This window comes from Nannobrachium achirus, assembly GCF_963921795.1.
Source record: "Nannobrachium achirus genome assembly, chromosome: 7".
Classification (NCBI taxonomy): domain Eukaryota; kingdom Metazoa; phylum Chordata; class Actinopteri; order Myctophiformes; family Myctophidae; genus Nannobrachium; species Nannobrachium achirus.
The window spans coordinates 8,153,164-8,376,080 of NC_137816.1; the positions used below are offsets into that span (position 1 = coordinate 8,153,164).

The window sequence follows — 222,917 nt, forward strand, 5'->3', positions numbered from 1 at the left end:
ATATTTGAACTGGGGACCCCCAGAAATAATCATATTTGAACTGGGGACACCCCCAAATAATCATATGAGAACCTCCAACCCTGAGTTGAAACATTTAGTTTGACTCAGTTTCACATACGCCTTGCGTTGCGAGACGTTGTTGCCTCTTTCTTTCTTATATCGTTTGACAATTTAGTGAATGTTTGACCAGTTTTATAGTATAATTTGTTGATTATGATGCAGTAATGGTATTTTTCTTTTCTTTTTCGTTTTCTTTTTTAGAGGTCTTAAATTGTCATCTGTGGAGCCCCCAAAAATAATTTGGGGACCCCTCTGGAGGTATCAACCCACAGGTTGAGATGGGCATAGAGGCCGTTTGGTAAGCAGAAGCCTCCTGAGGCAGTCTATGTCAGTGTTTCTCAACCTTTTTTTCTGCATGGGCACACTTTTCATGTCCCAAGAATCCATGGGCACACCAACATAATACGGGGGTGTAAATATCGTCACTGTCGGGAAGAAACCTTGTATCTCCAAGTTTCAAATTTGTACGTTTCTTCGCAAAGTAAAGCCCTGCTTCATCATACAAGGCTGTCGCACGGCACAACAGTAGTGAAAATAGCAGATCTACAAGCACACAACGCCTCGCACCGTGAGGCGTTGTGTGCTTGTAGATCGGCTGTTTTCACTAGTTTAAATCTCACAACCTAATCAGAATGGGGTCGTGTGTATGTATGTCTGTATGTCTGTATGTCCCAATGTCTTGCATCTGCAACTCCACGTTCAGCAGTTGTTCAATTGTCTCAAAAACATAATACAAAAATCAACAACGCATGTTCCTTGCTGACCATCAACTTTTTTTTTTTTTTTTTTTTACTTTTTTTTTTTTTTTTTTTTTTACTTTCAAGGGGCACACTTGACCCTTCTCAGGGGCACACCAAAGGTCCCCAGGCACAGTGGTTGAGAAACACTGGCTTAGTGATACCCAATGTACAATAAGGAATGACCATTATATTTAATAAAAATTCTATTTCATTGCATTTCTTCTCAGACAGTGTATGAGTACAGCATAAAGTTGTAGAAAAATACTTAATGCTTACATCTTGAAAATGAATAGGCAGACAGTAGTCTTCAGGAGAATACTAATGTCACACAATTTATTGGCAGTCCTACATACCCCCCCCCCCCCCCCCCCCAGCCCGTATGAACAGAATAGCAATACACTGTACTTGCAACTGAAGAAGACACAAGCATTCTTGTTTCTTAATTATCCTATTCATCATAGGAGAAAAGTATTGCAAAATTGCCCCGCGCCACTATCAATTGCGACTCTCAGCCAATTACCACTGAAAAGGATGCATACTCGTGAGACAGAAGCGTGCATTAGACAGCTGACACACTTTAAACACACCTGAGAGAGAGAGAGAGAGAGAGAGAGAGAGAGAGAGAGAGAGAGAGGTGGGGGAGGGAGAGAGAGAGAAAGAGAGCGAGAGAGCGTGAGAGAGAGAGAGGGGGGTGGATCGACTCTGTATGCACATTTCAACACAATCAGTAATAACCATATGGAGAGAGGACAGGGTTGGATTTATCATTGCCTGAAGGAAGAAGCCCATTAAAGATATTCTAATGTGTTCAAAATTGACAGGCTGTAGAAAAGTCGTCTGGGACTGGTTTGAAAGACGAGCTTGACTACACGAGAAATGGACCAGAAAAAGTACCAATTGCTCAAGCCCATCTGTTTAATATTTGGACTCGATAAGGCAAAGTTATTTTTTCTCAGCATAAGTAGAATATTTGATGAGTTTGGTACACAACGCTAAATGACTTGCTTGTACGCCTGCATCAGACATTACAAAGTTTAGAACAAAGCCTGCACAGAAACATTTAGCAATGCATGTGTGTTTTTCCACATCATTTCCAGCTCTCTCAGATATTCCAATAGCCCCAGTTTGTTTACTTGACTCAGATTAATGAAACCTTGCAGATATGGGATTGTGATCTTGCCAACATCAAACAGGCTATCTCAAATCCAAAGCAGATTTTTGTTAACGACTTACACAAAGGATACAACAACAATTCAGCACAGTTAAATACAGCCTATTCGCTTACCTGGTTCAGTAAACTACACACAGCATTTGTCTATCAGAGCACAGAACTATTAAACATTGGTGTTTGGCTTGCCTATTATCTTCATTTCAAACCACACTAAATTCCTAGAAGATTCACTGGTTTATCTCAATTTCTTACAAAAAGATGAGTTCCCCCAGTATACAGTATGTCATCATCAGAGTTACAGAAACAGTTCAATTTCTCTTAATGCGGCTAGGAAGGTATTAATGATGAAGTGGTTTGGGGATGACTCATATTCTCTGATATCTTCTCTGTCGGGTGGAAACCTTGAACGTCCAAAACTGTATCTTTTTTTATCATTTAAAATATTTTTAAAATAGAATAGAATAGTGAAAAGAGATGATCTACAACAGGGTTCCCCAATAGGCAGCGGCCCACGGGCCATTTGCGGCCCGCGGGGGGCTACTGTCAGGCCCCCACCAAACCCAGTACTAATGGTGGTATAAGAGCAGCAACAACAGTATATCGTCGTTGTCAGGTGGAAACCTCGTATCTCCAAATGTGTACGTTCTTTCGCAAAGCAAAGCCCTGCTTCATCATTCAAGGCCGTCTCACAAAAGTAGTGAAAACAGCAGATCTACAAGCACACAACGCCTCGCACCGCGAGGCGTTGTGTGCTTGTAGATCGGCTGTTTTTACTAGTTTAAATCATTTTTAAAATGATAAATGCAAAACGAACGGTTTTGGACATAAAAGATTTTCACCCGACAACGACGATATCTGAACTGTCGCTGGAGTAGCGGGAACGCCACCGTCGTCCCCTGCAATGCTGTGGCCCTCGGCTTGGTACCCTAGACATGATTCGGCCCTTGGGGAAAACTAATTGGGGAACCCTGATCTACAAGCTCACAACAACATGTACAGTACATGATGTAATACATAACAAAAAGTTGAAATATAGAGATACAAGGTTACATAGGCCTACATCTGAGGCTGCCACTGTAAACCAGATACCTCATGTCATGACACACTCAGTCAACAACTATGAACCCTGGAATCCCTATTCTGAGGTGAAACATAGCCTTGAATGTTAATATTTAGTGGAAAATGCATTTACAATGTTGCGTTCCCTTCTGATATTGTGTCTTATTGATGTAGTTTAAAATAAAGTGTTTCTGTACACATTTTTAAATTGAAGATAATATAGCCTATATCTGTTGCCAGAGCGTGAACAAAAACAAAAACAAAGAAAATGCATTCACACAGGCTATATATTTTTTAAAACAAATAGAACAACTTAAGCGGGAAAAACAAACATTTTGAGTTGTGAATGTGCGATCCCACATTTACCTTTCCTCGACCCCACTTAGTCCCGGCTAAAGCTTGAGAACCTCTGGCGTAGAGGGAAAAAAGAAGTGAGACAAGTATAGAGCCCTGTGAGTCAACAAATTATATAATATAGGGATTGTATAGCGATCAGCAGTGCTTAATTTGAGGGGGAACAAGGGGGAACATGTTCCCCTTTGATTGGATCTGGTGGATCTGGCACGTATTTGATTGGATCCGGGACCTTCCCTGTCAATAAAAATAGTGCTGTTTGGTCATTTATGTTTTCATCCTTCCAAATAGACACCCTTTTTGGCCGCAGCATTTTTCTTTACTTTTTATTTTCATGTTTTTGTTAATTTTCTTGCAATATTTCTGATGTAGTGCTTATATTGTAGGTGACAGTGACACACAATAGACAAGCTATACACACATACATGGTGTCATAGAATTTTGTTAATATGCCAGCTATTCAGATTGATCATTCCAAATTGAGAGATTGACTGTATAGACGGGTTTCTTGTTTACAAACATTGAGACTAAATGCACAGGTGACTGTATCATGTAATCAATTCCGTCCAATCCCCAAACTTGTTGTTTTGGGGAGCGCTGGTTTCATTCTATACTCTATGGTTTCATTGGCTAATTTTGGTACCGACCCTCAGTGTGACGTGGACCAGAAACCCGTCTATTCTGATGTGCCACATGTGCCAATTGTTGCTGCTAATCCTGTAAAGTGTTGCGCGTGCGACAGTGTGCCTAGCCCCACGCCCCACGCGTGCGCAGCCCAGGATCCGGCACCTATTGCTTGACAAATTAAGCACTGGGGATCAGATGTGAATGAGTGTCTTACATTTTTTTCTATTTTTTATATACTGTATACATAGGCCTACATACATGCATACATACATACATACATACATACATACATAATATATATACGTACATACGACGTACATATGTATATATACGTACGTACGTACGTACGTACGCACATACGTACGTCATACATACATTCATTATATACATACTTACATATTTACATCTGACTCTCAGGGGTCACTGGCAGCAGTGAGCTGGGATGTAGAATGTGGCCCCTACTATTCTCATGCCAGAACCCTGAACAGTGTTTCTGCCAAGTTTGGTGCGGATCGGAGTTGTTACGTTTATGGAGTCCACCGACCGTCGATTGACGATCTAGGCAATTTTAATCTAGGAGACCTGACCTTTATCTAATAGTGCTGACTGGCTGTGAGCCTTTAAAAGCCAGTCTATCAGTCATCTCCTCCAGGGGGTCATTTGGGACATCAGGGGGATGGCAATTGCCACCCCTATTGTTCACATTTAACCTAAAATTCAGTTATTTTATGCATATTGTCCCCAGATGAATCTGATTTCATCGCAATCAGTGCCTGTCCATTTACGTGTGACACGTTATAATTTACATAAGCGTTTTATTGTATGCAACCAGTAATGTATTATCCACTTTTAACGTTGGCATCCCAATTTTGGGAATGTCATTATAGGCAAACATTTTTCAACATTCTCTCTTTTCGCTCCCAAACAAATAGTGAAAATAGTCGATCTACATGTGTATTCGTCGCTTGGCGTTGGCGGCACGTTGAGAGCCTTGTAGATCCACTATTTTCGCTATTTTATAAATGGGGTTTAAGTGGTAACCTATTCCCAGTAGGAGCGAGATCATTTAGCGACCCCCTATGTCTTTCTGAAATTATACCTCTGCTCTCTTCTGCTGTTAGCTCTGCCACTTCATGGTCAGGTGTAGCCTACCTGAAAAGGACTAGGTTTTCTTCTCTCAAAGACATTTGTTGTTAAATAGGAACTAAGATATGGTCAGCACTAAAGAGTTTTGTTGAGTTCATGGACTTTCTTTCTGTTATTTCAGGAAAACACCATAGTTAAAGGAGCTATACTCAACTTTTTCATGAAAAACGAACGCTAAAATAAAAATAATGTTTCGAAAATATATTTAAAAAAAAGATTAAGCTTCATATATATGTTTCTATTCATAAATTACCACAAAAAGCGTAAAATAATGATAAAATAATAATTTTGGCCATTGTCAGCCTGACATTGTTTACATCCCTTATCAATCCGAAGAGGGACGTAAACAAAGTCAGGCTGACAATGGCCAAAATTATTATTTTATCATAATATTTTTTTTTATGTTTTTGAAACATTATTTTTATTTTAGCGTCCGTTTTTCAAGAAAAAGTTGACTATAGCTCCTTAACACATTTGAATTAAATTAAATTACATTTAGTATATCAGTAAATCAGTCCTTTCTCCAATTTCTTATGCTTTACTTTTCAAAAGTCATCCATAAAAAGTAGTGTTGGACTACCTATTTCAAGCAAGTACCTGAATTGGAGAAAAATGGCTTTCATGAAGACAAACAAACCACTATATGTTCTGGAAATTGGTCAGCAGTAATGTCAAGAATGTGTCGCAGTCAATAAGCTAAACATGCCAGACCACCGGTATTATCCTTTGAATTAACAGTGAACTATTTACTGTCATTGCATCAAGTTCATGTGTTTATTTCCCGGCATGATTTGTACAAGGCAAACCAATCACTGATTGTGGTTATAATGCGTTTTTCAGCTTCTCATGCATAAAACCACAATGTGCTATCTTCGGATTAGCTCACACAAATTGAACTCCGGGAACCACTATGATACATTTAAAGGGTTAGGGTTTAACTATCACAGTTTAAAAGATTATCGATGCATATTTGTTGTAGGGCGGCTAATGTTCCATTAGCAGCTGTGAAATGTAGTCTTCTATCTCTGAAACATCAGAAATATGCTTAAACATTTACCCCTGTGACGTCAATGGAGTATCCTAAAATCTGGGAATGTTAAAACTACAACCCTCATAACAGCTGTTAGGAAGGAAGGATTACCTTTCTGGACAGCCACATCGGGGCTTTGCTTTGGAGAATGTTTCCAACTCTCTGTGCATAGGTGAAAAAAACTGGTCTGCAAGTTGTATTGTGTTCATTCCTCTCTGTGTCTGTCTGCCACCGGGGGCGGCATCGCTCAGGGGTAGAGAAACCGTTATTAGAGCACGAAAGGTTCCCGAAGGGTTCCTAGTTCGAATCCGGGCTCCCCCTGAGTTAATGTCGAAGAGTCCTTGAACAAGACTCTGAACCCCTAATTTCCACCGGTGAGCAGGTTGGTGCCTTGGGCATGGTTTCCTCCGCCACCGGTGTACCGGTATGTGTGTGTGAATGGGTGAATGTAATGCACAATCTATGTAAAGCGCCTTGGATAAAAGCGCTATATAAATGCATTTCCATCCTGCCACCATGTTGAGTGCTCAATCATTCACAGATGAGTCACATCAAGGACGATGGAGCGGTTTGCTGCCATTTGCGGATTTCTGTGAAAAAACAAACAACCCCCCCACACACACACACACACACTCACACACTCCATTCCCATTGAAATGCATTGTCAAACCAGCCTCAAATAAAACTGTGGTGTGTGACCGTGCCCTAATAGGGTATTTCTACATTGCAGTATTGGTAATTTTACTTAAGTAAAAAATCAAACCCATGTTTGAAGTTGAGCGGTGGATGTGAGCAGTTCATTTAGAAGTTACGTTTCCTAACTAATCTGTGTGTGTGTGTGTGTGTGTGTGTGTGTGTGTGTGTGTGTGTGTGTGTGTGTGTGTGTGTGTGTGTGTGTGTGTGTGTGTGTGCGTGCGTGCGTGCGCGCGTGCGTGCGTGCGTGTGTTTGGTCACCCAGGCCTGCCACTGGTCACCAACGGTATTGCAGCTCAGGCTCTAAGGAGACGGTGTCACCACCCCTCAAAAATCGGAGTACTTTTCCCACTACTGGACCACAGTGTGGACTGGTAGTTGGAGAGGTGCCGGTTCAACCCCTGGGGCTGAGCACTGCCGAGGTAGCCTTGAGCAAGGCATCAAACCTCTAACTGCTCCCGGGCGCCACCACCACATGTCACCCCATCACTCCACATTGCCATGTCTTTGTGTGCACTTCTGTATTTTGGTCCCATGTTTAAAACTGAGAGAAGAACTAATTTCCCATGGGGTTTAATATGTAATCTTCTATCATCTTATTTTTCTTCAATTATAGCTCCTTATTCCGCATTTTGTACTACTCTTCACATCATGAATACAAATACACCTGAAATCGCTGTATTTATTTGCTATACTGCTTTGAAAGAAGAGAAACCAGAGCAGCATGAAACATCCACACAATTTATGTGTAAAGATTGTAGAGGAAGTATATTGGGAAAATTAAAAAATGGGCAATTATTGTAGAAGGTAATTGAATTAGTGTTATTTTGTACGATCATAAAATCCTAGAGGCACCAACTAGGCCTATTACCTTCTAATTTAGCACACATACCTGTAATTATGCAGGATATGGGGCATCCTGCATAATTAGTACTTTCTACTTTTGGTACTTTTACCAATGCTTTACTTTTGCGCAGGTACATTTTAAATTTCGGACTTTTACTTGTAACAGAGTAGCCTACTGTACTTCAACATTACAATTGATACTTTTACATACCGGTAAGTAAAAAATGTGAGTGCTTTTTCCAAAACTGCTCATGAGCTCTGATAACACCGATCATGGGATGGCACAGATTTGACCATCACGTGAAGTGACCGCATCACTTAGGAGAGTATTTCGTACTAATGGTGAGGTGTAGGATCGGGATAGGTACTGTACAGAGAGATCGGAATCATGGAGAGAGAGTAGGGGTTGGGGATAGACATGTAGCTAATTGTCAGTCCAGGCCGGTAATCAAACTGGATTGATCGATTGAAGAATTTATTATAAGTTTGCAATAGAAAAAGGTACAGTTTACAGTAAAAATCACTGGTACAAGGTCAACTAAAAGGAGATCCTAGAAAGCCGAGGCTTATTTCCACAGGAACCACACTTTAAGTATCTCATGTAACATTGAAAGACAGACGGATAGAACATAGTACTTTATCTAGGATAATATCAATTTCAAAAGCAGAAAAGGCATAACATCAAATACAAAGGCAGAAAAAAAGGGTGGGGGGGAGCATGGGGGGTTAGTCTATTTACAAGTCATGGGTAGCAGTCGCCTGAAGGTGACTTTTCACACCGATTTTGAAGGAGGCTAGGGATTTGCTCTCCTTTAAGGCTTTTGGAAGGGCGTTCCACATGTTGGTGGTTTAGCAGGAGAACGAGTTAGAGCCTCGTTTAGTGTTAAATCTACGTTGTTGATGATTAGAGGAGCTGCCTCTGGTGGTCGTGAACATCCTTGACCTATAGGAAGTAGTTTGTCAGGTACATGGGTATCTTGGAGGTGTAGTGTATCTTGTACACCAGGCCCATTGCAAGATGCTGTAAGAGACTCAAGCATTAGGACCCATGTGGTACTTTGCACCCTGACCACTTGGCTGGGTTTCCCCAGAAAGGGGAATTCTTCACCTCAATATGGATGAACATTGTTGTTTCAATTAGCCCTATTCACGGCCCGCCCACTCAGCAAATTTCTCAGCAACTTCCTGGTGCTGACCAAGTGCTGACGTCAGTTTTGAAGGGGAAATTAATGCAGAAATAGCTGGACTTAAAGCCAACAAATCATTATTTCGAACGGTAAAGTAAATTATAATGCTTTGTGCCTTTTACTATCTTGTGTTCTTGATCATGCTAGCCGTATTTTATATTTTACTATTCGGAAATTGCATTAAATTTGCGATTTCTGTGTCAACTCTATGGGCTTTTAGCAGGGTTTACCCTTCAAAACGTGACTTCAGCACCGGGGGGATGCTGAGTGGGCGGGCCGTGAATAGGGCTAATTGACAGTGACAATTAACTCAAATGCATGCAAATCAAAAGTGTGATTGTCCCTTTAAGACAGATCTATCCAAATCAAAATGAGAACGCAATTAACAAACCAACATTGCCTACAGTATATTATGTGAGATGACAGTGATTCTGAAATACTAGCCTGGGGAAGCGGCAGGGCGTTTAGTCTGTTCATGGACAGATAATCTAAAGATCTCTCTCCAGCAGGTCATGACACTGCCAACGGGGGTCTCTGTCAATGTCAATCTCAGGCCCGCTCCATTGACAGATCTGTGCTCTTTTGGGCTTTGACCTCTGTGTTTTTGGTCATAGCTAGTTGCAGCAATGTTGACCCTCACTCAGCACGCCATGTGCAAATTATACCTGGAGAGAATGTTTTGAAGGATTAGGTGTAGCTATGGATACTTCTCAGGCACGGCACAGCGAGGCAGAAAGGCCAGTTCCCCATCTTCTGCTAAATCCCCGCGGGATGGCGTCAGGCCAAGGTCACCATCGGAGAGTAACTAGCAGCATCTCGAATGTCTGCGAGGGGAAACTTCTGGCAGCTGCAAGACAGTACCATTTATTTGTATTTTTACAGCATCCGGGTTCTTCAACACCGCCGTGGTAGTTGTGATTGGAGAGAAAACATATTCTACAATTCAAACAACGTGGAAAACATTGAAAACAAAGCAGCAGAATGTTTTATTAAGAGCTTTACTCCAGATTTTAAGGTACTTTCCCATTACAATAGCGCGCCGTGCTGTTTAGATGTTACGCTTTGACTGCGCAGAAACCGCTTATGCCAGGAAAGTCCACACCGCCCAAAAGGATTTGATAATCATCACCTTGCCACCTGTTATGCAAAGGTCATGTTTGTGTTGTACAACTGAAATGGCAAGAATTGTTTGCTCAAGTTCTCGCCTTACAAATGTAAAAAACATAAAGCCCACAATGACCACCAAAGAAATGTGCACACACATCCATTTCTTACCAGAAAAAAAATCTGAGGCCACAAATGGACTGTGATTCTTACTTACAAAAATTATTTGTGGTTTCAACAAGAGTTTCAATTGAGGTTAAAAAGTCAAATGATAATCATGAACATCTAATTAAAATGTCCCAAAGAGAAAAAGAAATGTCTTCTTCCCATCAGTGTGTGTGTGTGTGTGTGTGTGTGTGTGTGTGTGTGTGTGTGTGTGTGTGTGTGTGTGCGTGCGTGCGCGCGTGTGGCTGCGTGCGGGCGGGCGGGTGTGCATGATATGTGTGTGAATGTGTGAAACGAAATCGACCTCGGAGAGGTCCCCATGAGGAAAAGGATCGTTACGGTTCAAATATTTTAGGGTTAGAGACTTAGAGTTAGAGTTATAGGGTTATAATTATGAAAAGTTCGGGGTAGAGACACGTGTGTGTGTCTGAGTGTGTGTGTGTGTGTGTGTGTCAGGGTTGTCAACATTGGACAGCCAGAATCCAGGAGATTCATTTTTTGGGGGGTGCGCGGAACTCCCCTACCTGGGGGTCCTCTCCCCAAAACCTCTTAACAGATATATATATTTTCCTGTGTTCTGTTGAATTTTGTGCATATTTGATACTTTTATCAGGCTTGCTTTACTAACACTGGTACAATTTCAGCCTTAAAATGCCAAATCATCTTTAAAGGGGAAGACCACCCATTTTCAATATTGAAATATGTCATTAATATACCTTAGAGGAGTTGTGTGGAAATAGAAAAAAAGTTCCCCCCCTTCTGTGTTGCCTAGAACTGGAGGATTGATTTTGGGGTTTGTATTGTAAAGTACAATGTGTGATGTCATCAAGTTGTAATTTACAATACAAACCCCAAAATCAATCCTCCAGTTCTAGGCAACACAGAAGGGGGGGAACTTTTTTTCTATTTCCACACAACTCCTCTAAGGTATATTAATGACATATTTCAATATTGAAAATGGGTGGTCTTCCCCTTTAAGTCATTACACGTATATGATCTTTCTTGCATGCATTGCCCCCAACCCTAAAGCGGGGGGTCTGGGGGTCCTCCCCCCGAAAAAATGTAACATAGTAGATGTAATTTCCTGTGTTCTGGTGAATTTTGTGCATGTTTTATATGCATGTATTGATGACTGAACCAAAGGACATCTTTAACACTTTCAGTGCCAGGGCGTCATATGACGTCCGACACGACCTTGGCAATGATGCCAGAAAATAATATTGGCGTCATATGACGCCAGATGCTTTTTTTTCATATTACAGTAGTACAGTGTTGGATCTATGCGGTAACCAAGATACAGCCCTTTTGGACGATGGGACGGTCGTCATGCATGACAATTCAGTGGCGTCAGTTCAGAACAAGCTAAGGTATGGCAACATGACTGGTGTCTGGTGAAGACACCAGTCATGTTGCCATACCTTAGCAACAGGCACGATGAAAAGTACATTTTTATTATTTCCCCCTGTCAAGGTATGGCAGCTGCATACCCCTGCCATACCCAATTGACGCCCCTGCATGACATCACACGCTTATGTGACCAAATTCAAGCATGCTGATTGGCCGGTTCCCCCCAGAAACAAGGGTCTCAAAGACGAGTTCAGTGACTTTTACCGTCCGGACACACAGCAATCAGAGGGAGAGAGAGATATATTGAGAGAATGAGCTAGAATTAGTTATAAAATCATTAGATGTAGTATTATTTAGAGAGATAGAGATAGAGAGAGAGATCGGAAGGTAGAGGTTTTACCTCCGCTGATCAGAGAGCAAGTCATGGCCGCACATGGAGACCAAGCAGGCAGCCGAACCATGCCCCGTGGCCGTGGACACCACCAAGCCCGCAGCCTGCTGCTGCCCAGCGCCGCCACCGACCATAATCAAAACCCGAAGCACCAGTTGGACTTTCGTTTGTTGCTGCGCGGCTGCGTTTGGGACTTGACTGAGGCGACGCGTGAGGATGAACGGTGATGCCGTTGAACGCTGATGCCGGCGATTTGAAGAGAATTCTGTGTTTTTGCTGCTGTGTCGGGGGAGCCAAGGAACGTCGCCAGCCATCCACAGTGGACGGAGGAGCTACGGCGGTGATCCGGACCGGAGGCAGGCTGTTTGGAGCAGTGTATCATCTTACGGCGCCCACCGGCTGCACCGATAGGTATGGCCCCGGAGAGCGGAGTTGCAGCGGGCGCTAATACACCCAAATGAGGCCGTGCGTGGACTTAGCCAAGGAGGACGACCCGGTCGCTGCGGTGTGTGTGTGCTGCGATCAGCGAACCGGGTAAGCATTATAAAGCTATGCTTTTTACGTTTCAATATGTTCTATACGTCTGTCTGTCTTTCAATGTTATATGAGATCAGTGCTGTGTTCTGGGGACTCACCGGGGACTACCCTCCACACCTCGCCCGCCGGCCTCTATACCTCCGTGATGGAGGAACAATAAAATATGAACGGCGTCTGCCCTCGTGAACCTTTCAAAGTAGCGTATTTGATAGGGATTATGTACTATAGCGTCTGCCCTGGCCAAACGAATAGTAGCTGATCGTATGCCCTCAAAAAAAGTCTAGAACACACCACTGTATGATATGCATAAAGTGTGTTCCTGTGGAAATGAGCCATGAATCTGTAGGTCTACTCTAATGCAAGCTTGTAATACATTCTTCAATCAATCAATAACCGATGTCAATAAGCCTGACCTGCTATTGTTTTTTTTCCACGTAGGGTGCATTTGGTAATATACAATTCAATTCAAAGGAGCGTTATTGGCATGAGAAAACATACGTTTACATTGCCAAAGCAAGTATCACACATACAATAAAACTAGACCAGGTCAACCTGGTTGTGCCAGACCCCCTGTCTGTCATCATCATTTATGACATCATGCCTTTTGTAGGCATGTCATCATCATATATACCCTTTATATAGAAAACCAGGACAGACAGACCGACATTTGCTTATGTAGGCCTACCCATTTCATGGGTCTGGCAAAAAACAGTTGAAAATATACAGTTGGAGGGGGTACAGCATTGTTCAAACAGAGCTATGTCGCATTGTCATTGCCAGACCCATGAAATGGGTAGGCCTACATAAGCAAATGTCGGTCTGTCCGGTTTTTCTCCATAGATGGTCATGATGATGACATGATGATGACATGAGGGAGGGATAGACCGACAGACAAAGCCTTCATGTCATCACAATGTCACAAATGATGATGACATGAGGGAGGGACAGACAGCCTATAAAGGGACAGACAGCCTATAAATGTACCATTAAATTTATAGGCCCAGAGGGTTGGCAGAACCGGGGTCTGGCACAACCAGGTTGACCTGGTCTAGTTTTATATATATACAGGGTACAAATGGCAGCATTATTTTCCTCATAGTACATAAAGGTATCAGCTCTGTTTCATACTGTATGTGCAGTAGGTCTAGATGTCAATCCATGGTTTGTAGTAGGTGTATGAAGTTCCTCCAACTTCTTCCAGTAAGAATACATTTCTTTATAGTTTAGTTTTTTATTGTGTGTGTATACCTAGATAGATAGTTTAGTAATACAATCAGTGTGTGTGTGTGTGTGTGTGTGTGTGTGTGTGTGTGTGTGTGTGTGTGTGTGTGTGTGTGTGTGACATAATAATCTATCAAATCGATCTCAAATCTGTATCAAATTTGTATCAAAGCAGAGCCTATAGAATTCAGTGGCCACGTATATATACATATATACATTTGAAATTATTTAGACTAGTGAAAACAGCCGATCTACAAGCACACAACGCCTCGCTTGTAGATCTGCTGTTTTCACTACTTTTGTGCGACAGCCTTTGCTAAAGAACATACAAATTATACAGAAGCACGTTCATTTAGTATTTTGTATTTATTTCTATCATATACAGGGCCCGTGGAGTCTGACTGGATGGAGGAAGGATGGGAGCCCGATCTGCAACCAGACCAATGACAACGCAGAGGACAGTATGATGGCGGAGATAGCGAGAGCGGAGGAGTCAGGCATAGGTCATACACACTGTAGGTTCGCTGCCTGGACCAATGTCACTCTAGGGGAGCTGAAGAACTTTCTGGGACTTCTCTTCCTCACAGCTATCGTTCACAAGCCGGAGATTGCCATGCAGTGGTCAAAAAAACATTGCCATGCCGTACTTTCCCAGAACAATGGCAAGGAACAGGTACCAGGCCATTTTGAGGCACCTGAGGTACACACACGCGCACACACACACACACACACACACACACACACACACACACACACACACACACACACACACACACACACACACACACACACACACACACACACACACACACACACACACACACACACACGGTGAACAGTACCATCTTTGACCTTTATTTGTGGTGCCTTTGACTCCTGAATGTTGGCTTGTTGAATGCCTTTTTTTGAGAATACAGTACAGTACAGTACTGACTTTTATATTATTTTATTTATTCTTTACTTGCTGCACATTTATTTTATTTTACTTTTATCCAGTTATATTTTATTTTTGTGAAGTCATATTTGTGATTTCTTTTTTTTTGGAAATATTTGTAAATATTGTTGAACATAAATATGTTCATGCTGGATGTGTGAGGTACTCACCAGGGTTAGGGTTCGATGTTGCCATAAAATAAAAGGTTGACATCGCTTTTCTGACTTTTTGTCTTCCTGACCTTCTAGACCAGGTAAAAACACAGTGAATTCACAGTGCATAGTTCTATCAAAATGTAAGGCAATTTCTACCTTCTGAGTCATTTCATACTTTTTCACTTTGCCCCCTTGAAACTAGACGATGGTACAATATTTTTTTAACTTTTTTTGCACATAATGAAAGTAGGCATGTCATTCTTTCTGTCAAGGGTACTTGTGTTCCGTTACCATTTACCAATTTGTTGCTATGGCTTCCTAAAGTTTTTTTTCTTTGAACTCAAATATCTCAGAATCTAGATTTCTGAGGTTATTGACTGGTTTGCGCAGTGCGCACTCTCGAGCACCTATCTCCAAAACCGCTCACCGAAATCACTCCAAAATTTTTTTGGTAAAAAAAAAAATCCTCTTTTACCAAACCTCCCATTTTTGTTCCGATGTGAATATCGGATCATTTCCAATTTATTCCTGGAATTGGGGCAGAAATGAATGGGACCTAATGGTGGCACTGGTAAGGGACGGGGGGCAGGGGGGGCTGGCACTCAAAGTGTTAATGATGACTTCTCATTTTTAAGTCATTATAAGTGAATATGTGTCTGATCTTTCTTGCATTCAGTGCCCCACCCCTAAAGCTGTATCTTTTACAAGGAAGGATCACATCACTTGAAATTGAAACGAAACCTGCAGCATCACGCTCTGCTCAGCTTCCCGCTCTCCGGATTATACCCCCCCCCCCCCCCCCCCTGTGCCCTCCCCCCCAAAAAAGGAAGCATCATGCTCTGCTCCCCTTCCCGCTCTCTAGATTAGACCCCCCTCCACCCCCCACCATAGTGATGCCCTTCCCCAAAAACTCTGACGGCAATTTCCAGATATCATCAGTAAAATGAAATGACCAAGTCAGGGACGTGCTGGGCCCCTGATTCAGCCCGGGAAAAAGAGTTGTAGAGGCCATCATTGCGCGCTATAGAGAGAGATCTCTCTCTATAGCGCTGCTGCTACTCAAAGATTTGCCATTTCAGATCATGACAAGTGACAAGCCAGTGGGCCAATTACTGTACATGAGTTATATTTTGTCGTTGTCGGGTGGAAACCTTGTATGTCCAAAACCGTTTGTTTTGTATTCATCATTTAAAAAATGATTTAAACTAGTGAAAACAGCCGATCTACAAGCACACGACGCCTGCTGTTTTCACTACTTTTGTGCAACGGCCTTGTATGATGAAGCAGGGCTTTGCTTTGCGAAAAAAAAAATGTACAAATGTGAAACTTGGAGATACGAGGTTTCTGCCCGTCAGTGACGATTTACTTGGTTGGCCGCCCAGCCCCCAAAATGGAACAAAGGGAATGAACCGGCCATTCGGGAGTTGTCCCGCTTTTCCCAATGGCCAGGACGTCCCTGGACCAAGTAAATCCCCTTTCTTTGTCATAGTCCAAGTCTCTTCTATTAGCATAATACGATGAAAGCCAAGCTCCCCAGATGGTGCAATAAAAGCAGGTTTACGTGAATTGAAGCTCGGTACTTAGAAGCTTACTGGCACAATGGAGAAGGACTCTGGGGCTTTTCTCCACAAAAGTCATAGACACCAAGACCAATGTTCTTTGACCGTCATGGTGCAGTTCGGCTTGTACCAACAACAGTAAACACTAACACCACCAAGAACTCGAAAGAGCAAAATGTACTTTACTCACTGCTGCAACCAGACATACCGGAACTAGGGGTCATCAATATGTCCTTACGCGGGTGGCCAGGCATATTTTAGATCTTGTTTTTACACAGCATTACAATGTTCTTATTTTGATCATAAAATCCTGTTGTTGAATGTCAGGTTTTCTTCACAATATGTTTGGCACATTAGAGAGTCCACAGGTGCAGTGGTTCTCAAACGCTTTATTTTCAAGGACTCTCATTACTCGTTTAGTCGTTTCATTTGTACGCTCTCAGACCATCTGTAATGGTCATTCAGGCTAGTGTTTGCCTACTCATCTTGTATTAGAGTTCTCAATGTAGCCTGATTTCAGACTCTACGCTGCAGCTTGAGTCTGAAGTTGCCTCCATTCTATTTGATTGAAAAGGGGAGGGGATTTAAAATTTGAAATTACCAATCACAAGAGATCTGGTGGGAGGGGTTGTGTTTGACTTTTGCACACAAAACATTCCCTCCTCCCCCTCCCCTCTGTGACATGCACCAAACAGGTCATTGTCTTTGATGTTTCATTGATTAGAGAGAATCACTAACAAGCTATCGACACTTGTAGCTGTAGCTCTTTTGAAGTTCAAAGGAGGCAATTAAGAACTCTGGTGAGCCACCCCTCCCTCCACTGTTTCTGTTGATTTTCAAAAGTTAGACACACCCCTCCTCCGTATTGCATTGATTTCATTGGTCGGTAGGCCAAGATACCGTATCAAGAGATATGCGTCATATGACACATCCAGACCAAGAGAAGTAGTTCACTCAGAGAGTGGGTGGGTCTATTGGCTGGAGCCAGGCTATTCTCAACGGGCCTGAAAATTAAGGCCCGGCCCTAACTGGGCAGGCCCGAGGCCCTACTCAGCCCTACTAGTTAGCATACATTTTCGGCCCTACCCGGTCCGAAAACGTCGGGTCGGGTATGGTCGGGTCTATCACAGAGTAATAGTAATAAAATAATACAAATATATATTTTCTTTTTTCATTGATCCCGAGGCCCTACCCGGCCCTACAAATTAGCATACATTTTAGGCCCTACCCTACCCTAAATGTCGGTCGGGTTCGGGCAGAATTTGAGAACTCTATCTTGTATGCCCATGGTGAAAATCCACCATAAGCCTGTATGGCGATGACTCTTGTCGGGACAATTTGGTAGTGAATATTGAATGAGACATGTTAATGTTTTAGAAAGATAGTTGCCAGCAAGACTCTTGCTGGCAACTATCTTTCTAAAACATTAACATGTCTCATTCAACATTCACTACCAAATTGTCCCGGTTTTCACCACAATTAAATAATAATAACACTATAATAGCAAATGTTACCGTATGTTCTGTTTAAAGGTGCAGTCTATAGGATTGCCAAGTGCTGAAATATTTTTTCCCCATCCTGATAATAAAATAAGAAAGCTTAGGACATTGTAAAAAAAAAAGTACTGAAAATATATTGTAGATCTGCTGGATTTAAGTGATTATGGGTCTCGTCCCGGTTTGGGTCACCCGAAACTCAAAAGGGCAAAAAGTACTTTACTCACTGCTGGGAAAGACTATGGCTTTCAATCTCTAGCAGCATGCTTCATGACACTAACAATGGCTTTGGGACCTCTAAAAGCTCTTTGTGAATTTAATAACAGTGTTTATTTCAGCAAGTGACAAAGCATATCAATTCCAAGGCACTTAACGATCAAAGGGACCAAAAGAGATTATTGTTTGCACTTGGGAGACGGGGGAACTGTGCCGTTCTCATTCCTCAAGCCGTAAGGAAATAATGCTCTCCAACAAAACAGAGGTCAACAGTCTGTAGTTATAGTTGGTTCTGAACAGCAGTTAGTGCTCGGAGTCTGAGAGGATTTGCATTGCCAACTGGCTATCAGCATCAGGGACGTGCTGGGCCCCTGATTCAGCCCGAAAAAAAGAGTTGGAGAGGCCCTGGAAACCTTGTATGTCCAAAACCGTTAGTTTTGTATTTATCATTTTAAAAATGATTTAAACTAGTGAAAACAGCCGATCTACAAGCACACAACGCCTCGCACCGCGAGGCGTTGTGTGCTTGTAGATCTGCTGTTTTCACTACTTTTGTGTGACGGCCTTGTATGATGAAGCAGGGCTTTGCTTTGCGAAAAAATGTACAAATTTGAAACTTGGAGATACGAGGTTTCTGCCCGACAGTGACGATTTACTTTGTTGGCTGCCCAGCCCCCAAAATGGAACAAAGGCCGACATTTTATTTTTATTATTTTCCTAATGGCCGGCCTGGACCGGCCGGGAATGAACCGGCCGTTCGAAAGTTGTCCCGCTTTTCCCAATGGCCAGCACGTCCCTGTGTGTGTGTGTGTGTGTGTGCGCGTGCGTGCGTGCGTGCGTGCGTGCGTGCGCTCAAGCATGAATCAGTCTCTCTCTGTGTCCACGTTCATGCACATATGGTTAAACATGATATGTGTGGCACTCAAAAACAAGAATGCAGTTGTGGTTTTCACACCCTACGTTATCTCGTTTCCCGTTTCTTTGCCTCTCGTTTTGACACACATAGGAGACCCCCAGTCCCCCACAGGTCTCATGCTGACAGGCAGATGGATACATAATTCCTCCCCCAGCCTCCTTCTGTAGCTTATTTGTTTTTCTTCTTTTATTTGCTATTGAAGCTTTATGTGGTCTGCTGGGCATCGTTGTCCCTTCCAGACTGATTCAGCTCAATCACTGTCTGGTCCCATTCTCGAACTTACACAAGGTTTTTCATGTATTGCATTTGACAGCACATAGCAATGCATACCAAAATATACACCTGATTCAGCTCATTCACTGTCTGGTCCCATTCTTGAACTTCATCCATCCATCCATCCATCCATCCATCTTCAACCGCTTATCCGGAATCGGGTTGCGGGGGTAACAGTTCCAACCGAGACCTCCAGATTTCCTTATCCTGAGCAACTTCCTCCACTCCCTCAGGGAGTATACCGAGGCGTTCCCAAGCCAGTTTGGAGATATAATCCCTCCATCTGGTCTTTGGTCTACCACGGGGTCTCCTTCCAGTGGGACGTGCATCGAGGACCTTCCTAGGAAGGTCCTCGAGGGGCATCCGTACTAGGTGCCCGAACCACCTAAGCTGACTCCTTTCCAAGTGTTGAACTTACACAAGGTTTTTCATGTATTGCATTTGACAGCACATAGCAATGCATACCAAACTATACACCTGCAAACACAGTACACACACACAGTCGACTGATTTCCATTGACTGACTATACCCATTCATAACTCTAAACCTTAACTGTAACCCAACTCTAGTCCTATGCTATGGCCTCTTGAAATGTGAAGACCCCTCACTTTCTTTAATTTTCCTTGAATCTTCTAATGTCCTAGTACAGGTACACACACAAGCAATACAAAACGCACGCGCACACACACACAAATTAAGACTGTGAAAAAAATTCCTTCCAGTTTCCTGAGCTGCAGGGTTAAGTTCACCTGCTCTACAAATAAATGGAAGGTAAGAGGCTGTTTCATTTGCTCATAAAGGCCATTATTGAACTCCCACTCAAACTGGTGGCAGGAAATGCCTCAAGGCCCCTCTTTATGTGAGGACAAACACCCAGTACAAAACACATTTCCTAAGAACAATGTGTGGGTTAGGGAAAAAAACAAGTGTAAAGTGCTTTTCAGTAAGGATGACATTTGTGGTACTTCAGAAAGCAATAATTGTTGGTGAGAGACGAACATTTTCAAGGATGGCCTCACAAGCTGTACACGTGAAGAAGTGAAAAGAGGCGGTTAAGAAAGCTTTTCTCCTTTGTTCAGGTCACACCTTAGCAACTGTAATGGGAATTAATTATAATGTAATGTCTGGCGTATAAAAGCACTTTAAGCACAACTAACGTCACAACGGTCACCATGCATTTTACAGCTTTGATAATGAGCTTCAACAGCATCAGGTATTAGTAGTAGTTTGAATGGGCCATGGGCTTATCGCAATAAAACGGTTTCATGTGCTTCTCAGACTTACTGCCATGGCTTTCCTGCAGGGGCGTCAATTGGGTATGGCAGGGGTATGCAGCTGCCATACCCTGGGTCCAGGGGGGAAAATAAAAGTTACTTTTAAATCCATGAATGTCTCGTTGTCTATCTGTGCTGGTTATTATGTTGTTAAATTACAGTAAAATAACTACAAATGCAAAATGTAACAAAATGGTCACTTTAACAAGGTATTATAATTATATTCTCCACACTTTTATTCTCCCCATTTTGATTTGCACAGGTGCAATGCATTATTGTTAATTGTGGCACGTTTACTAACATGCCAAGTTTAGGGGGGGGGGGGGGGGGGGGGAATAAAATGTACTTAAAATAAATGTATCATGTCTGTTGCTAAGGTACTTCGCGCGCGTGCAAGACACCAGTCATGTTGCCATACCTTAACTTTTTCTGAACTGACGCCACTGCTTTCCTGTGGCAACAAATTGAAAAGGCAATGACAAAAATGTGTTAAAAGTACAACATGTGATTAGAATTAAAAAAGCTTTGAAGAATATATATCTTTTTGAACACCTAAGGAAACGAACAGGTGCGTTGGCGTAATTAACTTGAATAGTACAAACTAGTACTTACAAAACATTTTATTTAATGGCCAACTCGAGATACAATGTTTTGCTCCCTTGGACTTTCGTCAGGCATCATGAAGATTGCATATTTTTTCTTTTTTTGTAAGTGAAGACATTGTGCGGTAAGTAGGCTACTCCCCCTCCCTCTTCCCTATTTCTTCTACTAGAATAGGTAAAAAAATAAAAAAATAAAAATAAATAATAAAGTTATGGGAAATAATGGGAACGTATAGTTGCAGGGTGCACTCCACAGTATCTCAACATCCAACCGTATGCAAATAAAAGAGCCTCACTCCCATAAAGCAGCAGAGCTCTAATGATAGCGGTTGGCCAGGGACGTGCTGGCCATTGGGAAAAGCGGGACAACTCCCGAACGGCCGGTTCATTCCCGGCCGGTCCAGGCCGGCCATTAGGAAAAAAATTAAAAATACAATGTCGGCCTTCGTTCCATTTTGGGGGCTGGGCGGCCAACAAAGTAAATCGTCACTGTCGGGCAGAAACCTCGTACCTCCAAATTTCAAATTTATAAATTTTTTCACAAAGCAAAGCCCTGCTTCATCATACAAGGCTGTTGCACAAAAGTAGTGAAAACAGCTGATCTACAAGCACACAACGCCTCGCACCGCGAGGCGTTGTGTGCTTGTAGATCGGCTGTTTTCACTAGTTTAAATCATTTTTAAAATGATAAATACAAAACAAACGGTTTTGGACATAGGCGTTTTCCACCCGACAACGACGCAATATAACTCATGTACAGTAATTGGCCCACTGGCTTGTCACTTGTCATGATCTGAAATGGCAAAACTTTGAGTAGCAGCAGCAGCAGCGCTATAGAGAGAGATCTCTCTCTACAGCGCGCAATGAGGGCCTCTCCAACTCTTTTTCCCAGGCTGAATCAGGAGCCCAGCACGTCCCTGGATAGCGGTTGGTACAGTAACTTGTATAATTGGAGGCCTGAGGAGCTGTCGATTGAACACGGAAGTCCCTGAGCTCTGATCCAGGCATTTGAACATAGGCATGGCAAGTAAACAATAACCTCCCCTCCTCTCAGAAACCATCTCTCCCCAGACAGGAGGCCAACGAATCAGAGCCAATTAGTTCTTTAAAAGCTCCAGGGATGGAAAGAGAGACAGTTGACTGCCCCCATTTTCTAACAGCATTGCAGACCAACGCAGCAGCCCAGCTATCGGTTAGGCTGTTTTAAATGTCTACTGCAGTGGAGATGAAGTGCAATTCAAAGTTCACCAAGCTGAATGTTTTAATGCTTTGAATTATATGGTATAATCATTGCTATACAGTATGTGTCTCCTGTCTCTCCAGTTCTTTAGTAAACAGAAATGTCATTTTCAGGTTGGTAAACCAACCGATCCAATTTGGAACTCAGGATACAAGATAAACAAGTGAAATTGAAAGTGAAGACAAACATTGAGAAGACTGAACTGAATTAAAATACATTTAAGAAACAACATAAACATGAATTCATGCACATAATCTAACTATTAATTTACGGAATGTCTGTCCGCCGTCTGTCCGCAATGCTGAAATCACTGATACTAAACAGTGTCGCCGCCATGGTAACAGCCGCATGCAGAAACAATGCCCGACATCACTGACTGACATCACGGAACACCTGATGGGCATAAAAGAGAGCTAGACAGACAGACATAAGAGATCTCCATATAATATGGGCATGAAAGGGACACAGACAGACAGACAGACAGACAGACAGACAGACAGATACAACAGGTATTGCACAACTGGACGTCAATGGTGACCCACCCGTCTGGGTTCATTGAGACTGACTCCTCAGGGACATTCAATCCCTCATATACTGTGCACTCATATACTGCGCACACCCCCGGGCACAGGACTAGTAACAATTAGAAGATGATGTAGGCAACTTCAGTATGCGTGTGTGTGTGTGTGTGTGTGTGTGTGTGTGTGTGTGTGTGTGTGTGTGTGTGTGTGAGAGAGAGAGAGAGTGTGTGTGGGCAAGAGACATAAATGTGTATGAACCCCGTATTCGACCACGATACAATGCCAGAATGCCCCCAAAGACCAAGTGGGGAACAGTTCAGGAGCGTTCTGGTGTTTTGCACCCGAAGGCAGAGCCCATTTGTTCCCTTTCACTTCCACTCAGGATGTCTTCACGGGGGACTGAGCGCTCACCTGAGACTTGGGAGGATTGATGATCCTGCCTACACAACTTGTTCCCCCCCAACTTTTATCCCAGGCCCCATGTGGTCAGACAGCCTGCGCTCAACTTTCGCACGCAGTCAGTGATATGCTGATATCCACGTTGTAAACAAGGTGCACTGTCTGAACACGATGGGATCGTGACGCAAAGACATGTGGAGGAACGTCCCTGAATTGCACCCAGCTTGTATGTCTAACCTCGGGTAAACAGTCTGGTGGAGATGATGGCTCACATTAACACCCCCCCCCACCCAAAATCACTGCGGTTACAATGCTGTTGTTGCCCTGGAGAATCATAGTGGTGTGCAGGGACGTGCAGAGAATGTTAGAGAGGCAGGGACTGAAATTCCTAAAAAGGGCCTTTTGGTGAAAATATTGAAAATAGCAGACCTTCTCAACCTCTGAGGTTGGAGGTCGGCTAGAGGGACAGCGAATACAATTCCCGGCACCGGTGTGGCAGGTGCGGGCCGTTACCTAACCCTAACCTTAACCTCAGTAAAACTATGCGCCAACGGTCCAACCTGCCGGTCCGTGCGGCGGCTGCGGGTCCTACCTGCCGGACCTGCCGGTCTGTGCGGTGGCCGCCGGTCCAACCAGCCGGTGCGTGCATTTGAACTGCCGGTCCTGTTCTGTGCCTGTCGCGGCAATTCCGCGGCAGATGCCGGTGTCGGGAAGTGTATTCGCTCTTTCAGGTCGGCTATTGTCGGTGCTTGATACCACACAAGTGAATAGGCTACTGGATATGTGGCGTACGGATGTGCCGTACAGAGAGGGCAATTCCTTCAACATACAGTAAGATGCCGCATTCAAGTTCAGGAGAGTTTTTGCAAGGCAATTCTCTTGAACGCTGCCGTCAGGTATGGCATGGAAAGTGGGAATTTTACATTTCTTTCACCATGGTAAAAACTGCATTCATGGTCTGGAGAGGGCACTTTTTACAGACGGGTAAAAGGGCAGGGGCTCAAGCCCCATTTGATGTCTATGTGTGCACGTGCCTGGTAGTGGGATTCCAGCGAGACCTGTCAGTGGCAGGAGAAGCAGAGACCACAGACGCCTGCATGTGCTCTTGACAACCACAACACACACGCACGCACGCGCACGCACGCACGCACGCACGCACACACACAATGGCAAAGCAGAGATTTCAGGGCCTGAGGCAGAGAGCTGAAACGCCCGAGTGGTTGCATGAATGACAGTGCCGTGCAAAAGTGAACTTGTAGATCAGCAAATTTGTTTTTGCAACAAGCTTATTGCAACAAGCTACTCTAAGTCTGCATGTAAGCACCTGATGTATGTATGCAAGTAGATGCCATTTGTACACCATTTACACTTTAAAGGCCTAATTCCTTCAAATAAACACCGGCTTACCAGCTAATTACAATTAGACAGGATAATCACTCAAAGTGAATGTAGATACAGAGGACACAACCTTAGAACCAGGGACGTGCTGGGCCCCTGATTCAGCCCGGGAAAAAGAGTTGGAGAGGCCCTCATTGCGCGCTATAGAGAGAGATCTCTCTCTATAGCGCTGCTGCTACTCAAAGAGTTGCCATTTCAGATCATGACAAGTGACAAGCCAGTGGGCCAATTACATGAGTTATATTTTGTCGTTGTCGGGTGGAAATCTTGTATGTCCAAAACCGTTTGTTTTGTATTTATCTTTTTAAAAATGATTTAAACTAGTGAAAACAGCCGATCTACAACGCCTCGCACCGCGAGGCGTTGTGTGCTTGTAGATCTGCTGTTTTCACTACTTTTGTGCAAACAGTTTAATTTTTACTTTTGTGCAAACAGTTTATTTTTTTCCTAATGGCCGGCCTGGACCGGCCGGGAATGAACCGGCCGTTCGGGAGTTGTCCCGCTTTTCCCAATGGCCAGCACGTCCCTGCTTAGAACGACCTTATTGCTCTCTCGCTCCCTTTCCCCCCCCCTATCCCTCAGTCCTACCTCTCCACCAGTCCATCACAAAAGCTTCGGAGCTTAGGAAATGTCAAAGGGGAATTCAGAGGGTAATCGTGCATGTCATGTCAGGAAAGAATGCAAAAAACTATTTCATTTCAACTTGCTCACCTGTACATTCAAGACCTCTTGATTTGCTCAGCCAAAGTGGTGCCAAGGAGCTGTTGAAAGCGTGCATTTATGAGAATAATAAATACATCTACAGTTCACATTTTATTACGGCGATAGCAGACATGTTTCACAATGTTTCTTTTTATGGGCATTTTTATCCGTTGAAAATAGAACACTTTGGGCAACTCCACGACATTACAGCAGATATTCGGTCGAGGGTAGTGTTTTGCATGATAAGTTCTGAGAACTTCTGGCACTATATAGAAAATACATTTTACACACTGAAAACCATAAAAAAAAACTACTAATGGAAGGAATGATGAACTTATATCAGGTCAAGGCTACCTTCCTGGGTACATTTGTCCCCAACTTTCAAAATAATGATTCATCCTTGCAGATAACTAAAGCAGGGGTCTTCAACTTTTTCAGGCCAAGGACCCCTTAGTTGAGAGAGAGATGAACCAGGGACCCCCACAACCTTCTCATAGATTCCATATCGTTTCATTGTTTGACAGCAAAATTAGTGTATTTTGGGTCGTGTCAATTTGTGTTTTTAGATATGTATTTAACCACCTGAATCGTCAATACATAACTTGACATTTCACTCTGTACTTAGTCTGCTCTTTTTCCCCTCTACACCAAATGTCTTTGCCAAAAATAGCCGATCTACAAGCTCACAACGCCTCGCAGCTTGTAGATCTGCTATTTTTGGCTAGAGTTCTCAGAATATGGACACTAGGGTTCAAGTGGTTAATATAAAAAAGGAGAAAAAAAGTTTTTATCACACAAACATTTGGAGGACCCCCTGTAGTAACTCTGAGGACCCCCTAGGGGTCCCGGACCCCCTGTTGAAGACCCTTGAACTATTGGGAAGCAAAATATTTTTGTTTGTTTGTTTATGCTGTTGAATTTAATTTAATGCATTTAATTTTGCACATATATCACCATTTCAATGCTTGCATAAAAATAAAAACATAAAGATTAGTTTAGAGACATAGCACCAAACAGCTCTAACAGTAAAAGAGCATGTGTAGCAGAATGTGTGCTATTTGTAGAGTGTGACACTGCAGGCTGTCAGGTCAAGGCAATAGTTGAGACGCCAGTCAAAAGAACGGCAGGTCAAGACTGGGTTGATTCAGCACTTATGGATAGCCGAGTTGGAGTTTCAGGGGAAGGATTATTCCTTTCGGATCCTATAGCTCGATAGCCCAGTGGTTCTCAACCTTTTCAGGCCGCAGCCCCCAAAATAATCACATTTTAACTGGGGACCCCCCACCCTGACGAGCACTAAGAGTAACATTTTGTATAACACGGTTCTATTGTGAAAATAGCCGATCTACATGCTCACAACGCCTCGCAACGCGAGGCGTTGTGAGCATGTAGATCTGCTATTTTCACAATTTCTTCCTCTAATATTTGACAATTTGGCCAATGTTTCATTCGTCATTTTAGATGCATTAAAAAGTCCTTAAATTGTCACTTTAGAAACGTGTAGATACCCTCTTTAGACTTGAACTTTATGTTGGTTTGCTTAATGTTGAGTGAGAAAACAATGTTGCACATTAAGCTAATCATCAGGCGACCCCCCCCCAGGGGGGTCCCGACCCACAGGTTGAGAACCCCTGCGATAGCCAACAATTGCCTAGCTGTGCAATGTGGCGCCCTAGCTGGGCAGCTGCCAATTGTTGAGTTTGAAATTGATAGTGAAGTTTTGACATTAACACATTATCATTTGATGTAAATAAATCATTTTCTATGCATGATATCATGTGCTTGTAATTTCTATACCGAGGAATACAGAAATTGAATGCACGACGTGTTCAGGGATGCACGAATGACAATGGTGGGGAAAATACTTTACAGGGAAATATTAGAAGAAGTGAAGAGAAGTGTGAAGAGCTCAGATGTCATGTTTGTATGTATTGTGATGGGATAGTGTTTTCTGCAGGTGATTCAGTCCGAGTGTATCAAAGGCTGCGTTCGGAAATGCGCACCGGGTGTGTGCTCAGTGTAGTGAGTGCCTAAACCTAACCCTAATCCTAACCTCAGTAACCTCAGTAAAACTATGCCTAAACCTAACCCTAACCTTAACCTCAGTAAAACTATGCCTAAAACTAACCCTAACCTCAGTAAAACTATGCCTAAACCTAAACCTAACCCTAACCTTAACCTCAGTAAAACTATGCCTAAACCTAACTCCTAACCCTAACCACACCCGGTGCGCATTTCCGAACGCACCATCTTTATTATACAATTTAGCAAAAGCCGCATCCCACTTCCAAGCCCACATTCACGCCTACTCTGCCTCCACTCCAACTCAACTTCAACTCAACGGTACGGAGAACGTACGGAAAAATACCGCCCACCTCTATGCCGATTCGCTAATCGCTAGGATCAGGGGCGTCACTTGGGTATGGCAGGGGTATGCAGCTATATACCATACCCTGGGTCCAGGGGGTCCAGGGGGGAAGATAAAAGTTAGTTCGAAATATAAATCCATGAATGTCTCTGGGTCCAGGGGGTCCAGGGGGGAAGATAAAAGTTAGTTCTAAATATAAATAATAAATGTATCATGCCTGTTGGTAAGGTATGGCAACATGACTGGAGCTACTTCTTCTTAAAATAAATGTATCATGCCTGTTGGTAAGGTATGTCAACATGACTGGTGTCTTGCACGCGCGCACCAGTCATGTTGCCATACCTTAGCTTTTTCTGAACTGACGCCACTGGCTAGGATCCCGCTACACTTCCACAGCACAGAGGAAAGTTACAGCAGTGACAATGACGACCATAAACACAACTACTGCATGCATGCAACATTGCAACTCCAAATGTACCGCGCCGCGCACGCACAGACATTTACGAGGAACGTGCATGTTTGGATCGATGACTCCCTCAAAAATACCATCAAGCGACCATACTTCTGCGTCTTGAAAGCCTTGGATCGGCCGCGCCGTGCAGTGGCTCTCTGTTTCGTGAAGTGTGTCTGTGTATTTATGTGCGCCCGCTCATCTGAGCCGTGAGTGTGTGTGTATTTTCATGGGCCGGTCAATTGGCCGCCGCATCAGTAACCAGCGGCCACTGACATAAATTCTCAGCACTGCTCAGCATGCATGATGCTCTGGGACCACCAGAGCAGGACTGCAACTTGTACTAAAAATTAGCAAGTAGCAGCCAGCCTACTTTAGTGGCAGCCAACAGTATACATATGGTGCTGATTAGCCTACCTTTGCAATGTAAGGATATATTCCATAATCCTGTGTCAATGTCGTCTCAAAGAAGAAGAAAAAGAAAAAAAAGCATCGTGTCACCATGCTTTCCTGCCTCCAGTCCAGACGGTCCATGCAGAAGCTCGAAGGAGTTTACTTTCACTTTAATTTAACAGAATGCAACAGAATTGCACAATTGCAAAAGCTTTTGCAAGCTACAGAAAAGGCCATTAGTCCCTTTATTTTAGCCAGTTTAAAAGGAAAATCAGCTCCAGTTTCTCTGTTGCTGAAAAGAAAAAGTCCGTTCACTTAATTGTCCACATGCTGGATTAATGAATGTCCACAGGTGAAGCCCGTTAAAGGTCATTAATAGTCTCCTCTGATAGTTTCACAAAGTACACTAAGCAACAGAAATGTATAATGTAACATTTTAAGTCCCTGACAGAGGTTTTACAAGCCAATTCAATAGCAGCAACATTGTCATGAGGTAATTTTTGCCCTTAAATATTTGAAAGGAACAGACTAGAGTCAGATTATTGTGACATAAGGTACATTTCCCAATAATAAAATCTAATAATTCGCTCCAACGTGATACATCAACTGTGTCAACGACCCATGTCCTTTTTTATTTGCAAATCGCTATTTCATTGTTTTATTTGTTGAAAGGTGTGAATAGAGGTCTCATTAAATTCTCCCCCCCCCCAAATGAGAGACAGAGTGGGAATGTTTCTGTCTGCAAATACACATTAATGTCCTCTTTTGCTATTGCAGTGTCATGTATTTGAGTGTTTTCTTTGTTGAAATAGTGTTCTCTCTCTCTCTCTTTTATAAAGAGATAGTCACGTTTAAGTAATTAGTGCTTATTATTAAACATAACTCTTATTGCTTCAGTCATCAAATCAATTTCAGTAGGCTTACTTTTAGCCAATAATAATAATAATAATAATAATAAATACTGTTAATTAATGACACACACACACACACACACACACACACACACACACACACACACACACACACACACACACACACACACACACACACACACACACACACACACACACACACACACACACACACACTCAGAATACATGAAGAAACAGTGCTTTTTGTGGGCAACATGGCTTGGAGCAGCTGTGCGTGTAACACTAGGATGAGGCCGCCGAAGGCGGCCGAAATTCTAGTTTGATACACTCGGACTGAATCACCAGCAGAAAACACTCTCCCGTATTGTGATAGACATCACTCTGCTTAATCTGACTGTAGAGAAACGGAATGACACCACCACTTAAAAAACAACTGCTTTCTGTGCTTCCTGGTATATTCACAGGGAAGAAACGCTTTTGAGTTTTGAGCAATGTGTTGTGTCCTCAAAATCTGTTGGCAGCACTGTGAAGCTGTGAACATATTAATTTCCTCTATGGGATGAGATACTGTATGTCCAAGAAATTATGAATAATAATTATAATTATATTAATAGAAAGATGCAAATGGAAATTGCAAGTACCTTGTTCCTATTTGAGCGGTGCTAACCATTCCGTCCTTGTCCCTTTTATGCCCATATATGGAGATCCCTGATGTCATCAATATTAAGCCCATATCTTGGAATGCCCAAATATGGACATATTGTGTCAGTCTCATGTGCTCTAGGTCAGTAATCTCCATACTTGTGAAAAGTATTTTTATTTTTGAAGCGGTGAAAGCCGCTTCCAAGGAGTGGCTTTGTCTGTCCCGTACAGTCTGTCCCATAGGCTTCCAAGGAGTCCCGTGTCCGTGTCATGTCCCGTGCATGCAGTATTGAGGATTGGTCAAGCTTCACATGACAATTTGGCCCTCCAGACAAAATCATTCATTCATTAAGAATTCATAAAAATATAGAACTAAAGCACATAGAAAGTATAGATCTAGAACACAGAAGGTATAGATCTAGAACACAGATTTATAGCTCTAGAACACATAGAATAAAAATTCACCGCTTCACTTCGAACCGAGGTTTGATTTTTAAATTAAAGTCAATGGAGAAAATCTATTCTCGAATAAATGTCTATAAATTTGTACGTATGTCTTAGCAAAATGCAAGGAATCGATTCCCAGCCGGTGGATTTGACATATGGCCCAAGTGCGTGCCACCAAAACTGTGGCAGTTGAGTAGCGCAACAAAGTAAAGTTTATATAGGAAGGGAAAGATGGATGGATGGAATAAAGTCGGACAAGTACTATAGTCTGGCTGCCCTGCAGGAGCAACAAGACTAATTAAAGTGCAACAACAATGCAATTGTGAAAGGTTCTAGTGGGGATATTGTACCGACCGGCAATCCAAGAGCACACACACACTGGAGGACAGGAGGGGGATTTATTCACAAGACCAGGAGAATCTCAGAAGTGTCAATCTTCCTTGTCAGGGACGTGCTGGCCATTGGGAAAAGCGGGACAACACCCGAACGGCCGGTTCATTCCCGGCCGGTCCAGGCCGGACATTAGGAAAAAAAATTAGGGATGGTCCGATCAGGTTTTTTGGAACCGATCACCGAGCACCGGTATCGGGTGATCAAACAAAAGTTTGATCACCCGATACCGATCAATCACCGATCCGATCAAGTTATTATTTATATATTATTTATATTTTCTAAATGTTAATGTTTTAACTTTAATTAATTAATTCACTCATGAATTCATTTATATATTTGCCTTATAGTTATTTACCAGCATTACTATGTATTTATTATCATAGCAGTAACTAATTATTCCTTCAGCACTTTGGAAATCAATACCCCAAAATGGCCTCAAGTGGGCATACTGAACGGCTGGTTGATCGGATGCACCGATCGGATCGGTGAATTTACCTTTTGATCTAAACCACCGATTATCGCCGATCACGCTTTGAACGGCCCGATCCGATCCATTGCCGATTGATCGGTAACATCTCTAAAAAAAATTAAAAAAAATCTCTAAAAAAAAAAAAAAAAAATGTCGGCCTTCGTTCCATTTTGGGGGCTCGGCGGCCAACAAAGTAAATCGTCACTGTCGGGCAGAAACCTCGTATCTCCAAGTTTCAAATTTGTACATTTTCTCGCAAAGCAAAGCCCTGCTTCATCATACAAGGCTGTCGCACAAAAGTAGTGAAAACAGCAGATCTACAAGCACACAACGCCTCGCGGTGCGAGGCGCTTGTAGATCGGCTGTTTTCACTAGTTTAAATCATTTTTAAAATGAATACAAAAAAAAAAAAAAACGGTTTTCACCCGATAACGACGAAATATAACTCATGTAATTGGCCCACTGGCTTGTCACTTGTCATGATCTGAAATGGCAAATCTTTGAGTAGCAGCAGCGCGAGGGCCTCTCCAACTCTTTTTCCTCTTGTTCCTTGTGAACATACACTCAGACCAGGAAGCACAAAAGGCGGTTTTCTTTTTTCCCCCCCCAGTTTGGCAGTGTCAATCCATTTCCATTTCAATCCATTTGCTGACAGAACCCTCACTGAAAACCCAGGACTCACCCTAGACAATTCGCCCTCCTGGCCCCCCAAACTGTACGTGGAATAAACTCCCTGTCGCACTTAGACCAACAGACTCACTCCCCAGCTTCTGCCGTGGTCTGCAGAATCACCTCTTCAGACTCCACATTTGCCCATAGCACTTACTGTAGCACTCGCCTACCATCAATGAACTTACATGAAGGTTAGATAGTATTTGTATAGGTTTTATACTTTTTTTTTTTTTTTAAACTGAATAGGTGCTTCTTGGTCTACATACATTCCTTTTCTTAGATTACCATTTATGTAACTTGTTTATTGTAAATCGCTCTGGATTAAGAGTGTCTGCTAAATGCCTAAACTGTAATTGTAAATTGTAATTTCTCTACAGTCGAATCAAGCAGCTCCAGTCTGACCTTGTAAAGTTGAGTGATGTCTATTATCACAATACCACATCTGTCACAAGCACAAACACAATGACATGCCAAATAACTAAATTCACCACTAGGGACACCATCAGGCGTTCATTAGCAGACTTCCACCGATTGCTTATCAATTTGTGCACTGACCTTGATCTAGAGTCTAGACAAAGAAGAGCAAGAGCGAGTTAGTCTGGGATCACTTCACTTTTCGGGTTTGTAACCGCGGAAACCCCAAAACGTCACGTTGTAGTACTCAAAGGACTACAATTTGCCGGAAATAGCAAACCGGATTCAGTTTTAACCCAAAATATTCCCCTGCGCTCAAGGACATACTTTTAGGGCCTACCTAATAAACTCCTTGATGCGGAGTAGTTTTGCTTCTGAAAAATTCGTTTGGTATATGCATCTTTTAGTCCAACTTTTAGCGACTGGCAAGACTACACTAGGCCACTCGAGCATTTGCAGGTATTGGGGAAACAAACGGGGGGAACCAAATCAAAGCGACGCCGCTTCTTCTAGTGGTTTCCGCGCTTTAGGCGGAAACCAAACGGCCTGTTGTGAACGAACACCAGGCTTTTTCTCAGAAAGCCTGGTAGGCGAGGTTAAGAGCGAGTTTAGATTCTCTAAATGTGGGGCAGTTCCAACTGGGGTTTCCAGCTAAATGTTTATAGTGTAATCTTCACCATTAGTACATGTACAAGTACATGTACAAATAATACTATCCACAAGTTTCCAACATCCCATCGTACATTGCGTAGAAGTTGGACGGAGCTTCCGTCGCCACAGCCGAGTGTGATCTACAAGCTCACAGCGGCTGCATCTGCGACGCGACGTGAGCTTGTATGTTTGCTGTTAAGTGTCCCACAAATAATGCTACAGTAAATTCCTGCGGAAACAGGCGGATAGAACATTTAAGAAATGGCCATTTTGATCAGAGTTAACATATATAGAGATTAAAGTGGAGTATTGTTTCATAATTACCAGACTGGCAAGAATGACTATTTCTAAAGTGTTCTGTGTTGGAACTCCTTATGTGGGTTAAGGCACAGAGCTAGCCTAAGAAGAATCGTCTTAAATAAAACACAGACACTCCTAACTGCTTCGGCAGAATTCCCACTACAGGGGGGCCTTATAAATAAAAGCTCAGCTTTTCACAAAACTGAACTTTTATAAAAGCGCAGCTTTTCATCATTTCACTTAGCAGCACTTTCTGTTGGATGTGGATGTTAGAGAACAGATGTTGACGTACGCACACACAACACACCCTGGGAACTCTGGTAGAGAGCCCAGCTCAGCATCTCTGTCATGGTCGTCCACTCAGACATCTCCCAGAAAGGAAGGTCCATGATGTTGTATCTGGCACTGAGTCACACACACTAGGGCATTCACGAATAGTGATTTTCTTCCGAATTATTCAACCACAAAGTATTCGAATAGTCGAATATTCGACAGGACTGGCCAAACTGTCAAATATTAAGTCAGCAAGAGGCGAACATTGTGAAAACAGCCGATCTACATGCTCACGCGAGGCGTTGTGAGCATGTAGATCGGCTATTTTCACAATATTTATCTGTGGAACCGATCACATTAAATGTGGGGTTCAAATATGTTTATTTTGGTGGTCACAGCCTAAAAAGGTTTTATGACATTCTTATGACTTCCTATCTAGCCAAGCTTTATAAACTATATCTTTTTTAAAGAGGAAACAATAAAAAAATAAAGCGAATATTCGACTTCGGTGAACAGCGTCGAATAGTGACTTTGATATTCGAACATTTGGTGAATCCACACACGCACACACGCGCACACACACACACACACACACACACACACACACACACACACACACACACACACACACACACACACACACACACACACACACACACACACACACACACACACACACACACACACACACACACACACACACACACACACACACACACACACACACACACACACACACACCTTAATTTTCACTTCACCACATATGGCATTGCCTTTGCCTGCGAATGATGGAAAACCACTGGACACAGAGAGACAGATGAAGAGCAGGGGTAGCTGTTTGACGGACAAGCCAGAGTAGCATATCATCTTATCTGGCGTCTGCATCTGAGGCTGTTTAACTCAGAACCACCCAGAGTCTGGACGGCTGCTTCAAACTCACCGTCAAACCAACACACGTCTGGAATGAAAATCTGCCCAAGGGACCCCAACACTCAAACATGTCTTGATTGGAAGCCACCAGTGTTGTTTTTGACAGCAAATTTCGATTTAGTTTTAGTCATAGTCTTTTGAATGTTAATGTCTTTTAGTTTTAGTCATAATTTAGTCACCTGAAAAGTATTAGTTTTAGTCTCATTTTAGTCAACAGTTGATTTAGTCAACTGAAATGTATTTTGGCAGGCCTTGATGGCATCGTAATGAACTGATTTTACACTTGGTTGTGTGCTGAAAATAGTCGATCTACAAGCTCACAACGCGTTGCAGAGCGACGCGTTGTGAGCTTGTAGATCTATTTTCAGCATGCAAAACCTGAGAGCAACCAAATATAAAATTACTCTCTTCTCCACTAGTCCTTCCCTAACGTTTTAGTCTAGTTTTTATTTTGTTTGACGAAATTGTCAATATATCTAGTCTTAGTTTTAGTCATCAAAGCTTAGTTTTTATTTCGTTTTTATTTAGTTTTCATCAGTGAAAAAAACGCAGTCGACAAACATTTTTAGTCATAGTTTTAGTCGACGAAATCAACACTGGAAGCCACGTAACCAATAAGAATTTATTGTCACAAGCACAATTTGTTACACAAAAATAATGGGTCACATTTACACAATTTATACAGGTCTAGAACTCATGTACAATTAACAGACTAACTAAATACCGATAGTTAAATATGTACTCACATTGCACACAATGATATCGTTAAAACCTACACAAAAAACATGTACTGTGTGAAAGTAACACGAGTCGACATAAAAATCACATTATTTACAAAAAAACATCAATTTTAAGATTTTTAGCAAAAGGACTCCAATGCCAGTTCAAGGTTCTCCCGTCGGTCTTGCCAGAGACACATTATACAATCTTAACGTGTAAAAGTTCCCCCGCTATAAAGTATTATCCAGTCTCTGTTAATAGTTGAAAAGATTATAAAGTAATAAAGTCAAGTAACGAGAGTTGAAGGACACAGAATACACTGGTAAATACTGCGCATTGCTTGGACGATATGGCGGTTTTTCCCTTTTTAAGCAGGCTGGTGAGATTAGCGATTAGCTTAATGAAGTGCACTTTAAGCCTTAGCTTAGCGACTTTTGCAAATGACTTCTTTATTTGTACTTTTTTGTTCGTTTTGTTTTTCATTTATACATAGAATCCTTCTAGTGTCGAGTCAGGTTTTCTCTAGGGTTATGGACATAACACTACATATAGTTATAATTTACACAATAAGCTTCATGAAATACTGAGGAGAGCAGCAGGTGGTATTGATGAGCAATGGGCATTGTACAGTCATTTTCCCTGGCACCGTTTGGCAGAAAGGAAAGACTTCGGTAAGGTGTGCAAGTACATCCACAACGCAGGCAGGAGGAGTGTCTATGGCTATGTTCAGACTGGCAGACCAAATCCGACTTTTGGCCGATCCAGATTGGAATCAGATTGATCTAACCAAGTGTTAACATCAACAACAAAAGAAAAGAAAAAACAAACAAACATGGAGATGGAATTTTGCTAATCTGATTTGGGTGAACATTCCTAGGTGGTTTTTGCAATTAATTAGATTAGAATATGATTTAGTACGTTTTGTTTCATTCTGGACACTCAGAAACTGAAGCGTGATTTATACTAAGTGTACGTCACGCGGCGGTGTCCCTCGGCGAGAGTATAAACGAAGCATACTCAACGCCTATGTCATTATGTCATCACCACAGCAACCAATGCAGACAGGTTGACGATGTCTGAAGACACAAATCAAATCTGATCACTTGCAAATAACAAGTGTGGACAGTCAGTCCCAAAGATCCTATTTGAGAAACAAATCAGATTTGCCTGCTGCTATTAAGCCTATGCAAAGATAGTGTAGTGTGGGCTTTCTCTGATTCTTGTCTGAATGCAATGCTCGCCTTTCTCTGGAATTTATCGGCGAGGACAGTACGACTCCTGGATGCACCTTTCAGTTGACATACTGCTGTCAACAACTGCATGGGCAGACAGCCGTCATTAGAGTGAACGATGGATGGCGAGTTAAAACGAAGGATTGGTACAGGTTATGTTAAGTACCCTCAGTCTGCAAAGTGATCAGTGAGCGAGAGATCTCTCTTGACAGCAATGAGGTATTAGTAGGGTCAAAAATGGCAGTTCCGTGACCGTGGAGAGCAATGGTCCGTTTCTCAATGGATTTGTCATCTAGGAGGGTTATTAAACAAATTTGGCCAGCGTGTCTTTTTTAAAATGGCTGGGAAAATGTTTGACAGCTAGGGTAATTTTCAGTCTCATTCACTTGCTATACACTAAATAATAAAGGAAAAAATGACTCCCAAAAAAACATTCCTTGGGCTAAAAACGGACCCCAAAACACTGTGAAAATTGATGACTCATCACTAAACCATTGTATTGTGGGGCCATTTCTTGCCCAAGGAATGTTTTTCATGCCAAACAAATGCTTGCAATGGATTCAGAATAATTCAAAACCCCTAGTTTGACCCCTCACATCCCACTTAAAGCAGATTTTTTGGGAGTAATTTCTTCCTTTATAGTGTAGTGTATAGCAAGTGAATGAGACTGAAAATTACCCTAGCTGTCAAACATTTTCCCAGCCATTTTAAAAAAATACACCCCGGCCAAATTTGTTTAACCCATTTAGAACGGGTACACATTTTGTGTATCATTATTTTATGCTTTAACTATTGAAAAATAGCAGATATACAAGCTCACAGCGCGGCACCGAGTGCCGCGCTGCGAGCTCGTAGATCTGCTATTTTTGAAAAGTCGTGAACATTAGAATTTTGACCCGATTCTATAAGTGTCTTTTGAATCCTTCTAATTCTAGGCCTAAATGGGTTAATAACCCTCCTAGATGACAAATCCATTGAGAAACGGACCATTGCTCTCCACGGTCACGGAACTGCCATTTTTGACCCAACTATATGTGGATTAGAAACATACATACCGTAGGCCTCAGTGCCCGAAAACAAGTGTGTGTACGTGTGTGCAGATGATGAGTATACCATCAGATATACACGATTACACGTGCTAGATCACACGTGTGCTAACATTTATTATCTTTGTGTGCGCGTGTGAGTGTGAGTGTGTGCGCGTTAGAGAAGCTATATAGAAAGAAGGGGATGAGCGCGATGAGTGAATGCACAGATCTGTCCATTTTCTTCTGTCTGTGCGGTCGGGCCAAGCAAGAGCGAGAGACAGTGAGAGAGAAAGAAAACGCGGAAGGAAGGAAGGAAGGAAGGGAGGGAGGGAGGCAGGGATGAAGGGAGAGGGAGGAACGTGGGCGACGGTTCTACTCGGAAAAGGGCGGGAACATGCCAAGGTCAGCAAAGTCCTCAATGTTGTAATTGGCCGTTCCCTGGGAGGGGTCCCCAGCCATGGGTAACATGTCCTGTGGAGACAAGACAAGACAAGACAAGAACACACGCGCACACGCACACACACGCACACGCACACACAAGGAAGTCACAGGTTAGAGGCCGGGCCAGCAGGGGCGTCACAAGGGGTAGGAAAGTGGGACTGAGTTACCAGGGCTCAAGGTGGTGGAGGGGCCCTAGTAACTTTAGCTATTGAAAAATAGCAGATATACAAGCTCACAGCGCGGCACCGAGTGCCGCGCTGCGAGCTTGTAGATCTGCTATTTTTGAAAAGTCGCGAAAATGTGTGCAAATCTTTGAATATATGTATTTTTTTAAGCGAACATTTGTAACTCAAATTTTGCTTCTTGGGGGGTCCCTGGAATGAAATATTTTGAGATGGGGGTCCGTGGCCAAATTCATATCATTTTGGGGGTCCTTCACATGAAAAGGTTTGAGCTCCACTGACATCGACACATAGATTTTTCAAAAGATTTTCATGATTTATCAAAAATAGCAGATCTACAAGCTTGTATTATCTGCTATTTTTCAATAGTTAAAGCACAGGGGCCCCACAGTGAATCCTTGTACCCGGGGCCCAGAATTTGGTGCGACACCCCTGCACACAAGGAAGTCACAGGTTAGAGGCCGGGCCAGGAACACACAGCCATTATCAGATACAACACTGTGTACACTGGACACAGGCCAGGGACGTGGACAGGCGGCTCTAATGTCCATCCAGCAAGACTGTGCCTTTTTACCCTCTTCACCTCGCTGGTTGTCCAAATCCAGCTCACGGCACGTTGCCGGGCCAACATCAACACTCTGTGTGAGTGTGAGTGTGTGTGTTTGTGTGTGTGTCTGCGAGGTGCTGAGAAAGTGTGTGTGAAGTGAGAGGGAGTAGATATGTGTGTGAGGAGGGGTGCATGGTGGTGATAGGGGTGAAACGGTTCGTTGCTTTTATCGATTTAACTGGTCCTTTAAGTCAGTGGTTCTCAACCTTTTCAGGCCGCGACCCCCAAAATAGTCATATTTTAACTGGGGACCCCCCCACCCTGACGAGCACTAAGAGTTGAGGCATTACATTTGTGTTGCGAGGCGTTGTGAGCATGTAGATTTGCTATTTTCACAATTTCTGCCTTGAATATTTGACAATTTGGCCAATGTTTAATTTGTCATTTTAGAGGTATTAAAAAGTCCATAAATTGTCACTTTAGAAATGTGCAGATACCCTCTATACACTCAAACTTTATGTTGGTTTGTTTACTGTCGAGTGAGAAAACAATGTTGCACATTAAGTTAGTCATCTGGGGACCCCCCAAAATAATTTGGGGACCCCCCCTGGGGTCCCCAAATAAGCTAATTGACACTTTAATAATATCCTCTATTCATAATCTATCCCCATTTTGGACATGTCGTTATAGACAAAAACCTTTTTGGATTTAGTGAAAAGTATAAAATAACACTGAGCAGGTTAAACAATTCGGTGAAATAAAAAGAAAACACGTTTAACGATTAATTCGATTAATTGTAAAAGCAATTGATTGAGGATGGAAGGTTGCAGGCAGTGTTGTTTTGGACAGCACATTTTGATCTAGTTTTAGTCATAGTCTTTTGAATAAAATGTAATTTAGTTTTAGTCATAATTTTGTCACCTGAAAAGTATTAGTTTTAGTCTAATTTTAGTCGACTAAATATCATAAGATTTTAGGCGACTAAATCTACAGTTGATTTAGTCAACTGAAATGTATTTTGGCAGGCCTTGATGGCGTCGTAATGACTGATTTTACACGTGGTTGTGTGCTAAAAATATCAGATCTACAAGCTCACAACGTGACACATTGTGAGCTTGTAGATCTGCTATTTTCAGCATGCAACACCTGAGAGCAACCAAACATAAAATTACTCGTCTCCACTAGCCCCTCCCTAACGTTTTAGTCTAGTTTTTATTTTGTTGACGAAATTGTCAATATATTTCGTCTTAGTTTTAGTCATCACAGCTTAGTTTTTATTTAGTTTTTTTGCCAGTGAAAAAAACGCAGTCGACAAACATTTTTCTTCATAGTTTTAGTCGACAAAATCAACACTGGTTGCAGGCCTACATGGTGGCACACTAACCTGAAAGACCTCCGTCTGGCTGGGGTTGGGATGCGTGTGCTGTTCCCCCGCCTGCTGGCTGTGATGCTGGTTCTGCCACTGGGACCAGACCTCGCTGGGGCGACCCTGGAACTGGCCAGAGCTCTGGTTGCTCTCCCCCGACACGTCTGCACGCACGCACGCACGCACGCACGCACGCACGCACGCACACACACACACACACACACACACACACACACACACACACACACACACACACACACACACACACACACACACACACACACACACACACACACACACACACACACACACACACACACACACACACACACACACACACACACACACACACACACACACACACACACACACACACACACACACACACACACACACACCATGAACACACAGGGAGAGAGTTGGAGATCCACGTACTAACTAATTACGACACGCCTCGGGGGCGGCCTCACGCTTCACATGCAACCAAAGTATTTTCTTTTGGCAGGCCTGAAACCTTTCTAATACCTTTTAAAACCCATTCAGAACGGGTACACATTATTGTGTATGATTATTTTATGCGTTAACTATTGAAAAATAGCAGATATACAAGCTCACAGCGCGGCACCGAGTGCCGCGCTGCGAGCTTGTAGATCTGCTATTTTTGAAAAATCGTGAAAATAAGAATTTTGACCCGATTCTATAAGTGTCTTTTGAATCCTTCGAAGGTTTTTTGAAAAACCTGTGTTTCTATGTCAGCAATATGGCCGGCCATTGTCAAAGAAAAGGTCCTTTTCACTCAACTGGAGCTCAGTTTGTCTGTTATTGAGAGACTACTATGTCAGTGGTTCTCAGACGTTTTCATGTGAAGGACCCCCAAACTGATATTTATTTGGCCACGGACCCCCCATCTCAAAATATCTAGTTCCAGGGACCCCCCAGAAGCAAAATTCTAGTTACAAACGCTCGCTTTGAAAATACATATATTAAAAGATTTGCACACATTTTCACGACTTTTTCAAAAATAGCAGATCTACAAGCGCGCAGCGCGGCACTCGGTGCCGCGCTGTGAGCTTGTATATCTGCTATTTTTCCCTGGTTAAAGCATTCAATAATGCAAGGACTAAATGGGTTAATTCTTAGGTATCATAGTGTCAAGGAAAATATATAATGCAGGTATCAACAACCATGCTCGACATGGGCCAGCTGCTGAGCTGGAAAACATTCCCGTGAGAAGACCAAAAACGTTATTTTTACAACCCACGAGCCATGTTTCAAATAATTTAATGTCACGGCAAACTTGTTTGCCAGATTGTAATATCAGCCTGCATCAATATCCCCAAGATGCATTCCTAGGCGAAGGATGCTGATGCTATGTCTGGTGGCACAGTGATACCGGGTGTGGAATATTCCACTGCACCCTGAGGGAACGCGGTGCCATTTTTGACATCCCTTTACCCTAGCGTAATGTTCCCAGTCCCCGCAAGAATAAAGTTAGGGTTGGGTAGAGCCAGGGGCGTCACAAGGGGGGGGGGAGGGGAGTGGGACTGAGTTACTAGGGCCCAAGGTGGAGGGGCCCTAGTAACTTTAGCTATTGAAAAATCGCGCTGCGAGCTTGTAGATCTGCTATTTTTGAAAAGTCGTGAAAATGTGTGCAAATCTTATATATATACGTATATTTTAAGCCAACATTTGTTAACTCAAATTTTGCTTCTGAGGGGTCCCTGGAACTAAATATTTTGAGATGGGGGTCCGTGGCCAATACATATCATTTTGGGGGTCCTTGACATGAAAAAGTTTGAGCACCACTGACATGGAAACATAGGTTTCTTGCACACATTTTCAAAAAAAAAAAAAAAAATAGCAGACATACAAGCTCGCAGCGCGGCACTCGGTGCCGCGTGCGAGCTTGTATATCTGCTATTTTCAATAAGTTAACATTCATGGGGGGCCCGCAGTGAATCCTTGTACCCAGGGGGGCCCAGAATTTGGTGTGACACCCCTGGGTAGAGCCGTTAAAAAGGAGCGTTGATCTCCACATTGGCAGATACATAAGCAGTTGTCGGGGAGTTGTGACCCGAGCGGTCGATAAATCCTGGCTCCTGGAGGAATGGCTGGCTGTGCTCTCTCATGCTCTGCCGGGGTGGCGAGGGGAGCCCTTGTCATTTATCAAATATTCATCAGGCAACGCTCAACGCTCAACAACTGCTACTGCTGCTGCTGCTGCTCAGGCCTTGCCTCAGACTCTCTAATTGATCCATCACAATACGAAACATCCGCTGCATGGATCTGCTGAGTCTTGGACTTTCTCACGAAAGGCAGTGTCGGTAACAAACACTAATTGGATGTATTGCGTGGCGGTAGCAGCCCATTATTACGGGGCCTTACACAGACAAGACAGATGTTTGCATATCGTCACTGTCGGGCAGAAACCTTGTATCTCCAAGTTTCAAATGTGTTAATTTTTTCTCAAAGTAAAGCCCTGCTTCATCATTCAAGGCCGTTGTACAAAAGTAGTGAAAACAGCAGATCTACAAGCACACAACGCCTCGCGGTGCGAGGCGTTGTGTGCTTGTAGATCGGCTGTTTTCACTAGTTTGAATCATTTTTAAAATGATAAATGCAAAATTAACGGTTTTGGACATACACGGTTTTCACCTGACAACGACGATATACAGGCTTGCAGACACACACAACGAACATGCACACACACCCACGCACACTTGGACACACACGTCGCACACGCACGCACGCACACACAGCCGCACTCCCTGAGGGGCTGCTGTGAGTCTATATGTGCAACTGGGAGGGCAGAGCACATTAAACAGAGGCAGATTGATAAGCCTCTCGCTCTCCCCCCGCAGACAGAACATTCCTGCTGTTTCACAATAAACACTTATGTTTCATCTCCTTTGCACTCAGACACAGAGAAGGAATGCCTGCCCTAATGATGGATGGAGGAATGAGACCAGACGTTAAACCCAGAGAGAGAGAGAGAGAGAGAGAGAGAGAGAGAGAGAGAGAGAGAGAGAGAGAAGTAATGAACCCAGCTAATACAGGAAGCTAAGAGATAAGGAAAAACATGCGCATATCACAAATCAATATGGTGAAACACGCGGAACGATGAAGAGGAACTCAAAAGGCTGCAAATGGGTTCCATCTTTCAAACCCACCGTCCTCTGGCGTTTGGCCTTTATCTGACTGTGTGCACGTGTGTGCGCGTGTGCGAGCGAGCGTACGTGCGTGTGTGTGTGTGTGTGTGTGTGTGTGTGTGTGTGTGTGTGTGTGTGTGTGTGCGTGCGTGCGTGCGTGCGTGCGTGCGTGCGTGCGTGCGTGCGCGTGCGCGCAGGAATTAGAGAAAAATAGAAAAATGGAGCTAGAGAAAATCCATTTGGCCAATGTGCCTGTCCATTAATAGACCATCAGGACTCAGAAGGCAATTGCAGCTCTCCATTCCTCTATAGTCTCCCGGAGAACATGCACTACTCCTGGGGGGACACTTACTCTTCTATGAGATGACTGATGTCTCTGCTGACCACACATGAATACTAAAAAGACATGTCGAGGTCCACATTTACAAGTGTGAATACATACAAGTTCCCTCAGCCCCATGTTCCCTCAGCCACGCGGGTGAATGTTAACCTGGTGAAATGCTAACCTGCCGACGCTGGTGACTGCTAACCTGGTGAATGTTAACCACTATGCCTAAACCTAACCCAAACCTCAGTAAAACTATGCCTAAACCTAACCCAAACACCTAACACGGGGCTGAGGGAACATAGGCATGACCCCTAAGGCAGTAGTTCTCCGCCTGTGTTTGCATTATTAAAAAATCACACTTGTGTGAACTGAGCGGTGGAGGCTGCGTGTGTGTGTGTGTGTGTGTGTGTGTGTGTGTGTGTGTGTGTGTGTGTGTGTGTGTGTGTGAATGTGCCTGGCATGAACAACAGCGCCCCTCCCTTAACATGTGTGGTCAGAAAAGGTACTGCAGGCTACATACAGACACGGGCGGATGGACGGACGGACGGACGGACGGACGCATACTCACACACACGGCCACATATAGGAGACGGTGTGACCAGTGACCACCGCTCAACAACGCAATTGTCTACCTTTTTATGATAAGCCACTGTAATTTATATTAAATACAAATATAGAAGACGAATATAGAAGAGATAAAGAAGATGAAAAAAGAAAGAAAAAAAAACACCAATAACAACTGAGAGTTCATTGCGAATATGGTCTAATTTTCCTTCATCTGTCGGGTTCCAGTCTCTCAGTCTGGATAAACAGAAAATCCCTTCCAAAACAATACTATCAATCTGCTTAGAAATAACAGGCCTCCCTCTCAGGTCCTTGAAGACATTCCATAGAAAACAAACACTCAACAAAGCACTACGCCATCAACAACCGCCCCTCCCTCCCGTGCCCTCTGCCCGGCTTTTGAACTGTTGCCGCCGATGGCATTGCCACAAGTGCCAATTGGACTGCAAGCTTAACAACCCATTTAGAACGGGTACACATTATTGCGTATCATTATTTTATGCTTTAACTATTGAAAAATAGCAGATCTACAAGCTCACAGCGCAGCAACGAGTGCCGCGCTGCGAGCTTGTAGATCTGCTATTTTTGGAAAATCGTGAAAATTTGAATTTTGACCCGATTCTATAAGTGTCTTTTGAATCCTTCTAAGGTTTTTTGGAAAAACCTATGTTTCTATGTCAGCAATCTGGCTAGCCATCGTCAAAGAAAAGGTTCTTTTCACTTAACTGGAGCTCAGTTAGTTTGTTCTTGAGAGACTACTATGTCAGTGGTTCTCAAACCTTTTCGTGTGAAGGACCCCCAAAATGATATCTATTTGGCCACGGACCCCCATCTCAAAACATTTAGTTCCAGGGACCACCCAGAAGCAAAATTTGAGTTACAAACGTTCGCTTTGAAAATACATATATTCAAAGATTTGCACATATCTTCACGACTTTTTCCAAAAATAGCAGATCTACAAGCTCGCAGCGCGGCACTCGGTGCCGCGCTGTGAGCTTGTATATCTGCTATTTTTCACTGGTTAAAGCAGTCCATAATTCTAGGCCTAAGGGTCACATTAGTGACTTGCATTGTAAGTGATGTCATTCCTGTTATTATGCATTTATTTTGCCTAGTGCTGTTTTTTGTACAGTAACTTGTCTCTTATCTGTTGATTGAATCCTCATGTGTCATGTCCTTCTGTTGTTGATTGTGTGCCTCTAAATACCTCTTCCTTCTTTTTTTTTACTCCACTACATTCATAGAATGTGAAGGCCACAACATATTCAAGCCTTGAGTTGGAACCTCGAGGTCCTGGATCATGTCTTGCATCATTGGAGTAATTTGTCTTTGACATGCCAAAAGGTCACAGTTACCTCATAAATAAAGACACGGTTTAGTAGAAAATAGATCACTGAATGGGATCATGGTCATGTTCTATTGTCTTGGGTGTTCATTTTAAGAAATATATAAGCAAACGAAATAAGAAACACCCCAATGTCTAATACACAACAAAATGCATGCTAGGCTTCAATAGTGGTAGGTTTCTAAAACTAAAGAAATGTTTCGCTTCAGATAATATTATGTTTTGTGATCTTTTTGTTGTCCATGACCATGGCCTCATTAGAAGGGTTTTTAACTCACTGGCTGCCTGGTGAAGTATGCTGATGTAGAGATTGTCTGATTGATTGGAGGTGGGTACCAGACAGTGGCAATATTGATGATGATAAGTATCACCAGATACTGTAAGTGTTCTGAATGTGAAAACAGGCCAGTGGCTGAGCCAACGCAGGCCAACCTGACTCTGTGTAGAGCTGGATGTAAGTGGAATGCATCATCTGTTAACCCAGTGATATTCAACAATTTCATCGTTTTAGGGGCACGGCCATTTGGCCTTTGGTGTTGTCAATTCTTTGAGTACACAAAGGCCAAATGCTAGGGCAGGAAGGCCATCAAATAAGTAAGCCATTTACCATGAGAGGGAGTGGGTTGTTGGCTGATTTACCACTGTTTCAGGGTTGTGCCACGAGCCGCCAGGCTTGATCTCGGAAATGTCTCATGCCTCATTTACCACTGTTTTAAACCAATCAGAATCCAGTATTTGATCATGTGACTAGAACAAGTGGTAGAAACACAAGGTTTATTCCATTGAAAGAATTATTTGAATTTAAGAGTGAAGGAAGATTTTGAAATGTAGACTATCTTGAGTGAAAAAAATCTCAGCCCTGCACAAATCAAACTTGCATTGATCAGGGGTCATCAACCCCTGGGCTTGTGATGGACATTTTCCTCAAAATATGTTTTTGCCACAGAGAGATGTATACTAGTGCAGTAGACATGATGGAGAACACATGCTGTGTTTTTAAAGAGGGAGAGTGGTTAGTCCTCATCTCTTTGAATGTTATTTAATTTTCTAAAGATAGTAAGTAGGAAAGCTGAGAGGGAAGGCGTAGATGGAGCAATTTATAACCCATTTTCCAAAATTGCTTTAAAATTCAAGTGTATTATTAGTACATTCTTCTTCACTTTCTACTTTTTCCTAAGTGATGGCTTTTAACTTTTCAAAGCACTAAAGACAATTAGAGACAGCGAGAAGAATTGTCACATTGACATCATCCACTAGTCAGTATTCAGTTGCTTAAAAAAACCCAGGCTCTTTATTAGAGTGTTAATGTTAAAGTTAAAATCACATTATTCATTGGCTTGGAAGTTGGAAGACTTTTTTTTTTTTTTTATGGTTCTCTGCAATGGCGTTTCTGGGTGTACTGGCACCAGTGGCCAGTGGTTCTCAAAAGTCCATGGTTCCACATATTAATTATAGCAGTTACAATCTAAAACAAAAGTGTTAGAAACTATTGTCTTGAATTGACCTAAAGATTTTAAGGACTTCTGGAGCTCATTCCAATGAGCTTATCCCTAAACCTTTTTGGCATTTTTAACTATTTAAAAATTTTTTTTTTTTTAATATTTAAAATAGCTGATCTACAAGCTCGTCTATTTGAAGTATTTTTAAATGTTTTTCAAAATAGTAAAAACAAAAAAAAGGCTAAGAAGTTTATAGCGAAAAGGGGTAAGACATGGATAAAGATATACTGTAGCTAAGAATCTCAACAAAAGACACCGTTGTCTACATGACAAGAAAGAGACACTGGTATCTACATATTGACAAGAAAGAGACACTGGTATCTACATATTGACAAGAAAGAGACAGAGGAGAAAGTGGTACAGTCAGCTGGGGCATTAAGGCCACTGTGGCCTCAGGGCATGCCATTTTTTGGAGGGGCACAAGGCCAAACTGAGGGGCAACGACGGCCATGGCCTTCATGGCCTCCATGAAAGTCCTGCCCTGGCTATTAGTACAACATTGTTATGAGCTATAGATCCGATAATGGAACATCTTTTGGTAATATCTGGTAACATCTGTGCTAGACCTTTAAAACTGCACAGGCTATGATACCTAAGAATTAAAGGTATTGGAAAGGTTTCAGGCCTGACAAAATCATGACCGGGGACAAGCTCAATGCTTCTCCCTCTCCCATCTCTTTTTCAGGCACTGCTATATGTCCAACATCTGAAAATAAAAATGAACTGAACTATATATACCTATATTCATTAACCCATTCTGAACGGGTACACATTTTGTGTTTCATTATTTTATGCTTTAACTATTGAAAAATAGCAGATATACAAGCTCACAGCGCGGCACCGAGTGCCGGGCTGCAAGCTTGTAGATCTGCTATTTTTGATAAATCGTGGAAATAAGAATTTTGACCCGATTCTATAAGTGTCTTTTGAATCCTTCTAAGGTTTTTTGAAAAACCCGTGTTTCTATGTCAGCAATCTGGCCAGCCATCGTCAAAGAAAAGGTCCTTTTCACTTTAACTGGAGCTCAGTTAGTCTGTTCTTGAGAGAATACTATGTCAGTGGTTCTCAAACTTTTTCATGTGAAGGACCCCCAAAATGATATGTATTTGGCCATGGACACCCATCTCAAAATATCTAGTTCCAGGGACCCCCCAGAAGCAAAATTTGAGTTATAAACGTTCGCTTTGAAAATACATTATTCAAATATTCAAATATTTGCACACATTTTCACGACTTTTTTCAAAAAGAGCAGATCTACAAGCTTGCAGCGCGGCACTCTGTGCCGCGCTGTGAGCTTGTATATCTGCTATTTTTCACTGGTTAAAGCATTCAATAATCCTAGGCCTAAATGGGTTAATAAATTAATCAAAAAATATCCCCCCCCCCAAAAAAACAAAAACAAACAGAGAACAACAGAAAAAATATATATACTTTGGGTCAAGCAGCAAACGCACCGTGACTAGAACAAACAAGCCAGTCACTTCCTCATTGATGGTTGTGTCAGGGACGGGAGAGAGCTTGTTTTCTATCTCGACCACGCTTCATACTTGCTCATTAAACAATTAATCTCTTGTGGTTAGGGTTGTCCGCCCAGAGACTGGGAGGACGGGGTTCAACCCCCGACCGAGTCATACCAAAGACTATAAGACTCCATGCTTGGCCCTCAGCCTCAAGGTTTGGATTGGGATTGAGTCCCTGTGACCTTCTAGCGTCATGTCCAGGGGGTGTACAGTACTTGTACATCATTGGCTGGGGGATGTAGTTGTACATCAAGCTGCCTCTCTCTACGGAAACCGGTTCCTGGCGCGTGATTATGGATCCCACTGGGAAAGATGGATAACCACCCCCCGGACTCATATTTGAAGCTTGTGATTGGCCGAACCGGATGTAGGAAGCGCTCCATTGTAGTCACTTGGAACGCGGCAGAGGTGCACCAAAACCTAAACCTATCCTTAACCCTAACCCTAACTCTAACCTTAACCTTAACCCCAGTAAAACTAATGCTGGTGAATGCTAACCTGGTGAAATGCTAACCTGCCCACGCGGGTGAAAACGAGCGCTATATACCGTTTCCATCCATCTTCTCCAGTGGGATCCATAATCAGGCGTTCCTGACCTATGGGCCACATGGCTGCTTACTCACTCACTTCCTGTGACATCACACCCTGGCCGGGTTAGTGCATGCATTTAGTCTAAATCAGGGGTCTTCAACAGGGGGTCCGGGACAACTAGGGGGTCCTCAGAGTTACTACAGGGGGTCCTCCAAATCTTTGTGTGATAGAAACTTTTTTTTCTCCTTTTTTTTATATTAACCACTTGAACCCTAGCGTCCATATTGGGAGAACTTTAGCCAAAAAAAGGGTAGATCTAAAAGCTCGGCAAAGAGCTTTGGTGTAGAGGGGAAAAAGAGCAGACTAAGTACAGAATGAAAATTCAAGTTTTTTTTTTTAAGTATTGACGGTTCAAGTGGTTAAATATCTGAAAACACAAATTGACATGATTCCAAAATACACTGATGATTGTGCTGTCAAATGACAAAACTATATGGAAACAGGTTGCTTCATCTCTCTCTCAACGAAGGGGTCCCTGGCCCGAAAACGTTGAAGACCTCTGGTCTAAATGCATGCACGAACGAACGCGAAAGCATTTTAATCAAGCATTTCACTCTTCAATTGAATGTGAACAAATGCTAAATATATTTTCACGTGTGTGTGTGCATGTGCTGTGTTGTCACCATCGAATCAAATCTTTCAATCTTTACAGCAATCTAGTGTTGACCTGGGATCACAATTAAGGCCTGTCCAGACTGTCTCCAAAACCGAACTTTCCGTCGGAGAGTTCCGACGTGCAGCTTTCCAAACTCTAATTCGGGGTAGGGATGCCCAGATCGGGATCGGGAGATCGGGATATCGGGGCCGATTTCAAAAGATCGGAATCGGGAGGAAAATATCGGGAAACATATAAAAATATATAAGCTGATGAGCTTTATTTTTATTTATTTTTGAGCGGTGGTCACACCGTCTCCATAGCGTGGCCGTGTGTGTAGGTATGTTTGTTTGTTAGTTAGTTTGTTTGTATGTGGGTGGGTCTGTATGTAGCCTCAAGCCTGTGTAGTACCTTTTCTGACCACACATGTTAAGGGAGGGGCGCTGTTGTCCAGGCCACACACACACACACACACTCACTCACACACACACACACACACACACACACACACACACACACACACACGGGGGGGGGGGGGGGGAACCACCGCTCAGTTCACACGGGTGTGATTTTTGATACAATGCTGCACTAAGTGAAAAAAGAAGCTTGGATAGAATGGATACTGTTATTTAAACCAGTAAGACTCCCTAATCGGGAGATAAGCGACCGTTGGTCGCTTATCTCCATAAATAGAGCAAAAATGTGTTTTTCCAAAATCTTCCTGATCCATGTTGTTGACATGAGTGTAGACATACTGTGTAGTGATTTTCGTGATTTTAGGGCAAAATCTGAATCGGCCTCATGGTGGCGCTAGAGGGCCATGTGAGAAATGAGGGGTGGGGTCTCCTCGCCGCCAAGGCGGACGAATAGGTACCGGCCCCGGCTCTCCCGGTCGCTCCTAGCCCGAGTTACGGCATTTTATGTGAGCTGCAGTGGCAGGGGGTCCTCCACTGGGGGCGCCACCACTTCTGCATCCGTTCTGGAGCACCAGGAGTGGGTGGTCCCCGGGAATGCCCCGTGAGCAGCCCCGTTGGGGTGGTCATTTGGTCATTTTTGCACATTTGGTAATTTTTTACACCTGGGGGTCCCCCAGGGACCTGGGGGTCCCCGAAACTCCGGGGGTCCTTGGAGGTTGTAGTTTGGCAGGCAAGGAGTGTGTGTGCAAAATCTGGCATGGATCGGGGCAACGGTTGCAGAGATATGAGCAGGGCAAAAGTGTGACGTGTGACGTGTGACAGAGGGAGTGACGGAGTGACGGAGGGACAGCCGGTGGAGGTTTGGATAGTGTGCAAGTAACTGCGACCTACGGTCGCAATAATAAAAAAAAAAACCTTAAAGGACAACATAAAAGCATTTTTCTTTTCGTTTTCCTTAATGCATTGCCGAAAGATCGGATCGGGAAGGATCGTGATCGAATCGGGAGCAAAAATATTTGATCGGAAAAAAACGCGATCGGGGCATCCCTAATTCGGGGTAATGGTTTTCAGAAGTTTCGAGTGACATCATTTAGTAGTTGTACCGGACCTTTCCAACAAAAAGTTCTGTTTAGGAGAGAGTATGGACAGGCTTTACTATTACAACATCCTTAAAATGTTCCACAAATGGTCATACATTTATGTAAATATTTTTGCACTGAAAGATCTCTTATCTAATAAAACGATGACCACAATTATAAGTTGACATTTCTTTGAACTCCTTCTAAAACTACGTGCTGTCGATCACCATTTCCTATCATTTTTCAATTTAAATCACTTCACATTAGCATTAGATTCACGCTACGTGGCTCTCCATATCGTCGTTGTCGGGTGAAAACCTTGTATGTCCAAAACCGTTCGTTTTGCATTTATCATTTAAAAAAAATAACTAAACTAGTTAAAACAGCCGATCTACAAGGACACAACACCTCGCAGCGCGAGGCGTTGTGTGCTTGTAGATCTGCTGTTTTCACTACTTTTGTGTGACGGCCTTCTACGATGAAGCAGGGCTTTACTTTGCGAAAGAACGTACACATTTGAAACTCGGAGATACAAGGTTTCCACCCGACAACGACGACATGTGTGCGACACATATAGGGCGTGTTAGGAGATTAGCAGGTTGTCAGGCATAATTTGGATCACCGCTGTGCTGTGAATAATAACATGTGGGAAGAAATGTTCACTCGAGCGTGTTAACGTATGGATTACGCTGTGTGAATATTATACGGTACTGCTCGCCGTGTGTGCGCTGGAAACGCATGTCGTCTCAGACGGGCTTTGGGAGAAAATGCACGGAACGTTAATTAAAACCCACTGCTGCCTGGAGGAATGTGAGACATGTGAGATTAGTGCTCAAATTTCGAGGTTCGGCACATTACAGTACAGGGTGCCTCCCTATGTCATCAAGCTGTCAGGAGAACCCCATACTGTGATATACGAGTGCACCATAAAACATGCATATACACACACTCATACTGTACGTGTACACTCACATGTACATTTGCCAAATGTAAGAAATGTGTTGTTTTTTTACGTAAAGCTTGAAGCTAAACAACTTAATGATGTATTAACTTATTGTATTATAGAGGCGATCTTTAAGTAAAGTGTTAGCACTTACTAGGGCATTAGTACTGTCTAGTATGTTTTAATATATTGGCTTACAGTATGTGTTGATTCATTGTTGCGACCGTCAGGTCGCAGTTACTGTCAAAACCTCGACCAGCTGTCCGTCAGTCTGTCACACGTCACACTTTTGCCCTGCTCATATCTCCGCAACCGTTGCCCTGATCCATGCAAAATCTTGCACACACACTCCTTGCCTGCCAAACAACAACCTCCACCCATCAATTCTCACATGCCCCTCTTCTAGCGCCACCATGAGGCCGATTCTTGCAAAACACATTTTTGGACACTGCTCCTACAATTTTTGCCCTTAAGTCACGCAAATCGGTACACAGTATGTCTACACTCATCTCATCAACATGGATCTGTCCCATTTAGCGCCACCTTCAGGCCGATTTTTTCATACACATTTTTGGACACTGCTCCTACAAATTTTGCCCTAAAATCACGCAAATCGGTCCACACTTGCTCTACACTCATGTCATCAACATGGATCTGTCCCATTTAATGCCACCTTCAGGCGGATTTTTTAAAACACATTTTTGGACACTACTTCTACAGATTTTGCCCTAAAATCACGCAAATCGCTACACAGTTTGTCTACACTCATGTCATCAACATGGATCTGTCCCATATAGCGCCACCGTCAGGCCGATTTTTTCAAACACATTTTTGGACACTGCTCCTACACATTTTGGCCTAAAATCACGCTGACAGTCGCTTATCTCCCGATTAGGGAGTCTTACTGGTATTATAGAGGCGATCTTTAAGTAAAGTGTTAGCACTTACTAGGGCATTACTCTATATAATATATTGGCTTATAGTATGTGTCGGATTCATTGTATTGTAGTGTGTATTAACTTATTCATTAACTTACTATATATACAATCTGGGAACCCATTAAAGAAAACAAACAATTTCTTGCTCTGGGGCAGATCAAGTGTTTCCATGGAACAAGGCGGTTAGTGCTATTATATTATTGTTCTATAATTATACCCACTTATTTTTCGACTGAGTCAGTGTCATTTGCAACCACTCAACGTTGCTGTCTGGAGAAACAGGCAGAACGAGGACTTTCAGGGCCATTTGCATCACTCTCTCACTACTTAGCAAACCCAAATAATATTACCCCAGCTTGAGGTAATCCATTAGCTGCGTCTGAAATGGTGCATCATATAAGTGGTGTGGGACAGAGGTAAGAGAGACCCCTTAACCCATTTAGGCCTAGGATTAGTGAATGCTTTAACTATTGAAAAATAGCAGATATACAAGCTCGCAGCACGGCTGCAAGCTTGTAGATCTGCTATTTTTGAAAAGTCGTGAAAATGTGTGAAAATCTTTGAATATATGTATTTTTTAAGCGAACGTTTGTAACTCAAATTTTGCTTCTGGGGGTGGTCCCTGGAACTCAATATTTTGAGATGGGGGTCCGTGGCCAAATAAATATCAGTTTGGGGGTCCTTCACATGAAAAAGTTTGAGAACCACTGACATAGTAGTCTCTCAAGAACAGACTAACTGAGCTCCAGTTAAGTGAAAAGGACCTTTTCTTTGACGATGGCTGGCCAGATTGCTGACAAAGAAACAAAAAAAATAAAAAATAAATCTTAGAAGGATTCAAAAGACACTTATAGAATCGGGTCAAAATTCTAATTTTCACGATTTTTCAAAAATAGCAGATCTACAAGCTCGCAGCGCGGCTGTGAGCTTGTATGTCTGCTGTTTTTCAATAGTTAAAGCATAAAATAATGATACACAATGCAGTGTACCCGTTCTGAATGAGTTAATGGGGCCATGACATGAATCACACTCTCATGTTGCTACTGGGTTCCCCCAAGGCTGGCGCCGCGACAGGTCTACAATATGGTTCGGTTTGGATATGCTTCCATGTAACGCATGTAATCACCTACTGTATGTACAAGGACAATAAACCTCTGGGCCATAACTGAACTATGTAAAGAAAAAAGAGTGACGTTCCAAAGCAACGTGAGGTCTCTTGCTTTCATGTCTGTCATGACCTTCGATTCAGGAGACTTTTGGAGAAGAACCCTAACAGCTTGGGAAACGCTGTGGACATGAGTGTGAGTGACAATTAATTTCCAAAACTTTTCCAAAACTTTTCCAGAATATTTAACCCAATTTCCAGGACGATATAGCAATAATTCAGCTCAATAACAGGTCGCTTACTCCTATGCGCGATGCCCAAAGACAGGTAGTGTATTGCCAGTGGTTCTCAACCTTTTCAGGCCGTGACCCCCGAAATAATCATATTTCAACTGGGGACTCGGCACCCCGACGAGCACTAAGAGTTGAGGAATTTTGTATAACACGGTTCTATTGTGAAAATAGCAGATCTACATGCTCACAGCGCCTCGCATCAATTTCTGCCTCTAATATTTGACAATTTGGCCCAATGCTATTAACAAAATCAATAACCAAAGACAATGCATAGCTATTTTTTTCCAGGACCTTCCAGGACCCTTGATAAATTCCAAAACTTTTCCAGTACTGGAAAAAAAAAAATCAAAATATTTCCAGGAATTTCATGACCGTGGGAACCCTGATCTGTCATATGATCACTTGGTATTCTTAAAATACCAAAGTCAAAGTAAAAACTAAAAGTTGGTCTCCAATCAACCATGTGTAGGATTTGATGTCAAGATCAAAGGGCCCAGACTCCTGTTTTGTCATTATGACAGAGAGGGAGGGAGTCCACTTAATAGATGCAATTTGAAATTGCGCCCGAATGCATTTGTTTGCAGAAGTGAAAATTCTCCACTGAGAACTACTCTGTACTGATCAGTTCACCTGAACTCCTCCATGTGTGAGATTTGATTCACCACTTAAACCATATTTATACTGTTTGCAGTGTTGCAATCTGTATATAAGAGGGAAATTGTTTTTTTGAGGGTTATACCCTACCTACCTATAGACTTTGCGTGGGTTATCCCAGTTTGTAACCATTTCTATTATGAACTAGGCACTTCAATAAATGCTTTTTTAAATTATTTTTTTATGTTTTTTATCCCACGTTTTTTGCAACCCATTTTTCTCACCCGGTGACTACCTAACCTGTAGTCCTGGTTTCCGCTCTCCCCCTGCCGCGCCAGGGGACATTGGGGAGCACCCGGCTGGCTAGGGGGAGGTAGTATAGAAACCAGGACTACTGCATGTTTTTGTGTGAGGGCCTATGCCCAAGGAGACACGGGGAGAACATGCAAACTCACCACAGAGAGGCCCTATCGCCAACCCCACCTAGGGTGTGGGTGCTGATGACGCGGGTGGAGGAACACGCCCCCCAGCGCCCACAGCTTCCCCCGGCGGGAATCGAACCCAGGACCTTCTAACTGTGAGGCGAAGTGCCAACCACTGCACCACCTTGCCCCCAATAAATGCCTTTTAACTTTTTTTGTTGCAAGTTTCCATTCCCCTAACAAAGAGCACCTTCCCTACACTTCTTTTTTTTACTTCCGAGCAACCAGACCTTTTCTTCTTTCTTTTTTCTGCATATATACACACATACACACACACACTCAGAGCCTCCCAGGGCTCTATACTAGGTCCACTCTTTTTTTCCCTCTTTGCCAAATCTCTTTGTAGAAAATAACCTACCTACAAGCTCACAAACGCGTTGCGTAGTGACGAGCTGTGAGCTTGTAGATTGGCTATTTTCGCAGAATGTTTGCCCCCAGAAAATGGACGCTTTAAATTAAAGCCCTCCGCCATACAAAAGTCTACAAACACACAAGTAATAGCAACAAGAAATAGCCGATCTACAAGCACACAACGCCGCGGGGCGTAGTGTGCTTGTAGATCGCCAATTTTCAACTATTTTAAATCGCTTTTAAAATAATAACAAAAAAGACATAGCATTTTGGACATGCAAGGTTTCCACCCGACAACGGCGACTTATTGACCAATGGATAAATGGAGACAAATTGGCCTTACCGAAAGCTGTACTGCGGTTGGTCAGTCCTGAGTAGGCGTTCCCACTGGGCGATGAGGTGGCGGGGGAGGACAGGGGGCTGTAGGAGGCCGGGTCAGCCTGGTAGCTGTGGCCAGAGCCCATCCCAAATGGACTGGACTGAGCTTTACTGGACTGGAGAGGAAAGACACCGCTTAGACCACTGGTTCTCAATTTGGGGGGTCCCCAGATGATTAACTTAATGTGCAACATTGTTTTCGCACTTGATTGGCAGTAAACAAATCAACAAAGTTTATGTGTATAGAGGGCATCTGCACATTTCTAAAGTGACAATTTAAGACTTTTTAATACCTCTAAAATGACATATTAAACATTGGCCAAATTGTCAAATATTAGAGGCAGAAATTGTGAAAGCTATTTTCAAAATACAACCATGTCCATGTTATACAAAATGTAATGCCTCAACTCTTAGTGCTCGTCAGGGTGGGAGGGATGAGGGGTCCCCAGTTAAAATATGATTATTTTGGGGGTCGCGGCCTGAAAAGGTTGAGAGAACCACTGTTTTAGACCACTGGTTCACAAACAATGGCTCGGGACCCATTTGTGGGTCGAGGACACATATTTATGCGTCCCTTCATTTTTTTCGTTTCCTAAATTTTGTTTTTAACTTTTTTCAGAAATCATTCCCCAAAAAGCTAATCTATACATTTTCTAAGTAATTTCATGGATAAATAAAATAATAAAATCGAAGAAATTCCATAAATTAGAAAACAAATGTTTAAGAAGTAGTGAAAATAGCCGATCCACAAGCTCTGCCGTTTTCACTAGTTTGGGTCCGGGCAAAACGTCAAACGTTTGTTTTGATCTCCGGCATTCACAATGTGCACTGGAGTATCATCAGTGTTGATTTAACTCATTTGGCTGGGGACCCCCTGGAACACCCTCAAGGACCCCTGGGGGTCCCCAGAAACCCTAACCTGAGAACCACTGGCTTAAATATATGTTTGCACACAAGTGTAAAAAATGTACCAACTCGTTTGTGTGTCTTGTTTTGGGGCTTTTATTTTTGTATGGGGCCACCACAGGATACATCAAACAAGATCAAGAAGGTCACTCACATCCGAAGAATAACCTCTTGAACCTCTTGATGAAGGATAAAACAAGCAGGTCCGCACACACAGGAGCTCCCATTATAGTCGGGGACCCACAAGCCCAAAAGCTCAAGGAATAAGGTTGAGCCTGTGATGTTCTGCCGCACTTTTTATTTCAGTTTTATTCATTAGTTTGGTAATTAAGGTCCACAGAATGAGAGGCCTGCTCTGTGAATCATGAAAACCCCCCAGTTTGACACCTCACATGCTACTTAAAGCAGACTTTTTATTTTTTTTAATATATCTATTTTCCTGTGTAGTGGAGTCAATGGGACAGTGAATATACAAATGGCCATAACTTTTTTTCGCGATGTTTCCGGCAGAGCAGGCCTATCATTCTGTGGACCTTAATGACCAAACTAATAGATAAAACAGAAATAAAAAGTGCGGCAGAAGCAGAACATCACAGGTCCTCTCCCATTTTGAGGGACTGGGTCCCTGGCTATTAAAAGGAACTTCAGTCGGAAGAGGAGCAATGTTCCTGCTAACTTTTGAGTGCACTGCATACTGCAGTCATGTCAAGTTGCTCCTCTTCAAGGGGGAACAGTCGCTCGGAATGTCACTTTCTTTTAATGTCCTAATAAAAGGACAACATTACTTTAACGGGAGCTACAGTGAGCGGGCCTGCCGGTTTATCTTTGACCAGCAGAGAATAAACCCTATAAAAAATTGGATGTATCCTCTTATTAGGATTTCTTTCCCTGATGATTACTTTAAGGTTACAAGATTATGCATTTTGTGGTAAAAGTTAGGGGTTTAGGGTATGAAGCTAGCTTGATATAATGTCATCACTGGCATAGCAACAGTGTACCTGTGTGTGTGTGTGTGTGTGTGTGTGTGTGTGTGTGTGTGTGTGCGTGCGTGCGTGCGTGCGTGCATGTGCTTTGCTCGACCAGGCCAAGGAAGACGGATGAGCCTGTTAATAACCATATGCTCAACACACACCCCTTAGCATGCCTGTGGACCTGCAAAGCACAAGCACACAAACGCATGTCAGTGAGCCTATCCATTATCGGATGCCATCAATTTGAATCGTGGGCAAAGGCGGCTCTAGCAGAGTGCACAGAGAAGGTGCGCGGTAACCTTGACAACCAGGGACATGGTTGAGTTCATGTTAATGATGCAAATGAAGCGGTTGCCAGCCAAACAGCTGGATGTTAAAACCCATTTAGGCCTAGAATTATTGAATGCTTTAACAAGTGAAAAATAGCAGATATACAAGCTCACAGCGCGGCACCGAGTGCCGCGCTGCGAGCTTGTAGATCTGCTATTTTTGAAAAAGTCGTGAAAATGTGTGATAATCTTTGAATATATGTGTTTTCAAAGCGAACGTTTGTTACTCAAATTTTGCTTCTGGGTGGTCCCTGGAACTAAATATTTTGAGATGCGGGTCCGTGGCCAAATAAATATCATTTTGGGGGTCCTTCACATGAAAAGGTTTGAGAACCACTGACATAGCGGTCTCTCAAGAACAGACTAACTGAGCTCCAGTTAAATGAAAAGGACCTTTTCTTTGACGATGGCTATAGCCAGATTGCTGACATAGAAACATAGGTTTTTCCAAAAACCTTAAGAAGGATTTAAAAGACACTTAAAGAATTGGGTCAAAATTCAAATTTTCACGATAAAAAAAAAAAATAGCAGATCTACAAGCTCGCAGGGCGGCACTCGGTGCCGCGCTGTGAGCTTGTATATCTGCTATTTTTCTTAATATTAATATTAAGAAATTGATGACATCAGGGATCTCCATATAATATATGGGCATACAAGGGACAAAGACGGAATGTGATGTCACAACAATGTCGTAGGTCAGCTATAGACATTGAGGTTGACGTTACTGACATTACTGACAAGATGTGGCGCTTTTCATAGTTAACTGCGACCTACAGTCGCAACAACACCTCATCTTCCATGAATTAACATGCTGAGGTGCCTCATCTTTCTGCTATTGCAGCTGCTCTTGAGTAAAAAGAAGGGGGAAGAAGATGGAGAACTAAAAATAGCGATAGAATTGAATCACTTTCAGATTGAGCATGCGTGACAAGGAGTGTGAGAGAAAGGTGTGAGATGATTTGTGTGAGATCAAGTACAGTATGCGTCAGCGTGTGTCTGAGACAAAGGAGAAGATTTGTATGAGTGTGAGATGAGAGTGAGCGACGTGTGTGTGTGCGCGCGCGCGCGTGTGTTACCTGTCCAGAGAATGGGGGTCGGTTGCCTGACCAGGCCACCTGACCAGGATTGAGTTGTCTGGAGATCTGGGCTAGATTCTGATTGGACGAGCCTGACGGCTGGATGTCGTTCACACCAGGAACATGAATCACAGAAGAACTGCAACGCAACACACACACACGCGCACACACACACACACACACACGCACACACGCACACACACACACACACACACACACGCACACACACACACACACACACACACACACACACACACACACACACACACACACATTTAGGGAGAGAAATATGAGTTTCAGACAGGCTGACAGTTTAACCTTTATCCAGGTTCCATAATTTATAATAAAAGCTTAATGGAGAAAACAACAATACCGGCAAATACAGGAATAAGATTGAAGCGCGCGCGCGCACACACACACACGCACACACGCACACACACACACACACACACACACACAAAATGGTGTCGCGGCTTTGTACACTTTCTTCACAGCTCTGCAGCACGTTAACAGCCTCCAGCTCGCACGCGTGGTGCGATAATGAGGTGTTGTCGGGGGCCTGGTGTGCAGACATGAACATGCTAAACACCTGGATGGATGCGTGTAGTGGGAACACAACGCTCTGCTGCGGCGTACCTGAAGCTTTTGCCCGAGTGGCCCTGCTGGAACGGAGAACTCTGGGAGTACAGCTGCTGTCCGCCCGCCGTGGACGAAGGAACCATCATTTTCTTATCTCCCGCTACACGCGCACACACACACAGACACACACATCGTCGTCACGGAGATGAGAGGTAGATAGAGAGATATGGAGAGAAAAGCAGAGCAATAGCGAGTGAGGAAATGACAGGGGATCACCGAAGCAAAAAAACACAACTACTTCTCAACTGTCAAAACACAAAGGGTTTCTCAACAGCCTGGAAGACAGATGCGCGCTCTAACCAAATTCTGAACCATGGTGCAATGTTATGTGTTGAGAGGTGTGTGCGTTTGCGCTTGCGTGCGTGTCGCAGGGACGTGCTGGGCCCCTGATTCAGCCCGGGGAAAAAGAGTTGGAGAGGCCCTCATTGCGCGCTATAGAGAGAGATCTCTCTCTATATCGCTGCTGCTGCTACTCAAAGATTTGCCATTTCAGATCATGACAAGTGACAAGCCAGTGGGCCAATTACATGAGTTATATTTCGTCGTTGTCGGGTGGAAACCTTGTATGTTCAAAACCGTTGGTTTTGTATTTATCATTTTAAAAATGATTTAAACTAGTGAAAACAGCCGATCTACAAGCACACAACGCCTCGCGGTGCGAGGCGTTGTGTGCTTGTAGATCTGCTGTTTTCACTACTTTTGTGCGACGGCCTTGTACAAATTTTGTACAAATTTGAAACTTGGAGATACAAGGTTTCTGCCCGACAGTGACGATTTACTTTGTTGGCCGCCCAGCCCCCAAAAGGGAACGAAGGCAGACCTTTTATTTATTTATTTTTCCTAATGGCCGGCCTGGACCGGCCGGTTCATTCCCGGCCGGTTCGGGAGTTGTCCCGCTTTTCCCAATGGCCAGCACGTCCCTGCGTGCGTGTTTGAGTGCGTGCGCGTGCGTACAGTATGTGTGCGCGCGCGTGTGTGTGTGTCATACAGTTTGCGATGCCGGTGTACATCTCTGCGAAGCGGGGGTCTCTCTCCTGGGAGAACAGGGCCTCTGTCTTGTCTATGCTCTTCCCTGCCTCGTGGACGCCTCCCACACCAGTCACTGGAACCTACGGGGAGGGAGGGAGGGGGGGAAGATACGGGATGAGACACGGGATGAGCTGAGTAGGCTCACACAACAGCCTGTGCTATGCCAGCGGTTCCCAAGACTTTTTGTTTTGGAGCAGGGCCCATTTGAACAACTCATTTGCATGGTTGCAATGTGTGTTCACTCAGGCACACGAAGCACGTGCACACATCCCTCATGCCAGTAGCAGCCTTCCAGAGTAGAATAAAGTATGCAAACCACACATGGGGCAATCTTAACTCTTTTTTCTTTTCTTCTTTTTTTTTTAAACAATATGTTTATTTTTGTTTTCCATTTTTTAAAGAGACATACAAAACAACATATACAAGACAATAATATGCTACATACAGACGAAACAAGCAAAAAAGAAAATACAACAACATACAGAAAAAAAAAACGAAAAAAAAAACTGACACTAACACGACACATAAGAGTATTAAATAATTATTATACAAAGAGCACATACACTATTTACACCCAGAGTCCTATGCCATAAGGCCGGACAAATGACTGCAGAGGAGATGCAGCTACCCCACACCTGGTTCCTCCATTAAATAAGAGAGATCATTGCCCTTGACATACTGGATAAAGTTCCCCCATATTTTCTCAAATAGCTCTTGTTTGTTTTTGAGAGTGTACCTTTTTGGATGATCTTATTTTACCCAAAATATCAGAGGAAGATAGCACACGACTGGGGGCAAGAGTAACGTATGAATGCGGGAAAGGCAGCGGGGCCTGACAATCTTAACTCTTTTACCGCTTCGGATATTCCCGTTCGCCCCAATTTTCAACCCAGCTTGTTGCCAATACGGCTCGTTCTTTTTACCTTGTCTGATGACTGTAAGCTGATGAGGGGTCGCGCCACCGTGTACAGTAAAAACATCTCCCGTAAAGCTGCTCTCAAAAATCCACCGCACGTTAGCAATAATGGAGTCCCAAATCACTTCCTGGCTGTTTTCTGTGGATCTGATCTAGAAAATGCATTTCTATGCCTCTGAATGTATGGCAAGCGGAGCGGCCCAATTCACATTAATTCTTGCATAAAACTGCCCTCTGCCGCCAGTTTGGCCAAAGTACACATTTGAGCGTCCATTGTAAAATGAATTAGTTTAGAAAGAATCAATAGATAATTTTCTATAACATCGCAACGGTAAGCTGCTTTTTGCTGGCACCAGCCCCAATAAATAAATAATAACATCTGGCAGTAGAACTGTTAACACATCGGATGCCCACGTGGTGTCTACAAGTCAATTTCTTTGATGTCGCTGGAGGCCCACGACGCGTTTGACGCGTTGTACAGTAAACTATACTGTACTGTAGCTACTGCACTTGGTTACCGCGGTGATGAAACAAACTCCATTTCCCAACATGCAGCGCGCAATTACGTCACCCGGACGTGCTGTGTGTCTCGTTGACTTCCTGTTTAGCGGCTGCACAAAAATGCTGTTTTCTCCTAATCTAGCTTTTAAATCACTTTAATTTCAAAACGGCAGCCTCTTCTACCTGCCGTAACACAAACACTGTGGCTTAGAAATGATAAAAAACGGTCCTGACTGAAAGAAAAGATTTTCGCGAAATAAACAGGACATACTCGGATTACATTTACTCGGATTACTTTTCTCGCCAGTACTCTCGCCGGTAGGTAAAATGACGCGTTGCCATGGGCACCAGCAAATTAAGACACGTTAACCACGTGGGCGTCCGATGTGTTAAGAGTCTGGGCTCCAATTCGAATTATTCAAGGGAAGTTGCACGGGCAGTTGAACAGCCTAGAACATGCATTCACAACTGATTCAGCCCCAGTGTCTGAGAGTAAGTTCCTAGCCAGCATGTGTGTGTATATGGTGTTGGTGTAACCATGGGGCTTTGTGTGAGGCAGGCTGTACCTGGGACAGATCGTAGGCAGTCAGTCCATCTCTCTGGTGAACTTCCAGTTCTTGCTGCTGCTGCTGCTGGAGCTGCCTGCAAGAAGAGAACACAGAACACCACAATAAAAACACAAATACAGTCAGCTCCTCAAGCTACACCACGCACATGTCACAACAGGGACGTGCTGGGCCCCTGATTCAGCCCGGGAAAATGAGTTGGAGAGGCCTTCATTGTGCGTTATAGAGAGATCTCTCTCTATAGCGCTGCTGCTACTCAAAGATTTGCCATTTCAGATCATGAAAGTGACAAGCCAGTGGGCCAATTACATGAGTTAAATTTTGTCGTTGTTGGGTGGAAACCTTGTATGTCCAAAACTGTTTGTTTTGTATTTATCATTTTAAAAATGATTTAAACTAGTGAAAACAGCCGATCTACAAGCACACAACGCCTCGCGAGGCGTTGTGTGCTTGTAGATCTGCTGTTTTCACTACTTTTGTGCGACGGCCTTGTATGATCAATCGGGGCTTTGCTTTGCGAAAAAATGTACACATTTGAAACGTGGAGATAAAAGGTTTCTGCCCGACAGTGACGATTTACTTTGTTGACTGCCCAGCCCCCAAAATGGAACGAAGGCCGACATTTCTTTTTAATTTTTTTCCTAATGGCCGGCAGGGCCGGAGCTAGCCTTTAGTAGTAGGTGGGGCAGCAAGAAATGATAGGGGGGTCAAAAAAGTGGGGGGATCAAACCCCCTAAAACACCCGAAATGCATAAAAAACAAAGCATTTTGGCACACTTATACCTATAACACGCATTAAAAACAACAGGTCTTACACCTATCTCTCTCTGTCTCTATATATTCTAGTAGAGATGGACTGATTGCAAAATTCTTGGCCGGTACCGATCCACCGGTTTTATGAAGGTCTGACCTGCCAAAACCGATTTTCCGATACCGATTTCTTTAGCTATGAACTAGAAAATAGGGTTGCTTCAATACCCTTTTTTCAGGCCAAGTAGGCCTACAAGACATACTTCAATTTGAGTACCAATAAGCTAGAAGAACACTAATGCCAAATCAATCACAAAAGTACAATATCCAAAATCACAGACAATATCCAGTCTAATATGATATGGATATAATATTGATGCCAGCTGATCATTCACTGTAAGGCCTAAAGTTAAAAATACATACTACTGTATATATTGTAAATTGCTGTGCCATTGCTTCTGTCTGTGTCACTGTTAGAGCTGCATGATTAAGGCAAAACCTTTATTTTAAAATGATTGGTATACATATTGAGATAATTTATTTCAAATATTATTAATAATATTATTATTGAATAAATATTTTTTAACAAGCAAAACGATTGTCTTAAAAGCTAAAATAAATAAGGTTGCATTCATTGTCTTCAAGGTGAGAAATTTACCTTGTGTCACACTTAGTAGTCTGACTCCAGTCTATTCCTTCCTTTCAAATATTTAAGGGCAAAATATTACCTCATGACCCTGGCTGTTCCTGTTGTTTTGGGTTGTAAAACCTCTGTAAGGGACTTAAAATGTTACATAATACATTTCTGTTGCTTAATGTACTTTGTGAAACTATCGGAGGAGACTACCTGTCGGAGGAGACTACCTGTAACTACTGTTACCTGCCCCTTCCTTGTATATATTGTATATACTGTACTTACTGATTGTATAGACCTACTGTTTTCTTTTTCTTTCTTTTTTTCTTTACATGTCTACTGCATAGTACTGTGTTCTATTTGTCTGTCATTCAATGTTATATGAGATACTTAAATGGTTTCCTGTTGAAATAAGCTTAGTCTTTTCATGGATCTCCTTTTAGTAGACCTTGTACCAGTGAACTGTACCGTCATGAATCTGTACATTTTCCTATGCAAACTTCTAATAACGCCTTCAATCAATCAATCAATCAAACTATAACGACCAATTAACAGGCTTCACCTGGACATGCATTAATTAATCCAGCGTGTGGACAGACACACATGACACCACGCAAAGTGAACTGACTTTTTTTTTCCAACAACAGAGAAACGGGAGGTGGTTTTCCTTTGAAACTGGCTAAAATAAAGGGACATTTATAGGATGGCCTTTTCTGTCGCTTGCAACAGCTTTTGCAATGCTGTTGCTTTCTGTTAAATGAAAGTGAAAGTAAACTCCTGCATGGACCGTCTGGACTGGAGGCAGGAAAGCCTTGCGATGCTTTTTTTTTTTTTTTCCCTTCTTCTTTGAGACTACATTGACACAGGATTATGGAATATATCCTTACATTGCAAAGGTAATTAACATCATCTGTATTCTGTTGTAGGCTGCCATTAAGTAGACTGGCTGCTATTTGCTATGTTTAAATTAGTCCAGAGCATCATGCTGTGCACCGGAATTTATGTCAGTGACCATCCGGTCACCGATGCGGCCGGTTTGATATCATACCGGCCGATTTTTGATTTTTGCATGCCATCATGTTTGGTGGGGCAGACAGGGCATTTAGGGGGGCATTGCCCCCCCTTGCCTATGCCTAGATCCGGCCCCGATGGCCGGCCTGGACCGGCCAGGAATGAAGCTGCCGTTCGGGAGTTGTCCCGCTTTTCCCAATGGCCAGCACGTCCCTGTGTCACAACCAACCGAGAGAAATTAGCGTTTTATCCAATTTGGCACCGTGCGGCAAGCCAGCATGCAAGACAAGGCACAGTCGCTGTGTGACAGATTGTCAAGAGAGGGGCGCGCCAATGAACACAATGGACCGTGTTCATGGGTGGGTGGGCGATCTCTGTGACTCCTGCAGGTTCAGCTGTTCAGCTGGAACAGGGACATTCTTCTGCGTGCGTTACGCTCTCCCGGTGATACTCCTCATGGTGACATGAAAAGAAGCAAAGTCACATGCACAGGCGCCGAGTTTCGTCCATGCCACTGCGCGTCCCCCGCCTCCGCACAGCCTCCCCCATCGCAAAGTAAATTGGGAGAAAAGGAAAACAAAAAACAAAACAAAAACTACTATCTGGAGAACCCAAACCCTAACCCCAAGTGGAGTGAACATCTGGACAAAGGTATTTGTGAGTAGTAGATTTAGGGCCAGTCCACACAAAGCGGGTTTGTTTTTTTGAGCTGGCAAAGTGTCTGCTGGCAGGTATGTGTGTGTGTGTGTGTGTGTGTGCGTGCGTGCGTGTCTGTCTGTCTGCATGTCTGTCTGCATGTGTGTGACAGAGTGAGCGTCTACACTGTATTTTTTATAGTAAAGACGTGCTGGTGCGTTCCTCTTCCCAGCGGCCAAAAAACGTGCTTCAGCACTCTTGGCATCTGGCGTTTTATTTTTTGCCGCAGTGCCCTGAGTGCTTCAAGTTGACAATAGTTCAACTTTTGGTAGAGGAGCGCTTCTTTTTTTTTATCCTCCCGGCTGTGTCTGACAACCCGGCAATTTACGACCAGAGACTGAATCTTTATCACAACCATGAGAAGAAGTCTACGTTTACTGTTGTTTCAGCTAAGCCATTTGTGCTAATAACGCAGAGGACAGGACATTTGAGCACAGCAACGGTTGATCGGTCAGAACATCGTGGGCATCAATAAACGCTGCATGCGAGCGCTATGGACACGATATCCAAAGCGCCCCTCTGCTCATAAGACGCTTTCTGTGGACACGGCCCCTTAATTTCCAATTTTTGGGGGCGGCCATAGCTGAATGGGAAGAGAGCGTCTGGGAGTCCCTGGTAAAATTCCAGCCCCAGGCAATGTGCCGAAGTGTCCCTAAGGCTAGGGCTCCACCAAAAAGACAGCGTTTGTGCCGGCATCAAAAAATTAACCGCGGCAAATTTGAGCGTCCGGCGTTGATGTTGGCAGTGGAGCACCCTTCCGGTGGAGCTGGGGGGTAAGTAAGACACTTAAACCCTAACTGAGCCCCCCCCCCACACACTCCCCCCCCCCCCGCACTCCTCTGTGGTGAAGCTGAAAACTTTTGTTTTTATCGAGCTTAAGGCAGTGAATGTGTTAGTGATTAAAATAACAAGTGCAACTATTGTGAACAGATGCAGTCTACATACATGGCATTTCCTTCATAGTAAATATGCTGTCAATTAATTACCCCCCCCCCCCCCTCCTCCACGAGCAGTTGTTTTGGAATCTTGTTCCAACAGACATTTCTTGTGGTTATGGACCATTGGTAGCTTGGCAGCAAACATACTGTAATATTTTCCAGAATTGCATCCGTTCCTTTTGTTACTGGTGCACAGAATTGCTGTGTGCGGACCCAGCTAAGTAAGCCACTTATTTTCAAAAGCAGTGATTGCAGTGATTTTCTGAGCTTTCTGAACCAAGATGACCTGCTTATGAACACGCAGCTACAAGGGCGGGGTAATATTACCACGGTAATATTACCACGGTACACTTTTTTAGTGCAACTCCAAGTATTAAGTGGCCGTGACCATCTCTCCTCCTCTCTCATTCCTTTTCCCTGATGCATCAGCAGATGCCAGACTAAATACAAGAAAGAAGGTGAGAAAGAACAGGCGGGACGGAGAAAGACAAATAAAGAGAGACAAGTACAAATACTGTATAGAGAGAGACTACAGTCTAGGACAGTGTCTCAACCTTTTTTCTGCATGGGCAAGAATCCCAAGAATCCATGGGCACACCAACATAATACGGGGGTGTAAATGTCGTCACTGTCGGGAAGAAACCTTGTATCTCCAAGTTTCAAATTTGTACGTTTCTTCGCAAAGTAAAGCCCTGCTTCATCATACAAGGCTGTCGCACAACAGTATAGAAAACAGCCGATCTACAAGCATTTTTAAAATGATAAATACAATACTGGCTTTCAAGCAGTTTCAAGGGGCACACTTGACCCTTCTCAGGGGTGATTCTTTACTGTAGCAGTTGCCGACAAGTAAACATGATATGCACGTAGCAGTGGTGTATTCATATTTTTCACTTACGTAAAAGTATAAATACTGCAAAGCAGAAAAACTCTGTCCGGAGTTCAACATTTACTTGAGTAAATGTACAAACGTATTGGTATCAAAATGTACTTAAAGTACCAAAAGTGGAGTAAGGGCGTCCGTCAGTGGCTCAGGGTTAGAGTGGCCGCTTGGCATCCGAAAGGTTCCCAGTTCGATCCTCAAAACTGTACTGTAAGTACAGTACTTGAGTAAATGTAGTTACTTACACCACTGATACATAGTATGTCTGAACAAGTAACCAGCCTGCATCTAAGATCTGTATTGTTGCGACCGTAGGGAGCAAGTTTACTATGAGAACCGCCACAGCTTGACCGCATGTATGTATACGTGTAACGCCTGACACTGTGGCTCACCTGACACATCACTGTGACATCGCAGTGATGTCAGATACTCAGAGCAGGGATCTCCATATATAGGCATAAACAGGTGACATCACAGTGATGTCAGATACTCAGAGCAGGGATCTCCATATACAGTATGGGCATAAAAGGGATTATGTTTGGGATCTCCATATAAGGGCATAAAAGGGATTGCATCCCAGATGATGCCCTGTTAAGCCCCTATCAGAGTCGGTACCGCGGTGAAGAGCTATCCACCGCGGTGTAGTCTTTTCGAGTCATAAAACTACAACGTTACGTCATTCCTCGCGGTGAAGAGCTTTCCACTGTGAGTCCCAACACATCTCTCTACTTTCAGACAGATAGGCTCTTCACCCCGTTCACTGATTGGTCGATCTAGACCAGTCAGTCACGGTGAATAGGACTTCACCGTGACTGACTGACTATGATGGCCTTCACTTATTTTCTGACTTGAGGTGGAAAGCTTTCCACCTAAAATTTGCGGTGGATAGCTCTTCACCTTGGACTCTGATAGGGGCTTTAGGAGAACCACACTAACCGAATCCATATGGTCAAGACAGATGGCCAAGACAGGTGGCTTTTCGCCCTTAGGCGTCTTACTGTTATAACTAGCATCTATAAATGCAAATAGACTAAAAGGGGGTGATGTAGAGTCTGAAGAGGTGAGTTTTCCAGACTCCAGTGTCCTGGATGGAGTAGTGTGTGCACTGTGTAAACTCAATCAGGCCTGAACTCGGTAGCGGGGCTGCCATAGCGGATTAGAAGCCACTTGCTGCCAGTGGCCCTAATGTCTGGAACTAGAGTCTATTATGGCTGATCCGGACACGTAGTCGACACACAGCGACCCATCAAACGGAGCTGCCAGTGGGAATCATCAGAGCCAGCAGAGGGGAACCACTGCCAACTCGCCGAGCCACCGTGGTGTCAGGGGCGGATTATAAGCACCTGCTAATTACAACTGTCTTCCTCCCTGTCCCATCCGGTCTGTCCACTATGAGAGCGAATTGACAGTGAATCAAAAGGAGGCATAGGAGTGAGTCCACGCACGTGCGATTTTTAGTATTCAAATTATTCGACCTCAAAGTATTTGAATTGTCGAATATTCGACAGGACTGGACAAACTGTCAAATATTAAGTAAGCAAGAGGAGAACATTGTGAAAATAGCAGATCAACATGCTCACAACGCCTCGCGTTGCGAGGCGTTGTGAGCATGTTGATCTGCTATTTTCACAATATTTATCTGCGGAACAGAGTCACATTAAATGTAATACCTACAATTCCAAGTGCTTGTCAGGGTGGGGGTCCCCAGTTCAAATATGTTTATTTTGGGGGTCACGGCCTAAAAAGGTTTGAGAAGCCCTGGTATAGAGCATTAACAAATCCATCCACCAGGGGCATTGACAACTCATTCTTATGACTTCCCATCTAGCCAAGCTTTATAAACTATATATTTTTTAAAGAGAAAAAAAACAAACGAATATTCGACTTCGGTGAACGTCGAATAGTGACTTTGATATTCGAATAGTTGGTGAATGCCCTAACACACACACACACACACGCACGCACGCACGCACGCACAGAAAGGGGTCACCTGGAGTGGTAAGCCCCAAACACACAGTCATGCTTGCAGGACTTTATTTGAACTTTGAAAAGAATGTTAAGATGTGGGGTTTTGGAGCCAGCAGCTCAAAGTTTCCATGTAACACAACTCCCCAGTGCAGCCACCTCTGCAACGCTCAGCATCACAGGAGGACCATGAGGGAAAAATGGCTCTGAAAATTGACTTTTTTATTTCTTATTCTCCTTGACCAGGTCTGCGGAGCCCAGGGGCGTCACACAAGGGGTAGGAAAGTGGGACTGAGTTACCAGGGCCCAAGGTGGAGGGGCCCTACTAACTTTATCTATTGAAAAATAGCAGATCTACAAGCTCACAGCGCGGCACCGAGTGCCGCGCTGCGAGCTTGTAGATCTGCTATTTTTGAAAATGTGTGAAAATCTTTGAATATGTATTTTTTTAAGCGAACATTTCTAACTCAAATTTTGCTTCTGGGGTGTCCCTGGAACTAAATATTTTGAGATCGGGGTCCGTGGCCAAATACATATCATCTTGGGGGTCCTTGACATCGGTTTCTTACACACATTTTCCCGATTTTTCAAAAATAGCAGATATACAAGCTTGCAGCGCGGCACTCGGTGCCGCGCTGTGAGCTTGTATATCTGCTATTTTTCAATAGTTAACATTCATGGGGGGCCCGCAGTGAATTCTTGTACCCAGGGCCCAGAATTTGGTGTGACGCCCCTGGCGGTGCACACTCAGGCTCAGGCCCATGCAAATCCTCATGTTCATTGTACAATTGTAATTTGTTATTTCTGCCCAAGCTGCCTTGGCTAAGTAGCCGCTGTGCCCCATGTGCTGTACTACATGGAGGATAGTTTCATCGGGGGGCACTGGCCCAATGCATGAACTGGCCGTGCCAATAGGAATGCCACAAAAGAAAACCAAAGCTATCTGTGAATTCAAGTCTCCATGAGGTGAGGAATTGATAGAAAAAACATTATTTTTTGAGAGAACTATCCCTTTAAGTATTTTTACTTTGACTGAGCAACTTTCACTTAACTCTTACTGTGCCAATCCCGAACTAGTTCGGCTTTATTTGGACCTTATCAGGGTGCCGATCCCGAACTAGTTCGGCTTTAAAAAAAAAAAAAAATGTAAAAAAATTTTTTTTTCTCTTTTTTTTCGAGCCGGGCCGCCGGCCGTCATCTGTTTACACGGCCCGCGAGAGCGTCGCACCGCCGATATTTACCATCCACTCCAATGCAATCCAGGATCTTTAGAGCTCATTTTCTCTGTTCCATGCATATCCATGAGGTGTGCAAGGTTTAATCATGGCTAAATCGCCGAAAATAGGGCTTCTAAAATGCTTGGTAGCCAATAGCTAACTTCAAGCTAACTTCATCCTGTCCCTGTTCATGACACAAAGGAAAGTGTTCAGGCGCGTCATGGCTGCGCACGGCTTGTGCATATACAACGCTTGTCTATGAGAGATTCTATGGCCATTGGGCGCCCTCTAGTGGTGAAAAGGTGGCACTGTTAATATTATACAATACTATTTGACCAGGAGCATCTATACTTTCACTCAAAAGCTGAGGTTGAGTACTTTGTCCGCACACGCACAGTCACACACACACACAGAGGAGGTGATGTGGGCAGAGGAGCACATATCCATAGCAGGAGAGGACAGCAGGAGGTTTATAACCATGGCAACACACAGCGTTGTGTGCTCTCCTAGGCCCTCACCATCCTCTGCAGATGAGGCTGAATGGACAGCCCATTCTCACCCCCTCTGCTTCACCCTCCCGACGCGTTCCCAACTCACTTTCTGCTTCACCCGTGCGACGCTTTGGAACGCTTACAGCGTCCACGGTCAGACGAGAACGGAGAGTCCTAGTACGCATGCGCCGACATGTGTTTACTGGAATATTTTCCAGTCACGGGGAATTGAACCCGGGTTTCAGTTTTAGCCGTCATCATGCTCTACCGACTGAGCTAAGGAGACGGATGGGAAATTCCTTTTTTTTTTGTGCTTTTATCTTTGACAACGTGGATAATAACGGAACGTAGTCCCTTCTTTGAGCCGCATTCGGACGCGGAAGCAGTCCCCTGGTCAAAATGTACTATTCTGTCCATAACGGCACATCATTCGGTAACGCCGCTGAGTCGGCTCATGCGCCGTTCGCACCGTTCGCCGCGGCGACTCGGTCGCTACTGCTCCCTCGGCAGCGGCTCTCGCCGCTCATCGGCGCCTGAGACGGCGCGGCTCCGTCGTTTATAGTGGCGTGAACGGTAGCGTCGGGTGGCTGGTAAACCCTTCATAGCGGTATCGAATCTCGCTTCGGGAACTTTTTTTTTCTTTCTTCTTAGACCACTGGCCATACCCTTGACACAGTAGGCATACCCAAAGCGTCCCCTCGTCCGACGCAGTACGGTAACTGACAAGGCGTCAGTTGTCTGACGCATAGAAGGTGAGATTATGTTGGAATGGAAACTTTGGAATGACCTGCTTTAAGGCATATTTGTCTTATTAGCCTTTAATACTTTAGAATCACAAATTAATACTTTGAGAACGACTGATTTAGAAAGCATTTACAGAATCAGACTCAGGTCTTAATGGATTAATACAAGAAATTAGCTAAAATAGCCAATCTACAAGCTCAAGACGCGTTGTGAGCTTGTAGAACTGCTATTTTATGGGAGAAAAAAAAGTAAATTTGAATTGATTAACAATAATCCTTTCATAATCAAATCTATTAGTTCGGTTGCACCCCCTAGAGCAGATTGCTGTCTGGCCAGCCATCGCAGACCCATCCAACAGCAGAGCCAACACGCCATTGATTCCAAGTTCCAACCTATCAAATCAACAACCAGGCACTCCAACGCCATCTGATAGGATTGGCTGTGGGCTTTATTCAGGGGGAAATGAACTGTCCCACTTGGCAGCCTGTTCCGATTTCACCCACCGGGTCTGACTTAACACAGGATAAAAAGAGAGAATGAGAAACAGGAAATTCACCATCTGATGTCGAGCAAACCCTCTGCAGCAGCTTCATCACAACACAACCCTGCAGTGTCAACAATAACAACTAAATCTAAATCCAGACACGGGAAAAACAAGTGCACTTGTCGGTAAGCAAGAGAAGCACTCTAGCCCATTTAGGCCTAGAATTATTGAATGCTTTAACCAGTGAAAAATTGCAGATATACAAGCTCACAGTGCGGCACCGAGTGCCACGCTGCGAGCTTGTAGATCTGCTATTTTTGAAGAAGTCGTGAAAATGTGTGCAAATCTTTGAATATGGGTACAGGTATTTTTAAAGCGAACGTTTGTTACTCAAATTTTGCTTCTGGGTGGTCCCTGGTACTAGATATTTTGAGATGGGGGTCCGTGGCCAAATAAATATAATTTTGGGGGTCCTTCACATGAAAAGGTTTGAGAACCACTGACATAGTAGTCTCTCAAGAACAGACTAACTGAGCTCCAGTTAAGTGAAAAGGACCTTTTCTTTGACGATGGCTAGCCAGATTGCTGACATAGAAACATATGTTTTTCAAAGAAAAGGATTCAAAAGACACTTATAGAATCGGGTCAAAATTCTAATTTTCACGATTTTTCAAAAATAGCAGATCTACAAGCTCGCAGCGCGGCACTCGGTGCCGCGCTGTGAGCTTGTATATCTGCTATTTTTCAATAGTTAAAGCATAAAATAATGATACACAAAATGTGTACCCGTTCTAAATGGGCTAGAGACTATAGCGTGCGCGCGTGCACACGCGCACACGCACACACACACACACACACACACACACACACACACACGCGCACACATCTGCCACCATCCCGCGAGTAAATAAAATCAGATCCGTGTGGAGAGGAAGCCAATGGAAAAAAACTACCGCTATTTTCAGGGCAGTCAGGAATAAACCATGCTTGGCTTCGAAGCAAAAGCAAAAAAACACTGAGAGGAGTTCAGGTAGAACAAATGAAATGAAACTGCTTTTCCCATCTGATCAGCGTCAATCTCCCCCACCATGGGAACTGGCTGAAGATACGTTTAAGTATTGTACTGATGGAATGAAATCTCCCAATAAGGTTGTTTCTAGGACTATCTCTCTCTCTATCTCTCAGTGGGTCTTTTTCCCCCTCTTCAGCAGCATTGATTTATGTCTTAACTTAAGCACACACGCGTGAGTACGTGCTCTCACACACACAAGTTGCACGTGCGCACACACACACAGACACAACACACACACAATAGCGCAGGTGTCGTGCTGTGAGGAACACAACAAAGCCAGGAGCTTCATAACTCTGATAAATGGGATCTAATTTCTTTTGTTGTGACCCCATAAATCAACAGTTTCAGGCTAGCACTACTGCGGCTCTTGGCTCTCACCTCAACCAGATACAAGCTCTCACACACGCACACAAGCACACGCGTACATACGGTATGCACACACTGGCTTACGTGCAAAGATGATAATATTGAAGACTTCTATAAACACAGAACGGCAGGCCTCCAAATGTTTGCTTGGCTAATCTGATCCGCGCACGTTATGCTATTAGCATCATGCCACGGGCCACAGAAACAGAAGAAATACCGCTTTCCACTCCCTTAACCCATTTAGGCCTAGAATTATTGAATGCTATAACCAGTGAAAAATAGCAGATATAGGCCTACAAGCTCCGAGTGCCGCGCTGCGAGCTTGTAGATCTGCTATTTTTGAAAATGTGTGCAAATCTTTGAATATATGTATTTTCAAAGGGACCGTTTGTAACTCAAATTTTTCTTCTGGGTGGTCCCTGGAACTAGATATTTTGAGATGCGGGTCCGTGGCCAAATAAATATCATTTTTCACATGAAAAGGTTTGAGAACCACTGACATACAGTAGTAGTCTCTCAAGAACAGGCTAACTGAGCTCCATTTAAGGACCTTTTTTTTGACGATGGCTGGCCAGATTGCTGACATAAAAACATAGGTTTTTCAAAAAAGTTCAAAAAGGCAAAAAACTGCTTTCTAGCCTTGAAAGCCCATACATCCAAAAAGAAAAGTCCTATCTGTTTGCATTAAACAATATTAAATCACGTTAAACTCACTTTGTCACTCACTTTGCCACTCGATTTGCCACTCGATATGCCATTGATTTTATGCATGCGCATACCCTCTATTTCTACGCACAACTTCCGATTCGAAATCTTTAACCACTTTAAACCAGCCGAAGTCATTATAGACAAAAATGTTCTGAATTGTTTTGAAAATATCTGAAAGTTGAATTGATCTGAAAATATCAGATCTACATCAGCTATTTTCACTCGGTATATACGGTAAAGTAGTGGGTTGGCTTAACAGAATTATCGAAACGAAGCGGATAAAAGCGCCAAACTTTTTTTGAGGCTTCTTTAGGACCCAACGATGGATTTTAGCCTTGGGTACCAAACTTTATTTTGATGTTTACCCATAGAACTAGAAATGGCCCCACAAGACGATGGTTTAGTGATGAGTCATCACTTTTCACTTTTTTTTGTATGTTTTTGGGGGCCATTTCTAGCCCAAGGAAAGTTTTTTGTGCAAAACAAATGCTTGCAATGGATTCAGCATCATGACAAACCCCTAGTTAGATCCCTCACATCCTACTTAAAGCAGATTTTTTTCTGGGTATTTTCTTCCTGTACAGAAAGTCGATGGGAGCCCAGCTTGATATGGATAATTCTATGGGTAAACATCAAAATAAAGTTTGGTACCCAAGGCTAAAATCCATCGTTAGGTCCTAAAGAAGCCTAATAAAAAAGTTTGACGCTTTTATCCGCTTCGTTTTGATAATGTCAAAAACCAGGGTTAAGCCAACACACTGCATTCCTCTGAGCACAGATCTCTGCCATGACGGGTTGGCTACCCAGGGTCAGCAATACGTGAAGCGACCATAGACTGTATAAAAGATATGGACAAAGCGAAGCCATTGGTTTCTATGCAGCGCAAATGACACAATATGGGTCCTTGACATGGGTGTTGCCATCATAGATTGTAAAGGCACCAGAGGATGCTATTGGCTGCCAACGGTCACGTGCAACCGCAGGGATACATGGGAGAATGAGCCTCACGAAATACAGCACACAAAGAAGAACACAGCCGGCTGGTATCAGTTTAGTTGGCCACGCCCCCCGCAACTTTATCATCAATTTTAACATAAATGGGACCGTATTTTCACAAAACGCATATCATGGTGGTTGAAAGGCAATTTTCAACTAGCGATAGGAACCATAAAGTATTTATGAAAAGGTTAATTAAGGTTAGAAAACGAAAGGGGAAAATGAATGGGGTCCAATGGAGAACAATTCTTTTTACGATCGGCCGGGGGGGAAAACAGCGCAACTAGCGGCCAATCATAGGAAGTTTTAGTTCCGTATTGGAGTCATTTGAAATCGGCGGAACTATGCCCCTGGAAGCGACCCGTTACAGTGCCACCATGAGGCTGATTTGAAACATTTGGGGAGGAGAGTTGTCCGTGGCCTACTAGGAGTGTGTGCTCAAAGTTTCATGCCGATCGGCCAATTTCTGGCTGAGATTAGCTATTCACAGACAGACGGACGAACGGACAAACAGATATGCAGACAGACAGACAATGTCGAAAACATAATCTCCGACTGTCTGGCCTGGCAGAGATAATAATGAATAGTGGTTTTGATGTGCTTGGTCCATGGTGGCGTTTTTTATGTATGGCAAAACACACATCCACTGAATGCAGGCAGAATGTTGTGTGTGGCAATAAAGAAGGAAGGCACTGGAGCAACTTAAACCTTTTATTAACCCATTTAGGCCTAGAATTATTGAATGCTTTAACCAGTGAAAAATAGCAGATATACAAGCTTGGTGCCGCGCTGCGAGCTTGTAGATCTGCTATTTTTGAAAAAGTCGTGAAAATGTGTGCAAATCTTTGAATATGTATTTTAAAGCGAACGTTTGTAACTCAAATTTTGCTTCTGGGGGGTCCCTGGAACTAAATATTTTGAGAAGGCCGTCCGTGGCCAAACAAATATAATTTTGGGGGTCCTTCACACGAAAAGGTTTGAGAACAACTGACATAATAGTCTCTCAAGAACAGACTAACTGAGCTCCAGTTAAGTGAAAAGGACCTTTTCTTTGACGATGGCTATAGCCAGATTGCTGACATAGAAACATAGGTTTCTCAAAAAAATCTTAGAAGGATTCAAAAGACACTTATAGAATCGGGTCAAAAATTCTAACTTTCACGATTTTTCTAAAAATAGCAGATCTACAAGCTTGCAGTGCGGTGCCGCGCTGTGAGCTTGTATATCTGCTATTTTTCACTGGTTAAAGCATTCAACAATTCTAGGCCTAAATGGGTTGGTGCAAGTAGATAGAATGACTTTTCCACGTCAGTATCTTATTCAGGTCATGTCAAACTGAGGCCCTCAGGTTGAAATGACCTGACGAAGATGTGCCACCCTGACATGGAAACAGTGTCATTCCATCTACTTGCACCTTTAATAAAAGCCTTAAATTGTGCCGGTTGTTCCAGTTCCCACTTTATTGCTGCAGTGTCCAGTTCCTGTGATGTACCGGACCTGCTGTAGCCTGGTTTGAGGCACAGTGCAGCTCCCTTTCTTCCAGAATGTTACGTTTCTTGTGCCTTAGCCGGGGACCCACAAGCCCAAAAGCTCAAGGAATAGGGTAGGACCTGTGATTTTCTGCCGTACTTTTTATTTCTGTTTCATCTATTAGTTTGGTCATTAAGGTCCACAGAATGAGAGGCCTGCTCTGCCGGAAACATCGCGAAAAAAGGTTATGGTCATTTGTATATTCACTGTCCCATTGACTCCACTAGAAATATAAAAAAAAAGAAAAAATGTCTGTTTTAAGTAGCTTGTTAGGGGTCAAACTAGGGGTTCTTCATGATTCTGAATCCATTGCAAGCATTTGTTTTGAATGAAAAACATTCCTTGGGCTAACCTTCGGCAGCCCAAAACTGTGAAAAGTGGGAAAAAAAGTGATGACTCATCACTTTTCCCAGTTTTGGGGGGCCGAAATCTAGCCCAAGGAATGTTTTTCATACAAAACAAATGCTTGCAATGGATTCAGAATTATGAAGAACCCCTAGTTTGACCCCTCACAAGCTACTTAAAACAGACTTTTTTTCTTTTTTTAAATATTTCTAGTGGAGTCAATGGGACAGTGAATATACAAATGGCCATAGCAGAGCAGGCATCTCATTCTGTGGACCTTAATGACCAAACTAATAGATAAAACAGAAATAAAAAGTACGGCAGAAAATCACCGGTCCCCTCCCATTTTGGTGACTGGGTCCCCGGCTACCTTGTGTTTGTTTTGGGGCAACACACACATGACGATCCCCAAGTCGCGATGCGAAGTGTTGTGAGCTCGCAGTAGATTGGCCATTTCCACGCACACCATCGTGAAACAAAGTACCAAATAGGGCTAGCGTGGATAAGTTAAGGTTAAGGACTCATGTATTCCTTTTTTTTATGTGTAATGAATGATTGAGATTTGTAAACCGGAGTTATGTTTACTGTAGTTGAGGTGTCCCAGTGCAGGGAGATGTTCTACTCACATTATGTCAAAGTCAAGGCCCGGGGGCCAGATCCGGCCCGCGAATGAATTATCTATGGCCCCCGGGATGATATTTAATTACTATTGGAACCGGCCCGCAGGTCACAGCCGCACGCAAAACAGCGTAACGCAACATGCTAAATGTACAGATAAGGCCGCAGCCAACCACACCACATTTCATGCTTTCCTTAGACAGACAGCTGAAGCCAACCAATCACAAACCAAAAAGGGAAATTTGGATTTAGAATGGAGGATGTAAAACAGCGCTTTCATGTGTTGCGTATGCGGCCGTGACTCGTGCCGTCCTCCACATTGTCACGTCGAAGCAGAGCAACACAAGCAACGCTGTACAGTTCAATGAGAAGAAAGTAATCTCCCCATCAAAATAAATAAACTCTGCATGCTTACAACGCATTCCCGCGATCCGTGACAGACACATTGTGAGTTTTAAATAAACATTGAACCAGTCCGGTCCTCGACTTGTAGCAAATTTTGTTTTTTGGCCCTCTGTGTATTTGACTTTGACATCCATAAAATGTGCCTGAGGTCCATGCATGAACCAGCAGGTACGGGGCGCCGCGGGGACCAAAAAAGCAAACAAGCAGCAGCAGGTCAGTCTTACAGGGATTATGAGCTGGGGGGAAATTGGCACCTTTCCACCGCCTCTCGCTTAACACCTTGTTAACAAGACGCAAATCAATAAAAGTAGGCAAATATTATCCTGTGTTGGGTGTGACATTGCGTCCAGTGTGTAGCGAGTAAATATTATGCCAGCAGAGGTGGAGGTTAACATTCACCGCACAGCTGGCATTTGGAGGGTCAAACCAGTGCAAGACTAAAGAATTGATTGGCCAACAAGGTGCTATTAGTGCATGTATGTGTGTGTGTGTGTGTGTGTGTGTGTGAGGGACTAGTGGAGAAGAGAGTCATTTTATGTTTGGTTGCTCAGGTGTTGTGTGCTGAAAATAGAAGATCAACAAGAGATCTGCTATTTTCAGCACACAACCAAGTGTAAAAGTCAGTCATTATGATGCCATCAAGGCTTGCCAAAATGCATTTTAGTTGACTAAATCAACTGTAGATTTAGTCGCAAAAAATGGTATGATATTTAATCAACTAAAATTAGACCAAAACTAAAACCTTTCAGGTGACTAAATTATGACTAAGACTAAATGACATTTTATTCAAAAGACTATGACTAAAACAAAATCTAAATTTGCTGTCAAAAACAACACTGGTGTGTGGTTGCGTGCGTGTATGGGCAATGGGCATACATACTTGACGTTAGTGTTGGTACAGATGATGTACTCGATCTCATCGGAGTACGGGTTCTGGAAGGTGAAACTGCTCGTTCTTATCAACATCCACTCCCTGTTCTTCATACGGAACCGATACATCACTGACAGAACCTGACCCTTCAACTTCACCACCTGCACACGAGAGAGAGAGAGAGAGGCACGCACGCGAGAGAGAGGAGGAAAGCGTATGGGAGAGACAAGACGACAAGGGGGAGGTTGAAAGAGGGAGGTTGAGAGCGGGAAAAGAATGAAAAGGGAGGCGGTGGTGAGGAAGGCGAGATAGAGAAAGAGAAAAGAAGAGAGAAAGCAATTAACAACCTTACACTTTGGTGGAACAGTAATGCACACCTCCTCTACACAGGAGAGCAAGAGCAGAGCAGTTACCCTCCAACATCAGTTGTCATAGAGATGTACTTTCACCACCAATATGTTTTTCATCAGACGTCATATCAGATTCATATCAATTCATAACACAAGATGAAATTGCATTGCCTTTATAAGCAAACAGAATGCAGGTCCCAGAACTGCCAATTTTATGGCAGTTGACGATAATGAAAAACGCAGTGAATGACATACAGTATGAATAGAAGTAGTCTAGAAATCAATTTTAAGGCTTACACAGGGAAAAAAAGGAAACGAGAAAGAAGTAGAGACGGATTACGAAAACGTGATGGTCACTTCTGTCATTTTTGTTTGTCAAGTGTAAAGGCCCATTCCCACTGGGCCAGATAACAGATAAAAAAATCTCTTTCTCCAGATATTTCTCCATTCAAAGTGGATGGTAGATACAGATAAAAAAAGAATAGCTGCCACAGATAAAAGTATCTGTGGCAAATATCTGTGGTAGATATTTTTTTTTTATCTGTATCTACCATCCACTTTGAATGGAAAAATATCTGGAGAAAGAGATTTTTTTATCTGTTATCTGGCCCAGTGGGAATGGGCCTTTATCATGCATTACCATCATTTTCCTTGACAATTAATCTTGAAATCATCTGCCTGTCACTGGAAATGATTTGTTAAAAAGAAATTATAAAATAAAAAAATTACCACAACCTTAATGCAATTCAGTCATGTAATTATCACCACTACAGTAAAAAGTTTTTTGACAGATGAAGACATCACAATTTCTGCTCTGCTGAAGTGAAGAATGATGGCTGAGAAACACAGAGCTAATTGCACCGATTCCGTTTCGGAAACCATCCACCGAACCACCGTGTTATTTTTGGGGCGGGCGCTCGTCTTTAAGGCACATTATTACCTGCTGTTTGAAGTGTAAGTGTGTGTGTGTGTGTGTGTGTGTGTGTGTGTGTGTGTGTGTGTGTGTGTCCTGTCCACGCGCGCATGTGCATGTTCTAGAAGCTAGTGGGGCTGTCAGGTGCGTTGCATTGTGCATTCTCTGTGCATTCCCATATTCTCATGCCTTTACACATGCCCTGTGCCTATTCCAAGCCTATCGCTCAGTCAGCTGTCAGTCTGTGTAATGAAAGCACCACTTGCCTTTCCAAAATGAAATGGATCTGAAATGAGTTTGAAATAACCTGGCGAGGGGAGGACTCAGCAGCCGATCGCCACAGCTATAGAGCTGTGTGCTTTTCTCTCTCTCTCTCTCTCTGTTGTTGCAGAAAGCAAAGAATACAGATTGTGGAGGACAGGGCAGTGGCGTCAGTTCAGAAAAAGCTAAGGTATGGCAACATGACTGGTGTCTTGCACGCGCGCGAAGCATGATACATTTATTTTAAGAAGTAAATTAACATTTTCCCCCCGTTTCTACGGTTTCTTGGGCTGGATATGGCAGCCTGAAACAGTTGTTCAAATGCAGCTAACCTTGGCATGTTAGTAAACGTGCCACAATTAACAATAATGCATTGCAGCTGACCTGCGGAACCTGGGAATATACCATTTTGTCAAGATGGGGAGAATACAAGTGTGGAGAATATAATTATAATACCTTGTTAAAGTGACCATTTTGTTAAATTTTCTCCCCCCTGGACCCAGGGTATGGCGGTTGCATACCCCTGCCATACCCAATTGACGCCCCTGGGACAGGGAGAGTGGAGGAAAGTAATAGCTTCCTTCCAGAGACTGAAGGATTTATAACTCATTTATACTTAATCATTGTATAAACACACACGTGTGCTAAGGTGTGCACCACTCATGTTCTCTTTGATTCACAAGAACTCCCGTCTTCTCTCACATACTGTACACAGAGCTAATTGCAATTAAAAATGTCAGCTATCTAAAATCACACCAGTGTGAAGTGAGCGGTGCCTTTGGTGGTCACTTGTTATAGTTATAGTGCTCAGTGTGAATGGCCCTTTAGGCTGCTCAACAGTGCCGCTTGAAGGCTGCTCAACAGCGCCACTTGGAAGTAGGTCACCCAGTGGTATTGCGGCCATTGAGGCCACGCTACAAACATAGATAGAGACATAGAGACACACTTGGTCAAGCATTGGAGCGCTGAGGCACCACTCGAAAATGTCTTAGCCTATACCATGACATAGTACACCGTACCACCTCAAACACTTCAGGGCTGCTCACGTGGACATAATGGATAGACATACAGTGATGTTACTAGGTTTTCAATGTAATGGGTCCCGGGACCCACAGGTGGTCATTTAAATGGGTCCCAGAAAAGTTTTATGAGTCCTCAATATAAAGTTTACGCGCGCAAAATGGCGTTGGACGTCGGTGGAATCAAAACATTGACGTTTCTATCGCCTGTTTAAGACTTTCTATGTGGATTTTATTTGTGTTAACGTAGGGTAAAGTAGGACGCTTTCACCCATGAACAATGGTGGTGTCTGTGGAAAATAATTTTAACATGGACTCCAATGGAGGCGCATCCCCGGGACCCCAGGACCATGACATGAATGAGTCCCTGGGTGACTTGAATGAGTTTTTGATGCGGGATGCGCACGTAATGACATCACTGGACATACGCACACATATACAGTAGTTGTTGGAGCGGCTGGCTCAAAAAGAAGTGTTTTGAAAAACCCAGGACGTGATGTTAAAAACCAAAGTGCCGAGGGGGGCTCTGCACAGCAGGGGCGTCCTCCTCCCTGAGTCAAGCTTGAACCAAAACTAATGATGGAAGACCTGAGCACTGTGCTATTCTGATGTTGAGAAAGCTGGACAGACACGTCACTGGGGTTGCCAATATTTCGCTGACTGGGCCCAAGATGTCTCAGTAGGCTCGGCAGTGTATTCTGTGTATGCTGGCGCTGTAGATCCACCCCCTGTGCATCTGTTGCTTGCTTATTTGAGAGACCGGCTGGAGCAAGGCTTTTCTCTTCGCAGATGAGTAAGCCTGGCTACGCGAGGCTACAGCTGATGTCACCACATAGCCCTAACATCCAACTTGCAAGAGCACGTCCCTATTGGCCAGTGTAGCTCCGAATTATGACCTGAAGAGCCGGAAGCAATATGCTGTGATGCTCTGTACGAGTGGAGGGAATCACAGGCCGGATGTGGACGGCCGCTATCTCCTCCAACCAATTATTCCAATAACACTATAATACTACTGTCAACAACCTTCAATATGAGTGGTGCAGAGATAAAGAGAGGGATGCAAATGAATACGGTAAGCATGAAGAGAGAGGGAGAAACCAGATATGGAATGTACGCCTCAGCTCTATCTATCACCGTGTTTACCGTGGAGCAGGGTTTGCCGCGCTGTATTATTAGAAGCCTGGGAACATATGAAATAGATTAACTGGAGGAGTGTTTGTCAGAGAGAGAGACAAAAACTCATTTCATCGCTCGACGGCGCTACGAGCGTTTCACAACGCCGCGGCACCTGTACGACGAGTAAGAGTCGATCACACTGGTGGCAGACGGCCAAACCCAAAGCCCTGTACCCAGGGGCGTCACACCAAATTCTGGGCCCTGGGTACAAGGATTCACTGCGGGCCCCCCCATGAATGTTAACTATTGAAAAATAGCAGATATACAAGCTCACAGCGCGGCACCGAGTGCCGCGCTGCGAGCTTGTAGATCTGCTATTTTTTGAAAAATTGTGAAAATGTGTGCAAGAAACCCATGTTTCCATGTCAGTGATGCTCAAACTTTTTCATGTGAAGGACCCCCAAAATGATACGAATTTGGCCACGGACCCCCATCTCAAAATATTTAGTTCCAGGGACCCATCTCAAAATATTTAGTTCCAGGGACCCCCCCCCCCCCACAAATTTGAGTTACAAAATGTTTGCTTAAAAAAATACATATTCAGATATACAAGCTCACAGCGCACTGCGAGCTTGTAGATCTGCTATTTTTGAAAAATCCTGAAAATTTGAATTTTGACCCGATTCTATAAGTGTCTCTTGAATCCTTCTAAGGTTTTTGGAAAAATCCATGTTTCTATGTTCAGCAATCTGGCTAGCCATCGTCAAAGAAAAGGTTCTTTTCACTTAACTGGAGCTCAGTTAGTCTGTTCTTGAGAGACTACTATGTCAGTGGTTCTCAAACCTTTTCGTGTGAAGGCTCCCAAAATGATATTTATTTGGCCACGGACACCCATCTCAAAATATTTAGTTCCAGGGACCCCCCCCCCCCCCCCCCCGCCGGAAGCAAAATTTTAGTTACAAACGTTCGCTTAAAAAAAAAAACATATTCAAAGATTTGCACACATTTTCACGACTTTTCAAAAAATAGCAGATCTACGATGCCGCGCTGTGAGCTTGTATATCTGCTATTTTTCAAATAGCTAAAGTTACTAGGGCCCCCTCCACCTTGGGCCCTAGTAACTCAGTCCCACTTTCCTACCCCCTTGTGACGTCCCTGCCCTGTACCAACACGTATTGCAGCCAGAGAGGACTCGTCTCTGTCACTCCATCTGTGACTGACGAGACTAAATGACTTCTAGCCTGCTGCCTGGGCCTCCGTGCTCTCTGCTTGCACACATCTTCTAACAGCAGGCTCCGTCAGTCAGTCAGCCAATCCGTCTTATCTCCCCCCTCTGAGAACGACTTGTCTTCCACTCAGTCAAGTGGATGGCATAACGCAACGTCCAACGTTGGATACAAATGACTTGTTCGACACGCTCGAGCGGTAATTGTGTGTGCGTGCGTTTTTTCTGCATAACTTGTATTTCTGAGCCTGCGTGTGTGTGTGCGTGTGTGTGCAGGGACGTGCTGGGCCCCTGATTCAGCCCGGGAAAAAAGTGTTGGAGAGGCCCTCATTGCGCGCTATAGAGAGAGATCTCTCTCTGTAGCGCTGCTGCTACTCAAAGATTTGCCATTTCAGATCATGACAAGTGACAAGCCAGTGGGCCAATTACATGAGTTATATTTCGTCATTGTCGGGTGGAAACCTTGTATGTCCAAAACCGTTTGTTTTGTATTTATCATTTAAAAAATGATTTAAACTAGTGAAGACAGCCGATCTACAAGCACACAACACCTCGCAGTGCGAGGCCTTGTGTGCTTGTAGATCTGCTGTTTTCACTACTTTTGTGCGACGGCCTTGTATGATGAAGCAGGGCTTTGCTTTGCGAAAAAAATGTACAAATTTGAAACTTGGAGATACGAGGTTTCTGCCCGACAGTGAGGATTTACTTTGTTGGCCGCCCAGCCCCCAAAATGGAACGAAGGCCGACATTTTATTTGTATTTTTTTCCTAATGGCCGGGAATGAACCACCCGTTCGGGAGTTGTCCCGCTTTTCCCAATGGCCAGCACGTCCCTGTGTGTGTGCGTGCACTGGATAGGAGCCAGGTAGTCATGTACCGTACCGTACGAGTACAGCAGAGCCAGGCAACATGATATATACCGATGGATGACAAATCCCCCCGTGTCAGTGAACTCTCACCCTGCCGTGCTGCTCTTGGTTTGGGAGTGACAGACGGCTACTGAACCGCATGGGAACAATAAAAGAAAACACCCAGACACTGTGTTCCACATGACGGATCCATCCATGTCCAAATGCCGCTGGGTCGTAACCTCCTCCTCGCTCGCCACCTCCACTCTTGTCTCGACTTGTCACGAGGAACGGGTTGAGATCTAGCCGAGCCCGAGCCCTGTTCTGCGCCCTTCACTCCTAACCTGCAGCAGATGTCATTTGTCTCCAACCCCAGTGTTTCCCAAACATGGGTCCACCACGACCTGGCCTGTTTTTTTATGGGTCGCAAGTCTTTGGGTACTTAGAAAAGACTATACCCAGAAGTGACTCCCCAACTTGTGAGTGGCTGTGCATTGTGGAGGAAATTTATGTAATGGAGAGATTTACACATAGACTCAGGATACAGGAAGAGTTGTTTCTTGAAAAATGGGAGAAATGGACTGAATACACGACCCGAAAGAATGACACCACGGAGGATTGAAATGGACTGTAATATGATGATGAAAATGATGTAAAATGTTGAGTGCGTATGTGACAAAATACAAATTTAGTTAAAAAAATCACACCCGTGTGAACTGAGCGGTGGTTTACCCCCCCCCCCCCCCCCCCCCTTCCCCCCTGTGTGTGTGTGTGTGTGTGTGTGTGTGTGTGTGTGTGTGTGTGTGTGTGCGTGTGTGTGTGTGCCTGGTCTGGCCTGGCCTGAACAACAGCGCCCCTCCCTTAACATGTGTGGTCATAAAAGGTACTGCAAGCCTGCAGGCTACATACAGACACACACGCACACACACACGCATACACACACGGCCACGTATAGGAGACGGTGTAACCACCGCTCAAAAAGAAAGAAAAAGACTATACCCAAAGATATATAACAAAACTTACAATGTGATATATTGTGAGCTTGTTTTATTTTCACTATTTTTGAAGCCCTATTTAAAGGACAACTTTGTTTTTTTAAAACAAGGGTTCATATTTTAGATTGTAATTAGAGAAAAGAAAAAGTGAGCGTTAAAATGTTTTCATTTGCTTCGTTCTATTGTTTAATCGCGTTTACCGTGCTAAAATGTGGGGCATGCGTACACATGGGGGCATTCGTATAAGTGGCTACATATGTCTTTTTAGACACAATAAGCCAGCTGTTTCTTTATTGCTATTTACAGTAACATAGGTCATATCCAACCATGAAAGGTTGCATTGTATCTTGGGAATGGGCTTATTCTGTATAAAATGACATATTTATCCACTTGTACGCATGCCCCAAAACACTGAAATAAGAATCTCTAAAACAATAGCAGACCTGCCAACCCTGGCAAATTTTTTTGAGTACTCATGCGCGGGCACGAAGTGCCCGCGCGGCACCCGCAGCGCCCGCGGTGCAATTTTTGTTGTTTTCCCGCACAAAACAGCGTATATTTTGGGGGGTTCCATGCACCTTTTTGGGTGGGACCTTTACAGTTATGTTAACAAAATTTCACACCAGAAATGTAGCACATTGCATGTCTTGACTTACACTAATAGGAGGAGGCAAGATGTTAGAACAACCTTTTAAATAAAAATGCCATTTGGTCTGGAGAAAAAGTAGGCTAGCATTACCAGGCAATACAGTAATGTTGCTTTGGCAATATTGTTGACAAATCTTTAATAAAATATACTAACTGCACTTGCTCAGAGTTAGTTAACAATAGACTCGCAAAACAGTCACCAGTGACTTCAGGAATGAACATACATCAATATAATCCTGTTATTCAAATTGCAAAATAGCTTTTCATTGTAGGCTATTTACATAAACCTGTGTCTTTGCTAATTGAGCAGCCTAAATAAAACCATATTTCTGTGCATGATTTGCATGAAATTGAAGGTATTCAACTCATGTAGGTTTCTATTGCATTCATTAATTGATATATAGGCCTACATTGTGTATATATCACATACAGCCTAGTCTGTATATTCATTCATATAGGCTGCAGGCTACTCATTGTTGATAGACCATTAATGTCTTCATTTATTCAAAGGTGATAAATAATTTGTACACTGTTAATGTGTTTGACAATACACATGGGCCTAATTCATTCATTCATACTCATTTAGAGATAAAGTGGAACAGGCAGCCCAGTATGTTATCCAATCATGGCCAATGTATGCTTCAGTTCATTGTACTAAGCCCTGGGTCACACGTTTTGACTGGTTGCTCGCTGCAACACCGTCGTATGACGAATTACAACACGGGCTTCATACACAACACCACAGCTCCAGGCGGACCGCAGCCGCTCGTTGTTTTGTTTCACTAGTGTCGCAAGATAGGTTTAGGTTAGGCATAGTACGAGATTTCACCAATTCTCACCCTCGTGGCTGCTATGACATGTGAATTCACCTCAGAGGAGGGTTTTAAAAGTTTACTATTAGCCTACCTGTTAAGACTCGTTGGCAGCACACCACGGCCATTCTCCGTAGTATCTTCTTTATAAATTAATCTGATTAATATCGCCGCTATGTGAAATCCGAGCGATAACGCGTCGCTGTGAGATGTGTGCATGCTGAAACTAAACCAAAACCTTCTTCTTATAACTCGTCTATGACCAAAACAAAACAAACTCCGTCCGCGGCCATTCGGTTAAATTCTTCTTCTACCGACAAAATGAGCATCGCTTCCGTTCTAGTGCTCCGCAGCGCCATGCACCCCATTCACACACCATTCATGTGGTGCCTGGGAGAACTACACGGCATGGAGCAAACATGTTGGCCTCACTTTGAGACACAACACAACGCAGAATGTGTTATGTGTTACCATCGGTTACCATCCCCCGAACCAAAAATGCGTAGCCGTTAGAGGAGTTTGCGTACCTGCGTACAGAGACCTAAAATGCGTGCTCAATACGCAAAATGCGTACAGGTTGGCAGGTCTGCAATAGAAAGAAGTAAATGAAATAATTTTAACACTCATCTTTTATATTCTTTAATTACAATCTAAAATATGAACCCTTGTTGTAAAAAACTAAAGTTGTCCTTTAATCACTTAAAGGGGCACTCCACCACTTTTCAACCTATGTTCATATAATTGGTCCTCACTCAAAAATAGCTTTTTTTTTTTTACTCAGGAGGGCTGTGGGCAGGTCAGAAACCCATCGTCTTGTGACATCATCGATTGCCAATCCAGCTTATAGAAACTGCAGGCTTTCTATTCCTGAATAGTTGCAATTTTAAAGTGGAAGCCATTGTTCTCGCGATAATAAAAATCTAAATATTTTTTTCAAAAATATTGATAATTTTTTTTTGGGGGGGAAATGATGATGTCACAAGACGATGGATTCTGAACATCCCACAGCTCTCCTAGGAGACTTGGACTGAGTAGGAAAAAATTGTGATATTTTATCATGAACATTAGTGAGGACCTATTATATGAAGACAGGTTGAAAAGTGGTGAACTACTCCTTTAAGTGATTAATTAAACATTTTTGTTAAGTGCCCCTGGCCTAACCAGTCCTGTTCACACCGTAGAACATGTCATTGACTGTCCTCTCTGCTATAGGAGGCACTGTTACAACAGTACAGTCCTGTAGTTACCTGCTGAAAGCTCTCTCTCAGGTGGCTCTGATCTTCTGGATGGCAGAACTCCAGGATGTCTTTCCCCAACAGATCCTACACAAGAGGACAAGACTGTCAGTTCAACATGGACGGGAATGGACAGTATATCGTTGTTGTCGGGTGGAAACCTCGTATCTCCAAAGTTTTCGCAAAGTAAAGCCCTGCTTCATCATACAAGGCCGTCGCACAAAAGTAGTGAAAACAGCTGATCTACAAGCACACAACGCCTCGCGGTGCGAGGCGTTGTGTGCTTGTAGATCGGCTGTTTTCACTAGTTTAAATCATTTTAAAAATTATAAATGAAAAACGGAACGTTTTGGACCATACAAGGTTTTCACCCGACAACGACGATATGCTGCTATGATTGATTCATACAAGTGCATTGTGGAATGTACGTGGTACTAATAATGTGCAATACGTATTATTCATATTATTTATCTCCCCATGTTGCTATACCAGCCTTTATAATCTACTGACTCTACTCTATAGCATATTGTACTCCATATTGCATATTGTGTGTTTCTGGTTTTCTTTTGCATTCTATACAGTTTACAGTTTAGGCATTTAGCAGACGCTTAATCCAAAGCGACTTACAATAAGCAGATAAAAACATCACAATAATAAACAAGATTATATGTCAGTACATCAACAGCAATATAACAAATGCAAATGAATATCTATCTAGAAAAAAACAATATAATTCGTAAAGAAAAAAAGTTTTCAAAAAAAAACCTAAAAACAAATGCTAACTAGCTTCATGTATGGCCATTGATTTTTCCAGTAGTGCTAAGGGTTTAGGTGGAGTCTGAAAAGGTGAGTCTTCAGTCCACGGCGAAAGCTAGCGAGTCCGTTGTTCTAAGTGCGCCAGGGAGTTTATTCCACAACTTGGGGGCCAGGAGGGCAAACTATATTTTTATCCTTTCAGTCATCCACTTGACTGAAATGAAAACACGTTTCTATTTGTTGCTTTCAGCATAATGCACCAATCCCACAGAGACAAATTCCTTGCACTGTATGTGCAAACATACCTGGCAATAACACAAATTCTGATTCCGATCTGTTTTTGGCAAACACAAATTGGCTCTGAAATACCTGGACCATGAAACATAGAATGATTTACTCACTCTTTATGGTATCTCTTCATACTTTGAACGGGTGAAACGTTCACTTTTTGAGGTCAATGGCAGTGGGAAGTTTAATGGCTATGCTATGCCAAGACAAAGATACAACGCTGGCTTTACGCCGAAACGCGTACGTTGTTTGCTCTGCGGCGTGCCACGCCAACTTATATATACTTCAATAAAAGTGCCTTGAATCTGACAGATCCGCGAGTGCTGGTATTCTCTTGTTTAACCCATTTAGGCCTAAGATTAGTGGATGCTTTAACTATAAAAAAAATAGCAGATCTACAAGCTCGCAGCGCGGCACTATCTGCTATTTTTGAAAAAAGTCGTGAAAATGTGTGCAAATCTTTGAATATAATGTATTTTTTAAGCGAACGTTTGTAACTCAAATTTTGCTTCTGGGTGGTCCCTGGAACTAAATATTTTGAGATGCGGGTCCGTGGCCAAATACATATCATTTTGGGGGTCCTTCACATGAAAAGGTTTGAGAACCACTTACATGGTAGTCTCTCAAGAACAGACTAACTGAGCTCCAGTTAAGTGAAAAGGACCTTTTCTTTGACGATGGCTGGCCAGATTGCTGACATAGAAACATAGGCTTTTTCAAAAAATCTTAGGATTCAAAAGACACTTCTAGAATCGGGTCAAAATTCTAATTTTCACGATTTTTCAAAAATAGCAGATCTACAAGCTCGCAGCGCGGCACTCAGTGCCGCGCTGTGAGCTTGTATATCTGCTATTTTTCAATAGTTAAACCATAAAATAATGATACACAATAATGTGTACCCATTCTAAATGGGTTAAAGTTACGTTCCCGACCGTGCACCCGGTAAAATTGTTCAGAAGAGAAGAGAAATGGAGTCGCGCTTGCTTCCTCTACGTAAAGATGCCAAGACAAAGCCAATGAAGAAGTTCAATATGTAAAATCAATATTGAAAGATTCAACTGAATCATCCTGGGTGGGATCTGTGTCTATATAGATACTTGTATGCAAAGCCTTTTTCTTAGTAACTGCATGTGTGAGAATCTAGTACTGTGAATAGGGGTGGGCGATATGGTGATAACTATCGTTGAGACGATACAATGTCTCCACGATATGCCTTTTCAGAGGTATTGTATATATCGTGATACAATTGAGGGAGCCTTGTAAAAAAATCCTGTTTAATCGTTAATACAGAAATGCATTGCAGAATTCAATTTAAACCTGCATTTTGGTCTAAATCAGTAGTTCTCAAACTTTAAAATGTCAAAGTCTCCACTTAACTCTGACAGTATACAAATGAAACCAAATGGATCCGTAAGGGTCCATTTGGTTTAATTTGTATACTGTCAGAGTTACATACTTGTAAAGTTCAATTTAGACCTCCCAAAAGGAACCCAGAGAGTCTAGTTTTTGTCAGGTAACTTGAAAAATAACCATAAAAACCAACATGAAAAAGAATCGTGATAAAATTGTGTATCATGATACAGCTTGGGAAAATATCATGATATTGTATTTTTCCATATTGCCCACCCCTAACTGTAAATAAGTTAAGTAAAGGTTTTAAACTGTACAAAACACATTCATATCCAAGTAAAGTAGAAATAGCTATGCATATATCTGAATCAACCTTTTTCCACATATTCCACTTTCATACTGTATGTCTTTACTCATGACAAATGAAAACAAATGGTTTATCCAGAGATGAGAGAAGTGGTTAACAGAGTGAGGGTAACCGGCTGAAGGAATGCCTTTAATGCACCATTGCAAGGTATAAAAGATCTTCTTTGAACCCCGCTGTTCACCTTTTCCTGTCAGCCCAATATCTCACGTGCGCAGAGTTGATCATGCAAAGCTGATCAAAGCTACAGTATGGGACATCTGTAGGAGATCAGGGCTCAAGATGAGCGCCCGCGTAGATCTCTTACAGAAAGTTTGCTGAAGCAAGTTATTCACATGACCGCACGGCAAATAGGGGGGCCTGATCTACAGTATTTTGCCACGATGAAAATGGGAGTTATAGTAGAGATCAAAGAACGTCATGGGGGCCCATTCACCTACCCTTGAAAGGAAACCTCTTCAAACTGACGCCACACATGGGCAGAGACGGGGGGGGGGGGGGGAGTTACTGTAGGAAAACGTGATCCAGTCAAAAAACTTTAACCCATTTAGGCCTAGAATTGTTGAATGCTTTAACCAGTGAAAAATAGCAGATATACAAGCTCACAGCGCGGCACCGAGTGCCGCGCTGCGAGCTTGTAGATCTGCTATTTTTGAAAAAAATTGTGAAATATTTTGCAAATCTTTGAATATATGTATTTTCAAAGCGAACGTTTGTAACTCAAATTTTGCTTCTGGGTGGTCCCTGGAACTAGATATTTTGAGATGGGGGTCCGTGGCCAAATAAATATCATTTTGGGGGTCCTTGACATGAAAAGGTTTGAGAACCACTGACATAGTAGTCTCTCAAGAACAGACTAACTGAGCTCCAGTTAAGTGAAAAGGACCTTTTCTTTGACGATGACTGGCCAGATCGCTGACATAGAAACATGTTTTTTTTCCAAAAATCTTAGAAGGATTCAAAAGACACTTATAGAATCGGGTCAAAATTCTCATTTTCCCGATTTTTCAAAAATAGCAGATCTACAAGCTCGCAGCGCGGCACTCGGTGCCGCGCTGTGAGCTTGTATATCTGCTATTTTTCAATAGTTAAATCATAAAATAATGATACACAAAATGTGTTCCCGTTCTGAATGGGTTAAGCTATAATTCACGCAACCCCTGCATAGAAGTAGGACCGGAGCCACGAGAAACTAATCAAAAGCTCCCGATTCAATTCAAAAATGTTTTATGGGTTCGCAGAGGCTCCCATCCACCTCAGAATAAAAAATGATGTTTCTGTTGTCGTAGATTAGAGTTTATCATGATTGATTATGTGTGACGTTATAGAGTAGATCATGTGTTCATTGATTTATATTAATATCTAGGTCTGTATGACAGTAATACTTGATAGTTAGGAGTAGAGAGGCCTTCAGTAGGCCTCAGTAAACTATTGTTTTGGTAAAGCCTATCTTGTTATGGTACAGCTCGTTCCAGAGGCCTTGAAGCCAACAGTATAACTCTAGTGTCTGACCATTCTTCTTGGCAGAACTCATTTACCACTGCCCAGAGTGTTAAACTGTACTTCTGTCCATGATATCATGTTACATAAACTTGACCACCACCACCACCTAATATAATTGTCTTGTCTCCTCATTTTCTCATGATTATTAGCTCTGAATTCCACCACACTGTCCATGTTACATGTTTTCATTACGCCGCAACGACCCCATTACAGTCCAATTGGCTCACCTGAGGCTGATAGCTAATTACGTTGACGCAGCGAGGGTCGACGAAGGTGATGACACCGTCAGAGTTGTGGCGAGACAGGAACTCTGTGGGCACCGTCAGGCCGTTCAAGTCCATGGAAACAGGAGAGCTGGTCACCTGGGGGAAGGAGGTGGAAAATCGTTGTTGTCGGGTGGAAACCTTGTATGTCCAAAAACGCTTGTTTATGTATCATTTTAAAACCGATTCAATCGTGAAAATAGCTGTCTACGAGCACACAACGCCTCGCTGTTTTCACTAGTTTTGTGCGACAGTCTGGATATATGCATACGTATACAAAAATGTACAACGTATTTCTTACCTTTATCTTGCATTATTACTGATAATATATAACCAGTAAGACACCCTAAGGGTGAGAAGACAGACACAATATGTCCATATATGGACATTCCCAGATATGGGCTAAAACTGCTTTTTATTCATAACACACCTTCCATTCAAAATGAATCTCACATGAGTGCGTAGGCAGGCATGAGGTCCAAAAAGGAAAGGAAAAGTCTTGCTAAATAAAGTTTATAGGCCTGTTTTAAAAGCATGCGGAGAGCAGTAAACCTCTACACGACAACTCCAGTGTCTTTTTTTTTTTTTTTAAGATTTGTTTTTGGACTTCTATGCCTTTATTGATAGGACAGTTAGACTGACAGGAAATGGGGGGAGAGATGGGGAGTGACATGCGGCAAAGGTCGTTCGGATCTGTAATCAAACCGGCGCCGCCGCCAGGCATCCATGCCTATGTGGCAATGCCTAAGTGGTATGCGCCTGGACCAGTAGGCCAGCGGGCACCCTGTCTTTCCCTTTGTCCCAGTCACCGTACTTATTAGCCAACAAAGCCAAAGCCAAAAAACTTCAATAAAGAACATTGGGACTGGGAGCCCCTGAAAGTGACCTTAATCATGAGTGGTCAAGATCAGTGATGTAAAGTAACTAACTTCAGTTACTTAAGTACTGTACTTATGTACATTTGAGTTATTTGTACTTTACTTGAGTATTTCCAATTTCCAATACTTTTACTTCTACTCCACTACATCTCGGATCCCAATATTATACTTTTACTCCACTACATTTATTTGAAAACTATAGTTTAGTTGTGACTTTGTAGATTTTGTAGAAATGATAATATTATAAAACATACATGAACCACTTTAGAGGTCATTTATACCAAGGCCGTTTTTAAATAGCAGATCTTTTTGAGCTTGTAGATGTACTTTTACTTTTGGTACTTTAAGTACATTTTGATGCCAACACTTTCATACTTTTACTCAAGTACATTTTGAATTATGGTCTTTTACTTGTACCAGAGGATATCTACATTACCGTATTGATACTTTTACTTGAGTTAAATGTGCGAGTACTTTTTCCACCACATGGGGAGCCCCTAGAAGCAGGGACGTGCTGGGCCCCTGATTCAGCCCGGGAAAAAGAGTTGGAGAGGCCCTCATTGCGCGCTATAGAGAGATCTCTCTCTATAGCGCTGCTGCTACTCAAAGATTTGCCATTTCAGATCATGACAAGTGACAAGCCAGTGGGCCAATTACTGTACATGAGTTATATTTCGTCGTTGTCGGGTGGAAACCTTGTATGTCCAAAAACGTTTGTTTTGTATTTATCATTTTAAAAATGATTTAAACTAGTGAAAACAGCCGATCTACAAGCACACAACGCCTCGCACCGCGAGGCGTTGTGTGCTTGTAGATCTGCTGTTTTCACTACTTTTGTGCAATGGCCTTATATGATGAAGCAGGGCTTTGCTTTGCGAAACAATGTATACATTTGAAACTTGGAGATACAAGGTTTCTACCCGACAGTGACGATTTACTTTGTTGGCCGCCCAGCCACCAAAATGGAACGAAGGCCGACATTTAATTTTTATTTTTTTCCTAATGGCCGGCCTGGACCGGCCGGGAATGAAGCGGCCGTTCGGGAGTTGTCCCGCTTTTCCCAATGGCCAGCACGTCCCTGCCTAGAAGTGACCGTAATCATAAGTAGTCAAGATTCAGCCAGGATTACTGGTTCTTATGCAACATAGTGGCACAGAGGGGTGACATTCTGTCTGCTTAATCCTGGGGATTTATACACCATAGTACGATGGTGTCCCATGCCAAACATTACTCAGGGCTGACTAAAATGCAGTACAGCTTTATCTCCATCGGTATTTTGTCAATAGTGTGTTTGTTTTTTTAACCACTTAAACCCTAGCGTCCCTATTCTGGAGTGAACATTCTGGTCGTAGATCAGATATTTTATTCATGAACTAAGATTATAAGTTCAACAAGGTGCCACAACGAGATCTTGCTAATTTAACTACTTTAACTACTTTTGCACGTCACTGTATGAAACGAAGTATAAACAAGGTATATGTAATGGCCCGGATGGCTGCGTAGCTGTCTGGGCACCTAGGCTGGTAATCCAGCCTGACAGCATGTCGCGGGGTTGAGTCCCACTCCAGACGACCTTTACCGTATGTCACCATTTCCTGTCAGACTACTGTGTACTTATCAATGAAGACAACCCCGCTACCCCCCCCCCCCCCCCAAGAAAAATGTTATGTGGTGAAACTGATTCCGCATCTCAATTATTCAGTTGTTCGAAAAAGTAATGAATAGTAAACTCTAAGACGGGGGTCAGCAACCCGCGGCTCTAGAGACGCATGCGGCTCTTTAGCGCCGCCCTAGTGGCTCCCTGGAGCTTTTTCCAAAAATGTATGAAAATGGAAAAAGATGGGGGGAAAAAATATATTTTTTGTTTTAATATGGTTTCTGCAGGAGGACAAACATGACACAAACATTCTTAACGTTTTCCAATGCTGTAAAAATGTTTACACAGCTAGTTTTGTTGCAACCCGGGAGATAATAAAGCGTGGAAAACCAGTCACAGATGTCTGTAGCCTATTTAGTCATTTTGATAGTAGGCTAATATAGCTAATATAGACACTTACAGCATGTGTTGCCTTCATTATAAGGTTTATATAAGGCTTTAAATTTTTTGTGGCTCCAGAAAGATTTTTTTTTTATTTTTTTTTTTGGTCCAATATGGCTCTTTCAACATTTTGGTTTGCCAACCCCGGCTCTAAGATAATAATCGATAGTTGCAGCCATATCCTAGAATGCTAGAATAAACCATCTCTGTGGGTCACCTCTCTGGACTCAGGCAAAGAACGCACACACGCGCACACAGGTAGAAGGCTGCTACCCCTACCTAATTACACCAAGGTACTTCAGGTGATTACATCAGTGGTTCTCAAAGTGGGGTCCTTATTATCAGTGCAATAATATAATTTCAATATTATTGACTAGAGAGTTGGCAGAATGAGAGATTCATTAAGAATGAGTATTCAGATCATAGGTTTGGCTCTCTCCACTGTTATCTCCCCACCTAACAGTTGTAGAATGCTGTAATGATATCCAATTTAAAAACGAGAATATTATGTTATGGGGTCCGTGATGACAAAATCTAATTCAAATGGGAGTCCATCAATTTGGGTGTCCTTGACACGAAGATGTTTGAGAGACAGATTACATCTTATGACAATTACCAGGGGAAGGAAACCGTTTCTCAACGATGCAACGAGCAACGTGCATGAAAACAGTGTTGTTTTTGACAACAAATTTTGATTTAGTTTTAGTTATAGTCTTTTTAATAAAATGTTCATTTAGTTTTAGTCATAATTTAGTCACCTGAAACGTTTTAGTTTTAGTCTAATTTTAGTCGACTGAATATCATAAGATTTTAGGTGACTAAATCTACAGTTGATTTAGTCAACAAAAATGTATTTTGGCAGGCCTTGATGGCATCCTAATGATGAAAATAGCAGATCTACAAGCTCACAACGCGTCGTGCTTGTAGATCGGCTATTTTCAGCATGCAACACTGGAGAGCAACCAAACATAAAATTACTCTTCTCAACTAGTCTCTCCCTAACGTTTTAGTCTAGTTTTTAGTTTTTATTTTGTTGACGAAATTGTCTTTATATTTAGTATTAGTTTTAGTCATCACAGCTTAGTTTTTATTTCGTTTTTACACACACACACACACACACACACACACACACACACACACACACACACACACACACACACACACACACACACACACACACACACACACACACACACACACACACACACACACACACACACACACACACACACACACACACACACACACACACACACACACACACACACACACACACACCTGTAGTCTCCCGATGGCCACCAGGCAGTATTTGCCGGTCTGACCTGCTTCTGTGTCTTCGTCTGGTATCGTCATCCCTAAGGGAGAGAGAGACAGAGATGGACAGAGGGAGAGAGAGAAATGGACAGACAGAGGAAGAGCGAGAGAGAGAGGACATTGAGATTATGGAGAAATAAACAGAGTACAGACTACAACAAGACAGTTCTGATTAAACCATTTAGGCCTAAAATTATTGAATGCTTTAACCAGTGAAAAATAGCAGATATACAAGCTCACAGCGCGGCACAGAGTGCCGCGCTGCGAGCTTGTATATCTGCTATTTTTGAAAAAGTCGTGAAAATGTGTGCAAATCTTTGAACATATTTATTTTCAAAGCGAACGTTTGTAACTCACATTTTGCTTCTGGGTGGTCCCTGGAACTAAATATTTTGAGATGCGGGTCCGTGGCCAAATAAATATCATTTTGGGGGTCCTTCACGTGAAAAGGTTTGAGAACCACTGACATAGTAGTCTCTCAAGAACAGACTAACTGAGCTCCAGTTAAGTGAAAAGGACCTTTTCTTTGACGATGGCTGGCCAGATTGCTGACATAGAAACATTGAAACATAGGTTTTTCTAAAAATCTTAGAATCGATTCAAAAGACACTTATAGAATCGGGTCGAAATTCAAATTTTCACGATTTTTCAAAAATAGCAGATCTACAAGCTCGCAGCGCGGCACTCGGTGCCGCGCTGTGAGCTTGTATATCTGCTATTTTTCAATAGTTAAAGCATAAAATAATAATACACTATAATGTGTACCCGTTCTAAATGGGTTAAGTGTAAATGTTTATTTTCTTATTTGCTGTTTGAATTGTGCGGCATGGAGAGGTAATCTCCTGCCTCGTCTCTCCGGCTCTGATGTATGACCAATTCTTTCCACATCACGCCTCCACGCCACTGCCAGATAAATCATAAGCTCGCTGCCAGTCCCCCCTACAAATCATCCAGAACAAATATTCAAATACCGCTCAATCCCCCACCCATTTCACATCATGGCCCAGAAACTGAGGATAGGCAGATCAATTCTGTTTTGACATCAATTTTTCTGATATGTCCACAGCAGCCCTGGTAAAACAAACACACAGTGTCATGAATGCGTTCATAAGCATACAGTATCATGCACCATATACATCTGCTGCTATGCTCGCGGCCTCGCGCACCTTTTATATCTTATCTCAGGTACCATGTAAATATGTAGATATTTTGTAGGGATGCGGTATCGGTATTCGAGGTATCGGTACTCGCCCCGATACCAGCCTATTTTGCTGTACTCGTACTCGTCCGATATTGCTCACAGCAGTGCCAGATACCAATTTGTCCTAAGACACAGTTTTGTGTGTGTTAGTTCAACTAATGAACAGTGTTTTCACCTTCTCTCACTCTAGGCATGACAACATAACATAACTTACAGTATCGTTATTCAGTATCGGCAAGTACTCAAATTAAGTACTTGTACTTGTACTTGGTCAGCAAAAAAAATGGTATCGGGACGTCCCTAATATTTTGTATTTAGTTTTTCTTGTTTGACCCCTTGCCTCCCTTGCCTGTCATCCAACAAAGTACCAAGTGAAATAAATGAAGGACTAAACATTGGGTATAGGGCTATAAGTGGCTGGGACGCAACACAGCACCTATGACATTATTTTTCATTGAGCAGGAGAGCTGGGAGTAACAAACGTGGCATGGATTCATACCAGCGGAGGTTCCCCCTCAGGAACTCTGGTCCATCGCGTCACCTCCAGTGACGCTCTGACAGACCCGTCGGCAAATGAATAGACCGCGTTCTCAGCCCCTACGAGTGCTCAACTTCAGTCAAAATAAACAAAACTTCTTCACTACTCACCAAACCAAAGGTAGTTTTGCGTTGTTGAAATCTATTCTCCACGGTGGTGAGCCCCTCAGCATCCCATCCAATTTGCAAAATACACTATTTTTGGCATGAAATAAAGTGCATCCAACTCGACCGCCGCTTATTTCCGGGTTGTGAACCATTGTATCTGCGGTGGCCGCTGGGTGGCTCGAGGTGGGTGCGTTTTATTTCATGATAAAAATTATGTATTTTACAGAGTAGGTGGGGTGCTGAGGGGCTCACCACCGCGGAGAATAGACTTTCAACAAAGAAAAACTACCTTTGGTTTGGTGAGTAGTGAAGTAGTTTTGTTTATTTTGACTCAAGCTGAGCGCTGGTAGGGGCTGAGAAAACGCGGTCTATTCATTTGCCGACGGGTCTGTCAGAGCGTCACTAGAGGTGACGCGATGGACCAGAGCTAAGGCTACCACAAAGCCTTTTCTTAGTTGTACTGGATTTACCCTTGAGCTTTATGCCTCTCTGTGATTTCAGTTTACAATTTTCCTTGTTGGGTTTTATTTTGTTTGTATGCCAGTGTTTTTCTCTCTCGACTTTTACTTGGCCGAATTACAGACTCTTCCTAGCATTCAAAGATTGTGGAAGAGATATATATAGTCTTGCCTTGAAAGACTATTCATGGGTTTCATTTGTAGTCCATGGTGAGGACGAACAAACACAGGTGTTTCAATTCATCTGCTTGGCACAGAACTAATGTTCTACGCCAATCAGTACACCTGTGTTGGTCCACAACATGGTCGGGGGCCGAAATGGCTAGCAAAATGCTGTGCTGTCTCTGCTATCATTGGAAGACGTCATAATATGAAAGAGACATTGTTACTTCTACCGCTGAGAACTGCTGTACTATGTTTTACATTGTGAAGCGGTAAGACCTACTGTATGTCACTGGTCCATGATTTTAAGGTATCTACTGCACCTTCAATATTTGTGTTCATGTATCATCTATCTTCTATGTGGACAAAAATAAATTCAAGGTGAGCGTTGTTGGAAGTGTCAGGGAGATATTATCGGGGTTAAGCCCTTTGCACATTCGATTTGTGCGTCTTGTCGCATGCGGGGAAAAACTCATCACTCCTTTTATGACTCCTTTTGGGATCCGCAGCGCCGATTCCGCACAGCCTTGCACACCAAATCCAATGTGTTTTATTCATGCATCAAACGAAAAAAAAAACGCAACTGTCCTGTGTGCAAAGGGCTTTAGAGAGATCTGAAGTGAGTCTCACCGAGACTCTCGTGCACTGTTCTGCTGGGTCACTGGGCATAGACACCGAGGTTAATACTTCTCCCTGCATATGACAGCAGAAAATCACCAGAAACCCCAGAGATTTAAGGCAGAAGCTGGCAGAAGCCATGGGTAGTTGTACTGAAAGGTCATATACTCCACTCCATTATAGTCACCACTACATCTGAAATGTGGACAGTTATTAGCGGTAATTATAGATCCAATTATAGTGAGTGCCGGGTGACATTTTATTTCGGAGGATTCCCTTGCCAATTACCATCTCGTCTGTTCGCCGTCTCTTAATGGCACTGCCTCAGCGACAACTCACTTTATCCCACAGCAGACGAACGGGCCAGATGAGCTGAGCTCCACATCACAAAATACTACGACTGAAACCAAACACTTTGTCCTCGCTAAGAGCTACATTCCTCCTTCCCGACACGGGTTCAGTGACCAGATCAGGAAAACCTGCTACATCTGGGTACAGCACGAAGAGTACAGTATCCGTCTTCTTCATGCTTTGTGTGTGTGTGTGTGTGTGTGTGTGTGTGTGTGTGTGTGTGTGTGTGTGTGTGTGTGTGTGTGTGTGACCAGGCAAGTGCAAATTGTTATGCATCTGCTTTTTATGAACGTGCATGTCTGTCTCATCTCGTGACTGACTGTTAGAGCGGCCAGAACATTCCAAAGGGGGGGCTATTTTTAGGCCATGAAAGGGAGGCATGTGTCAATGATTTTGACACACATGTGGGCTCAAGTGTGTTTGTATGACACCTGGAAATGATCCAGTGGAGACGCACACACACAAAAAAAAAAGCACTCCAAGGCTAGATGTCATGCGGCGATGCATGACGTTGCTCTATTCCTTAGCACACTTAACCCTCATCTTACACACCTGGTGTGTAGCTGTTCCATCGCTGAATTCCACAGACAGCGGGGGGGGTTGCATACCTATCGCTGACAATGTAAACACGTTGTTGTTTTGGAGAGTGTGTGTGCGTTTGACTGTCATGAATACCATCTGCACAGTAAAATCCAGAGAGTGAGTTTCATTCTGAAAATGTAAAGATGGAGCCCTTATGGACCGTGGTGACAGGGGCGGTTGTGGCTCAGAGGTAGAGAAGGTTCAGGCAATGATCCATGGGTCTGCGGTTTGAATCACGGCTTCCTCCTGTCCACATGATGAAGTGTCGAGGGTTCCCACTTCCCACACATTTTTACCAATTCATTTCCAAAACTTTTCCAGAATATTTAACCCAATTTCCAGGACTATATAACAATAATTCAGCTCAATAACAAGTCGCTTACTCCTACGCGCAATGCCCAAAGACAGGTAGTGTATGCCAGTGGTTCTCAACCTTTTCAGGCCGTGACCCCCGAAATAATCATATCATACTGACGAGCACTAAGAATTGAGGAATTTTGTATAACACGTTTCTATTGTGAAAATAGCAGATCTACATTCTCACAACGCCTCGCAACGCAAGGCGTTGTGAGCATGTAGATCGGCTATTTTCACAATTTCTGCTTCTAATATTTGACAATTTGGCCAATGTTTAATTTGTCATTTCAGAGGTATTAACAAAATCAATAACCAAAGACAATGCATAGCTATTTTTTTCCAGGACCTTCCAGGACCCTTGATCAATTCCAAAACTTTTCCAGTACTGGAAAAATATTTTCCTAATTTCAAAATATTTCCAGGAATTTCATGACCGTGGGAACCCCGAGTGTCCTTGGGCAAGACACTGAACCCCACATCGCCTCCAATGAATCGGTCGGTGCTAGCTTGCCACCATTGGTCTGTGATTGGTCTGTCAGGACGCTGGCGTCGTAGAATTGTAAAATATTTCTATTTGAAATGTAGTGGAGTGAAAGTCAAGAGTGCAGTACTCGAGAAAATGTACTTATTCGCTGTCCACCACTGCCTGTGGATATTATTTTTTTTACATTCTCAGGGATGACTTAACCCATTTAGAATTATTGAATGCTTTCACTATTGAAAAATAGCAGATATACAAGCTCACAGCGCGTGTGCAAATCTTTGAATATATGTATTTTTAAAGCGAACGTTCGTAACTCAAATTTTGCTTCTGGGTGGTCCCTGGAACTAGATATTTTGAGATGGGGGTCCGTGGCCAAATACATGTCATTTTGGGGGTCCTTCACATGAAAAGGTTTGAGCACCACTGACATAGTAGTCTCTCAAGAACAGACTAACTGAGCTCCAGTTAAGTGAAAAGGACCTTTTCTTTGACGATGGCTGGTCAGATTGCTGACAAAGAAACATAGGTTTTTCCAAAAAAACCTTAGAAGGATTCAAAAGACACTTATAGAATCGGGTCAAAATTCAAATTTTCACCATTTAAAAAAAATAGCAGATCTACAAGCTCGCGGCAGTGCCGCACTGCGAGCTTGTAGATCTGCTATTTTTCAATAGTTAAAGCATCAAATAATGATACACAATAACGTGTATCCGTTCTAAATGGGTTTTAACACTCTGGATTGTACTCTGCGAGGTGCTGTGCACTCTGGCAGAGTAGAACATCCCCACCGGGATTCACAGAGGTCTGCGGCGCGGGGCCACGTACAGCTGAGGCTTCCCAGAGCCAACCAGCGCAGCAACCATCAGAGACCTCGCAGTGGCCTTTTCAAGTGGACTGATCCGAGCCATGGAACGGATACAGGACACATGCAGGCCGGGTCGGTCCTGTGGCTCTGATCAAAGCCAGGCCCCTTTTTTCAAGAATGTTCCAGGCAACCGCAGCTGCTTTGGGTTAGGCCAGGGCACGGTCAGTTCCGACACGAGACTAGGGGAAGGAGCGGCAGAGGGGGGGGGGGGGGGGGAGAAGGGGGCAGAGAGAGAGAGAGAGCTTGGGGATGGATAAACCATCGTTGTTAGTTTAGGATGTTGTGTTTGCATGTGTGTTACCTGCAGGGGGCCACGCTTTGATGTAGCCAGTGCAGTGCACCACGGAATACTGAGCTTCGCCTTCCTTTGATGGGCCAAGGCCGTTCCTGTCAATGGCAGAAAAAGAGAGATCACACACACACACACACACACACACACACACACACACACACACACACACACACACACACACACACACACACACACACACACACACACACACACACACACACACACACACACACACACACACACACACACACACACACACACACACACACGAGGGCTTGGTACAGACATACAGCTGTGAAAGCTGCGGTGATGGTCGGTGGTCCCGTTACACACTAGGGCATTCACCAAATATTCGACTATTCGAATATCAAAGTCACTATTCGATGTTGTTCACCGAAGTCGAATATTCGCTTAAAAATATATATAGTTTATAAAACTTGGAAGTCATAAGAATGAGTTGTCAATGCCCCTGGTGGATGAATTTGTTAATGCTCTATACCAGGGGTTCTCAAACCTTTTTAGGCTGTGACCCCCAAAATAAACATATTTGAACTGGAGACCCCCAGCCTGACAAGCACTTGGAATTGTAGGTATTACATTTAATGTGGCTCGGTTCCGCAGATAAATATTGTGAAAATAGCAGATCTACATGTGTGAGCATGTAGATCGGCTTTTTTCACAATGTTCGCCTCTCGTATATTCGACTATTCGAATACTTTGAGATCGAATAATTTGAATACTAAAAATCACTATTCGTGAATGCCCTATTACACACTGAAAAAAGCTCTTCCTCAGACCGAGGAAGAGCTTTTCCCCACTGAAACATAAAAGCTAATATTTAACCTGGACACTTTTCTTTTTGGGACGGGGACGGCACACAGCCTGCGGGGCCAGAGAAGAAGAGACAGAGAGATGCTGTCGAGTGGGGAGAAAGGGGATGACGAGTAAGGAAGGGAGTAGTAAAGGGAGTGTGTAGGAGAAGATGGAGTGCAGGTGGAAGGTGGAGACAAGGGGAAGGTGGAGTAATATATTTACCTGTATCTCTTCCTCATGTTGGACAGCCGGTTTAAGGAGATGTGGTCCAGAGGAGCACTGCCACACCTGGACACGCACGTACGCGTAAACGTACACACACACACACACACACACACACACACACACACAAACACGTACACACACACACGACAGCATCTATTACAGGGGTTCCCAAAGTTTTTTTGTCTCAGGGCACCCCATAAATATTTTTTTTTAATCCGAGGCACACGTACATTATAATTTTCAGTCCCAGCACTCCCATTTATAGCATATCGTCTTTGTCGGGTGGAAACCGTTCATTTTGTATTTATCATCTAAAAAATTTACTAAACTAGTGAAAACAGCAGATCTACAGCACAGTGTGCTTGTAGATCGGCTGTAGATCGGCTGTTTTCACTAGTTTTGTGCGAATCTTGTATGATGAAGCAGGGCTTTGCTTTATCAAAAGACTACACATTTGAAACTTGAAGATACAAGGTTTCTGCCCAAGTTTCACGCTCGCAGCGCGGCACTCGGTGCCGCGCTGTGAGCTTGTATATCTGATATTTTTTAATAGTTAAAGCATTAAATAATTTTAGGCCTAAATGGGTTAAATCAGTTAATGAATAAATCATTAGTGTTGGCCTGGGCCGATGGCGTAGCAGTCCGAGCACCTGGGCTCCACAATAGCCTGACGTTTCAGGGTTGGGGTACCGATCCCAACGGCCTTTGCCGCATGTCACTCCCCATCTCCTGTCAAACTACTATCCTATCAAAAAAGGCATAAGAAAGCCCTGAAAATAAAAAATAAAAAGTCTGTGACAGACAACATTGCTATGCTCTTATACCTTCTAGCGGCACCTTCTGTGCTGTGGCAACTTTCTATTACCATCTAACAACTTTTGCACAAAGGAATATAATATTTTCTACACTTGCTGTTAGCTTCACTTCTTCACACCGAAGGGAACTCGCTATCTGTGCAGTCAGTCACTGAGGTTTTTGTTAGACATGGAAAGGCAAATACTGGCACACGACACCTATAAAGCCTTAAGCCGTGTTGCCAGAAACGTTTGATATTTTCTCCTTTCCTCTAAAACCAATGGGAAGGAGTAACCGAAAGCTTGTCATGGTGAAGGTATTGCACTTATGGGCAAAGAGCTTTAGGCAGCTAAAAAGAAGGATTTTGGAACTGTACTATTATGTATTTAAACTGAACGGCTAGCATGAGCTTTGCTTAACCTTCCCCTGATTCTTCTTCATGCAATGCCCTTTAGAACCTAGACCACTGTGACAACCTTCACCACACGTCAGGAAGGAACATTCATATTACTGCGCAATCATGCAGTCTATGATTTACACCTGTTTTTCAAAATTGGGATGTGCGTACACCCATAACCCATTTCACACCAAATGACTGAAGCCATATGCTTCAATGTTCCGACGCGACAGCATGCATATTTCAGCTCCCCTGGGTTAATGTCAAATGATTGATGTTTCCATACCACAGAGATAATTATAGATGATAGGTCTGCCACATATATTCCAATAATCATTGCCGTCTGTTAGAGCGCAGCCTCTGCACACCACCGTGTGTCCATTCTCTAGCCTTTGGCCTTCCTGCGGAGTTCCTGCTTCATTACATGCATCGTTGCATGCCATGCCCACACGCAAACCCCTGTCTCTCCTAAAATCCGAATTCAGCTTTTGTTTGTTTCACCTCAGGATGTTTGAAAACCCATCTTGCATCCGTCACCGGAGCACACGGCTGCACCGAAGCGGCTTTGATCACGCATTGACGATGATTCAGAGGAGCTTATTTTTAGCCACGCGCGTCTCTCAATTATTCTTGATATATACACGCGGGGTGATTGTTAATGCTGTGTGAGCAAAATTGGGGGATGTTTGGAGTTGTTTTGCATGCATCAGTCACACGCGGGCCCGCTAATGGCACGATAATCAGTTTGTTATGTCAGTCAGGCATCTGTAGGACCGGTATTTTCATTTACTCAGCTTCTATTTGAGGAACTCTGCAAATTAACCCATTTAGAAGGGGTACACATTTTCAGCTCCCCTGGGTTAATGTCAAATGATTGATGTTTCCATACCACAGAGATAATTATAGATGATAGGTCTGCCACATATATTCCAATAATCATTGCCGTCTGTTAGAGCGCAGCCTCTGCACACCACCGTGTGTCCATTCTCTAGCCTTTGGCCTTCCTGCGGAGTTCCTGCTTCATTACATGCATCGTTGCATGCCATGCCCACACGCAAACCCCTGTCTCTCCTAAAATCCGAATTCAGCTTTTGTTTGTTTCACCTCAGGATGTTTGAAAACCCATCTTGCATCCGTCACCGGAGCACACGGCTGCACCGAAGCGGCTTTGATCACGCATTGACGATGATTCAGAGGAGCTTATTTTTAGCCACGCGCGTCTCTCAATTATTCTTGATATATACACGCGGGGTGATTGTTAATGCTGTGTGAGCAAAATTGGGGGATGTTTGGAGTTGTTTTGCATGCATCAGTCACACGCGGGCCCGCTAATGGCACGATAATCAGTTTGTTATGTCAGTCAGGCATCTGTAGGACCGGTATTTTCATTTACTCAGCTTCTATTTGAGGAACTCTGCAAATTAAAACAGTGTGCTGGGGGGACCGTCGTATGGAGGCTGCAAGTAGTGAACAACAACCGACTGCTGTGACACATGCATAAACACGGTTCGGCATGGTCTCCAGTAAAACAACATTTCCAGGGAAGCCGTTTATTAGCTCCAGGCCTTGTTACGTAACTCTTCTAACTCTGTCCATCACAGCATACCGCGCAACAATGCCAGAAAAAACCCTGGCCCCGTCTGTACGTCACTGGCCTGACGGCGGGCCGTGCAAGCGTTGCCAGCGCCAATCTGTAATCCATTTGACTTTGAATTGAGCTTCAGTGTGTGTTCTATTTAGCAGCGGGGCCCCCACAATCAGGCTCCTATTTCAGTGTGGTCAATCAGGATTGAGGAAATGCGTTTTAAGTTTTTACAGCTCACAGCAACCCAAACACTGCGCTCCAAACCAGCGTGGCAGCCAGTGGGCAGCCGAGCAGAGAGCTGCGGCAGAGCATCTCTTGTCAGCCAGCTGTCGGAACACGGTTCTGGTTTTTGGTGCTCTGCTTGTCTGTGACATTCTGCCTCTCAGGGGCAGTGTTACCAGATGGGAAATGTTGAATTATCGTACCGGAGGCTCAGAATTATCGTATTTGACATGAAACTATCGTACACAGCCAAAAAAAGAGAAATCACTCGCGTAAAAACGTAATTTCACCAAAAAATGCGTCTTTAGTGTAAGAAACGACCTCGTTTTAGACTCCTGCGTGACAAAAACGGATCAGATATGCTGTGTGGAGGCAGGCAACTTCTTGGAGCTTACACAATTAAAAGCCTGAAACTGGTCTGGAAAGATGCAACCAGTGTTTTTAATGCCTCCAAGTACAGATCTAGGGTCAGATTGACTGATTTCCTGGCTTATTTTGAGAAGCCAAACCAGATCCCAGATCAGCAGCCAGGGAAAATAGTGAATTCACGCTCTTTTTGATGATATGCCGAAATTATCGTACATTTGGGCATTTTTGGAATTATTGATCGTATTGGCGTTTGAATGAGCTTCCTGCCTCCTCTTCTTTGTTTATGAAGGAACCATACACCGTGCACTATTCTCTACTGCTAAATTTGATGAGCAGTGTAAAATATCAGGGGTTTTCAAAGTGGGTGACGGGGCACCCTGGGGTGCCGTGACGGCAGTCCAGGGGTGCCGCGAGATAATTTGATAATAATAATATATATATTATGCTTCATCATACTGTCGCACAAAACTAGTGAAAACAGCCGATCTACAAGCACACGGCTTGTAGATCTGCTGTTTTCACTAGTTTAGTACATTTTATAGATCATAAATACAAAACCAACGGTTTTGGAAATATAAGGTTTCCACCCGACAACGATGATATCCTATAAATATAAGATGCTGGGAGTGAAAATTATAATGTCGGGGTGCCTCGGATTAAAAAAATATTCATGGGGTGCCCTGAGACAAAAAAGTTTGGGAACCCCTGGTGTAGTGTACTAATTAAAACAAAATTGTTGACTTTCCCCACAATGGTTAGGGAAACAGAATTATTACTAGTGGCAGAATGTGTGTATATTCACTGAAAGAGGTACAGTAGATGAGAAAAAGGCCTTGGGATCACCAGTATTGTTTAGGGCTCATCCTGCAATTTTCAGAGATTAGATCATGAGATAGTTTGTGTGCAAATTGATATTTTGAGGGTGGTACGAGAGGCAGCAACATGGATTGAAATGGTTATGCTACAGACACACCAAATCTATTCAGGTTGCTGTGTACAGCGAGTTGGGGGCTGCTTGGTTTTTCATCTGTCATTTTCCAAGATGGAGTTCAATGAACAAACCATCTAATTGTACAGCGAAATGGTTTTCTGAAACCATTTTAGGCACAAAGCAGACAATGAAGTAACAGAATCTTGATTCAAATTTGCTCAGTGCTGCCTATAGTTTGAATCTAAAGTTCGCAAGTTGGACGTGGTGCGCTGGACTGACCTAATGTGCATGCATACTGTATATTTGCAAATTGTAGCACAGGGACAAAGGGCCACTGGGCACCAAATACCCGCCAGCGGTATTAACACCGTTTTGCGTATCGACCGCCATTCAAATGGACGCAAATAAGTCGCTCGGTTCTTTTAAATGCCGGGGGTTCAAATCGATTTCTCAAATTAAACACCTGGGCTACTACAATTTGCTAATGTACAGTCATTTTGAACGACATCGAATACATAGGATTCATCCACCACACACACACACACACACACACACACACACTGCAGTGGTGCTCAGCAAGTTACATGACAATCTATATATAGATTGCTTATGTGTGCAATTGAAAATGCAGGCGCTAGAGGGAAGGCCATGGTGTCACAGGGTCACTTAACTCATCTAGTGCCATTCCCGAGATATCTCGTGAAATGTACTCGAGTATATGTAGTGCCATTCACGAGATATCTCGGGAAAAGTAATATATTACTGTAACGGCGAGTACATTACCGAGAAGAATGGGCGGAGGTCCGGAGACGAAATCCGTCGCTGATTTCGCATCATCACGGCTCCACGAGCACAAAATAGTCCCATCCATAACATTGAGGTGGACGGGGGATCTCATCTTTAATGTCCATTATCTCAAAACTACACTTTAGAAGCTAGGATGGAGGCAGATGCTCGCTTATGTTACACAGTTATAAAAGCTCCCGGTCGGCCATTACACAACTCCACGTGGACAAGGATCGGTTCCGGCGCACGACCCGATGACGTCAGACCGGAAGTGATTGCGCTGTGGACTTCTGGCCTTCAAAATAAGATAACGGCGGTGATGCCAGCCTGAAGGTGGCGTCGTGGACTTTATAATCCGTTAATTTCAGGGGCACTAAATGAGTTAAATAGATTAATGAATAAATCATTAGTGTTGGCCTGGGCCGATGGCGTAGCAGTCCGAGCACCTGGGCTCCACAATAGCCTGACGTTGCAGGGTTGGGGTACCGATCCCAACGGCCTTTGCCGCATGTCACTCCCCATCTCTCCCCCCATCTCCTGTCAAACTACTATTAGCCGGGGACCCACACGCCCAAAAGCTCAAGGAATAGGGTAGGACCTGTGATTTTCTGCCGTACTTTTTATTTCTGTTTTATCTATTAGTTTGGTCATTAAGGTCCACAGAATGAGAGGCCTGCTCTGCCAGAAACAGCGCGAAAAAAGGTTATGGCCATTTGTATATTCACTGTCCCACTTTGAAAACCCCTGCACTACACCAAGTTTCTTCTATAGTCTGATATGTATGAACCGACACAAACACAACGGCCCGCAATGCTTTTAGTGTCTTTCACCGCCTTTTGCCACCTCCCATCCCAACACCTCCAATAGTCGTCTCCCGCTCTTTCAATGTTCCATCCACAGTTTGCCACCGTGGCAGATCACTCATGGGGTCTTTGATTTCACTGCCTCGGCCTGTATATTATGATTAATGACTGAATAATTGCCCGAACGTTCCAATCAATCACATATGAACTGCTATTCTAGAAACATCTGTGTGTGGATAATAAGTGTACATAGGCTGCTGAGCAGAACACGCAAGCTAGTGCTCACTCTGCACGCAGGATCACATGATCAATAACAGCTTCAAACTTCAAACTGTCACTTTCAGGGACGTGCTGGGCCCCTGATTCAGCCCGGGAAAAAGCGTTGTAGAGGCCCTCATTGCGCGCTATAGAGAGAGATCTCTCTCTATAGCGCTGCTGCTACTCAAAGATTTGCCATTTCAGATCATGACAAGTGACAAGCCAGTGGGCCAATTACATGAGTTATATTTTGTTGTTGTCGGGTGGAAACCTTGTACGTCCAAAACCGTTTGTTTTGTATTTATCATTTTAAAAACGATTTATAGTAAAAACAGCCGATCTACAAGCACACAACGCCTCGCACCGCGAGGCATTGTGTGCTTGTAGATCTGCTGTTTTCACAACTTTTGTGCAACGGCCTTGTATGATGAAGCAGGGCTTTGCTTTGCGAACAAATTCACAAATTTGAAACTTGGAGATACGAGGTTTCTGCCCGACAGTGACGATTTACTTTGTTGGCCGCCCAGCCCCCAAAATGGAACGAAGGCTGACATTTTATTTAAAAAAATGTTTTTCCTAATGGCCGGCCTGGACCGGCCAGGAATGAACCGGCCGTTTGGGAGTTGTCCCGCTTTTCCCAATGACCAGCACGTCCCTGGTCACTTATGTTTTTGGGACATTCTGTGCTTTCTTTATGGTGAACTCTAAAACGCTGCCAATGTATGCATTGCGACATCTCCCTCTGTCTCCTTATATAAGCCACTACATTTAAACGTGTTTACCTGTTAGCATTTTATTATCAAGTTGGGATTACCTCATGCCTCCCTGGATCTCAAAACAGTGCCGAAATGTATCCAAAACACCGTCAAGAGTGGTTGGTTTGTCTGATTATGTCTGAAGGTTAATGCACCTCAATGCAGACAGTTGAAACCCAACTCTATTAAAGCAGTGGTGACTGCTGCCGCCCCCCCCTTGAATGCTATAGCATGTGAATTAAACATTGATGACAGCTTACGATAACAATTGATTGGCCAGCAGTTTGATGTCATCTTTACTTGCAATATGAACATGATATTAAGTAAGTCATTCATAGTGGTGATACTTAAATGTTGTAATTTCAAGTTAACTGAATCATAGTTCAAGGAACCCATGGAGTCCCTGGACCCCACTTTGAAAATCACTGGTCTGCGTTATCATTTTTACCTTTGATTATATAACATAACCCTACCCAGATAAGCCTAGAATTATTGAATGCTTTAACCAGTGAAAAATAGCAGACATACAAGCTTGTAGAGCTTGTAGATCTGCTATTTTTGAAAAAGTCGTGAAAATGTGTGCAAATCTTTGGATATGTGTATTTTCAAAGCGAACGTTTGTAAATCGAATTTTGCTTCTGGGTGGTCCCTGGAACTAAATATTTTGAGATGGGGGTCCGTGGCCAAATAAATATCATTTTTGGGGTCTTTCACATGAAAAGGTGTGAGAACCACTGACATAGTAGTCTCTCAAGAACAGACTAACTGAGCTCCAGTTAAGTGAAAAGGACCTTTTCTTTGACGATGGCTGGCCAGATTGCTGACATAGAAACATAGGTTTTTCAAAAAACCTTAGAAGGATTCAAAAGACACTTATAGAATCGGGTCAAAATTCAAATTTTCACGTTTTTTTTTTAAAATAGCAGATCTACAATCTTGCAGCTGTGAGCTTGTATATCTGCGATTTTTCAATAGTTAAAGCATAAAATAATGTGTACCCGTTCTAAATGGGTTAATGGCTAAATGCACTCTACTCAAGACGCACCAGTAGGTAAGGACAACTGGGCAGTGTTTGTTGCGACTGAAGGTCGCAGTTTACTATGAGAAACGTCACAGCTTGTCCGCGTCCGTCCGTGTAGACGTGTACACATTTTTGCGGTCTATGGGTTTGCCGCTCTGACAACATGCTCTGATGTCACAGTGATGTCAGGGTGAACCACTCTACCAGAATGGGTTTGCCACTCTGACATTACGCTCTGGCTTCACTGTGATGTCACACTAACAGAATCCCTTTTATGCCCATATATGGAGTTCCCTGATGTCATCAAAATGAATGATGCCCTGTTAGAGAGATCCCTGTGATGCCAGGGGGAACAAATCCCTTTTATGCCCATATATGGAGAAATGGAGATCCCTGTGATGCCAGGGGGAACAAATCCCTTTTATTCCCATATATGGAGAAATGGAGATCCCTGTGATGCCAGGGGAACAAATCCCTTTAATGCCCATATATGGAGATCCCTGACGTCCACATCCTTCATGTCCACATCACTGTGGCGTGGCTGAGTTGTCTTACTAGTATGTTTATATTTTACTTTCTAAATAAACATCTAGTTGCAATAGGTTGCAGCAGCTGTGCGTAACTTCAAACGTAGCATAGTTTGAACATAATTTCTAATTTAAGTGGGAGTTTACGTTCAGTTTAAGGGTTGCACCAACGGAAATATGCAATACTTCAATCATACGCCTAGTCCTTAGTAGGTGTAAAGTCCTCCGTAAAATAGTTGTTGTCAACTTGGAGGATGAGGAGGATATTATTACACCGGCTGCTTTGCACCTGTAACGCATTTCCTGACACATCTTTTTGTTTAGACATTTATATGACCACATAGATTTCTATTGTTGACCTGTTGGCAGACACAAGTGTGCACAACTTTTAATTTCTCCCGTGAGACCTACATCTCTGTGCGAGAAAGAGTAATTGAGCATGACATTACATAAATAAATAAATACATTTATACAGTAATTGACATTATTCGTTAGATATATCCCCTTGAGATGAACCACCTCGTTTTTGAGGGGGTCCTCAACAACACAAGTACTTTATTTTCTGTGAGGATCATAACATAACAGTCGATTACAATGAGAATGAAGAGTGCTCACTAGTGTAATCTACAGCAACAGTCTATGACCCGAATAGCGTTTCATTTGATTGGTATATGAAATATGAAAGTCCTAATTTGCTTTAAGTACGGTAGGCAATAACCTCATCCCAGATTTATCAGCCTGACTGTTTACATTCTGTTTAAGTTATTTGACAACATGGCATTAACCCATTCAGAACGGGTACACATTATGTGTATCATTATTTTATGCTTTAACTATTGAAAAATAGCAGATATACAAGCTCACAGCGCGGCATCGAGTGCCGCGCTGCGAGCTTGTAGATCTGCTATTTTTGAAAAATCGTGAAAATTAGAATTTTGACCCGATTCTATAAGTGTCTTTTGAATCCTTCTAAGATTATTTGAAAAACCTAAGTTTCTATGTCAGCAGTCTGGCCAGCCATCGTCAAAGAAAAGGTCCTTTTCACTTAACTGGAGCTCAGTTAGTCTGTTCTTGAGAGACTACTATGTCAGTGGTTCTCAAACCTTTTCATGTGAAGGACCCCCAAAATTATATTTATTTGGCCACGGACCCCCATCTGAAAATATTTAGTTCCAGGGACCACCCAGAAGCAAAATTTGAGTTACAAACGTTCGCTTTGAAAATACATATATTCAAAGATTTGCACACATTTTCATGACTTTTTCAAAAATAGCAGATCTACAAGCTCGCAGCGCGGCACTCGGTGCCGCGCTGTGAGCTTGTAGATATTTTTCAATAGCTAAAGCATTCAAAAAGCATGGGTTAAACATAAAAATAATCAAGAATAGCGAGTTTCATGATCGGTCACATGCTGTAAAGTGAAAACGTTGTTTTCTTGGTGTGGACTTTACACAAATGTAACCAAGATGATTCTTACATCTCATTGATGCAACCAAGCCTCAACACAACTTTAATATCAAATGAGCTATCCAACCTATAGTGCGCACTTGCACAGAGAACAACTGAAGCAAGAATGTGTGCACAGTGGGGCATTAACGACTTGTGATTTTTGCAAGTCGACTCGACTCAGTAAAAAGTTGAGTTGAAGTCGACTTCATTGTTCACATCACACACGACCCCCCAATTATTTTGGGGGGTCCCCAGATAATTAACTTAACTAGACCTTACCCGTTTGAAGATATGTGCTCCAATATATGTGCAGAGTGTGGGTTATGGAAAAAGTAACTGTAACTGGTGCGTGCATGAGAATATGTGGGAGCACCATAATGTAAGGAGCAACCCATGGAGGAGTGTATATTTTTTGATGGATACAAATAATTTAACAGCTAAATTAGGTGAATAGAAGTATGGGGATGTATGCGCTTGCTCTACATAATTTTGCCATACCCGTCGGAAGATAAGACACACATCAAATGCACCCGGTGCATGAGTGACCCGTGCATGCAGGCAAACCACATATATAAGAGAGAGAGAGAGAGAGAGAGAGAGAGAGAGAGATTCCTAACTGTGAGATTGGTGGGTGTGTGTGTGGGGCTACAGATCCCATGGCCTGGAGGAACGGACCGTAACCCTGACAACAGGGTGTAGTGTTGAACAGAAGTGGTAAAGAAACGCTAATAAATAGCTTGAATTTGTGAAAAATTGAAGAATTGCTGAAGAGATAAAGGTGGAAATTCATTCTGACTGACCTACTGACTGACTGACTGACCTCTCTAATTATAGTATGGATGTGAAACATTGTTTTCTCACTTAACTGTAAACAAACCAACATAAAGTTTAAGTGTATAGAGGGTATCTGTACATTTCTAGTGCCAATTTAAGGACTTTTTAATACCTCTAAAATGGCATGCGAGGCGTTGTGAGCATGTAGATCTGCTATTTTCACAATAGATTATTATTATTTTTATTTTTATTTTTTCAAACTTCGACTTTCGACTTTCTCTGGTGGGAGTCGACTTGTGTAATGAAGTCGACTGAGTCGGCTTGTCGACTTTTTCGTACATGCCCTAGTGCACAGCCGGTGCAACAAGCTGTTTGAGAATATGTCTATGTATCATTGTCAAAAAGATAGATAATATATACACAAGTGTAGAGCATAGGATAGTAAATTTCCATTAAAAAAAGATCTATAGTTCTGGGATTAAAGATGTCAGGTGCAGATGAGAATTCATTGCCACCTACTGAAGACAGGCATAAAAAATCAATAATGCATGCTCTGGGGTAAATCTGATTTATTAGGCATAACCTTTATACATGTTCTGCCATGGTATGCACACACTGTTTCTTAAGGCAGTTTTCTACACCCCATCAGTGGTGTAAAGTAACAAAGTACATTTACTTACATACTGTACTTAAAGGAGCTATAGTCAACTTTTTCTTGAAAAACGGATGCTAAAATAAAACTGTTTCGAAAATATTTTATAAATAAATAAGCTTCATAATGTGTTTCTATTCAAAAATGACCACAAAAAGTGTAAAATGATAAAATAATCATTTTGGCCAATGTCAGACCGACACTTTGTTTACATTCTAGTCTATAGACTAGGATGTAAACAAAGTGTCGGCCCTACAATGAAAAAGTTGACTATAGCTCCTTTAAGTACAATTTTGTGGTATTTGTACTTTACTTGAGTATTTCCAATTTCCAATACTTTTACTTCTACTCCACTACATCTCGGATCCAAATATTGTACTTTTACTCCACTACATTTATTTGAAAACTCTAGTTACAAGTACTTTGCAGATATAAAATATAATATTATAAAACATACATTAACCACTTTAACCCTATTTTATACCTGGGCTACTTTAAATACATTTTGATGCCAACACTTTTCACACTTTTTGACTACATTGCAGTATTGATACTTTTACTTAACCCATTTAGGCCTAGAATTATTGAATGCTTTAACCAGTGAAAAATAGCAGATATACAAGCTCACAGCGCTGCGAGCTTGTAGATCTGCTATTTTTGAAAAAGTCATGAAAATATGTGCAAATCTTTGAATACTAGACCTTACCCGTTCGAAGATATGTGCTGCAAAATTATGTGCAGAGTGTGGGTTATGGGGAAAGTAACTGTAACTGGTGCGTGCGTGAGAATATGTGGGAGCATCATAATGTAAGGAGCAGCCCATGGAGGAGTGTATATTTATGATGGATACAAATAATTTAACAGCAAAATTAGGTGAATAGAAGTATGGGGATGTATGTGCTTGCTTAATTTTTCCATACCCGTTGGGGGGGGGGGGGGGGGAGAGAGAGAGATAACATTCCTAACTGTGAGAGAGGTGTGTGTGGGCCCGGGGCTACAGATCCCATGGCCTGGGGGAACGGACCGTAACCCTGACAACAGGCTGTAGAGCTGTAGAGAGAAGAAACGCTAATAAATAGCTTGAATTCGGGAAAAATGAAATTCGGGCTCCGTCACCGTGTGTATAATGCTAATGGCCAATGCCATGTTAAATTTGAGATCAGTCGCTGAAGCGAGTGAATAGATAATGCATTGTGTGACTGACCTACTGACCTACTGACTGACCTCTCTCTCTAATTATAGTATGGATATGTATTTTCAAAGCGAACGTTTGTAACTAAAATTTTGCTTCTGGGTGGTCCCTGAAACTAGATATTTTGAGATGGGGGGTCCGTGGCCAAATAAATATCTTTTTGGGGGTCCTTCACATGAAAAGGTTTGAGAACCACTGACATAGTAGTCTCTCAAGAACAGACTAACTGAGCTCCAGTTAAGTGAAAAGGACCTTTTCTTTGACGATGGCTGGCCAGATTGCTGACATAGAAACATAGGTTTTTCAAAAAATCTTAGAAGGATTCAAAAGACACTTATAGAATCGGGTCAAAATTCTAATTTTCGCGATTTTTTAAAAATAGCAGATCCACAAGCTCGCAGCGCGAGCTGTGAGCTTGTATATCTGCTATTTTTCAATAGATAAAGCATAAAATAATGATATACAATACGGTGTACCCGTTCTGAATGGGTCAAGTAAAGAACATGAGTACTTTTTCCACCACTGCCCAGTCCAACAGAATAAAACCTTCCCGTACCAGTGAAGTGGCAGAAGCACACATTGAGTGTGTGCAGGGATACATGCCAGGCTTGATTTTGACGACTAAAACTATGACGAAAAATCTTGGTCGCTACCATTTTTTCACTGACGAAAACGAAATAAAAACCAAGCCATGATGACTAAAACCATCACCAAATTATTCAATTTTGTCAACAAATTAAAAAAAAAGAAATCCAGTAGAACAAAGACAAGTCATTTTCAATAGACGATCTACAAGCTCGCCGCGCGACACGTTGTTGTGAGCTTGTAGATTCTGCACGCAGCCAAGTAGAAATCCGGCATTACGACTGTAGAGTCAACTGTAGATTTAGTCGACTAAAATCGCATGATATTTAGTCAACAATTCAATGAACTATGACTAAAAATGAAATACAGGGTTCCCACACATTTTTACCAATTCATTTCCAAAACTTTTCCAAAACTTTTCCAGAATATTTAACCCAATTTCCAGGACTATATAACAATAATTCAGCTCAATAACAAGTCGCTTACTCCTATGCGCAATGCCCAAAGACAGGTAGTGTATGCCAGTGGTTCTCAACCTTTTCAGGCTGTGACCCCCGAAATAATCATATTTGAACTGGGGACCCGGCACCCTGACGAGCACTAACAGTTGAAGAATTTTGTATACCACGGTTCTATTGTGAAAATAGCAGATCTACATGCTCACAACGCCTCGCGTTGCGAGGCGTTGTGAGCATGTAGATCTGCTATTTTCACAATTTCTTGACAATTTGGCCAATGTTTAATTTGTCATTTCAGAGGTATAAACAAAATCAATAACCAAAGACAATGCATAGCTATTTTTTCCAGGACCCTTGATCAATTCCAAAACTTTTCCAGTATTGGAAAAATATTTTTCCAATTTCAAAATATTTCCAGGAATTTAATGACCGTGGGAAACCCTGTAAATAAAGGGTCCTTCACATGCACGTACCTCAGGCGGCAGATGAAGGAGCGTCTGGAGCCCATGCACATCCTCATAGAAGACTGCTGTCCCTCTTTCTTCACTGTGCCCGTCTTCAGGTCCAGTATACGCCCTGTCAAACACACAGGTGACGCTTCACGTTAACCACTTAAGACCCTTACTGAGCAAAACCAGTTGGCACTCCAGCCAACCCAACACGCAACAAGCTTTTACTAAAGCAATAAGCCACAAGAGGCGAGTGGTTACCTCTCAGCCGGTGTATAATACCCCGGTAACCACAAGCCTCGCATGGCTTATTGCTTTTCTAAAACGGTCACAATATTGCAACATGAAAATCATAGACATGTACCAATTAAAACTGTTCTATTTCACTAGTAATACACAATAAGGGTCTGCTCTGCAAGAAAGTATTTCCAGGCCAGGCTGCAAAAACAACACAGGTGCAGATAATTGGTGCACTGTGGAACACTGTGGAAAGAAATAACGCACCTGGGTTTGATATAAACTGATTCAAGGTGTGGGTTATAGTCTCATATACCACAGCAACCAGCCAATCAGAATCAAGGAATGGAACTAGCCGTTTTAGAATATGTACTGTACCTATCTTATTGTTTGTTTATCGATTTTGATGTTCGACCGTCCTGGGGATTGAGGGTGGGGGGAGGGAGGATAGGGGATGCGTTTTATTCAATCTCATTATAATGCACATTGATTTCTACATGTGATGTATGTATACATCTATTTGAGACTGTCTACCCACCTCTGGGCTATTTCCCTTTGAAAATTCAATAAAAAAGATTTGAAAAGAAATGAGGGGTGGAGTGTGTGATTTGCCATCCAAGGAGTGTGTGTGCAAAGTTTGGCATTGATAGGGCCAACGGTGGCAGAGATATGACTAGGGCAAAAGTGTGACGTGACGTGACGTGACTGACATACAGACTCACAGCCGGTGGAGCTTTTCATAGTTAACTGCGACCTGGCGGTTGCAATAAACAGATACAAATGCGCAGGCAGGCCTCAGACAAGTGTAAAGAACATCACACAATGCCAACAGCCAGATATAGCCTGTATTCCGGGACATGAGGGGAGAGCTAACGACCCTGAATATGTTAAATGGGCTGAGGAGGAAGTGCGAGGCTCAGGCAGACTTTCTAATTCAATTGAGCCTCAATTAGATTTGTTTTTCCACACTAGACATTTTAATCAAGGAAAAAAGGGGGGGGGAATGAAATGATGAGGAAAGCAAGCACACTCCAGCCCAGCGGGAGTGAAGACAGAAGCCGCAGCGCACTCGCTCGCTCGCTCTCCGTCCCACTGCTTGTCGTTGCTGCCGGATGTGTGCGCGCGCACATACACGCGCGCGCAGCCGCGCGCGCCATGAAACCCTGCGGTTTCGGGTTCCTCGTCCCGGCGAACGGTTCCTCGGCACCAAGCTGGCCACCCGATCGCCGTTAGCATGATCTAAGCACTCAGCCATTTCCACAAACAAATTATCCCCATCGCCGTCCAGACGAGAGAGAGAGAGAGAGAGAAGGGAAAAGGACTGGAATTCCATGCGAAGGCCCAGGGAGACAGCTGCTCACTCCCCCTGGAGATGATCTCTGCTGCCTCGGGCGGTGCGGCTGCCAGAGAACCGGGCTCAGACACTGCAAAGACCCTCACCCCCCCACCCCACCTAACCTTGGCCCACATTTTGAGAAAGAGACAACAACAGGCCTGGACATGGCTGAGAGGGTGATGAAATGTACAGTAGATGAGTGGTTTGTTTTTAAACTCTTCCATGTCAAACAACTCCCCAAATAGCCATATCATCAGGCAGCCATGCAAGCCCCCCCTGTTAAGAAATGGCTTGGGGGGAAAAAAACCCGCAAGAATGGCAGATATTGTTGTTTGTTTATAGCTCCCAATTTATGGACATGCATTGCAACTTTAACCCGTTTAGGCCTAGAATTATTGAATGCTTTAACCAGTGAAAAATAGCAGATATACAAGCTGTGCCGTGCTGTGAGCTTGTATATCTGCTATTTTTCAATAGTTAAAGCATAAAATAATGATACACAATATAGTGTACCCGTTCTGAATGGGTTAAAGCTGTTGGGCGTCGTGGGCATCCACTGTGTTAACATGAGAACCACTGATTACAGCAACATGGGTTTTTTCAGAAAACTGTTAGGATTATGAAGACATTTGTAGAATCGGCCTCAGGTCTTAATCAGAGCATACGAGCGGAGTGGAGCGCGAGCGGTGCGGGGAGCCGTTTTTTAGTTGAGCGTGAGCGAGCGACTTTTATAATGGCTCTGAGCGCCGACCCTCCTCCCCTCCGAGCCGATCCTGTTGGGGCCACGCGCCGCATGTTTCCAACAAAACAGTGGCGAGTGGAAAGCTCTCCAAGTCTCCATCAAAGCCGAGGCTCACGTTACCGCAGCCATTTGTGTTGGGAACACACTGGCAAAGGAGAAAGTGTTTCGGACATGGTAGCAAACTACTTTTTTGACTCTGATTGACGGCCCTGAGCGGAGCGTGGAGCGAGAGATGCTAAAATCAAGTTGAGCGACGGAGCGCGGAGCGGCCCGGAGGCCGACCAGAGTGACGAGCGAGTGGGGCAAGATCCCTCTGGAGCGCGGAGTGGCTTTTGTCATCGCTCCACTCCGCTCTTGTGCTCTGGTCCCAGACCTAGGTATCCTAGAGGCATGTAGTTATGACGACAACGCTGTGGTGAAATTAAACGACGCGTTGAAAGAAACAATTCAGAATTTCCAGACGACTGATTACGAATTTAACCTGGAAGCGTTTTCTTGTTTTTTTTAATGGCATGTTTTTTTAAAATTTTTATTCTGTAACAAGGTTGCTGCAGTCTTGTATGTTAATGGAATAATCCACCTGGTTTGGAGGGGACAGATTGGGGGGGTTGATGAGCTGTGCTCAAGGCGCTGCAATGCCTTTTTCATCATGATTGCAGCTTGTCCTACTACAGATACTGCACATAATGTACTGTACATAATGGTTGCAAGATATAAAAACACTATATGCACAGGATAGGGGAAACTATGGGGGGGGGGGGATGCTCACTTCTCGCCTGTCTATGGGAGAAGTGATAACTACCTCCTTCTCTGGCCTCCTGAATGGCCTCCCCTCACCCCTATAACGCACGCGCACACACACACACACACACACACACACACACACACACACACACACACACACACACACACACACACACACACACACACACACACACACACACACACACACACACACACACACACACACACACACACACACACACACACACACACACACACACACACACACACACACACACAATTTTAGTAGACAACCCTGCCAGTCAACTCTATGCAGACAGACAGATGTGCGTGTGCATGAACTCCCTGTGTGAGAGCTCTCTGGTCATCGCAGCGCCTTCAAGTCCATCTGGAGGACGAAGGTGAGTGTGTGCACTGGCCGGCCGTTGGCCCCCACGAGAAACTCGATAACGTGTTCCGACTTCACACATAACCGGACGCTCGAGGAAAACATCTGGGAAACTGTGACATACAAGCCGAGGTTTGATAAACCTTAATGTGGACAGTCAAATGTCTAACTATATTACACGGTGAACATGCTCCGTGTTAAAAGGCATCCATTTTGTACATTCTCAGAGTTATAATGAACACTCGGAATCTTTACTGTGTGGGCCGACCAATCACTGCAGCCTTAAGCTAAGAAAACGGGTTGTCCGGAATTCTCCTTTAGGGTTAGGGTCCCCCCTCCCCCCTTTTCCCTGGCAGCCTTCAGTTAGATGTCCTGTTCTCCTACTGGGCGTATGATTAAAATACAGATGCATGAAGTTCTACACCCTGTGGTGCTTCCCAAGGACTTTAGCTCAGAGGTCACACGCATGCGTGCGCACACACACACAAACACACAGATATCTTATGTACACACTCGGCTATAAACGAATACATATCCTGTCCTATCCTATTTAGGACAAAGGCTGCTCTGATCGTCTTTGGATCTTATTATAATAGCATTCCTACTAGGAGACAGGAGAACGGTTGACGGTTGACTCATCCTGGGATAAACAACCTTGATCAACCCATTCACCGCAACCCTATCCTTTGGGGTTGTGTTTGTTTGTGTGTGTGTGTGTGTGTGTGTGTGTGTGTGTGTGTGTGTGTGTGTGTGTGTGTGTGTGTGTGTGCGTGCGCATGTGCGTGTGCGTGTGTGTGTGTGTGTGTGTTTTGGAGGCTTATCCTGTCTCATCAGATCCCTTGGAAGGCAACCCAAGCCTGACCCCCTTCGTCAGGAGGTACATGAGGTCACCGGAGCTTCGCACAGGAAACTTGTTCTCATACAAAAAGGCCTTGTTTGCTTGGTTTTTACTGTGTGTGTGTGTGTGTGTGTGTGTGTGTGTGTGTGTGTTGTGGAAGTGCATTTTTTGTGTGTGATTGTGATCGTGCGTGTGTATGTGTGTCTTGCATTCTTTGGGGAAGATGTGACCTTGGGTCGTTGCTGTTTATGATATTACTCTCACCTACTGTCCCTCGGTCGCTTTCATGCTGTGGGATGGGACCATAAGCCATATTATCGTATGTCGCGATAAAAAACACTCACAATATTCGGATCGTGGAGATTTAATTTATCGTGATATCCTCCTCCATCATGCACTGGGATCAATTCACCTTTTATTTGCTGAGCTGCATATCTGGTACCACTTAAACCCTCTATAATTGATAAAAGGTGCTTATAATATACATACTTGATATAGTCCTTTTTTTCACTCTATCAAATGTCTTTGCCGAAAAATAGCAGATCTTCAAGCTCACAACGCGTCGCGAGCTTGTAGATCGGCTATTTCTTGGCAAATGTTCCGCCCCAGCATAATGGATTTTGATTATCGCGATAATATCGTAAATCGCGATTTCTTTTGTCACAATAATCGTGATATGAAAGTTTCATATCCCATCCCTAGTGTGATGTGATGTGCGAGTGTGTGACCTCAGTCACCTTAGCGTGGTCAGATATGGAGCGTTCCTTCTCCCAACTGGACGGGATCAGTGCCGTTCTTTGTGCAGCCCAAAGGTGATAATGATCACGTAGAGCAGGGGTCTGCAACCTTTTGAATTCAAGTGCCCTGTATTTATTTTTTAGATAGTCAGTGTGCCATGTCAACAATCAACAGACATGTTAATGACACTCCATTAAATATTCAGACATATTTTGATTGTCAGGACATTGTTATAACGATCATTAGACTGGGAGCAATAACCCCCCCCCCCCCCCCCCCCCCGACTCCCTCCCCTGTCAAAGTTCAGAATTTTAATGGATGTAGAATTATGTCCAGGATGTAATTTGCTGCAATTTAGCCGAGTTAATTTAATCTGGTGTTATCCCAGAACGAGTGGTACAGGTGAAACATTTCGTAACTCCATCCCAAATCCAACACAGCACATGAGTGGTGGTGTTTTGCAATAAATTGCCTATTTCTTTTATATATACCGTATATAGTCGTATAAGCAGGTGCGCGGCGTAGATTTTCACTACTTTTGTGCAATACTCTTGTATGATGAAGTAAGGCTTTAATTTCCGAAAAAACACAACGAATTTGAAACTTGGAGATACAAGGTTTCTGCCTGACAATGACGATTATATACTATATTACCGTATCTTCCGGACTATAAGGCGCACCGGACTATAAGGCGCACTGTAAATGAATGGTCTATTTTCGAACTGTTTTCATATATAAGGCGCACCGGACTATAAGGCACACATAATAGACGCTACCATTGCGTTATGCATCCAACAGATGGAGCTGTGCTAAAGGGAATGTCAATGTCAATGAATGATCCATTTATAAGGCGCACTGGACTATAAGGCGCACTGTAGTTTTTTGAGAAAATTAAAGGCTTTTAAGTGCGCCTTATAGTCCGGAAAATACGGGTGTGCGTGTGTGTGTGCGTGTGTGCGTGTCTAATTACGTCCCACGTACACACGCTCACACTTCACACCGTAAGACTGTGGCCACAACAGATCAAAGAAACTTTCATCTTATTACCCGAAGCTTGACCCGGTTTAAATCCCCCAACAAGCAACGCTTTGCTGTTCCATAACGACCATCATCACAGTGTCTTGAGGCAGGGCAAGGGCATGGATTCCCAATAAACAGCAACACGGTCTCAAGTTACTCAAGACTCAGTGTCAGTGTGCAACTGTATCATGAATCATGGCGTTTTCTAATGAAGTGCGCAGTCAAAGACAAGCAGAAAAAGGGGGGAAAGATGAATGCCTGTGGCTACATCATTTTGGCAGACAGCACATCTCACACCCTCTGGCCTCAGTGTGCCAACTACCACCACGCCAGCCCCCTCCATTCATAAACAAAACAACACAATGGAGCAAAACAACCCCAGAGCAATATCCACCACTCTCCCCCCGTCACCGGGCTCCTTCAATAACAAGCAATTTTGCTCCTGTCAACCATTCAGCCGGAAATGAGGGGAAAATCACGGAGAGGGAGACATAGAGAGAGAGAGAGAGAGAGAGAGAGAGAGAGTGAGATTGGAGCACAGGTTTGGGTTGGGTATAATCAGAATATTCAGACGAGGTTCAGCAGCCATTGGATCAGGCAGATGGAGCTGTTTTGCTGTCTTCGTGGTTTCAGGGGAGCGAAAAAAACATGCCCCTGCTGCCGTCTCGCATTAAACAATCACGAGCCCGAGCCTGGAGCCCAACATTGCCCTGTCTCTTCAGCCCCCCCCATTCAACCTGCCATCTATCCACATTCCTCTGCCTACCACCGTCCATCTGTTCTTCCTGTTGCAGGAGCACACCATGACTCTCTTTCCATCTGTCCCTCTCTCTCCTCTCCCCACACCTCCGCCTAGCATTGTCTGCGTCGTACTGGGCCTATGGTGGCATTGGGGATGCCAGAAAATCTAATATTCTACAGCCCAAAATTTCAATGTTTTATTATATAAGACGTTTAAGTTGGTATACATTGTTTTAGTTTAGTTAGCCCCATATAGAACCTCACCCGTCGCTGCATACTGTTGTGCTCCGAGATGAGGTCCTAAAGGTGGCGTAGCGATCGCTGGACTGCCGCAACAACGAGTTGGAAAACACTCGAAACGAAATTTTATCCAAAAAGTAAAGGTAGTGCCGAGCTCCCAGACTGTGGTTACCTAACCACGGTACATAAAACATGCACCACGGCGTTGGGAAAACGGTTTAAATCACTTACCGGTATCTCATTAAATTCAGAAAAGCCCCCGGCGGCAGGTGCCAGTACTGCATATTTCCCATTGTAGCAGATACTAGCAACTGCCGCCGGGGGAGTTCCGGTTGAATGGGAAAACATGGGAAAAAACATGGGAAAACTAGCGATTTAAGGGGTTGTTTCATGCCGTGGTTCATGTTTTATGTACCGTGATTAGGTAACCACAGTCTGGGAACTCGGAACTACCTTTACTTTTTGGATAAAATGTCGTTTTGAGTGTTTTCCAACTCATTGTTGCGGCAGTCCAGCGATCGCTGCGCCACCTTTATAGGACCTCATCGTGGAGCACAACAGTATGCAGCGACGGGTGAGGTTCCATGGGGCTATAGTTTAGTATATTATACTCACATGGTCACATAACAATAAGTGTTGAGTGCCATCCATGCTTAGATGGTTACAGTTTTGTAACCCGTTTTGATGAGTTCACTTTTGTGGAGATCTTGTACAGCCTTGTTAAAACACCCGGTCGCTTAAAATCGATTTGAACCCCCTGTTGCCCGGCGGCTGTTTGCAATACTTCTTACGTCCATTTGAATGCCGGTTGATGTGCAAAACGGTATCAAATATATATGTATTCTTTTTTGGGAGAATTTGGAGACTGGCTACCACGAATATTCCAAAAATTCGATTTTTGGAATATTCGTCCATAGGTGGTGTGGGGGGAAAAGATGGGGGAGAAATGTCTCCTTCCATTAATCCACCCCTCCCTCCACCTCGGTACAAAGTAGAATGGCAGAGCAGGCAGGCACTCTGTCACTCAAACAGAGGGCCCTTTCTTACCTGCGGTCTATAATTAGCTACTTTCTTCTTCTCTTTTATCCATTATGGATGCTGCTCTGGCCTCCATTAAACCGCTCACTGCCAAGAGGTGCCTGGCAGGTTCCTTCTCTTGGCGGGTGGTGACACAGTGTGTCAAGCTATCATCGCAGGCCAGCTCCCCTATCGCACACTGAGTCTCCCTTGTCACAGGCAGTGCATGCTGAGGGGGAGCCAGCCAGAGGGACTTCTTCAATTCCCTCAACTTCCCTCGTATATGAGAGGTGCTGGGGGGAGCAGCAAGCCAAGTTTTGTCTGGTAAAGTGATGCACTACTGTACTGTTACACACCTCTGACTGACGCCATGTGTGACATGTAAGGAAGAGATTAGATTGCTCGAGTCTGAAGCATTGCTAGTTCATGATCTAGCTGACGATGGCTACAGTAGAGGTGTCACGATATATCGTCTCGCAATATAACCCGATATTAACCCATTTAGGCCTAGAATTATTGAATGCTTTAACCAGTGAAAAATAGCAGATATACAAGCTCACAGCGCGGCACCGAGTGCCGCGCTGCGAGCTTGTAGATCTGCTATTTTTTGAAAAAGTCGTGAAAATGTGTGCAAATCTTTGAATAGATGTATTTTCAAAGCGAACGTTTGTAAATCAAATTTTGCTTCTGGGTGGTCCCTGGAACTAGATATCTTGAGATGGGGGTCCGTGGCCAAATACATATCAGTTTGGGTGTCCTTGACATGAAAAGGTTTGAGAACCACTGACATGGTAGTCTCTCAAGAACAGACTAACTGAGCTCCAGTTAAGTGAAAAGGACCTTTTCTTTGACGATGACTGGCCAGATTGCTGACATAGAAACATAGGTTTTTCCAAAAATCTTAGAAGGATTCAAAAGTCACTTATAGAGTCGGATCAAAATTCTAATTTTCATGATTTTTCAAAAATAGCAGATCAAGTGCCGCGCTGTGAGCTTGTATATCTGCTATTTTTCACTGGTTAAAGCATAAAATAATAATACACTATAATGTGTACCCGTTCTAAATGGCTTAAAACGTGACATTATGTATTGATTGCTTGAGTCTAAAGCATTGCTAGTTCATGATCTAACCAAAGAGCATAGCTGAAGATAGCTAGAGTAATCTGCAGCAATATATCCCGATATTAGAATGTGACAATATGCATCGTTGTGATGTCATACTATAATCACAATATATTAGAGTATTTTTTTTTTTCAAAATAAATAATATTGTGTTGCACTAAGCAATAAGCAAAAACCATAATACGCAATAAGCCATTAACACATGATCATTTAAAATAGCTCAGCAGAGTTCTTAGGGAGTGTTCGTCTAATACTTAAGGTTGGTATGGTCCATAGCGAGGGGGGGTTCTCAAATAATAATTTGATTGTCAGGGGGGACCATGACTTTTTTATTTTGGCTGGAGGGGGGTCCATGCAACTTTAATTTGTTGAATTTTGTATTAAAAAAATGTTTTCTTTTGTTATTTTTCATACGTGTTTACTCCCCTATATTTATCAAGTTCCCCCTGATTAACTTGGTATATTCCGCTTCTGTAAATCTCCCCACAAGAAACGCATTCATTGGGCGCAGTCGGCGACTCGGCGCTGACAAGCGCAGTGCTTCGAGTTTGTGTTGCATTCTACAAAAGTGATTGTGAAGCGAACAGAAGAACCAACACAGGGCTTTACACACAAGTGCTGCATAATATCCTATACCTATATTAATTAGGCCTACTTTAAACCATACAGCTTTTGGTAGGCTGTATAATAACTTGAATAATATGAATGCCATATTAATTTCGTATCGGCATTGCCAGGGTGGCATTGCGCACTAGGCTAAAATACCCTATATAGCCTATAACGTTCTCTACAATAAGTAATTGTAGATGATAGTTTTATATAGCAAATCAATGTCGGGAAATGTCCATTTTCGGAGCGCACTGCATGGCGCACTGGTAGATCAGCCAACGTTTACATCTTTAGATGTAATAGGGACACAATACTGTAGTCCATGGAAGTGGGGCTTTCCAAGGAAGAGGTGACGTTTTATTTGTTTTAATCGCTTCATAATTGACCGAGCCATGATGAACTTAAACCAGAAGAACAATCCTGTAGGCAGGATCTTTTCATTCTTTTAAGGTGACATTCACACAGGCACGTTTTATATTGCAATTAAAACGAATACTGTAGCATATTGTCGGAAAATGCACATCGCTCGCTCGCTTTCTCTCTCCATCTCTCTCTCACTCTGTTCCAAATCATGTCCAAATGGAGACGCTTCATGCACGGAGCGCAGAGACACACACACACACACACACAGAGAGAGAGAGAGAGAGAGAGAGAGAGAGAGAGAGAGAGACGTTATCTTGCTAAAGTAGTTGCTGTTTGGTTTATTGCAAGATTTTGCGAGTCTGCTGGCCAAGAGTGTATGGCTGCAGGGGTGGAGTCACCTCTCTCAGCAGAAATCTTTCTTGTCAGATCTCTCGTCTCAGGTACAACCGGGTACAACGGCAAGTCTACAGGGTAAAAAATCTTAAAGGAAGCTGCGTTCCACTGTACTGTGGCTTGTCTGCCTTTTTGGAACACGGAAAATAAAACGTTTCTTTACAATGAAAAGTAACTTTTAATAATAAATAACAGTAGGCTATTGCATTAATTCTTATTGCCAAAAGTTCCTCTTCAAACCTTTATTCAAACTGGAAAATAACATTACAAAAAAAGAAAAAGTTCTTAATAATGAAAAATAACTTTTAATAATCAATATTAGTGGCGAGGGACACCCGTGGACCCCCCCTGAGGACCGGCGGTCCGCGAGAGACACCCCGGCACGGTGGCCGTGAGTCGGCCGGCCTGCGGGGGTCCCTCGCCCGCCGACCACGGGGCGACCGCAGCGACGATCCGTGAGAGGTGCCGTGGGACCCCCGCCCAGTGGAGGGTCGCCGGCGACGGTCCCCCCGCACGGTGGCCGTGAGTCGGCCGCCCTGCGAGGGTCTCTCGCCGCTGACCGTCGCCGGCGAACCTCCACCGGAGTGTCTCTCGCTCTCTCGCGGACCGACGCTCCTCAGGGGGGGTCCCCGGGGATCCTTCGCCTTGCCTCGCCGCTGATATTTATTAAAATAAATTAACTAATTATTAAGAAATGTGTTATTTTCCAGTGTTCAATAATGGTTTGAAGAGGAATTTTCTGCAATAATAATTTATCCATGTAGCTGTCTCTAAAAAACGACTGGGTACCGGTGGCAGTGTTGGTTGGCGAAAACAGCCGATCTACAAGCCCACAAAGCGTTGCGCTTGTGATGCGTTGTGAGCCTTGTGAGCTTGTAAGTCTGCTGTGTGACGTCACTCGTAAGCGCCGGAAGCGCGCCGACACACACTTCCGTTCTGAGACGAAAGGTCTGACAAGAAAGATCTGCTGAGGGAGGTGTCTCCAGGCCTGCAGCCATACCCGTCTCCTGCTGGCCGCCGCTCGTTTTTTTTCCGACCGCCTGCTTGGTCACCGCCTGGTTACATTGTGGTTGAACTTGGAAGAATTAATAAACACAGGGAGATGGAGGATGCATTATTAGGCAGCTTGGATACATACATGTCCCGTGGACAGACGTGGACTAAGCGAGGCTTGTTGCGGTTGACAAAGTGGAGCAAACGTATCCTATATGCAAGAATGTTGCAACTTCTTCCCTCCCATAATTCGCACTGACTACCGAATTATGTATGAGAATGTGGCCTGAGACTGAAATGTAGAAGCAGTCATATCTGTCAAATATTGTTAGTTCAAGGCAATAACAAGGCTTTCGGCAGGGAAGGAGGTATAGGAGAAACAGCTTGGTTTTAAACTATGATTTTAGATTTTATATCATGGAAAATAGTTCACAGTTGCTCAATCTTTCTTTTGTTTTGAGTGTTGTGGAACCAAATGGACCTTTTCTGTATTAGTTGAGTACAAAGAGACCCACATTTAATCCCAAAAGCTTTCTTGTGGTCCTTTTAGTTGATCTTGTATCCTGCCAAAATAAAATGCCTGGGTTTCCGAGGCTAATCTTGTATCAATGAACTGTACTGTTCTGTACCCTCAATCAATCAATCAATTTTCAAATAGGGTGCTATATTAATAGGTCAGCATTCATTTTATTGTCTCCTGGTACTTTGTGTGTGTGTGTGTGTGTGTGTGTGTGTGTGTGTGTGTGTGTGTGTGAATATATATATATATATATATATATATATATAGTTTATTGGGGAGGGGGGGCCATGCATTTTCTTCAAGTCACGCAGGGGGATCACCAAAAAAAATCTGAAGGTTGGGGGGGGGGGCAAGGAAGTTTTTTTTAAAGTTACAATCTGTCAACCAGCCCCCCCTAGTGGATAATAAACGTACACTCCCTTAGGGATTCTAGATATTAACTCTCCTACTGCCAGATTATTTATTTATTTATTGGGTCTGGTGCCATCAAAAAGCGGCTTACCTTTGCGACGTTATAGTAGATAGACAGACATTTATTTATTTATTTATTTTTTGATTGTGCAATAGTGCAATTTGGTCTGCCAGGCAGCAGAGGGCGGCGTCATGCGAGAATGAATGTGAATTTGCCGGTTATGTGTTGCCGTACATTCAGACCAGTCACTGGCCACAGAGCCTTACAGCCAGAGGAAATCAACAAGGAAGTGAATTGGTCTCCGTTGATGTTAACGCATAATGGATTTTTTACACCATCACCGCGGAAAATGTGTTTACAGTACACGGCGGAGCAACCCCTCATCAGCTTCAACAAGGTAAACGAACGAACGAACGAACGCGAACGAGCGCCGTATTGGCGCGGAGGTCTCTTGAGAATTGGGGCGAACAGGAACGTCCAAAGCAGTAGGAGAGTTAAATGGGCATGTCTTTATTATGTCGCTTATAATGGCAGATTTCAAACTCTTGATTCAGCCATCAAGACAAAGGTTTGTCAATTTCTCTCCGTCATCTACACAAACAAAACAATTATAGTATTCAAAATAGACTATAGCTTTTCATCATTATTCCTGGTCAGTCGGTTTAGCCGGAGTCTGGAATCAAATCTGTGACCTTCTCTTTAGCTACAACCGCCCGGTTTAAATCAGCTGAAAAGCATAAGGTTTTGCCTTTCATAATACCGTAATAAAGACGATATATAATTCTTACAGGAGAAACTAGTTTTCAGCTTTACTCAGTTGAGGTGGTCATATCTAGCACGCAGGACAGCAACTATGGGATAACAATGCCGTTCATGTACAGGGAACGATGGACAGGGCCGAACCCTTGACCATCGGACTCACAGGCTTCCACCCTGAGCTAGAGCAGGAGTAGGCAACCTTTATTATAGCAAAATATATTTGCTTTGTTTGTTCATTTGAGCTTTTTCTGGTCTTTTAATATTACTTGTTTATTGAATTCTCAAAGTACATCAAGTATAACTGTAAGCCGGCAGCGTTGGTGGTGAAAGCAAACAGAATAAGAGAATGTAAGAATAACTTTATGCCTATTACAATAATAAATTATTAAAAGAAAAAAAAGGAAAACCTATTTTATTTATTTTTCTTACTTCGTTGCCCAAGCAACTGGTAGCAGACAGGCCTAGGAGCTACTTATGACTCTAGAGCAGCAGGTTGTCTACCCCTGTGCTAGAGTTAAGCTGGTTGTACACTGCTGTGTTTTTTTCGTTGCCAAATGCGTTTTTCAGGGCAAGGAGAGAGAGAGAGAGCAAGGGACTCAGTGGTCCAAAATATTTACATGCTCCAAAATTCGCTCCTATATTCGTCCGAAAAAACCTTTAGAGCTATGACCCTTTTGGTGTCTGTTGATAAGTCTTTCCTTCCCTTATGATTCAAGCACCTGTTTCACTAACACTACTTTAGATCCGTGGTTCCAAAACCTTTTAGCTCTAGACCCAAAAGAGAGTCCCCCAGGGACTCAAACTAGTGAAAATAGATGATCTCCAAGCTCACAACACGTTGCTATCCAAAAGGTTGTGAGATTGCAGATTGGCTACAAGTATGTGTGAAGTTAGCTCTGGTCCATCGTGTCTCCTCCCGGTGACGCTCTGACAGACCCGTCGGCAAATGGCTAGACCGCGATATCTCAGCCCCTCCAAGCGCTCAACTTCAGTCAAAATAAACAAAACTATTTCACTACTCACCAAACCAAAGGTAGTTTTGCACTGTTGAAAGTCTATTCTCCGCAGTGGTGAGCCCCCTCAGCACCCCACCTACTCTGTAAAATACATTATTTTTGTCATGAAATAAAACGCACCCATCTCGAGCCACCTAGCGGCCACCGCAGATACAATGGTTCACAACCCGGAAATAAGCGGCGGTCGAGTTGGATGCACTTTATTTCATGCCAAAATTAATGTATTTTACAGAGTAGGTGGGGTGCTGAGGGGTTCACCACCGCGGAGAATAGACTTTCAACAACGCAAAACTACCTTTGGTTTGGTGAGTAGTGAAGTAGTTTTGTTTATTTTGACTGAAGTTGAGCGCTCGTACAGGGTGAGAAAACGCGGTCTATTCATTTGCCGACGGGTCTGTCAGAGCGTCACCGGGAGGTGACGCGATGGACCAGAGCTAGTGTGAAGTATGTCATACATTAAACTATATATATATATATATAATATTCAGGGGTGCCGTGGATGCATTCATTTTGTCCAGCTTTTGTGTACATTTTCTGAGAAGCTAACAGATATGAAAATGACATATCTGCAAGACGTAATTGTGCAAAGTTTGTTAGCAATGGACTGTTTACAAGGTATGTTGTTTGCTTGTGTTTTGTTACAGCCCGATCACTCTGCCCTGTAAGATTGTTCTTTTGTACGTATGCCTTATTCACCTTTTGCATTATCTTTGCTACTTGTACTTTCACGCTTGAATTTCCCCTCGGGGATCAATGAGGGGAAGTCTAATCTAATCTGATTTGCTGGGGTATGGATGAGGAGACAGGACTGCATGCATCAGAGCTGTGTGAGTTTTCATGGCTGGTGGTGGTGGTGGCGGCAGAAAAAGATCCAGCATCGACTGCCTCCTTCAATTACATGGCACACATCAATGTGTGGGTGGTAGAGCTCGCCGTTTGCCCTGTAGCAGTGGTGCTGTATGGTGGGAGGGCTTTCCTTTAACCCATTTAGGCCCAGGATTATTGAATGCTTTAACTATTGAAAAATAGCAGATATACAAGCTCACAGCGCGGCACCGAGTGCCGCGCTGCGAGCTTGTAGATCTGCTATTTTTGAAAAAGTCGTGAAAATGTGTGCAAATCTTTGAATATATGTATTTTTAATGCGAACGTTTGTAACTCAAATTTTGCTTCTGGGTGGTCCCTGGAACTAAATATTTTGAGATGGGGGGTCCGTGGCCAAATAAATATCAGTTTGGGGGTCCTTCACATGAAAAAGGTTTGAGAACCACTGACATAGTAGTCTCTCAAGAACAGACTAACTGAGCTCCAGTTAAGTGAAAAGGACCTTTTCTTTGACGATGGCGAGCCAGATTGCTGACATAGAAACATAGGTTTTTCAAAAAATCTTAGAAGGATTCAAAAGACACTTATAGAATTGGGTCAAAATTCAAATTTTCACGAAAAAAAAAATTAGCAGATCTACAAGCTCACAGCGCGGCACCGAGTGCCGCGCTGTGAGCTTGTATATCTGCTATTTTTCAAAAAAAGCATTAAGTAATGATACACAAAATTTGTACCCGTTCTAAATGGGTTAACTAATGCTGGCTGCGGGTCTAATGCAGGCGACAGTTTTAGAATCTTCCATAATTATAAATGCGGGCTACAGTTTTAGAATCGTCCATAATTATATAACGATAAAAGGTTGAATGCAAAACATTGAGACAATTAGAGGCAATTACTGTACCACGACACTTTTGTGACAGCGGGGGGGTAGCCGAGAGTTCCTCATGAATAGAGGAAACACTGTACATAATGGGGTTCGTATAATAGGCATGAGAGTACTTGCAACGAACGTCCAGCTGTGATAAAGTACGGTCTTATTTCAGCTATTGTAAATTTCAGATGTAATAAAATGATATTGATGCGCAGCGGCTGTATTATGATTGCCCAGGAATGCCTCGCAGCCAATGCCAAAGACTGACTCAGAACTTATTTGCAAGTTTATTCATCAGATTTCCTCGGAAGAACTCAGCTGATCCCTTTCTTATATGAGAGTTTTTCCTCCGATTTCTTCATAAAACCGAGCTGCTCATTTCCCTTTTGGAAGTTCTTCTCCAGATCTCTTCGGAAGATCTGAGCCGATCGTTTCCTATTTGCAAGTTTTCCACCACGATAATCTATTACAGACAGTAACAACTGGCCTTCAGAAAACAATCATGTTTTCCATTTCAGTCAGCAGTGCCTTGCATTCTTCACTTCAGCTCGCTGGCAAAACAAAAAGGACCGGACACGCACACATCGCGGTCAAAAGAACCACACAGCAAAACAACAAAACATTCTGGTTTAGTTCTACCGACTTACACTGAATTAAATTTCACTCAAAAAAATCACACCCGTGTGAAGTGGAGCTGTGTGTGTGTGTGTGTGTGTGTGTGTGTGTGTGTGTGTGTGTGTGTGTGTGTGTGTGTGTGTGTGTGTGTGTGTGTGTGTGGATCATGTGTACCGATTTTTGTGACATTTGAAGAAAATATGTAGGAAAAGGAGCAAAAAGTGTGTTTTGGAGAAAATTCAAGATGGCGGAAAATCTATCATGGCGCAAATGGGCGTGGCCTATATGGGGAGATGCGTCATGACCCAAGGAATCCAGGGAAAAAATAATTTTAATTTTCCGACCTACGGTTCAAGAGTTACAGGCCAAAACGTAAAGTGGGGTGTTATGGCGCCACCATGCGGCCAAATGACAAAATTATTTTTTATTTAATCCTTGAAATCATTATGAACCTCCTCTCCAAGTCTTGAAACTCTAGCCCCTATGGTTTGCGAGAGACAAATAATTGAATGTGAGTTTTTGCAATTCCCATTATAAGTCAATGGGGAAAATTAATTCACTAATAAATTAATATCAATTAAACTATAGAACCTTTCTCTTAGAAAAGTAATAGCCCACGATTCCCGAGTAAGCCGGTCGATTTGACATATGGCGCGAGTGTGTGGTGGCAAAACTGTGGGACTAGTGGCGTGCCGAAGTTTAGGAAGTTCAGGCTACATACACACACACACACAGACAGACAGACAGACCCACACGGCCACGTATAGGGAGCCTGTGCTTCACACAGCTCCAAAAAAATGGCTTGGATGGAAGCTATGACATGAAATTCCACGAGTGTGCTCACGCACCCTGTGTGAGTGTGCTCGTGCACTCTGTGTGTGTGTGCGTGTGTGTGTGTGTGTGTGTGTGTGTGTGTGTGTGTGTGTGCAGGGACATGCTGGGCCACTGATTCAGCCCTGGAAAAAGAGTTGGAGAGGCCCTCATTGCGCGCTATAGAGAGAGATCTCTCTCTATAGCGCTGCTGCTGCTACTCAAAGATTTGCCATTTCAGATCATGACAAGTGACAAGCCAGTGGGCCATTTACTGTACATGAGTTATATTTCGTAGTTGTCGGGTGGAAACCTTGTATGTCCAAAACTGTTTGTTTTGTATTTATCATTTTAAAAATGATTTAAAATGCGAGGCGTTGTGTGCTTGTAGATCGGCTGTTTTCACTACTTTTGTGTGACGGCCTTGTATGATGAAGCAGAGCTTTGCTTTGCGAAAAAATCTACAAATTTGAAACTTGGAGATACAAGGTTTCTGCCCGACAGTGACGATTTACTTTGTTGGCCACCCAGCCCCCAAAATGGAACGAAGGCCGACAATTTATTTGATTTTTTTTCCTAATGGCCGGCCTGGACCGGCCGGGAATGAACCGGCCGTTCGGGAGTTGTCCCGCTTTTCCCAATGGCCAGCACGTCCCTGTGTGTGCGTGTGTGTGTGTGTGTGTGTGTGTGTAGGTGCGTGCGTGCGCGTATGTGATGCGTGTCTTTTCATCTAACACGGCTCTTCAAGGAGATTATTGTGTTATGTGGATTACACGCTCCCTGCTGGGTAATCTGTTGTGAGAGGGCTACTGGGGTCACATGGACAGACACACAGAGGGCTACTGGGGTCACATGGACAGACACACAGAGGGACACAAAAGACAGACAGACATACTGTAATGTAGTGGCAGTGGAAGTAAGTGCCGAAGGAAGTGGAGTAACAGGACAACAGGGAGATTTCACATGGCAATGGCGCCCTCTAGTGACCACAGGGGATAATGTCCGTCAGTACCATCATCCAAAAACTACTGCAGGGTTCCCCCAAATAGTTTTCCCCAAGGGCCGAATTATGTCTAGGGTACCAAGCTGAGGGCCACAACATTGCAGGGGGCCACGGTGGCGTTCCCGCTACTCCAGCGACAGTTCGGATATGGTCGTTGTCGGATGAAAATCTCGTATGTCCAAAACCGTTAGTTTTGAATTTATATATTTTTAAATTATTTAAACTAGTGAAAACAGCCGATCTACAAGCACACAACGCCTCGCGGTGCGAGGCGTTGTGTGCTTGTAGATCTGCTGTTTTCACTACTTTTGTGCGACGGCCTTGTATGATTTGCTTAAGAACGTACAAATTTGGAGATACAAGATTTCCAGTCAACAACGACGATATACTAGTGTTGTTGCTGCTCCTATACCACCATTAATACTGGGGTTGGTGTGGGCCAGACAGTAGCCCCCCGCGGGCCGCCTATTGGGGAACCCTGAACTACTGCCTTGCTTTTATTATTTATTTGTGTTTCTTACAACCTGGTAGGAAGGTGCTTTATTAGATTTTCTTTCATGAAACGTGCCCCAGTGTTCTCAAACTATTCAGGCCGCCCCTAAATAATAATCATATTTGAACGGGGGACCCCCCCACCCAGACAAGCACTTGGATTTGTAGGAGTTAAGGCAGGTTCCACAGATAAATATTGTGAAATAACCGGTCTGCAAGCTCACAGCGCCTCGCGATTGGATATTTTCAAAATGTTTTCCTCTTTCTTAGGTAACAGGCTGGACTCGAGGCCAAAGCAGTTGTGCACACACACAAATGTACACGCACACACAGGTGTTCCCCAACCAGCCCTCATGTGTCTCAGTCTTTGCTATAACAATAAAATGTTTCAATTTACAAATTCAGTTTGCAGATTACATGGCAAGCATCTCTCTCTCTCTCTCTCTCTCTCTCTCTCTCTCTCTCTCTCTCTCTCTCTCTCTCTCTCTCTCTCTCTCTCTCTCTCTCTCTCTCTCTCTCTCTCTCTCTCTCTCTCTCTCTCTCTCTCTCTCTCTCTCTCTCTCTCTCTCTCTCTCTCTCTCTCTCTCTCTCTCTCTCTCTCTCTCTCTCTCTCTCTCTACACACGCACATAAACATACACCCACTAATAGTGTATGTGTGCCTGTCTTTTGTGTAAGGACATCGGCAAGTGGCAACTATGGAAATCTTTTAAGTCACTATTTTGTGAAATAGAATATAGAATAAATGGTTGTGGATTGTCTAATGCTATGTAGATCGTTTATGTTCACCATGCGACACCCTCGCGCGTCAAAGTCTAAAATAGAGCTTAACCCGCTATCAAGACCAGAGGCCGATTCTAAATCCAAACAGTTTTCGGATGTATGTTTCTATATCAGTGGTGCTCAAATGTTCCAGGGACCCCCAGAAGCAAAAGAGTTGCACACAATATCTCTCAAAGAAACAGATCTACAAGCTCATAGCGCAGCACTAAATGCTTTTTTAGCTCAAATCTAAAATGACACTGCTTCATTGCGGTCTTAATTGGTTAAAGGAGTAGTTCACCCCCAAAATGACTTTTTTTCTATTGATTAGTCACGCCATGGAGACTAGAGTTCAATAATATTTTTTGGGTTTTTGTCACATTCCTAAGACAAAAATTTGATTTGAGTAAATTTACCATTGATTCCGGAAACGGGTCCCCATCCGGAACGAATGGGGGTAAATTTATTGTTATCACATTTTTGTCTTAGGAATGCGACAAAAAACGAAAAATATTATTGAACTCCAGTCTCCATGGCGTGACTAATCAATAGGGAAAAAAAGTCATTTTGGGGGTGAACTACTCCTTTAATAGTGTGGTTGCTTAACCCTGGTAATTGACATTATCAAAACGAAGCAGATAAAAGCGCTAAAAAATAAAAAGATACATTTTGAGGCTTCTTTAGGACCTAACGATGGATTTTAGCCGTTGGGTACCAAACTTTATTTTGAAAGTTACCCACAGAATTATGCATTTCAAGTTGGGCTCCCATCGACTTTCTATACAGGAGGAAAATACCCAGAAAAAGAATCTGCTTTAAGTAGGATTTGAGGGGTTTAACTAGGGGTTTGTCATGATTCTGAATCCATTGCAAGCATTTGTTTTGCAGAAAAAACTTTCCTTGGGCTAGAAATGGCCACCAAAAACACCCACAAAACAGTGAAAAGTGATGACTCATCACTAAACCATCGTTTTGTGGGGCCATTTCTAGCCCCAGGAAAGATTTTTTGTGCAAAACAAATGCTTGCAATGGCTAAAATCCATCGTTAGGTCCTAAAGAAGCCTCAAAAAAGGTTTGGCGCTTTTATCCGCTTCGTTTCGATCATTTTGTTAAGCCAAGGGCTTAACACATGTTCATTAGAAAGGTGCCAGGACTTGCTGTGTAATGAGGGACCAGCCATGAGTTACAAATGAATCACGAGTGATTGAGTGAGTCGATATTACTGGAAAATTCCAGTGTACAGCAGGGGTCATCATGCTGGCTTGTGTGTCCATTGTACTGTATGTCCATTTTTACCACCAACATACAAAATGATATTAATAATATTACCAGAAACACATAAAGAGCTAGCCCCGAATGACCATAACAGGTCTGCAACTCTGAGAGAGTACAAATGGAACCAAATGGACCCGTAAAGGGGGCCCTTAATAAAACATTTGAGAACCACTGGCACTAGTGAACTCCTAATATGCCATAGTGTTGTAGTAAATCAGCCATAGATATTCTGAAGAAAACCTGGAGACTTGACATTCAGTAATTGGGTCTTAAGTTATGATAAAAATAAGAACATTATAATGGTGTAAAAAATGTAATAAAAGATTTGCCACAGACAATACCAAGTTTTTGCCACGGACAAATCTCGCGAGTGCTGTGCATGAGGTTGCTAACCTCATACACCCACGCCAGGCTCTTCCTGGTGGTCATCTGTCTCTCCAGCGTCACCGACCTTCCTCGGTTTCCATCCAGACTTTCCTGGAAGTCACTGGTTGCCCAGAGTTCTATGATTATAATTACATCTAACGATGCTTCTCCTCTATTCACGTTTGGTGAATGTAGCCTTGGCCAGGAAAATTTGAATCGAAATTTAAATTTAGTGTGAAATTATCCTCCGTCATGCTACTGGAATCAATTCAACTTTTTATTTGCCAAGCTGCGTACCATTTAAACCCTTTGTAATTGGTAAAAGTAACAAACCTGGAAATAACGTACTTGACACAGTCTTTTTTTCACACTCTACCAAATCTCTTTGCTAAAAAATAGCTATCTACAAGCTCACAACTGCCCCAAGAAATGTTCATATCGTCCCACAGGGGTGAGATGCCGTGGGCTCGGTTGGGCTCAGCGAGCCCACACTTATTATCAAGCTGTAGGCACGCGCGCCCGACATGCACGCACGAGCGTGCACGCACGTCGTCAAGTTGTGTGACGGCTCGACGGCTTGGTCAACACTTCAATCCCCTACCTGTCTGCTTTGCATAACAATACTCTGGTAGGCAGGCTCATTTACACTTGTATATGCGGCCAGCATATAGCCTACGCTCGCCTAGCATTCTTTGCAGACTTTTAGCTCCTTTCGGAACCTCTCCCTCCACTATGCAGCTCCTCACTCTTCATATCATGAGTTTAATTTGAACACTCATTTTGTCAGAGCTGCATAGCGGAGGGACTCGTCACTCGGGAGAGGTTCCGAAAGGAGCTAGCAGACTTTACTGTGTGTGGGTGAGTCTATAAAGTCTATGTAAAGTTATTGTATATAAAACCTAAAGGAAAATACATTAATTGAAACTAAAATAAAAACAACAAATTAACAATGTAACTAAATAAGAAATATAATTAGATTAAAATTGTTGTGTTATACAGTATTAGCACCAAGCGCTGGCATGCGTGCACACATGCGCGTGCACGTGCGCGTGCATGTGACGTCATGAATTTAGAGGGGAACCACTTCTAAAATCCATATCACATCACTGTCGTCCCATCCCTACCCCTGAGGTAACAGTGATCGCACATATTCAGCCTACCTGTCATGGAGTTCTCCGAGGTGCTGAGCTGCTCCCTCAGCTTGTCCACGTCGTCGGGGTGGACCTGCTCGTACAGCGTGCTGCCGAACCACTCGTTCTGGGGGTGGTTGAGCACCGGCGTCACGGAGTCCGACACGTAGATGACCCGACCCGTCTCCGCCGCCACCACGAACAGGAAGCCGTCCGCCGCCTCCAGGATGAGGTGCTTCAGTTCCTAACGGCGAACAGAGGGACAGGAATGGTCACGCGTGTAGTAGGGCATTCATTAAATATTCGAATATTCGAATATTAAAGTCGACATTGTTCACCAAAGTCAAATATTCGCTTATTTTAATTTTTTTATTGTATTATCTTTAAACAATGTATAGTTTATAAAGCTTGGCTAGATAGGAAGTCATAAAAATTAGTTGTCAATGCCCCTGGTGGATGAATTTGTTAATGCTCTATACCAGGGGTTCTCAAACCTTTTTAGGCCGTGACCCCCAAAATAAATATTTGAACTGGGGACCCCCACCCTGACAAGCACTTGGAATTGTAGGTATTACATTTAATGTGACTCGGTTCCGCAGATAAATATTTTGCCCCTGGTGGATGAATATGTTAATGCTCTATATACCAGGGGTTCTCAAACCTTTTTAGGCTGTGACACCCAAAATAAACATATTTGAACTGGGGACCCCCACCCTGACAAGCACTTGGAATTGTAGGTATTACATTTAATGTGACTCGGTTCCACAGATAAATATTGTGAAAATAGCAGATCTACATGCTCACAATGCCTCGAGTTGCGAGGCGTTGTGAGCATGTAGATCGGCTATTTTCACAATGTTCGCCTCTTGCTTGCTTAATATTTGACAGTTTGGACAGTCCTGTCGAATATTCGACAATTAGAATATTTTGAGGTCGAATAATTCGAATACTAAAGATCACTATTCGTGAATGCCCTAGGTTACGCCCAAGGTGGAGGGGCCTTAATTGTTTTATACTTTAGCTATTGAAAAATAGCAGATATACAAGCTCTCAGCGCGGCACTCGGTGCCGCGCTGCGAGCTTGTAGATCTGCTATTTTTGAAAAGTCGTGAAAATGTGTTCAAATCTTTGAATATATGTAGCGATACTAGCGAACATTTGTAACTCAAATTTAGCTTCTGGGGGGTCCCTGGAACTAAATGTTTTGAGATGGGGGGGTCCGTGGCCAAATACATATCATTTTGGGGGTCCTTCACATGAAAAAGTTTGAGAACCACTGACATAGAAACATAGGTTTTTCAAAAAACCTTAGAAGGATTTTATAGAATCGGGTCAAAAATATAAGACTTGCACAAATGTTCACGATTTAAAAAAGAAATAGCAGATCTACAAGCTCACAGCGTGGTGTGTGTGTGTGTGTGTGTGTGCGCGCGTGCCTGCACACACACACACACGCACGCACGCACACATGCACGCACGCACAGCGAGAGAGGAAAATCATTAGCGCCCGCTCTCGTGCACATAAAAAAAATCACACCCGTGTGAACTGAGCGGTGGTTTACCCCCCCCCCCTCCCCCCCTGTGTGTGTGTGTGTGTGTGTGTGTGTGTGTGTGTGTGTGCGTGCGTGCGCGTGTGTGCCTGGCCTGGCCTGAAAACAGCGCCCCTCCCTTAACATGTGTGGTTAGAAAAGGTACTACACCACAGGCTTGAGGCTACATACGGACGCACCCACCCACGGACGCACCCACCCACACACACGTACCTCTACACACACGGCCACGTATAGGAGCGGCGTGACCACCGCTCAAAAACGAATGTAATATTGGCTATGTATCGGGGATGGATCCTGGTGAAATATCTGGCAGTGTGCGACCCCTTGTCGGTGATCTGTCGGTGATCAATCTCGTCGGCGAAAACCACAACGAGACGATTTCAAGAAAGTCACTCGTGCAGTGTGAAATACTCTAATGATCTGATGACTCGCCGACCACGCAAAATCGTACAGTTTGTTCGAGCCCTTAGAGGACATCTTTAGAATTGGCCTCATGTCTTAATGGGATAAACAGGAATCCATCACGCTCTAATGCTGGAGATGCCTCCATCTCTCTGACAGAAACCTGTTCGGTGAGGAAGGAAGGCTTGTAGGCCCCGTCGGTGGACGTGTTGCCCGTCCCCCTCATGGACTTCATGTGGGACACGGCCATGCGCAGGATGGTCAGCTTGTCGGGCTTGCGCGCCAGGGCGCTGCAGGTGGGCACCATGTCGGACAGCTCTGTGATGTACTGGGTCATCTTGTTGCGTCGACGTCGCTCGATCTCGCTGTGGTTCTCTCTGGAACAGAGAGGAAGAGTTAAGATACCCAGAAGAGGGCTGTAGCAGCCCTACCCCCCCAGTCGGCAGACAGGGGGAGCCACTGTGCAGCCACTGCCTACTACTGTGTTCAGGGACGTGCTGGCCATTGGGAAAAGCGGGACAACTCCCGAACGGCCGGTTCATTCCCGGCCAGTCCAGGCCGGCAATTAGGAAAACATTTAAATGTCGGTCTTTGTTCCATTTTGGGGGCTGTGCAGCCAACAAAGTAAATCGTCACTGTCGGGCAGAAACCTCGTATCTCCAAGTTTAAAATGTATACATTTTTTCGCAAAGCAAAGCCCTGCTTCATCATACAAGGCCGTTGCACAAAAGTAGTGAAAACAGCAGATCTACAAGCACACAACGCCTCGCGGTGTGAGGCGTTGTGTGCTTTAGTGTCACAACAGGGTGATTTAACAAAGGGACGAGCCTCTATCTAAGCATATCAATAATACACCATTGTCTGACCTGTTAACTCCTGTAGAGTAGGTGTTAAACGACGCACGCGTGACGTCATTAAAATTCCGTCCCCCTAAACATTGAATCAGCAATGCAACACTGATCATGTGCCTTTCTGATGTTTTGAACAGGCCGTTATCGTTTGTTTTTAACTATCCCTTGAACACAGCAATACACCCAGTGCCACCTGCCTGAATAGTATGGGTTTGTTCTTTTTTTTTGTATTATTTGCTTCAACACTGTTTACTGTAACATTCTTTTTGGGGGCATTTTTTTTGCATGGTGGAACATGTTGACAATAGTATTGACTGAATGGCATACATACTGTTTCTCAAACTCTGCTTGGCATCTGTTTATGGCAATACACAGCATAATGTCCATAAGTGAATAGTACATAAAACACTATGAGGGTGTGTAATGTTTAGAGGTTTGTTTCCGGCTTTCACGAGCAAGGTTTTCTCGGAGGGTATAAAGTGGTTATACATCAAAAGACAAGTTTGCAGTCAGCAAACCTGCTGTAGTGAAACGCCACTGCAAAGGGGCCATTTGTTTGCAGGAGGAACAATGGAGGGTTAGGGTTAAGTAATACACCAAACTTCCTTTAACATCTTTTATTGCACTTATTGTGGGGGAAGGTCATTAATAACTCTAATGAAATAATCTATTTTGTAATCTTTAGCAATAGGCTGTATGCATATACGCCATGTTGTTCTACTTCCGGGTCTCTTTCAACTTCCTTCACAGGTGTTACTGATGATACTTATGAAGACTCTGTTTGATTTATTGTATAGTGGTTCTTTAATTTCAAGGACCGCCATAACTCTGTACAAATGGAATCAACAAAGGGAATCAAATGGACCCGCATTTGTACACTCTCAGAGTTACACACCTGTACGGGGACATTCGGAACCCACACAAGGACACTTTGAGACCCACTGGTGTAGCGGAGTGTTTCCAGTGAGCCAACACGCACAATGTCAGCACCCTGACTCTGTTTGACCAGAATGGAACAGACCCTTCATTAGTATCATCGGTAACACCTGTGAAGGAAGTCGAAAGAGGCCCGGAAGTAGAACAATATGGTGTATATGCATATAGCCTATTGAATAAGTTGTTTAGTGATGTATCATATGGAAAATGTTAAGTGTTGAGAAGGAGCGGAGTACATGTCTGGTTGATTATCAAAAAAAAAACATGCTGTGGAAGGGAATTACCCGAATATAAAATGTATTTAGCATATTAATTCTATCTAGATGATTTAATACTGAATTATTTGTACACTGTTTACCTTTTCCAATCATGCGTTCTTGATCAAATTTTGTATGCATTTGGATTTTGACTCATTAAGCCACGTTAAAAGAAGTATTTCACTTTATATTACACTTTTGGGATCATTTTAACTTCTCAGGCTTTTGTGCTTGATTGAATATCTACCTACCTACCTATATTCATTTGATCTGAATCGCCCCATTGTAACTTCAAACTCCATTTTAGCATAAAACCCGTCCTTGGTTCAGGTGGCTGATGTTGTCCTTCTAATGCGTGGGGGTTTTCAATTAGTTGTATAAATTATTTAGATCTTTATTTTTTACAAAATAAATGAAAGAAGTTATTGAGAAAAACACAGTCCCCTCACGCATTAGAAGGACAATATCAGTCAAGTAGAAATGTGGGTTTTAAATAAGTCTAAATGAATATAAAATATGTAAATATTGAATCAAGCAATTTAAAAACTGTCTGGGGTGCAACACAAAAGCCTGAGTAGATGTTAAAGCTATACTCTGTAAGTTGCTCAATAGTGGTCAGTAGCGGTATAGCAAACCGCGGTTGCGTCTGATTTTTTCGGCCGTTTTTCGACGCGGAACGCCTGCCCTGCACCTTGCCGAGACGACTCTTTAGAGGGGGTCTCGCACCCCTCTCCGACCAGGCATTCTCCTACACCAGACCAGAGTAATGCTGTTAATGCTGTTGTTATGTTGAGGCAAGCTACTTCCTGAGAAGACAGCAAGACGTGCTGTGATTGGCAGGCAGTGTATGATCCGCGCTGTGATTGGCCGGTAGTGTATGATGACATAATTTTGTCGCGAAATCTGGTCCCCGGCCAGGATCATAGAAAACATATTTACAGAAGGCTTTATGGGCTGAAATTCACGGAGTGGGTCTTCTAAAACTTTAGTGATTTAATAGTTAGATCAAATTTAAGATTTGTTTAATTGAAAAAGTTGCATAGTATAACTTTAAAATGATCCCAAAAGTGTTATACAAAGTGAAATACTTCTTTTAACGTTGCTTAATGAGTCAAAATCCCAATAGATACATCTGAAAATGTGATCAAGAACGCATGATTGGAAAAGATAACCAGAAGTTAAAACGACCCCAGAAGTGTTTTAAAGTGCCTTTAAGCTGAAGTGAAAAAAAGGAGTTTTCATATTCACCTGCTCATAGATAGACAATACCACCTGCTTTAGTATGTCCTGTTGTCTATGCTCAAATTGAACTTGACCAAGAGCCTAACCTTTTAACTGTTTCTTCCCACTTTATAGTCGTTCTGACAATTCCCCAGTTCCCCTTGTACCGTAGTCCCTTGTCGCTACTGACCCCTACTTGTTGGTTTAGTAGGGAGGGTTTCACTGGAGGAGGTAACGGATGGGTCGATACGAGTAAATCACAATTCAATACTGTGGCAATATTTGGCCTTTGTATGGCAATATCACGATACGTGATATTTATGTTATTAGATCTATTGCAAGAAATGGAATCTACGATACATCACACGGAGAACAGATGTGTGGTGTCAGGTCCATGGAAAAGATATCAAGGATTGCAATCTCCGCCAAGCGGCAGCAAGCTGTTGTGCGGACCAAGGTTGGCTGTACTAGGGAATGTCTGTTATCCATCTTTTATCCTCTTTATGTGATGGTCTCGTGCATTGGTCTTGCTCCACGAGTTTGAACACTGGTGATCCGTAATATAGAGCATATCGTATAGGCTGTATTGATAGCGTGTCGCAAGTGGTAGAACGATATATTGCAGTATTGTTGTTTTTATCACACCCAGGAGGGACACACTATTCTTAATACAGCTTCCAGGCACCCTGACCAACCAGTAGGCCCGCAAACATGGACCCCCGGGCCTGGCCAAGTCAGGGGCACATACAGTAAAAGAGTGTTTACTGACATACAGTAAGAGTGACTTAACTTTTACATCCTTTAAATATAAACTCAAAATGATCACGGACAAGTAAACCGGTCGACATTTTTAATTAGGCTAAGTTTTGTTTCCTTTATGTGTGTGTGTGTGTGTGTGTGTGTGTGTGTGTGTGTGTGTGTGTGTGTGTGTGTGTGTGTGTGTGTGTGTGTGTGTGTGTGCGCATTGTACAGGGTTCCCACACATCTTTACCAATTAATTTCCAAAACCTTTCCAGAATATTTAACCCAATTTCGCGAGGCGTTGTGAGCATGTAGATCTGCTATTTTCACAATTTCTTCCTCTAATATTTGACAATTTGGCCAATGTTTAATTTGTCATTTCAGAGGTATTAACAAAACCAATAACCAAAGACAATATGCATAGCTATTTTTTCCAGGACAATTCCCAAACCTTTCCAGTACTGGAAAAATATTTTTCTAATTTCAAGATATTTCCAGGAATTTCATGACCGTGGGAACCCTGATTGTACAAATAAAGTAAAGTAAGCCAGTCCACGGAGGACTTGAAACCCTAGTCTCCATGGTGGTGGGCAGGAACCAGTGTTGTTTTTGACAGCAAGTTTGTATTTAGTTTTAGTCATAGTCTTTTGAATAAAATGTATTTTAGTTTTAGTCATAATTTAGCCACCCAAACAGTTTTAGTTTTAGTCTAATTTTAGTCGACTAAATATCATACGATTTTAGTCGACTAAATCCACTGTTGATTTAGTCAACTGTAATTGTATTTTGGCAGACCTTGATGGCATCGTAATGACTGATTTTACACTCGGTTGCGTGCTGCGACGCGTTGTGAGCTTGTAGATCGGCTATTTTCAGAATGCAACACCTGAGAGCAACCAAACATAAAATGACTCTCTTCTCCACTATTGGAATATGTTTTAGTCTAGTTTTTTTTATTTTTTGACGAAATTGTCATTAAATGTAATGACAATTTCGTCAGCTTAGTTTTTATTTCGTTTTTATCAGTGAAAAAAACGCAGTCGACAAACATTTTTCGTCATAGTTTTAGTCGACGAAATCAACACTGGCAGGAACTTTACCACTGTGCCATCATAGCGCGCTCCTCCCTCCCCCTTCACATATTATAAATCTGACTATGTCAAGGTTAGAAGTTGTAAGCTGTGTAGTGTTTGCAGGCATAGCGGTCTGTAGAGACTTAGAAGATAAGTCCCTGAGCCAATGGGAAATCCTCCATGACCCCTGCTGGCTAGGCCTACCTGGCATATCTCTCCTTTTCCCCACCAGGAACCTGATCATCATCATACCTGCGGAGCAGAGAAAGAGCAGCATGTAACACACAACATGTAGACCAAATGCACTGTGTTAGCATTAATACCTTAATTCCTTGAGTCCAATGATCCTGACAAACTAACACGGTGATGGTGAATGGTGGTAGCAACATGCAATGAACTCAAAGCTGGAGAAAACTATAAGGTGACTCGGGTGGGTGAAGGACATGGGATAGTCGGACAGAAAAGGTGGTGTGTGTTTGGCTGGGTTATTGCTTTGTTATTGCTTTGTCTTTGTACTCAGAGCTATTGATTCTGTGCCAAAAAGATTTACCATGAAACATGGTTGTGTGTACCTGGACCTATGGTACTCAACGCTCTTTCATCTTAACATGCAGTGTGAGGGAAATGAAGAGAAACACTTAAATAATTAATCAGCATGTGCAATATTGTTCTGCAGCTAGAAAGCATGAACCAAGGTTGGTGATCTCACATTGAAATACGCTATGGAAATTTGTCATCTACAATGGAGAGAACCTGGTGTGTGGAGTCATGTTTAAGACATTCAAATTGACTTCACAGATTATGGCAGTGCAGTGTATTCCAATTAGGGGTGAAATAACAAATGTATGAAATGTCATTTGAGCAACCGAATAATCCACTTTAGCGATGCATAGCGCTAAAAAAAGTATTATGTGCTGTAGATGCACAGGGATCCGCAACCCAGTGTGTGAACAAATACTACTCTATTGGCCAGGATTGTGCCCCTGCAGTTCCTCCTCTCTCCAGCAGAGAGCAGCATTGTCTCTCCATTGCCCCTGCCCAAGTTAGCAGGAAGGCCAGTGTTATGTGTGTTGTCAGCTCATAAGAGTGCCTGTACCTCCACTATCAGAGAGCATGAGCAGACAGGAAGACAACAGAACATATGTTGAAGAAAACAAAGTATGGATGAAAGGCCCAGGATGGAATGAGAGACAGATCGACCTGCCTGGAGCTGTGTTGGGACAAAATGGCAAGAAATAACGTATGGCAAAGTAAAAAATAAACAAATCAATAAACAGGTATGAATATAAAATTAAGTTATAACTTGTGAGCTTGAGGCGAAACATCAAATGATTCAAATCATGTGGCACACACAGTAAATGGCACAAACATAAAAGTTCCACGTGGTTATGGTGTAATAATAACTGGATATGAAGCAGGCCCGGTCTCCTTTGTTTTTCTCACCTTGAAAATTTGCTAGGTCCCTCTCCGTCCTCGTCATCAAAGTCCATTCTGAGGAGAGCAAAACAGAGGAAACCGCAGTTACTTAGTTACCCTTTGCACACAGGACAGTTGCGTTTTTTTGTTTTTTTTTCCGTTTTTTTCGTTTGCTGCATGAATAAAACGCATTGGATTTAGTGTGCAATGCTTTGTGGAATCGGCGCTGCGGATCCCAAAAGGAGTCATAAAAGGAGTGATGAGTTTTTTACCGCATGCAACAAGACGCACGAATCGAACTGGGTTCGATCGAGAAAAAAAACGCACGGCCGCAGCCACTCGCCGCACAGCTAATTTGGATCCGGTGTGCATGAGGTCGTAGAGAATCATTGTTTTCTTTTAAAAAAATGAAAGTGTCCGTTTTATCCGTGCGGATAAACGCGCCTGTGTGCAAAGGGCTTTATACTACTGATGTGAAGATGACTAGTCTGACTCTGACACAGTACCGTGAGTTTCTTTGAAACCACGATCCAGGCAGCTGTGTTGGCACTTTGAGTTCTTTCATGTTGACCATACGAACGCTAACGTCCCATTCTAGGGCGAGCTACTGCTAGAAAATTGCCAACGTGTTGTGTGCTTGTAGATTGGCTATTATCAGCAAAGACACTTGGTGACTTCAGTCGACTAAGTATGTATGATTTAAGGCACACATGGGCAACTGGGGGCCCGGGGACCACATGCGGCCCCTTCCTTTACTTAATACGGTCTACAGGTTAATTTCGGAAAATACTGATGCATTATATTATTGATTTCAGCTGTTACAATTCCAAACATGCAAACATGACCCGCTTAAATTATTTCTATAGTCTATAGTAGTAGCTTAATGCCTAGTACTAGTCTTTTCTATGTCCAAAGTATTTGTTTTTAAGTTCATCAAGTTAACATAAGAACATATAAATGCATTCGAAAAAAAAAAAAAAAAAAAAAAATTCAGGATTCCAATTCGCTAAAAAGAGTTCAGCATTCCAATTAAAAAATAGCCGATCTACAAGCTCAAAACGTGTTGCAGTGTGACACGTTTTGAGCTCGTAGATAGTCTACTTTTGCCATTTTTGACTGTGGCCCTCTGGAGTGAGTGTGAAAATATAGTGGCCCTCTCTCCATCATCAAAGTCCTTTGCACACAGTGTCAGATTTTTCGCACGAAAAAAAACAGGCAATGTTGTCCGAATGTGGAAAAGAATTCGAACCTGGCGTGCATGAGGTCATAGAGACACCACGTGTTCATAATTGTCAATGTGCAAAAAGAAATTGTTAAGTTTCTTGTGTTGCAGAAAGCACAGAACTTGTGCTTACTGACAAATGAACTGATGCATAGGGGTGGGCGATATGGTGATAATTATCGTGGAGATAATGTCTCCACGATATGCCTTTTCAGAGGTATCGTATATATCGTGATACAATTGAGGGAGCCTTGTAAAAAATCCTGTTTAATCGTTAATACAGAGATTCATTGCAGAATTCAATTTAAACCTGCATTTGGGTCTAAATCAGTAGTTCTCAAACTTTAAAATGTCAAGGTCTCCACTTAACTCTGACAGTATACAAATGAAACCAAATGGACCCGTAAGGGTCCATTTGGTTTCATTTGTATACTGTCAGAGTTACATACTTGTAAAGTTCAATTTAGACCTCCCAAAAGGAACCCAGAGAGTCTAGTTTTTGTCAAGTAACTTGAAAAATATCCATAAAGACCAACGTGAAAAAGAATCGTGATACAATCGTGTATCGTGATACAGCTTGGGAAAATATCGTGATATTGTATTTTTCCATATCGCCCACCCCTACCGATGCATCAATTTGTATCTCCGGGACGTGGCATTGAGATGCTCCCTCAAATAGCGCAGATACACTCCTCTCTCAACGTGTCACCCGGAGGGAGACAGCCGATGAGCCATTCCCCTGCTCCGGCTGCCGGGTCTCCCGGATACGCTCGGATCACGTCAGTCAGGGGCGTCACAAGGGGTAGGGAAGTGGGACTGAGTTACCAGGGCCCAAGGTGGAGGGGCCCTAGTAACTTTAGCTATCGGAAAATAGCAGATATATAAGCTCACAGCGCGGCACCGAGTGCCGCGCTGCGAGCTTGTAGATCTGCTATTTTTGAAAAGTCGTGAAAATGTGTGCAAATCTTTGAATAGGCCTATGTATTTTTCAAGCGGACATTTGTAACTTAAATTTTGCTTCCGGGGGGGTCCCTGGAACTAAATATTTTGAGATGGGGGTCCGTGGCCAAATTCATATCATTTTTTTGGGGGGTCCTTCGCATGAAAAAGTTTGAGCATCACTGACATGGAAACATGGGTTTCTTGCACACTTTTTGACAATTTTTCAAAAATAGCAGATCTACAAGCTCGCAGCGCGGCACTCGGTGCCGCGCTGTGAGCTTGTATATCTGCTATTTTTCAATAGTTAACATTCATATTTATAGTGTGTGGAATGAATTCTTCTTGTTTTTTATTAGTATACCCCAGCAGCAGCTTTATTATAATGGACATGGTTTCGACACATGAAATACTAAATAAATTTGACCTTTTGGACGTTTACCTTGCATTATATTTGTGAATAGCCCTGACTTAGTTTAATTATGAGTACCACGTGCCTCTCTGTTGTGATTCCTACCGATTATTGATTATGAATTTAAGAGTTTAAGTAGACCCCTATATTAGAACAGACTCAGACTGATGTATTTATTTGTTTTCACTCCTATGTGAATTATGTTTTTTTGATGTGTATAGAGCAATGAATTATTTAATTGTCTTTGCTTATCATGTACAATGTTGGGTGGGAGTTGTTTGCTACACGGACGGAGGAAGTTGTCGCTCCTACAGGACACTATAAAAGGTGACACTTCCCTAGCCCACAGTAGATACAACGCTGATGAAGGCGTGAAACGCCGAAACGCGTTCGTTGTTACTGGCTGCTATGCAGCATATACCATGCCAACCTTAATGCAAAATAAAAAAGAGCCTTTATAGGACTATTCCGTGAGTGCTGGTGTTCTCTTTGAGAATGTTCCTTGTAAAGTTATGTTTCCCGACCGTGCACCCGGTAAGAAGTTTACTACTATAGAGACGACTTGGAGTCGTGCGCACACCTCTGCTTCAAACATTCATGGGGGGCCCGCAGTGAATCCTTGTACCCAGGGCCCAGAATTTGGTGTGACGCCCCTGCGTCAGTAGTATGTCACAACACTGCGACAGATTGGAATCAACCACCTCTGTCGCAAGGCTCGGTTACGGTGTCATCCTGACGGCCCGAACCCGGTCGACTCGCTGACACATTCAATTTAGGAGCAGTCGTGTTACCAGATGGAGGAAGGAGACAGGGGAAAAAGAAAAAGTAAAACTGTGTATCTCTGATATGGCAGCAGCGCTACTGCTTTTCACAGTGTTAGGAGATAATCCTATGAGGAGGGATAATCCTGTTTTGCAATGGGCAAAAAGTTACAGTGCATGTTAACCATTGTTCTCATTCAGCAGGGCAAATATTCAGAGATCTACAAGCTTTGTGACCTTTTTTTTTTAAGTTGTGAAAATGTGTGCAAATCTTTGAATATATGTATTTTTTAAAGCAAACGTTTGTAACCAAAAGTTTGCTTCGGGGTTGTCCCCGGAACTAAATATTTTGAGATGGGGGTCCGTGGCCAAATACATATCATTTTGGGGGTCCTTCACATGAAAAGGTTTGAGAACCACTGGCATAGTGGTCTCTCAAGAACAGACTAACTGAGCTCCAGTTAAGTGAAAAAGGACTGTTTCTTTGACGATGGCAAGCCAGATTGCTGACATAGAAACATAGGTTTTTCCAAAAAAAAACGTAGAAGGATTCAAAAGACACTTATAGAATCGGGTCAAAATTCAAATTTTCACGATTTTTCAAAAATAGCAGATCTACAAGCTCGCAGCGCTGTGAGCTTGTAGATCTGCTATTTTTCAATAGTTTAAGCATAAAATAATGATACACAATAATGTGTACCCATTCTAAATGGGTTAAAGGAGTAGTTAACGCAAAGACGTACTTATTTCCTATCAATTACACACCCCACGAAGCCTTGAATTCATGGGAGATGTTTTTGTTTTTGTCGCATTCCTAAGCCAATGATTTGATGACCAGGTCATTGGTCAGTAGGAGACTCAGACTCTTTGAGTCTCCTACTGGAGGCAGAGACATTAGCATCTTTCCGCCGGTCATCAATTTATGAGGAAAAAAATCCATGAATTCAAGACTTCGTGGGCTGTGTAATTGGGTGAACTACTCCTTTAAGTTGTTAATGTGTTAACACGATAATGTGGGACGTTGTATGCAAAAAAGGATTTGCATACAACATCCCTCGTGTACCTGCGGTACACTAATATGCTTGGTGTTCAGACACGATACTGTTGAGTTGCCATTGTGGGGGTGCTTCTTGAACATGGCCCACTGATGTGGGAGGCTGAAAGGATCTATTGTGCAGAGAAATATGCTGACTGGTGGTAGTTACCATGACAACCACTCATCCACAATCTCCCCCTTTTCTTGTTCCCTTTTCTTTTATCCTGAAGCACCTTACTCATACGAACGCCACTTTCACTGTTCTGCATTCTGTGTTGCTCCAACTAAACCCTGACTCTGGGATATGACAGCCAGTGATTGTAGTCTCCGTTATCCACCCATATGCTAGTATACAGTGGCAATTACTGTACTATGATGTTAATGCAATGAAGCACAGAATCGTGAGGGGGGGGGGGGGCTGGGTCATAGACAGTTAGACACATGCTGTATTTAGTGGTAAAACAATATAATCATAGATAAATAGTACAGTGACATGTTCATTAATAAACAAAATGGTCCCCCTTCCCCCCCCCCCCCTTTCCTTCCTGCAGTAGCACTCGAGCGGCAAGAACGCCAGCACCCACCGACTCTCGGCTTGTCAGAGTCTTGTATGTATGCATGGTTTGCCTGATGGCTTAACTCTCAAATACCGGGAACGCGCCCGAGTCGCGTTAGATTTGAACCACTTTAACCATTAGTTTATGCTTTAACTATTGAAAAATAGCAGATATACAAGCTCACAGCGCGGCACTGAGTGCCGCGCTGCGAGCTTGTAGATCTGCTGTTTTTGAAAAATCGTGAAAATGTGTGCAAGTCTTGGAATATCTTTGACCCGATCTTTGACCCGACTTCTAAATCCTTCCTCTAAATCAGCTGTTCTCAAACTTTTTCATGTCAAGGACCCCCAAAATCACATTTCTTCGGCCGCAGACCCTTATCTCAAAATATGTTGTTCCAGGGACCCCCCAGAAGCAGAGATTTGAGTTACAAAAGTCTGCTTTGAAAAATATATATTGAAAAACTTGCACACATTTTCACGTTTTTTCAAAAATAGCAGATCTACAAGCTCGCAGCGCTGTGAGCTTGTATATCTGCTATTTTTCAATAGTTTAAGCATTCAATAATTGTAGGCCTAAATGGGTTAACACACCATGGGAGCTAGACTGTCAGTGTGACTGAGCGCTGGAGAGGATTACCGCATTGCTTGTTGTCTGGGGACTCTCTTTATTGAGCACACCAGCAGCCCATATCCATACACACACACACAAACGCTAAATAAATAAAGCAACAATGAAAATAAATAAGACATGTCCCTGTAGCCTCCCTGTGCCAGGTTGATTTGCCATGTTGCCTGGATCCAGGTCTGTATTATTTATTCATGTTTGTGTAGGCCTAATGCCTGGGCATGGAAGTCAATATCCAGTGCGTCTCCTGGAGGATTTAGGCTGGCATGACAATGGCAATTGTCTCCATCAGTATTGCAGAAGATGGTGTATGAGCCCATTCAGGCCTAGAATTATTGAATGCTTTAACCAGTGAAAAATAGCAGATATACAAGCTCGCAGCGCGGCACTCGGTGCCGCGCTGTGAGCTTGTACATCAGCTATTTTTGAAAAAGTCGTGAAAATGTGTGCAAGTCTTTGAATATATGTATTTTCAAAGCGAACGTTTGTAACTCAAATGTTGCTTCTGGGGGGGTCCCTGGAACTAAATATTTTGAGATGGGGGTCCGTAGCCAAATAAATATCATTTTGGGGGTCCTTCACATGAAAAGGTTTGAGAACCACTGACATAGTAGTCGCTCAAGAACAGACTGACTGAGCTCCAGTTAAGTGAAAAGGACATTTTCTTTGACGATGGCCGGCCAGATTGCTGACATATAGAAACATAGGGTTTTTCAAAAAATCTTAGAAGGATTCAAAAGACACTAATAGAATCGGGTCAAAATTCAAATTTTCACGTTTCTTTCAAAAATAGCAGATCTACAAGCTCGCAGCGCGGCACTCGGTGCCGCACTGTGAGCTTGTATATCTGCTATTTTTCAATAGTTAAAGCATAAAATAATGATACACAATAATGTGTACCCCTTCTAAATGGGTTAAAATCCGACCATTTGTTTTTCCTTTTGGAGAACTAGATTGTTCTGAACCTCATATACAGTAGTTTCTGCAGGTCTTTCTGGTTCAACATTGGATCTCCTGTGCTTGTCATTTGGTCCGACAGGCCGTTGTGCACACTGTCATAAGGATTGCTTTGTTCTTGCCAGTGTTGTTTTTGACAACAAATTTTAATTTAGTTCTAGTCATAGTCTTTTTAATAAAATGTTAATTTAGTTTTAGTCATAATTTAGTCACCTGAAACATTAGTTTTAGTCTAATTTTAGTCGACTGAATATCATAAGATTTTAGGCGACTAAATCTACAGTTGATTTAGTCAACTGAAATGTATTTTGGCAGGCCTTGATGACATCGATCGTAATGACCGATTTTACACTTGGTTCTGTGCTGAAAATAGCAGATCTACAAGCTCACAACAGTTTGTAGATCGGCTATTTTCAGAATGCAACACTGGAGAGCAACCAAACATAAAATGACTCTCTTCTCCACTAGTCTCTCCCTAACGTTTTAGTCTAGTTTTTATTTTGTTGACGAAATTGTCTTTATATTTAGTCTTAGTTTTAGTCATCACAGCTTAGTTTTTATTTAGTTTTCGTCAGTGAAAAAAAACGCAGTCGACAAACATTTTTCGTCATAGTTTTAGTCGACGAAATCAACACTGGTTCTTGCCAGCCTAACCTTATAATGAGACAAATGACATCATTCAATTCCACCAAAACATAACAAGAGCATTGCGATCGTTAGACTGTTCATGCAAAGGTCTTACTGCCATCTTTGAGAGATATCTCACTGCCTGTTCCCAGTAGTCTCTAGAAAGCTGTACACATTTCCTAGAAGACCGATTGATCGCAGTGGGGATCTCGTTCTCTTTCTCGCATGAGCCAGTATTTAACCGTACCATAGTGAGACAGTCTCTCATGCATCTCAGAGAACCGGGGATACACAGCAAGCAATCCTAATTATCTGTCTCAGCATTCGTTTTGTGTCCAGTGAGACAGTCACTCGTGCCGATTTAGAAGCGCTGTTATGCAAGTAACCTAAAGTTTCATGGATGGATGGTTCATATACAGATCCTTCTCGAAAAATTGTAATATTGTGTAAAAGTACATTTTCTTGAAACTTTCATATATTCAAGATACATTGGACATTTAGTGAATTATTCGAACCCTTTTTTTGTTAAAATTTTGAATTTTTATGGCATACATCTCATGAATTTCAAAAGTCCATATTTCAAAATATTAAACTATTACACAAAACTACTCAAAACAAGGATTTATAACAGCGAAATGTCAACCTTCTGAAGTCAGAGTTGTTTGAAAACAGTGGGAAGTTTCCGAAGTCAGTTATGATTTGGGGTGCTATGGCATCTGCAATGCTTTTTCACACAATATTCAAATTTTTCGAGAAGGATCTGTATATATGAATACTCACCCGCCTGCCCTCCTCTTGCCCCCTCGGCCTGCCATGGCTGGACCCATCCTCACCTGGCCTGCACCGACCCCTCCAGGCATAGCAACCGCCCCCGGCAACTCGCTGCCCATCTCTGGAAGACATGAAAACAACAGCAGTTGGTTGGTTAGTGCAAAGGCAACCTACGCATGCCTGTTCTTAGACACAAGTGGTGCAACGGTTTGCTACAGCTACCAGGGGCCAGACATACAGAAGAAGTTGAACGTGACAAGAAATGGCTATGATGACTGATGAGGGAGTGTCATCATTCCATGTTGTCATCAAGTCATGTGAAGTACAACACTAAAACAGATACCTTCGATACCTATTTATTTTGAGTAATAATTCAATAACAGCAGTGATGTCATTACGTGCGCATCCCGCTTCAAAAACTCATTCAAGTCACCCAGGGACTCATTCATGTCATGGTCCTGGGGTCCCGGGGATGCGCCTCCATTGGAGTCCATGTTAAAATAATGTACCGCGTCGCGGTAAAAGAAAAAAAAAATCCACAGACACCACCATTGTTCATGGGTGAAAGCATCCTACTTTACCCTACGTTAACACAAATAAAATCCACGTAGAAAGTCTTAAACAGGCGATAGAAACGTCAATGTTTTGATTCCACCGACGTCCGACGCCATTTTGCGCGCGTAAACTTTATATTGAGGACTCATAAAACTTTTCTGGGACCCATTTGAATGACCACCTGTGGGTCCCGGGACCCATTACATTGAAAACCTAGTAACATCACTCTAACAGTGAATTAAAGACCTAGTGAAATGGCTTTTTGGGGGCTTTTTCTTTCTTTCTTTTTCAGTTTGAAACGCAAGTCTGTCTGTTTCTGAACAAATCTGAAGGCCAGCCCTTCAGGCGATGGTACGGCTCACGTGTGCCCAATGTTTGTGTTTGTAGCTTCCATTAGCCTGCAAACGGCAGGCAGAGGGATACAGAATGTACAGAATGTTTGTTACCAAGTTGCTTATTATTCCAACCTATAATGTTTACAGATACATATGTTATTGTGCTCATTAGGTTTACAACGAGTAATACATAGTTTGGACGTCATCTTATGATCTTGAGAATGAGATTCAAAACGGAGTAGCTCTGTAATTAAAATCAGCTGTGTTTGGAGGAATGCGCAGCAATTGGAATCAAACAGGTGAATGTAATCAAGGATCATTTATATTCAATAAGACCTGTCTATGTCATCAAACAGCACGTTTCTGTTCACAGGAAATAATTAAGAATGGGCTATTCAGGGACTTTTGATATAACAATCCATTTTCTATTTTTTGGCATCTAGTGTTAGGAATACCCATATACCGGTAGCTCTAAAAGTGTGAAAAACTTATTTTTCATATCACTAGGTCTTTAAGTCTTTGCTTTTTTGATGACAGATCAAATCTGAGAATCGATAAAAGCTGATCAATGTGCTTTCTATAATGAAATTAAAATATACGAAGATCTAGCAAACCACTGACTGGACCTGTCAGTGCCAACTGTGTATGCACACTGACTGCAGGCCATAGAAGTACCGCTACTCATTTATTTTCCCTTTTTTTTAATACTTCTTATTTAAATTACGTTTTATAATGATAGTCAAAGGACTCCGATCGATCTTGCCACGTGTTTGACTTGAAACCAGCCCCAGCTCCCATACGAGTGCCTGCCAGTATCAGAGAACTCTGGAACAAGCAGTCACCACAGGCCATACTGTAGCCTGAGGCTGGAATAAGCAGCAGCACTGTAGCAGGCAGCCTAGTATTATACCAAAGTATATCAGAGTCAGGGCCCAGCCCGGGAAAAAGAGTTGCAGAGGCCCTCATTGCGCGCTATAGAGAGAGATCTCTCTCTATAGCACTGCTGCTACTCAAAGATTTGCCATTTCAGATCATGACAAGTGACAAGCCAGTGCGCCAATTACATGAGTTATATTTCGTTGTTGTCGGGTGGAAACCTTGTATGTCCAAAACCGTTTGTTTTGTATTTATCATTTTAAAAATGATTTAAACTAGTGAAAACAGCCGATCTACAAGCACACAACGCCTCGCACCGCAAGGCGTTGTGTGCTTGTAGATCTGCTGTTTTCACTACTTTTGTGCGACGGCCTTGTATGATTTGGGAAAGAACGTACACATTTGGAGATACGAGATTTCCAGCCGACAACGACGATATGCTAGTGTTGTTGCTGCTCTTATACCACCATTATTACTGGCGTTGGTTTGGGCCAGACAGTAGCCCCTCGCGGGCCGCAAATGGCCCGCGGGCCGCCTATTGGGGAACCCTGCTGTAGCCTGAGGCTGGAATAAGCAGCAGCACTGTAGCAGGCAGGCAGCCTAGTATTATACCAAAGTATATCAGAGTGTTTTTGGACCAATATTTTTTTAAGCCCAGGTGGCAGGTCGCCTCCAGTTGCAAAAAGAAGCACAGCAGGCTCAGTAAAGAAGCCCATAAAGAATCAGGAGAGATACTACTAATGTGCTGGTGGTTATACATTCATCATGGAGTCAGTCTGCCGTGCGACACAGTCATTATGGGCGAGTTGAGTTATACAGTGTGCCAAGTCACCTTTCAAATTCCCTCCATTTACCAAGTTGTTTTCCCCTTCACCCCTCTGCCCCGTTCAATCACTCACTCAGTAATTCGGCCAGATGCAATGGATAGGCCAAACAAACGCGCTCGGGCCGGTATGCCCCGGTGCACCCAGTAGCACACAGTTAATATTTGATACACTGAGCATTCTCGCTCCGCTCCGGATAGCAGCGGGGGCGTCACAAGGGGAGGGGGGGAGTGGGACTGAGTTACTAGGGCCCAAGGAATTATTTTATCTAATACATACAATGGAGCAAACACAAAGTGGTCACAATTTAGAACCTGAATGTTTAGCTCCATTGTCTCGCTACACCTCTCACAAACATAGCCACCACGTCGAACAAGCGTGAAAATTTACAACTGTCCACATTTTAAACATGCCACTCTTTGAACGGCATTTATTTCAATTTAACAACATCTCGCCTTTCGCCTCACGCAGAGCAGCCAGTCCTGACATAGTATTCTGAACATTCTGGCCAGTGCTGAAATGATCATCAGGGTATCAAGTTACAGAGGGAGGGAGGGGGAGGGAGGGGGGAGAGGAGCTGAGCAGAGTAGAGTATCGGATTACAACAGAGGGGGGTGTGTGTGTGTGTGTGTGTGTGTGTGCGTGCGTGCGTGCGTGCGTGCGTGCGTGCGCGCGCGTGTGTGTGCGCAAGCGTTTTTTTTCCCCCCAAATTTTTTTTTTCTATTTTTTTTTTTCTCAAAAAACTTTTTTTTTCCTCAAAAAACTTTTTTTTTCCTCAAAAAACTTTTTTTTCTCAAAAAACTTTTTTTTCTCAAAAAACTACCATATTTGGCCATTACACACACCACACTGCCGCAACATGGCGGTGAAGGCCGCGCAGCGGCCTGAACTCTAGACTTTTGCGGCCCAAAGGGCCGCAAACTTCTAGTACTTTACATATTGAAAAACAGCAGATATACAAGCTTGTGATCGAGCTTGTATATCTGTGTATCTTGTGACCTGCGAGCTTGTAGATCTGCTATTTTTGAAAAGACGTGAAAATGTGTGCAAATCTTTGAATACATGTATTTTTTTAAGAGGACATTTCTAACTCAAAAAGGGAGGTCCCTGGAACTAAATATTTTGAGATGGCGGTTCTGGCCAAAGACATATCATTCTGGGGGTCCTTCACATGAAAAGGTTTGAGCACCACTGGCATAGGATAGGAACATAGGTTTTTTCGAAAAACCTTCGAAGAATTTTAAATATTCAAAGACACAAATTTTCAAGATTAAAAAAAAAAAATAGCAGATCTACAAGCTCGCAGCGCGCTGAGCGCGGCACTCGGTGCCGTGCCGTGAGCATGTATAGCTGCTATTCTTCAATGGTTAAAGCACAAAAGAATACATAATGCGTTCCTTGTACCCAGGGCCCAGAATTCTGGTGTGACACACCACTGGATAGCACCACGCACACACGCTGCAATGCAGGGCCTTGCTAGGTGCGAGCCCAGACATCATTCATTCATGAGGTGCGTATATAAGTAAACAAACTCTGACTGGTCTAAACTAATCAGATGGAGATATAGGGCTTCATCTGGCGAAGACCGTGTGGATGACTGTTCCACTTGACCAACTGCTGCGCTTCTCTCCTGCAAGTCAAATTACGTGCTGTGAGCCTGTGACCCGTCTAATTCTGTTGCCTTATCACTTTCCATCCAGATTCAAGATTGCTTCAAAACCCCATTTAGGCCTAGAATTACTGAATGCTTTAACCAGTGAAAAATAGCAGATATACAAGCTCACAGCGCGGCACCGAGTGCCGCGCTGCGAGCTTGTAGATCTGCTATTTTGGGGGAAAAGTCGTGAAAATGTGTGCAAATATTTGAATCTACCGGTATGTATTTTCAAAGCGAACGTTTGTAACTCAAATTTTGCTTCTGGGTGGTCCCTGGAACTAAATACTTTGAGATGGGGGTCCGTGGCCAAATAAATATCATTTTGGGGGTCCTTCACGTGAAAAGGTTTGAGAACCACTGACATAGTCTTTAAGAACCGACTAACTGAGCTCCTGTTAACCGCGCTGCGAGCTTGTAGATCTGCTATTTTGGGGGAAAAGTCGTGAAAATGTGTGCAAATATTTGAATCTACCGGTATGTATTTTCAAAGCGAACGTTTGTAACTCAAATTTTGCTTCTGGGTGGTCCCTGGAACTAAATACTTTGAGATGGGGGTCCGTGGCCAAATAAATATCATTTTGGGGGTCCTTCACGTGAAAAGGTTTGAGAACCACTGACATAGTCTTTAAGAACCGACTAACTGAGCTCCTGTTAAGTGAAAAGGACATTTTCTTTGACGATGGCTAGCCAGATTGCTGACATAGAAACATAGGTTTTTCAAAAAGTCTTAGAAGGATTCAAAAGACACTTATAGAATCGGGTAAAAATTTTCAAAAATAGCAGATCTACAAGCTCGCAGCGCGGCACTCGGTGCCGCGCTGTGAGCTTGTATATCTGCTATTTTTCAATAGTTAAAGCATAAAATAATGATACACAAAATGTGTACCCGTTCTGAATGGAGTAGAGTGGTTGCTATTATAGGCCTCTAGGTCAGAGAACTTTTACGCCAGCTAAAGTGAACATGTTTTTTGTTAGCCTTTTAACTGAAGTTTTCGGGGCTGTAAGGCCAGATATCCTGAACAATATAATGTCCAATCAGACAGGATTGGTCATGCTTCACTTACTATAATTTTTGCCCTGAAATCACGCAAATCGGTACACAGTATGTCTACACTCATCTCATCAACATGGATCTGTCCCATATAGCGCCACCTTCAGGCCGATTTTTTCAAACACATTTTTGTACACTGCTCCTACACATTTTGCCCTAAAATCACGCTGCGACCTGACGGTCGCTTATCTCCCGATTAGGGAGTCTTACTGGTACTAGTAAGACGCCTCAGGGCGACATGCGATGTTGCGCCAATTCTTTGCCATCTCGCCAGTGATGTATATCGGACCAGTTAGCAATATATGGAGACCCCTGGTACCCATATATAGAGATCCATGTACTGCGGCACAACCAGGTGCTAAAGTGTCTTGCAGCAGTGCTGGAAAATCGCCGGACAAGCGTGAACTCCCTTCCTCCCCCGTCATCCCGTTGGAAGCCAACACCATTTGTTCGGGAGGGCAAGGGTCGAGCTAGCCTCACCACCACAAGACCAGACACTGGGCAGCTGGGCAGAGCACGGGACTGGAAGATGCTGGCAGACCTGGACACGAAACTCTGCTTCCCAGCTGAGATTGCATCTACCAACCTGCGACCAGACCTTGTTTTGTGGTCAGCCTCACTCAAGCTTGTCTACATCATCGAGCTCACTGTACCCTGGGAGGGTGCAGTGGAGGAGGCCTACGAGCGGAAGAAGCTGAGATACGCCGAACTCGCAGCAGATGCTCAACAACAAGGCTGGAAAGCGAAGGTCTGCCCAGTGGAAGTAGGTTGCAGAGGGTTTGTAGCCACCTCAACAACTAGGCTACTCAGAGAGATGGGAGTGCGAGGGAAGGCCCACCGGCAGGCAGTCAAGGACCTCTCCAGGGCTGCTGAAAAGGGGAGCCAGTGGGTGTGGATGAAGAGAAAGGACTCCACGTGGGCCTTCAGATGAGTTGATGACATCTAGGGAGTGAACCCAGGACGCTGGGATTCGCTGCTGAACCCTCTGGAGGTGTCGTGGGCCTATCAGTGAAACACCCAAGAAGGAGGGCGCCGCCTGACGACCCAAAGGATGCCATCACTCATCTGAACACCCCACAGTGGTGCTTCGAGTATTATCGTCAATCCTATTCAAAGGTATGCGGTCAGGCGCAAGTTTGGCTCAGGGAGAAGGACGTCCCTGCCATGCAGAGTCCGCGGCACTTTGGATAACAACATCATATCCTGTGTTTTATGAATCTGAACTGTATATGGAGATATGCTGTGAGAGCCCAAACATGCTTACTCAGTTATTCGTTATGTGAAAGACCTATGATATGACCTTTATGCCCATACATGGAGATCCCTGTCTGTAGAACCAGCCACACAGATATGGGCTGTCTAGGTCAGGGGTTTTCAAAGTGGGTGACGGGGCACCCTGGGGTGCTGTGACGGCAGTCCAGGGGTGCCACAAGATAATTGGATAATATTTGGAATTTATTTGGACACATGAAAAAATATTTAGTATAATTTTAAACTTGAAGTAACTTGAAAAAGTTATTTTCATTCAGTTCTAACCAAAATGGCTATATAATGGCCCTCTCCATCGTGAAGGTTGCCCACCCCTGATGTAAGGGATAATGTAATGGTCAGCAACAGGATTATTAGCCAGCGACGCAGAGAGGAGGTGGCTTTATCATCCGCTTGATAATGACCGCTGACCCATACATTATCCCGCTTATTACACGGCTACTTAATAAATAAATTAATACATTGACTCAAAACTGTCAAAAGTAAAAACAAATCAAAGTATTTCCTTGATTGATTACAGTAGTGTAAGTATTCCACAGGTGTTGCACTCAACACACAGTTGCCGTTGCCTTGGAAAACGAATAGAATCCATTTCTGGTTCCTGCATCTTCTATTTCGAAGATAAACCGAGTTGAAATATGAAAAATACAAAACTTTTGACAGGCCTAGACAAGCCATTAAGACTGTTGTCTGGTGAAAAGATAAAAAGTAACCATTATTCTAAATGTTTTTAACTGGTTTGTTGTATTCAATATAATATTTTCTTGTGAACACTTGATTTAATGGGTTCCCATTTAAACGACTCAAGGGGGATTTCTCAAACCTGCAGTGGCAGTAGGGGTGGCACAAAGTGGGGGTGACGGACAATTTGGGCCCCTCTTTAGCCCCAAATAAAGAAGTTATTTTGTACCCACATTGGTGTGCGGGCTCTATCCTTTTGTGAACTAAAATTGTGCATTTATATAAATGGTAAACGGTGCATTACAGAGCGCTTTACATTAGAGATGGACCGATTGCAAAATTCTTGGCCGATACCGATCCACCGGTTTTATGAAGGTCAAGTTTTTTTTTATGAAGGTCAAGTTTTTTTTTTCAGGCCAAGTAGGCCTACAAGACATACTTCAATTTGAGTACCAATAAGGGAGACGACATTGACACAGGATTATGGAATATATCCTTACATTGCAAAGGTAATCAGCACCATCTGTATTATGTAGGCTGCCACTAAGTAGTCTGGCTGCTACTTGCTAATGTTTACTTTAGTTACAGCACCAGAGCATCATGCTGTGCAGTGCCATAGACACAATTGGCATAAAACCGGTATTTATGTCAGTGACCTGCCAATCACCGATTCGGGCCGGTTTGATATCATACCTGGCGATTTTTGATATTGGCCGATACCGATGTCCATCCCTACTTTACATAGATTGTGCATTACATTCACCAATTCACACACACATTCATACACTGATGGAAGAGGAACCCATGCAAGGCACCAACCAGCACATCAGGAGCCATTAGGGGTTCAGCGTCTTGCTCAAGGACACAAGTTCGGGTGGGGAGCCCGGGGGGAGCCCGGGATCGAACTGGGAACCTTGCGGTTTTCCATCTGGCCGCTCTGCCGGCCAGTCGGCCACTCTACCCCTGAGCCACTAAAGCCTCTTTAGACCAGCACCCACCAGTCGGTGTGCGTTACCCCAAGTTCCCATTCCAATATTCCAATATTGCCAGCCACTTATAACTTTATCCTGTGATGACTTCTAACCCTAACCCCAACTAAAAGCAGTTTATTTGCCACTAGGGCTGTACGGATTTATATGACATTTTACATGATGATTATTTGTCACTCAAACAATTGCGATTAATGATTTAATTGTGTTTTTGTCGTTGACAATTACATTTCTGCTTTTAAGTTGCACATGGTAGATATGACACATAATTACTGACATATTTGACAACTTTATACTTAAAAAAGAACATTGATAGTGGAAATAGACGATCTACAAGCTCACAACGCGTCGCATCGCGACGCGTTGTGAGCTTGTAGACCTGCTATTTCCACTATTTTTGACCTTTTATTTAAATATATGAACATTTTTCAACATGGAAACGATTATGACGATTATGACAAATAATCACGATTATGTCCAAAAATCACGATTAGACAATTATGTAATAATTGTGACAGCCCTATTTGCCACCTGATTTTATTCAACTGCCAGTCTGTCACCACCACCCACACATCTCCGTTCACGTCCAGTCCACTGATATGTTGGCATCCACGGTACCGTGGCAACACGTGCCATCAGGTCTTCCAGCAAGTTATGCAGGAAGCAGGCCGCTCATATTTTATCTATTCATTTAATTCATCTGTGGGCCATAAACCAACCAAGTCTTGTTTGGCTAGGCTAATTCTATATTTGACACAAAGCACTGAAGGCTAGACAGACTTGTTGCAATGCTATAGCCTAGCTGAGCTAGACATCCCAGCCATGTTAAAACAAGGAGGGAATTATACTGATACTGCAGTTAGTTAGCTAGATGCATTAGTATCTAGGCTGGCCCCAGGCTAGCAATGCTATGAAGCTACAATGACATGAGTTCTATTACCAGAAGTTCAGCTTTTACATTATTCTTTACACAATTATTACACAACTGAATTTCCCACTTGGGATAATAAAGGTATCTATCTATCTAACATTTTTACACAAATACCATTTATAATACAATATAGATCGGTCAAATGTCAGGATTCAGAAAGGTATGAAGTTATGAAAAAATAGATACTGCCATAGGCTATAGCCTACTTGATAGTACTATGCATGCAACCGAGCAGGTTTCCTTACACTGCAGAGTACTGAATGTTCATTTAAATCAGAGTGTAACAATGGATCTGTAATTTTGCTCTGTAGATCTGCTAGCTGCCTCAGAGGCCTGTGCTCGGTGCCATGGCAGACCGCCTGGAACAGTGAAAAGTATGTGTTGTTTTCCCCACTCAATCATTTCCACATCTTCTTCGGTCAGTCATTAAAAAGCCCTGAGGTCAAATGCATTAAATCAAAGAATGCTCTCAGATCAGGGAGGGGGGAATCAGCGCTTACTTTGTCCTGTCACTTCTCTCGGATACACAAGAGAGTTTCTCTAATGTGTTGTCCGTCTGTCCTTCTTTCCCCTCCCTTCATCCTAGTGGGGTAAAGAAGACATCTTTACCCCACTCGGACAGTAAACTATTAACTTGAACCAGGGCCGGATCTAGCCTTAAGCACTAGGTGGGGCAGGAAGAAATGATAGAGGGGACACCTCCAGCCTATGCAGCGAAGCGTGGGCGTGAGCGGAAAAAACGGGGGGACAAACCCCCTAAAAGACCCGAAATGCATAGAAAACTAAGCATTTTGGCACACTTATACCTAAAACATGCAATACAAACAACAGGTCTTACACCTATCTATCTCTCTCTCTCTAATATCTTATCAGTTTATCTATCCATCTACTTAGTTGTAGCATAACATTCCAAATAGTTTAACATTTTGGACATTTTAAATTTTTGCATGCCATCATGTATGGTGGGGCAGACAGGGCATTTAGGGGGGCATTGCCCCCCTTGCCTGTGCCTAGATCCGGCCCTGACTTGAACGCACCTGCACTATAGCCTGCATGCACCTACATGCACCTGCATACGGCCGGCGTACACCCTGGCCTGATCCACTTTAAATTCCCTAAAGCAAAAGGACCTTGTTCCATTGCCACTTCACATATCCTAACTCACAATCTATCAAATTGATTTGTAGGGGCGCACGACAACCCTACGGCCTGCACACGAGTTGCAAACGTAGGTCACACTTTAACAAAACAATCCCAAAGAGTAAGGGAGGAAGCCAGGGAGAATATAACATTGTGTTTATACACAACATAAGACACACACAAAGCCCAGAGTTTACGCAACCTCACCACAGCGTAGGTCAGTTGCACAAACAGACTGACTGTAGCAAATTGCCCAACAGCAATCATACTATTTCACAAGACATTGTCTAAAAACCAAAACTATCAACATAACCATTCACACCATTATCACATCCTCCTAGTCTTATCAGATTATGACAGCCAGTATTATTACGGCACGGAAGAAGTGGGCTGTTTGTTCTGGAACTTGTAATACCATCGAATTGAGATGCTGCTGTTTCATAGTGCTGAGAAATTATGCTTAGAACGGGTACACATTATTGTGTATCATTATTTTATGCTTTAACTATTGAAAAATAGCAGATATATCAGTGATGTTAATAGGTTTTTAATGTAATGAGTCCCCAGGACCCACGAAGGGTCTTTCGGATGAGTCCCAGGGATATTTTATGGGTCCCACAAAAATTCAACGCGTCATGTCATTTTTGACAAAGTGCAGCATTTAACTTGAATTGGTTATTATATGGTTATGTTCATGTTACGTAGAAATGTGTCTGAAAGAAATGAACCACAATTCCAAATCTTACAATTTTAATACTTCCAAATAGTCATGTGACGGTTTGATTTTTTTTATACCGAACCGGTAATATCGGATGTTGACCACTTGGGGGCGCAGATAGAAGCTTTTACCGAGTCTTCATAATCAACAGCCACCTGTTATTTTATATACATCGATAATATATGGATCTTCTCAGTGAGATGATGTCTCCTGTTTGTACTGTTACTGCTTCTATGGAATGGCGTGCTTGTGTTTGCTCTGCTGTACAGAGAACCAGTGGACTGGGTCAAAAACAGTGGATTGGGTTGCTTGTAGATCGGCTACTTTTGTTTTGAACGGTTGATCCTAGAGGGACGTGCCACCCCTCTATGGATGCGGGAGGGCAAGGCACAGGCGGCCGCGGTGGTACGCTGCCCCGGCGGACCACCAAATGGACGGCGCTGCCACGAAAACGCTATAATCAATCAAACAGTTAGGCAGCCTAGGCTACATACATAGACTGTCTCAGATAGCATACATGCTAGGCTAGCTTGCTTCCTCCGTGTTGTAGTTGAGCCAATAAAGGTTATTTGACCATGTTCACCACAACGTTAATCGTCGCTATTGTTGTAAAGACGCAATGAAGACCTGTGTGGCTTCTAACACGTTGTCCAATGTCCACCACATCTATAAACAATAGCGCGTGTACTGTATATCCAGTTGTTATTGAATGAAGGGGAAAGGAGGCGGGTCGCTGTCTGAGCAGTGAGCTGCAGTGCAGAGACGTGACGTCACGTTTCTGCGCCGTGCTACACGTTCTGTGGGGGAACCCTTTTCGGTGTATCACCTAACACGCTGTGCCACTATGGTCAGAGAGCGGCCCGGTGCTACGCTAAAACTCAGGCACCCATTGAATTCTGTGACCAAGCGCAGTCGCACAAATGGCGTCGTGGATTCAAAACACACACAGTCTTAGTTCTATCGTCTGTTTTAAGACTTTCTACGCGGATTTCATTTGTGTTAACGTAGGGTCAAGTAGCATGCCTTCACCCATGAACAATGGTGGCGTCTGTGGACTTTTTAAAATATTATTTTTTTCGCGACGTGGTAAATTATTTTAACGTGGACACCAATGGTCCATGGAGGCGATGCGTCCGTGGGACCCCAGAACAATGACGTGAATGCGTCTCTAGGCAACGTGAATGCGTCAGAGACGCGGGACGCGCACGTATTGACGTCACTGATATATACAAGCTCACAGCGCGGCACGCGGCCGCGCTGCGAGCTTGTAGATCTGCTATTTTTGAAAAATCGTGAAAAATTGAATTTTGACCCGATTCTATTCTATTCTATTTTTTCGAAAAACCTATGTTTCTAAACTTTCTATGTCAGCAATCTGGCCAACCATCGTCAAAGAAAAGATCCTTTTCACTTAAATGGAGCTCAGTTAGTCTGTTCTTGAGAGCAGTACTGTGTCAGTGGTTCTCAAACCTTTTCATGTGAAGGACCCTCAAACTGATATTTATTTGGCCACGGACCCCCATCTCAAAATATTTAGTTCCAGGGACCACCCAGAAGCAAAATTTGAGTTACAGAGTAGAGACTTTCGCTTTAAAAATACATATATTCAAAGATTTGCACACATTTTCACGACTTTTTTCAAAAATAGCAGATCTACAAGTTTGCAGCCTTTATATCTGCTATTTTTCAATAGCTAAAGCATTCAATAATTCTAGGCCTAAATGGGTTAATGTGCTCAGTAATCACGCAAACCCTCATCAGATCATTTCCCTCGCCATGTTGCACACGCTCTTCTTCTCCAATAGGATAACCGCCAGCTTCAGATAATCCTGCAATGACACAGCATTCTCCCATGCATGTGTTTTAATGACCATCAACATGCTCTGGAGTCATCGCACCTGACCTTATTAGCATGGAAGGGGCTACAGGGCAGGGCCGATGACAGATCACAGACGCAAACTTTGTCCTCCTGTCACTGTGGGAGCAACCTGGGAGCAGCAGCATTAGGTTCGACTTAATGCTAACTGGGTGTCGTCAACGGATGGAAAAGCAAGCCACACAGCCACACATACAAGTACCAGCTCTGAGTAATCTTCCTGCACGCTTCCCCAATCCATCTCAATGGGTCTTTATATTATCCGCTCTCTCAAACAACCACAACAAACGCATTTCATGGAATCTTGCTACAGGGCTTTCCTCTAATAACCCGGTTTGATGCCAGTAAATGCTGGTCAGATCACACAGAGGCTTCCTTCCTATAAATGATGCACATGATGGTCATCTGCAGATTATAGCTTTGGTAGTACCGTCCCCTCTTCTCGTATTAGGAAAGGTGTTGCTGCATTTTCTATGCTGTTAATTATCTGGTGGAGATGTTTTTTCTTCCATCTGTTGATTGTTCATTCTGACCACCATCTCCTCTTAGGACTCTGTATGCACCCAAGGTGCTAATAACCTGCAAGTTATTTATTTATTTTACTTCATTTACATTTCCAATGAGGTGACACAGAGGGCTTTTTTTCTCTCTACTGTGCAGGTTCCATGCAACCACAAAGAAAGCATTCTTTAATCCAGATACCAGAATCATTTCTTTGCCATTGTGACATCATTAAGATGACATAGGCCTACTTTAAGGATTATTTTGTTGTTGCGATTCCAGAGGGGTTCTTACAGTCTCTCAGTTCCCTTACTGAAAAAAAAAAAAAAAAAAACATGGGTTGAACTTGTTTTCAACAACTTAGCCTACAACATCACTTAAAGGTTGGGTAGACTAAGTGTTAAATAGTTCCATATTCGGAATTCGGATAGGCTACTCTGTTAGTTTAACAGTCTTTTTTTTTTTTTTTTTTTGAGCAATGGTAAACCGCTCCATAGAGTGGCTGTGCGTGTGTCTGTAGCCTTTTTCCTCCGCGTTTTGCCATAGCAAAACGTGTGTGTGTAGCATAGCCTGTACATCCTAGACTCAAATCCTAGGCTGAAGACGTTATGCAAGCACGACCACCGCTCACTTCACATTGGGTGTTATTTTTTCTCAACAAGCTCTTTAAATACAGGTTGTGATATATCCAATCTGGAGAGATAACTCATACAGGTTAAACAAGTGCCAATGGAAGTGAGTGATTACACAAAGAAATGAGAAGACAAAATTGGAACTGGAACATTAGCCTATGTACTGTATGAAGCTGATAAATGGGTACCATCTCCTGATTGGCTGAAATTGGCAAACCACCTGCAAATGTTTTCTGGAGAGATGGTGAGAATCCTGTTACTGAACAAACACTCTATAGCAATGATAATAATTGCTATAGATAATAATATAATAATACATATATATGCTTTAATCCAGATACCATTGTGGTCATTAAGATGACAGAGGCCTACTTTAAGGATTCTTTATTCTTTGCTCGAAAAGTCAAGTTTAACTGCTTATAACAAAGTTAATGGACCACCACTTTTAAAGCAGCAGTTTCCTACACTAGGAGTTATCAACAGCATTCCCCATCCCCATCAGTCTTCCAATGTTTGTTTGTTGAAGGGGGGCCCAGTGAACCCCCACCCCCTTTAAAACAACCTTTTCACACACATGGGGTCAGTTTACGATGCGTTCAACACACAACTGTGACACCCAATCCGCACCCAATATGTCAACTGTTACAGGCGGCAGCCGTTTGCAACTGGTAAAAACAAACCTAGCCCAGCCTTACACTCCCACTGACCCGTCTTTGTATTTACCTACTGTAGGCCTATATACTGTATATTGTTTGCACTGTTTTATATTTTTAATTTCCTTTTTTCCCTGACTATATCTACTGCATAGTACTGTGTTCTATCCGTCTGTCATTCAATGTTATATCAATGATTTCCTGTGTAAATAAGCCAAGTGCTTTTCTAGGATCTCCTTTTAGTTGACCTTGTACCAGTGAACTGTACCGTCATGCAACTGTACCCTTTTCCCATGCAAACTTCTAATAAAGTCTTCAATCAATCAAACAATGTAACAGCTAAACTCTAAACAAACATGGTTGGCAAGGTTACACTCCAAGTCGTGCGTGTGGCATTAATTCGCCGTGCTCAAGTCAACTGGTCATTCATATTTACAATAGGGGCCTTTAAATTTTGTATCGAGACGAATCAAATGGGGCTTCTTTTTTTAAATACATAAATTAGAGTGGCCCGAACAAACCTTGAGCTACACAGCACCGTTGGTCGTGTTTTGGCCATATATACTCTATATTATATCCACTGAAGTATGTCAAAGAAGGAATCAACAGGCGAGGCATTGTGGCACACAGTGGCCAGCTGGCCTCCCTTTGAGATGTCCAAAAAAAATGAACGGAATCAGAAGAACCCAGAACATGTTGAGCGCTTTAGGCATCGAGCTGCATATGCAAAATAAGCTTTGTATCACAGAGCTCTGCTGTGTGTGCGTGTGTGTGTTCTTGTTGGGGACTAGAAATCAAAGCACGTACTCTAAAGCTTGCACGCCCGGAAACCTAAAGCAGATTACATCCATAAGAAGCAGCCAAAATACTTTAAATAGACACATTTAAACGTCGCCATTTCAACCTCCTAAACCGTATTTTAGCCATGTCGTTTTTAGAGAATAGCGGTGTGTGGAGCTCGGCTCCTCCAGAGAGCCCTGTGGGGGAAGGGGATGGATGATGCTCCCCGAGCGAGGCTTCGTTCGAGGCGGCCTCGATCCTGTCGGGTAAACGTCTAAAGATCGTAGCGATCTAAAACAATGTCAACGCATTCAAATTCACCGTTTCGGTTAAAACCAAAGCCACGAAGAAGGCGTTCTTCTTACCCGATGGGTTGACCGCGGCGGGAGTTGCCATGTTGCCTTGATGGGGGAAAAACAAAACGCAGCGATGAGGATGACGCACAATACGGCTGCTGTTAGGCTGCTAGAGCCCCGGGAGAGACGATCCACTCAGTGGGGGGGTTGGCACGCGAGGCTCGGTCCACTCCAGCCGCCTGTCGCCGCCCTCTACACACTCATTAGATAATCCGCAGGAGAGGGAGAAGCAGCACACAAAACCCGTGTTTTTTTGTTGTCGCTTGTTGGATCGAAATGACTAGTCTATATAATAAATCCCTACCTAGACGAGTCTAAAAATGCAAGATGTCTGAATGGTAGCACCGCGAGACTTTGGGCTACTTGAATTAATTAATGTTGTATAGTCTGACTATGTTGCTAATGATGAAGAGGAGAAGAAAGTAGGACACCGAATCTGAAGTTTCAGGAACATCCTTTAGAGTTTCTTATAGTTTCTGTTTCCCAGTTCCCTTACTGAAGAAAACATAGATTGTTTTCATTTCAACAACCTACATGATACATCACTTAAAGGTTGGGTAGACTACTGTAAGTGAAATGATTTTGTTGTTCCATATTCGGATAATATTCTTATTAATATGTATTCTTATGTATTATTATGTATTCTATTATTATGTATTCTTTTCTCCAACAAAGCTCTTTAAGTAAACAAGAAATGGTATCCAAACAGGAGAGATAACTCAGGGTAAACAAGTGCCAATGAAGTGAGTGATGACACAAAGAAATGAGCAGACAAAATTGGAACTGGATCATTAGCCTATAAAATTGAAGCTGATAAAATGAGTTCTACCATCTCCTAATTGGCTGAAATTGACAACCCACCTATATATATATTTATCAAAGGTGATCCGAAACTCCCCACCCGGTTTCGAACCCAGGTCTCCCGCGTGAAAGTCCAATATCTTAACCATCACGCCAAAGGGACTTCACTATGGAACCAGAGCAGATACTAGACTTTTGAGGCTTCAGGCTGGGGCTGCGACTCTCTCCGCCACACTCACCCCCCTTTAACCTCCTCCTACGGGGAAGCCCGGATCCGGGTCACGGCACCAATGTAACGGAGGTGATCCGAACCTCCCCACCCGGTTTCGCACCCGGGTCTCTCGCGTGAAAGTCCAATATTTTAACCATCACTCCAAAGTGACATCCCTATGGAACGAGAGCAGATACAAGACTTTTGAGGCTTCAGGCTGGGGCTGCGACTCTCTCCGCCACATATAGGCTATCCCTGGAGGAAGATTATTTTTCATAAAAGTGTACAAAAAGTGTTTAAATGATCTTTTTATGTGGCCACACCCACCTGTTCATAAAGTATGCCTGGTTGTCAGGAGGGTGGTGACCCAGCTGCAGTTATCCACATCACCTACAGTGTTAAATCAGTCATTAAATCAGTGTATTTCAATTGGGCCTTTTGACTCAGAGGGTATCAGCGTTCAGGAAGTTACCAAAAATACACAGTGAAGACATATATTTGCATAGTATAACCACACCTGGGGGTCTATTGGATTAGGCTAGAGTAACGTTAACTCCATAGACACATACAACAGAAAAAGTACAAATGGCTTATCTTTACATATCTTACATTTAAACCATGTTGTCTATTACTGTGTGCTGTTCACAATGGCAAAAACAAATCATTCTTTTTCATTGGAAGCCAGCAACATGAAGATACAAAGATATATATATATATGATACTTAATAATATTTAAGATATTTATGTGTATGTGACACACTGATAGTGAATTGTTTTATATTATGATTAATGTATATTCATCATGTCTGGACACCGGGAAGATAGCTGTCATTGAGGCGGCAGTTTCGGGATGCGTATAATAAACAATAAACAGCTGTTATTACAATATAATGTGTAATTCATGAGAATTACTGTCAGGTCCAATGAAAAGTTGAGTTACTGGTCATCATGCAATAAATATCATAGTTTCCATTTGAATAATCTAGATTTACCCGAGCATTCTTTTCACTGACCTTAAAGGGGAAAACCACCCATTTTCAATATTGAACTATGTCATTAATATACCAATTAGCAGTGTTTCTCAACCTTTTCTCTGCATGGGCACACTTTTCATGTCCCAAGAATCCATGGGCACACCAAAATAATACGCGGGTGTAAATATCGTCACTGTCGGGAAGAAACCTTGTATCTCCAAGTTTCAAATTTGTACGTTTAAGTAAAGTAAAGCCCTGCTTCAGCATACAAGGCTGTCGCACAACAGTAGTGAAAACAGCAGATCTACAAGCACACAACGCCTCGCACCGCGAGGCGTTGTGTGCTTGTAGATCAGCTGTTTTCACTAGTTTAAATCATTTTTAAAATGATAAATACAATACTGGCTTTCAAGCAGTTTCAAGGGGCACACTTGAACCTTCCCCAGGCACAGTGGTTGAGAAATACTGAATTAGAGGAATTGTGTGGAAATTAAAAAAAAAAAAAGTCCCCCCCCCCCCTTCTGTGTTGCCTAGAACTGGAGGATTGATTTTGGGGTTTGTATTGCAAATCACACGGTGATGACATCACACCGGTGTGATTTGCAATACAAACCCCAAAATCAATAATCCAGTTCTAGGCAACATAGAAGGGGGGGGGGGGGACTTTGCAATACAATACAAACTCCAAAATCAATAATCCCGTTCTAGGCAACATAGAAGGGGGGGGACTTCTTTTTTTTTCACACAACTCCTCTAAGCTATATTAATGACATAGTTCAATATTGAAAATGGGTGGTTTTTCCCTTTAAAGATGCGAACACTAGCCTAAAAAACTAAAATGTTGCAAATGTCAGACCCAACACTAACTGCTGCCTTTGTTTTCTTTAGTTTTTACCTCATACATGGGTCCAAAGGGAGTTAGTTACCCCTGAACCTTTGAATGAGTTCATTCATATGATTAACGATTTGTTGGTTCTTTGCTCACCATCATCAAAATAACTTGAAAATAAATGAATAAAACACACAGTGCATGGAGTATACTGCAATAGAATCAGGGTCAAGACAGTGTTAAGCTTGGCAGAGCAAAAACAGCTCCCAATGCAAGTTCAGAACTTGTTTTCGGGGGCAATTATACACAAAAATTGCCATTGGGTATGAAATACCCCACAGAGAATAATGGCCTATTATCTCTCTCTCTCTCTCTCTCTCTCTCTCTCTCTCTGCCTCCCTCCCTCTCTCTCACTCTGTCAGTATGCCGGCATATTAGTGCTTACATATCTTATTCATCCTATCCAACTTCTGTTTATCTTGTCTTCTTCATCGTTGATCAGTGTAGTTAGCAGCATCGTCAGCAGACTGCCTTGCTTCTGGTTTGACATGGAGGATATGCATGAGATGACCGTAAATCCTCTGTCTTGTCTTGTATCTGATACTTTAATACAAGCAAATATCTCACAATCACACAGTGTGTGTGTGTGTGCGTGCGTGCGTGCGTGCGTGCGTGTGCATGTGTGTGTGCGCACAGCCTTCGAGCCCAGCTACTGCATGTGGGGGCTCACTATGCAGAAAGGGGGATGCAGCATCCAGCAGCCTGTTTCGTTCACCAGTCCAGCCATCCACCCCTTATTCTCTCCATCTCCCCACTTCGTCTCATCGACCGTTGTTTCCCTTCCCCTCCCTCCTCCCCCTCCCTCCCTCTCCTCTTCCTGCCTCTCCTCTCTCTCTCTCTCTCTCTCTCTCCCCCCCCTCCTCCTCTGTCTCCTCTCTCTCTCTCTCTAAGCGGTTCCTCAGTGCACACAAGGAGCCAGCCGTCTTACCTTAGGCAGCAGCAGCGCAGGATGTGAGGAGAGCAGGTAAGAGAAGATTCTCTCTGCTATCCACCTGTTTCATGTTGTGTCTCTGTCGTTCTGTCTCTGTCTGTCTGGGTGCCTGTGCTGCCTGGGCAGCCAGTATAGCAACAGTTTTTAACATGTTTTGGTGGCCAGGCAGGGTGTGGTGTGATGGACGAGAGTCACGTTTCCAATTATCTTTTTCGCAGACACTGTTGTGTCATGCAGGGGTTTTGAGTTTTTTAAGAAGTGTGTTTCTGTGTGGGTCTGTGTGTTGACGATGTTTTGTTGTGGGGTTATCGTATTCACAGAGGTGCAGTGTAGACTATGATGGCAAAGTAACTGTAACTGTGTTTATGTGTGTGTGTATGCGTGTGTGTGTGTGTGTGTGTGTGTGTGTGTGTGTGTGTGTGTGTGTGTGTGTGTGTGTGTGTGTGTGTGTGTGTGTGTGTGTGTGTGTGTGTGTGTGTGTGTGCGTGCGTGCGTGCGTGCGTGCGTGCGTGCGTGCGTGCGTGCGTGCGTGTGCGTGCATGCACAATCCTGCATTATGTGCTTGTGCACAACAAAAAGTGATGATTTAGAATAGATGAGTGTACAAATTGACCCTTATGTCCATTTTTACACTATAACACTGTTTTACATTTTACCATGCACCCTAGCTGTCTTCGTTTGCTTGCTGTAGTCCCGTTTGCTTATAGTGCTGAGTGAGTGCTGAAGTGGATATGGATATGATTACATTCTGGATGAACCACAGAGTCTTGTTTTGGCGAGAAGAAGCCTGGAAGCTCAAGAAGGAAGGACACACACACAGTGTCTTCTTGTTATTTTCTTTCCAATGCTTCAAGCATCACTTCTTAGAGCCCACAGCCAGCTTGTTTACTCACTACTAATGAGCACAGCTCACAGAGTTTGTGTGAAAGAAACCAGAGGAGAATATCACAAGACCGTATGGAATAATATAGAGAACACAATTCAGCATTAACATTTCCCTTGGGGTAAATCATATACGACTGAAGCAGGAAAATACCGTGAAATGGCAGCAGTGCATGACTACAGTGACAGTGACTGACCGCTCTGGACGGATCTTAAAATACCCGCAGTTTTATCATTGCAGTGTCTGCTCTCTGCGAATCAATCTTTAAATAGCCCTTTGAACTGTCTGGTCTGTTATCTGCTTCAATTAAAGCTCAACACATTTGGCAAACTTGCATAAGATGAGCCAACTCGGGGTATTAGACAGAGTGAGAGGGACAGAGCAAGATAGAGGGGTTTCAGGGTGCTTTGACCAACATAGTTGCCCCTGCTGCCATTCTTAGTTGGTTATTGCACTGGGAAACAAATCTGGTGATTGTTTTCCAATCCAAGGTGAAAACACTGCTGAATTAAATGTGCACTTGGTTCAGACAAAACATGAACCAGAATGAAAACCCAGCTGAGGTATCATGTCATAGATATTGCAATGTGTGCACTATGTGTGCACATATGGAATCCAAGCTCACGAAAGGGCGAGAGGCATGCATTAGAGCAGCATTGAGTTTTTTATGTCATTTCGACCAGATTTCAACCGTGTTCGCATCTGTCTATATTAACCTGTCTGCTTTGTGTTCTGGTCTATTGCTCATGGCCAAACACACCTTGACAGCTTACAGAAATATTAACATTCCACCTGCGAGTATACCTTGTTTTCCATGACATTCAGGGACGTGCTGGCCATTGGGAAAAGCGGGACAACTCCCGAACGGCCAGTTCATTCCCGGCCGGTCCAGGCCGGCTATTAGGAGAAAAAAAAGAAAAGAAAATGTCGGCCTTCATTCTATTTTGGGGGCTGGGCGGCCAACAAAGTAAATCGTCACTGTCGGGCATAAAACCTTGTATCTCCAAGTTTCAAATTTGCAAAGCCCTGCTTCATCATTCAAGGCTGTCACACAAAAGTAGTGAAAACAGAAGATCTACAAGCACACAACGCTTCGCACCGCGAGGCGTTGTGTGCTTGTAGATCGGCTGTTTTCACTAGTTTAAATCATTTTTGGTTTTGGTCGTACAAGGTTTCCACCCAACAATGACGAAATATAACTCATGTAATTGGCCCACTGGCTTGTCACTTGTCATGATCTGAAATGGCAGCAATCTTTGAGTAGCAGCAGCGCTATAGAGAGAGATCTCTCTATAGCGTGCAATGAGGGCCACTACAACTCTATTTCCCGGGCTGAATCAGGGGCCCAGCACGTCCCTGATGGCATTGCAAACAAAAAAGAACACAAACATTTATTTAATACAATACATGATACTGTATGAGCGGATATGTGTAATCTAATGGAAACTCTGCTGCATACAGAATTGGATACTTGGATAATTGTAATGAAAAGGTTTTGTTTTAACAGCAGGGTGCAAAGCACAGGATAGAACGACAACGTTTCCATGTCAAATCACATTTTCGTCAGATCATCACTCATCGCTGTGCTGCGTTTGCTTTGCAAAGAAGCACTGGACTGATCTCTGAAATTACATAAGATGATGAGAAGAATGAAGCAATGACAGAAACCCATCCCTCCACACACACACACAAGCACGCACGCACGCGCGCGCGCACGCACACACACACACACACACACACACACACACACACACACACACACACACACACACACACACACACACACACACTACAACACAACACACAATCAGTTTTTGTAACATTTATCTGATGCAAGCTTCCAAAGCAATTTCATAGATTATTCTGTAGAAATATTCAATTTGTAGTATTTGTATTTGTGTGTGTGTGTGTGTGTGTGTGTGTGTGTGTGTGTGTGTGTGTGTGTGTGTGTGTGTGTGTGTGTGTGTGTGTGTGTGTGTGTGTGTGTGTGTGTGTGTGTGTGTGTGTGTGTGTGCGCGCGCGCACGCATGTTTGTGCCTTGTGTGTGCCTTGTGCCTTGTTGTGCTGTAATTTAAGTATTATTTCCTGGGAAAGCTCAGGTATACAAAATGATGTAGATTGTAATAATTTCCTCTTGGATCAAGGTTGGGCTTTAGACTTACATTTGAAATATCTCCTAACCGTCAAAACCTCTACCTATGAATTACAGAAACAATAAAACTTATTAACTTGGCTGAGGTGGCTGGCATAGAGATTGAGAAGACTTATGAAGTATGGAGAAATCCCTCCTGTGAAAATTAATTAAATCTTTTACATCTATCAATATGCTAAGGGACGTATGAACCTGAACCACTGCAAAACCATGCCATGCATTGTAACAGTGTGTGTTTGATAGCTCTGTGTGCAAGCAAGCATTCATGCCTGATATGGTGTGTGTGCGTCTGTGCGTCTGTGCATGTGTGTACACAAGTCTACTGTATGTCTTTCTATAGACTGTAATTGAACTGGCTCAGTCCATAGCATAGTTCAGGGTTCCCCAATTAGTTTTCCCCAAGGGCCGAATCATGTCTAGGGTACCAAGCCGAGGGCCACAGCATTGCAGGGGGCGACGGTGGCGTTCCCGCTACTCCAGCGACAGTTCAGATATCTTCGTTATCGGGTGAAAATCGTGTATGTCCAAAACCGTTCGATTTGAATTTATCATATTAAAAATGATTTAAACTAGTGAAAACAGCCGATCTACAAGCACACAACGCCTCGCGGTGCGAGGCGTTGTGTGCTTGTAGATCTGCTGTTTTCACTACTTTTGTGCGAGAGCCTTGTATGATTTGCAAAAGAACGTACAAATTTGGAGATAAAAGATTTCCACCCGACAACAACGATAAACTATACTAGTGTTGTTGCTGCTCTTATACCACCATTATTACTGGGGTTGGTGTGGGCCAGACAGTAGCCCCACATGGGCCGAAAATGGCCCGCAGGCCGCCTATTGGGGAACCCTGACGTAGTTGTTTATTAACAACAACAGAAAGCCCACATGTTTGGGACACTAAGCTAATATCCAGGCTAAGCATGAAAACCTGCAAGACCATCTGTCCTCCTTGCTTTTCCTCAGACAGTTTTCCTCAGCTAGAACATGACGACTGGTGTGTCCTCCTGAAGGAAGCGATCGGCGATGAGACAGATAGCTAGAGGAGACCGCTGGCAGCCAGCGAGTGGTTCTCCATCAAACGCAATGGCCTTTTTAGAAATGATTACTGCTATCAGTGCCTGGCATGAAAGCCCCGCGATGGAACTTAAACGGAGCCTCACTGTAAATCTGATCTGATGTCAGCTGATACCGAACACGAAGACAAGGAAATGGTTTCTAGATGTTGAGAATATTGACTGTTTTTTTTTATCCTGTCCTCAACAGCTGATAATTTTGCCCTAGAATAGATTACAATAGTACTTACAGTAATAGTACTTAGTACTTAAGCCTCTGCATAGGGTTCGATATATAAGAGAAAAATGGGTCTAAAATACAGCGCTTAATACAAACAATCAATGGATTCACAAAACTATGACCCGCATTGAGTCACATTCTTAAGTGTGTGTAATGGTGATATGGCTAATGATCCATTACAGGCATTGACACTAAGGCTTGCTCACCTGCCCCCGGCAGGTAAATAAAACTTTGGGGCAGGTGAAGTTTGCTTTAGGTTGCCCGACCGGGCAAGTGCTCATTTGAGAGGGGACGCAACCGTTTATAAACACAACACAAGATATCTGTCTAAACACCTGAACATGGCCAGCACGCTCTGTTTTCTGGTCTGTGGAATGTAAAATAAGAGCACTGTTAACCTATAATGTGCTGTTTTTTACTGTTGCTAGTTGCTACACTTAAAAATATAGAATAACAAGTGTGAAACCATAGACATATTCAATCATAGCTATATAGGTATTTGGATTTGGAGGTATTGAGGTATGCCCCAGAAAGTAAATAAATAAGCGTTAAATTGAGCTTTATTTAAAATCTTACATATCATTTTATAATGGACAATTCATTTTTGGGCAAGTGGGCATGACCTTTGGGCAAGTAGAACATGACCTGTACTTGCCCGACGGGCAAGTGCCTCTGAAACATTAGTGTCAACCCCTGCATTATACTTTCCTTGTTGTTGTTGTTTGGACGGCATGTGTCACCAAGAAAAAGATCATCAGTACTTAGCCGAATGGCTTCTCCAGGTTGGAGGTGATGAACTGATAGAGTGTGAACGTCACATCGCTGTTCCACCCCACTGTGCTTTGGAGTGGGTGTATATGGGTACATGTCACCCTGTGACTCAGTCTGATTGACCGCACTGCTTTCCCTGTGCATGTGCTGTTTTGTGCAGTTGTGTGTGTGCGTGCAGGGACGTAATGGCCATTGGGAAAAGCGGGCCAACTCCCGAACGGCCGGTTCATTCCCTGCCGGTCCAGGCCGGCCATTAGGAAAAAATTAAAAATAAAATATCTGCCTTCGTTCCATTTTGGGGGCTGGGTGGCCAACAAAGTAAATCGTCACTGTCGGGCAGAAACCTCGTATTTCCAAGTTTCAAATTTGTAGATTTTCTTCTCAAAGCAAAGCCCTGCTTCATCATACAAGGCTGTCGCACAAAAGTAGTGAAAACAGCAGATCTACAAGCACACAACGCCTCGCAACCGCGAGGCGTTGTGTGCTTGTAGATCGGCTGTTTTCACTAGTTTAAATCATTTTTAAAACTAGAAGCAGTGCTCTTCCGAGCACAGGTCTCCACCAGGCCACACAAATCGGCCTGTTATAGCGCCACCATGAGGCTGATTTAAAAAATGTGGGGCAGAGGTTCTGAATTAGCATCCAGGGAGTGTGTGTGCTCAGTTTGGCAGGGATCGGGCCAACGGCGCCGGAGATTAGCTGGTAACAACCAGGCCACACAAATCGGCCTGTTATAGCGCCACCATGAGGCTGATTTGAAAAATGTGGGGCAGAGGTTCTAGATTGGCATCCAGGGAGTGTGTGTGCTCAGTTTGGCAGCGATCAGGCCAACGGTGACTGAGATTAGCTGCTCACAAACTGCGAGGACGCACGGACGCACGCACGGACGGACGGACAGACGCACGCACGCACGGACGGACGGACGGACGGACGGACGGAGGGGAAAACATACTCTCCCTCAGCCTTCGGCTGGTGGAGACAATGATAAATACAAAACCAACGGTTTTGGACATACAAGGTTTCCAGCCGACAACGGCAAAATATAACTCATGTAATTGGCCCACTGGCTTGTCCCTTGTCATGATCTGAAATGGCAAATCTTTGAGTAGCAGCAGCGCTATAGAAAGAGATCTCTCTCTATAGCGTGCAATGAGGGCCTCTCCAACTCTTTTTCCCGGGCTGAATCAGGGGCCCAGCCCGTCCCTGTGTGTGTGCGTGTGTGCATGTAAGTGTGCTTGTGTGCGTGTGTGCATGTCCACAAGACATGTCTTTTCAATGTCAGTCCTAATAGTCTTTAGGCCCGAGGTGGTCAGCCTGTGAATCAACACCCCATTGTTATCTGCTCTATCCACAGTCCAGGCTTGTGCCAGAGAGACACATGCTGTTATCCTCTTCCTCCAGTCCAAACAAAGGCTGGAACGCGGGGATTTTCAACAGCAGCCCAGCAGGTCTAGCAAAGAAAAGAAATGGTTCTTCCACAAGCCCTTATCTAAATGAAGGTCTGTGAGGACAATGCTTCTGGATTAAATGGAAATAACTTATTTGGGACACGGAACAATAGGCTTTTACAATGAATTGCAAGGCAGGGTCAAGTCGATAACGCGTTACACCAGCTTAAGCGACGTGTTCATTGTTATGGACTTATAACTGTATGGAAGTATGCATGTAAAAAACATCAGGTGGTCAATTTCCTGGATGCTAATGTTCTCCCTTATGTTGGTTTCACAGCCTCCTGTTTACCTGCAGTCTCACTCTCACACACACACACACACACACACACACACACGCGGCCACGCGCGCACACGCATATATGCAGATACTAGAGGAGCCATCTTGTCAGAGTCCTGACAATTCCTTCTGGCGAGGTCACACAACAGAGGTCTCGCTCCCCTGTCTCCCTATCTCTTTCCCATTCTTATTCTCTCTCTCTCTCTTGTGTCTCTCTCCCTCTCTTCTATCTCTGTAGTGCAGGGGTTTTCAAAGTGGGTGACGGGGCACCCTGGGGTGCCGCGACGGCAGTTCAGGGGTGCCGTGAGATAATTTGATAATATTTGGAATTTATTCATCATTTTAAACTTGAAGTGCAACGTTATTTTCAGTCAGTTCTAACCAAAATTGCTATTATCTCAACGTTTTCCTCACAACATAATCACTAAAATATCTTCACTGTCGGGCAGAAACCTTGTATCTCATTTCAAATGTGTACGTCTTTTGGTAAAGCAAAGCCCTGCTTCATCGTACAAGACTGTCGCACAAAACTAGTGAAAACAGCCGATCTAATGATGCGAGGCGTTGTGTGCTTGTAGATCAGCTGTTTTCACTAGTTTAGTACATTTTTTAGATGGCAAAATCAAAGTGAACGGTTTTGGACATTTGGTTTCCACCCGACAACGACAATATGCTATAAATATAAGGTGCTGGGAGTGAAAATTATAATGTAGGGGTGCCTCGGATTAAAAAAATATTTATAGGGTCCCCTGAGACAAAAAAGTTTGGGAACCCCTGCTGTAGTTCAGTCAGACATCTCTTGCCAGGGACTGGTTTCCCAGTCTAAAGTAGTGTGTGCGGGGCCCGTACCCCACAACACCATTGTAGTCAGCAGCAGTCACCTGTTCAAAGTGGGCCATCATATTGTGTGGAGCTCAGCAGAGCTGGTGTCTGTATGTGGTCTGGGCCTAACAGACCTAACAGCAATGGTGGAAAGTAACTTTACATTTACTCAAGTACTGTGCTTACTGTAAGTTACTTGTACTTTACTTGAGTATTTCGAATCTCCAATATACTTTTACTTCTACTCCACTACATCTCGGATCCAAATATTGTACTTTTACTCCACTACATTTATTTGAAAACTTTAGTTGCTAGTTACTTTGCAGGTTTTCTATTATTATTCAAAAACATACAATAACCACTTCAACCCTATGTACATTTCAGGCAATTAGAAAATAGCCGATCTACTAGTTTCAATTATTTGTATACATTTTACTTGTGAAATGGGACATTCTGCATAATGAGTACTTTATATTTTTGTACTTTAAGTACATTTTGATGCCAATACCTTTGTATTCTTTCTGAATTCCAGACTTCTACTTTTAAGTGCAATGCAGAGTTTTTCTGCATTGCAGTATTGACACTTTTACTTAAAGGGATATTCCACTTTGAAAAAAAACCTTTTCAGGCTTTTGTGAACACCCTGGACAGATTTGAATTAGCTTGATTCAAATTTTAAAACATTTTTTGAAAGTGGAATATACCTTTAAGTAAAAAAATATCCAATAATCCACCACTGCCTAACCGTATGACTGGGAAAAGGGTGTCAGAGGTGTGCTGAGACCAAACCTCTTGGGCATACATGGGCAACTGGCGGCCCGGGGGCCACATGCGGCCCCCACCTTCACTTAATGCGGCCCACGGGTTAATACCGGAATACTGAATATATTATTGATTTCAGCTGTTTTCCAAACATGACCTGCTTTAATTCCATCAGTCTATAGTAGTATTAAAATGTTTTTTCTTTCTTCTTTTTTTAATGTTCAATGTATTTGTATTTAGGTTCATAAAGTTAACATGAGTATATAACTAAATGCGTTTGAAATTAAATCAAATGTTAGATTTCAGGATTCAAATTAAAAAATAACAAAAAAATAATTCAGGATTCCAAATCAAAAGAAGCAAAAGTAGATCTGCGATTTTTTTGCTTCTTTTGTATGAGATAATAGAATGACAAAGTAGGACGTAGCAATATGCAATGTGGCCCTCTGGTGTGAAGGTGGAAATATAGTGGCCCTCTGGAGTGAAGGTGGAAATATAGTGGCCCTCTGGAGTGAAGGTGGAAATATAGTGGCCCTCTGGAGTGAAGGTGGAAATATAGTGGCCCTCGCCATCATCAAAGTTGCCCACCCCTGCTCTTGGGGAAGAGGGGATGCATTGATTCCAGGACACTGATGCAACGTCTGAACTCATTCACTCTCCATCCCACTCAGCCATCCTGCCACCTCAGCAGGTGCCCCTTAACTTATATTGAGTTCGTTGTGGGTCTGTAAAAGAACAGTGTGAGCTCAGAAAAGCAGACCTTTTCCTGCAAGAGGAGAGTGTCGCTCCCACTGTGGCTTCGTCTCTGTGGGAACAGTTTTTCTTTCCCCAGTTCACTACACCAGCTTTGTTCTGTCTGGTCTGTTCTGCTCTCAGCCCCTTCAAGGAGACGGAGAGTGAAGAAAGGAGGGGTTGTATTTTAAGTCCCTGGAGTGCAAAGCAAACAGAATGCTATAGCGAGGGCTTGGAGAGAGATAAGAAGGAAAATTACATTTGTTGTCCCGCTTACGGTTTTCTGTCATCCATCTGGCTTCATCGTATTACACACTATCTAGCAAACGTAGCAGTTGCGCGCTCCCTTGTCTTTTTTTCCATTCGCCTCCACTCGCACGAATTCATCTGACGTATACAAATGTATACTTGACGGAAATAATGCATTATGCAACTGAAAGACGCTGCACTGCATCTTTCAGTTGATGATGTGTAGTTCCTTCACGGCACAGTTGGGAAACATCAGGAGTCTTTCTCCTCTGCAGTCTCTCTACATCCATATCGTCACTGTCGGGCAGAAACCTCGTATCTCCAAGTTTCACATTTGTATGTTTTTTCGCAAAGTAAAGCCCTGCTTCATCATACAAGGCCTTGGCACAAAGGTAGTGAAAACAGCAGATCTACAAGCACACAACGCCTCGCACCGCGAGGCGTTGTGTGCTTGTAGATCGTCTGTTTTCACTAGTTTAAATCATTTTTAAAATGATAAATGCAATACGAACGGTTTTGGACATACAAGGTTTCCAGCCGACAACGACGATATATCTTTATGTTTTTCCCATTACATTTTGCCTATGTAGAATCTCTGTCCTTCCGTACCTTCATTCCCTACCCCCGCTTTCATTTAATTCTTTCCCTTTCTCTCTGTCTCTCTCCTTGTTTCTTCACTCTCTATTTCCCTCGTCCAACCCTGCTTTTTCTTCTCCTGTCCCTTCCAGCCAGGCTGGCAGATGGGCTGGGATGAATGGGAGCAGAGGCCAGAACTTTCACCCATCTGGGACACAAGACGGATAGAGGGGGGGTCTTGGGAGATTAGTGATCCAATCAAACATGCTCCGTGGTGGTCCTTTAAACACAGGGACAAGTTCATGCCAGATTAGAAATGGGTTTTGGACAGTGGTGATAAAAGTAGGCTACTCACATATTTTACTTAAAGGGGACGACCAGCCATTTTCAATATTGAACTATGTCATTAATATACCTTAGAGGAGTTGTGTGGAAATACAAGAAAAAGTTCCCCCTCTTCTGTGTTGCCTAGAACTGGAGGATTGATTTTGGGGTTTGTATTGCAAATCACAACTTGATGACATCACACATTGTACTTTACAATACAAACTCCAAAATCAATCCTCCAGTTCTAGGCAACACAGAAGGGGGTAAACTTTTTTTCTATTTCCACACAACTCCTCTAAGGTATATTAATGACACAGTTCAATATTGAAAATGGGTGGTCTTCCCCTTTAAGTAAAAGTATCAATACTGCAATATAGAAATACTCCTGTTACAAGTAAAATACCGGAATTCAAAATGTACTTGAGTAAAAGTATGAAAGTGTTGGCATCAAAATGAACCTAAAGTAAAAGTACAAAGTGTTTGAAAATAGCAGATCTACAAGCTCACAACGCATTGCATCGTTGCGAACTTGCAGATCTGGCTATTTTCAAATAGCCAAGGTATAAAATAGGGCTAAAGTGGTTTATGTATGTTTTAGGGGCTAATATTATAATCTATATTTGCAAAGTAACTATAGTAGCCTAACTAAAGTTTTCAAATAAACGTAGTGGATTAAAAGTACAATATTTGGATCAGAGACATATACTGTAGTGGAGTAGAAGTAAAAGAATTGGAAATTGGAAGTAAAGTACAAATAATAACTCAAAAATGGTAAGTACAGTACTTAACCCATTCAGAACGGGTACACATTATTGTGGATCATTATTTTATGCTTTAACTATTGAAAAATAGCAGATATACAAGCTCACAGCGCGGCACCGAGTGCCGCGCTGCAAGCTTGTAGATCTGCTATTTTTGAAAAATCGTGAAAATTAGAATTTTGACCCGATTCTATGAGTGTCTTTTGAATCCTTCTAAGATTTTTTGAAAAACCTATGTTTCTATGTCAGCAATCTGGCCAGCCATTGTCAAAGAAAAGGTCCTTTTCACTTAACTGGAGCTCAGTTAGTCTGTTCTTGAGAGACTACTATGTCAGTGGTTCGCAAACCTTTTCATGTAGGACCCCCAAAATGATATGTATTTGGCCACGGACACCCATCTCAAAATATTTAGTTCAAGGGACAACCCAGAATCAAAATCTGAGTTACAAATGTTTGCTTTGAAAATACATTCAAATATTTGCACACATTTTCACAACTTTTTCAAAAATAGCAGATCTACAAGACCGCAGCGCGGCACTCGGTGCCGCGCTGTGAGCTTGTAGACCCTATACCTGCTATATTTCACTGGTTAAAACATTCAATAATTCTAGGCTACTTAGTTACTTTACACCACTGGTTTTGGAAACCCATTTTATATTTAACCACCTGATGATGTTCTTCACAGGGTTTAGCTGAGGACTGTCCTGACTCCCTGGATTCAGTGGATTGTGGACCTGATTGTATTCTTGGCCCGAGGAACCGGGTTCCCTGTCAATTAAGCATTTACCTTACTCAGCCTTTTTCTTCCAGCCACCTGCCTAACGTTGACACATACTCTCCCATTTATATCAACGAACATTCATCACTGTGCGAGAGTGCATGTGCGTGCGTACGTGCAAATATGTGTGTGTGTGTGTGTGTGTGTGTGTGTGTGTGTGTGTGTGTGTGTGTGTGTGTGTGTGTGTGTGTGTGTGTGCGTGCGTGCGTGCGTGCGTGCGTGCGTGCGTGCGTGCGTGTGTGTGTGTGCGTGCCGCGCACGTTTGTTTATTTTGAACTCAAACTCTCCTCTTGATTGCGGTGTGTTAATCATCACCGTCAGTTATTAGGCGGCTCTGCAGTGCACGTCACAATATGTTATTAGAGCTGACTGTAAATAATAATTCATCTCACTCCGCAGGAGACTTGCTGAGGATGTATTTGTTTCTACACTTTCTCTCCTTCACGCCCCTGGCTTCTTCCTCTTAACTGGATGCATTCTACCATGGGCCATGACGCATTATTATGGCCTAATGTATCAGGCCTGCCAATCAAAAGCACACAGTAGTGTAGGGCAGAGGTCTTCAACAGGGGGTCCGGAACCCCTAGGGGGTCCTCAGAGTTACTACAGGGGGTCCTCCAAATCTATGTGTGATAGAAACTAGTTTTTTCCCCCTTTTTTATATTAACCACTTGAACCCTAGCATCCATATTCTGAGAACTTTAGCCAAAAATAGCAGATCTACAAGCTCACAACGCTCGCACTGCGAGGCGTTGTGAGCTTGTAGATCGGCTATTTTTGGGAAAGAGCTTTGGAGGGGGAAAAGAGCAGACTAAGTACAGTGAAAAGTCAAGTTTATTAAGTATTGACGGTTCAAGTGGTTAAATATCTGAAAACCCACATTAACATGAATCCAAAATATAATGATGATCGTGCTGTCAAACCATGAAACTATATGGAATCGATGATAAGGTTGTGGGGGTCCCTGCTTCATCTCTCTCTCAGCTAAGGGGTCCTTGGCCTGAAAACATTGAAGACCCCTGGTGTAGGGAGAAGCAATGCATGGCGGATGACTGGAATGGTCAGGATACGAAACAAATACAAAACAGGTAAACCGCTAAGCTGTATCTGGATTTAAGCTTTAATTTCATGAGATAAGAGACCACAGCACTATTTAAGTTTAAATTAATTGTTTAAAGGAGAATGCGGGTGTGCGGTCTCAGGAGCTGCTGAGGTATGGTTGTGCTACCTGCTGAGTGCACAAATCACAGACAAACAAAACAGAAAACAACAGAGGGACTTTTTGCAAAGAGGATAAAAGCCAAAAGTGCTTCCTCCAAAGCTATATGCCTCTTTAATTAGATAGTGCTCCTGCTTTTTTTTTTTTTTACTTCAACAAGATCACAGCATTATGAAGCCTATTCGTCATTTTAATTGGAACTCTGTATAAGAGCAATTACCATTGATCACAGCATGGCATGTGAGGAGCACCAATGGCCTTTGGATTAGTCTTACTACTGGGGCTTCTATATTTGTATAGACTAGTGGTCAAAGGTTCTCACAACACTATTTAGGCCTAGAATTATTGAATGCTTTAACCAGTGAAAAAATAGCAGATATACAAGCTCACAGCGCGGCACCGAGTGCCGCGCTGCGAGCTTGTAGATCTGCTATTTTTGAAAAAGTCGTGAAAATGTGTGCAAATCTTTGAATAGATGTATTTTTAAAGCGAACGTTTGTAACTCAAATTTTGCTTCTGTGTGGTCCCTGCAAGAACTAGATATTTTGAGATGGGGGTCCGTGGCCAAATTAATATCAGTTTGGGGGTCCTTCACATGAAAAGGTTTGAGAACCACTGACATAGTAGTCTCTCAAGAACAGACTAACTGAGCTCCAGTTAAGTGAATAGGACCTTTTCTTTGACGATGGCTATAGCCAGATTGCTGACGTAGAAACATAGGTTTTTCAAAAAAAACCTTAGAAGGATTCAAAAGACACTTATAGAATCGGGTAAAAATTCTAATTTTCAAGATTTTTCGAAAATAGCAGATCTACAAGTGCCGCGCTGCGAGCTTGTATATCTGCTATTTTTCACTGGTTAAGGCCTAAATGGGTTAAGCAAGATATGTCTGAGTTTATAATGCAGAAAATCTGTTTGTTTCCATTCCTTAACCACACTCCTTACTTAAACCTTCATAAATGTATCTCTATTTTGGCCTAAATGACGTGCCCACGTTTGAGATGCCAGGGTTAAAGAGGTTAAGTAAATAATCATTGATACTTCACTATGACGGATTCATGTTTATCGCCATGCTCTGTGGAAAAAACAAGAAGATCATTGAGGGAGTCACACAGCCATACATGGACGAATTTGTTTACAACCACAAACATCACTGTGCTATTTATCCATGCTCAGTCAGCGCTCCAGAGTTTGCATACGCAGATGGCAGTATCAAAGCTGTGGTTCAGTGCTACGATGAAACAACCCACACCCCCCCCCCCTTCCTGTGGATGCCTTGATAGAGTCAGCTGTAATTTTCCATTAAATTGCTAATGGGGTAACCAAGGTTACAGTTGCCTGAGTCCTTGGGGGTAGTGGAGGGTGGGGGGGTGGTGGGGTGGAGTGAGGGCCCACAGTAAAATCCAGAGTGTTATATTCAGTGAGAAATATCTTGTTAGTGTGATGTACATATGTACAGGGTTCCCACGGTTCATGAAATTCCTGGAAATATTTTGAAATTAGAAAAATATTTTTCCAGTACTGGAAAAGGTTTGGAATTGATCAAGGGTCCTGGAAGGTCCTGGAAAAAGTATAGAAAATAGCTATGCATTGTCTTATTATGCATATGATTTTGTTAATACCTCTGACATGACAAATTAAACATGGGCCGAATTTCAAATATTAGAGGCAGAAATTGTGAAAATAGCAGATCTACATGCTCACAACGCCTCGTGTTGCGAAGCGTTGTGAGCATGTAGATCTGCTATTTTCACAATAGAACCGTGTTATACAAAATTCCTCAACTCTTAGTGCTCTTCAGGGTTAGGGTTAGGGTTAAAAATGTAAAAATGTGTATAAGGAAATCCCAAAAAGTGCATACACATGTATAGACGCTCCTCCGCTCCCAGCATCACCTTGATCCCTTTTGTAGGCTGAACGATCAGAGGGCTCCTTGAAGGAGAGAGACAGTATGGCAATGAAGGGATAGGATGCATGTATAATTAAACATAATTATGTTGGCAAGCCTCTCATTCTGTGTCTCTGTCTCTCTCTCTCTCTCGTTCGTTCCTCTGGACCTCACGGTGGACACTGTACAGATTGTGCCCATCAAAGGAGAGAGAGAGAGAGAGAGAGAGAGAGAGAGAGAGAGAGAGAGAGAGAGAGAGAGAGAGAGAGAGAGAGAGAGAGAGAGAGAGAGAGAGAGGGGTGTCAGGGGAACATCTCTATTCAAGGATAAAGAGCTTGCGCAGGCCTCGACATTCCTAAAGACATGAAGAGTGCTAATGAGTTGGAGCTGGGAGCATGGTTTGTTGGATAAGGTTAACTCATAGGGACTTTACTTCACCCCTGAAAACTATTACCACCCTATTTTGGATCCTATTGATTCCTGCCAGAAAGAACATCGGTTGTGAGAGAATTTCTCATTACGGACTGTAGGTGGTGATGTTTTGTTGAATCCTTTAATTTGAAAGCTCTATTTGTGCATGAGTGGCAGAACAAGTTAATGCCGGGCAGACCCCCCCCACCACCACCACTATGCTATATTATATAGCTTGGTGTGCGGTGACAAGATTTAGCGACGCTGCTTATGGTGCTAAATAATCCTTTCAAGCTTGACATTACACTATAATGCATGCTTGCCCGCAGAGCACAAATCATACACGGTAGCACACAGCCCAGGAGTTCAGCACCACGGACAGCAATAATGTCATTTTGGAACCAGTTTTTCAACCAATTATGTTGTACATCAATTACATGTGATGGGCGCGATGGGCGAGACCTGCTATTAAGAGTGTTGGACCGGAAGTATCAGAAGTACCGCGGCTACCGCCAGGGACGTGCTGGGCCCCTGATTCAGCCCGGGAAAAAGAGTTGGAGAGGCCCTCATTGCGCGCTATAGAGAGAGATCTCTCCCTATAGCGCTGCTGCTACTCAAAGATTTACCATTTCAGATCATGACAAGCCAGTGGGCCAATTACATGAGTTATATTTCGTTGTTGTAGGGTGGAAACCTTGTCGGGTCCTAAACCGTTTGTTTTGTATTTATCATTTTAAAAATGATTTAAACTAGTGAAAACAGTCGATCTACTGTACAAGCACACAATGCCTCGCACCGCGAGGCGTTGTGTGCTTGTAGATCTGCTGTTTTCACTACTTTTGTGTGACGGCCTTGTATGATGAAGCAGGGCTTTGCGAAAAAATGTACAAATTTGAAACTTGCCGTTCGGGAGTTGTCCCGCTTTTCCCAATGGCCAGCATGTCCCTGGCTACCGCCCATGGAACTTACGTTGATGCTTTGCAGATCTGTTTATATTGCCTGAGCATGAAACACTGTCTTGGTAAACAAAAAGACAGCCTCTGGGTGAAGTCTGGTATAACGATGCTTTCTGCCATAAGTTTAGGCAGGAACATTCACGTCAAGAATATAACAATTAATAACATAATGAACAGATAGACTCGGCAAGATATTGGCAAGGATATTTAACCATTTATTGCATAAATGGAATACAGTTAAACTTGGCGTTTGAAGGGCTCCGTGATCGGAGATGCTCCCTGAATTTTGTGCAGGCATTTCTGAGCATGCTAAGCAAAATCAGGGAACGCAGCAATACCCCCCATAGGGATAGAATAGCAAATAGCAATAACCGTGACATGTAACATAGTCAAATCACAGTATTGAGCTAACAACATTGACATGAACTTAGACAAAATCACAGTATGAGCTTAACAACATGACATGAAACTTAGACAAGATCACAGTACTTGCTTAACCACATTGACATGTAACTTAATCAGACAATCACAAGTATTTGAGCTTAGCCAGAGTGATCATGCAAAGGTGGAGGCTGGGGTGGAGGAGGAAGCAAGCAGCAAATGATTCCGAAGCTTCGGAACCAAGCATTGGTAGGGAAAGCAAGCTCTATTTAAAGGAGCCTTCCCTACTGATTGAGAGCTCTGATTGGAGTATGGCAGTCATGTGACATAATGACCAGCAGATATGTTAATGAGGTATGAGAACAGAGCTGACTGACAACTGACACTCAGACTGGCGGCGACTTGACTCCCATGCCCTGCATAAACTTACGCTATGCTTTATTTTAGGCAGGAACATTCACGTCAAGAATATAACAATTAATAACATAATGAACAGATAGACTCGGCAAGATATTGGCAAGGATATTTAACCATTTATTGCATAAATGGAATACAGTTAAACTTGGCGTTTGAAGGGCTCCGCGATCGGAGATGCTCCCTGAATTTTGTGCAGGCATTTCTGAGCATGCTAAGCAAAATCAGGGAACGCAGCAATACCCCCCAAAACTAATGAGCTTGCTCTCTGTCTTGGCAGGGCTCGGCCAACCAGAGAGCGCTTTAAAACCCCCCAAAACACGGAACCCAACGCCACATAAAACCTGTGTCAGTCAGACTCTGGTTTTGTGTAGCAGCAGAGCGCCACTGCAGACTTCTACATGATTAAAAGTAAAAGACTGCAGAGTCTTGAACCATGAGAAGCCATCCTAAGCTTAGCAGTAACTATGTGTAGCAGCAGCTAGCTGCGATCTCTGCGTTGACACATTTATTTTATGCTAAAAGATACATGCTGCATCTTAAAAGAGAGACCATTCTATGATTAGTGAAATGAAATAGCTAAGAGAGGCAGCGAAGCGACGCTGCCGACCTTTGAAATAATTATTCCGTTAAGAAGCAGTTCTTAAATTAAGAAAAGGCCATCCTACCATTAGTGTATAAAGAGGGTCAGCTACGCTTGCTGTGCTGTGTGTGCGAGCGGTTCTAACGCAGAACCAAATTGTATTAAGCAGTTGGTCTTAAGCCATCCTACACTGCGAAGAAGAGTGAATCAGCTACGCTTGCCGAGTTGTGCCCCATCCCTTAAAGGGGGAGCGAGCTGTTTGAGGTTACCCACCATGCTAGGTAGACGTGACCCTGCAATTGGAAGTTGATATTAACAGCTGTGATAACCGTGCCAACCACCTTTGAGCAATTAATTAGCCGACCGTCTCCTCACTTAATGCCGCTCATGCTTTTGAGCAACAAGAATGACCTCCTTCCTGGCGAGTAACATTCATAGCTGCTGAGGATCAGCGTCCATAACTTCCGAGTTGGAGCCAGCCCGGTTGTATGCATAGAGAGATGTACAGGTGTGGAGCCATCCCCGATGCTGCAGGAAGCATCTCTGGTAGCCATCCTTCCAAGGTCCGATACAGCTTGCCTCGCCAGAGGACGCCAGGCAGATACCATGACAGAGGATAGAAAGAAGTATTAGTTTGAGAACGTAGTCTGGATTGCCTTGATGCACCACCCGGCTGAATATTAATGAACTCATACAAGCATAAGGTGCTGCTGAAATATACTTAGAATCATCTTGAGACTTGTTGCAACGATCATCATTATTATAATTATTATTATCCACAACCACGCAATCTATATAATACATCTGACTTATCAGCCATATAATTATGCCTTTAGATGAAGATGCAGTTTGATTAACGAATGACCTGCCTTTCATGGCTTCGGGAGGAGGTCCAGGTGAGTATCCTCGATCCAGAATCCTCGATCATCGCGACACATCGATGTCGCTCATGAAACAGGCAGGCAGCCACTCCCCTGTCTGCTGAATCTGTAGCGGGCCAGCAGGCGGGCAGGCGTGCAGCAGGTGGGCAGGCAGGCGTGCAGGCAGGCAGGAGTACAGGCAGGCAGGCTCATGGTTGCAGCAGATGTAGCGTTAGCTGAAGCTGTAGTAGCAATGCCCTCTGCAGTGCCAACCGACTCCTGACTGGCCTCATGGCATTATACAGTAGTGGACGAAACTATAAAGATAAACATGTTAGCAGAAAACACGCAGAAGCTGCAGCACAACGCTGCAATGACATGCTGTAGCAGCAGCCATGCAGCAGCTCCAGCACGAAGCTGAAAAGATAACATGATGTTCGCAGCAGACATGTAGCAGCCTCAGCAAGAAGCTATATAGAAAAACACGATTTAGCGGAACATGAAGCAGCTTTAGCATGAAGCTGCAATGATAAAACCTGATGCCGTAGCAGTGGGCATGCCACAGCTCCGGCATGGAGCTGTAATGATAAACATGATGTTAGCATTAACTAGCAGTAGCATTAGCTGTAATTATTAGCAGTTATGCTAGCAGGCAGCAGCAGGTTGAGTGGAGCTAGCAATAGCTGAAATTCTAGGACACATGATAGTATCTGACTGAAGCAGCAGTAACAAGAGCCATTAGCACAATTATGTGATCATTGTAGCATAGCAGCACAACTGATAAAGAAAGAAGCCTGGAAATGAAACATGATGTTAGCAACAGACATGTAGCAGCTTTAGCATGAGCATAAGTTGAGCATACAGCAAAATGGCAGAAGCCTGGAAATGAAACATGATGTTAGCAACAGACATGTAGCAGCTTTAGCATGAGCATAAGTTGAGCATACAGCAAAATGGCAGAAGCCTGGAAATGAAACATGATGTTAGCAACAAACATGTAGCAGCTTTAGCATGAGCATAAGTTGAGCATACAGCAAAATGGCAGAAGCCTGGAAATGAAACATGATGTTAGCAACAGACATGTAGCAGCTTTAGCATGAGCATAAGTTGAGCATACAGCAAAATGGCAGAATCGAAGCAGCAGCCAGCCTATGCAGTAAATATATATATATATATATATTTTTTCTTTCTTTTTCACCGTGTGCAAAATTACAGCACAAGTGTTTAACGCTGTTCCGAACAACGTTCAGCATGTACTGGCTGTGCATAGATACAATAATCAACTCAGTTTATCCATTTCACATGGCCACTTCAGTGTTACCATGCTAGCGTTTGTAGCATAAGACAATGGCACCCCTGAGTGTTACTAGCATTAGCCGCTAACATAAGCATTTAGCAGTGAACAAGCTTTTCACATGGCCATTCCAGTGTTCCCATGATAGCGTTGTAGCATGAGCCCATGACAACCCCCGAGTTACTAACATTAGCCTCTAACATTAGCATTTAGCAGTGAACAAGCCTCTCCCCATGCTGGAATGTATCCTCTTACTCCATACAACTCAAAGGTTCCAAATGCGCTAACATTAGCATTTAGCAGTGAACAAGCCTCTCCCCATGCTGGAATGTATCCTCTTACTCTATACAACTCAAAGGTTCCAAATGCGCTAACATTAGCATTTAGCAGTGAACAAGCCTCTCACCATGCTGGAATATTCCTCTCACTCAAACCTCTCTCTCAAAGGTTCCTGAGTAAATAGGGAGAGCTTCCTAGGATCTCCTTTTAGTAGAACTGTACCATCATGCAACTGTACTTTTCCCATGCAACCTTCTAACAAGTCTTCAACTCTCCCCACACTACACACACAGTAGCTGCTTGACCTCATGTGGCTCAAAAAGGGAATTAACCCACTCTGCACACAGACTAGGCTGATTCTAACAGGAAGCATGTTGGAAGGATGTTGAAAGCAAGCCAAATAAGCAACTTTACTTCAGAACAAGCCCGAACAAACAACCCACAACTAGAAGTTATGGGGAAACAAGACCGAGTTGCTTATAATGGGCAGACCTGGCAACACTGCTAGACTGAGAACAGTGTGAATGTGTATGGTAGCAGTACATAGACTACACTACCCATGATGCATTGCCCATTTAACAACCTCCCTTATCAACTTTCCACCATTCCACCACATAGGACATTAACTATGGTGTTTATAAAGCCAAATAATCACCTGTGCAAGAACCTTCATTTCCATACTTAAGCAAGTGTGAGAGTGAGCGTGTTTGATCCTCGCTTGAATGCCGCAATCTCACCTACTTTACTCCAAGTAGTGGCAGTTAGATGAATATGGACTAATTCAACTGTAGCACATGACAATCTCTCTCATGGTAACAAGTTCTTACACCCATGAAAGGCATATGTTAACCATTAAACATTTAAACCCCCTCCATAAAACTTCTAACATCTTGAAATGCTGTACCACTGAATTATCTAAGCATCAATATTTGATTCAAGACTCTTACCGAATACTAGCTGAACCACTCCTCAAGGACAGGTCCCCAACAAACACTCGGACTCAGGCTTCTGCATGGCCAAACAGGCCCAGACGCAGCCACCTCCCCTTATGCTCTGCCCTTAAAGGGGCAGTGCTACTCCTGTAAACACTTGACATGATTCCTGAATGAGCAAAGCATTAATCTTAATACACAAACATACTCAGTAGTTCCAACCTGCCTGCAGAGTAAAAGTAGCATTAGTATATGATTAGCAGCAATGTTGGGAAAAGAGGCATATATTAGAAGTGAGCAATAGCATCAGAATATCATCCATGCATGATATCAATAATAGCATAGGCTACACCTGTTTAAAGCAGGATGGGAATCCCTGCATGGAGCCATGCATCTGAAGGGAGTATGGCCACACCGGCCAACATGTTGGATTAGCTGCCGAACTAGCTGGTGTTTGCAGAGTGTAGCCCTGCGATTAAAGATTTAAGAAACCCAGTGTGGCATCTGCTGGAGACAAACAGCACTGGAAGCTGGGCAGGAACAACAGTTCACATACTGTTCTAGGCAGCACAAATCACAGCCAATGCCATCATGGTTCGGGGTGCACTGTAGAGCAAAGCATGCTGTTAGCTTATGTTGCTACAAACAATTTGAAGCTTCCACTACTACCACTGTTAGCATATGCTATACTGTTGAAATGTTTTCTCTTCTGAGAAGCAAGCATGCTAGTAATACATTTTAGATGAGACCTTGTTCAAGTTATGAGTAGTAGTAAACACGTAAATGAGAACTAATGAAGTAGTGCATCATGATAGCTGTAGTTAACATTAGGCATAATACTGTTAGCAGTAGCATAGTGATAGCAACAGATATAAAAGCAGGCTAGCATTGCTATTGAAGCAGCACGGCAGTAAGCAGTATCTAAAGCAGAACCATATGGTATCACCAAGCTTTCGAGCAGAACCAGAGAGTAGAGCAGCAGCAAGCAGCAAATGATTCCGAAGCTTCGGAACCAAGCATTGGTAGGGAAAGCAAGCTCTATTTAAAGGAGCCTTCCCTACTGATTGAGAGCTCTGATTGGAGTATGGCAGTCATGTGACATAATGACCAGCAGATATGTTAATGAGGTATGAGAACAGAGCTGACTGACAACTGACACTCAGACTGGCGGCGACTTGACTCCCATGCCCTGCATAAACTTACGCTATGCTTTATTTGTTGCCAGGCTTTTCTCCGCGTGAGATGAGAAAAGAGTGACCACCCGGCACCCGACATGCCAGGGGCCTACCTGACACGTCAGGGGCCACCCAGCATGCCAGAGGGCCACGCAGTCCTAAAATATAGGTTAATGCAATGGCCCTCCGGGAGCCCCAGGGCTGCGGGTATAGCCACCCCCTTTGTGGATATCTGCTACAAATAGGGATGGGTATCGTCTGCGATACTTTTAATGGTATCGATCGCATGACGTCGATACTATCGGGTATCGGTTCACGTAAAAACGATACCTTGTTTCGATACTCTTGAACGCACCCCTGGCCGGTCGCATCTGTAACAGTTGGGCTACTGAGAGTTTAATGACTGCTTTAGTAGGTAGGCTACACTCGTTACTGTGGAAAATAGCCGACAATAGCCTATAATGTTTATTATTATGATGATTATCCAACGTCTATACTCTCCACTCCGCCACATTGTGTGATCATCATCATCACCTCTGCTGCGGTAGAGCAGTTAAACTTAAATAAAAAGTATCGAAAATGTTATCGAAAAGGGTATCGTATCGATTCACAGGTATCGAAAAAGGTATCGTATCCGATTCAAAGGTGAACAATATCCATCCCTAGCTACAAATCATTTGATTACTATGTAATACTATCAAATGCATACTCTCATTGTTTTTACATAACTGTTAATCTTAGAATGCACAGTTATGTAAAAACAATTATTGCAACCGTAGGTCACAGTTAACTATGAAAACCGTCACAACTTGTCCGTACGTCCGTCCGTCCTTCCTTCCTACCTTCCTTCCTGCAGTAAAGCCTCAGTGTCTATAGCTGCTGACCTGTTGTGACATCACATTGTTGTGAATTCGCATTGTGACATCCCATTCAGTCATTGTCCCTTGTATGCCCATTGTATGCCCATATATGAAGTTCCCTGATCTCCATATATGCCTATAGCTGACCTATGACATCACTTTGTTGTGACATCACATTCCTTCCTTGTCCATTCAAGGGACAAGGACTCCCTTGTATGCCCTAATATGGAGATCCCTGATGTCATCAATATTAAGCCCATAGCTTGGAATGCCCATATGGACATATTGTGTGAGTCTCATGTGGTCTATATTATAGACTCTATAACATAATACATCTAGGATGTCAGACGTCAGTCATATCCATATTTCGCTTCAGTAATTTACAAACTATATAAAATAATACATACATACATACATACATACAAACATACATACATACATACATACATACATACAAACATACATACATACATACATAGATACATACAGTAGCGCTTTCGGGGCCGGACGGGACCGGACGCCGTGTGGCCAATATATTTCTCACATGCATGGCAAGGACGGCACGGAACAGTGCCAGAACCATAGAGTTATAAGCTATACGAGTGACGACCATGGTAATCAAATGGCTATTTGCATAACAGGTTTACCAGCCATAGAGTGACTGTCTGCATCGCAGTATTTTCTTTTTGCTCCATGCACAGTTTGCACACATGTAGGCGCTGCATGCACACATCTAAAGGCGCGCGTGCACGTGACATCAATAAATGACCGTCCGCTCTGAAAAGAAAACCCCAAAGCACCACTGCATACATACATACATACATTATATACTGTACATACACACATAAATAATCAATCTAATTTAAAGTTTAATGATGGAAACATCCTGGCAAAACAGAAGGCAAAGCAACGAGCGCCATGGTGGGTCAGAGGTGTGAGATTGGCGGGAGAGAGAGAGAAAAGCTAGAATGACAGATGTTCTGTGGAGAGAAGGGATAGCAATCATGCTGTAACTCTGAGTCCACAGTGGGCACTGCACTGGGACCTTGGTCCAGTCAGGTAGTCCATCACCTTGTTGTTACCACCGCTCTGTGTTACACTGGGATTAATGTGCTCTGCGCTAACTCTGCTCTGCTCTGCTTTCTTTTCTATTTCCTCCAGATTTCCTCTGTATCTTGCCCTTTCTTAGCTTTCCTCCCATCCCTTTTCACTATGTTTTTGACGGGTCTCTGGTTTATTGCATATCGGGGCATTGCAGTGTGACAGAAAAGATAGTAGAGGGTGAGTAACCCACACAACCTTGCTCTCCTCTCCTCTCCTCCCCTGTCATCTCTCATTTTTTGGATGATCCTTGGCCTATTTGCTTTCCTTCCATAAGAGAGGACAGGGACATGCTGGGCCCCTGATTCAGCCCGGGAAAAAGAGTTGGAGAGAGATCTCTCTATAGCGCTGCTGCTACTCAAAGATTTGTGACGAAGTGACAAGCCAGTGGGCCAATTACATGAGTTATATTTCGTCGTTGTCGGCTGGAAACCTTGTATGTGCAAAACCGTTTGTTTTGTATTATCATTTAAAAAACGATTTAAACTATATATAGTGAAAACAGCCGATCTACAAGCACACAACGCCTCGCACGTGTGCTTGTAGATCTGCTGTTTTCACTACTTTTGTGCGACGGCCTTGTATGATGAAGCAGGGCGTTGCTTTGCGAAAAAAAATTACAAATTTGAAACTTGGAGATACAAGGTTTCTGCCCGACATTTTTTTTCCTAATGGCCGGCCTGGACCGGCCGGGAATGAACCGGCCGTTCGGGAGTTGTCCCGCTTTTCCCAATGGCCAGCACGTCCCTGAGAGAGGATATAATATTTAGCCCCTCTAGCTCTGATATGAAGCCACATAGTCTGATAGAAAATCATCCCAGTTAGACCAATAAGTGTTTTATGGAGAAGTACAACTTTTGGTGAGCTCCTGAGATCGTAGCAAGAAAATTACTTTGTGGAATGAGTGATGCAATTACCTTAAAATATTATTATCCTGAAATTGTGCGTGATGAGTTTCAAGACTTTTCTGTTTTTAAATGGATAATGTAGCTTTTTGTCCTCAACTTGATTTGAGTTTAAATGCTTTAATCATCGTACATTTACTCTAGCCAAGGCACTTGGGGAATCCATAACCCGCAGCCATAGTATTAGCTCTGCGTTAAAGTTGGACAATAAGTTAATATCAGATATGATATTTTATATTATAATGTCTCAAGATATAAAATACAATGAGGCTATTTGAAAACCCAATTTCAAAATGGCTGACTCACTGCCAGCAGAACTGCCTTTTCGACAGTATCTCTTTAGGGACTTTACAATTTAATCTGCGCCTCGCCGCTTGAAGCCAGACACTTTTCATTCAACCGCATTAAAGCAGGAGAACAAACCTCTGGCAATGAATAACCAGCGTTGGAGGTTAAAGCACCATGGCCCCCAGGGCGTCCCCGTGACACTAATATAAGGTATCCACATAAATAAGGCTACAGTCCTTCATACAGAGGTGGCAAAAGTACTCACATTTTGTACTTAAGTAAAATCATCAATACTGCACTGTATTATGTACTCCGTTACAAGTAAATGTCCAGTAAAAGTACAAAAGTATTGTCATCAAAATGTAGTTTAAGTACCAAAAGTAAATGTACTAAATGTTTGAAAATAGCAGATCTACCGGTACAAGCTCACAACGCGTCGCGATGCAACACGTTGTGAGCTTGCAGATCGTCTATTTTCAAATGGCCACGGTATAAAGTGGATTAATGTATGTTTTATAATATAATCATCATTTATATCTGCAAAGTAACTAGTAACTAAGGTTTTCAAATAATTGTAGTGGAGTAAAAGTACAATATTTGCCTCTGAGATGTAGTGGAGTAGAAGTAAAAGTACTGAAAACTGGAACTAATCAAGTACAAATACCTCAAAACTGTACTTAAAGGGGAAGACCACCCATTTTCAATATTGAACTATGTCATTAATATATCTTAGAGGAGTTGTGTGGAAATAGAAAAAAAGTTCCCCCCGGCTGTTGCCTAGAACTGGAGGATTGATTTTGGGGTTTGTATTGTTAAGTACAACTTGATGACATCACACCGTTGTACTCTTATATCCATACTATAATTAGAGAGAGAGGTCAGTCAGTCAGTCAGTCAGTCAGTAGGTCACAAAATGCATTATCTATTCACTCGTTTCAGCGACTGATCTCAAATTTAACATGGCATTGGCCATTAGCATTATACACACGGTGAAGGAGCCCGAATTTCATTTTTCCCAAATTCTAGCTATTTATTAGCGTTTCTTCACTCTACAGCTCTACAGCCTGTTGTCAGGGTTACGGTCCGTTCCTCCAGGCCATGGGATCTGTAGCCCCGGGCCCACACACACCTCTTTCACAGTTATAATGTTGCAGTCTCTCTCTCTCTCTCTGTTAAATTATTTGTATCCATCATAAATATACACTCCTCCATGGGCTGCTCCTTACATTATGATGCTCCCACATATTCTCACGCACGCACCATGCAGTTACAGTTACTTTCCCCATAACCCACACTCTGCACATATTTTGCAGCACATATATTCGAACGGGTAAGGTCTAGTATTAATAAAGCAGAAATTAACAAAGAGCACTATGCCCACCATTTCCCCTCAATTCCCACTTCATTGCTTTGACAGGGTAACATTTGTTCTCTCCGTGCAGCAGCTCTGTAGATTTATGGGGTGCTGCTGATCAAAACAAACTCTTTTGCCCCAAAAGACACACGAAATTCAATAATTTGGATTGCTTTTTCCCATGTGGATGGGCTTTGAATATTGATACATTTTTTCTCTGGGGTGTCTTAAGAATGACACTTTGAGGATTATTGCTGTCTTCTGAGAACAAATAAGGAAAAACACTGTGGTTATAATGACTGATCAGTATTCAGACAATCAGACAGGAAGCTAAAATCTATATTCCTCAAAACCTGCTGATATTCCTCATAGAGTTGCCCCAATAAAAACAAAAAATGTTCTCCTTAGGGCACAGTCACACCACACTTTAATTCTACCCATGAGGGGGGATTCTGCCAATACATTCCAATGGGAATGGAACGTTTTTCTTTTTGCAGAAATCTTCAATGGCAGCAAACCCATTGAAATGCAGTGGCAGAATCCTCCCTCATAGGTAGAATAAAAGTGCGGTGTGACAGTGTCCTTTTTTATTTGTATTTTGTCATGAATAACGGCAACTGCGTTCTGTCCTCATTTAGAGGACATTAAGACATTTCAAACAGGCCCTTGGTGTCTTTGAACGCCACATTCTAACTCAGTGGCGTCAGTTCAGCAAAAGCTAGGGTATGGCATTGGCAAAGATGGGAGTCCTCATGGAAAATAGGCATTTCATTTTGGATAACACGGTTCTATTGTGAAAATAGCAGATCTACATGCTCACAACGCCTAGCCCTGTGAGGCTCAGTTTTTTACCCAGGTTTCTACAGTTTCTTGGGATGGATATGGCAGCCTGGAATGGTTTTTCAAGCGCAGCTAAACTTAGCATGTTAATAAACGTGCCACAATTAACAATAATGCACCTGTGCAGCTGACCTGCAGAACCTGGGAACATTTTGCATTTGTAGTTATTTTACTGTAATTTAACAACATGCTAACCAGCACAGATAGACAAAGAGACATTTATGGATTTATATTTAAAAGTAACTTTTATGTTCCCCCCTGGACCCCAGGGTATGGCAGCTGCATACCCCTGCCATACCCAGTTGACGCCCCTGTTCTAACTTGGCCAAAGATGTTCAAATGCTATTTTAGGACGGGCCCAGGGCAAAGATTTAGCAACATTCCTAAAATATTAGCACGCTGGCATTGGTTACAGTATACTGTGTGAAGGGCAAAGCCATAGATAATTGATCCGTTTCTGGTGTTACTGAACTGTGTCCATGTTTGTTATACATTTTACGCACATCGCCCTTTCCTTGATGCAGAGCCAAACTGCAAAGTAGAAACGTTCCATTCCTCTCAGACCTTTGTCGTGTTAAAATGTGAAGGAAGAGTTGATTAAATAGAATCCATTTTCGGTTACTGCATTGTCTATTTCTGGCTTCAAATGTTTTCAAAAACAATTTCTCCCTAAATCTTTATCCCACGATTTTTGTAAGCCATTTTCAACCAGTGCCTATTGCCTAAGCTGTAATCCTGGGCTCTGCTTTCCCCGAACTGAGCTCATGCTTCCTTCAGTGCATGAGGAGGGAGCAGGCCGCTTCTTATCACCTGACAGGGGGGGAGCTTTCCCGGTAGGACGTTGAGCGTGGAAGGAACATGTTATTCCAACCAGTTCCAGTTGGCTGACCTATCGTGGCCATTATAGAGACCAGGATTACTGCATGTTTTTGTGAGGGTATATCTGCTGTACCCTAGAGACACAGGGAGAACATGCAAACTCCACACAGAAAGGCCCTTTCGCCTACCCCACTCCCTTTCGCCAACCCCACTTGGGGTGTGGGCGCTGAAGCCGCTGATGACGCGGCGGAGAAAAACTTTCTTGAGAGCATTGTTTAGTTGTAAATGACACTGTGTTTGTTTACTGTCATGTTGGCTACGGCAGAAAATACAAGCAGCGCACTGAGCGCAGCCAGGTGCTCTGAGCCTTTGATTTAGACAGCGGTCGTCTGTTATTGAGCTGAGTGGTCATCACACCGCTGAATTCAACAATTGACCAATCAGAATCGCGCATTCAGCCAAGCCGTGTAATAAAGATCATTTCATTCAGTGGTTCTCAACCAGTGGTCCGGGACCATCAGTGGTCCTTGAGGGGGGTTCCAGGTGGTTCCCAGCTAGATGACGAAGAATTGGTAACCAAATGAACTCTTATAGATCTTTAACTCTTGAGAGCGTAAAATAAAACAAAATGGATCCTTGCGTGTCTATTTGGTTTCATTTTACGCTCTCAAGAGTTAAATTAAAAATCACACCCAATGTGAAGTGAGCGGTGGTCGTGCTTGCATAACGTCACACACACACACACACACACACACACACACACATTGCTATGGCAAAACGCTGAGGAAAACACATTGCTATGGCAAAACGCTGAGGAAAAGTGGCTACAGATTGTGGCTACAGATAATTGGTGATGTAATATGATGTAATATGGCTACACACACACACACACACACATATTGCTATGGCAAAACGCTGAGGAAAACACATTGCTATGGCAAGGAAAAGTGGCTACAGACACACGCACAGCCACTCTTAGGAGCGGTTTACCACCGCTCAAAAAGTCACAATTACAGAATGTAGAATAATTGTTATTTTGATCAACATTTGCCTGTTATCTCTACAGCATGGAATAGTTTTGGGTCTAAATCTCATCAAATACAGAATACCGTAAACTAGAACTGCACTCTGTCAAGGTGCCAACTTGTGTCTTGTGCAGCACAAGCAGGCCAAGTATGGCCTACTTGTGCGCCTACTTGTTCGCCAGCACTGACATCACCACTGGCGATGCCAGTGACATCTCCACTGGCATCAACAGGAATGCTGGTCCCTCATTGGCTGTTAATGATGATGTTGCCACAAATGCTGGTCCCCGATTGGGCTACGGGCTTAAAAAAAAGTAGGACACCGACGTACATACCCGGTCGATCGCAGTACTTGCACGCTCTTCTGGCGCAAGTAATAATTGGCCTTGATATGAAAAAGGTTGAAAGCCACTGGTGTATCTTACCAAGGATATCATGCACACCTTAAAGTGTTAGTTCACCTATTTTTGACATGAAACTGTGTGAAATACTGGCCATTAAAATAGTGGTTACAAATGTATTAATTCATTACCAGAGTCCCGTGGTCAGAGTTCTGGTCAGTTTTAGATGAATATAAAGTAGTTCCGGTGATTTGGCAGGGGCTCATGCCCCAATCATTAAAAATAGATGAATCCACAAAACTAGCTTCATTTGTATTGTTGACCTATTTCTACCAAATAGACCAACTTTCGTTCAACTTTGACCCCTCTGTCACATGGTACTATTTTTTTGTGTCCAGTATCACTACGCCGCTGCAACGTATTTCCCCAAAACAAGGTGCTTTGCAGGCAGCTGATCAGAACGAAACCTCGCTCTACATGGTAGAAATAGGACAACAATACAAATGATGCTAGTTTTGTGGATTAATCTATTTTCAATGATTGGGCCACGCCAAATGGCCCCCACCCCATTGGAACTACTTAATATTCATTAGAAACTGACCAGAACTCTGACTACGGGACTCTGGTAATCAATTAATACATTTTTAACCACTGTTTTAATGGCAAGTATTTCACACAGCTTCATGTCAAAAATAGGTGAACTATCACTTTAATGCAAAGTGGGTGACGGGGCACAGTCATCGCGAGGCGTTGTGTGCTTGTAGATCGTCTGTTTTCAGTAGTTTAGTACATTTTATAGATGATAAATACAATACGAACGGTTTTGAACATACAAGGTTTCCACCCAACAACAACGATATGCTATAAATATACTGTAAGGTGCTGGGAGTGAGTTATAATGAGTTATAATGTAGGGGTGCCTCGGATTAAAAAAATATTCATGGGGTGCCCTGAGACAAAAAAGTTTGTGAACCCCTGCCTTAATGTCTTCTCCTCTCCTTTCCTTCCTTCCTTCATCTCTACCTCTCCACAAACCCCCCCCATGCTCTCAGCTCTCCCCTCGCACCCATCATCATCAGCTGGGCTTTCAGGATGGTAGCGGTGCGCGGGCGTCCGGTGGATGTAAGCAGCAGCAGACGACATCAGCAGCAGCAGCAGCAGCCATGGGGGTGGAGACCACTCCGGACCCGGACTACGTGGACGTGGACCAGGGCCTGACTCTGGCCTGCATCGCCTTCCTCTGCCTGACGCTGGTGGCCATGATCATCCGCTGTGCCAAGGTCATCATAGACCCCTACAGCGCCATCCCCACCTCCACCTGGGAGGAGCAGCTCCTGGAAGACTGAGTGCCCCCGCGTGCATGGGGCTCGTCATCATGCACGCGGGACATGCACTCGACATGCGCTTGGAGGAGCCTACTATACCACACGCAGGTGTAGTGAGTTGCACAGCCGCAGCCCCAGCCTGAAGCCTCATAAGTCTAGTATCTGCTCTTGTTCCATAGGGATGTCACTTTGGAGTGATGGTTAAGATATTGGACTTTCACGCGGGAGACCTGGGTTTGAAACCGTGTGGGGAGGTTCGGATCACCTCTGTTACACAGGCACGTGCACACATAGACATCAAAGGGGGCTTGAGCCCCTTCCCTTTTAGCCGTCTGTAAAAAAAAGTGCCCTCTCCAGACAATGAATGCAGTTTTTACTATGGTGAAAGAAATGCAAATGCCCCTCTTTCCATGCCATACCTGAAGCCGGCAGCATTCAAGAGAATTGCCTTGTCTAAACTATCCTGAACCTGAATGCAGCATCTTATGTTGAAATCAAGAAATATGTAGAAATCAAGAATCGAGGTCTGCTATTTTTGATGTTTCACCGAAAGGCCCTTTTAGAAAGTTCAGCCCCTGCCTCTCTAACATTCTCTGCACGTCCCTGGTCATACGTACCTGCATACATGCATAATACAGACTCAAAGATACATATTAATGCAGGGGCACAGAGACAACACTTTTGTGCACTCACGTCACACACACATGAACGGAATCATGCAAACGCACGCACGCACACACACACATTCACACACAGTATACCAAGTACAAGCATATAGACACTAAACGTCTATTAAACATCTAGAAGAAGTACAACAATGGCGTAGACCCGGGGTCTTCAACAGGGGGTCCGGGACCCCTAGGGGGTCCTCAGAGTTACTACAGGGGGTCCTCAGAAATCTTTGAGTGATAGAAACTTTTTTCTTCTTTTTTATATTAACCACCCTAGTGTCCATATTCTGAGAACTTTAGCCAAAAATAGCTCACAGCGCGAGGCGTTGTGAGCTTGTAGATCAGCTATTTTTTAGGCAAAGAGCTTTGGTGTAGAGGAGAAAAAGAGCAGACTAAGTACAGAGTGAAAGGTCAAGTTTATTAAGTATTGACGGTTCAAGTGGTTAAATATCTTAAAACACAAATTGACACGAATCCAAAATACACCGACGATCGTGCTGTCAAACAATGAGACTATACGGAATGTATGATAAGGTTTTGGGCGGTCCCTGCTTCATCTCTCTCTCTCAACTAAGGGGTCCTTGGCCTGAAAACGTTGAAGACCCCTGGCGTAGACTCTAAACATCTAGAATGTACAGTATGTGTGGGGGACTGGCGTGCCAGAAGATGGACGGCAGTGAGCTGCTGAGATCCTGTCTGTCCTCTGAGGCAAAGCCACCGGGGAACAATGACACTAATATCACTTCAAAGAAAAAAGCACACAAACTGGGCTGTTTGTAACTACCTAGACGTCAACACTAACAGCCTTCGGGCTGCCTTTACATTCCTGATGAGCGCAGACACGCAACGCCGGTTGGTGTCGCCTGCTGCACCGCTCCTCTGCAGAACACACTGTCCCTTTATATCAGACGAACGAGACAGACAGAGCATGAGGGGGAGATATTGGAGGAGGAGAGATTGAAAGATGAGGACGAAGACTAATATATTTATCCCCGGTCTGAAGATGATGATACATGGGTAACTTTGAGAGGCAGTAAACAGAGCAGTGTTGTCTTCACACACAGATATTATAAAGGATTGCAATAAACGTGGATATCTTGTGGCTACAGCAGTTGTATATCGTCGTTGTCGGGTGGAAACCTCGTATCTCCAAGTTTCAAATTTGTAATTTTTTTCGCAAAGTTAAGCACTGCTTCAACATACAAGGCCGTCGCACGAAAGTAGTGAAAACAGCAGATCTACAAGCACACAACGCCTCGCGGTGCGAGGCGTTGTGTACTTGTAGATCGGTTGTTTTCACCAGTTTAAACATTTTTTAAATGATAAATGCAAAACAAACGGTTTTGGACATACAGGGTTTTCAACCGACAATGACGATATACGGAGACAGAATACCATAGGAAGATAATATAGGTATAGTACATGTTCACAGAAAGAATGTCCCTTTTGAATTGTTTGAAATGGTTGCCTGTGTACCATGATCTTCAGACATTGCACGTTTGAATGGTTCAAGATGTCAACAAAATGTAAGATGGCCGACACTATGTCTGGTTTTGTTTTAAACCACTGAGGCAGTTTTTTGTACATTTTATAAAGAATAATGACTTTAGTAAGGGAAAGTATTGACTTGCATTTTGCTTATGATTCCGCATCTGAGTGTCTCTCTACTGATCATTAGTGCTCAGGCAATCTTTAGCCACTGTAATGCTTGAACATGTGGTACTGCCAACAGCATGGACGAGCAGTTAAAACATTTCTCTATTCGACAAATCACACACAGACACACACTTGCGTACATACAGGGACGTGCTGGCCATTGGGAAAAGCGGGACAACTCCCGAACGGCCGGTTCATTCCCGGCCTGGGTCCAGGCCGGCCATTAGGAAAAAATTAAAATAAAATGCCGGCCTTCGTTCCATTTTGGGGGCTGGGGCGGCCAACAAAGTAAATCGTCACTGTCGGGCAGAAACCTTGTATCTCCACGTTTCAAATTTATAAATCTTTTCGCAAAGCAAAGCTCTGCTTCATACAAGGCTGTTGCACAAAAGTAGTGAAAACAGCAGATCTACAAGCACACAACGCCTCGAGGCGTTGTGTGCTTGTAGATCGGCTGTTTTCACTAGTTTAAATCATTTTTAAAATGGTTTTGGACATTCCACCCGACAATGACGAAATATAACTCCTGTAATTGGCCCACTGGCTTGTCACTGATCTGAAATGGCAAATCTTTGAGTAGCAGCAGCGCTATAGAGAGAGATCTCTCTCTATAGCGCGCAATGAGGGCCTCTACAACTCTTTTTCCCGGGCTGAATCAGGGGCCCAGCATGTCCCTGCACAGACACACACACTTGCGTACTGTACATACGTACTCACACACACATAGATCATTAAACTGCATAGTGGACCTCTTGCTGTCTAATGGCTCATGGCAATATTACTATTACACCCTGATGCCTCTCTGCTTACAATCATAAATCCCCCTTGTTTACCGCTGCTGCTGTTTCACCCATTAGTTAGTCCCCCCAGGAATCCGCGGAGAAAAATGCTTTATTCCGCGGAGAACAATCCTGATTCTGCGGAATTCTATGGTGAACAATTCTTGATTCCGCGGACATTAATAAACAACCTAAAATGACCAGTTATCAAGCTAAAAATGATATAGTTCTAATAATCAAGTAAAACCCTTCATGAAATAGCTACAATTAATTGTAATTAGTGGTTAGAATAATCAAATAATCATTTTTGAGAATAAAAATCTAATATTAAATCTATTATTTTTTTAATTGTTATTGTTTTTAATAATTACTTTCTGTTGCAAAGACTATATTGTCATGCAAATTAACCAATGCCCATAGTAACCACATTTTAGAGGATAGCCTACCTACTACCTAGTATGGGTGTAATATTTATTTATTCTCTTCTGTATTAGCATTGTTATTGCCAGGACCATTATAGAGGCAGAGAGGAACTATAGATCAGGACACAGTTTCTGTCAGGAACGAATGTGGGACCGGACCAATACAGCGTCAGTGCAACTAGCAGGAGGAAGCTAAGCTATTCCCCAGGCTCTGTATGAAGTGGCCACTTGCCAGACCATGTACACATTGTTTTATAATAGTAGTAATGACTACTCCCGCCGCTCTGCTGCCACTCGCGACCGCTATTCCGCGGACGTCAGAAAAGTCCGCGAACGGCCGAGAAATCCGCGGGTGGTCGCGAATTCCGCGAAAAATTCTGCGATCGCGGAATCGCGGATTCCTGGGGGGACTAATTAGTTTTGAAAAAGCCATTTATGTTCTTTGTTGTTCATGCCATTTAGTTTGTCTCTGACCTATGACGGGAGAATCAATCGTTTATGAGATGACTGTCTATTTTTGCATGTTAAGAAGTGCCTAAGCTTATACCACAGATGAGTCGTAAAAGCCATGTTAGCACAAGGCTGAGTTACTGGTCAGCCCCCCCGAGTCCCTTTACGTCCCCCCCCCTCTTGCAGATGTTAATGTTTTGAAAATAATGAATGACAACCCTGCACATTAGACCTTTGTAAGCCTGCAAAAAAAAAAAAAAAAGAAATAGAAAAAATGCACTTTTCCTATTTATTTCAATGAGTGATGGAATCAGAGGTCAATTTTGACTTTTGACTAACAAGCTTAACAGAAGCAATCGTGGCAGGTTAATGAAGTAATGTTCAGTTTGATATATAGCCCATATTTAAGCGCCTGTGTTGCATACATTACTGTGTGTCCCAGAATAAAGATTATCTATCTATAAATGCGAGAAGTCTCTGCGTGTCTGTCTGTCTGTCTGTCTGCGTGTATGTAATCCGCGTATCTCGAGAACCGTTCGTCCCACCGGCTTCAGATTCGGCACGCGCGTTCCCCGCCGTGGCGCGGAGTGCAGTGCCGGGCCTCGACCCGACCCGATGTGCGGTTTTCCGAAACGGCGCGAAACGTTCGGAATCTCCTTATGCGGAGCTGATTGTTGACATCAGGCTGTTCCTGAGGAAATCGGCACGCGCGATCCCCGCCGTGGCGCGGAGTGCAGTGCCGGGCCTCGACCCGACCCGATGTGCGGTTTTCCGAAACGGCGCGAAACGTTCGGAATCTCCTTATGCGGAGCTGATTGTTGACATCAGGCTGTTCCTGAGGAAATCGGCACAATCGCTGACTCATTGTGACATCACTTCATAAAAGGCTCTGACATCACGTACGCCACATGAGTCAACAAAAAATCTCGGTGAATGTGTATGTATGTATGTGAATCTCGAGAACCGTTCTTCCACCGGCACGCGCGTTCTCCAGATATGGCCATAAAATGAATCCCCGAATGGGGAGCTGATGTCTGACATCAGAGTTTTCCGCAACCGGTACTGTGTGTGCAGAGATCTCCATATATGGGCATAAGGGGACAAAGGTAAACAGATGGTCAAAACGGGTCCTATGACAACAGGTATATTGGGGTTTGCATTAAAGGGTGGGGACAAAGGCTAACAGATGGTCAAAACGGGTCCTATGACAACAGGTATATTGGGGTGCGGTTTTCCGAAACGGCGCGAAACGTTCGGAATCTCCTTATGCGGAGCTGATTGTTGACATCAGGCTGTTCCTGAGGAAATCGGCACGCGCGTTCCCCGCCGTGGCGCGGAGTGCAGTGCCGGGCCTCGACCCGACCCGATGTGCGGTTTTCCGAAACGGCGCGAAACGTTCGGAATCTCCTTATGCGGAGCTGATTGTTGACATCAGGCTGTTCCTGAGGAAATCGGCACAATCGCTGACTCATTGTGACATCACTTCATAAAAGGCTCTGACATCACGTACGCCACATGAGTCAACAAAAAATCTCGGTGAATGTGTATGTATGTATGTGAATCTCGAGAACCGTTCTTCCACCGGCACGCGCGTTCTCCAGATATGGCCATAAAATGAATCCCCGAATGGGGAGCTGATGTCTGACATCAGAGTTTTCCGCAACCGGTACTGTGTGTGCAGAGATCTCCATATATGGGCATAAGGGGACAAAGGCAAACAGATGGTCAAAACGGGTCCTATGACAACAGGTATATTGGGGTTTGCATTAAAGGGTGGGGACAAAGGCTAACAGATGGTCAAAACGGGTCCTATGACAACAGGTATATTGGGGTTTGCATTAAAGGGTGGGGCATTCATGGGGTCCGCTCCAAAAAAGAAAATAAAAGAGACAAAGACAAACATAAGACAAGCGACAAAGCGTGGGACTGGGAGGATGACTTGAATGATGCAGATTTAAGCAGGCTGTGTATTCTGCTTAAAGAAGAAACAAACAAAAAGCGACAGAGATCTCATATATGGGCATAAAATGGACGCAGATAAACAGATATCTCCATATACGGGCATAAAGGGACACAGACAGACAGATACAGAGATCTCCATATATGGGCATAAAATGGATGCAAATAGACAGATATCTCCATATATGGGCATCTTGAATGATGCAGATTTAAGCAGGCTGTGTATTCTGCTTAAAGAAGAAACAAACAAAAAGCAACAGAGATCTCATATATGGGCATAAAATGGACGCAGATAAACAGATATCTCCATATACGGGCATAAAGGGACACAGACAGACAGATACAGAGATCTCCATATATGGGCATAAAATGGACGCAAATAGACAGATATCTCCATATATGGGCATATGGGCATAAAATGGACCCAGAACTATATCTGCAGTGATCTCCATATATGGACATAAAATGGACACAGGCAAACAGATGGTCAAAACGGGTCCTATGACAACAGGTATAATGGGTTTGCATTAAAGGGCGGGGCATTCATTCCCTATTTACATCGTTCCCGAGTTGGCCAGGTCGCCGACTAGACGCTGGGCCGCCCGAAGGGCGGCCCAGCTTCTAGTTATTATAAATGATAGTACATCTGCTGCAACAGACTGTTATCTTTTGTGTGAGCTTAATTGAGTGCCAGCGAAACGGGAATCTAATCGTACATTATTTTGGACATGTAATTGGGTCGCCTAGAAAGGCCTGATGAGATTCCATTCAGTGGCTATCCGTGGGGAACTGTCTGTCAGCCTGAGGGCTTTCTTCATCAACTTCTATTTCACGTAATTAGATTAAACAGTACAGCCATTAACAAAAAAAATCCCTATAGTTACAATACAGAGTCAAGGGCATAACCCATCTACATTTGACCGCCTGTGTTGTCAAGGTCAGGTTCGAGGAGTGCCTGTTGGAATGATGCTAATTAGACGCAACACCATACAGAATGTAAAGCAGTGATTAAACTGTTCTAAGTAAATTAGTTGAACGTTCTCTCTCTCTCCCTGTTTCTTAGCTTCAACCTTGTCTTGCTCTCAGACAGACACATCACCCATGCCCCTGCCCCTGCCCCCAGCCCTGTACTGTACGTGTGAAAAGCTTGGGCAAGGTATCATGTTGGACATGCCTATGGGGTCACGAGCACAGCCCCTCAGCGTTCAAGGTGCAGCTGTGAACGTGTGTGTGTGTGTGTGTGTGTGTGTGTGTGTGTGTGTGTGTGTGTGTGTGTGTGTGTGTGTGTGTGTGTGTGTGTGTGTGTGTGTGTGTGTGTGTGTGTGTGTGTGTGTGTGCAGTAAAAGCTTGTTCCAGTTCTTCTTCTTCTTTCGTGTATCACAGGGGTGGGCAACTTTGATGATAGCGAGGGCCGCTATATTTCAACCTTCACTCCAGAGGGCCACAATGCATATTGCTGTGTCCTACGTCATTCTAGTATCTCATACAAAAGAAGCAAACATAGCAGATCTACAAGCTCAAAACGCATCGCAGCGCGATGCGTTTTGAGCTTGTAGATCTGCTATTTATGCTTCTTATTGAATTGGAATCCTGAATTATTATTTTTTTATTGGAATCCTGAAATGTAACATTATGATTTAATTTCAAACGCATTTATAGTTATATACTCATTTTAACTTCATGAACTTAAATACAAATACATTGGACATAAGCTGACAGAATTAAAGCAGGTCATGTTTGGAATTGTAACAGCTGAAATCCATAACAGCAGTATTACGGTATTAACCTGCGGGCTGCATTAAGTGAAGGTGGGGGGCCCCCGGGTCGCCAGTTGCCCATGCATGGTGTATCATATTCGTCCTTGATGATTGGTTGGCCACATTTTATTTCACAAGATTTCTTGCTACTTAGGGGAGGCCATGAGGTGGATATACTGTACAACAGTATGAATGGATATTTCACCTCCTCCGTGCCCCCTGAACAACTTCTTCCCCCTCTTTGACAACCAGTCTATGTTTGTGTCAGGGTGAACGACAGTTGTTCCTTCAGCTGTCCAAGGAAGTTAAAATATAAGGAAGGGAAACCACGTGACCGCCAGGACCGGCCATGACGCTCCTATGGGTGCCAGAATGATGGAGCCGGCTAGATCAGCTCATGAACAAACCTGGAAGAAACACTATTTATGAACGACTGAGACCTTTGTCATATAATCTGTTCAGGAATATAAAAGAAAATATATCAAAGGTATTTTTACAATCACTTGCTTTTCGATGTGCACAGTGCATAATTAAATAATAATAATAATAACAGTAAATAATAATCGTTTCTGTCTCCGAGGTATCGCGAGATTTGGTTCACAGACAAGAAACGGTGGATAGTCTCGCGATACTGGCACCCATGGTGAGCTTCATGGCTGGACAAGGCGTATCCCCGTTGTCACGTGATGTCCCGACCTCCTATTTACCTTGCAGCTGTCCTCACAAGACCTCTGAAGCGGTCCGTGAGCTCAGCATGCCTCTGTTCTATACCATGTGACAGGCAGGCAGAACCCCGTAACTCAGCAACCCTCCGGGGGGGTTCTTATCTGTCACATTTATCGTGCCTATAGCCCTCTCTCTCAGGTGTGAAATTGCCCTCTAATTCTTACACAAAGAGGAAAAGGGAGCAGGGTGAAAGAAAGTGCTTGGCGGGCTGGGGGCAGGGGAAGGGGATTTTTTCTTTGGGGGGTGGGTAGCCGGTGTGAAATCTTAAAATCCCCTGCTGTGGTTCCCAGAGTGAGTAAACCGAGCCCTGGCTAATTACACAGAGACGTGAGCTCTCAAGCAGCCAGAAGAACGTGATTTTTGTCTCACTGGAACCCGAGGCCTGTGGGTGGCAGGCGGTGTGCGTCACAAGGGGTAGGAAAGTGGGACTGAGTTACTATAGGGCCCAAGGTGGTGGAGAGGCCTTAATTGTTTTATACTTTAGCTATTGAAAAATAGCAGATATGCCGCGCTGCGAGCTTGTAGATCTGCTATTTTTGCAAAGTCGTGAAAATGTGTGCAAATCTTTGAATACCGGTATATTCATTTTTTAAGCGAACGTTTATAACTCAAATTTTGCTTCTGGGGGGTCCCTGGAACTCAATATTGTGAGATGGGGTTCCGTGGCCAAATACATACCATTTTGGGGGTCCTTCACATGAAAAGGTTTGAGCTCCACTGACATAGAAACATAGGTTTTTAAAAAAAAAACTCAGAAGGATTTGAAATATTCAAAGATTTTCATGATTTTTCAAAAATAGCAGATCTACAAGCTCGCAGCGCGGCACTCGGTGCCGCGCTGTGAGCTTGTATATCTGCTATTTTTCAATAGTTAAAGCACAGGAGCCCCGCAGTGAATCCTTGTACCCAGGGCCCAGAATTTGGTGCGACACCCCAGTGGTGGCGGGCGGTGTGCGTGAGGTGTGAGAGAGGGGTTGGAGGGCATTCGAGTGGGATTTCATCAGCCTCGCTGTCGAGCTCCCTCTCCATTCAAAACACAGCTATGAGTGGGCAGGGGCAGAAATAGAACGCCGCCAAGTGCTCTGAAAGCACGTTCAGAGCAGCGAAGGGGAGGAGCGTTTAGTCGAACAGCTATGGCAACAGTGAAATGAAAACAACCACGTCCATTTTTGGACCTTTGAACAGATATATCCAACAGAGCCACTGTTACAGGCCTACTCTCGAATGACGTTTAACTGCATAAACACTGACTCATTACAAAATATCAGATTTCAGGGATTCTCTAGGTCTCTCCTTTATGGGGGGTCTAAATTGACCCTTACAAGTCTGTAACTCTGACAGCGTACAAATGGAACCAAATGGACCCCGTTCCATTTGGTTCCATTTGTATACTGCCAGAGTTAAGGGTTGACCTTGGAATTTGAAAGTTTGAGAACCACTGATCTACCGTATGTTATATGAAAACGCATAAAGGGCATACTGCAAGGATTTGAGAGACACATTTTAAAGCCTGTCTATAATGGTCAGAGAGTTAAAGGGATATTTCACTAAAAACCTTTTGGTAATGTTATCATCTAATCAAGCTTTTATGAACACCCTGAACAGTTTTTAATTTGCTTGATTCAATATAGATATTTGATGTAAATGTTACCAGGCCCTCCAGGCCCAGGGCCTCTCCCCACACACACCCATTGTAACTTCAAACTCAATTTTAACCATGATAGATTCATTAAAAACACCCATTATTATTTCTGGTAACTCATACTACCCTCCTAATACGTGAGCAGGCCGTGTTTTTCCGATAACTTTTTTCATTTATTTTTAATAATTATCTTTTTGTATTTCATTTTTTCAATTTTCCCAAATAATTATTAAAAATAAATGAAAAAAGTTAATGAAAAAACACGGCCTGCTCACGTATTGGGATGGTATTAGGAGTCACTAGAACAAAATGATGGGTGTTTTTAATGAATTTATCATGGTTAAAATGGAGTTTGACGTTACAATAGGTGTGTGTGTGGAGAGAGGCACTTCCCCTGTTTCCCTGTTGAAAGTGGAATATCCCTTTAAGTGCTTCTAATGGTTAATACCTTCAACCTGGCATCCCTATCTTGTGCATGTCGCTATTCGTGAAGACCTTCAGGAATGTTCAGGAATAGTCTCACATTGATTGTGAGCTTGTACTGTATGTCAGTTATTTTTGCTGTTCATCGTACAATGAGGTATCTAGAGCTTACATGGAAGTGGTTAATGTTTTGCCAGCTGTTTCTTTGGGAGTGGTTCTTTCCCTCCTGCGGGCCTCAACTAATCAAGTCAAGAGTGCCACAAAATGTTTCCACTTTCGCTCATTTAAATGCAACTCTGTGGAATTTTCTTGGCTGAAGTGGTCACATTCTACTTAGCCAACCTTGTACAGTTGTTTGTTTGGATTGTAAATTGGACTCAGAAGGTGACATATAAAGTGTACATTCCAGCACTGCTCGTGTCCTTCTGGGAGGCTGTGAGGCTGTCCAGGGACTTACAGTATGGACATGCAATGGAAAAAGTGATACACACTCAAACGCACACACACACACCAGCTGTCCACCACAAAGACTACAAAATCTGCCTATTGATACTCCTCTCTCTACATGCTAGCATCCAATCAGTGTCTTGCTCTTGCATCTCAGATAATGAATCATCATTAATCATAGTCATTCAGGTTTCTACACAAACGTCTCACCATTTTCCCTCAGTTGAAAAGGAAATGACCAATTATATCTTCTTGGCCAGTGGTTCTCAACGTGGGGTCCAAGGGGCATTGAGAAGGTTCCAGGGGGTTCCCAGTAAAATGTGTTAATATAGCATAGAAATATATCTGTTTAACCACTTTAACCCGACATTGTCTATATAAAAATAGGTGATCTAGATTTACTATTTTCCAAAAAAGAAATATTTTTGAAATATTTAAACAACAAAATATTGTATCAGGGTCCCTATAAAATGGGGTTTGCTTGAGAACCAGACGAATGCTGCGTCAAATGTAAAGACCAAGGGTGGACTGGGCATCTGGCATACCGGGCATATGCCCAGAGGGCAGACTTAAATGGTGGGCCTGTGGGAAAATATATATTTATATAAATATATTAAATACTTTTTTCCACCACTTTAGGCTAGTTACAGTATTTTTGGGGGCTGGGTGGCCACTAATGGAGACTAGGGCAATTGCTTCAGTAGCACTGGCCCACAGAGCAGAGAGTCATCACATGATTGGCCCACTGGCTTGTCTATCATCTGAATACTGGCTTAGTAAGCCCAATCACAGGCTACAGTGGCCCAGGAGTCCCACCCAAACATTTAACAGCATACAATCCCACAACACGCCGCTGCCTCGATGCATTGTGGGCTTGTAGATCATCTATGTTCGGTTCGCGCCAGGTGTGGTGGGCCAAGATGCCAGGGCCGAATTTATGTCCCAGTCCGGCCCTGGTAAAGACGTGTACTTATGTGAAGTGACTGAGAGTTACAGTATGAGTCTGTGACTGTAAACAGCAGGCACCGCATTACTGTGTGTTCAGTGCTCAATGACCAACATACGCTGTTCTCCTATTGTACGCAATGTGCCCCAGCATTAATGGGAATCAATGGTTCATAATTAGCTGACATTTATAAGGTGCCCGTGCATCAGCAGTTCTGCTCTCTGAACGAGAGAAACTAGGTATTTCCCATTTCTGCTGCCACGGCCCACAGGACACAACTGATTAGGCATGGTTTCAGGTGACTGCGTGAGTACACTGGGCCGAGGGTAGCAGCTATAGTCACATATCTCAGCATCACGCCATCCACACACACACACACACACACACACACACGCACATGCACACGCACACACACGCGCACGCACACGGGTCAGTGACGTGACGCCCCAAAAAACATGTTTTTTAAAAAACTTTAAATAGCAGGCATAAAAATTATTTACTTTTGTTCTACTCACTCTCAACTTTATGGAAACACATTTTGTTTTTAGATATTTTATTGGAATCAGACTTTATTGAGCAGTTTGTTGTACTTGTGCCTAAAACCGTCATCTGGTGTGACATGACAATAATTGTTCATAAAATGAAAATGGAGTACACCTTTCTTAAGTTACTCACTTTATCAAAGTCCTTTATCATAACTAACCTGTGATCCACTATAGTTTTGTGAAAATTAATTGAATCTGTATATTTTTTTCATAATCAACACTCTGTGTGAGGCCCATGTTGTCGATCTTTCAACATATTTTAATTTTATTCTGACAAAAACTTTCTTTAAAATTACACAAATATTTGTGACTCTTCCTGATACTATTTTCTATGTAAACCATACACATTTTTTCGGTTTCATCATTAATAAAGGTATGATTTCTCACTATTTGGAATGTCACACCAGATGACTTAGTGTCACACCAGATGACCATATCTTCATGTGTCAAAGCAAACTGTGTTTTAACCTACCTATTAGTGAGTACTGAACTTTACTGATTGATTAAACAATTACCCAGGAAAAACAGCAACAGTAAAATTGCTTTAACATTAAATAACATGGCCTTAATATTTCTGAACAGGATAGTATTGTTGGGCCTTAACATAGGATAACAAAGAATTGTAGTAGTAGATGGATGATGAGGATGTGCACAGGAATGCTACGCACACCTAAGTCTTCTGCCGGCCCACGGCAGAAGGATCTTAACCCTCTAAGGCCCACGGTTGTAATATTACAACGTTTGTATTTTATCCAAAAAAAGGTTTAAATCATTTTATTTTAGCTCCCCCTACCACCTAAACACCACCATTGGATTCTATTGTTTAGTATTACAATGCCATTGGCCACAATATTTGCATATAAATACCCCCCACAGGGGCTGACATTCACACCCGCCACACCCGCTGAAATTCCAGAGTTTTGACGAACAACATCTCACTTTTTGATGGAAGCTATACCTCACAAAAACATAAGTAAAATGCCTGTACTATTTTTTTTGGTGATCATTAGAATGTCTAGAACATGTACATATGTTATTATTGTGAAAAATATCCCCCATATGTAAATTAGAGCTAGATTTATGATTTTTGATTTATGGCTATAAAATCTTACAAAAACATTTTTTTGAAAAAAACATTACATTTTCCTCTTAATAGGACTCCTACAACACCATCTGATTTTTTTAAATTTTTTATTTCAAGTATTTCTTAATGCGGGCCTTAGAGGGTTAAAGAGACAATAAGGTGCATAGCCACACTGGGAGCCAAGGCAACATTTTATTAACACCAATTATTGGAAACAACTCAGCATTCAGGTGTATTACTTTTTTCCGAAGTCTCCTGAACTTGAACACAGCATTTTGAGTTGAACAAATTTATTTACGAATCATGTCGTTACACCACATCTCCACTAGCTAAAGAGTGCTGGGTTGTGCAACTCCGAAAATAGCTGATCTACAAGCTCTCGCAGCACAATGCGTTGAGAGCTTGTAGATCAGCTATTTTCGCTATGTTTGTCTCGGGTCCTACCTTACCTCATTGTCCAGTCCGGTGAGTGAAGGTACAAAAGTATTAGATTAGATTAGAATAGACATTTAGACTGCATTGTACATCAGCCAGTCACATTTGGTGAGGGTATAGACATTTAGACTGTATTGTACATCAGCCAGTCACATTTGGTGAGGGTAGCAAACCGTTTGCCCTGTTGCGGTTCTGCTATGCCACAGACAACTTCCTGCTCTTTGTAGAAAATGCAGTCTCGCCCCTTTGGCCAGACAAAACCATTTTTCATTTTTCCAAGTTGATTCATGCAGTTTATCTCTAGCCCC

The 222,917-nt window shown here is 43.2% G+C and overlaps 2 protein-coding genes across 3 annotated transcripts; one reads left to right on the plus strand and one right to left on the minus strand.

The window, feature by feature from the left end:
- Positions 1-37,473: 37,473 nt before the first annotated feature.
- arnt2 (aryl-hydrocarbon receptor nuclear translocator 2) lies at positions 37,474-173,923 on the minus strand. Of its 2 annotated transcripts, none has more exons than XM_080729881.1 (19): positions 173,787-173,923; positions 157,963-158,074; positions 150,072-150,119; positions 143,713-143,914; positions 141,625-141,838; positions 119,243-119,345; positions 105,208-105,273; positions 104,182-104,267; positions 98,122-98,198; positions 93,892-94,026; positions 89,416-89,490; positions 79,992-80,143; positions 63,259-63,334; positions 61,235-61,355; positions 60,244-60,346; positions 59,608-59,746; positions 56,291-56,441; positions 40,174-40,319; positions 37,474-38,090 (listed from the first exon to the last, which is right to left on the minus strand). In XM_080729881.1, the coding sequence occupies exons 1-19, from the start codon at positions 173,815-173,817 to the stop codon at positions 37,992-37,994; spliced, it is 2,136 nt and encodes a 711-aa protein (XP_080586007.1). In that variant the 5' UTR covers positions 173,818-173,923; the 3' UTR covers positions 37,474-37,991. The 2 variants fall into 2 exon arrangements, with proteins under 2 accessions (XP_080586007.1, XP_080586006.1); XM_080729880.1 differs by having other exon boundaries at positions 143,713-143,926.
- Positions 173,924-208,505: 34,582 nt separating this feature from the next.
- Positions 208,506-208,688, plus strand: ctxnd1 (cortexin domain containing 1; the record flags this gene model as incomplete). Its single annotated transcript, XM_080729261.1, has 1 exon — positions 208,506-208,688. The coding sequence occupies one exon, from the start codon at positions 208,506-208,508 to the stop codon at positions 208,686-208,688; it is 183 nt and encodes a 60-aa protein (XP_080585387.1).
- Between the last annotated feature and the right edge of the window lie 14,229 nt (positions 208,689-222,917).

What these genes read in the sequence shown, in the direction of transcription:
- arnt2 (XM_080729880.1), bottom strand. Translation starts at nt 173,817, where the DNA reads ATGGCAACTCCCGCCGCGGTCAACCCATCGG. An exon ending in TCCTTCATCTGCCGCCTGAG is followed by an intron (nt 105,274 to 119,242) that starts GTACGTGCATGT and finishes GTGCGTGTCCAG; the next exon opens with GTGTGGCAGTGCTCCTCTGG. An exon ending in GCCAGACGGAGGTCTTTCAG is followed by an intron (nt 38,091 to 40,173) that starts GTTAGTGTGCCA and finishes TTGTCTCCACAG; the next exon opens with GACATGTTACCCATGGCTGG.